Source organism: Cucurbita pepo, chromosome 10 (genome assembly GCF_057944985.1).
Source record: "Cucurbita pepo subsp. pepo isolate OVF chromosome 10, ASM5794498v1, whole genome shotgun sequence".
Taxonomy (NCBI): domain Eukaryota; kingdom Viridiplantae; phylum Streptophyta; class Magnoliopsida; order Cucurbitales; family Cucurbitaceae; genus Cucurbita; species Cucurbita pepo.
This window is the reverse complement of record NC_141807.1, coordinates 5,758,215-6,014,961: the sequence shown is the minus strand read 5'-3', so window position 1 is coordinate 6,014,961 and position 256,747 is coordinate 5,758,215. Positions and strand designations below refer to the sequence as shown.

The 256,747-nt window shown below is 36.0% G+C and overlaps 31 protein-coding genes and 9 non-coding genes across 57 annotated transcripts; 18 read left to right on the top strand and 22 right to left on the bottom strand.

The window, feature by feature from the left end:
* Positions 1-5,495: 5,495 nt before the first annotated feature.
* Positions 5,496-8,655, bottom strand: LOC111803280 (protein SINE1). The gene is made up of 3 exons (XM_087127439.1): positions 8,436-8,655; positions 6,610-7,954; positions 5,496-6,290 (listed from the first exon to the last, which is right to left on the bottom strand). The coding sequence occupies exons 1-3, from the start codon at positions 8,474-8,476 to the stop codon at positions 5,811-5,813; spliced, it is 1,866 nt and encodes a 621-aa protein (XP_086983565.1). The 5' UTR covers positions 8,477-8,655; the 3' UTR covers positions 5,496-5,810.
* Positions 8,656-10,640: 1,985 nt separating this feature from the next.
* On the bottom strand, positions 10,641-14,145 carry LOC111803131 (PHD finger protein ING2). The gene is given in 7 exon segments (XM_087127389.1): positions 10,641-11,042; positions 11,244-11,282; positions 12,603-12,852; positions 13,097-13,176; positions 13,529-13,731; positions 13,843-13,914; positions 14,008-14,145. Coding segments are annotated over 7 exon segments (801 nt in total). The 5' UTR covers positions 14,054-14,145; the 3' UTR covers positions 10,641-10,931.
* A 1,190-nt stretch (positions 14,146-15,335) lies between these two features.
* On the top strand, positions 15,336-16,364 carry LOC111804394 (uncharacterized). The gene has a single exon (XM_023689181.2). It carries the CDS (start codon positions 15,422-15,424, stop codon positions 16,238-16,240), a length of 819 nt encoding a protein of 272 aa, XP_023544949.2. The 5' UTR covers positions 15,336-15,421; the 3' UTR covers positions 16,241-16,364.
* Positions 16,365-18,967: 2,603 nt separating this feature from the next.
* On the bottom strand, positions 18,968-20,101 carry LOC111804034 (syntaxin-related protein KNOLLE). The gene is made up of 2 exons (XM_023688697.2): positions 19,614-20,101; positions 18,968-19,542 (listed from the first exon to the last, which is right to left on the bottom strand). The coding sequence occupies exons 1-2, from the start codon at positions 20,003-20,005 to the stop codon at positions 18,996-18,998; spliced, it is 939 nt and encodes a 312-aa protein (XP_023544465.1). The 5' UTR covers positions 20,006-20,101; the 3' UTR covers positions 18,968-18,995.
* A 1,388-nt stretch (positions 20,102-21,489) lies between these two features.
* LOC111804390 (aquaporin SIP1-1) lies at positions 21,490-25,287 on the top strand. Of its 2 annotated transcripts, XM_087127347.1 has the most exons (4): positions 21,492-21,569; positions 21,660-22,075; positions 23,272-23,544; positions 24,952-25,287. In XM_087127347.1, exons 2-4 carry the CDS (start codon positions 21,776-21,778, stop codon positions 25,108-25,110), a joined length of 732 nt encoding a protein of 243 aa, XP_086983473.1. In that variant the 5' UTR covers positions 21,492-21,569; positions 21,660-21,775; the 3' UTR covers positions 25,111-25,287. The 2 variants fall into 2 exon arrangements, with proteins under 2 accessions (XP_023544944.1, XP_086983473.1); XM_023689176.2 differs by having other exon boundaries at positions 21,490-22,075.
* A 2,903-nt stretch (positions 25,288-28,190) lies between these two features.
* Positions 28,191-34,530, top strand: LOC111804389 (apyrase 2). Its single transcript, XM_023689174.2, has 9 exons — positions 28,191-29,104; positions 29,306-29,434; positions 29,519-29,575; positions 29,951-30,043; positions 31,338-31,534; positions 31,999-32,090; positions 33,603-33,820; positions 33,908-34,094; positions 34,184-34,530. Exons 1-9 carry the CDS (start codon positions 28,793-28,795, stop codon positions 34,297-34,299), a joined length of 1,401 nt encoding a protein of 466 aa, XP_023544942.2. The 5' UTR covers positions 28,191-28,792; the 3' UTR covers positions 34,300-34,530.
* Positions 34,531-37,060: 2,530 nt separating this feature from the next.
* EULS3 (hydroxyproline-rich glycoprotein family protein) lies at positions 37,061-40,721 on the top strand. The gene is made up of 4 exons (XM_023689173.2): positions 37,061-37,587; positions 37,713-37,835; positions 39,328-39,556; positions 40,443-40,721. Coding segments are annotated over exons 1-4 (840 nt in total). The 5' UTR covers positions 37,061-37,101; the 3' UTR covers positions 40,445-40,721.
* Positions 40,722-48,491: 7,770 nt separating this feature from the next.
* LOC111804387 (NAC domain-containing protein 87) lies at positions 48,492-50,139 on the top strand. Its single transcript, XM_023689172.2, has 3 exons — positions 48,492-48,784; positions 49,004-49,287; positions 49,396-50,139. Exons 1-3 carry the CDS (start codon positions 48,613-48,615, stop codon positions 49,858-49,860), a joined length of 921 nt encoding a protein of 306 aa, XP_023544940.1. The 5' UTR covers positions 48,492-48,612; the 3' UTR covers positions 49,861-50,139.
* A 4,125-nt stretch (positions 50,140-54,264) lies between these two features.
* Positions 54,265-56,719, top strand: LOC111804125 (Pentatricopeptide repeat (PPR) superfamily protein). 2 transcript variants are annotated; one of them, XR_015422620.1, is made up of 2 exons: positions 54,265-55,962; positions 56,185-56,719. XR_015422620.1 is itself a non-coding variant. In XM_023688826.2 (1 exon), the coding sequence occupies exon 1, from the start codon at positions 54,312-54,314 to the stop codon at positions 55,806-55,808; it is 1,497 nt and encodes a 498-aa protein (XP_023544594.2). In that variant the 5' UTR covers positions 54,265-54,311; the 3' UTR covers positions 55,809-56,110. The 2 variants fall into 2 exon arrangements, 1 of the variants encoding a protein (XP_023544594.2); XM_023688826.2 differs by lacking the exon at positions 56,185-56,719 and having other exon boundaries at positions 54,265-56,110.
* Positions 56,720-56,936: 217 nt separating this feature from the next.
* On the top strand, positions 56,937-57,008 carry TRNAQ-UUG (transfer RNA glutamine (anticodon UUG)). The gene has a single exon. It is a non-coding gene; the product is annotated as a tRNA-Gln (tRNA).
* A 4,841-nt stretch (positions 57,009-61,849) lies between these two features.
* Positions 61,850-65,773, top strand: ANT1 (aromatic and neutral transporter 1). Its single transcript, XM_023687374.2, has 3 exons — positions 61,850-62,103; positions 62,906-63,553; positions 65,310-65,773. The coding sequence occupies exons 1-3, from the start codon at positions 61,888-61,890 to the stop codon at positions 65,712-65,714; spliced, it is 1,269 nt and encodes a 422-aa protein (XP_023543142.2). The 5' UTR covers positions 61,850-61,887; the 3' UTR covers positions 65,715-65,773.
* A 1,386-nt stretch (positions 65,774-67,159) lies between these two features.
* Positions 67,160-75,663, bottom strand: RBL15 (RHOMBOID-like protein 15). Of its 2 annotated transcripts, none has more exons than XR_015422763.1 (13): positions 75,473-75,663; positions 74,032-74,197; positions 72,904-73,207; positions 72,520-72,552; positions 72,341-72,432; positions 72,182-72,255; positions 71,166-71,260; positions 71,007-71,076; positions 70,361-70,506; positions 69,430-69,478; positions 69,305-69,354; positions 67,503-67,577; positions 67,160-67,413 (listed from the first exon to the last, which is right to left on the bottom strand). XR_015422763.1 is itself a non-coding variant. In XM_023689231.2 (13 exons), the coding sequence occupies exons 1-13, from the start codon at positions 75,494-75,496 to the stop codon at positions 67,408-67,410; spliced, it is 1,191 nt and encodes a 396-aa protein (XP_023544999.2). In that variant the 5' UTR covers positions 75,497-75,662; the 3' UTR covers positions 67,160-67,407. The 2 variants fall into 2 exon arrangements, 1 of the variants encoding a protein (XP_023544999.2); XM_023689231.2 differs by having other exon boundaries at positions 69,305-69,361; positions 75,473-75,662.
* LOC111804595 (small nucleolar RNA snoR136) lies at positions 72,712-72,825 on the top strand. Its single transcript, XR_002816558.1, has one exon. It is a non-coding gene; the product is annotated as a small nucleolar RNA snoR136 (small nucleolar RNA).
* A 4,123-nt stretch (positions 75,664-79,786) lies between the features above and the next one.
* LOC111804225 (BTB/POZ domain-containing protein) lies at positions 79,787-88,516 on the top strand. 3 transcript variants are annotated; one of them, XM_023688957.2, is made up of 3 exons: positions 79,787-79,939; positions 86,600-86,675; positions 86,938-88,516. In XM_023688957.2, exons 2-3 carry the CDS (start codon positions 86,664-86,666, stop codon positions 88,234-88,236), a joined length of 1,311 nt encoding a protein of 436 aa, XP_023544725.1. In that variant the 5' UTR covers positions 79,787-79,939; positions 86,600-86,663; the 3' UTR covers positions 88,237-88,516. The 3 variants fall into 3 exon arrangements, with proteins under 3 accessions (XP_023544725.1, XP_023544723.1, XP_023544724.1); XM_023688955.2 differs by having other exon boundaries at positions 86,911-88,516; XM_023688956.2 differs by lacking the exon at positions 86,600-86,675 and having other exon boundaries at positions 79,808-79,939; positions 86,911-88,516.
* Positions 88,517-89,880: 1,364 nt separating this feature from the next.
* LOC111803261 (E3 ubiquitin-protein ligase PUB22-like) lies at positions 89,881-92,308 on the bottom strand. The gene is made up of 2 exons (XM_023687590.2): positions 91,627-92,308; positions 89,881-90,799 (listed from the first exon to the last, which is right to left on the bottom strand). Exons 1-2 carry the CDS (start codon positions 92,105-92,107, stop codon positions 90,009-90,011), a joined length of 1,272 nt encoding a protein of 423 aa, XP_023543358.2. The 5' UTR covers positions 92,108-92,308; the 3' UTR covers positions 89,881-90,008.
* Positions 92,309-96,499: 4,191 nt separating this feature from the next.
* LOC111803294 (putative galacturonosyltransferase 7) lies at positions 96,500-110,050 on the top strand. Its single transcript, XM_023687632.2, has 9 exons — positions 96,500-97,084; positions 97,606-97,637; positions 97,897-97,956; positions 102,359-102,434; positions 102,534-102,583; positions 102,672-102,970; positions 107,979-108,336; positions 108,424-108,945; positions 109,246-110,050. The coding sequence occupies exons 1-9, from the start codon at positions 96,922-96,924 to the stop codon at positions 109,510-109,512; spliced, it is 1,827 nt and encodes a 608-aa protein (XP_023543400.2). The 5' UTR covers positions 96,500-96,921; the 3' UTR covers positions 109,513-110,050.
* Positions 110,051-114,238: 4,188 nt separating this feature from the next.
* Positions 114,239-117,929, bottom strand: LOC111804062 (protein SCARECROW). Of its 3 annotated transcripts, none has more exons than XM_023688744.2 (3): positions 117,712-117,929; positions 115,198-117,588; positions 114,239-114,874 (listed from the first exon to the last, which is right to left on the bottom strand). In XM_023688744.2, exons 2-3 carry the CDS (start codon positions 117,264-117,266, stop codon positions 114,385-114,387), a joined length of 2,559 nt encoding a protein of 852 aa, XP_023544512.2. In that variant the 5' UTR covers positions 117,267-117,588; positions 117,712-117,929; the 3' UTR covers positions 114,239-114,384. The 3 variants fall into 3 exon arrangements, with proteins under 3 accessions (XP_023544512.2, XP_023544515.2, XP_086984049.1); XM_023688747.2 differs by having other exon boundaries at positions 117,716-117,929; XM_087127923.1 differs by lacking the exon at positions 117,712-117,929 and having other exon boundaries at positions 115,198-117,700.
* Positions 117,930-128,480: 10,551 nt separating this feature from the next.
* LOC111804060 (bifunctional protein FolD 1, mitochondrial) lies at positions 128,481-134,787 on the top strand. The gene is made up of 7 exons (XM_087127886.1): positions 128,481-128,636; positions 128,742-128,775; positions 132,180-132,373; positions 132,535-132,851; positions 133,383-133,619; positions 133,711-133,878; positions 134,377-134,787. Exons 3-7 carry the CDS (start codon positions 132,196-132,198, stop codon positions 134,545-134,547), a joined length of 1,071 nt encoding a protein of 356 aa, XP_086984012.1. The 5' UTR covers positions 128,481-128,636; positions 128,742-128,775; positions 132,180-132,195; the 3' UTR covers positions 134,548-134,787.
* A 2,459-nt stretch (positions 134,788-137,246) lies between these two features.
* On the top strand, positions 137,247-141,181 carry LOC111804059 (2,3-bisphosphoglycerate-independent phosphoglycerate mutase). Its single transcript, XM_023688739.2, has 10 exons — positions 137,247-137,405; positions 137,499-137,681; positions 137,902-138,029; positions 138,470-138,620; positions 138,700-138,903; positions 139,284-139,708; positions 139,879-140,071; positions 140,159-140,254; positions 140,459-140,614; positions 140,801-141,181. The coding sequence occupies exons 2-10, from the start codon at positions 137,520-137,522 to the stop codon at positions 140,963-140,965; spliced, it is 1,680 nt and encodes a 559-aa protein (XP_023544507.1). The 5' UTR covers positions 137,247-137,405; positions 137,499-137,519; the 3' UTR covers positions 140,966-141,181.
* A 1,520-nt stretch (positions 141,182-142,701) lies between these two features.
* On the bottom strand, positions 142,702-149,572 carry LOC111803946 (uncharacterized). The gene is made up of 8 exons (XM_023688569.2): positions 148,956-149,572; positions 147,120-147,267; positions 146,889-147,039; positions 146,662-146,787; positions 146,484-146,564; positions 144,846-145,038; positions 144,485-144,755; positions 142,702-143,307 (listed from the first exon to the last, which is right to left on the bottom strand). The coding sequence occupies exons 1-8, from the start codon at positions 149,145-149,147 to the stop codon at positions 143,060-143,062; spliced, it is 1,410 nt and encodes a 469-aa protein (XP_023544337.1). The 5' UTR covers positions 149,148-149,572; the 3' UTR covers positions 142,702-143,059.
* Positions 149,573-152,510: 2,938 nt separating this feature from the next.
* Positions 152,511-153,323, top strand: LOC111803737 (uncharacterized). Its single transcript, XM_023688268.2, has one exon. It carries the CDS (start codon positions 152,639-152,641, stop codon positions 153,293-153,295), a length of 657 nt encoding a protein of 218 aa, XP_023544036.2. The 5' UTR covers positions 152,511-152,638; the 3' UTR covers positions 153,296-153,323.
* A 1,274-nt stretch (positions 153,324-154,597) lies between these two features.
* LOC111804468 (uncharacterized) lies at positions 154,598-157,644 on the bottom strand. Of its 4 annotated transcripts, none has more exons than XR_002816515.2 (4): positions 157,320-157,644; positions 156,310-157,041; positions 155,002-155,085; positions 154,598-154,922 (listed from the first exon to the last, which is right to left on the bottom strand). XR_002816515.2 is itself a non-coding variant. In XM_023689274.2 (2 exons), exon 2 carries the CDS (start codon positions 157,038-157,040, stop codon positions 156,363-156,365), a length of 678 nt encoding a protein of 225 aa, XP_023545042.2. In that variant the 5' UTR covers position 157,041; positions 157,320-157,643; the 3' UTR covers positions 156,061-156,362. The 4 variants fall into 4 exon arrangements, 1 of the variants encoding a protein (XP_023545042.2); XR_002816516.2 differs by having other exon boundaries at positions 156,314-157,041; XR_002816517.2 differs by having other exon boundaries at positions 155,002-155,076; positions 156,314-157,041.
* Positions 157,645-171,096: 13,452 nt separating this feature from the next.
* On the top strand, positions 171,097-177,422 carry LOC111803520 (Auxin efflux carrier family protein). Of its 2 annotated transcripts, none has more exons than XM_023687961.2 (12): positions 171,097-171,302; positions 171,555-171,600; positions 171,833-172,138; positions 172,264-172,343; positions 172,430-172,554; positions 173,679-173,800; positions 174,091-174,276; positions 174,630-174,704; positions 175,086-175,186; positions 176,293-176,345; positions 176,588-176,776; positions 177,085-177,422. In XM_023687961.2, exons 3-12 carry the CDS (start codon positions 171,956-171,958, stop codon positions 177,204-177,206), a joined length of 1,236 nt encoding a protein of 411 aa, XP_023543729.1. In that variant the 5' UTR covers positions 171,097-171,302; positions 171,555-171,600; positions 171,833-171,955; the 3' UTR covers positions 177,207-177,422. The 2 variants fall into 2 exon arrangements, with proteins under 2 accessions (XP_023543729.1, XP_086983788.1); XM_087127662.1 differs by having other exon boundaries at positions 171,397-171,600.
* A 214-nt stretch (positions 177,423-177,636) lies between these two features.
* LOC111803519 (RING/U-box superfamily protein) lies at positions 177,637-181,557 on the bottom strand. The gene is made up of 2 exons (XM_087127661.1): positions 180,956-181,557; positions 177,637-179,650 (listed from the first exon to the last, which is right to left on the bottom strand). Exon 2 carries the CDS (start codon positions 179,637-179,639, stop codon positions 177,927-177,929), a length of 1,713 nt encoding a protein of 570 aa, XP_086983787.1. The 5' UTR covers positions 179,640-179,650; positions 180,956-181,557; the 3' UTR covers positions 177,637-177,926.
* Positions 181,558-183,952: 2,395 nt separating this feature from the next.
* LOC111804305 (uncharacterized) lies at positions 183,953-187,605 on the top strand. Its single transcript, XM_023689059.2, has 6 exons — positions 183,953-184,408; positions 184,865-185,023; positions 185,378-185,500; positions 186,102-186,296; positions 186,580-186,744; positions 186,843-187,605. The coding sequence occupies exons 1-6, from the start codon at positions 184,181-184,183 to the stop codon at positions 187,278-187,280; spliced, it is 1,308 nt and encodes a 435-aa protein (XP_023544827.2). The 5' UTR covers positions 183,953-184,180; the 3' UTR covers positions 187,281-187,605.
* Positions 187,606-188,353: 748 nt separating this feature from the next.
* On the bottom strand, positions 188,354-194,172 carry LOC111804008 (uncharacterized). 2 transcript variants are annotated; one of them, XM_023688652.2, is made up of 9 exons: positions 193,771-194,169; positions 192,974-193,602; positions 192,790-192,866; positions 191,795-191,963; positions 190,732-190,820; positions 190,421-190,585; positions 190,252-190,329; positions 189,848-189,951; positions 188,354-188,812 (listed from the first exon to the last, which is right to left on the bottom strand). In XM_023688652.2, the coding sequence occupies exons 2-9, from the start codon at positions 193,581-193,583 to the stop codon at positions 188,707-188,709; spliced, it is 1,398 nt and encodes a 465-aa protein (XP_023544420.2). In that variant the 5' UTR covers positions 193,584-193,602; positions 193,771-194,169; the 3' UTR covers positions 188,354-188,706. The 2 variants fall into 2 exon arrangements, with proteins under 2 accessions (XP_023544420.2, XP_086984035.1); XM_087127909.1 differs by lacking the exons at positions 188,354-188,812; positions 189,848-189,951 and adding an exon at positions 189,972-190,140 and having other exon boundaries at positions 193,771-194,172.
* Positions 194,173-199,990: 5,818 nt separating this feature from the next.
* On the top strand, positions 199,991-202,453 carry LOC111804409 (uncharacterized). Its single transcript, XM_023689204.2, has one exon. The coding sequence runs from the start codon at positions 201,165-201,167 to the stop codon at positions 202,122-202,124; it is 960 nt and encodes a 319-aa protein (XP_023544972.2). The 5' UTR covers positions 199,991-201,164; the 3' UTR covers positions 202,125-202,453.
* Positions 202,454-205,362: 2,909 nt separating this feature from the next.
* Positions 205,363-209,437, bottom strand: LOC111803048 (NADH dehydrogenase [ubiquinone] 1 alpha subcomplex subunit 1). Of its 2 annotated transcripts, none has more exons than XM_023687300.2 (3): positions 209,277-209,437; positions 209,023-209,137; positions 205,363-205,642 (listed from the first exon to the last, which is right to left on the bottom strand). In XM_023687300.2, the coding sequence occupies exons 1-2, from the start codon at positions 209,382-209,384 to the stop codon at positions 209,045-209,047; spliced, it is 201 nt and encodes a 66-aa protein (XP_023543068.1). In that variant the 5' UTR covers positions 209,385-209,437; the 3' UTR covers positions 205,363-205,642; positions 209,023-209,044. The 2 variants fall into 2 exon arrangements, with proteins under 2 accessions (XP_023543068.1, XP_023543069.1); XM_023687301.2 differs by having other exon boundaries at positions 205,363-205,636.
* Positions 209,438-212,972: 3,535 nt separating this feature from the next.
* LOC111803243 (KH domain-containing protein At2g38610) lies at positions 212,973-218,502 on the top strand. 3 transcript variants are annotated; one of them, XM_023687566.2, is made up of 7 exons: positions 212,973-213,267; positions 213,409-213,497; positions 215,160-215,311; positions 216,792-216,908; positions 217,032-217,148; positions 217,326-217,469; positions 217,854-218,502. In XM_023687566.2, exons 1-7 carry the CDS (start codon positions 213,188-213,190, stop codon positions 217,998-218,000), a joined length of 846 nt encoding a protein of 281 aa, XP_023543334.1. In that variant the 5' UTR covers positions 212,973-213,187; the 3' UTR covers positions 218,001-218,502. The 3 variants fall into 3 exon arrangements, 2 of the variants coding, with proteins under 2 accessions (XP_023543334.1, XP_023543333.1); XM_023687565.2 differs by having other exon boundaries at positions 216,789-216,908; XR_015422768.1 differs by lacking the exon at positions 212,973-213,267 and having other exon boundaries at positions 213,390-213,497; positions 216,789-216,908; positions 217,854-218,132; positions 218,316-218,502.
* Positions 218,503-220,216: 1,714 nt separating this feature from the next.
* Positions 220,217-220,310, bottom strand: TRNAY-GUA (transfer RNA tyrosine (anticodon GUA)). Its single transcript has 2 exons — positions 220,274-220,310; positions 220,217-220,252 (listed from the first exon to the last, which is right to left on the bottom strand). It is a non-coding gene; the product is annotated as a tRNA-Tyr (tRNA).
* A 100-nt stretch (positions 220,311-220,410) lies between these two features.
* TRNAY-GUA (transfer RNA tyrosine (anticodon GUA)) lies at positions 220,411-220,504 on the bottom strand. The gene is made up of 2 exons: positions 220,468-220,504; positions 220,411-220,446 (listed from the first exon to the last, which is right to left on the bottom strand). It is a non-coding gene; the product is annotated as a tRNA-Tyr (tRNA).
* A 100-nt stretch (positions 220,505-220,604) lies between these two features.
* TRNAY-GUA (transfer RNA tyrosine (anticodon GUA)) lies at positions 220,605-220,698 on the bottom strand. Its single transcript has 2 exons — positions 220,662-220,698; positions 220,605-220,640 (listed from the first exon to the last, which is right to left on the bottom strand). It is a non-coding gene; the product is annotated as a tRNA-Tyr (tRNA).
* Positions 220,699-220,798: 100 nt separating this feature from the next.
* TRNAY-GUA (transfer RNA tyrosine (anticodon GUA)) lies at positions 220,799-220,892 on the bottom strand. The gene is made up of 2 exons: positions 220,856-220,892; positions 220,799-220,834 (listed from the first exon to the last, which is right to left on the bottom strand). It is a non-coding gene; the product is annotated as a tRNA-Tyr (tRNA).
* Positions 220,893-220,992: 100 nt separating this feature from the next.
* Positions 220,993-221,086, bottom strand: TRNAY-GUA (transfer RNA tyrosine (anticodon GUA)). Its single transcript has 2 exons — positions 221,050-221,086; positions 220,993-221,028 (listed from the first exon to the last, which is right to left on the bottom strand). It is a non-coding gene; the product is annotated as a tRNA-Tyr (tRNA).
* Positions 221,087-221,186: 100 nt separating this feature from the next.
* TRNAY-GUA (transfer RNA tyrosine (anticodon GUA)) lies at positions 221,187-221,280 on the bottom strand. The gene is made up of 2 exons: positions 221,244-221,280; positions 221,187-221,222 (listed from the first exon to the last, which is right to left on the bottom strand). It is a non-coding gene; the product is annotated as a tRNA-Tyr (tRNA).
* A 100-nt stretch (positions 221,281-221,380) lies between these two features.
* On the bottom strand, positions 221,381-221,474 carry TRNAY-GUA (transfer RNA tyrosine (anticodon GUA)). Its single transcript has 2 exons — positions 221,438-221,474; positions 221,381-221,416 (listed from the first exon to the last, which is right to left on the bottom strand). It is a non-coding gene; the product is annotated as a tRNA-Tyr (tRNA).
* Positions 221,475-223,137: 1,663 nt separating this feature from the next.
* Positions 223,138-228,489, bottom strand: LOC111803242 (putative zinc transporter At3g08650). The gene is made up of 6 exons (XM_023687563.2): positions 228,332-228,489; positions 226,750-227,477; positions 226,132-226,416; positions 225,511-225,639; positions 224,588-224,685; positions 223,138-224,308 (listed from the first exon to the last, which is right to left on the bottom strand). Exons 2-6 carry the CDS (start codon positions 227,182-227,184, stop codon positions 223,495-223,497), a joined length of 1,761 nt encoding a protein of 586 aa, XP_023543331.1. The 5' UTR covers positions 227,185-227,477; positions 228,332-228,489; the 3' UTR covers positions 223,138-223,494.
* Positions 228,490-230,448: 1,959 nt separating this feature from the next.
* On the bottom strand, positions 230,449-242,594 carry LOC111803241 (putative LRR receptor-like serine/threonine-protein kinase At1g06840). Of its 2 annotated transcripts, XM_023687561.2 has the most exons (21): positions 242,362-242,594; positions 242,130-242,256; positions 240,715-240,865; positions 239,861-239,932; positions 239,679-239,750; positions 238,826-238,969; positions 238,647-238,718; positions 238,486-238,557; positions 237,718-237,789; positions 237,258-237,326; positions 237,092-237,160; positions 236,842-236,913; positions 236,584-236,667; positions 236,416-236,484; positions 235,604-236,109; positions 234,676-234,831; positions 234,326-234,609; positions 233,492-233,558; positions 232,250-232,506; positions 231,925-232,059; positions 230,449-230,949 (listed from the first exon to the last, which is right to left on the bottom strand). In XM_023687561.2, the coding sequence occupies exons 2-21, from the start codon at positions 242,215-242,217 to the stop codon at positions 230,599-230,601; spliced, it is 2,862 nt and encodes a 953-aa protein (XP_023543329.2). In that variant the 5' UTR covers positions 242,218-242,256; positions 242,362-242,594; the 3' UTR covers positions 230,449-230,598. The 2 variants fall into 2 exon arrangements, with proteins under 2 accessions (XP_023543329.2, XP_086983822.1); XM_087127696.1 differs by lacking the exons at positions 239,679-239,750; positions 239,861-239,932; positions 240,715-240,865; positions 242,130-242,256; positions 242,362-242,594 and adding an exon at positions 239,055-239,531.
* A 2,714-nt stretch (positions 242,595-245,308) lies between these two features.
* LOC111803110 (histone acetyltransferase TAP1) lies at positions 245,309-249,401 on the bottom strand. Of its 2 annotated transcripts, XM_023687383.2 has the most exons (8): positions 249,136-249,401; positions 248,834-248,919; positions 248,320-248,380; positions 247,552-247,738; positions 246,893-246,992; positions 246,700-246,800; positions 246,258-246,351; positions 245,309-245,511 (listed from the first exon to the last, which is right to left on the bottom strand). In XM_023687383.2, the coding sequence occupies exons 1-8, from the start codon at positions 249,246-249,248 to the stop codon at positions 245,432-245,434; spliced, it is 822 nt and encodes a 273-aa protein (XP_023543151.2). In that variant the 5' UTR covers positions 249,249-249,401; the 3' UTR covers positions 245,309-245,431. The 2 variants fall into 2 exon arrangements, with proteins under 2 accessions (XP_023543151.2, XP_086983501.1); XM_087127375.1 differs by lacking the exon at positions 245,309-245,511 and having other exon boundaries at positions 246,297-246,582.
* Positions 249,402-250,089: 688 nt separating this feature from the next.
* Positions 250,090-252,086, bottom strand: LOC111804334 (HAD superfamily, subfamily IIIB acid phosphatase). The gene is made up of 3 exons (XM_023689095.2): positions 251,609-252,086; positions 250,505-250,717; positions 250,090-250,421 (listed from the first exon to the last, which is right to left on the bottom strand). Exons 1-3 carry the CDS (start codon positions 251,992-251,994, stop codon positions 250,244-250,246), a joined length of 777 nt encoding a protein of 258 aa, XP_023544863.2. The 5' UTR covers positions 251,995-252,086; the 3' UTR covers positions 250,090-250,243.
* Positions 252,087-256,747: the final 4,661 nt, after the last annotated feature.

The following is a 256,747-nucleotide window of genomic DNA, read 5'->3' as shown; positions in this document are numbered from 1 at the left end:
ATTTGTATTTAGTCCTTGAACTCTTATATATTTTCACTTTGGTGGTTTTTGAGATTTAGATTTGGTCTTTGAACTTTTATCTATTTTCACGTTGATCCCTAAGCTTTTTGAAATTTAAATTTGATCCTTGAACTCTTATCTATTTTCACTTTAGTCTCAAAGATTTTGGTGATTTAGATTTGGTCATTAAACTTTTATCTAGTTTCAAGTTCGCCCTTGAGTTTTTTGGAATTTAAATTTGGTCCTTGAACTCTTATCTATTTTCACTTTGGTCTCAAAATTTTTTTGAAATTTAAATTTGGTCCTTAAACTCTTATCTATTTTCACTTGGGTGCTTTTTGGAATTTAGATTTGGTCCTTAGACTTTTAACTATTTTCACGTTGATTCCTAAGCTTTTTGGAATTTAAATTTGGTCCTTGAACTCTTATCTATTTTCATTTTGGTCTCAAAATTTGTTGGGATTTAGATTTGATCCTTGAACTTTTATCTATTTTTCACATTGGTCCCTATGCGTTTTGGGATTTGAATTTGATCCATGTGACAACCGGGCTAGATGAAGAAAATTTATTCAATAAAACTACTTTTACCGTTTCTCTATCATACATTTAATGGTTCAAAATTGTCGGTTACATTATAACGACCTTCCTAAATAATTTTTCATAAATGAGGGAATTTCTCTTATATTTATGTTTTTATAATATTACGATACAAATATGGAATGTGAATGTAAACATACGAACCCTCAATGAAATGTAAGCATTTTAGCTCGTGAGATTCAAATTAATTTTGAATGAGTTGAAAAATGTTGAGTACCCGAGAAGTGATTGAGTCAGAAAATGCAAACACATGCAACATGAATCAGGACATTCATTCACTGTGAGACTTAAAAAACTATGGTCTCGGACTCGGTTCTTTCTAAATCTATAAAAACCTGTACTTAAAAAAACTACCCATTTGCTTATTTTGTATGAGAACGAGTCAATTCCACCTCAAAAATTTATGTTATCGGTTTTCTATTTGATCAGATCCCCAAAATGATAGATATATTAAATCAGCTACAAAACTCATTCTCACTCATACAGATCGAAGGACAATTTTCACGGGTATAAATTCATAACTCACTCAACATTAACATTAAGTCGTATACAACGACCCTATAAAATATTAATTTTCTCAATTAACAAATTTATAAATAAAAATTAAATATTTTGTGATCTAATCTTATACAAACTCATTATATAGAATACTCACAGCTCACATGTCTCCACATGAACGATTTGGATCAAATCATTTTTAACAATTACAAAGTAGATCGTATCAATAGTGTTTATAGACCACTTAAGTTATTATTTGAACATGATTCTCTCATACGTCAACCACATATTGTAAAATATTATACTAATAATGTCTGGTATGTACACTTTCATACGTAGGTGATATCAGTTCTATATGTCCCAACCTTATATTAAATTATTTAATGTAGGTAGGGACCCGATAAAAGTTGAATAAGAGAATATGAATACATCATACACCATCATTTCTTTTCCATTCATTTCATGTCGATATAAATCATATACATAAATGACGTCCCACGAGTATAAAGCATCTGTTATTTAATACATGATGCAACATCGTAAACATTGTTTTCCATAAGTATTTATGTGAGATCTCGGTTGAGCAGGAGAACGAAACATTTTTTATATGGGCGTGGAAGCATCTCTCTAACATACGTGTTTTAAAAACTTTGAGAGGAAACCCGAAAGGGAAAGGCCAAAGATGACAATATCTGCTAACGGTGGGTTTTGGCCGTTACAAATGATATCAGAGCTAGACACGGAGTGATGTGCCAGCGAGGAGGCTGAGCCCTGAAGGAGGGTGGACATGAGGTTGAGTGCCGACACTGGGCTCTAAAAGGGGTGGATTGGGGTGGTCCCACATCGAATGGAGAAGGGAACGAGTGTCAGCGAGGATGCTAGGCCCTGAAGAGGGGCGGATTGTGAGATCCCACATCGGTTGGGGAGGAGAACGAAACATTCTTTATAAGGGTGTGAAAACATCTCCCTAACATACACGTTTTAAAATGCTTGAGGGGAAGCTCGTAAGGGAAAGGCCGAAGAGGACAATATCTGCTAGCGGTGGACTTGAGCTGTTACAAATGGTATCAGAGCTACACATCGAGCGATGTGCCAGCGAGGAGGATGAGCCTCGAAGGAGGGTAGACATGAGGCTGAGTGCGACACTGGGCTCTGAAAGGGGTGGATTGGGATGGTCCCACTTCGAATGGAGAAGGGAACGAGTGTCAGCAAGGACGCTAGACTCCGAAGAGGGGTGAATTGTAAGATCTCACATCGGTTGGAGAGGAGAACGAAACATTCCTTATTAGGGTATGGAAATCTCTCACAACAGACGAGTTTTATATTTTAATTTGGTAATATTGAATTAAAAATTATTGTTAAATTAAATGTGAAAATTGACTTGTAGACTCATTATTATATTTGTATGGTTGAACAATTAATTTAAATAGCCACCTAACCTCTCTTTAATTGAAAATAAGTTTAAACTTATGATCATATTCAACAAATTATTATTCTTAATTAATTAGGTTTCTATTTTTTTAAAAAATTATAGCTTAGCTAACCCGAGCATTATCATCCTAAAAGTCGATAGTCAAAACTATTGTCATAGACCAACCCGAATCCTTCTAACATGTTCATTATAACAACTCAAGCCTGCAGCTAGCCGATATTGTCTTCGTTGGGCTTTCCCTTTTCGGCTTCCCCTCAAGGTTTTTAAAATGTGTCGGCAAATAAGAGGTTTTCACACCCTTATAAAGGGTGTTTCGTTCTCCTTCTCACGTATATCCTAAGAAATTATCAGGAGGTCACCCAACATAAAATTGTAGGGGTGTACATTCAACCTGACAACCTGGACCAACCCAACCCAACCTGGATTAGCATTTCGAGTAGGGTTGGGTTCATTTTTCTGACTCCGAACTGAATCGGTTTGGTTTCGAGTTCGTGGATAAAACTTTCGAGTTGACCCGAGCCAAATAAACATATATAAATTATATTAAGAATCTTTTCATATTAATAGGTTTGCCAGGATGGTACCTCAGCCTCTCTAAGGACACCCACGAGTTTGACGCCACGGATAATACTTTTTTTTATATTATTATTTTGTTTAATTTCTTCTATATTATTTTAATCATTTTGATGGTTTATTTAATTTGATGATTTATCCTCATATTTTTCTTACTTTAACCAATTCTCAAGAAATGTCGGATATTTAGCTGTGTTTAGTTTTATGACAATGTTGAACTATGATAATATATTACTATTTCTTTTGAGTTTTTCTTAGTCATTCTATCTTTAGGACCGCTCTTATTTAGATGTAGTATCAGTTCATTCATATACCTTTTCTTTACTCGGTATCACATGAACCCAATCCAACTTTAAGTTTTTTTTTTTTTTTTTGTTGAGTTGGTTCAGGTTGTTCGAGTCATCTTTCAAATATCGAAATTTATTCGATATATCCTTAACAAATCTTAACATTAGTCTCTACTGTTATTTATGGTTAATTTTTTCCAAAAAATCACACGATAAATATCTTTGAAATTAAATTAGAACATTACTTACAAATTAATCAACAAAAACCCTCCAAATTTAGCGATATAAACCTTTACAAGTGTTCATAAACTTACTATAAAACGTCAAAATTCGATAAAATAATATCGAACGTGATCGGAAGAATAAATAATATTTTAAATAAACTAAATGTATTATTGAAATTTTTTTAATACAAATATAAAGTTGAGGTTTTCTTTAATTAATTTAGCATTTTTTAAATATAATCACTTTAAATAAATATGATATTTTTATCATCTATATTTTATATTTTATATTTTCTAAATTAATTATAGTTTGTGAATCTTCTATAAAAATATATTTTTATTTCAAATAAGTAACTTCTATAAAAATACTAGAGAAAAATAGGAATACTATTTTATTTCTACCATTTTTTTTTCTTTTAAAAAATAAATAATTAAGGAAAACGTTATATTCTCGACCACGTACTCTAATGAGCTAAAATTTAATTTCCCGAGCATTGTAACCCTTAGTTTGTTATATGAAACGTATTATATATAAATATAATCGTGAAGTCGTCTAAATTAATTGAAATAAATATTTAGTGGACAAAATTAATTATAAATTTTAAATTTTATTGATTTAAACCGAACCAAACTGAAATTTAAGATACGTTTGAACTGACTTTTTAAAAGGTTAAAAAATATTTTTAAGCACTTAAAAAATCATTTTAATTGACATAAAAATTTCTTTTTGTTCCCTAAATTTTGAATTTAATTTATATTTAGTTTCGGGTTTCTAATTATTGCATTTTTATTTTTTTAGTTTTAAATTTAATTATTAAATTAACTTTTATGTTTAGTTTTCATTTAGCCTTTAATTTCAACAATTTATATTTTTACTTTTCATTAATACTCACTTTTTGAGTTTTGAAATTAATTTTTAGTTGATTAATTTAAAATAATTAATGCTCAAAACTATTTTGAAACATCTGAATTACATATGGAAATAGACTCAAAATCTCGGGATCAAGTAAAAATTAAACTCAAAATTCCGGGTTAAAAGTCATTTTGAAACATCTACCAAATATGAGAGACGGGCCAAATGAAAACTAAACTTAAATTTAGAGTAAAAATCCAACGTTTGAAGCCTTTAGATCAAATATGGAAGCTAGACCTTAAAACTTACCGACCTAATAAAAACTAAACTTAAGACTTAGGGTAAAAATGTAATATTTTTTGAAGGACAGAATATGAAAAATGTGAGATTCCACATTAGTTGGAGAGGAACTAAACATTCCTTATAAGAGTGTGGAAAACTCTCTCTAGTACACACGTTTTAAAACAGTGAGACTGACAACGATATGTAATGGATCAAAGCGGACAATATGTGTTAGCAGTGGATTTGGACGGTTACAAATGATATCAAAACCAGACATCGGACAATGTGCTAGCAAGGACGTTGGGCCAAAAACCTCTCCGTAGTATAGAAACTACAAGCCTTAAAACTTAAGGGTAAAAATGGTAAAAGTGTAACATTTTAAAGCATCTCACCAATATATGGAAACTATACTCAAAACCTAATAGGGTTTTGTCTCATGAACCCGAAACCGAACCGAGTTAGTTTGGGTTCAGAAAAATAAACCCAAACCAACCCGAAAAGCTAATCCAATCCAACCCAACCCAACCCTTATAGTTTAGGTAAGGTTGGTCCAAGTTGTCGGGTTGAATGTACACCCTTAAAACCTAGTGCCTAAGAGGATATATTTGCCTTTTATTCTTAAAGGGTTGAAAAGTTATTCTAAATTGACCCACGAACTCTTTTTACTCGCTCGCACCAACTTGAGCCGGTGAGAAGAGCTTCTAATAAAGACACGTTTGTGGAATAAAAGGCATAGAAAGCATTGTTAATAGTCTAAAACACCCCAACCTTTACCTAAAGAAACAATATTTGAAACTAAACATTAAAACTATCTAGTAAGTGATCCTACTTTTGGGGTCGAAAAATGCATACACGTGCAATAATTACAAACAACAAAGAAAAAGTTGAGTATCAAAGACACCGAGTAAGTGACTAAATAAACAAAAAATTATAAACAACGGGGCCAAAATGAACTAAACTCGAGATTACAGCTCAAGAACGTGAGGATTATCCAAATCGATCTCTAATAGATTTGCTTTTGCTTCTAACTTCTAAAGCCAATTTCAGGTGAGGCAAGAACAACACTACGTTGGCACAAGATAGGAGCCTTGGGCACGATCATCAATCCACAGCAATGAAGTGAATATTGTGAAAAGAAAAATTGAGAAGCCACAGACCAATTTCAAACCAGTTTTCTTATATGCCATCTCAATGCCTGTACATTGAGGTTTGAGTTTACTATGACAAGCTACTGCCACAGGCATAGCAGCTTGGACATCACCATGGGCAGGGACACCATCAGTTGAAGAGATTGATTCGGAACCGCCGTGTGATTGCTCGCCGTTATCGTTGTTGTCTAAGCTGTCTCCCGCATCGTCTTTGCTGAGTTTCTGATCATCTGGAGGACTCCACTCCAAATTGCCTGATGATAAACTCCTACGTCTGTGTCTGCAACTTTTGCTAGCATAGTCAGAGCTCCCATCGTTTCGATCCTGAAGGGAATGGACGAGCTTCCGAGGAGTGTTGAAGATCGTGTTTTCAACATCTATGTTGTGTGGAGTCCGCTGAGGTACGAGATAGGAAAGATTGGTATAAGCTGATGAACATTATGGAACTAAACCAGAATTGACATGAACCAAATCGCCATCACAATACAAATGGAACATAAACTATCATCATTCTTTTGGGACACGTAACAGCCCAATCCCACCACGAGCAGATATTGTCCTCTTTGGGCTATTCCTTTCGGGCTTCCCCTCAAGGATTTTAAAACGCGTCTACTAGAGAGAAGTTTCCACACCCCTTATAAAGGGTGTTTCGTTCTCCTTCCCGATTTAGCCATAAGTATTAAATGTAAAAGAGTACTGAGTTAAGAGAACTTACAAGTGGGCTGGTTGAAGTACTTCTTGAGAGTCTGCGTTTAAGAGGACTCATTTGAAAAAACCCCGTAAAATCATCAGCATATTCTTCACCATTATGGCCAAGTTTGTGATTTCCAGAGTGCACAGACATCGTGTCGGAAACGTCGGTTCCACGAGCAGCTTCCGAGAACAAAGGCAAGCCATCTTTGAGGGATATATCAACCCCACCATTCTCATAACTCCAAAGTTTACGATTCACGCTCCCACGGTCAAATCTTGAGTTACGAGAAGTTTGTACTGATGAAAAAGGTGATCCAACAAGCGAGCCATAATCAAAGAATGAATCAAGCGTCCGGGATTCAGGAGACTCGGACGAGGGAGTTCGGCTTCCCCCGTTCCTCCATGGACTTCGCCTGCCATCAATGAAGTTTGATCCAGTCACTGAGCTTGGAGATTTATCCATTTTAGACACTTTATCAGCGGATATCCTCTTAGCCGTTTGTAGAGTTTCATAAGCTGCACCTTTGACATAGGCCATTTGATCAAACTTACAATTCTCCATCTCATCAATTATAGCCTGAAGCTCCGAAAATATACTCCAAGGATCTAAGCATTTCATCAAGAAATTAATCATTTGAATAGCAGACAACCTTTTCTGAGAATTCTTCTCTACTACCCCACACTTCAAGATCCGCAGCCCTGCCTGCAACAACAATCTAGCATACGGTTCGACGATCCGAGGATTTCTCTTAGCTAGTGTCATAACAAGCCCCATATGAGAATTGGTCTGTGTAGACTGCTCCTCAAGAGCTCCAGCAACATTCTGGCAAACCTTGTTAACCATCTCATCGGAAGCGAACCGCCAATTATCCGAATCCACCAGAGCTTTCAAACAAAGGGCAGCCCCATAAGTAAGGCTCTCTTGAGAACCCAACAAAGATTCTGAAAGTGGATTACAAAGAGAGTGAATAACATGCTTTTTCTTATCATCAGGAGTGGTGGGGTCGATCCCATATCTTGCAATCGCTGGAACAACCTTTGAGCAAGCCTGCTGAAGAGGGAAAGAGCCAGCACTTGAAGCCAAAGTCTTGATAATAGAACTCATGATCCGATCAATCTGCGGCACGATATTAACGCCATGAACACGAGCTAGAACTTCATAGAGAGAAATGGTGCACTCCCCTGTTAATGCACCAGTTTCTTTGTTCTCAGAAACTTGAGCAAGAAAAACAGGGATAGCCTTGGAGTCCAGTTCCTTCACGTAAGTTTTCAACGCCTTCATCGCCGATCGACGAGTATCAGCATCTTTATCAAGATTAGCAAATTCCCGCCGAAGGATTGGACTCAAATTTTTGCTCATAAAAGACCTGAAAGACATCAAAACAAACGCTTCAGACTAAACTACCCTATAGTTTCAGTCGGTATTTTAAACAAACACCTGACGGGCACCTCAAAAAAACAAAACCATTTGCTCATAAAAGACCTGAAACAAATCAAAACAAACGCTTCAGACTAAACTACCCTACAGTTTCAGTCAAGACTTTAAACAAACACCTGACGGGCACCTCAAAAAAAAAAAAAAAAAAAAAAAAAAAAAAAAAAAAAAAAAACCATATGTTTGCTCATAAAAGACCTGAAACAAATCAAAACAAACGCTTCAGACTAAACTACCCTACAGTTTCAGTCAGGATTTTAAACAAACACCTGACGGGCATCTCAAAAAAACAAAACCCCGAAACTAAATCTATACAGAACAGTTGAAGTAACATGAACTGGAAAGTGGGTTTTGGTTTCTGAGCAAAAGGGTATTCTGAAAACAGCATCAAATCGAAGAAAAAGAAAGAATACCTTTGAGTTTCTGGGGTTGCTTTCATGGCGTAGAGATGCATGACTGAACAAAAACCGTGGAAGATTACGTTGAATCAGTAGCAAAGAAGAAGAAAAAGAAGAAGAAGAGTGAAAGAGAAAGAAATTAGGGATTTTGATGGATTTGAATTTATGGGTTTGGAGCTGTCTGATTTGTTTTTGATTGGGGGAATCATTCCTTTTCTGGGATTTTGCAAAGGCGCTCTTATTCCTAACTATGAATTCAAAATCTTTTCATCAAATTCCACCGCTATCCTTCCTTCTTCTGTGGGTCCCCTTCCTCATACTTTTCTTATGGACCATATTGCCCTTCCTTATATGAATTAATTCAAAGTCTTTTTTTTTTTAATAATTTTTTTTTCCTTATAATTTGAATTTAGTTTGATTATTTAATAAATTTAATAATATTTTATGAACAAAAATATAATTAACGTTCAATATAGTTATTTAATAGGTTAATATATATTTTTTTAATTAATTTTTTTTCTTCCTTTTACTTAATTATTCATCATTTAGATTGAACAAATTAAATAAAAATAAAAAATATAAATAAGAAGAAAGGAGAAAATGGTTGTTAATTTGAAAATATAAATTTCATAAAATAGAGAGGAGAGGGGTAATTTAGTCATTTTACCCTATAGGCTCTTCCCTCCAAACCATTATTGGCGCCCATTCTAAGGATTTGAAACGATGCAACTTTCAAAATGGTTAATGCTCAGTGGTATTTAAATAATGGTAATTAATAATAAATACATTTAATTAATGTTAATTAGTGAATAATTTACCTCAATTAATATTAATCTCCCTAATTAATTATCTTTTTTTAATACAATTGAAAAATGAATTTTTCAATTTTATTTTTTAATACAAATTTACAAAAATGACCTTAGAGTAAAACGGCAAAATATACTTTCCGTTTATGAAGCTTAGAAAATGGGACGAGCAAGGTTCTCGAGCAAGGAGGTTTTCCTTGACTTCTTGAGCAAGGTTCATTGTTCATGCCACAAATCGAGTTTGGAAGAAGAAGAAGCTCCCCGATTGAAAAAATTGTACTTCTAGAGAACAAAAACTCGATAAGGATATTGAAAATATAATTTTTAAGAAAATAGACGTGGAACATGACAGGAATGTTTTAATACAATTGAAAATTGAATTTTTCAATTTTATGTTTTTAATACAAATTTACAAAAATGACCTTGGAGAACAACGGCAAAATATACTTTTGGTTTATGAAGTTTGAGGTTCGGTCTACTTTAACTTTAAAGCTTAAAAAATGGGACACTTTTCGTTCAACCATTGGTTGAGTAACGGTAAAATGAATTGGAACGAAGAAAATGCCACAAATCGAGTTGGTTGACTAACGGTCTCCTACGTCTGCCTGTCATTTTCTTCTTCTGCAAGTTTTTGTTGCCGTAAAAAAACGCCACAAATCGAGTTTGGAATGAAGAAGCTCCCCGATTGAAAAAAATTGTACTTTTAGGGAAAAAAAATCCAATAAGAATACTGAAAATATAATTTATAAGAAAAAAGACGTGGAACATGACATGGATGTTTTCTCCCTTGTTACTTGTCTCGTACAATTTGGTTATTACTTGAAAAATAATTAAAAGAAAATGTTGGGTATTAAATACTCAATAATTAACATCGGTTCCATATACATCAATTTCATGTCTATCGAACACTCTAAACATGCATAAGGATGCGTCAGTCTCATACGTACAATGTGTATAAAAATCAACTAAGCACAATGAAATATACAATATTTAAATTAGGTTTAAAAAAATGATATGGAAAAATAATATCCACAAAAACACGCAACAAAGATCGTTGATTTATTGGTTAGATTTGAACTCGGATATCCGACATTGAAATATAGTAAATATTTGATTTGAAATCAATCGACTCCAAATGTTGAATCTGCTCATTAGAGGTCAAGACAACTAGACATTAGAAGAACTAGCAATAGAGAAGACGTCGTAATCACATGCAAAATCTTATTGGCAACGCGAGGACAGCTAGCACCACAATCTAGGGTGGCAACCTTCTTATTGTATGACAATAATTAGTCTATTTTTCAAAACAACATCATGACTTGATATAAGTTCAAAAAGACATTTCAAGAATGGTAACCTTCTTATTTTACGACAATAATTAGTCTATCATGTAAGTAATAAAAAGTCCTAAAACTTAAAATACACGACTCAAATACCATACATCTAGATTTCAATTATTCAACGTACATTTGTAACCATCTTAAAAACAAATGAAGCTCTACATGAAGTATGTTGGAGCTCTTGCAACATAAATGAATGCTACATCATTAATTACAACTTAAATTCAACTTCAATCAAACTTTGACTTCACTTAATATGAACAAATTGACTTCACAATATGAACAACATCTGAGGGTTTATATTAGAAGCGTACCGCTTGAATTTTCCCCAACTGACCTCAGAAATTTTTGCCTGTGCACCTGCGTTATTGACATTGTGGTAATACTTTGCAGGTTGGACAATACCACTTTCCTTTAAATCTTGTTTCTGGAGTTAGTCCAACGCAGGAATAATGAAACCATTCACCTCCTTGACACTGTCAATGGCATAAAAGTAACCGTTAAGATCTCATTTGATAACGATTTAGTTTTTAGTTTTTTTTTTTTTTTTTTTTTTTTTTTTGTTGGAACTTTCTTAAAGAATATTTGATTTCTTAGTCTAAAAAAATAAGTTTAAAAACTATTTTTTAAAATATTGGTAGGAAGTGAACAACACAATAATACCAGAGAGGACTTACATTTTCATTGTCACAGGCAATCATATCTCCAAATGACACCTACAAAGACAGATAATTGTGTTACCAGTAAATATATCAGTAACCAGCAATCAAGTTATAGAAATTACAAAAATTAGACGATTTTGGAATTTGTCCACTTTGGCCCATTACATATCGCTGTCAATCTCACGGTTTTAAAACGCGTGTAATATAGGGAGAGGTTTTCACACCCTTATGAGGAATGCTTTGTTCCCTTCTCCAACCGATGTGGGATCTCACAATCCACCCCCTCTTGGGGCCAGTGTCCTTGCTGGCACAACGCTTGGTGTCTGGCTCTGATACCATATGTAACAAACAAAGCCTACCACTAACAAATATTATCCGCTTTGTCCCGTTACGTATCGCCGTCAGCCTCACGATTTTTAAAACGCATCTGTTAGGGAGAGGTTTCCACACCCTTGTGAGGAATGTTTCGTTCCCCTCTCCAACCGATGTGGGATCTCACAGATCGTAGCCTTGTCTCCCACACAAAATCCAAATATTTTTTCTCCCTCACATCTCTCTCCTTATTTATAACCACTTACTACTTAAAATTCATCTAACCAACTCTAAATATCTCATATATCCACTAACTAATTCATACTCATAACTGGCACTACCCAATCAAAGGTATCACATTGTGTAGATCGAATTTGGTGTTCCATTGTATTATCTCCATCAAACACCAGGCGAAGGAGGAGGATGACAAAAACCCTATAGCTTCGGTCTTTCCTCTCTCTTATTGATCTTTGAAACTAATTCTTTCTGTTTTTCTTTGCCTTTTTGTTCCCATCTCTTCACTCCGTAATTTCTTGCACCACTCAAGGTACATTATAGCTAAAACCATCTCTCTCTACAATTTCATTCTTGAGCTCAAGACTTGGCCTCCAACTTCCAATCTATCTCCCCTGCTTTCTCACTCAACTTTACGCTGAAATTCTCAAAAACAGCTATATTTCTTCATCCAATAAGGTCGCAATGCTATTAAATATATAAAACCAGAAACAAACCTTTTCCTTTTACATAGCAAAATCTACTTTTTTCCATAAAACTGTATCTCTTGCGGAGTGGAGTGGTTGCATGAGATTGAAACTTTCAAATTAGACCATTTTTCTACACCTTCCCCCAGTAATTCAGTAGATAGGAACTTTAGGATGAAAGCTTTGCACGAGGGCTACCATTCTCTCATGCATTACCACTAGACCCTGATTTTTTTAACTAACTCTAACTCCATACCCACGAACTAACCACAGTCTTCCAATCCCTAACAAAATAAATGAATCGTTTGATAAAATAAGTTCAATTTTAAAAAAGAGGCATGCATGAATCCAAAATCAGAACCTGATGACAAATGCAATACGTAGGTTCATTTGGATCAATGGGCTGATCTACATCAAGTGAAGGTGCAAAGTCCTTTTTATGGCTTCCTGGAGGAGGCATGAGCTCCAAATCTCGATCACGCTCCCTATCCCAATCCCGGTCCCTGTAATCTGGCCTCTTAGATTGAGGTACCATATATATTGATTTGCGCTTTTCATTTTTCGAAACTAGTGGCAATGGTGGTAGAATTGCTGGTTCATCTGGTGAAATCCTCTGAAAAATAGTAGGAGGTCAAGCATCATCCAAACAGACAAACTGAATGGAAGGAAAAGCCGAAAAGGTAAGCAATTCATAAAAGCATCCAACAATGTAATATTTGTTTGTTTGATAAATTATCACAAATGACTTTGAGGTGTACTAATAATTTGCTCACCTTCAACTCTTCAGATAATAAAGAAATCAACCTTCAAACGTAACATTGTAAAATGGCTTGCATTTCTCAGAGATATCCAAGCTTCTAAGTCTGTGTACCTTGTTTCAGATCTTCTGTAAAGTTGTTTAGATCCTCATCAAGTCGTTTAATATGGCTATCTATCTGGAAAAGTAAAAACACAAGAAACCCTGTAAGATAAGTCTAGAAAATATATTCTAAAATATCAATGGCATGTAGCTACGTGATGAACAAATGTTTCAGTACAACACTTTGAAAATATCAATGATTCAACGTAAAATAATTTCACCATCTCCACGTCCATATCTTCTCAACAGACAATCTCGCAATTCGAGGTTGCTCGAAGATAAGATAAGCGAAAGAAACAAGGAGAATTAACAGAGGAGATAGAAAATTGCGGTCCAGACTAAAAATGGAGAAACGAACAGGAATTGAACCAGGAAGTCTGAAATCAGCGATAATTGAGAGATGATGAAAGAAATTAAGTATGCCATACCAGGTCGCCAGCTTGACGTGCCAACAAAACCTTCTCAGTGCACAAACTCAATGCGTTATCCTGATTCGCCTCAATATCCTTCCGCAATTTTTCAAAAGCGGACTCCTCATCCTCAGCATTACTATTATTAATTCCTTTCTTCAAACTCTGTGTCGACAATCCAAGACAGTATTTCGTCTGCTGCCTCGTCTGATCAATCATCGCTACAACCAAATATAACACAAAAAACGCAAAACAAAAGGAAAATTTCAGACTAACGAATCCGAGCACAGACGATCTAAAGAGTGGATCAAATCAGAAAACGAGGTTTTTACACTGAGATCGATCGTCGAGTTCTCTAATTGTGTTGAGTAGCCTCTGAAGCTCAGCAGGCAATGTGCTGGCATCTACAAAGATTGAAACGAAACAAAAGCAGAAGCAGATTAGAGAAAACAAGGAGGAGGGAAAAAGTGGAAGCGAAAAGGAAACATACTACATACATTCCAAATAGTCATCGACGTAGACTCCTGTTCGAGCAATCGCCATGGTTAAGGTTTGAGATAAGGTCTCGGATCTAGGGCTTGATCCAGGAGAGTCCCCAAATTGGTTCTGATTTTGTGAAAAATTTTGAAATAGAAAACGACGTCGTATTTTTGTATGAATATGATAAAACTCCAACATTGTCACGCTCCTAACAAGACTATTCAATGTATCAATACGAGTCTTTTCAACATGTTTTATTCTTTCGAGATGTTAAATTTTAGAGTTAATATACTTAAATCACCGAAAACAACGAAGGTATATCTTGTTGGTGTATATTGTTAGACGAACACGACTCTCCACTGTCCACTTTGAGCATAAGCTCTCATGGCTTTGCTTTGGGCTTCCCCAAAATACCTCATACCAATAGAGATATGTATTTTTTTATTATAAACTCATGATCATTCCTTAACGCCAATGTGGGACTCCTTTTGAAACGACCCAGATCCATCGCTAGCCGATATTGTCTTATTTGGGCTTTCCCTTTCGAACTTCCCCTCAATACTTTAAAACGCGCCTGCTAGCGGTGGATCTGGGTCATTTCACCTTTCGAGTCTTAGTCTGGGACTCTTAAGTCTTAGTCTGGGACTCCTTTGTTCGACATTTGAGGATTTACCAATCTATTGACACAACTAAGTTTAGGGCATGACTTTGATATTATGTTAGATGAACACAACTATGACTCATTTGTTCGACATTTGAGGATTTACCAATCTATTGACACGACTAAGTTTAGGGCATGACTCTGATATTACGTTAGACGAACACGACTCTCCACAATGGTATGATATTGTCCATTCTAAGTATAAGCTCTCATGACTTTGCTTTGGGCTTTCCAAAATGGCTCGTAGAACACGACTCTCCACAATGGTATGATATTGTCCATTCTAAGTATAAGCTCTCATGACTTTGCTTTGGGCTTTCCAAAATGGCTCGTACCAATGGAGATATGTATTCTTTGATTATAAACACATGATCATTCTCTAAATTAGGGAATATGGCACAATTTTAATATTTATATTTGATATTTTATTAAATTTTAATCATCGTACTTTTTATATTCCATTTAATTTAGTTTATATCTCAATATCTTTTAATTTATTCCGTTAAATTAATAAAAATACTTAAATAAAATCTAACCCATTGAATGATTTTAAAAATTAAATATTTTGTTAAATATAAATATATGGTTAAATTAATAAAAATAATTAATATTTTGTATTTGTCAAAAAAAAAATATAATTAAAAAGGAAAAAAAGTATTTAAATCCAAAATTTATTAACAGAGGAGGTTAGAAAATCCGGCGAAAATCCGGCGACTACAATCCTCTCTAAAACCCCAAATACCTCGAGAAGAATAAATCTCAAGAACCACATGGGTCTCGTCTTCATCTCCGCCGGCGAAAACATGAATTCACTCAGTCCAAATCTCACCCGCGACGGCGTTCAAGATCAAGAAAGCGTCGAGGACGACGAACATCTTTCACTAATTAAGCGAAAGAGGAGTCCAAACAAACGAACTCCAAAGCGGCTCAAACTTTTAAAAGAAAGATCTCTTAAGCGCCCAATCGTCCAATCGATCGCTTCTCCAGTCCTCGAAGCATCAGCGGAACAACCGGACATCATATTCGACGCTGAAACCGAAAGTGAGAGCGATGTGAATGACGATCTAGATGATTTATTGATCGGTTGTAAGCAGGATGTACACGAATTTGATAGGATATTAGTGGACGGTTTACCGCAGGATTACAAGAGTTTGATGATTTTCATGGGAGCGTCGTCGAATTCGAGCCCTAATTTTTTGCTGCAGAAGCGATTGAAGAAAGGAGATGTGGACGAACGGCGAAATCGGCTTGTGATTCCGCAGAGGAAGATGAGAAATAATTTTCTGGATCTGGAGGAGGAGGAGAAGTTGAACATGGAGAGATGGTGGATGGTGGAGGTCATCGAGCCGGATTGTTCTGTGAGTTTGATGACGCTGAGTAAATGGGAGACGCCGAGTGGGGCGGCGTATGTGTTCATCACGGAGTGGAATGGACTGGTGGAGAGAAATGAGTTGAAGGAAGGAGACTTGGTTCAGCTATGGAGTTTTCGAGTTCACGTCGGCGAAGGCGGCGACGGCGGCGACCATGGGAGGCTCTGCTTCATGCTTTTAGAGATATGTGAAGAAGGAGATGATGAAACTGATTCTTGAGGATTTTCTTGAGAGGGGTATTTTGGTAATTTCAACTGGATGTAGATATTTTGCCTTTTTGTAATATATGAGCATTTTTTAGGCTGAATTACCAAATTTGTCCCTAAAATTTTTAAATTTTATAATTTTGGATCTAAAAAGCTTCAAAATTACAAATTTATTTCTTAAATTTGGATATTTTTATTTCATCACTTTTAGATTTAATAATCTGTTCCAATTTTTACGGTTTAATACATTTTTTTCCTCAATGAAAATTATGGGATTTTAATAAAAATTATTATAATGGATTTTGTTGAAATTTCAAAATTATTTGATTTATTTATTCAAATTTTAAAATTTGTTTAAGTTAATTTGTAATAAGTCTCTATAAACTTTTTCAATTTTGTGTTTAATTAATAAATTTAAAAAAAAATAAAACTCACTTCTCTTTTTTTTCCTGTTAGAATTACAAATTTATTTCAGAGTTAATATATATTAATATAATTTAAATTTGTTTTCATATTATTGAAATTATTTAGTTTTGTTAAAAATAGTGAATGAATTAACAAAATTAAAATTAAATAGAGAGTACAAATTCGAGCATTTAATTTAATTTTCTAACTTGATGAAATTGATCGAGTGTTCACATTCACCGCTTCAACCTTCAACTCTCGAGGGAAGCATATTTATAAAAGAGCGAATTAGAGGTTCAAATATTAGATATCTCTTGTAGCGGGATTGCGGGATTGTTACTTAAAAAAGTCCCTTTTTCGATAACTAGTAAAAAGAAAGAATCAGACTCAAACGTAACAGTGATCTCTGTCGTAATAACACACAGAAGTGATTTGGATTATTCAAGAATCGAAGTCGAGTTGCTTTGAAGGGACCATATCACAAACCTAACAGTGATATATGTCGTAATAACGCACAGGTGAAGGGACCATATCACAAATAGAAAGAAAATCAATGTCTTAATGAAAGCAGGTAATGGAGAAAGATCTCGAATCAGTTACTTGAAAAGTTAGATGTAGACTCGAGAAACTGCTGAGTTGACTCAAACGACTGCAGTCTAAGCCTACCACAACATTCCACACCAGTCACTTCATTATTAGTCCACTAGCTTCGAGACATAATTAAGAACTGTATTAGAGCTCAATATATATATATATATATATATATATATATATATTTTTTATATATACTACAAGGTCGTACGAGGAGAACTTCTAGTCAAGCTATTAGAATTTATACCCTAAAGTCTCATAATTAATTATTTAATTTTTATAATAATTTTGATTATTTTATTTACAATTTAATATTATTTACGGTGTGATATATCGTTATCAGTATAATATTGAGCATAATATTGAGCAATGTCTCTGTTTGAATTATAGTTTAAAAAGTCTAGAGTATGTAGATAAGATTAGCTGTCTTATTTTGATAACACTATTGATGCGACTTTTGTAATTATTATACATGATTTGATCTAGATTGTTCATATGGAAACATCTTAATATATAAAATGAATCTTTCCTTGTAATCTGTTAATTGAAAAGATTAATATTTCACAAGATGATATGTGACTCGATTTTAATCCTGATTAAGTTATGAACTTCTACCTATGAGAAATTTGTTTATTAGTCTGCGTCGGTGAAAATGACTTTTATAACTGATTCAATATGCTTACAACTTTGAACAACTAGACAAGGAAGCTTGGAACATATTCGTGTCGACACAACTAAGTGGACATTTCTAAATTGATGCATTGACTTCATAACAAGGGAGTTATTGTAAAGAAAAATATCGAGCTGAAGGATTGGTATCGTTGCAAAGAAGCATATCGACATGTAATCAATATAATAGAAGTTGATGTGCTAGCTCCGCTATAAAGAAAAATACCAACAAGTCACATTCTAAGTTCAACACCGTCGATCGATACCGGAAGCATCCTAACTAGGAGGGAGGAAGGAAGGAAAAAAAAAAAATTAGCGTCGAGAAAAAAAAAAGGAAACTAGACAGACGCTCCACAACAACCTATATGATCATTCACCAATATGACATCTACCGGAAAAAAGATTGAAAATGCCTCAAAATATACCCTAGGGAGGGAGAGACATGATGTTAGCTCTCCACCATTCTTGGGCTCTGTGGCCTAAACAAGCTATCATGTGCACACATCCGTAAGGGCGAGCATTGCAAGATGAGTGTTTTGAGCGACTTCCTTTGAAAGAGATTTTTCAAGGACAGTACGAGCGACACGAGTGTGCCAGTATTGTACTCCAACCCATGTGTCAGAGGTTGGATCATACACTCACTATTTGGTACGGAGTCCATAAACAACATGACCATGGACACGGGAGAGTCCAATATGAGACATGATGTTAGCTCTCCACCATCCCTGAGCCTTGTGGCCTTACAAAACTACCCTGTGCACACATACGTGTGTCACAGCGAGGGCGAGCATTGCAAGAGGAGTGTCTTGGACAACTTCCTTTAAAAGAGATTTTTCAAGGACAGTACGAGCGACACGAGTGTGCCAGTATTGCGCTTCAACCCATGTGTTAGAGTTTGGATCATACACTCATGAGTTGTCCAATACCTCAATAGAATAAAGATGGATGGGTACACGGGATGTCCCGAAATTATGAACGGAACACATGGGTCCGTTCTCGATGGCATGACCGAGCGAGCTATGATCACCAACGACACTCCATGACAGGTCACAAGTAGGTAAGATCGAGCCAAATCAGGAATCAACCCGTTCTCTTAATACAATTCAAGAACTTCCAAAACTAACACTAATAGGAACAACAACAACCAAAATAATCAAAAGCAATAGCAAAATCCCCAAACACATACATTTTCTACTACTCCTTTGCAATTCCTTAGCACTCTTCAATTCCTTTGTCCCATCCCTAACATATTGCGAAGCATTCATCACATGATGTTCTATGTTATCCATCTTCTCCCCTTGTGCCTCCACCATCACCGCCATGTCCAAGAACACTTGGTGCAGCTCCAACAAGCTCTTCTCTATCTCCTTTGCCGCCCCGTGTCGGTCCTGTATCTCCTCCACCGTCTCCGCCACCGCCACCTTCCCCCCTTGCCCGTGCTCCTTTATCGCCCTCCCCAAAAACTCCTCTCCGCCATCAGATATTATCCTTTCTATCACCTCCTCGTTCGCTTTCTCCCCCGTCACTGTAAAGTATCGCCGTCCTACCGTCTCCTTATACTCCGTCATCATCCTCTGCCTCAAGCTCTGAAACTCCATCATCAGCTCCTTTAGCTTCTTTCGTAACCCGTTCGTCACCGCAATTCGTGTTCTGTAAAAAAATTAAATTTACTATAACCCATCAACTTAAACGTGTAATTAAGTATGGTAATTCGATCGTACCTGTAAATGGCAGTGCCCTCTTTACTACCCGAGAGACGTTTCTTGGCAGCATTGGCACGGTCCATTTCCTCGAGGTGGGATCGGATGGATCGAGCCTTTTTCAGAACTGTTACAATGTCGACATTGATCGTATTCCGAAGCGATTTGAGGGTTTCGGGTTTATGAGCCGATTTGGTCTCTTCATTCGCTTGTTGGAGCTTCACTAAAATCTCTCTAATCGAACCCATCTCGGTTTTCACCTTCTCGGCCTCCTCGAGAAAGAGACCCATGTCGCCATTGTCACCGGGAGCGGACGATGCCATTTCTAAACCGGCTTCGAGGTCGATATCTTTCATGGCGGCCTTCTTCAAATCGACATAGCTCGTGAACGATTTGGTCATCAAGTCATTCATTTTGGGGAATTTTCAAAGAATAAGGAAAGTTTGAGATTTTTTTGAGCTTTTAGAGAGAAAAAGGAAGATTGTGAGTTTGGAATGGCTGAAGCTTAGTTTAAAACTAGTTGCAGAAAAAGAAAATATAGTCGTTGTGTTTGAATTTGTAACGGCTATATTTTGATATAGCCGTTGGGTTATTAATTATTGTTGGGCCGGATTCAATTCATTTGGGCCCATTGAGCAGACTTATATATATATATATATTTATATTTCTATTACTTTTAAATAAATTAATTAGAAAAAAAAAACGGCAACAAAAATATCAAAAAATTAAAAAGTATATAATTAGCTTTATTAAGTTGACTAATGCTACAAAAGTTTGTGAAAAGACGTTTATGCCCTTACATTCAAATGTCATGAAAGTAGGGGTGTACATTCAACCCGGCAACCCGACAATCCGAACCAACCCAACCCGAACTATAAGGGTTGGATTGAGTTGGATTAACATTTCGGGCAGGGTTGGGTTCATTTTTCTGAACCCGAACGAAATCAGTTTGGTTTTGGGTTCATGGGCAAAACCTTCGGGTTGACCTGAGCCAAATTAAAATATATTAAGAATATTATAGTATTAATGGGTTTGTCAGAGTGGTACTAAGTATCACACTTACGCCGAGTTTCACACACTAGCCAAATACATGTTTCTGTTTTAATTTTTAAAGAAACTTATGTTTCGTTTATATTATTTTATTATTTTTAATTAACATATAATTCATGTTTAAATTATTTAGATCAATGTTCATAAATTATATATGTTTAAATTATTTCATAAATTATATATGTTTAAATTATTTAGATCAATGTTCATAAATTATATATATATAATGAACTTATAATATTAATTATGCTTCTTTTAGTCTAAGATTTTGATTCCCATTGACAAATTTCATTAAAAAAAAAAAGTAAATATTAAATTTTTTTATATCAACAATTTAAAAATATAAAAGGTATTTTATATAAAAAAAGTAAAAAAAAAATTAAATTATAATTTTAATCAGTAAATTTTGAAGTTTGTGCGAATATAATCATTAAATTTTTAAAATTAAAATCTCAAAAGCTTTAATTTTTTAAAAATTAAAATCAATTATTTTTTAAATATTTCAAGATTATATTTAATCATAAAATTAAAAATTCGAGATATTTAAATATATTAGACATTTTAAATCAATTTAATGATTAAATAAAAAAAATGAACTGGTAATTTAATATAAAATAAAAATAACAAAATATTTTTAAAATACCTTATAAATTTTGAAATACTATTAATTAATTAATTTAAAAAAAATCCTAAAAAAAAAATATTTTTGATTTTTGAGATGAAATAGAAAATTTAAGAATATTTTGATTAATTTTGGTAAAAAAAAAAAAAAAAAACTAAAAATTTAAAAAACATAAATTAAAAAATATGATGAATAAAAGACAATATTTGAACATTGAAGCAACCGAAATCATCCATTTGGCTAAAAATTTTCGAGAAAATCCGAAGTTAGGTGAATGGCTCGGTATCCATGAATCGTCAACAACAGTTGTGATTCTTATCTTCCCTCAATTTTTTCCTTTTATTCTTTTTACAGATCATTTTTCTTATTTAAGCGCTGATTGTTTACATTTGAAGCGAACCCAGATTCCGAAGAACAGCCTGAAGAAATCGAAATCTCCCCTAAGGTTGTTGACCTATTTCCGGTTGCACCTTCGATTTCCCTTTTGTTCAATTATTTTCCGGCGATAATCATGATCGATGCTATTAAGGGTGCGATCGGCGATGCCGTTCTCACTTCCATGTGGATTTTCTGCGCTTCGTCTCTTGGAGTTCTTACCTCCGTCCTGTATTCGGTTGCTGGTGTTTATGGCATTCCGCTTCACCCACTTTTTATCACTACTACTCTCGTTTTCGTTCTTGTTTTTGTTTTTAATATAATTGGCGCTGCTTTGGGTGGGGCTAGCTTTAATCCCACTGCTACTGCCGCTTTCTATGCTGCTGGCGTTGGTCCGACCTCTCTCCTCTCCATGGCTCTCCGTTTCCCTGCTCAGGTTAGCATTCGTTCTCTGCTTCTCTAGTTTAGTGTGAAATTTTATTGGTTCCATTTTTCAATAGCATTCTTTATAATCTGTGGGGTACTTGATCGCATGTACGTATTTGTTGTGATTCCTGAGAGGTAGATCGATTTTCCATGATCGTTAGGGATGAGTAATGGGTTTTGATGGAGAAAATTTAGTGTTTCTTGTGGGTAATGATTGTGGAAGACAGGTTGCCCTATCCTTGGAAAGGAGTTGATGCTGGCTTGTGAGATCCCACGTCGGTTGGAGAGGAGAACGAACATTTTTTATAAGGGTGTGGAAACCTCTCCCTATAGACGCCTTTTAGAAACTCGAAAAGGAAAGTCCAAAGAGGACAATTTTTGTGGGTAATGATTGAGGAAGATAGGTTGCCTTGTCCTTAGAAAGGAGCTAATGTTTGATGCTGACTTGTGAGATCCCACATGAGAGGAGAACGAACCTTCTTTATAAGGGTGTGGAAACCTCTCCCTACCAAACCCGTTTTAGAAACCCGAATGGGAAAGTCCAAAGAAGAAGACAGGTTGCCCTATTGTTGGAAAGGAGTTGATGCTGGCTGATAATCAAGAAGGTTAGAATAGGTTGTGTGCTTTACAAACTGGATGGCTCTTGTGAGATCCTACATTAGTTGGAGAGGAGAATGAAGCATTGTTTATAAGGGTGTGGAAACCTCTCCCTAGTAGATGCCTTTTAGAAACCCGAAAGGGAAAGTCCAAAGAGGACAATTCTTGTGGGTAATGATTGAGGAAGACAGGTTGCCCTATCGTTAGAAAGGAGTTGATGTTGGCTGATAATCAAGAAGGTTAGGACAGGTTGTGTGCTTTACAAACTAGATGGCTCTGGTGAGATCCCACCTCAGTTGGAGAGGAGAACAAAGCATTCTTTATAAGGGTGTGAAAACATCTCCCTAGCAGACGCGTTTTAAAAACCTTGAGTGGAAGCTTGAAAGGAAAAGCCCAAAGAGTACGATATCTACTAGCGGTAGGCTTGGGCTGTTATAGCTCTTCACCCGGGATGGAGCTAGAGATCTTTCATAAGGTTGGATGGGCAAGATCTTAGCTTCAAAGGAGTGGAAGAACTTTAAAATCTCTAAATGCTGACTGAATGATATTCTCCTAAGATGAAATAATGTTGTTGAGCATTGTATTATACATAGAATTCATTGTTGGCAGGCAGCTGGTGCGGTTGCTGGTGCTGTGGCGATCAAGGAGGTGATGCCAATACAATACAAGCACATGCTTGGTGGACCTACTCTAAAAGTTGACATTCATTCTGGAGCCACAGCTGAAGGAGTTTTGACTTTTCTAATCAGTTTTGCTGTTCTTCTAATTGTACTCAGAGGCCCTTCCAACCCAGTTATTCAAACATGGTTGCTGGCAGTGGCTACCGTAGCGTTAATCGTCGCTGGTTCCGAGTACACAGGACCTTCCATGAATCCTGCAAATGTGAGTTCGCCACTTCGACTAAGCTTTATTCTTTACGCGTTCTGATTTGATTACGATTATTGATAATTCGTTCTGGTTTTAAACCGCCATGATTCTATTTTGTGTGCCACTGATGTCATGATTGATGTGATGGGGGATGGATTTTTTCATTCATTGAAGCTGTTGAATTAATGGCTGGTTAAGTTGCTTAGACTACTAGACCTCCTTTGAATCTTGTTGATGCTACTTCGTGCCTTGGCATCTCGAGCCCCAGAGAAGGGCTTGAGCTCTAGAACTTTGACCTTGTTGGGTCGCATTTGCTCGTATGTTTGTTTTAAAGTTGCTAATCAGCTGGCTTGAGAATTAATCAAGAGGTTAGTGACATATTTGAAATGGTTAAAAGCATCCTAATTTGAATACTTATAAAGGAGGAAGGGAATCACCAAGAAAGATACACTTTTCCCATTATGTCTATTCCATATCATCCTTTTCGAGGTCGTGCAAGTCTAGGATAACCGAGAACTCTGTAGGAGAGCCTTATAATCAGAAACAGTATAGATCAAACACTAGTTTGGATTAAAAAGTATGCCTTGGCCACCTAGTTTTCGCCTTATCTACCGAGTTTTGGGAATCTCTTCGCCCAAGATCGCTAACCGAGCGTATCTTTTCACTCTAGGTCATGGTGATGACTTTTTGTGACTTTCTAACTAGGTTCAGGAGTAAGTAGCACAACAGTAAAAGAGAATGAATCTTGAGTCTCTTTTCCTCTCACTAAATTGTTTCTACACACGAGATTCTCTCATTAATATCTCTGCATAAATACTTCCAGTTTCTTCTTTCTAGACACGAACTGTTTTTCTCTCACCTTATCTCGCCCTAGACATTATTCTCTCGTCCATCTCTCCAGAAATATGTACTGTTTCTTTCTTAGTCTTCGTATGCACTTACTCTACTCATCACTATGTAGTCTGTACATACGTGATCTCTTTGTGTGAGATCTCACATCGGTTGGAGAGGGGAACGAAACATTTCTTATAAGGGTGTGGAAATCTCTCCCTAGTAGACGCATTTTAAAACTGTGATACTGACGGCTATACATAATGGAAGAAACCATGAATAAAGATTCAACTCAGCAATCATGGTTGGCCTGGTGATCATTGGAAACAAATATTGAAGGGTCAGACTCTTTGTCTTATAAGATTAGTAAGAGATGGATGGTAGGCTTTGGTCACTGAACTATGGAATTATTATATAGTCTGAATTATTGCTTCATCTTTTGATACTCATTTGTCTGGCTCCTTTGGTTCTTCCATCGGATATACTAATGTTCGGTTAATGAACGGGTTAAAGTTGTGTTATGAATGTGCAAATTCGAGACCGTAAAAATGATGGAGAAGTCGATATATGTTTTTCTGTTTCGAAATGCAGGCGTTTGGATGGGCATATCTAAACAACACGCACGATACATGGGAGCAGTTGTACGTGTACTGGATCGCCCCGTTCATAGGAGCCATTTTGGCTGCTTGGCTTTTCAGAATCATCTTCCCACCACCAGCCCCAGCCCCAGCCAAGCAGAAGAAAGCTTGAAATCGTAGTCGAAATGCAGCTGCTGCTGCTGCCATGTTTCTTTAGCTTTGATGAATCAAATGTAGCAAGAATCCTTGCAGTTCTGTTCTTAAGATAATTGGTGCTGTTTAAAGTTTATACTTTGCAGCTGCTTCTGGATCGATAATCCTTCAATCAAGTTCTTCCCCCCTTTAGTTATTTATGTTTCAACTGATTTGTCAATGGCCACAGGTTGCTGTTGCTGCCCTTTTCAGGTTTTATTTCTATGTTTCTGAAGGCAGTTTTATGTTATTTTAGAGTGTTACTATTCAAATAAGGTACTCCAAGATGTGTTACTGTCAGATCCCACGTCGATTGGAAAGGGGAACAAAACATTCCTTATAAGAACGTGGAAACCTCTCCTTAGTAGGTGTATTTTAAAACTGTGAGGCTGATGACGATACGTAACGGGGCAAAATGGATAATATATGCTAGCCGTGAGTTTTGGCTGTTACAAATGGTATTAGAGAGACATCGGGTGGTGCGCTAGCGAGGACGTTGGCCCCCAAGGAGGGTGAACTGTGAGATCCCGCATCGGTTGGAGAGGGGAACGAAGTATTCTTTATAAGGGTAAGGAAAATTGTCACTGGTAGATGTATTTTATAACTGTGAGGCTGATCGCAATACGTAACAAGCCAAAGTAGACAATATTTGTTAGGGGTGGGTTTGAGTTGTTATAAATAGTATTAGAGTTAGATCGGAGTGGTGTACCAGCAAGGATCTTGGCCCCCAAGGAGGATGGATTATGAGGTCTCACCTCAGTTAGAGAGGTAACAAAGCGGTGTACCAGCAAGGATCTTGGCCCCCAAGGAGGATGTATTATGAGGTCCCACCTCAGTTAGAGAGGTAACAAAGCGGTGTACCAGCAAGGATCTTGATCCCAAGGAGGATGGATTATGAGATCCCACCTCAGTTAGAGAGATCCCACCTCACAAAGCATTGAGAGATTTTTTTGACCCAACCCAAAAGTTCGGGTTAGTTGGATAGGTAACTCAACCCAACCCGAAAATTTTCATAACCCAACCCAACTCTCTATTTTCGGGTTGAGTTCGGGTTGGTTGTAAATTTTTTTTAAAAAAATTTATTTATCCCCACCTTATAATTATTTGGATACAATCTTAGATAAAATATATTAAAAGTTCACAACACATCATTATTCAAAAAAAAAAAAAACAGTAACCATGATATAATAATATTGCACCAAATAAATAATAAATACATTAGAATTCAAAATATATATATAAAGTGTGATATAATAATGTTGTAACAAATAGATAATAAATACATTAGAATTTAAAATTACATTGTTTTACTCTAATAACAAAATTTTAAAATTAATATTTAAATTAATTTTCTGTCTGTCCACCATTTTAGGTATCTCGGGTGTGAGTGTACCACTATGGCAAGTCCATTAATAGAGAAAGATTTTTATTTTTTAATATATTTATATATTTTTATTTAGCTCGGGTCAACCCGAAGGTTTTGCCCCACGAAACTGAAACCGAACAGATTTAGTTCGAGTTCAGAAATATGAACCCAACCCTATCCGAAATGCTAATTCAACCCAATCCAACCTTTATAGTTCGAGTTGGGTTGGTCAAGATTGTCAAGTTTCCGAGTTGAATGTACACCCCTACTTATAGCCAGTTTATTCGGGCTCGTTTAGATTTTAAAATAACTCTTCAAGGGGTTAAAAACATACATTAATATTGTTCAACTTAAGTTATTCCAAACACGCCCCTTTAATCAAATATTACATTGTAATAAATTAAAATGATGCGTTTTTTCACTTAAAAATATATATTTTTGTTGTCATGTTATCATGAGAATCTATGTTTAGAGACGTCTGTTATGCTCGTAGACATAATTATTCACTTAGCTATATTTGGAGATGAATTATCCACTCGGCTATGCTTTGAGTTCAGAAACGTAATTATCCACTCAACTATGCTCGGAGATGGAATTATCTACCCTACTATGCTCGGAGACGTAATTATTCACATAACTATACTTGGAGATGAATTATCCACTTAGCTATGCTTTGAGTTTAGAAACGTAATTATCCACTCAACTATGCTCGGAGACGAAATTATCCACTCAGGTATGCTGGAGACGAAATTATCCACTCAGGTATGCTCGGAGACGAAATTATCCACTCAGTTATGGTTGGAGATGAAATTATCTACTCAGCTATGCTCGGAGACGGAATTATCCACTCCGGTATGCTCAGAGACGAAATTATCCACTAAGCTATGCTCGGAGATGGAATTATCCATTTAGCTATGCTAGGAGACGGAATTATCCACTCAACTATGCTCGGAGATGGAATTATCTACCTTACTATGTTCAGAGACGTAATTATTCACATAGCTATACTTATAGATGAATTATCCACTTACTTACGCTTTGAGTTCAGAAATGTAATTATCCACTCAACTATGCTCAGAGACGAAATTATCCACTCAGGTATGTTCGGAGACGGAATTATCCATTCAGCTATGCTCGAAGACGGAATTATCCACTTAGGTATGCTCAGAGACGGAATTATCCATTCAACTATGATCGGAGATGAAATTATCAACTCAACTATGATCGGAGATGGAACTATCCATTCAGCTACGCTCGGAGACGGAATTATCCACTCAGCTATGCTCGAAGACGGAATTATCCACTCAACTATCGGGGACAGAATTATCCACTCAGCTATGCTCGGAGATGAAATTATCCACTCAGCTATGCTCAGAGACGGAATTATCCATTCAGCTATGCTCGGAGACAGAATTATCCACTCAGGTATGCTCAGAGACGAAATTATCCATTCAGCTATTCTCGGAGACAGAATTATCCACTCAACTATGCTCGGAGATGGAATTATCTACCCTACTATGTTCGGAAACGTAATTATTCACCCACCCAACTATGCTCGAAAATGAAATTATGCACGTAGTTGAAAGGTGGAATTATTACATGCTTAACTATATGGCAAAAAAGTGACATGATTTTTCCCAATAAATCTAGGAAGAAACTTACATTATCAATAAAAAAAAAAAAATAAAAAAAAAAATGCTAAAGAACCGTCGAGTGGAAGCATTGATCCGAAACGTAGAATAATGAACGAAATTGTGGCATTACTTGCGTTCGATTTCTCGTTTTGGGTTGCCGCTCTGTGAAGCGAATTCGCTAACTGTTCTATTTCTGAATCCAAATCCGCCATTGTTGACACTCCCTTCAATCCTTACTTCAAATCCCTTCTTCTTCTTCCCTTTTCCCCTGACTTCGCCATTTCAATTTCTTCTCTTCCGCCGATTTTTTTTTTTGTTTGTTTTTGCTTCTTCTTCAATCCAAATTTCACTTCAATTCGGCTCCCAATCGACCCCATTTCCTCGATTTTACTGACGGATTCCACCCAGATCCGTCCTTGATGCTGTTGCGAGAGAATCATTAGTCAATTCATTGCGTAAATTTGTTGTTGTTCTTCAGAATCGGAGAGCTGGATCCGACTCCCGAAGCACCGCAGTCCTTGAAGGCTCCCGCTGCCTCCAATTCCACTGGAAACGGTCAGATCCGTTACCGATCTCCGTCTTCCGCCGAGCTTCTTGACGGCCAATCGACGTCTCTTCCACTTCAAGATCAACAGAAACTACTTCAGTTGGAATTTGACAAGATGCATAAACGTCCTGGGAAGCAACAATCGGAATCGTTGTCCAACAAGATCTATAGATTCAGAGGGGTGTTATTGCTCACCTCTCTTTCTCTTTTCCTTATCTTCTTTATTCTCTATTTCATGCCGGCTCGTGAGGATTACTCCTTCAACCACCGCAAAGTTTCCCCTGATCACAGGTCGTCTTCTTCTTCTAAGACCTCTTTTGCTGTAATTTTTGATGCTGGTAGCTCTGGGAGTCGCGTCCATGTCTTTTGCTTCGATCATAATCTCGATCTCCTCCCTGTTGGCAAGGACATCGAACTTTTCGAACAGGTACCAATCTCTATCCCCTCCTGTATCTACATTTTCACTTTTTTGTTCTTTGAATTTCTATTTCTTTCTAGATGGGTTGTGCTTATTTTCTGTTCTTGTGATTGTTTTTGCATCGAATGTTGTATTTGAATGGACTGCATTCAGTTTATCTCGAGATTGGCTGTGTTTATGTTTGCTCTCGTTTGTTTTCTTCTTCTTTAGCTTAAACCAGGATTGAGTGCATATGCTGACAACCCCAAGAATGCTGCAGCATCTCTAATTTCCCTATTGGAAAAGGCAGAAAATGTTGTTCCAAAAAGGCTGCGGCAAATGACCCCTGTTAGAGTTGGGGTTCGTTGATCTGCTTTGAATTTTTTATCTCTGTTCTTAAGAAGAAGCAATTTCACTTCTTAAAATTTGTTTTTCATGTTGAAGGCAACTGCAGGCTTGAGGGCCCTGAAAGGTGATACATCTGATAGAATTTTGCAGGCGGTAATGTTCCTTTCTTGTTCTTTGGAAGCAATTTTTACGTTCCCTTTTAGGAGAATTCAGAATTGTTCTAATTGTATAATCATCAACTACTGACATTGGTGACCGACCCAAAGAAATTTGATTATAATTCAATTCGTGACGATCATAAGTAGAAAGTTCATATTCTTCAGTCATTGATAAACAATTTGTTGGACAATATTCAACGCAGTTACCACAAAATATACAGATCCCGAAATCAATACTGTAATTAAGCAATCGTTTCTTTCGAATATCTGTTTCCAATTTCCAATCAATAACGGGGAGATCTATAGGACATACACGAACACATACTTCACTATCTTGTGCTAATTGATGCAAGCTTTTATTTTCTTCAAGGTTAGGGATCTCCTGCGAGACAAAAGTGACCTCAGGTTGGAGGGAAATGCTGTGTCTGTAATTGATGGAACTCAAGAAGGTTCTTACCTTTGGGTATGTCTATTATGGCTGTGATGCACTCTGTACTTTGTATGTAATCTGGGCCTCAGCTGCCGCTTCTTTTTAGTTTCAATCCTCAAATGCATGTTATCCGTAGCACAATCATGTAATAATTTGATGTTCTTGCTAATTTCTCTCTTTTTCTCTCTTAAGTCGACTAATATGAAGCCGTTAGGATAAACTGTTATGTTTTTCATTCACATATCTTGCTTCCTCTACAGCCATTTCTTCAAGACAATCCCCTTTGTTTTTGGTCTTAAGTTAGGTTATGTGACATCCCACGTCGGTTGGAGAGGGGAACGAAACATTCCTTATAAGGGTGTGGAAACCTCTCCCTACTAGACGCGTTTTAAAACCGTGATGTTGATGGCGATACGTGACAGGCCAAAGCGGACAATATTTACTAGTGGTGGGCTTGGGCTGTTATAAATGGTATCAGGTCCAAACACCGGGCGGTGTGCCAATAAGGATGTTGGGCCCCCAAGAGGGGGGGGGGGAGGGGTGGATTGTGAGATCCCACATTGGTTGGGGAGGGAACGAAACATTCCTTATAAGGGTGTGGAAACCTCTCCCTAGTAGATGCGTTTTAAAACCATGAGGCTGACGGTGATACTTAACGGGTCGAAGCAGATAATATCCGTTAGCAGTGGGCTTGGGCTGTTACAAGTGGTATCGGAGCTAGACACCGGGCGGTGTGCCAATTGAGGACGTTGGGCCCCCAAGGGGGGTGGATTGTGAGATCCCATCGGTTGGAGAGGGAAATGAAGCATTCCTTATAAGGGTGTGGAAACCTCTCCCTAGTAGACGCAGTTTAAAACCGTGAAGCTGACGGTAATATGTAACGGGTCAAAGCGGACAATATCTGCTAGCGGTGGACTTGGGTTGTTATAGGTTATTTATTGAAAACCTACAAATCTTCAAAGCTTAGGATGTACTGTTCTCTCTCTAGCCCTTGTCTTTTTTTCTAAGTTGACGATGGAGTTGGCATATATGCATCGAGATCACATTTAGCATAGGTGCTGGAATAGCAGTATGAATGAGGTTACTTAACAGAAGAGGATAACGGAACTTGTCAGCACAATTATTTTTGTGGGTCGAAATGGAATATGGAAATAGTAGCAGCGACATGAAGAGGTTGTCAATAAACTACATACGAACGTTAACCATCAAAAGTGTTATGAGCACAATTTGAGACAGAAATAAGTTCAATTGGAGATTGTTAATCATTGAGATCTTGCATGTTATTCTCATCTATTAACATATTACAAGCTTGGCTATCATTTTCCAGGTGACGTTAAACTATCTGCTTGGGAACTTGGGTAAGAAATATTCGGATACAGTTGGAGTTGTAGATCTTGGGGGAGGATCTGTTCAAATGGCATACGCTATCTCAGAAAAGGATGCTTCTCGGCTATCAAATGCAGAGGGCGTATACATCAAAAAGATGTATCTGAAGGGAGCAACTTATTATCTCTATGTTCACAGGTATACATTGTACTCCCTTGTCTCGTTGATTTTACCTGTTGGTAACGACTCTGCTAATTCAATTTGGCTCTACTCAATTCATTAATAGCTATAGTTTAATCTTGTTGAATCCCACTGTGAGATCTCACATCGGTTCCACATCGGCTGGGGAGGAGAACGAACCATTCTTTATAAGGGTGTAGAAACCTGTTCTTAGCAGACACGTTTTAAGAACATTAAGGGGAACCCCGAAAGGGAAAGCCAAAGAGGACAATATCTGCTAGCGGTGGGCTTAGGCTTAGGCTGTTACACCCACCCAAGGCTCTAGTGAATGCTTATATTTTTCCTTTCCCTGGATTTTTGAAGTTCTTTTGTATCAATTCTTCTTTGTGATTCGCTTTGGGTTTCCACAAGCTGCTGATGCTTGGACTTTAATGATTGTTTTTTGACCGACTTTATTTGGTTGTTTGTTTTTTGAATTACAGTTATTTGCATTATGGGTTACTAGCTGCTCGAGCTGAGGTTTTGAGTGTCTCAGAAGATTCTAGCAATGATTGCATCCTATCTGGCTACGAAGGTTTGTGTTTTCTTTTCTTCTCTTCCAGATGATAAATGTTTTTGCAATCACCATTTCCTATCTTCATCTCGTGCTGACGTAAGTTGCGACTTAGTGTCTTATTGAGTATAAACTTCTTGTAACTTACCAATTTTGTTGTAAATACACATCTCCATGTTGCATTTTTTTTTTTTTGTCAGGGAAAGTATTCTGGTCATTATTAAATAATTTTTCTTAAATTGGCAATAATTGTGAGTTTCCCACGTTGATTGGAGAGGGGAAGAGCATTCTTTTTAAGGATGTGAAAATTTCTCCCTAACAGACGCGTTTTAAAAACCTTGAGAGGAAGCCCGGCAGGAAAAGCCCAAAGAGGACAATATCTACTAGCAGTGGGCCTAGGCTGTTACACATGATATCAGAACCCGACACAGGGCAATGTGCCAGTGAGGGTGCTGGGCCTCTCAAGGGGGGTGGATTGTGAGATCTCACATTGGTTGGAAAGGGGAACGAAACATTCATCATAAGGGCGTGGAAATCTCTCCCTAGCAGATGTGTTTTAAAAACCTTAAGGGGAAGCCTAGAAAGGAAAGCCCAAAGAGGACAATATCTGTAGCGGTGGGCTTGGGCTTGGGCGGTTAGAGTAATACATATTTGAATTTGTAAAAAGTTAGCACCAGAAAATCTCTAATAGAAACAAAAAGAACCCATAAGAAATATGGAAGGTAAAACCGTACAATAATCTCAAAGATTTGGAGGTACTTTGAACCTCCTCTTCCCGAGTATTCTCACTCGAGCTTAAATCAACTAAACCAATGCCAGCCATCCTTTCCCACTCACCCTATTTGTAACGAATTCCGACCACCAAACTTGTTAACAAATTACTAATTTACCTTGTTACCCTAATATTATTCCTAGCTTCTCTGATAACATCCTTATCATCCTCATTCGCCATAAGTAGGAGCATGTTAAGATTCTTACGTAGCTTGGAGGAATGTGTATATACAACTGTATGTAGTACTTGTGCATTATCCATATCTGAAGTATGGTAAAGTACCAGTTCCATTAATAATCATAATTCTGCATAATTTTCTTTTTTCAGCTGTAACGACCAACAGATCGTGGGTCGGTGTGTACAGTAACGATATTTTGGATATAACAAATATTTGATAGAGCCTGTTTATTTATTCACACGAAAACATACTCGGGGAGAATTCAAGAGCTCCTTTATCTCCCTGACACCTATAAGACCCGAAAAGTACCCTTTCCATCATAATTGAACTCCAAAAATACTCCCTAACCCACACCCTTCCCCTCGAGTCTAACTAGCTGGTTATATGGGGTCCCACATCTTTACATTTTGCACTAAATGCTAAGCTGTTTGCGCGTAAACTATTTGTGATCGATCGAAATTCCCTTGTTCCAATATGGTATTTATAGGTTATGCTCTTTGAATAATTCCTATGTTCTTTACTACCTTTCTGGATATCAAATGGAGCTTTGAACTGAAGTAGTGTCAATGCTCTCTCTTTTTAGGAGCATACCATTACGGGGGAAAGGACTACAAAGCATCGGCCTCTTCATCAGGCTCCAACTTGAATGGATGCAGGAGGACAGTTTTGAAGGCCCTCAAGGTTAATGAATCCTCATGTACTCACATGAAGTGCACTTTTGGTGGCGTTTGGAATGGCGGAGGAGGAGACGGGCAGAAGAATCTCTTCGTTGCTTCGTTTTTCTTCGACAGGGCGGCTGAGGTATGATCGGATCATCTAAGTAAGGGTGTTTGGAAATTGTTATGCTTGTTTTTGCACGAACCACTGATCAACCAGGTAAACATGTAGGCTGGTTTTGCCGACCCCAATAAGCCCGTCGCTAAAGTTCGCCCTTCAGACTTCAACGATGCAGCAAAGCAAGCCTGCCAAATCAAAGTCGAAGACACCAGTACATATCCGAATGTCGAGAAGGATAACCTGCCGTACTTGTGTTTGGATCTTGTGTATCAGTACACACTACTCGTAGACGGATTCGGTAGGTTGCATTTGCATCAATACTTATATTAGATGAATGATCGATCGATATACGACACTAACGTGTTTGTTTGCTTCGGTTTGGCTTAGGCTTGGATCCCTGGCAAGAGATCACATTGGTGAAGAAGGTTAAATACCAGAATTCCTTAGTTGAAGCAGCATGGCCTCTAGGCAGCGCCATTGAAGCTGTCTCGTCGTTAGCCTAAAACGTTATTCGGCGAAACCGTCCATCGGAATCTAGAGTGAGCTCTTCTTCTTCGTTAGCAAGGCGTTGATTTATCGTTCATAGGTAAAAGGGTAAGTTTCATTTAGGTTGCATTCTGAATTTGAATTTTGGTAATAATTGGAATATAATGATTGAATCACAATTTTTTTTTTGTGTAATAACTCACGTACTATGCCAATTTTATACAAGTTGAGAGAGAGCCATTCTTTTAGCAACTTACTTATATAACACACATGGTTGTAAAAGAACAACATATCGTCGTTCACCGGGGCGTGTAGGTCACCGATCTCATATGAGAAGATGAGGTTTGAAAGTTCGAATCTTTGTTAAGACATCTATTTTAAGGTATCGGAGGTTCAAATCTCCACCTCCAAGTTTAACCTATGTTTGAATTATTCGTAAAATAACCCTTGAAATGTAACTTTATATACTTGTGTTGCATCTCATCGTGTAATAGCTCAAGTCCACCGTTAGTAGATATTGTCTGTTTTAGTTCGTTACGTATCTGTAACGGCCCAGATTCACCGTTAGTAGATATTGTCCTCTTTGGACTTTCCCTTTCGGGATTCCCCTCAAAGCTTTAAAACGCGTCTACTAGGGGAAGGTTTCTACACCCTTATAAATGGTGGTTTGTTTTCATCCCCAACCAATGTGGGACATCACAATCCACCCCCGCTTCAGGGCCCAGCGTCCTCGCTGACACTCTTTCCTTCCTTCAATCGATGTGGAATTGCCCCTAAATCCACCCCCCTTTGGGGCCAGCGTCCTTACTGGCACACCATCTCGTGTCTACTCACCTTTGGGAACAACGAAAAGGCTGACACATTGTCCGATGTCTGGCTCTAATATCATTTGTAATGGCCCAAATTCACCGCTAGCAGATATTGTCCTCTTTTGGCTTTCCCTTTCGGACTTCCCCTCAAGGTTTTAAAACGCATCTACTAGGGGAAGTTTCCACACCCTTATAAATGGTGGTTTTTCTCCTCCCCAACGTGGGACATCACAGTATCACTGTCCGTCTCACGATTTTAAGATGCGCCTATTAGGGAGAGGTTTCTACATCTTTATAAAGAATGTTTTGTTTTCCTCTCTACCCTCCAAACGACGTGGGATATCCTCTAAGTTAGAGGTATAAGTTGAAACCTAAAAAATATTATTGTCGTAATATATAAAAGAAAGAAAGTGAGATAACTTGCAATGATTGTTGAAGCTATGACATCTTTAATTCCGACTTTCTCTATGTTGTCAAAGACCACTATACTTAATTGTTTATTGGCACTCCAAGCTTTAAATTACATTTGCTCCTAGAAGTGACATATAAATGGTGGACAATTTAAAAATCAATTGAGTAAGAGCGTTCTTGAAAATAGGATCACCAATAAAGACTTAAAAGAATTGAAAGTTAATGCAGTTGAAAGTAACTTTTGTTGAAAGTTACTGCTTCAATGACTCAATCACAGGAACTCAAAAGTTAAAACATGTTTTGCTTATTTGGAGCGTTTGTGTTGTTGAGTGGGAATAATATTTACTATTAAAAGCTAGCATTGAGTAACGTGATCATGTCACAGGAAAAGTCGAAGCCAGATAAATTTTGAAACTCGTTTTTATATGATTTCTAGGTAAGGTTGACTACTAGCTGATATACCCGAACAATGAAGATAAAATTTTAATTTTGAGGACCAAATATGTCACTTTTGAAATATGGGAGATCCATTAGAAAGTAAATTCAAATCTCAAATACCAAACGAATAAAGTCGGAGAAAATAATACCCTAAATTTATAATTAGTTAACTACGACCTACTCTACTTTTCAAGTACTTAATAATAATTTTTTTAACTCTTTCGGTAGATTATAGTTCAATTACTATATCACTTATTTTACGAGTTCAAGAGTAAACTCAATCCTTTTTACGACTCGGGATCAAATTGTTAGTAGTGTTAAATTTTTGAAGAACACACTGCAGCTAGTACTTTTACAAATTTGAACACTCCGAATTTGATTGAATTGATTGATCTACGATGACAACTAAGCCACTCATAATTTATTAGTTTTAGCTCAATTTTAATGATTTTAAAATGTGTTGAAATCGTTATTTGAAGCTATGCACCCTCGGAATTCATCTCACACTCTCGGAATTTACTATACTGACTAAATGTCTACAAAAACTGAACCAATTTTATTATTATTAATATTTCTTAGGAAACTATACTATGAGTTTTCTCAACATAAGTATAGCTCAATGATAATTACCACGTGCTTATTTTGAAGACCGAGGTTCAAATTTCATACTCCATAGTTACTGTATTAAAAAAAAAAAGATAATTTTTAAATTAAACCGACACGAGTGAGAGAATTATTTTCAAAAATAAGAAATTTGGTAAAAGAAAATGAGTTAAAATATTAATAACTAATTTATGGACATATTTTTAAATTTATAGATAAATTTTAATATGTATATATATATTCGTTGGGGGTTTAAACCTTTATTTATTTTTGAAAATTAATCTTTTATAATTATATTTTTTTAAATTTAAAATTCAAAATTAAAATTAAATACATAAAATATATTTTTAATATGACACGTGTATTTAAAATTTTATTTATTTATTTATTTGGCAATAGTTTCTTAGCATACACGTCATTTACAAACGAGGTGCTGGAATTCTAGAACCTACCCATGAAATCGACACGTGTCATATTATTATTGGTTAAATTCTCAATTAAATGACACTGGCAGTCGGTGACGGGTCACCCTCGGAGAAACCACAACGATCGGAAAAAATGTCCTTCCCGTTTCATCACCACCATCGCCGTGACGACGAAGAGGACGACGAACGTCGTTATCCTCCGCCGGGATACCGTCCTCCGTACTCCGATCCACCGCCGCCAGTGGTTCCTTCTGTCTACCACACTCATTACGACGGGGCGCCGCCCCCGCCAATAGTTTCCTCCGTCCACCACACTCACTACGACGAGGCACCGCCGCCGCCTCGGCCGTCTTACGCTGCCTTCAACTCCGATTTCCCTCCGGAACCGCCCGTTCCCGACTACGGCTACTCTTCTGGATCGCCGCCGGCGGTCGTGCTCCATCACTCTCACCATTCACACTTCCCCTCGGTTATTCACCACCACTCTCATAATTCCGATTCTTCCTTCTCCAATAAGCCGACTGTCAAGGTCTTCACCAAAGCAAACCCTAATTTCTCCCTTGCCATCCGCGACGGCAAAGTCATCCTCGTCCGTTCCGATCCCGACGATCCTGCTCAAGTATGATCGATTTAACCCTTGATCACTTCCAGTTTTCGCCTGAATTTGTAATTAGATCATTCGATTTTTGAAATTCTTCTTTACTCTTTGATTTTAATGGCGTTGATCAATCGTGAATGTTTCAGCACTGGTTCAAGGATGAGAAGTACAGTACGAGGATTAAGGATGAGGCAGGGTACCCCTCCTTCGCTCTGGTCAACAAGGCCACCGGTCAGGCGATGAAGCACTCCATCGGAGATACTCATCCGGTAAGTTTTGCCTCTCATTCTATTGCCGCTGTTCGTCGTAATTTTCCTGGAAATTGAAATTCTCCGTGATGTTACTGAATGATGGATGAATTTACAGAACCCAGAAAATCATATATCCTATGGTAAACTTACCGTGCTTAAATTGATTAATTATTCCACTAGAAGTCAAGATCTTATATTTTAAGTTCCAAGAGATTTTGTCCTGAAATAAGAATTATTATTATATTTGTCTCATAATGAAGTGAAACGTGTTCTTGATCAAAATAAAATAAATCTGGGTTGAAATTAATTAAATATAAGTGGATCATGTATACCTGAGAGGATAAAAGGAAGTACTGTTATCTTTTCTAAAGTTGAATGTGAGATATGTTAAAAGCATTGATTATAATTAAATTTACTGTAATTCATTAGCTTAAACTTTTGGATGATCGGTGATTTAACTTAGTATCAAAAGCAAGTGGTCTTGTGTTTGATCCTTTGTAATATCATATCCTTCCCAATAAATATTGGTTTCCACTTGTTTGGTTTTCTATAAGTTTTCAGATGGGAATTGAGCATGGTGGTATTTTTTGTATCTGTTCTAGAAGAAGTTTTTGAGTCAAAACTACAATAAAGGTGGCTACAAGGATTTGAATCATCTGACTTTACGAGAATAAGTACATGTCAATTACTACTTAGCTTATGCTCGTGTTGGTTCCAATTGTATCGACCCGAAGCCCACCGCTTGCAGATATTAAGGGTGTGGAAACTTCTCCCCCTTAAGGAAAGCCCAAAGAGAACAATATCTGTTAGCGGGTGGGCTTTGGGTTGTTACAAATGGTATAAAAGCCAGTCACCGAAGGATGTGAGGCATTGTCAGAGTAGGGGCTAGATTCTCTTTGTAGTAGACGCGTTTTAAAATCCTTGAGGGGAAGCCCAAAGAGACAATATCTACTAGCGGTGGGCTTTGGGTTGTTACAAATGGTATCAAAGCCAGTCACCGAAGGATGCGAGGCACTGGTCGGAGTAAGGGCTAGATTCTCTTCGTAGTAGATGTGTTTTAAAATCCTAGCCCGAAAGGAAAAGCCCAAAGAGGACAAATATTTGCTAGCGGTGGGCTTGAATAGTTACACTCATTTGATAGTTGGTTGAGAGTACATTACTTTTGCAGGTGTATTGAGTCTTTGTTTTGGTTAGTTTGGCCTGTAATTGCTATTTTTAATTTCTGCTCTTGTGGTGGTTGGGTTAACATGATTATGTTGCCTGGGTTCGGCATTTTTTGTGATCAAGTTTCATTGGTTGCATCTTGGAGATTTAAGATTTCGTGGTAAAGCTTTTGAATTTTGTTTCACGAAAGGTAACAAAATGGAATACCAAAAGGACTTAATGAAACAACATAGTGAGGATGACATTAGTTCTGTTTGGAATGACATTAGAAAGCACTCCAAAACGGCCCCTACAATCAAAACGGACTCACGAAACGAAACGAACCGACATGGTAAATACAATGCAGGTACAGCTGATACAATACAACCCTGACGTGGTGGACGAGTCGGTACTGTGGACACAGAGCCAGGACTTTGGGGAAGGGTTCAGATCCATAAGGATGGTGAATAACATTGCGTTGAATGTTGATGCTTTTCATGGGGACAAATACTCTGGTGGAGTTCACGACGGCACCAAAATTGTCCTTTGGAAATGGAAGGAAGGAGAGAACCAACTATGGAAGATCGTACCCTACTGTAAGTTCTTTTTCTTGCCCCTACTGCCCTTTTTTTCCCCGTTTTTCTTGCTGTTAAATTTCTTGATCTGAAGCCTAATCAAGAATTAGATTGCTCGTTCTACGTTAGTTTAAATTACAAATAGAGTCGGTTTAGTTCATAAATTCTTTTAGTCGAGTGATCTACTAGTCCCAGAATAATAAATTCAAGGACCCGTTAGACACTTTTTGAAATTCAAGAACTTTTTATACACAAACTTACCGGTCGAAGACTAAACTCGTACTGGAAAAATATGAGATCATTCATGTTCGTAACCTTACATTAGAAAGATGGGAAAACTTGCATGTTATTCTTCACATTGTTAATTGATTCTGAGATAAACTCCAGATAGCATCTTAGTCCATGATGCCCAAACTAATATTTGGCCTCCAAAAAAATGGAATCCGACTCGAGAATGATAAAGCCATAAAAACACCATCTTGAGAGGCATGTCGAAGATCCGACATTGGAAAGATGGGAAGATCTTACAATTTTTATGAACTACATGAACAATATATCATACGTGTTTAAAGGAGGTTTAAGCAAGCTTAGCTTAGTAAGTTGACTTCATTCTTGAGCTTTGATTTTATGAATTGAAGCTAATAATCTTTAATTAGTCCAGGGTATACATGAGATGGTCCTTGTAGCATTTTACAAGTGAATTGGGTGTTTTGTGGCTAGGTTCCATTTGCATCTATGATTGATACGAATTTGAATTATTGACTTTAGATATGGTAATCAGTGAGTTAGTCACCGAACTATGCTTGGATTGACGTTAAGAACAACCCGAACTTGATTGATATTTCGTTTCGATATCGAAAATTTGAAACTTTGACCGATTACTTTTATCTTTTTGGGGTACAAACAGGAGGATGTGATCAGATAAAAGGAGGGAGGGTATGCTATGCAGTGGAAATGGTAATGCGACGCTGAAAATAAAGGTATTCTCTTGGGTGTTGAGAAGCCATATTTTATGAATTTCATGTGTGGAATATGAATATAATTTGGGCTTTGGCTTTGGCAATTAGCATGGATTTGGATGCCAGTTTGGTTTTGGTCATGTTCTTGTAAAACCCCATGTATCTTCTTCTCATGTTTCATTTGATGGAAATGATATCAATCTACGTCCATGTCCTATTTTTTGATCTTTTTATTCGGAATATAATGTTTTTAACTAGTTGAAGTACAAAATAGTCGACTACACACAAACCATATGATAGGATATGTTGTTACAAGGGAGCACACGGGGTTGTGTTAGATTGGATTTGGTGTCCCGAACAATTAGAGTAGAGTTTACATAGACTAGAACAACAAGTCTATGACCTTTCTCTAACTTCTGTGTTGAAATGGAGTCTCGTTTTGAAGGGAACGAGTACATGTCTTAAACTACATGGTCTTATAAGAATATTTAGCTCCTCGATTCTTTTTATTAAGATTATTGAAATTGATAAAGAAATTTCTGGAATGTATTTTCCACCTTGACCTTGACCTTGTTTCGGTCTTGGTCTCTCGATCTTTTATTTATTTTTTTGTATTGTTTATTGAGTTATGTATTCTAGCACAATATCTTGTCTCGGTTTCGTCTCGGTTTCGTCGATAGAGATGAGAATCAAACGTACTGTCTAATTGAAATTGACTTAGCTAATTGAAACCGACCCGCTTACTCAAATTACTCGAAATATTAATTTTATTCAAATATTTTTATTTTTTATTCCAATTAACCAACAATTTAAAGAATCATTAGGACAATAAGACACTATTTGAGTTTGAGTTTGGATTAGCCTGACATTACACCGATGTTTGGGCCTAGATTGGGTCAGGAAGTATTTAATTATTTTAAAATATATATTTTTAGATTGTTTTAATTAAATGTTATTAAAGTTATTAAAATTATTTTTCCATTTAATTTATTTTAAAATTTTGATATTTATTACAACTTGAAAAAATAATTCATATTATAAAATTTCATTTAGTATTTGATTTGTTTTTTTAATCTTTATTAGTTTTTAACACAATTAAAAACTTTATATTAATTTAAAAACTATGATATCTAAATTATAAAAATATATTTTAAAAATAAAAAAAAAATTACTTTTATTAATATATAAAAATTACATAATACACCTCCGTGTTTGATTGAGATTCTACAACTGATACAAACATGACTCAAACGTGCTAACCCACGAGTCGGTTCAATATTTAACACGATAATTTACATTTAATTCAATAAATATATTCTCATCTCTTGTCGTCAATTAATGATGTGATCATAGGTCACATCTTCCTTTGTTTTTCTTTTTTATTTAAAAAGAAAAAAAAATGGACATTAGCTTTGAAGTTTCATTGGAGTGAATAAAAAGGTGGGCAAGAAGGAGATTATTAATATTATCTATGAAATAGAAAAATATTGAGAAGTCGGGATGTTCGTAGGTTTGGTCGGGTCGAGTTTGAACATCTTTTAGACTCAACTTAATTGTTCAGATTGTAAATTTTTTCAACAAAAAAACAACATTGAGAGGACTCGTGGGTCACCTCGATGTCGGCTCTTTGCCACCTGGAGCTGTAGTATGTTCCAAGGGTTGGGGTGTTCGCCCATTAAAGCGGTACGTGAGCTGGATTTAGAACGTCGTGAAACAGTTCGGTCCATATCCGATGTGGGCATTAGAGCATTGAGAGAACCTTTCCCTAGTACGAGAGGATCGGGAAGGACGCACCTCTGGTGTACCAATTATCGTGCTAGTTTTAGAAAAACTCATAAACCAATCTAATAGATGAACTTTTACTTTATTTGAACCCAATCCGAATCGGATCATTGATCTTTTGAACATCTCTATTATAAAGTTCAATTTTTATTAAAAAAAATTATTCGATATGATTCATTAGTTCATCGAGATACTTACACGATTACAAACATATCTAAAACACTTTTTTGTTATTAGGGTTTGGCGAGTTCTATGAAATTTCATGGCTCGAAAATAAGACTTCGAAAGTTTCGTTATAGCAAATAGTATCTGGATCCAACAATTCTATTTATTTGAATTTACAAGAATAAGAATAAAAATAAATTACGAATAATTAAAAAGATTCCATTTTTTTTTATTTCACACCGAAAAATTCCACTGCCAGGTGGACGTGTCAGTGTCCCCACGCGTTTTCTTTCTTTTTTTTCTTTTAATTATTCTTTTCAATCTTATCATAATAAATAAATAAATAAATACATAATTAAATTTTCACACTATATATATATATATATATATATATTTATTTATTAAGAATATGTTATTATTTATATAATTTTTTTTTTCATTTTTAGGAATTTGTAGCATTTTTTTAGGAATATATGCCTATTTCCTCTATTTAGAAATTTCAAAAATAAAAAATAATTTTTTAAACATTTAAATTAATGTTTATATATTATAATTTTAATAATAATAAAAAAAAAAGTTCATACGCTCTATCATTTTCGAGTTTGTTGTCTCATTCTGGTTACAGCACAACACACGGCACCGCAGATCATTCCCATGGAAAGATCCACGAAACAATAAGTCTCTCGACATTTTTTTTTAGTAGAGAATACCACTTGTCCAATACAAACCGTACCTCTTCTTATTTAAAATCATATCGAAAGCTGCTATACCTTTAGCTAAGATTCCACTCACGTGACTGAACTATAATGTCAAATTGACATGACATCTTACGCGTCAAATTATTATTATTGCTTAAGTCGCTTTACGATTTGAAAATAAAAATAAATTAAATTATTTACCAAAAAAATATTATTTACAAAATAAATAAAAATATCCCTAAAATTAAATTATTTAAATCACATAGGTAACCCGTCAAAACGAAGATTATTAATGCTATTTATTTATTTATACAATTCTATTTTTATGGCGCTCAATTATTTTATTTAATCTCTTCAATTATTTTTTAAAAAATAATAAATGGGATGGAAAATAAAGTCCGAGAAAACAGATTTATCCTCGTTAACTAAATGGGTTAGAGACTGATGTTATATTTTCCGTCCCCTTCTAAGCTCCATTCCACTTATATATATATATATATATATATATATATATATATATATATATATATATATATATATATATATATATATATATATATATATATATATGTTGGATGAAAGTCCCACATCGGCTAATTTAGAGAACGATCATGAGTTTAATCAAGAAATACTATCTGCATTGGTTCATCGGCCTTCTCGGGAAGTCTAAAGTAAAGTCACGAGAGCTTAAGCTCAAAGTGGAAAATATCATACTCGGAGAGTCAGGTTCATCTAACAATAAATAAATAAATAAATATATATATATATATATATATATATATATATATGTTAAAGATTTTTATTTTTCAACTGTAACGACCCTAAATTTCCACATACACAGAGTCGCTACTAACGTCTCATGCTCATCTATAATGCGAAATATAACTCTTACGTGAACATCATTTATAACGTAAACTTCAAAAAACATTTAAAACATTTTTCTCTGGAAAACACAGACTGGTTTTACGTGTTTAAATACAAAATACTAAAATTTAGAAAAAATAAAAACAAATACAAAATAATTTAAAATGATGGAATGCAAAACAACCTATTCTAACTTAAAACTAAGAATTTAAATATGAGTCTACCTTATGCACGTGTCACAGTCTCTGCTCACGATGTCGTCGTCCTCCGTACAAATGCACCTTGCCTTTACCTGAAAAATGACGTGGCACACTTACTAAGTATTATATATATATATATATATATATATATATATATATATATATATATATATATATATATATATATATATATATATATATTAATGATTTTTATTTTTTTTATACGAGCAATTTAATTCAACAAAAATAAATAGAAAAATTTATGGAAAATTATTCTAATTTATTTTTAAGATTTCGTTAAAATATAATTTTAAATATATATATATATATTTTTTTTTAATTATGAAAATTTCTTAAATCTTAATAATTGTGTTGAAAAATATATTTAAAACTTCAATAATGATATCTATTTATAATTTAATTATTTAAACCTAATAATTAAATTTATTATATATATATATATATATATAATATAGTATTTTAATTCTCCTATGGTCCCATTTTTTAAAGTATTTTTCACATTTCAAATGATTGAATAATAAAAAATTAATATGATATAATAAAATGGTTGTGACTTTGATTTTCCCTGTCCCACCTCTTATTGTTTATTTATATGGAATTTCATGATTTTGTCATTATTTCAAAATAAAAAATAAAAATTTTCTATCTCGACGACAACGATGCTATTATCCCTAATTGTGGCTCGTTTGAAATGTTATCATTATTTGACTAACTTATTTTCTGAAAACAATTCAATATTTTGATTTGACGGTTGAATTTTATTATTATATCCTTTCGATTTTTGCTGATGTCAATTAAAATAAATTATATTCAACGAGCAAAATAAAGTTAAATAGTAATAATAAGAAATTACAAAACTCGAGGTTGTTCATCCTATCATTTGTCTAACATGAGCTTCAATTGTATATGGGGTAGTTCGAGATATCCACTAAAGAAGTTGGACATAGCCGAGAATGGGACGGGACTAAGGATGGTGAGAGGAACGGGGAATATAATCTCTATCTCGGATTCCATTTAGCTAACGAAGGGAAATTTCTCCCTACTCCCTCTTACATTTATTTTTCGCTTGAACGAGAATTTCACGTCAGTTCGAGTTGAGTCGTCGACTGAATAGGTTAAATGTGTGATACCCTATATTGGTTGGGGAGGAGAACGAAACACCTTTATAAGGGTGTGGAAACCTTTCCCTAGCATACGCGTTTTAAAGCCTTGAGAGGAAGTCCGAAAGGGAAAGTAGACAATATCTGCTAGCGGTAGGCTTGGGCTTGAGCCGTTACAAAATAGATTATAAATTGGCAAACTCGTAGTTTAGGTCAAACAAACTCGTATACTATAAATTGTAAACACTCGGGGTTTTCAATTCTAAATCGGAATTTTGGAAGAATATTCCGTACCTAAAAAGGGAGGTTGTGTACTGTGATGAGCTAGATATAGCTAGTTGTTTCGTTTTAAAAAGGTAAAAAATGGTGACGAAAAGTCATACAACTTTTGGTATTTAAAGAAATATATATGATATAAAAGGTCGGAAATTAGAATCTTTCCAACCCCACGTATTATTGAACCAAAGAAATTGACGAAAATATTAATAATTTAGAAAGTTTTAACGACGGAGCCAATAGTTTAAAATAATTGCAAGTAGGGTTTTCATATACCACTCTTACACGTCCCAATCATACGAAATATGTCGAGTTAAATACAGCTCATTATGATTTGTAATAACAGTACAAACCTACTGTTAGCAGGTATTGTCCACTTTGACCCATTACGTATCATCATCAGTCTCACGGTTTTAAACGCATTTGTTAGGGAGCATACTCACTGGCACACCTTTATGTTTCGTTCTCTTCTCACAATCCACTCCCTTGAGAACCAGTGTCCTCGCTGGCACATCGTCTCATGTCTCATTCTGATACCATTTGTAACCGTCTAAGCCCACCACTACAGGTATTGTCCGCTTTGGCCCATTACGTATCGTCGACAGTCTTACGGTTTTAAAGCGCGTCTATAGAGAACGTCCTCGCTGGCACACCGTTATCGACATAAAATCTCACATATCAAAACAAACGTCTTTAAATAAGAGGTCAAAAGTTTGAATCTCTATAGATATTTGACAGTTGAAATTAAAATATTCCACCTATTTATTATAATAGATACCATAAATATATTAAACACAATTAATTAAAAAAAAAAAAAAAAAAAAAAAAAAAAAAAAAAAACTATACATTAATTATTTATTCGTAACAAAATCATTTGGAATTTAATAGGTGGATATGTCTTTTTCTAAATTATATTAATTATTATGTATTAAATTAAAATGATGTTTTAATATATATTTTATTATTAATTAATGGAGAAAAAGTAAAATTTTGGTAGAAAATTATTAGAATTTAAGAATTTATTAAAGTTACGAAATTAAATTAGAAACATTATTACCATAAATATGTTTTAATTGCTTTGTCTTGTTGGGAATTAATATGTCTATTTTAATTTATTAATTTTTAAAAAGAAAAATTATGACTAAATTAAAAAAAAAAGTTACCACTTAATTTTTGCTCTTGAATAATAAAATATCACTTATTTTATTAAAAAAATTAATTTTTTTAATCAAAATTATATTAAAAAATATAAATTAGGCATGAAATAATTCTTTGAAACGAATATTTTTTTATAAAAAAATATTAAAAACGAAGAATTTTCTCCCATGGGGAATCTGATGCTCGTGAAGAATCGGGACGGTGAGGAAAGACTTATTGTCCCGTCTCTCCCCGCTCCACGGGCATCTCTACTTACAAATATATATATATATATATATATATATATATTTTTAATTTTTTCGATATTGGAAAAGTTTAAAAAAGAAAAAATATTTTAAAATTATGTCAGAATTTTCCAAGCATCCTTGAGAAAATGGAACATCAAGTATAGGAAGTTTCTTGGAAACCAAACATTTAAATTAATTAATTAATTAATTAAAATAATTGCAGTATTTTTCTTCATTTTTGACTTTTATTTTATTTTATTTTATTTTATTTAATTTCTCTCTCTACTCACTTGTTCCTTCTTTGCCAAATGTCCATCCTTATCCATACAAAATTAATTACACATTTTTTTCAATATTTTATAATTTTCAATTTTATCTCGGGTTTTTTCTTCCAGTCAAGGGATGAAATATTCTAACCTCTAATATTTTAGTCGACTATTACTATGTTTTAATAACTTACTGGGAGTTTGAATTAGTCAAGATTAAACTTTCTATCCCAATTCTATTTCTCATTAACTTTGTATTGTTTTAATAATATTTTCAGATCTATTCACACTCTCGAGGGTAGATATTGTGTCACAAAACATTCAAGATAAAAATACAGTCTCGGGTATTAATGAGAAGTAAAGAAGATTTAATACATACGAAAAAAAAAATGATATAATTCAAGGTATTTTTGTTAAATTTTCGTAATCTACCACTAAGCTAATAGCCCGTCGTGCGAGTTCCTGTTAGGGTCTGCTATGCCAAAAACGAGAAATAAGTAGAAATTTTGTTAATTATTTGCTCCAAATTACCGTTTTACAATTTTAAACTTATATATATTATATATATATAAGTAATTAATCAATTATTCCAAAATGCTATATTTTAATACTTTAGACTTGGTCATGGTCACATATAATAATAATAATATTGTTATTTTTCTTATTTTTTAAATTAGATAATGAAATTCTTGGAAGGTTTTGTTTAATTAAGCAAAAGGTTAGGTGGGTCCCATTGACATTGGAAACATTCTAAGCCCTCTCTTAATTTCACCTATTTTTTGTAATATAAAAAAAAATACAAAATTCGATAATATGAAGAACCCGATCAACCTAATCTAATTCGAATTTATTCTTAATTAATTTTTTGTTTATTGGATATATTTATGACTCGAATAACGATAATCAACCTGATATTTTATAGCTGATCCCGAGAAAAGGACTCGATCTTGCTAGCACCTTTAGAAAGTAACACGACCCAAAACGTTCTACGAGAAAACAAATTGTGTTTTTTTTTTTAAATAAAAATTTGAATTTAATTAATTAATTTGAACCAATCAGATGACGTCATAAATAAAAATATATTAAAAAAAAAGAGACAATTTCATAGTAACACCCATTTCAAAGCTTCGATCGAAATCTTCCTTGGTGGCCACGGAACCTTCCTTATTTAAGCGTCTCTCCGCTCCCCTTGATATACTTTTTATTCAACAATCTCTCTCTCTCTCTCTCTCTCTCTCTCTCTCTCTCTCTCTCTCTCTCTCTCTCTCTCTCTCTCTCAACTTCCGATCAAGTCTCTCCGCCGTCTCTTCACCGGAGCTGACAATTCCGATCATTTTTTTTGCTTCCGTTAAATTTCCGGCATGGAGGAACCACCGCCAACCGCCTTGGATTTGCCCCCTGGCTTCAGATTCCACCCCACCGACGAGGAGATCGTCACTTATTACCTGACACATAAGATCACCGACGCCGCCTTCACTGCCACCGCCATCGGAGAAGCTGACCTGAATAAGTGTGAACCGTGGGATTTGCCACGTGCGTCTCTTCCTTCTTCTCTGAATTTCAATTAATTTGAGATTTATTAATTTTAATTTTATTTCTTTTATTTTTTTTTATCTTTTTAAATTTTGATAAACATTTCATGTTGGGTTTTTTAAAATTAAATTATTTAGTGAAAATTAATTAATTAATTATAGGGAGAAAATGGGTATTTTTTGAATTTTTTTGTAATAATTTTTATTTATGATTTTGCAGATAAAGCTAAGATGGGGGAAAAAGAATGGTACTTTTTTTGCCAGAGAGACCGGAAATATCCGACCGGGATGAGAACGAACCGGGCGACTCAGACCGGTTACTGGAAGGCGACCGGAAAAGACAAGGAGATTCTCAAGGGAAGAACGGTTCTGGCTGGTATGAAGAAAACGCTGGTTTTTTACAAAGGAAGAGCTCCCAGAGGTGAAAAGACCAATTGGGTCATGCATGAATTTCGGCTCGAACCCAAATTCTTTCAGTTTCTCGGTTTTCCCAAGCCCATTAAGGTAATTTCATTGGCTTAATTATTATTTTAGCTTGTTAATATTTATTTGTTTAATTAAAAACAATTCATTTGAATTTGAATTGCTTATGAATTTCGATTTGATTTACAGGCTGATTGGGTTGTATGTCGGGTTTTTCACAAGAACACAACGACCACTATCGGAGTGGTGAAAAAGATTCAAACTTCTGAATTTTCTTCTTCTCTCCCACCACTAATAGATCCCGCCGCTGCTCGTACCCCGATCAGTGGCGGATTCAATAATGGTGAAGTCAACTGGAGGCTATCAGGACCATTCGATAATTACACAAATGATTACCATTATCATCAGCCTTTTTCGGTGGCGAGTGCCGCACCGACAACGATTTCGATAATGAACTCGTACCCACCGTCGGTCCCTGACGATGAATTCTTCTCATTCGATCAACTAGGCGTCGGTGGGACAATGCCAATGACGACGACAACAACCATGGAGTGCAAAATGGAGCAAGTTTCGTGGTCGACGATGAGTGGTGTGACACCGGAGATATCATCGTCGATCGACAACGAGGCAGCTCTCGAGTTCTGGGACTACTGAAAATTGAAAGTAGATGTATGATCGAACACTGGCGATGCTTTGTTTTAAATTGGCATTTCCGATCTCGAACGTTTAAACACCAATTAATTGATTGCTAATTATTATTATTTTTTTTGTTACATAGTCCTTTTTGGGAAGGAATATTAGAAGAACTTTCATGGGTTTGGTTTGTTGATTTGTATTGATATGTAGCAATGTGACATTGTATATAGTTTCTTTTATCTTTGATTTTAACCATTGTATTTTTTGTGTTATAAATATGATAGACGAAATTATATCGATGTTCGGGTCGTGTTTCTTGTCTTTTAGTTCTTCAATACGTGCACGGGTTTAGGGTTTAGGGTTTCGAGCGCCTAACTAATAACACTGTGAAATTGAAAGGTCTAAAGGACTAAGCTTTACTCAGTACGGACTTGCTTTAATAACGTTATGTTTCTCGATGGGGTAAGGGAATGAGGTTTTGAACCTTCTGTGAGTGACTATGAACGATTATGTCATCGAGGTGCAAAAGTTGACAAATAAGTCATCCTTATTGCCCCTCGACAGAACCGTACATGCGATTTTCAACTCTAGCCTTGTTTTGTTAATACAACAGAGTCGAACGCTTCTCCATCCTAGTTCCGGTCCCTACTCTCGCTACTTATTTCGGTCCCCACTCCTAAAAAAAATTTCATTCATATATATATATATTTGTATATGTATATGTATATGTAGAGGAACAAAAAGGGAAAAAAATGTGTCAATAATGTAGCTCATGAACGTAACTCACTCCCACAATTTATTATTATCACGACTATCGGGATATGAAGATTTGAATTTTTTACTCCAAATAAGTGAGTACTTACCAACAGTAAATTTTAAAAGTAGTTGAATATGTCAAAAATCTATTAGATACAAAATCAGATAAGTGAATCTTTTATCTTATTTGTAGTCAAAACTGTATCACCTCAGTAAATGAGAGGTACATTAATGAACGGAACACGGCAGAAGCAAACAGTAGGTACCGTGACCATCTCGCAAGAGACGTAGAAGAATGTCTAGGCCATTAGTTACCAAATCCTGATCTAAATTCTAGGCATGAGTCGTTAAAAAAAAAAAAAAAAAAAAACTTAAAAATTCATATATTTTGGGTTATTTCAATTATACCCTCGAACTTTTACAATTTCCATTATAGCCCCTAAAGTTCGATTTTTTTTTTTCCTTTTAAAACAACTTTTGAAAGCTTTTACCGTTAAATTTAAAAGCCATAATCGAAAGAACAGAAAATTAGGCATGTAGGGTTGAACGGAAGAAGAAGACAAGTATGTAGTTCATATTCGTATCAACCCCGACAAATTACTAAATAAGTATTTATTTTTTCTTTCTTATTAAAAAAAAAAAAAGTAAAAAACACGAAACGTAACGGAACAGAAGTACAATAAACACAAACTGCAAAACGAGAGCATTACTAAGAGTTTCAATCGTCTCATTCTCGTTCTTCATTGTATCTACCAGTTAGTTCAATTCAAACACAAGAACAGTGCTTCCGTAATTTCATATACTCTTTTCTTTATATATAAGTATCAAGACGAGTAACCTACGTCAACCCTCGTTCAAAAAAAACCGAACCGAACTGAACCGAACCGAACCGAACCAATGTAAGAGTCGGAAATAAGGAAGAAAGAGGAATATAGAAGAATTTGGAAGTTTCCATTAAAAGCAAAGTACCGGTTTTTTTGGGGCTGAAATTCTTACTTTTAGGCCAAATAAACCGCTCCCCGCGCAATCCTGGCCGGTTTTTCTTCAATTTTGTAATTTGAAGCTTAAGAAATCCGAGTTAATGGCTGTGCTACTCCTATTCCATCTTAAGCAATCTCCGTTCCCAAACACCCCCATATTTATATTGCACCATAATTCCAACCCCACCAACCAAAATACCACATTTATTATTATTATTATTATTATTATTATATTTTTTATTTTTAATTCTCAATCCCGAACATACTTCAACTGGTAATGTATTAATATATTTCTCTATAAATTGCTCGTTGAATTAAAAATTTAGTCCCTCAACTTTTACGGTCGTGTTTTAATACGTCCTTATCATATTCAATATTAAAAAAAAAAAAAAAAAAACCCGGGAGTCAGTGATCATTCAATTCTACGTTCAGTAAGTCGATGACCCTTTTAAAAACTTTAAAATACGACAAGATTTACCAGATACGAAATCGAAAGTTTAGGAATCTCTATCAAACACTACCCTGAAAGCTCGGGAGTTAAATTTTGTCATTTAATTCAAATTGTCGATCTAAATCGATATTTGTCCACTACTGTTTCATTTCTCGAGTTCCTATCCTCCGACCTTCTTCTTTTGTTCAATAATATTTGGAAGTGAGGATCAGAACCTCGATCGATGATATAAATTTTAACCTAATAAGCTATGTCGACGTCGGTAGTTCCTAACCCGACTTGAATATTTCTCCTTTAGGGTTGTCTCGAACATTTCGTACCGGGTTTTTTAATCATGTTAGCTGAATTGTCAACAACCATAGGCAATATTAAAATTGGGCATTAGGTCATGGTGACGTAAGCAAGAAATGCAACTAAGTGACATAATATTGCATAGCTGACATGTTACCTATCAAAAAATAAATAAAATAAAAAAATATTATTTTATAAATAGAAAATTATTATATTTATTTTATTAAAGTAGTTTGCCTAACTTATGGTTTAGGTTTGACTTTAAGTCTTAGAGTATTTGGTAATTCTATTTTTCTCTCTCCCGAGTCATTTTTACGCTTAATTAATAAAAATACTCGAAAATAATTTTTAAAAGTTTCAATTATACCTTTAAATTTTCGGGAAAAAAATTCAAAAATATTGTTATTATTAAGTTTTCTACGGTAAATATGAATATTTTGTTTCAAAATGGTTTTAAAAAATATATTAAAATTTAAAAATTATATTAAAAAATTACATTCTTTTTAAAATTTAAAAATATATTAAAAAATTATACTTAATACTCTAATAAATAAAAATTTGTTGGAAAAGGCAAATGAGAATGTGAGATATTAAAATTTTAAATTTATAAGAGATTTTTTAGAATTTAAAATATAAAATCTATTAAATATGATTTTATAAATTCAAAAACTAAAATTTTAATTTAACAAAAAAAAATGGACAAATTAAAGCTTTAGAAATTTATTTAACAATTTTTTAAATAACAATAATATTATATATATATATATATATATATATATATAATATAAAGTTTAATACAATTTTTAAGAATTTCAATATTACAATATACTTTTTACGGGATACCGATGTGAATAATAAATATAATTAGAGATGTGCACAGGGTAGGATGAGGACAGGAAAGTCTTCACATCCCCATTCCGGCAACTTATTTCATTCCCCAGCTCCATTTATCTAATGTTGTTCTTTATCTTAAAGGGGAATACCTCTTCGTTTGGGATGGCTCCGCAGATAAAGTGGATGTGAGATCCCACATCGGTTGGAGAGGAGAACGAAACACCTTTATAAGGGTGTGGAAACCTTCCCTAACATACGCGTTTTAAAAATGTTGAGAGGAAGTCCGAAAAGAAAAGTCCAAAGAGGACAATATTTGCTAACAGTGAACTTGGGACATTACAAATGGTATCAGAGCCAGACACAAGAAAATGTGCCAGTGAAGAGGTTGTTCTCCTAAGGGGGTAGACACGAGGCGGTGTGTCAGTAAGGACGCTGGCCCAAAAAGGGGTAGATTTGGTAAGGGTCCCACATTGATTGGAGAAAGGAACGAGTGCCAGTGAAGACGTTGGATCCCAAGGTGGGTAGATTGTGAGATCTCATTACAGATGGAGAGGGGAACAAAGTATTCCTTATAAGGGTGTGGACCTCTCCGTAACAGACGCGTTTTAAAACCGTGAGGCTGACGGTGATATGTAACGTGAACTTGGGTTGTAACGACTTATAAAATCGATTGGAGAAGGGAATGAGTACCAACGAAGACGTTGACCTCCCAAGGAGGGTGGATTGTGAGATCCCACGAGAGGGGAATGAAGCACTTCATATAAGAGTGTGAAAAGCTTTCCCTAACAGACGCATTTTAAAACCGTGAGACTGACGGTGATAAATAACGTGAAATCTTTTCCAGACTCGGCTCGAGGAATAAATAAAATAAATAAATTCAATAATAAGAATAGAGTCAGACATCAGGTGTGGAATCTCGAGGAGGGTGGATTGTGGGATCCCAGTGGAGAGGGGAACAAAGCACTGTTTATAAGGTGTGGAAACATCTTCCTATAAGATGCATTTTAAAACTGTAAGGCTAACGGTGATACGTAAAATGCTAAAGTGGTCAATATCGACTAGCGGTGGGCTTGGGCTTGGGCTTGGGCTGACAAGTCCTTCCGGACTTGGCTCGAGCAGCCATCGTGGTAGCTACTAAGCTTGAGAATCATGGGCGCATGGGACTGATCATTGCCTTCAATTTCCCAAGTATGCAGAGCTTATGGAAGCGATGTAAGTTCCTCTCCGCTCAATCTTTCTCTCCCTTTCAACATCTTCAATTCTATTCAATCTCTCCCTCCGCCGCATACAAATCTCTCCGCCACTCTCCGCCGCCGCTCTTAATCTCTCAGCTCATCAAATACGCCACTTCCCACAAAGCAACCCAACAAATTCGCTCTTTCATCATCACCTCCGGCTTACTTCTCAACGCCACCGCCAATTTCATCCTTCTCTGCAACACATTGCTCCATTGCTACCCTCTCTACCAGCCCCTTCGCCGCATTCCTCATACTCCCCCCTCCTACGATACTTTTGCCTATTCCTTCCTCCTCCATTCTTGCGCCGATTTGGAGCTCACCGGACCTGGTCTTCAACTCCACGCTCTCACTCTCAAGGTAGGCTTTCCTTCCCATGTTTATGTTCAGACTGCAATTGTACGTATGTATGCTGCTTGTGGGTTTTTGGTTGATGCTCTCAAAGTGTTCGATGAAATGCCTGACCGAAACTCTGTCACCTGGAATGTCTTGATTACTGGTTTGGTTAAGTTGGGTGAGCTTGGACGGGCTCGTGCGGTGTTTGATCAAATGCCTATGCGTAACGTTGTGTCTTGGACTGCCATAATCGATGGCTATACTCGTCTAAACAGGCATGAGGAAGCTGCGGATTTGTTTTGGAAAATGGTGGCTGATTATGGTATGGAGCCTACTGAAATAACACTTCTAACGATTTTCCCTTCCATTTCGAATCTTGGGGCTCTTAAGATTTGTCATTCAGTCCATGCTTATGCAGAGAAGAAAGGGTTTAAGGTGTCTGATGCACGCATTGCTAATTCATTGATCGATTGTTATTCAAAATGTGGTTGTATTAATAGTGCATCAATGGTGTTTGAAGAAATGTCAGCTGAAAGGAAGAATCTGGTGACTTGGACGTCGATAATCACCGGATTCACAATGCATGGAATGGGAAAAGAAGCTGTGGAGAGCTTCGAAAGGATGAAGAACGAAGGCCACGAGCCGAACCGGGTCACGTTCTTGAGCATTCTAAGTGCTTGCAGCCATGGAGGACTGGTTGAGGAAGGTCTAGAGTTTTTCAAGAAGATGGTTGAGGAGTATCAGATAGAGCCGGATATAATGCACTATGGGAGTTTAATAGACATGTTGGGAAGGGCAGGGAGGGTAGAAGAAGCTGAAAGAATAGCTTTGGAGATACCTATGGAGATAGCCAATGTTGTAATATGGAGGACACTTTTGGGTGCCTGTAGTTTTCACGGTAACGTGTCGATTGCGGAGCGGGTAACACGGAGGATATTAGACATGGAGGGCGCGTATGGAGGTGATTATGTGCTCATGTCTAACATTTTTGCTGCAGCTGGGAAATATGGTGATGCTGAGAAATGGAGAAGATTGATGGATTCTAGCAAATCCTCTAAAATTCCAGGACAGAGCCTTCTCTAAAGCTAGCTTTGACAAGGAATTCTGATATGAATGATGCTGTAAAATATAGGAATGCATCCTGGAAGCTGCGATTTCTTATGGATCTGCTGCAACGATGGAACGGACTTCTTGGACTCGAGAAATTATGGGGTTAAATTACAAGTTTAGCCTTGAGGTTTGTGTCCACTTGATCTCTAAGCTTCTAAAAGTATTTCATAGGTCTCTAAACTCGTATCGAATATGTCCTAGAAACTTAGAGACCAAATAGACATTAACTTCACGGATTACATTTATATTTATAGTATAACTAATTATTGTCTATAGATCCCACATCTTATATTTATAGTATAACTAATTATTGCCTATAGATCTCACGGGAACCCTAAACATTCTTTAGGGAAAGCCCAAACATACGCGTTTTGTAGGTCAACTATATTAGTATTGACAGGGTAGCTATGTTGTTAGCATCAAAGACAGTTTTATGGGTTGAAGTCAAGCACCCCAAGCTCAAGAATGTCGTGTGTGACACATCAATGAGGAGATTTATACATGTCAAGAAGCAAAACCAAGCTCATTTGTCAAGGAATTGGATTCTGCTGTAGGTAACAGAAGAACAGAAGGTGTACCAGGTTGGTACCCTCTAAAGAGCCATTCACCTGAGAGGACTAATGCCAATTGTGGCACCCAAGGAAGTTGGGAGTCAGTTGAGACATGTGCCGGCCAAGTGCCACATTGAGTACCACGCAAGTCCATAGTGGTCGGCGATGAAGCTGCAAATGAGGCAACTGATTGGGTTTAATTTTTAATAAATTTATTTTTGGATTTTAAAAATCCATTAAGATGATTGCATCATAAGATTAAAACCGTGGTTAGCACTCTAGACTTTAAATCCAACGAACGATTTGGGTTTAACTCGATTCAATTTCACTATATTTGTTTTTGAATTTTAAAAAGTCTTAAGGTGTGTTCATTATAAGATTGATATTAAGCATATGGTTCTATTATACACTGGTTAGCCTGGACCCAAGTAAAACCTTCCCCTTTTAGAATTACTTGAATCTAGTCTCGTTTTAACATTCCTTCCACCTTTTAGAAATACTCAATCATAAAGGTGTGTCCTTAAGATTATAAGAATGATATTGAACATTTGGTTCTATAGTGTAGTGGTTAGCACTTTGGACTTTGAATCTAGCGACCTGGGTTCGACTCTCAGTAGGACCTTTCATCTTACAAGATAGATATTAAACATTTGGTTCTATGGTCTAGTAGTGGGTTAGTACTCTAGACTTTGAATCCAACGGACCTAGAGTTGATTCCCAATAGGACCTTTTTAGGGTTAATCAAAAAGTCACTTTAAATCTAGCTACATCATCTAGGTTTAACTCTTGGTAGGCCTAAAATAATATCAAACATTTGGTTCTATGGTGTAGTGGTGACTTTGAATCCAGTGACCTGAGTTCGACTCCCGGTAGGACCTTTTTTTAGGGTTAATCAAAAGTCACTTAGAATGTAAACATCGTCTAGGTTTAACTCTTGGTCGGCCCAAAATAAATAATATTAAACATTTGGTTCTATGGTGTAGCAGTTAGCACTCTGGACTTTGAATCCAACGACCCTTTCACCTTTTAGGGTTATGAATCTAGCGTCTGGGTTTAACTCTCGCTAGATTCACTTAACTCTCGGTTAGTCCGTTCTATGGTGTAGTGGTTAGCAATCTGGACTTTGAATCCAGCAACCAATGCTCGACTCCCAATATGACCCTAGTCAGCCCTTAAGACGATTTCAATATAAGACTAATATTAAACCCTTGAATCACCTAGTCTGGACTCTCAGTTTACTCCCGGTAGGGGGGCCTTGGTCAGCCTTTAAGACAATTTCATAGAACCTTTCACCTTTTCGGGTTATTTGAATCTGATGTCTAGGTTTAACTCTCAATCTGCCCTTAAAGTGATTTCCTTACAAACATCACTTTGAATCTTATGTAACATTTGATTCTATGGTGTAGTGGTTAGCACTCCGGAGTAGTTTAACCCTCAATTTGCCTTTTTTAGAGTTACTCAATGACTTTAGATTATTTCAAGTCTAGAAGGTGAATCATTTGGTTCTATGGTTGGATAGCACCTTTCACCTTTTACAGTTACTCAATTAAAAGTCACCTTTACTCGATTAGAAGTCACCTTTTGCCTACCATCTTAAAACCACTAAAACCAAATATTTAATATCAATCTGAATTGCCTTAAAGGGCTCTCCTCAATATGAATCTGAAATAAAGGGCTCTCCTCATTGGGGTGTCTTGGCTTCAACCCACAAATATTGTGAATACTAATATTTAAAAAAAATCTTGAGGAAACCTCGAAAGTGAGCCCAAAAAGGACAACATAGAGAAGCAGACCAGCAGAAAGCTCAAAAAGAACAATACCACAAAAGCCCAAAAGAAAAAAAGCTAAAAAATAAATAAAAAATAAAAAAAAGACAATTCCACGTAGATTTAGATGTTACAAAGGGACTCCTACATAGGTTTGATTAGATTATTCAGGGTCCGGATAAACTGTATGTTGATTTACCCAAACATTCACTGGCTCGTTTTTTATTCCATGCTGAGTGTTATATGAGAAGTAAACTCTATATACTAGCAAATTACTAACGATGTTCTCAACTTTTAGTTGGGAAGCTGCTGGAGCTGCCTCGTTCCATATCAAACAATGCCGTCACACTCCAAGAACAACCACGAACAAGAGTGAGTACGAAGACTTGACAAAAAAGTTTGTGCGAGAAGAATATTAAGCAACAAGCTTAATCCTTGCAAAAGTTTAGTGGTTAAAAATTAGTCCAAAAGAGTAAAACTAGATATTTTAGAGGCTATCCAAGCAAGGAATGAAGGTAACCAGTGAAGATGCTGATGGAACTGCTCATAAACCAAATTTATCAACTTAATTCTATCTTTGTAGAATGATACACTAACACCATCTTCACCAAACAAGAGAAACGAAAGGCACAATACTACAAATTCATGACCCAAGGGGCCTATATACCATTCCAGTAATCTGCTAACCACTCAGTTTAGACGTAAAAATCACTCAAACACAAAAGTTCGACATACGTATTAATTCATCCTTCTGCAACTGTGCTTTGTAGAGAGCTTAAAACCGGATTTTTGGTGTGAGAAAGTTCCTCGAGTCTGATGAATTGTACATCTCCCCGATATTAAGAGTTTGAAATGATCCGGAGTCCTCCTAAGCAAATGGTTGTCCCTGAGAAATTTTCCAAGAACATGCCACTATCTTCTCCAACCAGTCATAAATCAAAAACTTGAGGAAGGCTTTTACGATTCCAGATAATATTGCAACAAATAGTAAAGTTCATGGCATTTCTTTGTATTTCAGACAAGGAAAAATGGAAACCTCGAAATCAGATCAATTGAACCTCAAAATGTAATGTAAACAACATAAAATTTTCTTCAAAATCTCAACGCAATTCATAAACCTAAGTATAAAGAAGTGATAATCTCTAGACTGCTGAAATCGAAGACGGAAAATAGAAAGGAAAGAACTCCAAATCAGTTCATAAACGAAAAAAAGAACGAAAGCTTATAAGCATAGAAAATAAATAACGGAAGCTAAACCTTTGAATCAGCACCAAATCACACATAAACAGAGAAAGAACGAAAGAAAAAAGAAAAAAGCAAAAACCAAAGACGGTGTTGTTTATGGTACAAGCCTGCGAAGCCATCATCGCCGAGTCAAATAGAACGGAGGCTCCGACAGCAGGCAGTCGTCATTGCTGGAACAAAAGAGAGAGGGAAATCAGGCCGACTAAATACCAAGAACTCCCCATGGATCTCTCCTCTTCAGCCATAGTAAAGCCTCCAAAGCAGCCCTCGCAAGAAGGGAGGGTGGCTCCGCCATGATCGAGAGGAAGAGAAAGGGAATCGAGGCATTAGCGATGGAACCGCCATTCACAATTTCTCAGTCCCGGCTCTGATAAGATCAAGTAGTTATTGAACCCTAGGGTTTTGGTTCCGTCCTATTTATAGGGTCTTATTAGGGTTTTTTTTTCCTTAAAAAAAAAAAAAAAAAAAAAAAATTGAGCGTTTATTTTATTTTTTTAATTTTGAAAAATAGGTTTAAATGTTTTGCTCCGTGAAAAATATAATTTTGGGCTAAATTAACATTATTTTATTTATTTTTAAATTACAAAATCGTTGGTTTTTATTTATTTAATTATTTAGCAACTAAAAAGATATTTAGTCATTTAATTTTTATTTTTTTTTAATCATCTATCTCTAACTTGCCTCGTTCTTGACCCTAATTCACGGGAACGTAAAATTTCTACTCTTTCTTCTTCGTCTACTGACTCAGATAACAAAGCATGTGTGACAAGTGTCATAGTCATACTTGTCCCAAGCGTGGTGTCTATGGTCACATGTCGAATGTCTCGGTTATGATGTCCCACATTGGTTGGGGAAGAGAACAAATCACCATTTATAAAGGTGTGAAAACCTTCTCCTAGTATACGCATTTTAAAGCCCTTGAGGGAAAGCCCAAAGAGGACAATATCTACTAGCGGTGGATCTGGGGCATTACAAATGGTATCAGAGCCAGACACCGGACGATGTGTCAGCCTTCTCGCTGTTCTCCGAAGGGGGGTAGACACGAGGCAGTGTGCCAGTAAGGATGCTAGGGCCCCAAAAGGGGGGCGGTTCAACATTGATGGGAGGAAGGAAATAGTGCTAGCGAGGACGCTGGGTCCCGAAAGGGGTAGACACGAGGCGGTGTGTCAGTAAGGACGTGGGCCCAAACGGGGGTGGATTTGGGGGTGGTCCGACATCGTGGGAGGAAGGAAAGAGTGCACGCTGGGCCCCGAAGGGGGGGGGGGAGGTGGATTGTGATGTCCCACGTTGGTTGGGGAGGATAACAAACCACCATTTATATGGGTATGAAAACCTTCCCCTAGTAGACGCGTTTTAAAGCCTTGAGGGAAAAAGCTCGAAAGGGAAAATCCAAAGAGGACAATATTTGCTAGCAGTGGATCTGGGCCGTTACATCGGTCATGCTTGTCTCCAGGACGTGTTGTCCATGACCATATACTCGTTCCAAACCTCTTTTACTTGCTTTCATGCTAGATAGACCTTTGTTATTCTTGTTGTGTCAATATGAGGTGTATACTGGTCACCAAAATCATGTTTACACCCGTTAGGGCTAAAATATATAAAAAAAAAGCATTATAGAGGATGTAACTAGTTGTCAACTTTTCTTACCTGAGTAACATACTATCAAAGTTATTGTTGTTGCTTAATCGCTCTTAGCCTATAACATTGCTTCCTTTGAAATTATTTTTAACATATTCCCTCACTCACGTTTTTTCTCTCAAATGTGACCTAAGAAGCTCGAGAATTACACCTATATTAAAACTAACAAATTCAATAATATTTGATAACCAAAAATATAATATAATGTTTAGCCCCCGACCCTAGTAGCAACAGATAATATAATCTCTAGCTCGACCCTAGTAGGAACAGAGAATATAATATCTGACCCCAACCCTAGTAGGAACAGAGAATATAATCTCGAACCCGACCCTAGTAGGAACAAAGAATACAATATATGCCCCCGACCCTAGTAGGAACAAAAAATATAATCTCTAGCCCACTCCTAGTAGGAATAGAGAATATAATCTCTAGTCCGACTCTAGTAGGAACAGAGAATATAATATCTGCCCCGACCCTAGTAGGAACAAAGAATATAATATCTACCCCTAATCCTAGTAGGAACAGAGAATATCATCTCTAGCCCGACCCTAATAGGAACAAAGAATATAATATCTGCCTCGACCTCCCCCTCCCCCCGGACCCCATTTAGCTAACGATCACTCTCTACCTCGTTTTGCTTTTAAACGGAGATTCTTTATCTGTTTGGAGGCAGATCTCGAGATAATAATAATTGAGACAAATCATACCCATAATAGCCTCAGCCATAAAACGCTGGCAAAATCAATTATAATAAATAAATAATAATAATTATTATAAAAAAAAAAAAAAAAAAGAAAATAGAAAAAAAGAGAGACGTACATAATCTTCATTCATCTTGAACCAGAGCCAACAATGGAGCTGCCCACCGATGCTGTAGAAATCCCTCTGCTCCATTCTTCTTCTCCGCGAACTACTTCCACACTTCAAGCTCTTGGCAATATCATCGTCTCCGTCGTCGGAACCGGCATCTTAGGTTTGCCTTATGCTTTCAGAATCGCTGGTTGGGGTGCTGGATCATTTGGCGTCGCACTCGCCGGCGTCGCTACCTACTACTGCATGCTCCTCCTGGTTCGTTTCTCTTTTTTTTTTTTTTTTTTTTTTTTGTTGTTTATCGTTTAGATTGATAGAGTTAACTGGATTTTGGTAAATGATCCGCCTGTTTGGATGATGAAATTGCTTAGGATTCATTTGCTTGCGTGATTGCGGCACGGTGTAGTATTAGCCTGGTTGGCGAGTTGATTTTCTGAATCTGAGAGAGTGTTTTTGGTGCTTCTACTGCGATTTCTTCCTTCCTTGTTAACTAATGAACGATTTGAATGTTGTTGTGTGCCTGAATGTGTGAGTTATGGTGTTTGATTTCTCGGAAAGCTATTGTCGTAAGGTAAGGTGTTAATTTAACCTGTTTGCCGAATTAATTTTAGGAGTCTGAGAGAATGTGTTCGTACTGCGAGTTTCTTTTCTTTTTTCTTTTTCCTTTTCCTCTTCTTCATTGTTAACTAATGAAAAGTTTGAATGCTGTTGTATGTGTAAATGTTTGAATTGTTGTTGTTGATTCCTCGGAATGCTATTTTGAAGTTAAATTTTAATTCAATTTTCTCGCTTATATAAGGTGACCAACAGTTCGGATGATGAAATTGATTAAGATTCATAAGCTTTCATCGTTACGTTAAGGTATACCGCTGACCTGTTTGGCGAATTAATTTTCTGAATTTGAGAGAACCTGTTCGGTGTTTCTACTGAGCTTTGATTTTATGTTGTTAACCAATAAAATGTTTGAATGTTGTATGTTAAATGTTTGAATTATTGTGTTTGATGCCTTTGTGAAGATTTTCTGAAGCTGTAGTTCTGTTCAATTTTCTTGTCATGTAAGGTGAATTGTAGGGAGAAATTGACGTCACAAGGAAGATCCAACGAATCAAGAACGTTTGGGGATTTGGGATACATATGTATGGGAAGCAATGGTCGATACCTTACAGAGTTTCTCATTTTCTTTGCCCAATGTGGAGGCTCGGTGGCATACCTAGTATTTATCGGTCAAAACCTTTCATCTGTATTTCAAGGTCATGGCCTCGCAATGTCATACTATATATTTTTAATAGCAGTAGTTGAAGTTGTGTTGTCATGGATTCCAAGTCTGGCTGCTTTAGCACCCTTCAGTATCTTTGCTGATATTTGCAATGCAATAGCAATGGGAATCGTGGTGAAGGAAGATATCCAAAAGGCAATAGCCGGTGGAATTTCATTTGATAAAAGAACAGCTATTACATCGAATATGCGAGGTTTGCCGTTTGCAGGAGGGATGGCAGTGTTCTGTTTTGAAGGATTTGGTATGACATTGGCTTTGGAGTCCTCTATGAAAGACAAGGCTGCATTCCCAAAGGTTCTTGCTCAGGCTTTTGTAGGAATCACCACTGTGTACGTTTTGTTTGGGTTCTCTGGATACATGGCTTATGGTGATGAAACCAGAGATATTATCACTCTGAATCTCCCCAACACTTGGTCAACAAAAGCAGTTCAGGTAAACATGGTTATGGATGCATTACTAATTTCTCAGATTTGATTATTCTTTCATGGAAATGTTTAGATAAGTTTTCATTCACTTTCCACCATATCATCCTTGAGATGAGGTTGCAGCATTAGGCAAGATCAAGCCCTGTATGCATTCACGTCTTTGAGGGTTAATTTAAATTTATAACAAGATTTCCACAAGGGAATAAATTATAAATCATTAGCTAGCTGTATGATTTATCACTGTGTCACATCACATGCTACTCTGTTGCAAGTTGGACATTTGTTCAGGTAAACATGGTTATGGATGCATTACTAATTTCTCAGATTTGATTATTCTTTCATGGAAATGTTTAGATAAGTTTTCATTCACTTTCCACCATATCATCCTTGAGATGAGGTTGCAGCATTAGGCAAGATCAAGCCCTGTATGCATTCACGTCTTTGAGGGTTAATTTAAATTTATAACAAGATTTCCACAAGGGAATAAATTATAAATCATTAGCTAGCTGTATGATTTATCACTGTGTCACATCACATGCTACTCTGTTGCAAGTTGGACATTTGTTACATTTTCATGTGGCTGTCCTCTCTTATGCATGTGCTGCTGATTGAATTGATCTATTTTGTTATTTCTTTGGATTAGTTTCTTTGATTTGACCCATTGTCAATGATTTATGGGAACAGTGCCCCTTTTTTGTTCAACAGTTGAATCATCTGTTGGGATTTTTAACACTACCCTTTTCCCAAACATATTAATGAACGTCCAAAATTGTGCAAAAGCAACGTTGTGAAAAGAATCTGTCTGATGCTGTTGAATCTTTGAGTAGTTTCTCCTCCTCTTCTGCTCCCCTGCTCTAAAAAACATGGATTTTAGAATGCTGATCTGTATTTCTCTGTATTGCATTGCATCTGAATGATGTTGAATCCGTAATTAGAAATGTACTTTTAGGAATTAATCAAACCCTATCTTTTGTTTATGCTGATAGTTTCCTCCCTAAAACTCGTGAAAAGAGATGTGTCAACTTGAACCATGTTAGGTTTTCTACCATAGATGATAGATGATTATCTAAAGATACTAATTGGTCGAACATAGATAATTGTAACTTTCAGACTACTCACTAACCCATGGGAAACATGACTAGACAAACAAAACAAAATGATAAAAAGAATTGTAGAAAGCTAATGATTCATTCCTAGAGAATGTCCCCTAACAGATATGAATAATCGAAACTGTTTCTCCTAATGTTGGTTAATTAACAGCTACTTTAAGTTTGTAGGTGTCTTTTCAAGTATAAACTGTCAGGCTACTGTGAACATGTTCGTTAGAAGGGGTAATGAGGGAAAAGTCCTATGGAAGTTAATTAGAGGGTCTATTACTATTAGTGTGACGTGTTGTCCGTATAGCTGACTGTAGGCGTTTTTGGCTATGTTTTGTGGGTATTAATATTACCTTGTTAGCGAGGGAAGGGTAGGAAGTGTTCTGTGAAAAGAACAGCCTTCTTGGAAGAGATTACCAATCCTCTGGAATTGGTTGGGGGTGTTTCAATCAAATAGATAGAACAGGATCCTTCTTCAAGGCATGGAAGTTTATTTGAAAAGATTTTCACTCACTTTATAATCTAGTTAATGGGTCTTCCCTTCACTAGAATTCGAATTCAAAACCTTCTTATCATTTAGTTTTTGTTTGTAGTTTGTTTATAATACATCATAGTTGGCACGAAAATAAAACAAATTTTCTCACTTGAATCTTAAATGTGCTTCAGGTTGGATTATGTGTGGGGCTGGTTTTCACATTCCCTATGATGTTGCATCCAATTAACGAGATTGTGGAGGATAAGTTGAAACAAAGCAGCTTGTTTGAGAAGATTCAAGACAGCAATAATGTATTTTCAGGTAAACAACTGAAGGTAGCTACGTACATCAGTCGGGCGATCATCGTGCTCGGATTGGCCATGTTGGCTTCATTTGTTCCAGGTTTTGGTCTCTTTGCCTCGCTTGTTGGCAGTACAGTATGTGCTTTAATCTCATTTGTTTTACCCGCGATTTTTCACCTGAGGTTAATGGGTTCTTCTCTAAGCTTCGGCCAAAAAGTTTTGGATTCTTTCATTTTGATTTCCGGATTGCTTTTTGCCATTTATGGTACTTATAATTCTCTGGTTGGTATCTGAGCTGCTGTTTATTTGTAACTAAAACCACTTTTTATAGTAGATTGGCTGTTTTTACACTATTGCATTTCTTTTGATCATTTTTCATGTTTTTTTTGGGGGGATGGATTAGGAAGCTCTCTAAGTTGAAAGATTAGTATGTGCATTTGTTCTAAGGTTTGCAGTTTAATCCCTTTTTTCTGATTTTGCTTTTGATTTTATTCATAAAAGTCATCTCCCTTCTGGTTTGTATTGGTGTTGGTTATAGTGTGTTTGGTAGGGATGAAAGGAATCAAGCTGGTAGTTCGGTTCGGTTTACAGAGCTATTCAGGCCAAACCGAGTAAGTCCTCGGTCGTAACTGAACTGACCAAATTGTAAGCCTTGGGGGCAACTTGCTCCATCGTCTTGTTGGTTGGAACAACATTTTGTTTATTGAGTCAATGCTTTCAATTTGTTGTATTCTTGTTCAACTCAACATGCATTTTATCGTGCTATGACGGGGCGATAGGCGGATGTGTTCATGCATTCGAATAAGAGCTTTTGAGTTGCTAGGTAAATATAGGGTTGGAAGGGATAAGTGCATGAAAGAAAGAAAAAGTTAGCTCCTTTCTCCGGAAGATGAGCAGAACAATGTCGAAATGGGTTAAACCTTCGTTAGAAGCCTTTAATTAAAGAGGTCGGAAACAATGAGTTGGCGTCCTTATCACTCACTCCCCTAAGTTAAATTCCAATTTTTTTAACACTTATATTTGGTAGAATATGGTTGCATTAATTCTAATTATTGCCTTAGTTGTGGTTTGCCCATGGTGTTCAAAAAACTCTTTGAGCGAATTTTTAGTGGATATAACGTCGTATACTAGAGTGAAATTTTGAATCATAGAACTTCAAGATTTTAATTTATACTATCAACCTTTAACCTTTAAAAAGTAAATTTTAATTGATTAACGATAAAATATAAAAATATATTTGCAATTAAAATAAACATTTATACATTTGGTTATTTAGAGATTTCTAATAGAATGTAAGATAAAAAACATTGTATTTTATTTATTTTTAAATAAAATGTTAAGTATAAGGTTAATGAACAAGCTTAAGACTTTCAACGCTCTCGGTAAAAAAAAACTCTTGAAACGATGGTTTAACAAGTGACCTCAATGTTCCTCGCGGTCTCTATTTTATATAAATTTTCTGGCGCTAAGAGCCCCCTCTTTTCCGTTCGTGTTGTCATTGTCCAACTCTTTTATCTTTGACTTGGGTCGTCTTGTCGTTGTCCAACTCTTTTATCTTTGACTTGGGTCGTCTTGTCGTTGTCCAACTCTTTTATCTTTGACGGTAGAGTTTACGAGAAGGGATTTTAGTGTTCAGAGTCTTAATTTGTCCAAAGACTTTCTCTATAGTTCTTTCTTCCACCATTGTTTGGTTGAAACTTTCTAAGGTCAAGTTCTTTATATTGCATGCTATACAAAGAAGAGCTAATATATCTTGGATTCAATCTCAAGAGGTCCACATCTAATTACATTCCCATTAGCCTTCTATGCTTATAAAGCTTCACGTATATTTTCAAGATTAGAGCACATATCCCCTCTAAGCCTAAAAGATTCCCTTGAAAAATACAACACAAAATGAAATTAAAGCCAAGTAAAAGTGAAGAAAATCCTGTGAGTGGTGAAAGATTCCCATGGCATGAGCTCAATTAAACTTGGTTGCAATTTTCAACTACTCCTGCAGGAAATCATTAGTTGCCATGGTTAGCAAAGTACACACCAAATCATAAACGACTCATGAATTTGCACTCGTCATGAAAGATAAACCTTTTGGCTCATAAGAATTTCAACGGCTATATTAACGTCCCCATCCGCCGCTGCTAGCGCAACTTCTACCTGGGTCTGTAAATATTCCAAAATATTTTGAGTCAAAGGCTGCCACTGGAATTGTAACAGTCCAAGCCCACCGCTAGCAGATATTGTCTTTTTTGGACTTCTTCTTAAGGTTTTTAAAACGTGTATGCTAGGGAGAGGTTTCCACACCCTTATAAAGAATGCTTCGTTCTCCTCCCCAACCGATATAAGATCTCACAGAAAAAGCATTGGTTAGCTATGTTTTACACTAGTTTATACATGTATTTTTCAAAAAATATACAGAAATGTAAACCATGTGTTCAAAACGCATCTACTTGGGGAGAGGTTTCCACACCCTTATAAAGAATGTTTCATTCTCCTCCCTCAACCGACGTGAGATCTCACAGAAAAAAGCATTGGTTGGCTGTTTTACACTAGTTTATACATGTATTTTTCAAAAATATACATAAATGTAAACCATGTGTTTAAAACGCATCTACTAGAGGAGAGGTTTCCACACCCTTATAAAGAATGCTTTGTTCTCCTCTCCAACCGACGTGGGATCTCAATGAAAAAGCATTGGTTGGCTATGTTTTACACTAGTTTATACATGTTTTTTCAAAAAATATACAGAAATGTAAACCATGTATTAGGATACAAGTGTATTCACAACTTTTAGAAACAAACATTCTCAGAAGTTGATTGAGTTGTTAATTGTTATATAGCCTTTAAGAGTAAGAAGTTGGAGAATCCAATTGAACTTAACAGACCTAACAAAGAGTTTTGCAGATTTGAAAGGCAGGTCATACATAAGAGAGAATGCAGAAATGTATGCTTTTAGAAGCAAACGGAAACTCCAACTTTCTGAAATTAATGATCAAACTGGCCATTCGTTTAGTTACGGTCTCTAGAATAGAATCTTCTATCTTGATTAATGGGTAAAGTGAGTTTATATAAGGTGTCACGTCTATAGCTAGCATGTATAAAGAAACAAGAAAGCTGAAAACAAACTTCTAAGAAATACCGGACCAGTCTTGTGAAAAAAGTATGAAGATTAGAGGTATAAAATTAAGTCCGGCACAAAATTTTCTATGTTAAGTGACAACCCAAGCCCACCACTAACAGATATTGCCTGCTTTGGTCTGTTACACGTATCTCTGTCAGCCTCACGGTTTTAAAACGCATTGTTGGGAGAGGTTTCTACACCCTTACAAAGAATGTTTCGTTCTCCTCTCCAACCAACGTGGGATCTCACAATCCACCCTCCTTGGTGTCCCAGCGTCCTCGCTGGCACACCGCCCAGTGTTTGGCTCTAATACCATTTGTAACAGCCTAAGCCCACCACTAACAAATATTGTCCGCTTTGGCCCGTTACATATCGCCGTCAGTCTCACAGTTTTAAAACGTGTTTGTTAGGAAGAGGTTTCCACACCCTTATAAAGAATATTTCGTTCCCCTCTCCAACCAATATGGGATCTCACAATAATCTTGGTATGAAAATGTGGGATCTCACAATAATCTTGGTACGAAAATGTGGGATCTCACAATATTCTTGGTACGAAAATGTGGGATCTCACAATATTCTTGGTACGAACCATCTCAAGTATGAAACTTTAAATCTTTAGAATTATACTAATAATGATGGCAATGTAAGCATTAGAGCAAAGGGGAGTACGAAAAGAGAGAACTTGCCCATATAGTCACGCAGTTCAGAGAAGTATTTTAAAACAGTAATAAAAACGGGCTATTGCAATGACATGGAGTAAAAAAGTTACCTTTTCAAAACCCATTGATACTAATTTTTGAATCGCTGCATCAGAGGCAACTGGTCTCTGCAACAAGTTCACAATTAAACCAAAGACTCTGGAAAGAGCAAAGTAAGCAGGAAGATGAGATGAACCTGGTTTTGTATTGGGGTTGCTCGATCTACTACCGCGGTATTGTTTTGCCTAACAAAATCATCAAGTAAAACCCTATAAGATGTTGGGGTAAGAAAATCATGCATGACACTGCATTATAGGCACTGATTTGTGTATCAACATTTATAAAATGCTTCTTGAAACAAAAGATAATAATAATAAATAATTAAAACATTCTCAAACAGACCCATAATATAATTTGTTTCCTGGGAAGGAAAAACATAAATAAATCTTCAGCTTTTCATAGTATTAGATTTCTATAGATTTGAAATACCAACATGGGCACGTTTCATTATTAACCATACTGCATGCCAAAACTTTCACTCCGACAAACTTCAAAAGTCAATACAGCACAGACAACGTCTAGAATTGCTCGAGTGAACGAGTATTATAGAGCTTCTGAACCTAACAAAATTGGCTTTAAATTCACATTATAGTTCTGATTATCTCTCAGGTCAAGATATACATCATAGTATAAATGTAAAAAGACCCTTAGAAATAATTTAGTTCTTATCTCTAAACTTTCAATTTCATCAAATTATACCCTAGACTTATCTTAATGTTGCAATATCAACCTTCTATTCAATTTCCACTAATTCATCGCTAATTTTAACAAAAAGCAATTAAATTTTTTTTCCAAAACTCATAAATTTAGGCAAAAATTTAGCTCCAATATCGTTTTTCTTTAAAAACCCTTTCGATTTTGCACCATACATATGTTTTTATAATTCATTGTACATGAGAATACTTTTTCTTAATGAAATTTCAAATGAATACTTATGAGAAGGTAAAGATTGCAACACTTATCTATGCTTGGGGTGCAATTTGACTAAATTAAAATTTTAGGATTAATTGATACAACTTGACAAGTTCAAGAATAAAAATTGATTTTTACCCCCAAAATCTTATTACCTTCCATCAGATGACTGATGGTCTGCAGCACTCCTATCCAATAACCTGGTCTGCAGATCAAACTCTGAATCATCAACAGGAACTGTTTGGTTTTGAACGGAACCAAGTGTTCTTCCACGTCCAGGAAATCTGCTGTCTTGTTGTGGCTGTACCACGTCAAATTTCCAATCATAACAACGCCCACATTGATAATAAAACAAAATATTTAATGTTTTTTTGTTTTGGTTTAACCAAGTTCACTTTGAATGATGTTGTTAGTAACCAAAAGAATAAGAGATCTTAATGATCTGTTCACAATTACTACGAGTTTCCACAAGCAACTACAGAAGCTTGCACTGCCCTCCTCCTGTCTTCAATCCTCAGCTACACTCTCTTGTTAACTCTTAACAGATTAGCTCAGCAAGTTATAACTCCCAAGATAACTAATCACCCTAATTAATGGTGCTAATTATCAACCTAACCACACTGCCAAGCGAACTAACTCAGCAAGTTCACTCTGAATGATTTTGTTAATAACCCGAGTCTATATTGGTGCTAACTCATGTTTTCCTGTTCTATCTACTTCCCCTTTCCAACTCTATTCTACATCAAAAGCCGAATCATATATGTACAAAGTAATTTTAACCATTTTAAGAGAACAAGATACCTCAGTAACTACATCTCTACGCGGCATCCATGAAGATAAGTTTCTCCAGACATTAGGAAAGGCGAGGCCACTGTTAAAATGGAAAAGGTAAAATGGATGGAAACGTACATAAATATGTAATTGGGTAATATAATACATGTGATCAGGGTAAAAATTTACTTGGTCACGGTATTTTGGCCAGAGTACGTTGGAAGCTGGGCAGAAGGATTTCCACCAGTGCACAAAATAAATTTTGGTCGCCTTACACAAGATGACTACAAAAAAATTACCATTATGAAACCAAAATCAAGAAGGTTACACCAAAGAATGCAACCAAATAAAAATAGATCATTTCCTCAATAAAAATAAAAAATGACAAAAAGGGGAAGTTGCTACATATATGTACAGCAGTATTTACAGTCAATTGATAACCAGACTATGAGGGACTATTCATATGGTTGTTTATATTGCTTGGACTATTCAATACCGAAGACACGTTCATCATACTAATAAACCAGGTTTAAAAGCATTTCCTCAAACTCTCGATCGTTCTTCAGTTAGATGATATTAGAAAACTCAGATCACAAACTATATGTCAATCATAGTCTTATAAAATGTATCTTCATGGTTCTGGAACCTTTTCTTGGATTTATTGTTAGATATGAGGACATCTATCTCAACCCTTCCAGTGTTCAGGCAATGAGAGATTGGCCAATGCAGAAACTAGTAGAGGTACAAGTTTCTTTGGTCTAGCTACATTTTATAGGAGATTCATAAGAAACTGCTCGAAGGGAAATTTTCCTGGAAAAACAACAAACCTAAGGGTGCTCACTCAGATGGATTCTTGGTAGATATAAGGCTAGGAAGGTAGCAACGCAGTTCACTAAATACTATGAAATTGGTTACCATGAGACCTTCGCCCTCATAGCAAAAATGAACTCTATGGTTAACCCTCTTTTTTCTTGTGTCTTATTATGGGTGGAAAATGCAGCAATATGACATTAACATGTCTTCACTCAGACGTATTAGTACATTCAGCTTGGAGGCTGTATTGATCTGCTACCATAGTTTATGCCCTCTAATAACTTCACCAATCATTATGACTGTCAAGAACACTAGAATCTTAACGTGATTACAAACAGAGTTATAATAACAATCTCATTCATCATCCATTGCCATTGCAACAAAACACTTACAAGCAAAGAGGAAGACTCCATAGCAGAATAAAAGGACGTTCCAGGTAAGAGAAAGTTTAATAGTCCATAAGTATCTGCAATGTTGATAAAAGAGAATCAGCACCCTCAATTCCCCGATATACAATAGAAAAATTGGTTTAAGAGATAGGAAAAACTGACAGGCAAATCCAGACACTATGCCACATAGGTGCCCTAGAAATGAGACGTTTGTCATTAGAAGCTGGAACACCACCAACAAAATCCACACATACCTAAACCAGGTCACAGGAATTCAACCAACTATTAACATGAATACACAGGATAGTTGAAATTAATTTAAGCAAATTAATAAATATTACCATTGAGCAGGAACACTAAAGAGGCCAAAAACACTGCAAGTCAAGAGATGGGGAAAAGAAAAACACGTTAGTTAACCTAAACGCATGTATCTATAATGGAAATCAACATATTATACACCGTATTATCAAATATGTTTATACAAAAGGATTATCCTGCATATAATGTATGCATAAGGCTCATTTAGGAAAAATTGGTCATGTAATGGAGCAAAGAAAATAATCCAATTTTGAGGCCCAAAGGATGTTCTCCTTGCTATCTAGAGTTTCACTGAACATGATGCCTTTAGACATCAGAGAACCACAATTTTTTTGTTTCAGTGTTCAAAAGACAAGGCAAAGACAGTAAATATCACGTACTACGAGTCATCAGTTTAAAAGACTTACCTCCTGGATTGAATACCACTCAAACTTGTCTCTATAACAATCAATGAAAACAAAATTCCAGAGAATCCTATGGCACACTCATTCATAGGGTTGTCATAATGATGAAGGGGGTTATGAGCCATGACAACAGCGATGAAAAGATGAATAATAGCATTGCTTATGGCTAGGAGAATTGTCAGGTAGAGCATGCGGATTGATCCCATGATTCTTTCTAGTTCAGAACCCAAAGGCACTAAAGCCAACATGTTGAATAAAACATGAAGTAGCGAGCCATGAAAAAGAACGGACGTAAAAATCCTGTAAACTGCATGATAGAACCAAATAGCATTAAGAACCTTGAGAAGAATTGGCCAACTTCTATGTAACAACTAGCAAAGTAATAAGGGAAAATTACAGGATGTGTATATATGCCATGTAATAAAAAAAAATCAGAAATTATAAACTAAGGAAGGAACGTAGGCCACATCAAATGTGAATTGTTAGTACAAATTATGATACAAAGTACCATATTTTGGGTACAAATACTCTAATTTCGCTTATTTCCATCACAAACACAATACCAATTAGTATACTCTGTTTTGTGGAATGCTATTTGCAAGTTTCTTATCCAAATAACAAGTATACCCTGAGAGTAATCCAACTGCACAATCCATCATGAAGAAAGATTGACCTTCATGAAAAAACTATAGAATCTAATTTTTTAAACAAATATGCTCAATCATGTAGGAGAATACTATATATATTGCTTGAAAGAAGGATCGTAGGTAGGTGTTGGCTGGCTCAAGATGGTTGTCCGTTATAAATTCCAACAAAACATGGTGGCACCTTACAACTGGGGTTAACATTACAATATCTAATTCAGTAATAAAAACAAGCAAATTTTGTTGAAAAGCAGTTCCGATCTACTTGTTCATTACAAGGTCCCAGCCCCAGATCTACTATTGTGGTCACACGAAATGATCAGAATCCTAAAAACCTCAACTTGAGCATCGGTTAGATTCTGACACCCTAAAACCATGTCATGAGCATGAATAGAATTACTACAAAAATAAACTAAAAGACAGAGTCAATTATAGATTCGATGACACATAAAGCAACCACTACATATTGAGGAAAGGAGAAATATACCTTGAAACTGCGATAGGATTGCCACAGGTAAGAAACATATTTCGACAAATGAGTCATATCCAACCAAGAGACACACCAAGTAAATGGTTCCACAGATAATCATAATAGCTGAAGTAAAGAATGGAATGCCTTCCCACCATTGCCCCACCCTTGTTGGCAATCCTGCCTATCAGCCACCAAAACAAAAAGTGAGGCGGTCTTCTTTATTTTCTCTTTTCTTCTATACTCGGAGAAACATAATGATGCTAGTATCAAGCTTATAACTTAGCTTTAATTATCATTAGAAGTCTAATTAAATGATTTTCAAGTCTAATTTTCCAACTTGTATAATTATAATTCAGCTATCCGCAGTATAAACTAGCCGTTTACCACTGGCATTAGTTATTTAAATTTGTTTTCTCACTATTATCATGAATGTAGATAATTCAATAGGACCATGCTTAAGGTTATGGGTCAGCTAGCTACACAATGCAAGGAACCAAAAGAAAAGAAAATTTTGCAGCCGGAGAGATTGGGTTAATTTGAGGTTGCAACCCCATAGACTCGCCAGAAGGATTTGAAACTACAGCGACGGTGGAAAAAATAGGCATCTTTCGACTGCCTCATAATACTCGTATTCATCCTCCCAGTCCATATGTATTATTATTTACTAAATAGTATGACTGGCAATAATGCTACTCTCCAGGCACAATTTCCACAACCAGAACAAATGGAAGTGGAGCTTCTCCCTACTCCATAAAGATTCATTGGACGGCAGGAAAAAAGAAATGGAAAGGAAATTGCCTTATCCATTAGAAGCAGCATGGAAAGAACATAAACATGTTGGTCGGGCCGCTTTAAAATTTCACCCATTAGGGCAAAGGTTCACTTTCTGAAGGAGGAAACTACATCAAGATTTTGACTTCGTCCTAATTGTTACTTGAAGTTTGGGTACTTCAGCATTTGTCAGCTGAGATAGATGTAATTCAGCTGCTTGACATTGGCATCAGTTATCTAGAATTGTTCTCTCACATTATGTGTATGCAGCCGAGTAAGATGAAATAAGGATTAAAGATACGAGCTAGCTACCTGAAAACTAAACGAAAACACCTTTGGAGGTGGATCTCTCTTAAGGAATCTAATCATTTCTTTACATCGGCAGTTTTGGGAGTGCATCCAGACAACAAATCAAACTACCACAGCGTTGCAGAAACTTAATTAACTCAATTTTTGAAGAACTTCACTGTTAATTACGCTCAAATTCAACGAAAAACAATCAATTATACACAAAAATAACTTTCCAGAACCCCAGAACACTTATTTTCCTCCCACTTCACAGCAACAAAACAGACTTCGACGATTTTCTTTCACAAGCTCGAATCCTAGACGGAAATTCAAAGCTCTGGACAAAATCAAGCCAAATTGAAGCTTAGAAAAAGAAAAACGCTAATCAAAAGTTTACCTCGGTGACGATGTTGGATCTCATCCTGTTCGTTGGAAATTCCCGCGACTTGGTTGAAAAGCAAGTCCAGAGAGTTCTTGAAGCAACTGCAAATGCCAGGAAGATGGAAGAATTGAAATTTAACGCATTTTTATCTAAGCGGGTGTGTTCATTCACTCGAACTGCTTTTCCCCTTTTTTTTTTTTTTTTTTTTCTTCTAAAATAAGTTTGCTCATTGTTCCAAATTAACTACGCCCTATTAAAAGAAAAAAAAAAAAATGCTAAATTAATCAAAATTATTGTCAAATTTCCAATTTATTTTAAAATATTTTATGGATATTTTTTAAGCGTGTAATAATGGTAAGGGTATTTTTGAATTTTTAAAAAATTTGAAAGGTATTAATAAAAAATGAAAAAGGATTGCAGTACTCGGTGTTACACTAGCAACGTAGCATTGTCGACTTAGAAGGAGTTTAATGTTACTTACCAACAACATGTGTAGAGAAGATGTAACGGTGACGGCCTAAGTCCATGGGCTTCCCCTTAAGGCTTTAAAACGCTGCTAGGGGAAGGTTTCCACACTCTTATAAAGGGTGTTTTGTTCTCCTCCCCAACCAATGTGAGACATCACAATCTACCCCTTTGGGGCCCAACGTCCTTACTGACACACCGTCTCGTGTCTACCCCCTTTGGGGAACAGTAGGAAGGCTGACACATTGTCCGTGTCTGGCTCTGATACCATTTGTAACGGCCCCAAGTCCACCACTAGCAGATATTGTCTTCTTTGGGATTTCCCTTTCGGACTTCCCCTCAAAGCTTTAAAACATGTCTGATAGGGGAAGGTGTCTAGCTGTGATACCATTTGTAATGGCCCAGGTCCATCACTAGCAAATTTCCCTTTCGGGCTTTCCCTCAAAGCTTTAAAACATGTCTTCTAAGGGAAGGTGTCTAGCTCTGATACCATTTGTAACCCCCTAGGTCCACCACTAGCCGATATTGTCCTCTTTGGGCTTTCCCTTTCGGGCTTCCCCTCAAGGCTTTAAAATATGTCTGCTAGGGGAAGGTTGCCACGCTCTTATAAAGGGTGTTTAGTTCTCCTCCCCAACAATGTGAGACCTCACAATCTACCTCCTTTGGGGCCCAACATCCTAACTAGCACACCGCCTTGTGTCTACTCCCTTCGGGGAATAGCGAGAAGGCTGACACATCGTCCGGTGTCTAGCTCTGATACCATTTGTAACGGCCCAGGTCTACCGCTAGCAGATATTGTCCTCTTTGGACTTTTCCTTTCGGGCTTCCCTTTAAGACTTTAAAACGCGTCTACTAGGAGAAGGTTTCCATACTCTTATAAGGGGTGTTTTGTTCTCCTCCCCAATCAATGTGAGACATCACAATCCACCCCTTTGGGGCCCAACGTCCTTACTGGCACACCGCCTCGTGTCTACCACCTTCGGGGAACAGTGAGAAGGCTGACACATTGTCTGGTGTCTAGCTCTGATACCATTTGTAACGGGCCAGGTCCACCGCTAGCAGATATTGTCATCTTTGTGCTTTCCCTTTCTGGCTTCCCCTCAAAGCTTTAAAACATGTCTGCTACGGGAAGGTGTCTAGCTCTTATACCATTTGTAACGCCCCAGGTCCACCACTAGCAGATATTGTCCTCTTTGGGCTTCTCCTCAAAGCTTTAAAACATGTCTGCTAGGGGAAGGTTTCCACGCTCTTATAAAGGGTGTTTAGTTCTCCTCCCCAACCAATGTGAGACATCACAATCCACCCCCTTTGGGGCCCAACGTCCTTACTGGCACACCGCCTCGTGTCTACTCCTTTCGGGGAACAGCAAGAAGGCTGACACATCGTCTGGTATCTAGCTCTGATACTATTTGTAATAGCCCAGGTCCACCGCTAGCAGATATTGTCCTCTTTGTGCTTTCCCTTTCGGGCTTCCCCTCAAGGCTTTAAAACGCGTCTGCTAGGGGAAGGTTTCCACGCTCTTATAAATGGTGTTTTGTTCTCATCCACAACCAATGTGAGACATCACAATCCACCCCCTTTGGGGCCCAACGTCCTTACTGGCACACCGCCTCGTGTCTACCTCCTTCGGGGAACAGCGAGAAGGCTGACACATCGTCCGGTGTCTATATCTGATACCATTTGTAATGGCCCAGATCCACCGCTAGCAGATATTGTCCTCTTTGTGCTTTCCCTTTCGAGCTTCCCTCAAGGCTTTAAAACGCGTCTGCTAGGGGAAGGTTTCCACGCTCTTATAAGGGGTGTTTTGTTCTCCTCCCCAACCAATGTGAGACATCACAATCCACCCCCTTTGGGACCCAACGTCCTTACTGGCACACCGGCTCGTGTCTACCCCCTTCAAGGAACAGCAAGAAGGCTGACACATCGTTTGGTGTCTAGCTCTAATACCATTTGTAATGGCCCAGGTCCACCGCTAGCCGATATTGTCCTCTTTGGGCTTTCCATTTTGGGCTTCCCCTCAAGGCTTTGAAACATGTCTACTAGGGGAAGGTTTCCACACTCTTATAAATGGTGTTTTGTTCTCCTCCCCAACTAATATGGGACATCATAGAAGAGAAGTTCATGGAGTTAACAGCTTCCTTGTTAGATTTGTATAATATATGATGATGCGTACTTTGTGACTCCTATACATATCATGATTATGATTGTTGGCATGTGTTATGTGATGTTACACTATGTTATAAATTATTTAATGTCATGTTATATGTTGTGTTATAATATGCTTGGGAAACTATGTTAACACGTTCACTTCATACCTATGAAACGTGAGGAAGCCACATATGTTAATTTTGAAATATGTGACAAGCATTACGTATGCATGAATCCTATGCTCGTTATTCATTAATGAATGAATGTACGACTTCCATCATACACTAATGTCATGATTTTAAGTCGTGGGGATGTAGCGTCCCTATAGCACGTGGCCTCTCACTTATCCTTTAAAACTGTAACATAACCGTAATACTCAGCAAGTCACCCCACTGTTGAAGTTAGTAATGCAATCACACACCTTTAATGATAGGACCTATCCTTTAAAACTATAACATGATCTTGGGCTCTTTCCAATTCCAGGCAGGATGTGTGGTATTTCTCCACACACGGTCCACGTACGTACACATGGACCCACCAAATGGGCTCGTATACATACCCACGAGTCTTACTTGGTCGGACACAATCCGTTAATGCGTCATCGGATGCCGCAGAAAAGGAAAGGCTCGTATGATATCATGGATAACGTAAATATCAAAGGTCCACGCTTGTACTAACATAATATAATGGAAAAGTAGCCCTGTGCACATGACACACATACATGCATGAGGTCCCCATGATTAATTCGTCACATAAATTTACATGGTAAGACATAACATGACACACATAATATTTAATTTCCTTCCCAATATAATATAATAGATATATCCTATGCATTCATAGCATGTCGTCATATGTCATAACATAAAACACATAAATATAGCATACAATAGTATGGTGCATGCATGAGCCACGGGGCATGCACCATCAGATACCATTCAATTATCTAACTAAGGTTACTTACTTGATTAAGTTAAGCAGCGGTCACTAATCTATCTTGAATGAAAGTTTGATTCTGTCCTTTAAAATCTAAGTCAACCTATATATGCCCATGACATTAGTTTTAAGTTCGAACTTCTACAAAATTATTTCTCTCATTTGCAGTGGTCCATATTAGAGCTTTGCATGAGTAGAGTCTTCAAATGTTTATATATATATATATATTATTTTTATTAAAAATCTCATTTTCTATGGTCAAAATTACGACAGTTATCTTAAAAAAAATGGTAATGATTTTTTTTCTTTATTTTTTTAAAATTAGTTAATTAATTAACTGATTTTTACTTTATTTTATTATTTTAACCCGTGGTTATAACGATACCTCATATTATGTATGTGATGTGCATTACAGATATTTCCCAGTTATGAATAGTATGGATACGTACCTTATAATATTTATGTTCGTCATGATATTATGCGGTCTATTTTCATGATATTTACTACCACGTTTCAAAACTTACCTATAAATTTTTAAAATTAATATTAATTCTTTAAAATTTTAGAAAAAAATTTTAAAACCATTCCGAGATAATCTATGAGATGGAGATAGACAATTTTAATTTATATATTTGAAATTTTTGAAATTTTTTATTGAGAAATATTGAGGGATATATATATATATATATATATATATTTTACAAAAATATAAAATGATATATATTTTTAATTAATTTAAAAAAAAATTCGAAATTTACAGAAAATGCAGAGCTCCTTCCCCTTGAGAACCACGTCACCGGCGTGGCCCACAACTCAGAGAAAGCTGAGAGACTGAGCGCTGAGAGAGCCGTCTAGTTCTGTCCCGTTGTTTCGACTCTAAATCGGAGCTCTCTTCCCCTTTCCGTGAACTTCTATGCTTGCTTCTCGCCAATGGTAAACTCGATTTCAATTCCTTCTCTCTTCACTTTCGTTAGATCCAACTTCAGTTGTTTCACTGTTCTTCGTTTTCTGTGGCTTTCATTTGTTTTGTGAAGCCATTGCTCTGTGATCGAAGCTTGATGTAGGAGTTTTATTCCTCTTCGTTTCGTTTAGTACTTGTTAACTCGATTATGTTGTCAATTATGCTTGAATTTTGTTCTTCTGTGAAATTCTGCATTGATGTGAGAGTATTCTGCATCTTTTGGCCTGGTCGATGTACTTATGTTTATGGAAATTGCTCACAGATTTGTTCCTTGAGAATTTTTTTTAGCTGTCGTCTAACGGCTCCGTTGAAGTTTTTTTATTTTGTGGCGTCTTCTTGTTGTTTTTGTTTCTTTTTTTGCCGCGTTATAGCTGTTGTGTTGATCTCCACTCCCTTGGTCTTTTTGGTTCGTGGATGTTGGATTCTAGAATTGGATAATTCGCTAAATGTAAGAAAAGAAGACGTTGATAGATGTAGAATCTACTTCTGCACCTCTACCATTGCAGATTTAAATTTTCATTCTAGTCCTTAAACAGAGATGATTTAACTTTCCTTGATTAGTTTCAACCAGCACCTTTAAGTTGCCTTGCACCTGAGGAAGAGATGATCTAACTCTTCTCCACTATTGTTTGGAAGGTAGCACCAATTTATTAGCAAATAGAAGTGCAGATTTTTCTTTTTGACAATATCTTGATTAAGAAGCACTGATTGCATTATAAACTTGACAATTCTAGGAGTTGTCTTATCAGTCACCTTGAATTTTCAATATGATATCCTCACAAGTCACAACCACCTTCTGAAAATTGCTGACATGGGAGATCATTGATTTAGTTGAAAAAACCTGATATTTCAAAATTCATATCCTATCTTCCTGCAAATTGGGCATCCAATCCAACTACCCAGAATAAGATAACAAGTTCATTAAGAAACTTCGTCACTATCATCTGTTTCCTTGGTGAAAATCCCAAGAGCCAACCTCTTCATTCCAACAATTAGCCATTGAGTATTCATTTAAAACTTGCAAGTGGTTGGTAGAATTGAGGAAATTAGAAATTTAGTAGATAAGCTTGAGGATCTGCTTTGATGTTTTCTAGAAGCTAATGTTGGTATCCTGAATCAATTTCAAAGCATGAAGCTTCTTGGTTTGTTCCTAGCATCTAGAAACAAGGGCCCAAGGATACATTTTACACTTCCAGGTCCAACTTTACTTTTCCAAGTCTAACTGAGAGTGAGCCAACCCTTCAAAGTCTTGATATTTTGCACCAACCCGACTTATTAAACTGGACAATAAAGGGTCGCTACTACAACGTGCAAGACATGAAGTTTTGAAAACAAGTGGAAGCTCAAGTAAAGCATAGAGAGCATTTAAAACATAATTAACGGATCAAAACTTGATGATATTTAATAGTTTGGAATCCCATTAAAACAATAAAACAACTCGAGGGTCAATCAATCATTTATCTTCAAATCAAGTTTGCAAAGAATAATCAAATAACAATAATGTTTGTAAAAGAAATGAGTAGAAATAAAAAACTAAAAGTTCCTAAGACCTTAAGCAAGACCATGGCCCATCACCATCTCCATAGCCTCGCTAGATTGAACGCAAGTTCAAGTACCCTCAAAAGAGAAAAGAAAAGTAGCATAAGTGAGTATAAAAATACACTTATTAAGTAGCTCCACTTCCCACTTGAGAGTTTGAAGCTGCACTCATATTTAAAATCCTAACATTGAATGCATGCAGGGTCTGATTGTGCAACGCAAAGTCGTTCAATTAGATAAGGGCCTTAACTAAAAAGTATGGTAACATTCTATCCAGTGAACAATTTATAGATTCCCAAACAATACAATTATGGTGCCAGTGTGGGTCAATCCTGTAAGACAAAGCACCACTCGAGGTTAGTTGGCAAGTCTCTAGTGATTCAAGGCCTAACCCAACACAGAACCTCATGAAAAACATTCATGATCACCAATTATGGTGCCTAAGTGGGTAATTCTTGTAAGACCAAGCACTACTATAGGTTAGTTAGCAACTTTCAAGCAGAACTAGGTCTATCCCATCCCAGCATAGTACCTCATGAAAACATATGTAACAAGTAGGGGAAGGTAAATGTCATTAATAATCTCATAAAATTGGGAATAACATACATTTAACTGGGGCTCTTCAAACATGCTAGAAATCATAACAGTCATCACTAGTTCATTCCGTAATCAGAACCCCTCTACACACCATGCCTGATAACATAATTAAGCAAACCTCATACTAAATAAATCACAGCGTTCTTAATAGAACATCCAATAACCATCCTGCTAGATCACATACTTAATACTTAAGAGAAACACATATCATCCAATCAAACATGCATTTCAAATTCCATGTACTTCTATCTAAGATTTCAAGGAGTTATCCAATCAGACTACTTATCTTAAAGGGAGTTTCAAGTAAAACTAACTTCTCCTAAAAATGTCCTTGCCCGTACTGAACGAATTTCAATAACAATACCCAAATTCAAAAATCAAACTCTCTAGGACACCTAGCTTACCCAACAGTGACCAAAGAGTCACCTAAAAGATTCCTCACCTTGAAAGAGCTCAAACCTTGTTGGTTCGTCTTCATAGACCCACCAACGCTGACCAAATGCCCAAATGCTATGGGTATCCTACAACAGAACCTAAGAAATGTGTGGGTTATGCTCAAACACCAAAAAAAAAAACACCACCAATCAAAACAAAATCAATGATCTCACCTGCACCAGTCACTGAACCCACAACCCTTGACCAACACTCATCGGAATGGTTGCGAGTCGCGTGAAGAAGAAGACAGGAACCAGTCCATGAAGAAGAGACTGAACACCAATTGATCGCGCAATGAGGAAATCTCCTTTGCCTAACTGATTGCATATAGCAAAACAACCTTCACCGAAAATCTCTAGGAACCCATGTTGATTGATTGTGAAACCTGCTGATCACTCGTCTTGCTACGATGATGGCGGAAGAAGCTGGGGCACGACGTCAATCAAATAGAAGAGGAGCACAACGCTGATTTGAAGAGAAGCAATGGAGAGCGAGGGAGATAAGAAAAAGAAGATAGGCAAGAGGGATCCAAGAGAGGGAGATTGGGCAAGAGAGAAGAGAGAGCTAGGGAGCTAGCCGAGTGATGCCACCAAGCTTGAATGAAGAGAGTGAAGCCACAGCTCCCTACGGCTGCATGCGGCTTAGATAGATTTTTTTTTTTTCTTTTTCACGATCGTTACATGCATTTGCGCACATTTAACCTTGTGTTGTAGACTATGATCTTCCAAAGAGGACCTCCATGCCCATTTAACAATGTGCAACATGTTTTTTTTTCTTTAATTGCTCGACCACAGACACTTCTGCAAAGAGCTTGTTTGCTATTTTCTCTATGAGGCGAACTTTGAAGGGGCCATTCTAGAATTTTGTCTTGTTGGTGGGTTGATTAAGGAAGTTAATGTGCTTTTGAGTGAAGGAGCATTTATCTATGTTTACATTGCAGCCTATTCTATCCACAAGCAAGCCTGATGTCCCTTAAAGAGTGGGGTTGTAGATTATGATATTTTGTGAATGTCCAGTTCCTAAAGCCACATGGAAGTCATCTATTTATATTATAACAAAGTTAGTAGCTCCATTCTAGGCTCTAACTGGCTGTTCACCTTTTCGATCATTCCAACAATGATGATAAGGGCATTCGAGTTCAGAACTTGTATTATCATGGATCTTTCTCAAACTTGATCCCTTGTTGATGAGCCTCTATATTATAACATAGTTAGTAGCTCCATTCTAGGCTCCTAACTGGCCGTTCACCTTTTTTGTCATTCCAACAATGGTGATAAGGGCATTCAAGTTCAGAACTTGCATTATCATGGATCTTTCTCAAACTTGACCCCTGGTTGATGGGCCTCTGATTCAGTAATGAAGTCGTGGGTTGCATTGAATCCATCTTACTGCTCTTTCAAATTTCTCGTGACCTCTAACATCAAAATGCATGAGTCCCCTCTATGGAAAACTCTTGGCCCCATCAATTTTCCCATGTAGGGCTGACAAAATCTTGATTCTTCCATCCTTGGTACTTCACATATGTTAGGGGCAACCTAGTAACTTGGAGAAGCAAGAAACAGCCATTGATATCCACAAGTAGTGTAGACGATGAATTTAGAGTTGTGACTCATGGAAATTATGGTATAGATAAAAATCTGCACTGAATTAAAAATAAGTCAAAAGGAACCTATGATGAGTTTTGTGATAACCAAGCTATCATTGAGATAACTATCCCAACATCACGACTGATTGAAAATATGTTGGGATAGACCATCCGGATGAAGGTTAGGTTGAAGTAAATTGCATTTCTCTCACCTACATGCCCACAAAGATGTAGGTTGTAGATATCTTCACTAAAGCTCTGCCAAGGATTGTTTTTGATGCTTTGCAGGCCAAGCTAGGTTTTATCAATATTTATAATCCAACATAGGTGAGCGATACAGTCCTTTTTGGCCTTCAAGCCTGTTGCTTATCTTTTTTTCATTACCTCTATATTTATCCTTCCTTCTATTCTCCCCTTGTATACACTAGTGAAGTATACCTCATTTCTTCGTCTTAGCTTTCGATTTTGCTTTTACCTTGTGAAGGAAGAATCAGGGACATGAATACTCTTCTTTCTTTTGAGATCTTTTTCACAGTTCTTTTTTTGGCTGAAATTGCATTCTAATTCAATTCATGCCGATCATAAGTAGAAAATTCGTAACAGACGGCTAGGAACAAGAAAGGGTTAGTAGTCTCTATCGTTGTAGGTCCTTCCTTCTCCTTCTCTTGAGACGGCCCTTTTTGTTTTTTACCGTAGCACGAAATCATGAAGAAGCTGGACTCATTTTTCTTTTATTCATTCCTTTTAAGGGTTTTTAGACTGTTGGGCTTTCTTTTCTGATGCATACAGCCAGCTTTTCTTTAATGTAGGGCTCTGCACTTTGGTTAACTATGTTGAAGAAAAAAAAACTTAGAACAAAAACCCTTGACCCTAAATTCTAACCCCTGAACCCATTGTTTCAGATCTTTGAGTGCTCTTGGGTTTGTAATTTCAGGGTTAAAAATATATCTTCAATTTACTTTGTGGTCACGAGTTGAGAGGAAAATAGGGGTGTAGGGTGTTTGGTTTTGCTCAGTTTGAGGGCCAAAAAAAATATAAAGAAGATGAAAAAACTGAGCCAAACGACCCTTGTTGCATAACCAAGCTGCCCCAAATCGATTAACCGAAAATTTATCAGTTTGGTATGATGGTTCGTCGCTTTGTTGATTCCTGGCGTGCGGGATTCACTTCGTGGCTTGGATCGTTGGGAGTTAGTCAGTAGGCTTCCTGTTAGAGTTGTTGGGCTTGGGCTTGGGGCTTGCATTATGTGTAGACATTTGATAATGCAAAAAAAAATAAAAATAAAAATAAAAAAAAATGGAGAGACCATTTATGACATCCTAACTAGGCTTAAACTCAAGACCTTGCACATACCAAATAGGTGTTAACGTTGACCCACGGGCTTGTTAATTGACAAACTTACGATTCTTAATATATATGTTATTGTCGGTCAGTTCGGCTTATAACCGGTGTGACTTTGCCTAACCTAAACCCTACCAAATATAACCAGTTTTTATTATATAAACCGAAATTGCCAAACAAAACTGGTCTAAACCTGAACTGACGGCAGTTTCAGTCGTTTTTTTCAGTTTCTCCTTGCACTCCTAGAGGAAAAAAGTTTTTATGGATCAACATTGTTAAATAGGTGGATTTGGGAATTTGGTTTAAAAGGAATTGTCAAATTATTAGCCTAAAGTTGGGAGATATTTTTGTAATTCATTCTCAGCTTGAGGGGAGTGTCAAAAGGATACTTGTGTAATCCCACTAAATGAGGGAAGTAGTTGACCTCATTAATTTTTCTAGATTTATTTAGATTTAGTTAAGATTATTATTTAAATTTAGTTACCTAAAATCTAGGGATTAATTTAGATTTATTGTTATCTAGTGTCTAGATACTTATTTAAATTAGTGTCTAGTTATTTAGTGATAAAGTTCCATGTGGCTTCTTCGACTGCTCTTTCCAAAGATTTAGCAATTGCTCATTTTATGAGATAATATATTGTTGGAGAATTTGCTTGGAATTATTATTCAGACTGTGTTTAAGCTTTAGATGCTGCTCTTATTGCTTTGGGGACTTATAGATTCATACGGAATGGAGTCTTTAATTTAGAACTTTTCAAATATCAATAAAGGGTTTGTTTTTTTTAATGAAAAAGTACTGGAAAATGATTGTTGTCAATTATTTTTGTTTATATATTTCAGCACGCACCAAAGCTACCTTGCTTTAAATTTTATCCTACTACATCTACTGAACTTTTTTCTGCCATGGAAATTTCAATTTTCATCAACAAAACTGATTCTAGCCATGAACTGATTAGATTCATAGGCATTCTCACCTCCCGGAAAAGAAATCATATGGCCTTTTGTTCTATGGTTTCTCTTTTTTCTTCATTGCTCTTATCGTGCTGTGTATAAAATAAAACTTTTCCAACTTTGTGAAATTCTTTTTAATTTGTGTTTTGAATGACCGCAATTTTTGTCTTTCTGTTAAATGTAGGCCCTTGTTAAACCCAACAGTGAAGGATGCATAAAATGAATGCTTATTAGCATATAATGCTTTGATGGACGACTCTGTAAGTTATATATACGCAGCTGTTAATTGTTATACTCAAGCTCTTATCTTCAATTCTTCACTTCATTTATATGATTGAACGCCATATAATACTTGCCTTCCCCACTCAACTTCCCCTTTTTCTGCAGCTGTGTTGATTCACATTTCTTTAAACGATTCATTGTAGTCTAGCTTCTAAGATAGAATTTTTAGTTTAATATTGAACATTCTCGTTGCTATAACTCCTCTCCCTGCAGAGTAATAAAGCTGGATCATGCTGCCAGGTTGGTGACCGATCGACCAGTGACGTTGTTGTGCGGCTTAGAACAAAAGATGGTCGAGATGAATGGTTATATTGCCACTCCCATATCCTAACCGAACAGAGCAAGTATTTTGCTGATCGACTTTCTGAGAAATGGCCAACATGTCAAATTCTTGACTCACGAAACTGTGTCGAGGTCTTCTGTCTAGAATCAACCTTTGATTACCACGTAAATCTTCTGCGCCTTCTCTATGTCATTACGGATATCCCAACAGATGACTTATGGAATGATGTTCGAACTGTTCTTGGCATCCTCCGTGTGGCTTTTGATCTCGAGTGCAAAAACATTATTAGTGCTTGCGTGAATTACTTGGAAGCGGTACCATGGGAGGAGGATGAAGAGGAGGAAATTTTGAAGGTGATACCTCACATGGGATCAGAAGTTGAGCCAATTCTTGCTCGTCTTCAACCAGTCAATTCATCTCTCATTAGACAGATATTTCTTTCGGCTCTTCGAGTGGCTACATTATCCCCCTTTTCTAACATAAACGATCTCAAGCCTTCGGCCCAGGAACAGCTCGAGTACATGCTAGTTGAAGATGATGATGCACCACTATTGATGGCTGATGCTGAAATAAAACTAGAGGTAAACGAATGTGTGAAGAGCCTATTAAAAACTTTTAACAGTCTTATAGAAATAGTACTTGATCCTGTACACTCCGATGGGAAGGAAAGGAACATGCAAGTTTTAGTTTTTTGTTTGACAGATTTAGCTTGGATGTGCCGTATTCTGAAAAGGTTAGAAACTATGAAGGAGTTTGTCTCTAATTGGATTGATGCATCGAATAAGATAGTCAAGGTTGTTGAGCAAGCGAGTGTAGCATCAGAAATTATTGACACAAGGGTAGGGATTATTGAAGTGTTAGCAAAGGTTTTAGAGGCAATTAAACACGGCTCAGTGATCCTCCCAACTTCAAAACGGCTTCACATGGTTAAGGTTTGGCTTCCTTTCGTAAGAACAACCAAATCCTTGATAGATAGTCTTGCTAACAATGGCGTTGATGAACCGAAACTCAAGATCGACAGTGACGTTTGGGAGTTGCTAGAATCAGCATTTGTTTCGATCATCCTTGCATTGCCATCAGGGGAGCAAGCAGAGATTATAACCGAATGGTTACAGAATCAACACGTTATCCGTTATCCTGATCTAACCGAGGCATTCGAAGTGTGGTGTTACAGGTCGAAAGTGGCGAAAAGGAGGCTTTCCTTGGTGGGGGATAACCCTGGCACAACAGGTACAAGCTTCCAGCCCTCGGCTTGAACTTGAATGGTTTTGTAATTGTATTATGAATGATCATCCTTTAACCTACAATTGCTAGAGCATATGGGTTTAGAAGCATTATTTTGTGGAGGTTTCTGGCTTAGCCTCCCCTTTTGTTTCTTTGTAAAATCTTAGTCTTAGCTGATGCAAATAGTAAGTTGAAGAAGTCAACTAGCTTCATGTGTATTTATTGTGTAGCTCTCATTGGAAAGGTACAATTCTATATTGTAGTTTGGCTGCACTTTTGTTGAGTAATGGCTGATCCCTTTGCCTCTCGGTTTCTAATGTTTTGAACGGTTGGGAACTCTGTATGAGATTTGACTCAACGACTCTAGCAGCTATGACAAATTACTTTTCGGATATTAAAACGAGATGAACCAGGAAGGTTTTGCAAATAGAATGAGATCGAATATCGATTTATTGAATTGGGGGAAGAAATATGAACTCTTGTGTACGATTTTACGCGCTATGAGCTCTTTTATTTCAAAATTAGAGTCAAAATCATCGAATTTAAATATTTCGTACAACTATGTTGAAAAGTAATGGTTATCCGTACAACTATGTTGAAAAGTAATGGTTATCCGTACAACTATGTTGAAAAGTAATGGTTGTTCGGACCATCTATGTTGAAAAGTAATGGTTGTTCGGACCATCTATATTGTAGTTTGGCTAATGTTTTGAACGGCTAGGAACTCTATATGAGATTTGGCTCAACGACTCTAGCAGCTATAACAAATTACTTTTCGGATATTAACATGAGATGAACCAATGCAAATAAAATGAGATCGAATATCGATTTATTGAATTGGGGAGAAATATGAACTCTCGTGTACGATTTTACGCCTGTGTGTAAAGTGGTATGGTATGAGCTCTTTGATTTCGAAATTAGGGTCAAAATCATTGACTTTAAACATTCCGTACAACTATGTTGAAAAGTAATGATTATCTGTACAATCTATATTGTAGTTTGTCTAATGTTTTGGACGGTTGGGATCTCTGTATGAGATTTGGCTCAACAACCTAATTTTCAGATATTAAAACAAGATGAACAGTAAGGTTTTGCAAATAGAATCAGATTGAATATTGATTTACTGAGTTGGAGAAGAATTATGAACTCTCGTGTACGATTCTACGCCTATAGGTAAAGTGCTATGAGCTTTTTTATTTCGAAATTAAAGTTAAAATCATCGAATTTAAACATTTCCTACATAAAAAGTATCGATCGTGAAAACTTTCACGCATGTGTTTCAAATGGACCAATTAGGTTTGATCGTGTATTCTTTCATTTTTGCGAGTTAAACTTCAATAAATTTATAATTTTGGAGACAACACGTACTTTTTTCATTAGATATTTATGCTTTAATTTATAAAAGCTTATCGTTCCTTTTAACACTTACTTACCCTCCATCGTCATAAAAAAAAAACATACAAAACTCCCGAAACTTCAAATATGTATAAGCTCTAAAATCGTCTTTTTACTCTTAAAAATTAAATCATAGTTGCATTTTAGTTTCGAAAAAAATTAATTATTAAAATAAAATATTAACTATTCTCATTTATTTTTAATTTTTTTAAAAGTTTAAAATATTATTTTAACCGTATTTTATAAAATTTAGGGTTATTTTTTTTAATTAATCCCATAAATAAATAATACATTAATTAATATTATAATTAACAAATGATTTACACAAAGAATATGTACAAATTTTTTTAATATATAAACCAATTTCGATCAATTGAAATAAAGAAAGTTTTGGGGGCAAAAACAAACCCTAATGTGGAAAAGAAGATCGCAGACTCGAAGGCAAACATGAAGAATTCCGCCATGTCCGACCATGAAGCTTCAGAATCTCTTTCGCTTTCTCCTTCGCTTTGCCTCCGGCGCCGACGACCTGAAGCAGAAAACAGAGCTTCGTCACAACTCCGAGCCGCATCATTTCCTGGACGACGCTTTCACTCGCCGAGAATCTCGCGATAGAGCACAAGATTCCGACGGCCTTCTCGCTTCCGAGTGTCGAAACTCTCAGAATCTTCTTCGATACAACAGCGATCCCTGCCGCGTGATTCAATACCTCCGCCCTACCGTCGGCGCAGCCGCAGAGTAGATCGAGTGTCACGAGAATCATCTCGCACGAACGCTTCTCTGACGAATCGAGATCGAGGAGGAGATCGATCATAACCGGAACCGCACCGGCTTTGACCGCCTTAACTCTGTTTCTGGAACTCGAACAAAGACCGATTAGCAGTTTCAATGCCGATTTCGAAGCCTGTTTCGAGATCTGATCCTTCAGAATTTGGACGATTTCGACGAAGAAATCGGTGTTTAGGCTGAGGATCTGAATCTGATCTGCAACTTCGAACATTGAAGTTAGAAGCATTACTGAATATGCTCGGGAGCCATAGGTTCCGTTTTGCAAGATTTTGGTTAAGGTTGAGACGAAGATGCCACCATTGTTGGCGAGTAGAAATTTCAGGCCGGATTCGGAGATTTGGAGTTTGTAAAGAATGCTCAAAGCCTCATCGCCCAAATTCGCGAACTGGTCGTCAATCAAGTAAGCGTAATCTGCTCAACAATGTTCATCAAATATTAGATTCTCAACTTTTACTACACAAATTACAAATTTAGAATAAGAGTTCTAGGATCGAAATTGAAATTTTCGTTCGAAATCGCTCCAAAATCGTTTAAATTTCAGTTTTGATCTAAAATTCTAAACGATCTAGACTCGTAAATCGTTTAAATTTCAATTTTAGCTTAAAATTTTAAATGATTTAAACTCGAAATTTTTGAAACCCTAAAAAAAAAAAAACGAAAGAAAAACGTTGCAAATTAAAATTAAAAATGTATTTTTGAAACGCACACAAAATTTAAAATATTTCTTCTAATTAGTTTTAAATTATATTAATTTAATAGATTTTTAAACTTTTTATTTATTTATTTAATAAATTATTGACATATTCAAAAATTTTAAAAATTAATTAATTTATTAAATATAAAATTAATTTTTATGTCTCATAAAATTTAATAATTCGGTTTAAATAATTAGATAGCGTGTAAGAAATTTTTAAAATTGCTGCAAATTAATTTTTTTTTTAAAAAAAATTAAAATTAATTGTAAGAAATTTAAATTTCTTGAATTGTTTCGACGCAATATTGAAAATAAATTTTTTTTTAAAGTTAATTTTTAAAAAAAATTTAAAAACGAATCCTTTATTATTATTTTTTTTTTTTAAAAAGCTATCTTTTCTTTCTTTTTTTTTTTAATACTTTAATAAGCTTAAAATTAAAAAAAAAAATCAAATAATTATATATATATATATATATATATATATATATATATATATATATATATATATATTTTTAACATTTTGGATTTATTATAGTAATAATACCTTCTAAGCTGAATTCCACGTTGGTGGAATTACACACAATTCCGGCCAAGAACTCCACAGCTCCAGCAGCTTCCATGCAACGTTTATTAGATTCACTCCCCGCTGCAATAGATCGGAGTCGTCGGAGACAATTCTGTTGCGAGAACGGAGACAACTTGGCATCTGCAAGAATTCGAACCACTTGCTTACAATTGACCGGTGGCTTAGGCGTCGGAATCCTCTCGATGCCCTTGCAAGCATTGATAGTGCACCAAGCTTGAATGACCCGTCTTAGAGTATGGTTGGGAGTGATGTCGAAGCTTGACAAGACGACCTGTGTGACGGGGCACGTCTTGTGTCTGTCTGAAAACAACCATTTCTCGATGCTTTCGCGGTCGTAGGTTATGCCGGAAGCGACCGTGACGGGGTCTTTCATGATTTGGAGAGAGATGGGGCAGAGAAAGAAGGGAGGAGGATCAAGTTCTTGATCTAATTCTGCCATGAGAGAGAGAGAGAGAGAGAGATTCAGAGAGAGAGAGAGAGAGAGAGAGAGAGTTGTTGGGAAGTTGTAAATTGAGGCCGTCGGAGAGGAGAGGATCTTGGTCGTTAATTTATATAATTTTGTCGGTCAAAGGAGAGAGAAAGTCAAACTTGGAAAAACAAAGATATGAGAGAGAGAGAGAGAGAAGACTTTTGGATGTTATCCACATGGCCAAACAAAACCGCCTACGGTTTGGTCAAAATAAACCATGATATACACGTGTATTACATATAATTAATCATTTCCGGTAAAATCATGGTATTAACTTTTAATTTTGTATTTAATAAACTATCTACGTATAAATTTAAAATTTTATTTCGAGAGGTTAAAAATTTAGTAGACACTTTTTAATGTTCAAATATTCAATAAATACAAAATTGAAAATTCAATAATCTAAACAATATTTTATGAGAAATAGGAGACGTGAACCTTCTATCAGAGGAAGCCTTCTCGAGTCCTCAAATTAGGCTTTCCTGGTTTTTAATAACCCAAAAACTTACTTAGTTCGGTCTTCTTTTTACATGAATTCATAGAATAACTACAAACCCAATTATTCGATCGATTTGGAGTTCTCAACAAAGCTTCTCGAAACATCACGAAATCACTCGAGAATGTCTCTTACATAGATGAACTCGTAGAAATTTTTTAAGAATTTTATTTCAATATACTATAAAACAGATAGATTTTAAATCGAGTTTTTTTAATAAAATAAACGGATTTTTTAGTTGGTCAATGATATAAATAATATGATACATATATAATTAAAGCATCTATTGACGTGTAAATTTCATTGGTTTCCATTTCTTTTCAGGTGGATTTCAGCACATGTTTTTTTAATGGGAAAATGGCGGCGGCGGCGGCGGAGAGAAAAGGATAAGCATTTGCCTTCCCAAATTGTCAACGGAAAGTATCTTTGTCATAGAACACATAAATAATTTATTATTTCACTTTTTTAAATTAAAAAAAAAAAAAAAAAAAAAAGAGCAGAAGTGGACATGTTGGTTGGGACGGTACATGAATGAATTGAGACCACATTCGAATGAGAGCCATCATGAAAATAAGATGACTAAAAAAGTCTCATAGTAACTTCATGGTTATGATGTTTTTATTTGAAACAATTCTATGTTTGGTACACCAGCTCAAGCCTATTGCTAGCAGATATTGTTCGTTTTGGTCCGTTACGTATTGTCGTCAGCCTCACGATTTTAAAACACGTATGGTAGGAAAAGATTTCCACACCCTTCTGAGAAATGCTTCGTTCCCCTCTCCAACCTATATGGGATCTCACATTTGATGACCTCTGAATTTTTATGAGATGTACGTGAGTGTGGTTCAAACATACAAAAGGACTCGTGTTGGTCTATTGGAATGCCAAGACTATTGAGGTTCGTGTGGGACAAGATTGATCGTATGAATGAGCCTTGTTTTGTTTTGGTTTGTAATATAATGCGACTTTTGTATGGTGTTTTGTTTGGTTTGTTTTTATGGTGTTTTGTTTGGTTTGTTTTTGCCTATTGTTCATAATGTAATAATGTTTACAATAAATTTAGACTATGAACCCTCATAAATATTTATAGGGCCAAAACTTATACTATCGGGCCTTGTCAGTTCTACCTTACCTTGGTTGGAGAGAAGAACCAAACCTCCTAGGGTGCAATCTGCTCTTAATTTATCACGATATCAAGTGATTCAATTATTTAATATGATTAAAATATTTTTTTAACGGGTAGGTCCAAATCTTTCCTTGTTGGACTGTTCATATGACTTGATGACTCATACAACCAAGATCACTCAACCCAAACCATAAGAGTGGGGTGAATTTTCGGAACGGTCTGGTTTACAGGTTGAAACTTTTTGGTCAAGTCAACCTAACCATCTCAAATATAGGGTTGATATTCATGGCGTTCTAACTCAATAATGTTTTTTTTTTTTCACAAAATTTTAATTATTAAAATAATATTTATCTGGGTAAGTAAGTTTTTTTTTTTTTTTTTTTTTTTTATATTTTTTTATAAATAATTAAAAAAATGAAGAACTCAATGACCCAAATTTATTCAACTCGACAATAGTGGGTTATGAACACTATTCGGATCATTCGGGTCACTAACTCAATTAACTCGAAATTTCGGGTTGGTCGAAAAAATTTCGAATCCAACCCGTACACACCCATATTCATCAATAATACTAAAAACAAGACCGGTACTATTAAAAATATGGTTCGTGTAGTCGGCCACAAATATAAAACGTGTAAAATAAGAGCAAAAAATTTTCATTAAAAAAAAAAAAACAATATATATATATATATATATATATATATATATATATAACAAACAGCAACATACGATGTATGTAACGGTCAAAAATGCTCAACTGCGGCTGCGCAACCGGTTTGGTTTTGTTTGTTTTATTTGTATATTTATTCAAATTGGTTGGTTTTTCAATATTTTAAAATTCCAACCATCTTTCACATATCCAAACCATGAAAATAAATTAGTTTAGTGAGTGAATTTTAATTTAAAAATTTTTTGTTGAAATTACGGATTTAGCCCTTCAAGATTTTTTTTTCCCGAACATGAACTGATTAACTATAGATCACCTCAGGTGCTAACACGTTTTCTTAAGTCACGATGACGTGAGTAGTGTATTGGTCGAAATTACCCTTCGCATCGGCTTATTGAAACAGATCCACTCGACATCGGGTTTTGAGTAGGTTCATTGTACTTAGTTTTGATGAATTGTTCTCTACGTAGGTTAGGAAATGCAATCACATACAATCATGGTGGGGACCTATCCTCTCATAAGACATCATGGCCTTGATCTCTACTTTCCGGTCCAAGCGAAATTGGATGTGTAGTATTTCTCTTGCACACGCTACTCACGACCCACGCACGCGCTCATGGACCCACTAGATGAGCTCGTATATGTTTCTCATGGGTCTGCCTTTCGGCTAGCGTACACTCATGTTGTTGGAAATCACGAAGGGAAAGGAGCGTGCATAATATTATGGTGTACAATGCGTTCAATTATGTCAACAATGACTTTAGAACGGTCCGAAATAGTAAAATGACATCGAGAACAACTTAGAGTTGCCCGAGAACAAGTGAGCCGAGAGATGTCAGTCGACCACAATTAGGGACACCGAACACATTCTACGCAGTCGACTTGGGGAGTCGAGACGGCGCAAATTGCGTGAGTGAAGCTGAACTAGAGACTGGGTTTGCTCACTGATGGGGGCGAGCATGTGAACTTCAAACGTGAAGGATGAGTTGTGTGCTGGAGTGGGTCGAAGGGTTCGTGGGTTGGTTGCTCCAAATATGGCTCCAAACCTGAGGCTCGAGCAGTTAGCCTCTCGAGACTGTAGTTCGGTTTCTGAATCCAAGGCTAAAAATTTAAGAGTATTTTAAAAATAAAATCTAAGTATTATTTATTTATTTATTTATTTTAAAGTTTAAATGTGTGTTTTTTTTTTTTTATAAATAACAGTATTTTTATTAATTTAGTTTAAAAATAATAAATAAAAAGTAAAGAATTTTAATGCTTTTTGCATACTTAGATACGCTTATTAATGAAGAGTATCTATAATTATTAAATATAAATAATATAATTTTCGTTTATTAGATTATAATATCAGAAATTGCATTTATTATTTTTCTTTAATTGATTGACCCTTTAACCCTTTAATAATCTATGATTAATAAATAATGTATCACTTTAGGTTTGACAATCCATTTATATAATTAAATTAATTAAATGGATATTAACGGTTTTTCGTGTGATTTATAAGCATACTCAGATACGTGCATGGATTAAACTTGTAATTTAAAATAATTTAAGATATTTAAGCTTTAAAATTATTTGATAAAAGGTTGATTTTTCAAAAAATTTAAAAATTAATTGATTTATTAAATAAAAAATTAAAATTTATATTAAATATGATTTTAAATTAAAAATTTATATTTAGTACGTCGAAAAATACTTATATTTTATGGATCTAGACGATAAGAAATTTCATTAAATCTTAATAATATTTTTTAGAATAGAAATTAAATTATTACAAATTTAAAAATATAAACTAATATTAATTTAGTCTATAAAATATAATGAGTAATATTTATTTCAAACTCACGTGAAAATAATAATTTAGTATAAATTATATTTGGTAATAATTTAGTTTCTATATTTTTAAATATTTTAAATTTTAAATTTTTTTTATTAAATTTTATGTATTTTAAAATCTAAATAAAATGACGAAAATATAAATATATTTATTAAATATAGATTTATTATACTAAAATTTAGGAAAATAAACAAAAATTAATATATATAATTTAACAATAAATTAAAAAGAAAAGAAAAACACCCAAATCAATCACAGGTTCATGTTCTTCCCACTCGCCACTGCTCGTACTTTCGCGCACCAAATCTCTGCGAACGCACTTCGAGGAATTCGTATCTGATCCGTTGCAGTGAGCGATGGAACGGGAGAAATGAAAACGAAAACCAGTGGGGATTCTAAGTTCAATGACAAGAACGGTTGATTCTTCGGATTACTGGAGAAAAGTGTCGTATATCATAGAGTTTTGATGTACAGTTCTTGTTTCCTGATCTGTATAAATCACAACTCTGCTTGAACTCTATTGGAGATTCTTTTCCCTGCCCTCGTAATCACTTCGGTAAGAATAGGATAATCGCAGAAGGTGGAGGGGGGGAGGGATTTGGGAAGAGGAAGATTATACATTATCGATCAATAGTGGAGAGAGGATAGTGTGGCGGAGATGAAGGGCGGCGGTGGTGTAGGGAGCGGGGGTTCTGCTTATGGATTTCCGGCGAAAAGACGATGGAGAGGACTCGTGATCGGAGTTCTTGGCCTCGTTATCCTCTCAATGCTTGTGCCTCTTGTGTTTTTGCTTGGTCTCTACAATGGATTTCACTCTCCGGGTAACTTGTTTGCTCTTCTCTTTTTGTTTTAATCGAATTAGTCCTTAGCTGTGCTGAATCTGACGTTTCTTGATCGGATCTGTTCCTAGCTTTTACTGTTGTACACTCTCTGTTCTCTTTGTTTAACGCTCTGCTAGATCTCGCGTCCCCCATCGGTTTCTCCCTTTATTTGGCTCGTTCTATTTGAAATTCGATGATGTTTCGAATCGATTTTCTTGTTTCTTTCGTCATTTTCTTGTTTAACTGTCTCCTTCTCCCTCCATTCTGATTCTTTCTGGGATTTCCTTGACAAATGCCGCGTGAATTAGGATAAGAAGCAATTCAGGCCTTTTCCCTTTACTATAATCTTTCATCTGCCTGTTCTCTTTTGCGCCAATGTCCCTATTGATATTCCCAACATAGTCAGGCTTGTCAACATTTCCCCTCCTCAGTTTCTCCTTAGAAGAGATTCTTTTCCACTAGTACATATTTTTATTTAAGATAAGTATTTTGCTAACACCATTTCTGTTCTTCTTCTGCAGGATACGGATTTGACTCACAAAATTCAAAACCAGTAAGGACTAATATTTGTCGCTGCGACATTTGTTTTTAAAACTCATATTATAAACAAATTACATTGGTTTTCTAAATTTCTGTACTACTGGTACCATTCTGTGTATTTATGGTAAGGGAAGAAAATGTTCTGAAAATTGATTTTAGTTGGTTCAATACTGGAAGAAAAAGATCTGAATGGATTAGATAACCTTCTCCATTGTGAAGGTTACGTCGATTGTCCCGTTATTTTAGTTTCGTGAACGTTTTTTTTATGACAGGGGTTTCAACCTAGTCATGTAGATGAAGTCATCAGAAAATTTGGACCAACTCTTCCCAAGGTATGATATTCTCTTAGTTCTCTTCGCATATGAGTGTTTTTTTGCTTTCCTTTGTATCAGCAGTAGATAGTGCTTGGTCAATTCTTGTAATGGATTTATTTGTTATTGACCAGTTGTGGATACGTTGACCTTTACATGAATATGTTGTGCCAATTATTTGGGGATAGGTCTTTGAAAATTCTTTCATGAAAATGCATGTAATATATTACCCAAAAGTGAAGGATTTGAAATTGTGATTTTCTTAATATGAGTATAGCACAATTGAACTTGTGATAATTGTGCAACTTATCAGCCCACCTGAAATCCAAGTTCCTATACGACAAAGGCCTTTTATTTTGCAGAATTTTTATTTTCTCTGTTTAATCTGCCCTTCGATACTCTGAGCTCTTGCCTTCTCTAAAGTTAATTCCTTGGTTTGTTGACTTTTCCTCTTCCATTTTCCCTTCAACGCTTTGAATCTTTCAGAGACAATGAAACTGACAGAATTGGAGGTTTAGGGAAGGGACTTGATAGCATTAGATTTTTAAAAAGTACAGGCGTTTAGAACACGATTCGTATGGCTTCACATAAGAGGCCATTTCTTATGGAATGGTTCTACTTCTCCACCATTTATTGTACCTTAATTTTTTTTGCTCATGCTATTTGAACCAACAGATGAATTCTTGATTCCCTTTATCTGTATTGTGCTTTATTCAATCACTTATGGGGTATTTGTTGTCTGTCGTGACAGCTTATTCTATACCTTTTTTTTTTCTCTCTCTAGAAACTTCTCTTGTTCAAATGGCCAGTGAGCTCAAGGTTGAAAAGAAAATGGGAAACTTGATGTAGTTCACAGCTGAAATCCAAATTCCTATAAAGTCCATCTTCGCAACTTTGCCAACAACAGTATTCTGAATTTTCTTGGGGTTTTGATGTAACAACCGAAGGAAATATTATCCAGTTGCTTTGCTGCATGAACTTAGACGACCTTAATTTTGTTGGTAAGGGTTCTGAGGCATCTACAAGTGAAAGGGAGTGGAATGAGAGCTTTTGATTCCATTGGTTGTTCAACAAGGGGGAAAGAGAATGGAGTGGAGATTTATTAATTGGGATGAGAACCACATTAACATCTTGTTGGGGCCTTAAATGACTTGTTGCTGGGGATGAGAACTCCAATCTGTTCCACCATTGGTTTGAAAAGGCAAGAACTTGATTAATTCCTATAATTCTTATAATTTGGATCCTAGCAGTTTGGTATTAGTTCATCAATTTTGGCCACAAGTCCTGATTTAGAGATATTATTGTTGAAGGTGCAGCAATTGACTCTAGTAAAACATACTGTAGAATAAGCAAATGTTGTTGGCAAAGTTGTGAAGATGGACTTGAAGGCATTTAGAACTCTTGTGATTTAAAGATGAATGGAAGAATCCGTTTTAAAGAAATAAACAATCAAATAAGAGCAATGAATGAGATAAAAGAACATAAGTTAGAGGATGAAGGCTAATCGAGTTTGGTTGAAGCAGAAAAAGGATCATTGAATGTGGAAAATGACAGGTTGAATCAGATTAGATCAACATGGTGTCAACCGATTCAGAAGATATCAGGCGATTGCAAGCGAAGGTGAGTTTGACTAGATGGTGGCAAGCAAACCATAAGACACTAGCTGAATCAAATAAACCAATCATTAGTCGAACAGGCATTTGCAATCCTTTGGAGCCTTTGGTTCAAAAGAAATTCGATATTTTTTCACAATCAAGAGTCCAGCTGGGAGTTTTTTTTGGGAATTGGTTACTTTATTTGCTTCTACTTGGTCTACTTCTTCTAATTTGTTTTGTAGTTATAACCTAATTCAAATATCCACTTGTTGAAGAAACAATCCCTCTTGGCAAAATGGATATGGCAGTTCCACATCGAAAAGTAGTCTGTCTGGAGGAAATTCATCATGTTAAATATGGCATGTCACCTAGATTTCAAATTGGGCACAAAATCTATTGAACTATCAAAGGGCCCTTGGAAAAGCATTGACAAAGAGAAGAATTTGATTTATAGCCATATTTGAACAAGTTGAATGGGGGGGGGGGGGGGGGAATAAAACTCTCTTCTAGAAGGACTTTTGGATTGGGAGGCAAGCACTTAATTATGAATTCCCCAACCTCTTCACATTAACTCTTGAAAAGGAAGCCTCCACTCCATTGCCACTTTTTGGAATGCTGAATCTAGAACTCCCAATCCCTGATTGAGGAGAAATTTCAAAGAAGATGAAATTGATGAGTGGGTTCGCCTCATTTTTTTTTCACCAACTGACAGGCCGACTTTTGAGGATAACATTTGGAAAAAGGCGGGTACTTTTTGTATAAATCACTAGGTGCTAAGCTTGCCTCATCATCTGAATTCATCGCCAACAGTTTTTAGTCATATATGGACAGGAAAAAGCCCAAAGTGAGTATTGTTCTTTATTTGGAAACTTAGTCACGCGGGCATCAACACAGAAGATAAGCTGCAGGAGCTCCTTGGCTTTATCTGTTGCCCATTCAACAATACGAGGGATAGATTTTATTGTAGGAACAGCCACCAATTGAAGGTGGTGGTATTGCTAAAGGGGAGAAAAAGAAGGTGAGATTGGTGTGGAATCCTTTGAATTTGGAAGTTTTGTGAAGAATATTAGAGAAGGGAAAAGGTAGAGAAAAGAACTAGGGCAGTAGGTTGAGGAGAAGCTGGAGGAGGAAATTGCAAACCTATGTGTAAATGGAGAGGGACCTTGAAGTTTCCAATGGAAGGCTACAAGAGACTCGTGAACACATTGCCAGAATTGCAAGAGTAGACAACGAAGAAGTTGCAAAGAAGAGGGTGTCAGAGATGGAAAGCTAAAACACGTGCGGGAGAAAGAGTTTAGAGGTTTGGCTTAGGGATGAAGTGTGTGTGTGTGTGGGGTGTAATGGAAGCGTGGAAGACCAATGGGCCTTTGGATTGTTTTTTTTGAAAAGTTACGTATGTGTGGTAACCACTAATTTTCTTTTCTTCACTTGGGGCCAATTTTCTTTGGTGGGATCGTTTTCTTTTGGGGTTCTTCTGGAAAGTCTTTGACTTATAAGGACTGAATAGGCAAAGAAGGCCGAAATTAATTTTGTTGAAAAAATGAGAAAGATATGGAGTTTGGGAGTAGGCAGAATTTCGAGGAAGTCTTTTGTGGAAGAGAGAGAGCCAAAAGTTTATAATTTATGTAGTTTCTCTTTACATTGTAATATAATTTCGGTGTTTTGTTCTTATAATTCAGATCCCAACGAACCATTTTCTCTTTAAAAAAGACAAAAACAAAAAGAAAGAAAAAACTTGATACCAGCAAAAAAAAAAGAAAGTTTAAAACACTTGGATCCAATTATACAGCTAATGCACCAAGTAGAAGATCACATTTACTTACCATCTTAAGGTGAAAAATTAGACCTTTCGATAGACTGAAGGGAATGTGAGAACTTACTCCTTTTGATAGTCTAAAGTGAATGTGAGGACTTAGTTCTTTTGATAGTCTGAAGGGAACTTATGAAACAGTCAACGACTTTGAAAATTTTGGTCATGAAGACCTGAATCCTGTTTGGATATAACTGATGAGTTTCTGTGTGAAAACCGTCTCTAACTCTTCTGATATTTGTTATCATTTTGATGAAATTTTGTATCTACTTTAATCATTTAAGTTAATTTTTGGTTGATTTATACTTTTTTTAGGAATCAGGAATATTTCATTGGTATGAGAATTATTAAAAAAAGATAGTTCAAGCTATAACTTGTAAATGTATGTATGCCAAGAGACAGCATGAGAGATAACCTTATCTACAAAAGGGAGCGTATCTTTCATTGAAAGAGCAGTTGTTTCTCTCTTCGAAGGTTCCCCTGCCAGGATAGTCGAAGCTCTCATATTCATAGGAAGAGCCACATTCCACCTGAAAGCATATATCAGTTACTGATATATGCATGGTTGGTAGATTATAGTGTTCACTTCTTAGATTTTTTTTACCCAACTGGTTAATTGATACCAGTTTTATGTAAACCAACAATATACACTATATCATTCACCAATAAAATAACAGATAGTAGCAGCAGACTTGGGTTTCAGTTGTCATATTTAGTTTTTTATTTTTCTTATTTTTTTCATGAAGCTGGTGTTGTCCTACTTCAGTGTATGTATTGTTCATACATACATCCACATTAATATGTGTGTGCTATGTATTCACTTGTTGGTATTATTCTTTCTTAATATTTATCTCAATCTTAAAGATTAATAATAGATTGGCATTTTGATGTATGTGCTTTTATATTCTCTTATGCAATTGATGTTTAAGATAAATTATTATGATAAAGAGTCGTCATTTTGGCATTTAAAGATAGTGCTAGGGTGATTGCTTTGAGTTGCCTTTGGTCATATTGTCAGGACGCATTTCAGAAACATGCCACTGAACCTAAGAAGTACATTAAAGATTTCATACACGAGAATCCGGAAGCAAAAGGTTTGGTGGTGGTGAATTCTTTCATGCAAGTATTTAGACAGTAATATTTCTTGTGTGGCATAACTGTTACTTAAATCTTATTGTTTAAAAAATCTACAGGTTTACAGCCTCCAAAAGTTGATGCCCTACCAACGCATACCCATGAAAATGTATGGATGTGTTAGTCTGTGATGGAACTTATATACTGCTTCTGGATTTCAATTGGTTTTTGTGGTTAATTTTTGTATGCCTTTTCAGATTACCAAAGTTGGTGGTAGTGTTCAACCTGACCCACATATGGCTTCCATGGACGAAAATGGAAAACCGTGTGAGTGGAAGTTTGGGAGCTATTGTATTTGGCAACAGGAAAATAGAGAAGTTATTAAAGACTCTATGGTAAAGAAATTGAAGGATCAGCTTTTTGTTGCGCGAGCATACTATCCTAGCATTGCAAAACTTCCGGACCAAGGCAAGTTGACTCAAGAAATGAAGCAAAATATTCAAGAGCTGGAACGTATCTTGAGTGAATCAACCACAGATCTTGACCTTCCACTACAGTAAGTTGTGGTAGTGTTTATGATTTTATTGATGAAAAGGATGAAAAGTGAAAATTACAACACTGGATCCAAACCTAAAATTCCTCTGAAGAGGAAATTGCATGCACCACCCCATCCTCTGTTAATTTTTGAAAAGGAACGGGATATAAGTAAAACAGACTAGAGAGAGAAGAGCGAAAAGAAACAAAACAAAGAAACAAAAATTACACATGATAAAGAAGCAAGTCCACAACCTTGAAACTTACCCTTGCATTCAAGATGAACCACCTTAATTACAGAGGAATTTGAACGGCTGAGAGATTTATAAAGTGAACACCAATAGAAGAAATGGAATTTTAGCCAAATCAAAACTATCCAGAAAAGCTTGAATAAATAAAAAGAAGTCAATGCTAGTTTTCATTAGCAAGGGAAGACTATTTCTTTTATTATTTGCTAATACTTGTTAATTACGACTATAGTCTGGCTTTACAGTAAACAATTTTTGGTATCTAATTGAGTTTGCTGAGTGTAGTTTATCCTTAACCTTTGATTCCCTCTCATTTCATGAAGATAAAACGACATGACCTACTAGCTTCAAGCGTGGAGATGGCTCCAGGAGTTCTGTTGCACACATAGAAGAATGTGTCAAAGAGCTAGATAGTTTGAACAAGACCATGTTAAAACTGTTTAACAAATTGACTTAAGGCTTTAGAGCGGCCATAGATGCCATCAAAGTAGAGATTGTTGAGATGAATACTCGAGTGAATGTGACCATGGAGGTTGTAGAGATCATACCCTAGGTCAAGCTCAATAAGTTGAAGATTGCAGATCATGGGGCTTTCAAAGGAATTGTGGTTTTGAGGAACTAAGAAATTTAACCTTTGATGTTGAGTAGTACTTCTAAGGTTTCAGGGACTTGTTCAGAAGAGCTGAAAGTTACCTTAAGTGAAGGATTGAGTTTTTCCCAGAAAATGTTGAAATTATAGCTAGGCGAAAACTGCACGAACTGAAACACATTGGGGTATAAGGGATTATGGCAAGAAATTCTTGACTATGGTGCTGGATATCCTAGATATATATAAAAAGGACAAGATATTGTGCTTTGTTGATGGATTACAACCATGGGCAAGAACATTATATGAACAAAAAGTTCAAGATCTTGTCACTTAATTGGCTGCCACAAAGACTCTTAGATTATAGTAGCAATCAAGCTATCAAAAGAAACATACACCACTTTGGAATATTGAGAGAAAATCTTTCAAGCCTATGGGTCAGAGGAACGAGGATACAAACAGAGGAATTGATAGACCAAATGGGGGAACGAATAAACGTTTCCATAACATGAATACAAGCCCATCTCGAGGGTCTCATCCCCCATGGAACTATCAAACATGGCCGCCCTATAGACTTTACGCGTGCCCTCACCGAGTTGTCCTTACGGCCCTTCAGGCCTTGGTATAAGGCTGTAATGACCTTAAGGTTGACACTGCAGTCGAGAAGGAAGAGGACGACACTGTAAAAATTGGAGCGTTGAAGTACTGGTCGGCCATAAAAAAAAAAAAAAAAAAAAGAAAAAAAGTCGAACCAAAAGAAGTGTTTCAGAAGGGTTGATGTAGTAATCAATTCTCAGTCAAGTAATAACACCTTGATCGGTTCAAGTGCGACTCACAACTTCATATCCGGCCAAGAAGCCCGTAGACTCAGATTGAAGATAGAAAGAGACATTGGGAAGATGGAAGAAGTTAGTAGGGGTCTTCAAGAGGGTCTCTTTGAATTTGGGAATATGGTCGTAAGAGATGGACCTATGGTAGTTCAAATAGACGACTTCAACGTCGTACTTGGGATGGACTTCCTCCTTGGACATAAGATCATTCCAATGCCACTAGCAAAGTGTAATCCCACATTGTTCTCAATGAACATCAAACAGTACAGTGGCATACGAATGATTTCAGCCTTGTAGTTAAAGAGATTCTCATGGCCATACCGATGGTCCATGATACAACCAATACATAACCTATCTCAGTTCATGGAGCTAAGTATTTCATGAAGTTGGACCTGCGATTAGGAAATTAGCAAGTATCGTTGAGGGCAATGAGCCCAAGATCTCCCATGTGACTAAATATGAGGCTTTTGAATTCCTGGTAATGCCTTGGCTTGACCAATCCCTCAACTACATTTTGTCCCTTGATGAACCAGTTTTTTTCATGAACATCTAGATTAATTTGTCATTGTTTACCTCGATAATCGTACACAATGCCACTTTGGAGGAACACAAGGTGCAATTACGCCTACTCTTCGAGAAGTTGAGATAAAACCAATTATATGTGAAGAAAGAGAAATGTGTTTTTGCTCAACAATGTATTAATTTCCTCGAACATATCATTGATTGTGACAAATCAACATGGATAGTGATAAGGTAAAAACTACTCAAGAGTGGAAGAAAGCCCCCACTACCATGACAAAACTACGATTCTTCTTAGGATGGACTAATTACCATCTATGATTTATCGAAGGATATTCTAGACGAGTCGCCCCACTAACAGTGTTGTTGAAGAAAGACCACACATGGTTGTGGTTGGCCTGTCCACAGATTTGTCAACGTGATGAAGCCATTTGAGGTAGAGATGATGCATATGACTTTTCTTTAGGTGGTGTTCTCATCCAAGCCTCATCACCTAAGGAAGTCAAAAGTTGAAGAACGTTGAGAGGAGATACATGGTCTCTTAGAAGGAAATGTAGGTTGCTGTCCATTGTCTTAGAGTCTGGAGATAATATTTCTTGGGGTTGTGTTTCATTGTGAAACGAACAACTGTGCTATCTATCATTTCATTGATCAACCAAAATTGATGCCAAGGTAAGCTTGATGGGAAAAGTCCTTAGCCGGGTTTGATTTCGAGTTCAAACATAAGAAGGGAAAGAGCAATCAAGTTGTCGCTGTCCTAACCCACATCCATGCAAGTGTAGTCAATGGTTCGATGCATGCCATCATCCAAGAACATGTACAAAAAGACTCTTCAGCCAAAGTTGTTGCTGAGTTAGTCAATGCAAGGTAGACTAGACAAATTTTGGTCGAATGAAACTTATTGTTGAAACAAAGAAAATTAGTTATATGTACCTAGAGCAGAAGACCTAAGGATAAAGCTGCTACATGGATGTCATGGTACTTAAAGGGCTGACCATTCGAGTGGAAACAATCATATGCACTATTAAGAATGGCTACTTTTAGTCGAATAACGAGACAATGTTATGCAGTATACCAAGATTTGTCTCATTTGCCAACAAGACATGTCGAAAAGGTCGAGGTGTTGGGACTCCTCAAACCTACTAGACCTTGGGAAGGTGTCCTTGGTCTACCTTGCTTTGACAAATTCAACCCTTTTGAAGTAGGGGGACAAAAAGTCATCTTGATTATCATAGATCAGTTATCAAAGTATGCCATCTAAATTGTGGGGCATCTCATCAAGTATTGTTAGTGATAGAGATGGTCGATTTATTAGTATGTATTAGATAAAGTTGTATACGGTTTTTTGGAAGACCATGAATACTTCTTCAAACTATCACACCCTTAAATCGATGGACAAATAGAACAACTACTTGGTCGAAGAATATTTACACCATTTTGTTGATGCTCATCAAAAGAATTGCTCCAGTCGGTGGATGTGGCCCAATTTTGTTTTAATTGTCATATTGATTCATACACTAGAAAAAGCACTTTTGAGATCGTGAGTAGAAGACAATCATCCTCGCCTCATATCATTGATCATTCACATGTTGGAAGAATCAAGTGCAAAACTTTACATAAGAATGGAAGAAAATGACAAATATAGCTCGAGCTTATTTAGAGAGGGCTTCCAAACATGTGAAAAAGTGGGCAGGCAAGAAGTATTGTCCCCTGGAGTTTTAAACTGGAGATCAAGTCTCATCAAGCTAAGATTAGAATGTACCTGATTTTCATAGCTGTAAAGATAAAAAAACTTATCACAAAATATGAAGGATCAATAGAAATTCTCAAGAAGATCGAAGCTACTTCTTAGAGGGTGGTGTTGCCTACATGAATGAAAATATATTCAGCAACCCGTGTGAGTAACTTAAAGCTGTTTCATCCCGATCCTAACAATTATGGTTGCAATTCCATCGTCATACATGCATCGACCTAAAACAAAGAGATGTCAAAGATATTGAAGAGATCCTTGCCGAGAGAACTAGGAAGGTTGAAAGACCCATACGGAGGGTTTAAGAATTCGTTGTCAAGTGGAAAAACCTCCCTATGAAAAAACAAGTTGGGAGCATCGAAGATTTGGAAGCTTGGATGCAGAAGATTGAAGGGTTCAAGCTTCGTCTATTGATAGGGTCGTCGACTATTTAAGTGGGGAGAACGTCTTGGGCCTGCCTGTCCATAGTGATGTCGATAATGCCTGCACATCCCGAAACCATCCTCAACCACCCAATGTCAATATTGCGTAATTAGTTTTTGTTTGTTTGTTTGTTTTCATTTGCATGTCACTTTGTAAGTGTATGGCTCCTCATTCTTTTCCATGTTCATGCCTGCTAGTTTGGAAATGCATTATAATTTACTGTAAGGGACTAAGTAGTTATTGAACCTCTCTCCGACCAAGTGTTGTACATTCTCTTACCTACATATTTTAATGCAATTGTCATCTACATGTTTTTTTAAATGTTTTCAATGCATTTTCTCTCTCAAGTTTTATAAAATAATTTTCTCTCAAAACGTAAGGAGAGGCTCAATATATTGACCACGAAGTTCAATTTTGAAATAGCTTACTTTTCCCTGAAGGCTATAGCATGTCTGCTTACATGCTTGCACATATTTTGAAGGAGATGAAAATTCATATATATTATGCAAACTAAAAACTACGAGCATATTGGATAACAATTTAGTCTCTGTTGTATCTGGATGCTTCACTACCTTTTTTTTTTTTTTTTCCCTTTTAGTTTATTGAATCTTCGTTTAAGAAATCCTCATATTTCTGTCTTGGAAAACTTTCCATGCCTCCAATTTCTTAATCAGGATAGAGAAAAGGTCACTGAAGATGGAAGCTACAATAACCAAAGCTAAATCATTCCCGTTGGAGTGTTCTAATGTGGACAAAAAGTTCCGACAGCTATTTGATATGACCGAGGATGAAGCCGATTTTCACATGAAGCAGAGTGCCTTTCTCTTCCAACTAGCTGTTCAGACCATGCCAAAGAGCCTGCATTGCTTGTCTATGCAGCTAACTGTTGAATATTTTAGGATTGATTCAACCAATTTGGAGCTCTCACAGGCAGAGAAATATGCAGATCCCACTTTGAACCATTATATAATATTCTCGAATAATATACTTGCATCATCAGTGGTTATCAATTCAACCGTTTCACATGCAAAAGTGAGTTAAATGTTTATTTGTACTTTTAGCCTGTTTATTTGCATTACTTATCAAAATGACACTGATAACTACTCCTTCATGTTTTAGGAAAGTGGAAACCAGGTTTTTCATGTATTGACTGATGGGCAGAATTACTTTGCCATGAAACTCTGGTTTTCGAGGAATAGTTATAAGGAGGCAACTATTGAAGTATTAAATGTTGAGCATCTTATACTTGACGATCATGAAAATATGACTTTCGTTTTGCCTCAAGAGTTCCGTATTTCTTTTCATACTTTAACTCACTCTAGGACCGAATACATTTCAATGTTTTCACATTTGCACTATCTTCTTCCTGAAATATTCAAGAGCCTGGATAAAGTTGTGGTTCTGGAGGATGATGTTGTTGTCCAGCGAGACTTATCAGACTTGTGGAGCCTTGATATGGGAGGAAAAGTTAATGGTGCTGCACAGTGTTGTCAAGTGAGGTTGGGTGAGCTGAAAAGTTTTCTGGGTGAGAACGGTTACAATCAAAATGATTGCACTTGGATGTCAGGGTTGAATGTAATTGATCTGGCGAAGTGGCGAGAGCTTGATCTTTCTCAAACTTTTCGTAGTTTGGTCAAGGAGGTAAGTCCCATGAATCTTAATCTTCCTGATCAGGAATCTTCCATAGAAGATTCTATAATATTTTGTATTGCAAACTTAAGCCAATGCCCAGCCTATTTTATGTTTGTCATGTCTTTTATATGATATATCTGCTGATAATTTTTGTTTCTTGCATCGTACTCAACGTCTTTCAACCTGTGCTTCTAATATTTTTGGTGATTGATCAAGGATAAATTTGAAAGTTGAGTTGTTTTGAACGATATTTTATCCGACTCTTCCTTTTCTCTCGTAACATTTATTGACCAGAAGCTGATGATGCAGGACGGATCAACTAATGCTGATGTGTTGCGTGCAAGCTTGCTTACTTTTCAGGGGATGATCTACCCCCTTCATGATTCCTGGTCTCTATATGGGTTAGGTCATGTCTACAGGCATAATGTCCAAGACCTCAAAAAGGCTGCAACATTGCATTATAATGGCTATTTGAAACCTTGGCTGGAGTTGGGTATCCCAAAATACAAAGCTCACTGGAAGAAATTTCTAGACAGAGAAGATCTGTTCTTGAGCAAGTGTAACATAAATCCGTGATAAGTCGAAGATTCTACCACCGTCTACTACATATTTCATGAAATCTGGGGCTCAACTCATCAAGTATAATTTTCGTTGACAAATGGGATTGCCCGCACAACAGAGAACTCATTTTTTCGGTAAATAAACTACTAGCTTCATCCTGATCAAGTTTGCTTGTGGTGATTTCTGATATCATGAGTTTTGTGGTATTCTTTTGGGGTTGATGAAGAAGAGAAAGCGATTGAGGTTTCTGTTTAGTCTGCTAGTTGGTTTGTTGAATGAGAATCTGAGTTGGAAAGTGTGGCAAATAAGGCAAAGACACCCAAAGGCTACAATTAATATTCATCCGGCAACATTCGCTTGGATGAGAATATCTTGTTGTCCTATGCCTTAACAGGATTATTTGTCAGTTGATGTCATTCATATTAATATATAAATATACATATAATATAGTTAGATTAGGTTCTCACGCTTCTACTGAAACTAAATTCTTTTGACAATTCGTATTCAATTTGATTATAGAGTTATTTGGAAGGCACTTTGCCTATTTTGTCAAGCATTGTTTCTTCACTCTGATTGTGCAGCACAGCTATAATGATACACATTGGAAGTTGTGGCAGCTACAATACTCTCTTAATCATTCTTCTCAGCCTATATTACTACTTCCAGCTTCCAAGCCAGGTATTTTATTCTCCTCCTTTGTTCCCTTTAAAGATGATATATGAGCTCAACTTTGATTCTGCCGTGATAAGAATGTTCTTTCTTTCTTCCAATGATTAAAATTTAGGGTTTTGAATTAGTTTTTCTAAGTTTTCTTTTGTGTTCCTTAGTTTATTACTATGGTTGGTACATTCTGGAAATAACTGGAGTTTGAGTTTGATTTTGAAAAGTACGGATTCGTTAACTGTTCTCCAGTGACTTTGAAGTGAGATGGTTCGACTTTTACTAGAAACTTAAGTATAATTCAAGTAGTTAAGGTTTATATACTTTTTTACCAAGAAGTTGATGTTCAAATTCTTTGACAAGATGCCTATATAACACCCCGGTAGAATTTTTATATATAATATATATAAAATTTTGGAAATAATTGGAGTTTGAGTTTGATTTTGAAAAGTATGGATTCGTTAATCGTTCTCCAGTGACTCTGAAGTGAGATGGTTCGACCCTTACTAAAAACTTAAGTATAATTCAACTAGTTAAGGTTATATACGTCGTGTTCTAATTTATATATAGATCTGCAAGGTAAACTTAGACTCAAAGAACTTATTTCTTGAAAGTTCTTTACGATAATATTCCACTAGCAACTAGATTATCATCATTTACAAGAATCCAAATGTCATTTGACCTAGATTTTGAAATGAATGAAGTTCCATTCAATTTTGCCACTCAAATTTTTGTTTGTAGAGGTTTATTTTCTCACGTGATTATGAATTGTGAATTTGATTCCATCTTATATGTGAATAAATAGTTCATTATGATTCGATTTTCTTTTGTGAGGTTTGTGCATTGTTGGTCATGTGTTTTCGAATATTGGATCAGTTGTGATCACAAATATTCTAAAACATGAAACGGGTGAGAAAGTAAGTTGGTCGTTTACAAATTAAAGCAATATGTAATATTTTTCACCGTTTGTAATGATCAGGATTTAGAGTATAATATGAAGCATTATAGTACAAAAACTATGAAAAAAGACATGTTGACTACCTTCAACTCTCTTCATAAATCTAGTAGTCGATGTTAGGTGGTTGATGTTGCTCTATTTGACCCACGTTTTCACATCGATCATATTTGGGGGATAAGCAATGCTCTTTAGAATTTATGTCCTAAAATCTTGTAATTAATGAATTAATTTAAATAATAATTTCAGTTGTGATTTAATACTAGCCCTAGCATAAAAAATCCGTGTAATATTGAATAGCCTAGAATTTGCATATGGGATGATCATGTTATAAAAAAGTAATCTAAAATATCTTTAGTGTAGGGATAAGATTAGGTGTCTTATCCATGTAACGTTATTAATATGACTCACTTTGTAATTGTTCCAAATGATTTGATTCAAATCATTCCGGTAGTGCTATGTGAATGCGTATATGACAGATACAATAAACCTACTCGTTTGGAAATTTTACTAAATAGAGAGATGAAAACATAATTTTACGAGATAGAAGTAATTTCTGTGTCAAACCTCTCCTTCTAAACAAATTGTTTATTATAGTATCCGTGGTATTTCAAATAGAAGATGTAATTACGTGGGTAAAATGATTTTTGAAGTAGCTGTAATTATGATTAATTTATGAAGGATCAACTTGTTTGTAATTATTATATTCATGGGCACAATTTATCCTAGCGTATATAAAGTTGCTAAGTCTAGGTCTAGTGAAGTGACTTATAATTAATAAATAAAATTTGATTAATTAAATAGTTTAACCAACTAATTAATTAATTTTATATAATTGAAGCTTATAATTTATGAATTATAATTTATGGGTTCATATGGAAATGATAAATATAAAAGAGAAAAATATATTTATTATACCTCATATTACAATAATTAATATATATATTTGAAATTTTAAATATATAATTTTATAATATTTAAATATGGTTTAATTAAAAAAAATTAATACATGAGATATTAAAAAAAAATTAATAAAGAAAATATTAAAATATATTTTGTTGTGTTGATAAAACGTTTCCCTTCACCTCAATGGATGAAATCCTTTGTACCCTTTGTTTATAAACTTTAGTCACTCTTTTTGGTGACCATCTCTCTCATGGAATCCATAATAATCGATCCGGTCAACTGGTCAATGTCGGAAACGGGGAGTATAATTCAATCTCTAGCCTTGTTTAGTTAACGAGAATAAATCTTGTAACAGCTCAAGCCCACCATTAACAAATATTGTTCGCTTTGATACGTTATGTATCATCGTCAGTCTCACAGTTTTAATGAGGGTGGATTGTGCATGGAAACCTCTTCTTATCAGATGCATTTTAAAATCGTGAGGTTGCCGACGATACATAACAGGTCAAAGCACTTAGGTTAGCTAGCAAGTTTCAAAGGCTTGCACTTTTCATACCAGGTCAGTCTCCCAGCAAACAATATTTACTTGAACTTGGATTGTTAGAAATAGTACCATAGCTAGCCACTGAGCAGTGTGCCAGCGAGAACGCCAGGCTCCCAAAGGGGTGGATTGTGAGATCCCACGTCGGTTAAAGAGATGAATGAAGCATTCCTTATAGGGGTGTGGAAACGTCTCCCTGACAGACACGTTTTAAAACAGTGAGACTAACAACGATATCCAACGGGCCAAAATGGATAATATTTGCTAGCGGTGGGCTTGAGCTTGGACTACTACAAATCTCCCCTCACTCCCTCTTTTATTCTCAATTTTAATGAGGATTCTCGACTTCATTCGCGTAGATCCCGTGAATTAAATGAACATCTCTTACCCGAACACAAACATTATGGTACAAAAAAACGTCACATGGGTAAGTTGGTTGATTAGTTGGATATAGTGGGAGTAGGTGCATAAATGAGTCTCTCCCTCTGGTGCGAACATAGTCCTTTTGTTTTGTTGTCTTCTCTTAACCCTAAAGTACATACAAATACAAATACATTGCGACAATTTCATTTCAATCAAGTCCCATATATATATATAACTCGTTTAAGATTACTTAGTCGTTAGCGATCGGGTTTGTTCAATCTCCTTACCTAAGCATTTGGATTGGATTAATAAACACATAGCAACGTCGAAGAAAAAAACAAAAGAAAAGCTTTTGTTTCAGTCAGTAATGAACATTCAATCGTGTTAGTTTACATATCATTGTCACCGAACATCAATTCTATTCAAAATTCTTCAAACGCAATAAATGTTAAAACGAACATAACAATTCCATTTACATCTAACTCGAACAATTAAATATTGTTGTGACTCACTTGACTAAAGCTCGAATTGGCATAATTAGGAATTTATCTACTAAGATATGTTTAAATTGATATGCTATTATATACTTACATATCTATTACAAGTCTATTATTATTGTTATGAACATACCTCAATTAGCTAAGTTGTTATTTTTTCAACTAAAAAGTCAAATGTTTGTACATACACGGTTAAGCTAAAAGCGGGAACCTATACAAGCCGTGGAGCATGTGGTTTAATTCAATACAACTCACAAGACCTTCCCAACCCGTAGACATATGAACAACAAAACCCATCTTTAACAAGATGGTAGTTTCATACAGGTGTTGCATGGCTATCCTCAACTCGTGACGTGAGATATATGGTCACGTCTTGTAACGAGCGATAAGAGATACATTATTACTGAGCATCACTCGACAACAACAATCTCCATTAAATGCTCGTATATATTGTCCACCATAGTCTCATAATTTTGCATACTTCATTTTCTTTAGTATATTCCTTCAATCATTTGAAGGACCCTCATCCTTCCTTTTTTATGCTTTATATCCAACAATATTTCTCTCTCATGCTTAAAACCTTTCTATTTTCAAGTTGTGGGTGAAAATCATACCCAATTGGATAGACAAAGTCTAATTTTTAGAGCACAATAATTTACATAACCGTCCATTTATATATAAAATCTTTCGACAATTCGAGTATAACTCACAAGTCGATGGTTCAATTTCACACTCATCTAATCTCTCGAGGCAAAAAGAGAATTATTTAAGAGGCGAAGATAATTTGGTATACAATTGGAAATGGACATGGTAAAAAGGTTATAATCAAAACAAGATGAAGATCAAAAGCTTGTCATTATGGTTGGAAAAGGGGGAAATGTAAATAACCATTATGATGATATTATGGAAACAAAAACCAATAATATGTAGAATTTTTTAAAAAAAATAAAGAGAAAGAAAGAACTTCAGTACCGTGGAATGTGGTTGTTGTTGGTGGCCGGTGCAGCGGCGGCGGCGGCATGATGATGAAACGGCGGCTTCCAAGCTGAGGCTGTGAGCAAACAAAGATCCTTCCATCCAAGTTTCAGAGTCCCATGATCTTCTACAAGCGTGTACCCGTCGGAAGGGAACATTCCGAGGAGGAGAGTGGCCTGAGTTGCAGCATTTCCGGCGAGAGAAATGCCCTTAAACCCAGATTGCTGTAGCTTTTCTCTCCAGTTTTGGAACTTTACTTCGCCGGTCCTCGACGGCCCACCCACGGCCAGCACGTTTCTGATCTCCCTTGACAAAAGTTGCTGCTCCACTAAGTGTCTCTCTTCACTCTCTTCGCCATAGCTGACACCCAATGAGTCAAACAGTGCGGAATAGTAGTGAATGGCCTCTACGAATCTCCCCAAGAACGAGCCTGTGTGGCTTAGATCTTGTTCCACCACCGTCACCACTTTTGGGGCCAATCTGATAATCAATTTCAGACATAGATACAGCAATGTTTGAGTATGTAAACTAATCAATGAGATGAAATGCATGAATTATTCAGTCAAATGTCACAGTTCGAAAGGCTGCACAGCCTTTTCCTGTGCATTGCAGAGATCACAATGAAATTAACGTAACCCATTTACTATACCCACATGAGAGATCAGAAACAAAACGTAAATCTGTCATTCAAACCAAGTTTATGAAGACTATTCATCCTTATGAACAAACGAGAAGGTAAAGATTAAGACTAAGAATCAGTAATTAATGGCGAAACCCCATGAAAGATAATCAAAATTTCATACCTCTGCAAAAGCCATAGCGTATTGGAATCAGAACCAGTGACTTCATAAAGAGAGTGCTGCATCCAATGAACGGCAACGGCTTCCCTTTTGCTCACGTTGAGCCTCTCCAAGTCTAAATTGCCAATTTTATCAGCCACAGGGAAGAAATCGAAGGGAAGGCCTAGCTTCTCGGCGAATTCAGTGAGGCGTTTGCCAGTGGCCTCAAGAACTTGCTGAGAGGTCCCTAGCCCTGTAAGGCGGACATACGGCGGCCCGCCAGGCCTAGACGCCAAGATGTGGAAGAGACCAGGCCATTGAAGGCCTTGCATGATGTCTAGATCTATGATGTGAACTCTCTCTTCCCTTTCAAAAGCTTCTTGTATGGCTTGATTGGCAGTGAAGTGTGAGAATTTGACAAATGGGCTTATGCCATTGAAGACCTGGAAGGCTGAAGCTATCTTCTGGCTGTGGGTATGGGGCATCAACGATGGCGGCAGAGCTGCATAAATGCCTAAACATGAGCTTACAAGCCTCGCCGACATTGCTTCTGAGAAATACGCCGCTACCCTCTGTGCCGATGTGCCGAAGGGTGTGGACAACTCGGAGATTTCCAAGAGCATCTTGTTGGCTTCTTCTAAATTATCAGCAGAAACGGCTTCGGCACATTGAAGAAGTAATGTCAAGAGATGTAACCCTTCTTCGTCTCTCTTCTGTTGCCTCATCTCCTCTTTTATCTCTCTAATTAGCAAAGCAGTGGCTGAAGGGTTATTACTCGGCTGTGGCGCTGCCGCAGCCGCTGCCGCTGGCGGCGGCTGTGCCACCTCCGCCTTTAAATTCACCGGACAGGAGTTCTGCTGTTCTGATTGTGGCTTTGAAGGGACATGGTTTAGAGAAACAAGCGACGACGGTGTAACAGAAGAGAGATTAAGTTGATGATGACCGGGGAGCCGCTGTAAGGCATCCTCGCCGGAGGGGGTGGGGACTGGTGGAGTGGTTGCTCCCCAGTGAAGATACGGCTCATGAAACTGTGGCTGAGAGGGGAAAGTAGGAAAATTATGCAGAGAAGAAGAATCGAGATTAAGCTTCAAACCAGAACAATCATGCTCTTGCTCATGCTGTTCTTGATTGAACTGCCTCTGCTGCAACCCCAGCGCGGCCACCGGCGCCGGCAACGGCAAAGTGGATTTCCTCAATCGATGATCCTCAGCAACGAAGTTAGGAACACTAGGTTCCGTCAAAGTACGAAGACGAAACTCAAGAAGGTTCGCAAGATTGGGGTTACAGGGGTAGATAATCTCACGTACGTTCTGAATAAGCTGAGGAATGGATATGGCGGTGGAGCTGTGGATTAAGTCCTTAATGATGCCGTCGATCCAAGCGGTGGCGGAGGAATCATCCATGGGAGAAGAAGCGGCGGCGATAATGGAGGATGTTGCAGTAGTAGGAGGATTATGAAGAAGAATCTGAGATGGATTAGGAAGGGGAAAAGGATTACTCCGAGTATTTAACTTGTGGTGGTGATTCGATTCCGGTGGGAACAACGGCAAACCAGAGAAACCACAGACTGCAGGATTCTGCAAGTGATGGTGGGGCTGAGGACGAAGAACAGGAAGAGTACTATCAAGAAGAGTCGCGTTGTTGTTATTGTTATTGTTGGAGGTAGTGGAAGAGGCCGTAGCATCAGAAGCAGAAGGAGGATTTGATAAATTTGTCCCTTCGATTACACCTGACGTCAGAGCGGTTAAATTATGCACAGTGGAGTGGTTACCGCCATGGCTAGGGTTTGAAGAAGAACAATAATTCACATTCCCTTTAATTTCTCCACAAGCAAAAGGACGATCAGAACTTAAACTCCGCCGCGAAAGCCGAGAATGAACAGATGCAGTGACTCCACCGCCGTCGATCTCCATCTCCGACGCGATTCTCTTCCGCACCATTTTTCGCGACTGAATAACCTGAACTTGAACAGTCTGTTGATGATTACGTTCTTCACTGCCGTTACTGTTCGTCGATGCACTCGTCAAAGGACTATCGTCAAAACCGCCATTAACACGTCCAGTGGAATCGCCAAGCAAAGCGTAGGCAGCCATTGGAGGAAGGAAGGAAGTAAAAGATGAAGGAAAACACAGAAGGTCTGACAATGGCGGCAAGTGATACTCTTCATAAAGGAAGAGGAGGTAGCAGGATCAATGGCTACCACCATTAACGCGAGTTTTAAGAGAGTAAAGAACAGAATGAATACAAAGCGAGATCCAAACAGAAAACGGCACGAAGATTGGGACAGCAAATTAAGGATTCTTCTCTCTCTAAATCCTCGAGGAAGAACACGAACACGAACACGATCACGAGCCCCTATGCTCTCATGCTTTTGAATAATGCAAAGTACGCGGAAGCCATGGATTTTGGATGCATCTGAGAGTGAGAGATAAAGCTTTATTTAAAAAAACAAAAAACAATATCGAGAAGAGGAACTGAAAAGGAAACAGTATTAAAAAAATGGAAGAAGAGAGAGAAGAAGATTGAGATGAATCAGACCTACAGAGAAAACACGGCTGAGATTTTATCTTCTCCTTTAGGGTTACAGTTCGAGGTGGAGCTTCTTCACTGTCGCATCCATGGCGGAAATGGAGAAACAGAAACGACCCACCATTGTTGCAGCTTCCAATTCCCAAATATCTCTTTGAAAAACACTACTCGCTTCCTCTGCCCCCAAATCTTTGCTTTTCACTTTTCCATTTTCTTTTTTCTTTTTTTTTTTTTAGTTCAATATTTATTTATTATATATATATATATATATATATATATATATTTCTTCATGAAAGGTCAAAGTCTCTTTTTTTCTTTAAATATATTTTTTTTCTTTTTGGCTTTTTAAATTTTTTTTTTTTCCTAATTTATTTATAATTACGACCCAGGTCTAAGATTTGGATTTTCGAATCTTGACCATGGGGCGTTATAAGTGGCATTAGAATAGCATCTCTTTTACTTATATCTGGTTCGGGACGAATGAAAGTGGAAGCTAGTGGCATGTGCACCAGAATGAAGAACTAGTATATAAATGAACCCAAATCACGTTCAAATGAGAGTGATCCTGAAAATATGATGTCTACATAAAAAAAAAATAAAGGGTAAAGTTGGGTTCGAGTCATTACATAGTCCGTTTTAGCGATTTGCGACTTACCCATTCAGTGACTTTGGCACTGGACGTTCCAAAAATGAGGTACTATCGGGTCGAGTGAATTCAATAATAGACGTTTGTTGCCATTCCAACCTTCCTTCTCCTTTCAAGGACTACCCGAAAGAGAATCCAGTGTTTTTTTGTCGTGAATATCTGAATAGGACGAACCGCTCATCATTATCAAATCGACTATACAAGTCACCTTCTTCTAAGCTTCGCTGCACAAACGTTCCTTCCACAATGCAAGGTCGATATCTTTCGTAGCGAACAAAGACACGTCTATCCATTAGGTAGACTTAATTCATTAGTTTGGTTTTTGGTCAATTGATTCAATATGAATTTGGTTAATTTAGTTGAATAGTTGGTTTGGTATTGGAAGAACTTGGTCCAAAAACCCCCCATTTAATATATATATATATATATATATATATATATATATATATATATATATATATATATATATATATATATATATATATATATTAAATATTAAATATTTAACCCGTTAAAAATTAAAAAAAATAATTAAATATAAATTTAAAAGTTAAAAAAAATTTAAATTCATAATTAAACTTTTAATTCTACAAATAAAAAATAATTATATTATACAAATATCTCGAAATAATTATGTTATTGAACGTTAAAAAATACTATTAAATAAATATAATTCCATTAAAATGATGAAAAATATTTAATTTATAACAATATTCATGTAAATTAAAGAAATAACAAATATGTAAAAAATAATTTGAAATATATTAAATAATTTAATTTAATTTAATAAAATAAAAACAATAATTTGTAATTTATTTTTTGAAATACTATATTTAAAGTTGCAGAAATATTATTCCAAGAAAGAATTATGGGTTTGACTTTTAAAAAAGAAAAAGCAAAAAAATAATAATTATTATAAATAAATAAATAAAAATAAATAAATAAAAGCTTCCAATTGCTTCCATGAAGCCAATGATGATAGAGCAGACCAAGAACTGGCCTACTCAACAATTTTCATTTTTATTCTTAAATTTTCATATTTATTTATAAAAATATATAATTTTATAAGTTAATTCAAAATTTAAATTATTTATTTTAAAATTAAATTTAGATATTTAAAAATGTATTGGTTTTAAAATGATATTTTAATAATTATTTTTAAAATAATGAAGAATAAATAAATAAATAAATAATTGAGGCATTGAAAAGGGAAGGCAAGCAAAAGTGCATTGGTAAATCCCCATATAAGTTTGAAAAGGTTGAGGAAAAGGGATAGGTAAAAAAGGTGGATATTAATTAATTAATTTATTTATTATTATTATTATTATTATTATTATTATTCTAAAAAATAATAAATAAATAAAGGTGGGGAGGTGATGGGAAAGCGAGAATATTGACATTTTATAATATATAATAATATTATTATTATATTTATCCCAAAAAAAACGGGGTAAAAAAAGTCAAAATATATTGGGAAATGGAAGCCAAAAGTATGTTTCAAAAAATATATTTTAAATTTAAATATTTATTAGTTCATTATTATTATTTATATAATTATAACACTAATTATAAATAATAATAAAAACAAAAACAAAAACCCTAATCAATATTGTTTTATTTGGGTTTTTCTTTTCGCCAAAAGTTATATACTGTTAGCCGTTGTTGTTATTCTCTTGCTTGCATATATAACGTCTCTTTCAAAATCTCTCTCTACCCTCGTTTTCTAAAACCTTCTTCTTAAATCGAGGCTAGTGCTTGGCCATAAGCGACGTAAGAACGAATTGGCTTAGCTCACTTGTTGTTGGAAAGTAAGTGTCGCACAATCTCAAGGTCCACTGTCATCAAAAGTGCGATTGTGACAAGTGGCATGTGAGGAATCATGACTCTCGACAATGGTGGTATGATATTGTCTATTTTGAGTATAAGCTCTCGTGGGTTTGCTTTGGGCTTCCCAAAAAGTCTGATACCAATGGAGATAGTATTCTCAACGGGTCTATTAGAGATAAGTTTTTATACTCTTGTAAAGGGTATTTCGTTCTCTTCCTCAACTAATGTGGGATCTCACAAGTAGAGAGATAGTACATGAATGAACTGATACCATGTTCGGTGACCTCATTGAAATTTTTCTAGGATGTATGTGAGAACGACTCGAGTAACGTGGAGACTATGTTGCTCGGGAATACTAGATTCCAAATCTCGATCGGAATACCGGACATGGGTCGTTATAGATTTTGTCTGAGTAGATACAAAATTGAAAATTTTTAAAAATATTTAATTTGACCGTTTGTGGCGGAGAGGGGCGGAGAGGCGGGGGCGGGGGGCGGCGGTGGGATCGAGGCGTGGGGCGGAAGAGCTGTCAAATGGTGCGGTTCCCCGATGCCAAATTGAATGCCTTGTGTTTGACATTTTGCTTCCCATTCCCCCATTTTCTTTTCGCCCTTTTCCTCTTGATTTCTTATGCATGTGAATTTATTCTTTTACCCTCCCTTTTTTAAAAAAATAAAAAATAAAAAAAAAATTAATTTTTAACATTTATTTTATTTATTTATTTATTTACACAAAAGTGGGTTAAATTCCCAACCTACCTTGGCAATTGCAGTCAAATTTGTATTTTTAATCTGACCTACCTATCGTCGTTACCTTTACCATTTTAAATCTCTTTCCAATCGAGGTGGGATTTCGGTGATTGACTTTGATACTATTGGTAACAGCTCAAGCTCACCGTTAGTAATATTGTCCGTTTTGATCCGTTATGTATCATCGTCAACTTCACCGTTTTAAAACGTGTCTGTTAAGGAGAGGTTTCCACACCTTTATAAGAAATTTTTCGTTTTCCTCTACAACATATATGGGATCTCACAATCCACCCCTCACATCTTCTAATGACTGACTCTAATATCATTTGTAACAGCTCAAACTCATTACTAATAGATATTGTCCGCTTTGACCCGCTACGTATCATCGTCAAACTCACGGTTTTAAAATCCGTATGTTAGGAAGAGGTTTTCACATCGTTATAAGAAATAATTCGTTATCCTCTCCAACCGATATGAGATCTCACAAAACTATTAGTATAGAATTATCAACGTAAGTATAGCTCAATGGTAATTGATTCATATATCTCCACATTTTTCATAGTTTAAAAAAAATGGTAAAAATGAGAAACATTCCGAGTAAAAAATGTTTTATTTTGATATCTGTACTTTCAAATATTCAATTATTTTTTTGTCCCTATTCTTTCAAATATTCAATACGAAAATTATTAAATAAAAATTGACCCTATAATTTTAAAAGGTTTTATATGGTCCCTATAGTTTAGTCAAATTTAAAATAATGTAACACGTTTTCGATTTACGTGACAATGAAATCGATATTTTTTTACTATGCCTATTAAGCTTAAGGTCAAGTAAAATAATAGGGTGAAAGATGTAGGCTTTTGGGTGGGTATATAAGGTATATTTATAGGTTTAATTATATATATATATATATATATATATATATATATATATATATATATATTTGCACCCGAAAAGTAATTATTTGAATTTTAGATAAAATTAGTCGGGAAACAAAAAAAATTTACCGTGTAGCAACCACTTAAATCTTACTGATTTACTCACTTTCGTTTACTGCGCACACGAGGTCCAGTGATTATCAGAATTTTAAATTTTTAGTGAATAAAATTTATCTGAAAATTAAAATGTTACAGTATAGCAATCCACCTAGATCTTACTGATTTACTCACTTTCGTCTTTTTGCACACACGAGGTCTGGTAATTATCAAGAATTTAAATTTTCAGCGGATAAAATTTACCCGAAAACAAAAATATTACTGTATAGCAACCACTTTAATCTAACTGATGTACTCACTTTCCTTTTTTGCACACACGAGGTCCCGTGATTATCAGAATTCTAAATATTCAGTGGATAAAATTAGCTCGGAAACAAAAACGGTGTAGCAACCACTTAGATCTCATGATTTTACTCACTTCATTTTTTTTTTTTTTTTTTTTTGCACACAGAGTCCGGTTGATTATCAGAATTTAAGATAAAATTAGTCCGAAAACAAAAAAGTTCCGGTAAACAACCACGTAAATCTCACCAATTTACGTGTTTTCATTTTTTTTTTTTTTTTTTTTGCACACACAAGTTCTCGTGATTATCAGAAATTTAAAATTTTAGTGGATAAAATTAATCGAGAAACAAAAAAGTTACCGTGTAACAACCACTTAACTCTCAGTGATTTACCCACTTTCATTTTTCTTACACACACGAGGTCCAATAATTATCAAAATTTTAAATTTTCCATGGATAAAATCAGCTCGAAACAAAAAAGTTACAGTGTCAATTTACTCACCGTCACTTTTTACACACACGAGGTCAAGTAATTACCAGAATTCGTTCATACATCTACGAGTTCTCGACATCAACACAAGCGGTGAATCGACATTTTAATCACAACATAGAAAAATTGACGAATTATCATGTCTGACGGTAATATTAAAGCCTGGACAATTACCGTACCCGACCCTCGTTATATCTAAGCAAGATTTTCTCGAGCTACGTCCTTACGTATTAAAGTATAGGAATCATTACTAGATCGATGAAAGTAGCGGGACCAAATATATAATTTTTGAACATATGTAATAATAAGGGGTTTGAAAGGAAGTATATAGAAGGAAGGAGAAGAGAAGGGGTAAGAGATTTTGGCGTGTAAAAAGTGGAAGCTCTTTTTCAGGCGGCCTCTGGGGCTTCTGACGCTGTCGCCGACGTTTCCCTGCATACCCCAACACGTGAGACTGCTGATAGGGACCTCACATTTATTTTATTTGCAAATTGCCCCCTCATCCCTACCTTTGCTTTTCTTTTCACCCCATTTCCTCATCTTTTTTCAAATTCTAAAAATTAATTAATTGCAAGTTTTGGTCTTTTTTTTAATTTTATTTGAATTAGGGATCTATTAGATATAAAATTTTAAAGTTTTGGATTTTATTAGATATCGATTAAATTTTTTTTTAAATTGAATTTGTGAGGTACGAAGCATTTCTTATAAAGGCGGGTAAATCTCTTTCTAGTATACTTGCTAGCGGTGGGCTTGGGCATTACTACAATTGGTATTTGAGCCAGACACTGGGTTGTGTGCTAGTAAGGACGTTGGGCCTTGGAAATCTCTTCTTAGCATATCGTCTAGCGGTGGGCTTGGACATTACTAAAAATTGTATTTGAGTCAGACACTGGGTTGTGTGCTAGTGAGGACGTTGAGCCTTGGAAATCTCTTCGTAGTATATCTACTAGCGGTGGGCTTGAGCATTACTACAAATGGTATTTGAGCCAGACACCGGGTTGTGTGCTAGTGAGGACGTTGGGCTTTGGAAATTTCTTTCTAGCATATCTGCTGGCGGTGGGCTTGGGCATTACTACAAATGGTATTTGAGTCAGACACCGGGTTGTGTGCTAGTGAGGACGTTGGGCTTTGGAAATCTCTTCCTAGCATATCGGCTAGCGGTGGGCTTGGACATTACTACAAATGGTATCTGAGCTAGACACTGGGTTATGTGCTAGTGAGGACATTGGGCTTTGGAAATCTCTTCCTAATATATCTGCTAGTGGTGGGCTTGAGCATTACTACAAATTGTATTTGAGTCAGACACTGGGTTGTGTGCTAGTGAGGACGTTGAGCCTTGGAAATCTCTTCCTAGCATATATGCTAGCGGTGGGCTTGGGCATTACTATAAATGGTATCTGAGCCAGATACCAAGTTGTGTGTTAGTGAGGACGTTGGGCCTTGGAAATCTCTTCCTAGCATATCTGCTAGCGGTGGGCTTGGGCATTACTATAAATGGTATCTGAGCCAGACACCGAGTTGTGTGTTAATGAGGACATTGGGCCTTGGAAATCTCTTCCCAGCATATCTGCTAACGGTGGGCTTGGGCATTACTACAAATGGTATCTGAGCTAGATACCGGGTTGTGTGCTAGTGAGGACGTTGGGTCTCCAAGGGGGTGGATTGGGAGATACGAAACTGTAACAGCCCAAGACACCACTAGCAAATATTGTCCTTTTTAACCTTTCCCTTTCGAGCTTCCCTCAATGTTTTTAAAATGCATATGCTAGGGAGAGGTTTCCACGCTCTTATAAAGAATGTTTTGTTCTCCTCCTTAACTGATGTGAGATCTCAAAGAAACTTTCCTTGTCAGAGTGTGGAAATCTCTCGCTAGCAGATGTGTTTTAAAATTGTGAGTTTAACGATGATACGTAATAGGTCAAAGCGGACAATATCTGTTAGCGGTGGGTTTGAGCTGTTATAAATGGTATGAGAGTTAGACACTGAGCGGTGTGACAATGAGGACGTTGGGCCCCCACGAGGGTTGTATTGTGAGATATGAAACATTACTTATAAGGGTGTGGAAACCTCTCCTTAGCAGACGCGTTTTAAAATCGTGAGCATGACGTCTATACATAACGAGTCAAAGCAGATATTATCGGCTAGTGGTGGGCTTAGGAGGTTGCAGAATTTGTCATAAATATTATATACGTTTGAAAGCTGAAGGACCATGTTCAAGGATTAAACCGGTAATTTATCAGGAAAAAAAATAATAAAATAATGTTAGTAAAAATTCATCCAAAACTTTTTACTTTATCAAATTACACTTTTACCCTTTAAATGATTTTCATATGTAAAATCGTCGATGAAATTATTTTTATGTTTATTGTGAAATCGATAAAAGTTTCGAAGTCGACAATTAGGAAACACGATGAATGAAGCTCAAAATTATATTTAAAACACTATGACCATCATGGTGGTGAGATGAGGTCGGCTCCAATGGCGGGTGGTGACGGTTGGTGATGGAGTGACCAATGATAGCAGTGATGACTGGCATCCACTTTAAAACGCGTATGTTAGGGAGATGTTTCCATACTCTTACAAAGGGTGTTTTGTTCTTCTCCCCAACCGATGTGGGATATTACAATCCACCCCCTTCAGGGCCCAGCGTCATCGCTGACACTTATTTCTTTCTCCAATCGATGTGGGACCCTTGTCAAATCCACCCCCCTTTAGGGTCCAACATCCTTACTGGCACACTGTCTCGTGTCTACCCCCTTCAGGGCCTAGCGTCCTTACTGGCACTCGTTCCTTTCTGCAATCGATATGGGACCCTTACCAAATCCACCTCCCTTTGGGGCCCAGCATCTTTACTGGCGCACTGCCTCGTGTCTACCCCTCTTCGGGGTCCAGCATCTTCGCTGTCACTCGTTCCTTTCTCCAATCGATGTGGGACCCTTACCAAATCCACCTGATTTTCATACTCTTTATAAAGGGTGTTTCGTTCTCCTCCCCAACTGATGTGGGACATTACAATCCACCCCCTTTAGGGCCCAACGTCCTCACTGACACTCATTCATTTCTCCAATCGATGTGGGACACTTACTAGATCCACCCCCTTTAGGATCCAGCGTCCTTACTGGCACATTGTTTCGTGTCTACCCCCTTCGGAGACCCAGCGTCTTCACTGGCGCTCGTTCCTTTCTCTATTCGATGTGGGACCCTTACCAAATCTACCCCCCTTCGGGGCCCAGCATCCTTACTGGCACATTGCCTCGTATCTACCCCCTTCGAGCCCAGTGTCCTCGCTAGCACATCGCTCGGTGTCTGGCTCTGATACCATTTCTAACGGCTCAGGCTCATTGCTAGCAGATATTTTCCTCTTTGGCCTTCTCCTCAAGGCTTTAAAACACGTCTGCTAGGAAGAGATTTCAAGACCTTTATAAAGGATGTTTCGTTCTCCTCCACAATCAACGTGGAACATCATCACGGTCGACTTGAATCTAATGATAAAATAAGTGTGGAAGAAACAAATGCAAGCAAAAACTATGCATAAAAACAAATAAGAAAGAGGATTTGGAGAAGGAAACAAGTGAATGGGAGTTGAATAGAGTTAAGCCAACAAGTTTGCAGCCAAAAACGTCTTCAAAACATACCGACCGCCGTGCTTCCTATTTTGCCTCCAAAATACCAAACCCTTCTCCAATGTTCTTTTTTTGTACCTTTTTTACCCCTTTCTTCCAAGATTCACATGTGGACCTCTCTCTCTATTATTACTCTCTTTATGGTACCCCCAAAGTTTGTATTATGTTTTTCAAAGTTTTGGGATTAGGGGTAGTTTTGGAATTCAAAAAGATCGATGAGACTCGTCGAGTTCTATTGCATTTGTTCGATTGATTTGGACTGTATCTTTAGGTTTGATCTGGTTTTCTCGAGCATTTAGAAAATCCGTTTAAGTTGGTTTGATTTGGACTGTATTTTTAGGTTAGATCAGTGTTTCTCGAGTATTAAAGTGAAAACTGTAGTGCATTAGAGGATGCTGTGTTCGAGCACTTAGAAAGTCACTTCAAACCGACACTTAATCTCGTTTGGATAAGATCTGTATAAGTCGTTTTGATTGATTCAATTGATCATGCTTTTCGCTGGGTTTTTTCGAGATTGAAAAATAATTGCAGTTTGATTTGGCTACACATGGATTGTTTTGTATTTGTTGGTTTATTCGAATTTGTCGGTTTCGAATAATTTAGTTTACAAATATCTCGATCTCGGTTTTCTTTTTCTTTCCCCCCATCTAAATTCAATATGTCAGTTAGCAATGAGTTCGACCGATAATGCTCAAGCCCACCACTAGTAGATATTGTTCTCTTTAGGCTTTTCCTTTCGGGTTTCCCCTCAAAGTTTTTAAAACACGTCAGCTAGAGAGAGGTTTCCACACCTAATGCTTCGTTTTCCTCCCCAACCGACGTGGGATCTCAATCCACCCCATTCGGAGCTCAGCATTCTTGCTGGCACTCGTTCCTCTTTTCAATCAATGTGGGATCTTACATAGCTTTAACAAAAGCTTATGTACTTTAACGTTGAGCTATGTTCATATTGGCATATAAATTTTTTTAAGTGTATGTTTCGTTCTAACGATAATATGTTCAAACCCATCGAAAACCCTAAATTTCGCATAATCTCGAACCACTCGAGCCCCACCATGCTTATTGATTTGATTGCATGATAGTTCCATATTGAAATGAAATAGAAAGAAGAAGCTAAAAGGCAAAGGACAAAAAGAAAATTCAAAAAAAGGTAAGAGAAAAAGGAAGACAATCTCTAAAACTAGAAGTCCTTCCTCTCCATCAGTCACTTGGGAGCATCTTCTTCCATCCATCCAAACAAACAATAGCTCGGGTAACCACGTGTTCGGTTTCTAGTCAAATCTGAACTATGACTAAGCTCGGTTTTAGCTATGACTATTACGATCAAGGCTGGGTTTAGATTTTGAACTTTGCACGTTATGATTGTGCTGAAGTATTGATACACTTCGATATACCGTAACGTATCAGTTAACTTTCAGGTTGATTGGTGATTTAACATGGTACGAAATTTGAAGGGTCTCTGTTCGATCCATTGTGATGTCCTTTTCTACCGTTTTAGGTCATCAATATGTAGACACGTGAGGACAAGTATACTAATTTTCGTTATCGTGGAGGTTTAGGCGGAAATTCTCTGCAGAAAATTTGTGGAGATTAGGTTCTTCGCACGTAATTTTTCCTATTTATTATTGATTAAAAAATAGTTATTTTAAAATTTTTATTTTTAATTAGTTATTTTTATAAAAAAATTGTAAAAAAAAAATCATAATATATATATATATAAATAATATTCTACCGACAAAATTTCTAAAAATTCAAAATTTAATATTACACCGTCTTTAACAATTAAAAAAATCTATACAACTTAATTAATTAAATATAAATATATTATTTATATTTATTAAATTTTAACTAATACATTTATAATTAATATTTTACATTATCTTTAATTATTTAGTATAAAATTTTATTATTCTAATTAATTTATACTTGTTCAATTATCTTTTTTGCAATTAAATTAAATTGTTTAATTATCGCTAATTTATTTTGATTTGAATTTATTAATTAATTATATTATATATTACATCGTTCTCTTGTATTTAATTTTAATTATAATTTTTATCAACAAAAGTCGTAAAAATAAATTATAAATGAACTAAAAGTATTAAACAATTATTACATTTTTAATATTTTATATGCAATTATTTAATTTTAGCTTAAACGAAATCCTTTGATTTGCTCAGTTCATTGATTATCACTGCTTTGTTTTTGCAATCCATTGAGTACAAGAAAGGATTAAAGACGGTAGCGGAGGCGGAGGCGGAGGCGACCACTGGCGGCGATGGAGGAAACAGGAAAAATTTTCGAGTCAAAGACGTGAGAGGCATGAATTCTTTCACAAAATTTGCTGATGTGAGGTCAGGATGATGTTGTAGACCGTTGTTTTGGATTCTCCAAGGTTTCGATTGACGGTTATTCGTGTATTTAGGCATTTCAGCGCCGAACGCCGGAGCTACCTTCAGGTAGTTGTTGTTGTTGTTGTTGTTGTTGTTGTTTTTTGGCGTTTTCCTCTGCTGTCGCATCTATTTTCTTCCTATTTCTTTGGATTTTTATGTGATGAGCAACAGTTCTTCGTCGATTCTTTATTTTCTTCTTGAAGATGTTGATAATTTATGCGATGATTTTGGTGCTGTTACTGTGATGTTTTCAAATTTAGCATGCTGAAGTAGATGCATCTTGGTAGTGAAACTGGTATAGATTATAGAGTGTACTTAGAGTTAACTATGGCAACAAGAGAATGAAAACACACTGTACTAGACAGAGCTAAGAAAAAGAATGACAGGAAGAAGAATTGTGATTTCATCAACCACTACTGATTAAGTTGTAATTACAGACTCGATGCGTATAGAAACAGAAGCAATTGTAGCTCTTCTTATTTACTCCGTTATAGTGTACAGCCTTCGGCATGTGTATACTTATGTTTCCACTACAGTTTGAAGATATGAGAATTCACCCATCATCCACACTACAAGTAGGAGATATTCTTTGCAAGTGTCATTATTGTCCTTCCATGGTGGCCTTCCACTTGAGCCTTTGCATATAGCGGCTGAAGCATTGCTAGGTACTCTAGTCTAGGTGTGACTTCTGCGAAGGGAAGAAAACTTGTGTTCAAGAGACATCAAGTATGGGTCTAGTACTGGACTATGAATTAAGTATTCTGTAAATTTTAAACATTGGGCTCTTAACCTTTCCTTCCTTTCTGTCTGTAGAAACATCATGCACAAGTAGACTTGCCTGTAAGAACCATTGATTATCTATCTTAATTTCTCCGTATTGAATTTTTCTAATTGATTTAGTAACCGTTCCTAACCATGTTTAGTTGGTTTCTAATTGAAGAGAGATTTTCATAGGCAAACTTTCTTTCTGCAAATTGAGCTTCTAACCCCAGAAGAGGTGCAATTTATACTTCATTTTTTGGATTCCCATGGAGAGAACATTTTTATACTTGTATTGGTACTATAGTTGACTCTATTTGAAACTAGACAGAACATTTTTGAGGGTATCCATTCGGACATTTAGGGCAAAAGTGTAATGGAAATATATTCCATATGTTTGGATTTATCTTGTTGGAGAAATTATGATCTTATATTTTTCAGCTGATTCTTATCTTATTCATTTATTAAATTTATCAACTTTGAAGTTCACATATACATCAAAAACTCATTTATAATCTAGATTCAAATAGGACCAGTAAACCTCCAATTAAGTTTATGAATGCAAGGAGGGAGCATGGGATATTTAGCATGTCAAGATAGTTAGTTATATGGAATGGGTATCTTTGGTAAAAAAGAGTAGTATATGCCCCATCAAGTTCACAAGATAGTATATAATAAATGAGTGATCTTTAGGAGGCACTAAACTTCTTGGATGGAAATTTATGTTTTCTTTTATATGAATTAGTTCTCAGAAACACTAAAGGGAAGTTTATCGTTTGTTCTATGGCGAGAGAGGAATTCATTTGTTTTAGTTGGAACTTGGACATGTATGTGGTGATGTAGGAAGAATTGATGTATGTATGAAAGTGTTAGTTGGATAATTGTTGAATAAACTTGATTTAATTGTAGAGGGGAACTTCGTAAATGGGCTGAAAATAGAGTTACTAGCTTTGTTATGGGTGCTCAAATCATTGGGCCAGTTAGATAAAATGGAGGCAACCCAATTAGTGGACCTTAATATTACGTTGGAATAGTGAGAAGGGTATGATTCCATAGCATATTGGCCTGCACGGGTGGAAATTTGTTTGGGCCGACTTTGCCTAGACACAAGTGATAACCGCTAAAACCAATGTCATATTAGTTGGACAACTGTAGAAAAAACTTGATTTCATTGTGGAGGGTAACTTTGTAAATGGGATGAACATGGAGTTACTGACATGGTTATGGGTGCTCAAATCATTGGCCAAGTCAGAAATGAAGGCAACCCAATTTAGTGGACCTTCATATGACGCTGGAATAGGGGGGAATGATTCTGTAGCATATTGGAATGGGCTGGAAATTTGTTTGGGCCAACTTTGCCTGAACACTCCTTTCTCTAACCACGTTGCATCAACGTTGGCTGCTATCTGGAAGAGTAAAATTCCAAAGAACGTCAATTTTTTTGTGTGGCATGTATTACATTGTATGGTTAACACTATAGATCAGATCAACGTCACTCTTCCTTGGTGATGACCCGCATTAGTGCATTCTTTGCAAACACTAGGAGGAGAACCTTCACCACTTACTGTAGGGTTGCCATTTTGTGTAGTCGATATGAATTAGATGATTGAGCTATGTTGGTTTACATTTGACGTGGAGGAGAGATTGATATTCTATGATTGAGGAGGTGCTCTTGAGTTCGTCTTTTTGCAAGAAAGACAAAGTGTTAGTGGCAAGCTAGTTCTTTTGCTGTTGATTGGGGTATTTGGATTGAGAGAAAGAACAAGGTTTTTAGAGAGGTGGAGAGATCGTATGAGGATGTCTAGAAGAGGGATAGGTATAATGTCTCTCCATTTAGGCATCATTTAGTAGGCTCTTTTGTAATTTTGATCTTGATTTGATTTTGTTAAATTGGAGGACCATTTTGTAGTTAGTTTTCATATCCTTTTTGCATACTTGTATTTTTGGTGGGCTGTTTTTTTGTATGCCCTTATATTTCTTTCATCTTTCTCCATGAAAGCTCAGTTTCTTATAAAAAAAAAAGGAAAGGACAAAAAAAAAAAAATTGCCGAGCGCAAGTTGTTACTCCCATAAGAAATTCACCTGCATAATAAAAGGTAATATGATGACCACTAAACCCAAAATTTTTAGCGGATGGGTTAATAATTTAATGAGGATGCAAAGTTATGAAGCTGCCTTTTAGGACATGTGAAGGCCACTATAAGTTCTTGGTCATTCTATTTAGCGTTTCCAAAGTACTGTCAACCTTAAGCCTACTGATCAATATAAAGAAAGGCACTTTTGTATAGAAAATGAATAAGTAGCGGAGTGCATAAAGTGTTGGGTGAGGGGGTGCAAAATGATCCTCCAAAATCCAAGCTATGCTCACTTGGCTGGCTATCTCCAAATTCCAAATACTACTTGACAATTTGTGATATATCATCATTCCGGTAAAGTTTAATACTTAGAAATTATATATAAATGAAATTCCATTAGCTATAACTGCAATTTGATCTGCTAACGAATTGATGCTTGATGGCACCATTGGACCATTGGAGAAGCTGAGTTCTACTTCTCAACTGTAGAATTTCTATCATTAAAGGTTTAATCGGAAATGATCATCACCTTCCTAGCTGTTTTACCATATCAACTAATACAAGTTGTAACCAAAAGCTGCAGTTATTTTTGTTGTAACTAACAACGATATTGCTAACTATCTTCAATTGTAACAGTGATCATTGTGTACACATGACGTTGTACAAGAGTCTGAGTAGGAGAGTCCTACTTACATATGCAGCTATGAAAAGAAGAATCACAACAGATGCCCGCCAGATTTTAGTGTCTCCACCTCTCAAATCCATTGATTTTCCTGATATTTGGACTAGTTCCAGCTTTCCTGATTATTCTTTCATCACAACATCGTATGGTACATCACCATTTCGCTTCAACCCTCCTCACATGTCATCTCCTTTTTCCCCAGTTCAAATCCAGATAGTGTCACCGTATAGGTTTACTATATAATTGTGTTCATTGAATACTTTCTTATCTGGGTGTGCTTGGTATCTGATGATCTAACGTTACTTGCAGATACCCCGCAGACTGCAACAGTAATTGATGGTAGGGCGATTGCTGAGGAAATTACATCAGGAATAACTAGTGAGGTGAGGAGGATGAAGAACTCTATTGGAAACGTTCCTGGCTTGGCTGTAATCATGGTCGGCCAAGGCAGGGACTCGCAGACTTATGTTCGCAAGAAACTGGGTGCATGTGAAGAAGCTGGAATCCAGTCGAAGATTTCTACTTTGCCTGAAAACTGTACAGAAGATCAAGTTCTGAATGCTTTGTCATGTTTTCATGAAGATCCATCTATTCATGGTATACTTGTGCAGCTTCCTCTACCGCAAGTAATTTCTAAAACTGGATCATGATTATATTTAATTTTGCACGTTTCAATCTAAATACCACCAACATGATTGTGATGCTTATCTTCCTTGGTTTCCGGTTTTTGAGGAAGTATTTTTCATCTATTATCATCTCCATGCGGCTTTTATTGTCTACCATACAGCTGTTCCAGATATGAGATGGTTCTTTATGTCTATAAAGTACTTCACAGTTTAAATCAAACAAAGATGTTTTGCAAATCCTGATTTGGTAATTGTTGTCTGGCATGGTAGTTTCTTTAGGCGACATGTTTTGTGAGATCCCACGTCGATTAGGGAGAACGAAACATTCTTTACAAGGGTATGGAAACCTCTCCCTACCAGATGCGTTTTAAAAACCTTAAGAGAAAGCCCGAAAGGGAAAGTCCAAAGAGGACAATATCTACTAGCGGTGGGTTTGATTCGTTACATGTTTTGCTATTAACATGAATTTAGAAATCATTGGGTTTCTTTTGGGACATGGATGGAGACTAACAATTCAATTTTGTGGAACAGCATTTGGATGAGGAGAAAATCCTGAACTCTGTGCACCTAGAAAAAGATGTCGACGGCTTCCATCCAATTAACATGGGGAATCTTGCTATGGGGGGTAGAGAATCACTTTTCTTACCCTGCACACCCAAAGGCTGCATCGAGTTGTTGATCAGATCGGGTGTAGAAATCTCGGGGAAGAAGGCCGTGGTGATTGGAAGAAGTAACATTGTTGGATTGCCCACGTCCTTGCTATTGCAGGTCCACATTCACTTTCATGTCCAAATTTTCTTGTGCCACTTTGTTTGTTGTAAAATTATATTGGTACTGAAAAATGTTCGGTTTTCTGCAGAGGCACCATGCTATTGTCAGCGTTGTGCATGCATTTACTAGGAATCCTGAACAGATTACTCGCGAAGCTGACATAGTGGTTGCTGCTGCTGGTGTTCCTAATCTGGTTCGTGGTAGTTGGCTCAAACCTGGCGCAGTAGTTCTTGACGTGGGGACGAACCTAGTTGAGGTAATTAATTGAACTTTCTACCTTTTATGAATCATTGAATTGAATTTACGAAGCGTTCTGATTTTCATCCTTTCAACTTTATATAATTTTATAAATCCATGTCGATGAATATGTAACTTCTCGACATATTTTCCATGCATAAAGTTGTGCTCGACACACTTTTGGTCGTGGGGACTAGATTTGTAAGAATACATGACCATTTAGTTTTTGGTTTTTGAAAATGAAGTTTATAAACAGAATAGTCCTCTATCGTTTTCTTTATTTTGTATTCTATTTTCACGGATGTTCTTAAAATCTAAAATCCAAGCCAAGTTTTGAATAAACAAAAAGTAGTTTTTTTTAAAAACATGCTTTTATTTTTGGAATTCGACTAAAAATTCGAATGTTATAAGGTAAAACTTGACAAAGAAGTTGCAAGAAAACAAGCAAAACTAGCTGTGATGCATTATTTGATCGGTTTATAAGGTTTATAACGTGTTCACCACCATGGATTGACAGGATCCTAGCTGTGAGTATGGGCATCGACTAATTGGAGATGTTTGCTATGAAGAAGCATCAAGGGTAGCTTCTGCTATTACACCCGTTCCGGGCGGAGTTGGACCGGTGACAGTTGCTATGCTCTTACTCAACACACTAGAATCAGCCAAACGAGCGTATAACTTTACCTAACTCGATGTTATTTCAACATGTGACAGTTACTATGCTCTTACTCAACACATTAGAATGAGCCAAATGAGTTCATAACATTACCTAACTATTTTGACATGATGCAGTCGACCTTATAACGCAAAACCTATAGCACGGCGAGAAATCGACATGTCAAGCTTGTTATCAAGAGCAAATCATCTAAACTAGATTTTATTGTGAGATCAGAAATGTGCAAGAAATTAGCCTTATTTCTATCGTGAATAGACTCTAGTGTAGTTTTGTTTGTTTCAGAGTAATTTAAGGTAAGGAGTTGAACGTTGTTGAACCTCTTATTAGACAGCCATAGGAGGGTATGAAGCATAATCGAATTAGGGTAGCAAAAGGATTGATACCACTCGGTGTATTATAGATGTCGAACCTTTTAACGTTGCTAACAATTTATTAAGATCCTAAACCACTTCGGGGGCCAGTGTCGTCCTGACACACCACCTCGTAAAAAATATATATAATTATGAAATATATTGATTTATTAGAAATTTTTTTACCAGATGAAAACAAAAAATTAAAAAATTAAAAAAATAAAAAATTATCGGTGGAAACCCGATTCCCACCCCGATACTCACAAAAATAAATGAAAATTTCGTGGGAATGGGGACGGGAAAGCCTTTCTCATCTTCATCCTCACCCCGTCCTGTGGACATCCCTACGATCTCTACTCTAGTTTTGAAACTTTTTTCCCTACTCTAGTTTTGTTTATGAAAGGTCAAGAATAATATTATAACTTTACAAAGAATGAAACATTACCGATATAAATTTGTAAGTATTATGATATGTCAATATGAACTTGATATGTCAATTATTTTAATATTATTTAGACAGCCCAAATTTAATGTATGATTAAAAGTGTAATGCCTAATAATGCTATTTCACATAATAAAAACATTCTCAAACCATTTAAAGAAATTATGTGTACCTAACAAATAGGAATATTCGACTATAAAGAGACAAAAATCAGCATATTTCTAATTTCTATAAAAAGGCATACATTTAAGATTAACTTAGGTAAGCCGTTCGTGACCTAACTTGAACACGATTTACAATCTAACCAAACCAAACTTAACTCAATCCAACTCAACGGTTAATTAACTGTTTTTTTTTAATAATTAAAATTTTATAAAATTGAAATATCAAACATTTACAACACGTCAAATATTCGAGTTGATTTGATTGACCCGACCAAAAAGTTACAATTGGCTGAATGGTGCATTGTTAACATTAAAATATATATATATACACTAGAGATTAAAATCTCGAATCTCGTATACAACTAAAAATATTAAAATAAACCTACTATTGCTTAATATGGTATCCGAGCCTCGTGATTGATGAAAATTCTTAAATGGAAACCAAGCTCTAATACCATATAATGAAAATAAAGGGAAACAACGGTTGGACCGACTTGAGAACTAACAAATTAGGAGCTCTTTGCTCCATGGTGAGACATTCTAAGCTTTATCATTGGCAGGTTGTTAAGCGAGCATGCGTAGAAATTACGCTCAATATTATATTTTATTTCTATTTAAAAATATTATTAAATTTATTAAGACATTAATATATTAGTCCAAACAAATATATTTTTTAATATATAATAAAATTTTGAATTTTTTATTTTTATTTTTTTTTGTCTTATCTCCGCTCTAGCGGACATCTCTATCACAGTTTTTGTGTTGAGCGTGTTCTATGACGCAATATATAGACTAGATGATTTTGACTTAAATCATAATTTATTTTTTATTATTTGTTAATCAAAATTATCAATTTTTTTATTATAGTTTTTTTATAATATTTTTTTTATACATTCTAAAAAATATATTTAAAAAGTTATTGAATTTTAAATTTAAAAAAATTATAAATTTATTTTTTAAAATATAAAATATTTATTAAATAGAATTCTAGAACTTTCCCATTAAAAAATTAGAGTGATGGTTTAGACTTTTCAAGCTTTAAAATATTTATTATTATTATTTTTTGTGAAACAATAATTCAAAAAATTCAATTAATTTAATTCAAATAAATATATATATATTTTTTATATAAATTAAGCGGTTCATGTATTTTTTCTAAAAATACAGTGAATCGAATTAATCTGAATTTATTATTAATTTTTATAAATACATTTTTGTATTTACAGTTATATTTATTTTATTTTAATTCAATGTTATAATTATTATTTTTCATTTATTATTCAACTTTTTTTTAAAATTAATGTTTTACTCACTAACATTTTACCTTTACTAAAAACAAAAAAAATATATTGAATTAATGATTCTATTTATTTTCTTTGCTGGGCCGATCGAATCCGGACTTCCTTAGATGATCACTGACCTACAGTTCGTCTTAAATTTTCGTACTCGATGGAGAAGACACGAACAGAACAAAGGTACGCTCGTTTCCTATTCTCTGCTATGAACTGGAATCGCTCGCCAATTAAGTCCGATTAACTCGAACCTCCCTAACTAAAAAAATTTATGGTTGAACTGAGCTGACATTATTATAATTAGAAGAAATGAGATTAAAAATGAGAAATTTATAATTTAATTAAAAATAAAAAGAAAAAGAAAAAATAGTGACGTGTACTTGGAACTTGTAAGGCTGTGATTCAATCCACAGTATTTCTAAATCAAACGGCATGAAATCCGCTGCGTTCTAAAGCATCTTTTTTCCCTTTTTTTTGAGCATCTTCCATTTTCAATCGATTTGTTCTTCCTTTATATACCGCATTCAGCTCGATTAGGGTTGGTCTTGTTCGGAAAAAAGTTGGGTTCTGGATTTTACCTCTCCCTCTGGCCTCTTGATTGTCTGCTGATTCTACATTCTTCGTAAGTTGCTTCTTCGATTTTGCTTTAGATGATTCGTAGATTCGTTTCGCCCTTTTCTGTTATGTTGTTCTAATCTTGGATCTGGTTTTCCAGAGGAAATTTAATCGGAGATCGATGGGGAGTTCTGGATTCTCGTGGACATTGCCCGATCATCCTAAGCTTCCCAAGGATAAGACAGTGGCTCTTATTGTTTTAGATGGATGGGGTGAAGCTAATCCAGATCTCTACAATTGTATCCATGTCGCCGAAACTCCCACCATGGATTCCCTGAAGAAGGTAGGTTGATTTTATGGATTCGTTCTTATCGATTTGTGTTTTGGGGATCCATTTCGTATTTCCTGAAAAGAAATTGTGTTCGTCCAATTCATTCTTGAGGATCTTCCCATGCATGCAGATTTTGTAGATCGCATGTGATGCATGCGTTTGATCACGAAATTCTCTGGCGTTTTTACGATTTCTATGAATATATTGATGGATTATGTTCTGCTTCTAATAGGGCGCCCCCGAGCATTGGAGGCTGCTCAGGGCACATGGTAAGGCTGTAGGACTTCCTACTGAAGATGACATGGGAAACAGTGAGGTCGGACACAACGCGCTTGGTGCTGGACGTATTTTTGCTCAAGGGTGAGCTTATCTTATCATTGTTTTCATTGTTTTACGCTGTATACCGATTGGTCCCCTTGAGGACACCCGATAAATTAGAACGACTGTGCGATGATAACATGCACAGACGGAGAAATGGTCCAAATTTCAGGAAAAAAAATGTTTCTAAACCAATAAGAATCTGTATAATATATCCATTGTGATTATTAGGAACCGTTCAGAGAGATCCTTACCGGAGTATTTGACCCTTTTTTAATTTGAAAGAAAGCATGCATGGTTAAGGAAGCAAGGTTAGGCTTCTTCCCCCTTGGCAAGATGTGGGGATAAGGAGTTCTTTAAATTGGGCCATGCATGTTTAAACTTAGTTATAAGCAATAGAACAGAAGAAAAAATTTGATCTTATGGCATGCCATTTTTTTTCTCCATTACTGAAACCTGAAATTAATTTGTTTTGAATGCAGTGCAAAGCTTGTTGACCTTGCTCTTGCCTCTGGAAAAATATATGAGGGAGAAGGATTCAAGTACATCAAGGAATCCTTTGCAACTGGCACTTTGCATCTTATAGGATTACTGAGTGATGGTGGAGTACACTCTAGGCTAGATCAGTTGCAGGTAAGCATTGAAATCTTCTCCAGTTTGTCATAATTCAGTCTTAATATAATCTAATTTATAAACCTTTTCCTCTTTGTAGTTGTTACTCAAAGGAGCAAGTGAGAATGGTGCGAAAAGAATCCGTGTCCATATACTTACCGATGGGCGTGATGTTTTGGATGGTTCGAGTGTGGGTTTTGTAGAGACTCTTGAAAATGACCTTGCCAAATTACGTGAGAATGGGGTTGATGCACAAATCGCATCTGGTGGTGGTCGTATGTATGTGACTATGGATCGTTACGAGGTACATCTTTGTTCATGTAATCTTACTGATGGTTTGTTGTTGATTCTTGATCGTCATAGCTGGAATCGGTTTACCTTCAAAAGGGGCTTTATTGATTCATAAAATTCTAAAAGTGGCTTATGTTATTGTAGCTTTAAAGATGCGATGGTTATACTTGATTGGTATTATATAACGAAAGAAAAATGATAGATAAAACAGTTTGATCAAAAGGATGCTAGTTTATATTTATTAAAAAATTGAGCAATTCCACTACCTTGTTGATTAAATGTTGCAATCACCATAGAAATTCAATGCATGAAGTTTTTAGACAGTTGGAGTGGTTATTGATATTATTTTAGAGGAAAGCAAGTAAGATCGATTGTTTTTGTTTCCAATTATAGAATGATTGGGAAGTTGTGAAGCGTGGATGGGATGCACAAGTGCTTGGCGAAGCACCACACAAGTTCAAAAGTGCTCTTGAAGCTGTCAAGAAATTAAGAGAGGCACCCAAGGCAACTGATCAATATCTACCTCCATTTGTCATAGTTGACGATAGTGGGAAGTCTGTCGGCCCAATAGTGGATGGCGATGCTGTAGTTACCTTCAACTTTAGAGCAGATCGAATGACTATGGTTGCCAAAGCCCTTGAGTATGCAGATTTTGATAAATTTGACCGAGTTAGGGTCCCTAAAATTCGTTATGCTGGAATGCTTCAGTATGATGGTGAATTGAAGCTTCCAAGCCGATACCTTGTTTCTCCCCCAGAAATTGAGAGAACATCTGGGGAATATCTTGTGCACAATGGCGTTCGAACCTTTGCCTGCAGGTGAGAAATAGCCAAGTTCTCATGCATTGTTTCTTTGGCTGGTACTAAGATCTTATTGCTAGATGCATCTGTTTATTTCTAGATTGATCTTTTATTACTAATTTTTAATGAAACATTACCTTTCATACTTGCCTAAATTTGATATGAACTATTTTTTCCCTCCAAAACAGTGAGACCGTCAAGTTTGGTCATGTTACTTTCTTCTGGAACGGAAACCGTTCTGGATACTTCAACCCAGAAATGGAGGAATATGTGGAGATTCCTAGTGATTCTGGGATCACCTTTAATGTTCAACCAAAGATGAAGGCCGTAGAGATCGCTGAGAAGGCAAGAGACGCTATTCTTAGCCGGAAATTCCATCAGGTATACAATTAACTTTTCACAAATCATCTTTTTATCCCTCAGTTGTATTTCGTGCTGACTTGTCAGCTCGTCGGTTTGTATATACAGGTACGTGTTAACCTTCCAAATGGTGACATGGTGGGTCACACTGGTGATATTGAGGCCACAGTTGTAGCTTGCAAGGCTGCTGATGAAGCTGTAAAAGTATGTGCTAGTTTTTTCTCAGTACTTGATTTTATTATTGCTTGAGACTTGGATTCTGGTATTTTGTTCTCGGGGATGCGAAGCTGTACGTTTCTATACCCAAGTGAACGACCGAGTCATATGAGTTATTTTGCGCCTGTACCCCGATTATCCTTTTTGACACCCATTCCTGATTTGCTAACTTTTTGGGACCTTTTTCTGCAGATGATTCTTGATGCAATTGAACAAGTAGGGGGAATTTTCGTCGTAACTGCAGATCACGGAAACGCAGAGGACATGGTGAAGAGAAACAAGACTGGGCAGCCTCTTCTCGACAAAAATGGCAAAATTCAAATCCTCACTTCTCACACTCTCGAGCCAGTAAGCTTCTTGCCTCTTAGTCTTGGCAACGAATTCTCATACGAGTACTAGATTACATGTAGAATTAGAGGCAACGAATTCTCATACGAGTACTAGATTACATGTAGAATTAGATCGTACGGTACGTCCAGCAAGCTTTTTTCTCTGTGTTGTAACGTTGTTTTGGTCGAATCTCCGAACGTGCAGGTTCCTATTGCAATTGGAGGTCCAGGACTGGCCGCTGGAGTCAGATTCCGCAAGGATGTTCCTAATGGAGGACTGGCCAATGTTGCTGCAACTGTTATGAATCTCCATGGTTACCAAGCTCCCAGTGACTACGAGGTGTCCCTAATTGAGGTCGTCGATAGCTAAGGCGTTGTGAGCAAGCAAGAAAACTAGCAATGACTATGCTAGGTTGCTGAATAATTTCTCTTTTTTTTTTTAATTTTATCCTTGCATTCATGTTCCTCACGGTCTGTCTATGTTATAAACCAGACCATGAAGTGGGGATATGGTTCATTTGAGAAATTTTGTTGACTCTTAAGATTTTAATGGCTATTTGAGGGTTGAAAACCCTCCAATTTTCAAGTTTGGTGAGATATTTTGTTTAGTTTTGATGAAGTTGAATCTCTAATTTAAAATGCAGGAGCTCTGTTCTTGTTTGCAGGAACTCCTTTTTAACCATATAGTCTTGTATTTGTATATATAACCAACGTTAGACTTTGGTATGTAGCATTCTGTTCTCTTGATCTTAGGATAGTTATTGTTAAAAGAGTGTTTGAAGTGACAATATGCAAACACAAAAGTAAGTTAGTTTCGTGCTTGAGAACGCACATTCCCTTACTGATATGTGATATGGAAATCAACTTAGGAATGGATTACCCTATATGGGAATCAACCAACCAACCTAAGGGAAAGTATGGAATTCAACCAACCTAAGGGAAAGTCCAACCTAAGGGAAAAGGGAAAGTATGGAATTTGAAAGTATGGGAAAATATGGAATTTGAAAGTATGGAATTGACCTAAGGGAAAAGGGAAAGTATGGAATTTGAAAGTATGGGAAAATATGGAATTTGAAAGTATGGAATTGACCTGAATTGACTTGAGAATCAACCCAAGGGAATATAGGAGGGAAAGTATAGAATGATATGGGAATCAACGGAAAAGTATGGAATGGATTGGATTACCTTATGATCAAGATTAAGAGTAAAGAAAACAGAGGATTGATTGACTTTGGCATGCTTAAACAATTCAATTCTTAAATCGTCTCTAATCAAAGAAAAAGAGGCTTTATATTATCCTTTACAACCTTAACCTCTGTGATACATAACTCCCAAATTAAATGAACTTTATGTGATACATAACTCCCAAATTAAATGAGCTATAAATGAGAAATACTCATAATCTCCCTATTAAATGAGCTATAAATGAGAAATACTCATATACTCATAATCTCCTTATTAAAATGGCTGCTATAAATGAGAAATACTCATAATCTCCCTATTAAAATGTTAACGATGTAATATACCATTTATGTGGGTTACAAACAAATAGTTCAATTATAATGAAAAGTGCAATGTGTTGAGTTCACTAAATGCAACTTAAAATGCATTTAATTATCTCTTTCTTAAAGCTAACTTTGCACAATATAAGGAGTCTAACGTCTTCTAGAATTTTCCCCACCATAGCTTGAATATAATTTTCCCCACCATAGCTTGAATATAAGTAAATTTATAAAGTTTGTTGTAGTTTCTTAGCTCGTGTCCTTGTAATTGGACCTTGAGGTATGAAAATTCCTTGGTCATATTTCATATCACTCACATATTCATATCACTCACATTCATTAATATAAATTACAGGAACATTAGACGGTGTTAATAAGACATTATGGGGGAATGTCATAATTTATAGGAACATGGTGTTAATAAGAGGAAGTAGAGTGAAAGATCCACCTGTGCGAAATTCCATTATATTCGAGAGGAAATTTCGGATCAAAGAAGAGACAAATCTAAATATGATGCATAAAAACCTAAAGCAAGGACATTTTTGCAATAAAAAATAAAAATAAAAAATAAAAAAAATAAAAAAGCCCTAAAGAGACATGAAAATCAAGAATACATTTCTGGGTAATCATTAAAATTATACTCAAAAAAGTTTTTCACTTCACAAGAATCACAAGCAAATTGATTTCTTGGCTATTCTCATAAAGCGAAGGAAGATGATCTTTACAACATCATACATAAACACCTTAAAATCTATTAATATTACAATGGCAACCAAGTTTTTCTATTCAACTACTGTCACAACCCCTATATTTAATCTACCATCCAATCTGCATCAAGGCTGACCATATGAACCGAACCGAACCGCCTTTCATCATCATTAAATCGTCGGTTTTGATCGGTATCAAAGCAAACTTCAGAAAAAGAAAGGGTGAAAAAAAGAACAAATAAAAAATTGAGGTCTTCAGTTAGACCACACATGTACCAAACCGTTCTTGTTACCGGTATATATCTCGTTACGCTCTTCATCGTAGAAAAGTGCAGTAATATCTTCCAGAGCCTCTGCAACCGTGTTTCTCATTTGTGAAGAGTTGCACTGATTTTTTGAGCTGCCAGCGCAACTGCAGTCGTCGACCTTGGGGTTTCCATTATTTGCATTGATCTTGGCTAGACATTTCCCAGTCAAGATGTTGCTGATGTTGATCGAACCAGCTGCATCGAAACGTAAATAACACCAAGTCAAGAGATGATCCAACAAAAAAAGACTAGTAAATTCAAATCTCCAGTTCCTGCTCAGACAAAGGCCACCTGAAACCGAAATTCAAAGAGAGAGAGAGAATCCCTAGAAATAATAAGGACAGGATGCCACGGGTATAAACTTTGGCAAGGACTGATGATAAAGATGGGGAGAAAGAGACAGTAAAAGGGACATTTTCCTCCGACAAGGAAGAGTGCTCCCAAAAGAAAACCAATAGCCCATCTTTGACAAGGAACCTTACACAGGAATGGATTTCCATGAGTTCCTGAAAGTGCCTTTCACCCCCCTACAATTGGAGACTCATTTGATGGGTTTCAGGGGGAGAGGTGCAAGGAAGGCCACATTCCAAAGAAGCTGAGTTATACGAATCCCCTCGAAGAAGTCTTGAAAACAATCCCCCAGCTATCAAAACAGACGATACCCCACCCCTTCTCACAGGTAATCCTTCTTCTGATGTAACGGCCCAGATCCACCGCTAGCAGATATTGTCCTCTTTGGGCATTCCCTTTCGCCTCAAGGCTTTAAAAGGCGTCTGCTAGGGGAAGGTTTCCACACCCTTGTAAATGGTGGTTTGTTCTCCTCCCCAACCAATGTGGGACATCACATCTGAGTCCAGGTGTGATCCAGGCACCCATTGAACAGGGAATCCTAAATAATGACAGGTGTGATCCAGGCACCCATTGAACAGGGAATCCTAAATAATGACAGGTAGTACGCTGGAATCCCACTAAAAACTAACTGGATAAGAGATGAAGAAACTTTCCCAAAGACAGTCATAAAAAACAGACGTCACCATATCTCTCTAAGTTCACAACATTTCTAATCCACTAATCAATGGTTATCATACCACAAAACTGACTGTCCTGACAGAAATAAATACAGATTTATCCTCAGTGAAGTGACTCGAGTGAGAAAAACACTAAAGCATGCAAAGAAATAAACAAAATAATCCCAACAAGTGTTCTTTTCACTACTATTTTAACATCCATACGTGATATGACACAAATCAGGAAACAATTTCTTGGCCAAAGAAAACAAATTTATAGCTCTTCAAATAACCACAGAAGCTATGTATTGATCAATAGTGAAACCAAAGATCTATTCTTGGTGCCAATTAAGCTTAAGAATTACCATTTCCTTCCATCCAATGATCCTCAGAATCAGCTTTGCAGTAGGATATAATGAGATCCTGATCACTAGTAATGTAAATGTTATTGGTATTGCAGTCTGGATGCCATAATAGGTGATCGTCAAATGATGTTACAAGCTCCCCACGAAAGTTCCAGACAGCCACGGTTCGGTTTCTAAAAGTCAGAAACAATTGGTTTTCATACAGAAAGATAAATGCTGATGGGGTCAAGAATTCAGTTCTGCTAACTTCCATCAATTCAGCATTACGGACCTACAAAAAGTGACAAACATCCATGAAATTACTTCACAGATCAGCTCAAGAAGTTTTTCATACACATTACCAATCAGAATTTTTACTTACATCAAGTATTTGAAGATTTTCATTTTCTTGCTTCACAAGAAGTTTTTCATTAAATTGTTCTATGAAGTCCACTTTCTTGTTCCGATGAAGCAGATGGTTGAAAGCTTTGAGAACTGTGCCATCTTCTATTGATAGAATTTTAAGAGGAACGTGGCTACTGGCTCTATTGAAAATCAATAACATGATCCCAGGGCTACAACAATGAAAGAAAAAAACATCGTTAAATAAACACAGAGTTCAACAAATTTATAGCCCAAGAGTTGCTGGAAAGTTTGAAATTCTATAGTAAAAAAAACTTTTGTAATCAATTTAATTACACGAAAGAAAGGACCAGAATTGTTTTGAGAATCAGCTGCCACAATCCATTCAGTTCATATGAGAAAGAGAGTGAGGGAAAAAGAAAAACTTAATTAATTTATCATTTTCTTATAAGACCAATGTATTGTAATCACTTTCTACTAATTATGTTTTTTTAGTGCAACAAATGGAGGTACTACATAATATTTACTGCAACGAATCATGCCAAAAACTTTTTGATGTCAAATTCTATGAACTGTTCTGTAGTTAACATATGATGTGTTTCACCCTCACCAAGTTCTCCAAGGCAATTATATAGAAACCAACTTGGCCTACGATGAGTAGCCCCACCTTTGTACAGGGGATAGCTTCTTTCACCCATAACGAGATATCTGGAAGCCTGGATGATTATCCCTTTTATACAATCCACATTAAGAATACCAGAATGGTTTGACTAATGTACAAAGATGAAGGTCTTAAAAATATGATAACTTAACGGGGGGAGGCTGACATCAATACTAAAACATCAAGGTGAATAATGCTATTTTAGCTCTGTTTTTGACATCTATACTCAAAAATCTGATCTTAAATAACGAAGGCTCCTCCCTTCGTTCTAGATCTGTTCTTGGACAATGGGAGCATCTCCTATCCTTGCTATCATCGACAACGGTGTCAATAGCGATGGCAATAGATGTAGCAAGGAAGGAGGAGATGGTGGTGCACAGTAGCCGACACCAATTGAGAAAGATGGAAGAAATAAAAGAGAGAAGGGGAGGAACGATGGGCACAGACACCTCATCGGAGGAAAATGAAAATAAAGGAAGGAAAAGAAACGAGAATAAGATAAACAACTCATATGTCCCATCATCAAAAACTAACTTGCTAGGTTATCGAACTAGTTACAGCCACATTCACTGACATGTCTAATCATTAAAAAAAATTCAAAATAATTTGCTAAGTAAAACTAGTTAATGTCACATCAAAACAGAGTGCTAGTGCTTCCTAAAAAGCACGTGCAGAATGTACATAAGAAATCCCATTGCAAACACACAATAGCACCATCTTAAAATTCAAATAAAAAATATAACACACACACAACAAATGTAAGTTGATAATATAGGATTTATCATATGCATCTAGGCGGACGGTGCATAACATGGGTAGAAACACTATCTTCTAAAAAAGATAAATAAATTTAATTTCCATGCACTAATTTATCTTCAATTTTCAATAATTCTCACTTGTAATAATCATGAAGAGTTATCTAAAGACTAATTCGCTCATTGAATTATATTTGTTCCATTGCACAGAAACCAGGAATAGAAAAGTAAATAGATTTACCTGATCTTGATTTCTTGAACATGTTTATCTGATATAGAGTAAAGCATGGTATAGTTTTTCAGGTCAAACACCTTGTATATACTGGTGAAAAAAGATCGGGAAAAATAAACGAGTTACAAACAATAATAAAATGTAACAAATAGAAAAAATAAAAAGGGGGGGGGGGGGCATAAGTTACCTATCCTGTGCAGAGTAGGTTAGAACTTTCCCATTAACATCATCAAACTCGACAAATCCAGGCCACTTCAACGATTCAGACTCAAAAAGTGCAAAACCTGCATCAGGCTTGCCCCTTCGAATGTATCTAGTAGATTTCAGGAGGAAATGTCAGCAAGAGATAAATATAAGCGTTGAATTGAAGAAATTGAACAGTCCATAATACACAAGCAATGGAATTTTACGCACTCAATCCTCGTAGATCTGCATTTCAAAGAGCTGAAGTTATCAGAAGCATAGACTGAAACTGTGATAAGTGAATCATTGTTCTTATTGTAAAACAAACTTCGAATGACCTCGTCAGGGCTGACATTCAAGAAGCATATTCTTTCATTTGTCTCTGTGCAAAAAATAACCACCGAGTGTCATTCTGGAATTTTCATTTAATAAGAATCATTAGAGAATAAATAATGTAATTACCTCTGCTAAAAGCGGCACAAACACCAGAATGTGCCAGAGCAAAAACAATATCACGTGCAGCAACAATTTCTATTACTTTTGTCCTCTTCATCAGAAAAGGTAAAACTGGTGAACAATGTCCCTTTGGATCATGAGTATCGTATTCCTCCTGATACATTTAAATAGTTAAATAGAAAGCACAGATAAATTTTAAAAAGAAAACAACATTCATGATATTTATGTTCATTTCAAGCTTAAAGCGGAGACTTGAGTATAATTTTTTTCCAATGTCAAAAAATCAGCATTTTTTTTAAGTATAAGCTCATCAGCTACTTGAAGAGGTGTCATATCAGTCCAATGTTATATACAAATCTCAGAAAGCATAAGGTTAATTTCTTTGAAGAAAAAATACTATTTTTATACAGCCCACAAAAGGAGGAGGCAAACTAAAGAAAGGGTCTTCATCAACTGAAACAAGACCTAACAGGTAACTAGAAAAAGAGACATTGAACCTAATGAAGGACCAATATTTCTCAAAGACCTCTCGAGCCCTCTAAAGACTTTGTTATCCTCTCCCCAAAGGTCAAAAAGAACAGCATACACCTTGGTGTGCCACAAATACTTTCATTACCAAAAGAGGCATACAAAAGAAGGGGGAGATAAGATATCCCCACACACCAATTGGTTACAAAAGGAAGGCCAAACTGGTGATGAGATAGGATGTTATCACAAACCAACTCAGAAGTAGACCAAGCAGAATCAAATGAAGTAACCAAATCTTTAAGAAAAAAAAAAAAAAAAACCCTGTTGGGCACTTGATTATGCGAGCCTCCAAATGAGTGCAAATACCCCAATGGACCAAAGGATCTTAGCTTGACCCTTGAAAAAGAATTCTACATAGGAGTAGGCCATCTGAAACTTTGCAAGGCCAACATCTCAAGAGGCATAAGGTATATTATGACTTATGGCGTGATTCTTCCTGCTATTACATATTTTCTATACAATTTTCCCTTCAATCAATTTCCGTGATTCTTCCTGCTATTACATATTTTCTATACAATTTTCCCTTCAATCAATTTCCAAAATCCAGGGTCTGTTAAAGCTGTGAATTATAACCGTCACTCTCAGTGTTTAACCTAAAGCAATAAGAAAGTCATCCCTTGTGATTAAATCACAGAAGTCCAGCCCACATCAAGATACACAATCCATCTCCAATGAGAAGTAGGAATTTGTGGTGGTGAATAAGTAAAAACAGTAACCAAAATGACCAACAGATATGAACTAATGAAGCTAAAGTAATTCCCTTGAGGTGAGTGCCTATCATTCCCCAGCAACAACATAATATGGAAACGAAAATATTAGTTCAGTTCATCTGTAATAGAGACTCTAGAAAAGAAATAGAAAGGAACCATTAGCAACATATCAATTCAAGCAAACTTCATATTTCTTCTATTTAACCTGTTAGGGTATAGTTTTAAGACTATCAAGATCAAGAAACAACACTATGAAGTCATTTAATTGGTTCCATCGTCGGAAGGGGAAGGGCACTAAGTAAACCCCTTTAACCAAAGATAACACGACGCCACCATCGAAGACATCCTATAAGCAGTTGAGTACGTACGTAAAAGAATATTTTGTCTAATAAACAGAAATGGAAAGGATGAAACAGGCATCAGCCAAAGAACAAGATATCCCACGAAGGAGGAAGAACTATAAAGTGGGCTAGGGTTAAAAAAAAAAACAACATCTAGTAGTAGTAGCCAGATGAAATGAATCAACAACGAGCGAGACAAGTATGTATTGTAGGCAAGCAAGAACAGCCAAAAAGCACAAAATACAAAATGAAAAACAACTGACCATCAAACGCATGTTGCGAAATCTCTCTTGGGCATTACTCATACTAAAAGCACGATCGCGCTTCGAGCAAATCTCCCGTCTCTGCAGCTTCTTCACACTATTAACAAACCCATCAACCCGAGTCCGTTTCTTAGCCAAAATACGCCGACCAGAACAAACCCGAGGACTCGCCGAAATCCTCCTCCCTTCCATGAGTTTTCGCCCCTAACAACAACCGCCAACTTCTCCTCGTTCCAAGCAGGAACGAAATTCACATAACCCTCCAAAGAAATCCCCAATTACCAAAACAAATCGGGGTAACAAGAAGGTTTAAACACAGGGAGGAATTCAATTGGACAAAAGAAGCCGAAAACGCGGCACGATCGAGGCAAATACAAGAGGTGGAATTGTGAAATCTGGAAACCCTAGAGCAGAGAAAAAAAACTCACCGGGAAGTAAAAAGGGAAGATGAAGGGGAGTGTCTCCGGTGAGGCGGCGGAGTGAGGCCGCCGGTGCCGGAAGTTGGAGAGTGTCAGTAGAGTCCAAGTGAAGTCAGATTGGATTGAACACCTAACATCGTTAGGAAGAGACGAGAGGCGATGGAGAAGAAGAGGGGGAAGAGGGAAAGGGAATAATAAGAACAGGATTTTAAATTCTAAATTAAAATAAACACCGTATTTATCCCGCACGTGATCTGCACGTGATCTTCTCCCACAAAAAAACAGTACAGTGACAGTCACTGGACTATGTGGTCTCTAACAGCTCAAGCTCAAACTCACTACTAGCAGATATTATCTATTTTGGTCGGTTATGTATCTTCGTTAGCCTCATGATTTTTAAATGCGTCTACTAGTGAGTGGATGGTCCGTTCGCCTCTTCAACCGATCTGGGATCTCACAGTCCACCCCCTTAGATGGGCTCTTACACCTTCTGTAACAGCCCAAGCCCACCGCTAACAAATATCGTTCGTTTTGGCCCGTTACGTACATGTCGTTGTTAGCCTCACAATTTTAAAACACATCCACTAAGGAGAGGTTTCCACAATTTTATAAGAAATGTTTTATTCCCCTCTGAGAGGTATCGACCGGAGGTGTCAATTAGATGTATTCTTTTAGGGTTGATTGTTTATCCTGTTGTATCTCGTACCATTTTTTCCGCGTGTAAAAAACTCGAAATTTTTTACATTGGTGTTCTATGTCTTTTAAAATCGTGCGAAATTTTACCGTATTTCCTACATTTTCAATGTTTTTGTTTTATTTTTATTTTATTTTGTTTGTGTTTGATTTCGTCTTTTCGTCGCGGTCCAATTTCTCAAAACCTTAAAAGTTGGGTCGTGACACTAGATCGTAATATTATTCTACTTCAACTAAGCTCCTTTTTTGCCACCTACATACCGACACAGGTGAACAAGTAGAGCACAATCTGGATACTCGAGACTACCTCGACAAAATGACCCTGTAATTTCAAGAGTAGGGGTGCTCTCGAGAGTCTTTCTATAGGACACCGGTTCACGATCTAATATTAAGGAAGCTACCCACGAGCAAGAGTTCTCGCTCCAAGACCAAGCCGTCATTTCCATCCAAATATAATTATGTAATAATTATTTTATATGTGTTATATAAATAATTTTTTATCACTATTTTAATATAACTATGTAATATTTATAAGAATATATCATTTAAAATAAATTATCCAACAATAATTAATTATTTTAATTATTTAAAATTAAGTAGTATGATAAAATTGTTATAAATATTTCAACAATAATAATTTAAATATGAATAATTATAATATCTTGATTATTTTATTTTTCATCCTATATATAATTTCTAGGTTAGATCTCTATTTTCATTTAAACAATAAAATTAATGAATTATTGGTTATTTGAAATAAATAAATGGTATTTAAATATTACTTGTTATTTAAATCATTAAATAGAATTTAATATACTGTTTCTTTTATTACTATTTTGATAAATTTTATGGTAAGGTTTTTATTAGAGAATATTATTGCTGTAATATTAATATTTTCATTAATGTATTTAAATGATTTAATTGGAACTTTAATTCAGCTAGATAAAATAAAAAGAGTAAATATTTTTAAATAATTTTCACTTAGGAAATTACAATATTGTTAATTATTACGTTTATTTATCTCCTTTTACCCTATTTAGTTTTATATTTGTTTTAATAATATTATATAAATTTAATTGTTTTAAGGAATAAAAAATTATTTATTCTAAAAAATAAATCAATTTAAATTAAGAATTATAAAATATTATCGCTAGCAGATGTTGTCTCACTCGTTCCTCTCTCTAATCGATGTGGGATCTCATAATCCACTCTTTTTGGGTCCAACGTCTTCGCTAACACATTGCTCAGTGCCACCCCTTCTCCTTTCTCCAATCGACGTGGGACCTCATAATCCACCCACCATCGAGCCCAGCATCCTCTACTCGTTCCTTTCTCAATCGATGTGAGATCTCGCAATTCACCTCTTTTGGGTCCAACGTTCTCGCTGGCACACTGTCCAGTGCCACCCCTTCTCCTTTCTTCAATCGATGTGGGATCTCACGATCCACCCACCTTCGAGGCCCGTCCTCACTAGCACTCGTTTCTCTCTCTAATCGAGGGGTCTCATAATCCACCACCCTTCGGGGCTCAGTGTCCTCATGAGACAAAAACGAAAATAAAAATATCAAAATGGACGTTTCAAAATAATATTTAAATAATACGAAAAGATCGTCAATTTTGTATTTTCACCGACACAAAAAAATCAATTAAGAAAGTTGAAAATTTAAATTTTATAACCACGAAATACGAAATTATCGCCGTTATTTATTCATTTTATTAAATTACAAGTTTAGTCTGTGTTGGTTTATTCGAAGATATTTAAATTTTAAAATATATATTTAATACAAAATTTAAAAATTAAATTACCCATTACCTATAAAATTTGAATTATTTATCAATAAAATTCGTGATTTTTTTTTTATTTTTTTTTAATTTAATTTCATTAAGATAATCATGTGGCCATCGTGAGTATTTCTTTTTATACATAATTTAATATATTTCTCACGTTTATAATAATAGAACATTCTAATAGTTTTCTTCAATATTTAATTTAATTTTTAAATATATTTTAAAAAAATACGAATAAAATAAAATAAAATAAATATCATCAGAAAAACTTGGTATTACATTCAAGTTGATCGACACACGGGTCAGTATCCAATAGATGTGTTCGAGCAAGTTAAGATGGCTATATGTCCCGAGACATGGGACGACACCACGATGCATGGGTCGTGTTGTTGGAAACTGAGATGAAAATAAGATCCAAACATGCACGCACGAGCCCTGTGTGTGGCTGAACAAGGTTGGATTCCATACAAACAATGTTCAATTGGTGAAGACAAACCACGTCGACGGTCTGACAAACCCACATAGCCGAGCTAAAAAATATGAATGGGGTTTGAGTGTCACTCGCAACTCTGTAATATTTAAAATATTAATGATATTTTTATTAATTTAGCTATAAAAAAAATGATTTAAAAGAGGGAGAAGAAGAACCAAATTAAAGATGGGGAGTTTTTTCTCCATCAACTCCAATTAATTTCAATTAGTTGAGAGTTAGATCCCAATTTCAATTGCACCATAAAATCTCCAATCTCATCTCAATTTCTCTCCCAAATTCCGAGCACCGCCATGGAAGTTGCCTCCTCCTCCACCTCTACCTTAATCAAGGATTCCAAATCCACTAAATCTGTCGTCGACGAAACCGCACGCTCCCGGAGTCACCGCAACCTCTGCATCGGAGTCTCCGTCGCCGTCGCCGTCGTCCTCTTCCTCGTCGTTATAATCGTCATTTTAGCCTTCACGGTGTTCAAGCCAAAGCGACCTATCACCACCATCAATTCCGTCTCCATTGACGATTTCGACCTGTCGCTGAGCGTAGTCAGAACCTCTGTCGATTTCAACATCACTCTGGTTGCCGATGTCGCTATTACGAACCCTAACAAGGTCGGATTTAGCTACTCGAATAGCACCGCGTTTTTCAATTACAGAGGCGAACTGGTTGGCGAGGTGCCGATTCTGGCCGCGCAAATCGATGCAGGTCAGACCACGCAGATGAACATTACGTTGAGGATTTTGGCAGATCGGTTTGTGAAAACGTCGACGGTGTTCTTCGATGTCGTAGCCGGATCGATGCCGTTGAATGCGTACGCGAGAGTTTCAGGTAAGGTGAGGATTTTGGGGATTTTCAATATTCATATGGTTTCTACAACATCGTGTGATTTCAGTATTAACATATCGGAGAGGAATATTAAAGATCAACAGTGTAATTACCATACTAAGATCTAATTAATCGTTTTTTTTTCTTCTTCTTCAACTGATTTCGAGGTCGATTTAGGGCTGTTTTTACGCTGTTCTTCTAATTGATTGGTTCGCCATTTTTGTTAGCCATGTATGATCCATTAGATCTATTGTTATCAATAATGTATTTACTTGCTCACATTTTGTAAAGTATTTCTCTCAAATATGATATCATAGTTCATGCATTAGCCAATATTATTTATGAAGCTCGAATCTCACATGACTGGCTTAGAGTTAGAACTTCAACTTCCGAGTGTCCATAGTACATCGACCATCTTGGATGCTTATGTATTTGGATTTCTACCACAACTTTATATTATCGGCCAGATACATTATTGTCAATGTATTTTTTCGCTCATCTTTTGTAAAATACTTTTTTCAAATGTAACTCAGACTCGAGCATACTTATCAACTCATATATATGGCAATATTGTCCGTGAATGAAGTCCAAACAAGTGCCGGACAATCACTGTCTCGTTGCTTTGTGATGCAATTAATTAATTAGTTTTCGAAGATTTTAAATTTATCCCAAAATTCTAAATGGAAAAGTTAAAGATATATAATGATTTCTTAAAAAATATGAAAAAGAAAATATTCAACCCAATTTTTTTAAAAATATAAAAAATTTAGTTTATCATTTAAATAATATGTATATAATATTTCAAGTTGTGCTAATAATTAAAATAATTTAGTAAAAAAACTAAAGTAAAAAATCACAAGAAAACATTTTCTGTTAAAAATAAAATCATCATTAATAAACTAAACTTTAATAATTCTAGTTCACAACATTAATTAAAAATTTAATGGGTTGACGTGGAAATAAAGTTAAGATTCGGAGTTTCTTAATTGAATGTTAGTTATTGAACTAAAGGCATATAGATTAGGACTAGCTAGTAAATATTGTTCACTTCAGCTCGTTACTTATCTTCGTTAGTCTCACGGTTTTAAAAAACAGTTTTTGCACTCTTCATTCCCCTCTCCAATCGAAACCTAATTATAGCTATAGTTAAACATAAAGTTGGGACTTTAGTACCAAAACGATATCGTGGAACAAACAAAACCATTCTTCCTGAATCGTGACCATTCTTCCCTAATCGTGACGTAGCATTGAACGCTTACAACTTTATTGTGTGCAGCCATGGGAAACACAAAAAATCATCTCTTATAAGTACTAGTTTCATTCTCTTCTTACGAGCTTCTTGGTTTCCGGGGTCACTCGTGAGTGTTCAAGTCAGTTTAAGTATTCAACTTCGTTGTCATAACACACACATGACTTTTTCGGTCGATAACTCAAGTTCTAAGTTCTAGGCAGATGATCACCAATAAATTCGAATCCAATCCCACAAAGTCTTTACTTCATCCACTCGCTATAACGACTACTAAACTAAGCCAACCTTGAGAAGTTTATTTTGAAGTCAATATTTAACTCAACTAGATAAAAAAACTAACATCCAATGAAAAGTAACTTAGAACTATCAAATCTTAAAAGTTAACGAACTTTCAAGGCCGTAACTATACCCGTTGTTGACCATGGCTACTTTCTGTCTGCACGAGAGAAGCGAGCAACGCCCACAAACGCCCAGGAAAGAGAATCCGACCGCCACCAATCCCTCCGCTGTTAAAAAGAGGCAGCCATCAGGTTTTAACAATGATAAGTACCAAAATGATAAGGCAAAGAATAGGCCTTCACATACCTAACACTTCTCATGCCCCATCATTGTTAATGTAAGCATCATCACTTTCTTCATCTTGTTTGCATCAATCCATTTCTGGAGGACCTGAAGAACAATTCAGTTCTAATATTCTACAACAAAATCATCCTGGGAGTCCCAATCATCATTCATTTTCGGACACCGTATGCAATCGAGAGATATCAAATGAACATAAGCTCGATGAATAGAAAACCGACTAGTAATCAATCCTATGTCAATTCATATGCTCGAGACTAGCAAACTGTCTCGATTCTCAACAGCTTGATGGTAGTTTGATTCCCACAAGCTTAAGGTTTCAAATTAATACGAAAAACTGAAGAACGTTCGAATCATTAAGGAACGTTCAATGTAAGAGGGTGGGCTAGAAATGGTACAATCCTGATAGAACAAAAGTAAACCGACTAGTAATCCTATGTCACTTCATATGCTCGAGACTAGCAAACTGTCTCGATTCTTAACAGTTTGATGTTAGTTTGATTCCCACAAGCATATTTCAGTCTTGAACTAATTTGTGATGAAATAGCTAAAGGTTTCGAAGTAATACGAAAAACTGAAGAACGTTCAAATCATTAAGGAACATTCAATATAGTAACTAATTCAGGACGTTCAAACTGAAGAACGTTCAATATACAAAACACAAAAGTGATACCAGTAACCAATTCAGGATTTCTATAAGTGCATCTTTGCCTAGGAGCTAAGGGTTTCGAAGTAATACGAAAAACTGAAGAACGCTCAAACCATTAAGGAAAGTTCAATATAGTAACCAATTCAGGACGTTGAAACTGAAGAACGATCAAATCATTACGAAAAACTGAAGAACGATCAAATCATTACGAAAAACTGAAGAACGATCAAATCATTACGAAAAACTGAAGAACGATCAAATCATTACGAAAAACTGAAGAACGATCAAATCATTACGAAAAACTGAAGAACGATCAAATCATTACGAAAAACTGAAGAACGATCAAATAAACAAGAAACAAAAGTGATACGAGTAACCAATTCAGGATTTCTATAAGTGCATCTTTGCCTAGGAGCTAAAGGAAGAACAGAGCCATCATATTAACAACTTGCTGATAAGGTTAACAAAAGAACAAAAGAACTGGCTTATTGGTCAAGATCACAGGACTTCATCCAACCCGACAAGCATGTTCATCAAAAAAACAAGACTTCCAAAATTTACAATAATCGATCTGCTTCAGCAGAGAGATTATGCCAGTCATATAATTCAGTACAGAAACGTCAGACGTTCGAATTAGCAAGTAATTCATCTCAAGAGTCAGTTACCTACATTCTTCAATGCAATAATCATCAGCAGCCAACCAGAAGAGCACCAAGATTCAGAACTCGAGCTTTCGGCACAAACCCAAGTCCAAATTGCGCGATTTTCTCGAGGGCTTAACAGGCGCAGCGGGACAAGTTTGAGCAATCCCAGTTATGAATGAAGCAGGAGGGGTATTACAATCACGAGAATCAGTATGAGAGCTTGTGATCATAGCAAGAGAAGATTCAGCCTGATGGGAGATAATCAGTTCCAAGAGATTTTCATAAACAGCCTCCAAGAGCTCACTATCAGTAATGGTTTGTTCTTCTTCAGATTCCACGAACTGCAATGAAGAAGAAGAAGAAGCAGAAGAAGAAGAATCAAACTGAAGGCGACGAGCAACAAATCCAACAGAGCCACTAAAACACTTTCTACACACAGGAGCTAAAGCCAAATGAGCAGGGCCAGGGGAAAAGGGATCAAAAACACCATCCTTGGGAGTGCGAGGGCTACAAAGAGGAGGCTCTAAAGGATCAGAAGAGCTCAATACAAGAGCTCTGCTAGTCACAACCTGAGTGAGTGGGGATTTTGAATCAGAAGGAAAATCGCTACTCTCTCTATCGGCATCAGGCGTTGAAGGCTCAATCGGAGCTCGTAGCTCAACAATCTCCGGCTGAGCTTCGTCTTTACTGCAACATTTGCTCGGCGAATGATCCGATTCCTTAGATTCATCAGTACATCGCGCAAAATCCATCCTGAACAATCGCGGAACAAATGAATTAAAAAAAAAAAAAAAAACCCTAATCACAGCTAGAGAGTGAAAACGGAGAATCGCCGAACAAAAACGCGAAAACATATCCGCAAGAACAACAAAAACAAGGAATACGATCGAAGAACGCAATGAAAATAGCGAAAAACTTCTCGGAAATCGAAGATTTCATATTCAAACAACATCGACGAGGCAAAAAATAATAATAATAATAAAAAACACTGAAAAATCATATGAAAAATGAAAAAATAGAGAGAAAATTACCTGGCGCTGCTGATTAGAAGGAATCAAAGTGAAGACGGCGATGGAAAAGGGAAAGAGGAAAGCTTACAGTGGGAGATTTCGGCTCGAAAAACTAGAAAAACTTGAAGGGAAATGGAAATGGAGTCTTTGAAGAGTGAAACTGGAAACTGTAGATCACAATCCATCGAACGGTCATCTTTAATCTTCTTCACCTTCTTCTCTCTCTTCCAAAATCCAAAACGGTTGAAAGAGGGAGAAGCTTTCGATCGATTCGGGTGGAATGAAATCTTGATTTTTGGTAGAGTCGAGATTTTTTTGGGAATTAGAAATTGTGATCTTCTTCATTACAATTTTCATTTCAACTCTCAAAATAAACAAGCTTCTATTATTAAATTCATGTAAGAAAAATTTGTATATGAACATAAACATAACAAAAAATTTGGGATTAAGGTTAGTAAAAAAAAACAAATCATAAACAAAGAACAGAGAATTAGGGCGTAAGTTCAATAGAAATGAAGAACATGAAAAAAATAAATAATATAGTTTGTAAAAAATAAATAAATATATTTAAAAAATGTATTTCAATTTTTTTAATGGTGTTTGAATTTTTAATTCTGTATGGATAAATTTAATTTTTTTTATTTATCAATATTTAATTAGTAGAGTGAATTTAGTCGGAATTAAAAATTGATTTTAATATATTAAACCTAAATTAAAAGTTTTAAAATATATTTTTTAAAACTTTTGTATTTTATTCTAACTTTTAATATATTCTCAAATCTATTTTTTAAAGTATTTAAAACCTTTGAAAAGTTTTGTATTTCGAATATATATATATATATATATATATATATATATATATATATATATATATATATATATATATATATAAGTATCGTGACTAAAAATGATTCTTTAGCTGAAATAAAAGAATAATTCGACAACCCAATCGAACTTAGATACTCTTTTGGACCAATCAGAAATTTCGGATTGAATGAGTTGGTGCATGGAGTAACTCGAATATAGTTCACAACCCAACCGAACCTAACGTATAAAGGGGTTGGGTTGTGAACTCTATTTGAGTTACTTTGGTCACCGACTCATTGAACCTGAAAACTCGAAATTTCGAGTTGGTTCAAAAGATTCTCCAACCCAATCTGATCCGTATACTTTACATGTCAATCAATTACATATGTATAAAGTCTACAACAAACTTCCTAAAATTGCATAGCATTGTTAACATTTGATCGCCTTTCTTATTTATATATATACTTTAATTATGTACATAAAAAATAAAATTTGGGAATGAAATTGTAAATAAAATAATTATTATTTAAAATTAAATAATTAATTAAGACATGAATTCCAACTACTTTAACTATATTATTTAGAGATTAAATGCTTTATATAATTTTAACCATGCTAACCTATTAAATAATTAACCAAATTCATAATTTGATTTGTTTGGATTATTCGAGTAATTTATTTATAATAAAAAATAAAAATTAGCTCATACGATATTTATTTATTTATTTTTAAATATTTAACTAAAATTTGGGTATATTTTGAAAAATTATATTTTAAATATGTAAAAATAATTTTAAAGGGTCGTTTGAGAATAAATAATAAAAAAAATATTATGAAATTAATTAATTAATTAAATAATTAAATATATATATATTTATGGTAAGAAAAAAAATGTATATTTTAAAATTAACAATAAATTTCAATTTGTTTTTTCAACTCAACATAATTTTACGAGAACTCGTGAACCAACTCAATCTATAAATTTTTTATGAACCTAACCCAACCTAAAAACGGTATAAGTTGGGTTAAATTAATCGGATTTTTTTGAGGCTAAACTCATCAACTTTAATTATTAAGATATTTTATATATAAAAAAAGAAAATAAAAAGAAAAAACATGAAAATGCATATAGAAAAAATAAAATAAAATAGAATGATTGGGCCAAGAAGATGGGCTAGGGTTCAGAAACAAATGGGCTCAGCCCAAGCCCAAAAGGTTATTTCAATTTTTTCATATATATCCTTTTAATTAATTAGAAAATAAGGAAAATTTATAATTTTAAAAAATAAAAACATTAGAATTTAATATATATTTGCAAATCTCAATTAAATATAAAAACCAAATTTTTTATTTAATTTACAAATAAATATTACTACACTTATTCAAATAAATTTACTTGAAGGTGTAATTATTAGATTAATAATTATTAGAACTTAATTAATAATTAAAGAAATGAGAGATGACGTCTTTATTTAATTATTGATCTGACAAAATTCATGTGTGGAAAGAGGGAAGGAATCTTACTATTATATTATCATATAAAATAAATAAATAAATAAATATATAGTTGGTTCATAGAATCTAGACATTATTATTCGGGATTTAAATTTTCGTAGTTTTAGATGAAAATTGTATTAATAGGTTTGTCAGAGTGGTACCTCGGCCTCTTTAAGAACACCCATGCCCGAGTTTGAGCTCGACTTCAGGGATATACAATTTTTAAGAAATATCGTTGTTTAGCTGTCTTTAGTTTTTGTGACAATGTTGAACTATGTTAATATGTTTAGCTGTCTTTAGTTTTTGTGACAATGTTGAACTATGTTAATATGTTTAGCTGTCTTTAGTTTTTGTGACAATGTTGAACTATGTTAATATGTTTAACTGTCTTTAGTTTTGTGACAATCTTGAACTATGTTAATATGTTATAATTTTCTGTTGTTTTTTTATTGATTTTTTTTTTTTTATGTTACAATTTTCGGAGAGTGTTTTTGTTGATTTTTTTTTATGTTATAATTTTATGTTGTTTTTTTATTGATAATAATTATATCGCTTGTTGTTTCTTTTTATTGATTTTAATATATTTTATCGAACATTGTATTCAAATAATTATAAATTGTGGATAAATAAAACTTTAAAAAAAAATTACCTGAACCCAACCCAAAAATAGAGGGTTGGGTTGGGTTGTGAAAATTTTCGAGTTGGGTTGAGAACCCGAACTTTTGGGTTGGGTAAAAAAAAATCCCTCAACCTAACCCAAAAACAGAGGGTTGGGTTGGGTTGGGTTGTGAAAATTTTCGAGTTGGGTTGAGTTACCAATCCAACCAACCCGAACTTTTGGGTTGGGTAAAAAAAAATCCCTCAACCTAACCCAACTCGGACCATGTACACCCCTAGCGTAAAGCAAAGCCACGAGAACTTGTGCTCAAAGAGGACAATATCATACCATTGTGGAGAATCGTGTTCATCTAGCTGCACTAACCTGAAAATTTAAGAATCTTTTAAACGTTTTTTCCTAAGCAGAATCACGAGAGTCTTAAGAACAAAACTTGTAATTTAACGAAAAAAAGTTCGATTTTTATTCTCGAGAATATTCCAAACACATCACCATCATCAGGTGGTGTACATTAGTGATGTGCCCAAAGCCAATTTGAATACGCAATCACACTCCAATTACCCATAAGAGATATCATAGCTTTTAAAGTTCTTGCTATCTTATATCTCCAAAACAATTTGTTTAGATAAGTTACGGTAAATTTTACATTGTTCGATATACGTATTTATGATTGACACGTCTTATGAGATTGAATTTATGTCGTTTGTGGGACGAAGAAATCTTCTAGCTTCGGTTCTCGATCCAAAAGGTTAATTTTGACCATAAAATTTTTGTTGGACCAATCTAGGATAAATATCGTCACATAGGAGTTTTGCCTTTTGGAGAAATATATCTGTATTTTTATAAAAATGACTCTTTTACCCCTAAAATCATTACATACCACAAGATGACTACGAGCCTATGATATTCTCATGTATACATATAATTGTTCACGTGCACGACTCGAATTTTGCAAGAAAAAATCTTAAATTCAAGGGAAAATATGCACCGAGGTGACGTTCACACTCCTAATTTTGATCATTGTTTGGTTTTTTAAGTGATAAAAACATGTATTTTTGAGTTGAGGGCAAGAAAGTCTTTTAGCTAACTGGCTACGGAGAAAACGTCTAAGGGTGTTGATGAGATATTGTAAGTTCAATTTTTTGTCTTCGGAACGAAATTTTATGTGTTGGCCAAAAGAGCCTGAGATTTCGTTAGCTACTAGGTCTCGATCACAAAATAATAAGAATGTTTGTGGGTCGGGTTGAGACATTTTTTTGACCCAACCCAATTGTTCATATGGTAAGTTTTTTCAATCTAAACGACCTTATTATATAATGAGCCTAACTCAACCGAGCCCAAATTTTTTTGAATTGGGTTGGTTCGGGTTGTTCGGATTATTTATTCGAATCTTTGTTTTTAATAAAATAAAAAAAATATTTGCACGTTTTTCTTTCTTGAATATTTGTTGGTATCCGAGTTCAATTATTTCCCTTTGGCTTTAGTCGTCTTCTTTCAATTCAAATGGGTTATGATTTTCTCTTTTATATGAGTTTTTTCTTTTGTCGGATTACGAGCTTTAGTTCTATATTCCGAACTTATTCGATCAATAATTTTGGTTGATAACAAGTCATCACGTTATTTCTTTAATTAACAAAAATATAGGTCGAAGACGTCTGAACTGCACTAAATTTACTCGAGAATATCAGTTGGAGAGGGGAACAAACTATTCCCGAGTAAACACATTTTAAACCCGTGAGGTTGATGACGATACGTAACGGGCAAAAGCGAACAATATTTACTAGCGGTGGGTTTGGGCTGTTACAAATGGTATCAGAGCCAGACACCGAGTGGTGTGCCAACAAGGATCCCACATGGTTAGAGAGGGGAACGAAACATTCCTTATAAGGGTGTAAGCCTCTTCCTAATGGACGTGTTTTAACACCGTGAAGTTGACGTAACAGGACAAAACAGACAATATATCCTAGTCGAGCATAAACAACTAGAGGTTAAATATTTGAGATGACACTCTTGTTGTATACAAATTAATAACAATCTCGAGCAAACAAGCTCCTCTCACTTTTCTCTCTAAATATGGAAAAGTGTTACAAAAATACTCTTATTTTAAAAAATTTCATTAATATCTTAAAAACTTCAAAAACATCAGAGACGTTTCAAAAATACTCATAAACTTTCCAAAATAACACTAAAAAGTTTGGGATAATATATGAGGTGTTATACACCGTTTCATGGTATTTTTTACACCGTTGATAAATCAATCTTAATCATCAGCCCAACCATCCAAGCTTTTATTAAAGCAAGAACCCTTGAATCAAATAAATTAAAACATTTTGGTACAAAATTAAGATCAACTAGGGATAAGGTTAGAATCAAATTACGATCAAAGATCTAGAAGCAAGATTTCGAACCTTGTTTTAAATTGAGTCACTTCACAATCGAACTTGATCAAGACTTAGATTGAATGACTCAGATGCTACCATAAGAATTGCATGAAACTTATAAATGACAAAAATATGCTTAAATTTATAAAGATAGCTATCACACTGTTATTTAGAGTCTGTCCACACAATAAATATCTAACTCTTCAAATGTTAGTAGTCAGCTGAGTTACTCCCACAGCCCTCTAAATCTCCACAAAAATAGCACTTTGACACGTAAATTCCCACCATTTTTTTTCGGAAATTATGAAATTAAAATAATAAATAACTATTTTCTAACAAATTATCATTTTCGAAACTACAAAAGGTTCTTTTTCAATCGAATCAGGTTGTAACACATGAAATAATGATCGAATCGAGTCTATCCAATTTTGTAGATAAATAGTGAAGGCTCGTTGAATCTTCTTGATCTTGCATCGTGTAATAAGTTCAGTTAGAACATTTGGAACACCGTGATTCTTATCAACAGTACTCTGATACAAACACAAAATTTATAATTTTTTTAAAATTCATTCAACCTTCTAAAAAAAGTATAAAACGAATATTGTCAAAGCTCCGAGGCCCATATGACCTTTTTTTGTTTTTTAATTTAGAGGCTTTTACGAAATAAAAATGTTCCGGGACTAAAATGAGATATAAACGGACCTTATTATTTGTTTTAATCTCTTTTCCAATAATTACATGAACTTTTCTTTATTAAAAAAATAATGATAAAATGTCACTTATCACTTATCAGCTGTGTGGTTCTCATTGACAAAAGTCCCACAAACGACAGACATTATCATCCACGTGTCGCTTAATGTCTTCTAAGGACAAATTTGTAATTTCCTATTTCCTATTTTTATTTTTATTCACCTTTTAAATTAGTGCAATTTTTAATTTTATTGCATTTCTTGAAAATAATCTCTTTTTTTTTTTATGTGGTTCATGTGACAATTTTTTTTTAAAGAAAAAAAAAAATTACTTTCTCGCTCGTCCCATTCACTCATCACTTATCTTCTTCTCTTCTTCACCAATCCGATTGTGTTAACTATTCTAGACGTCATGTTGGTGCGTCGTATTAGTTTCTTATTTATAAATTTTTATATTTATTTCATTATTATTATTATTTCAATTTTATCATTTTTTTTAATTTTTAATTTAGTATAAATCTTTTTTATTTAAGAAATAAGATATTGTTAAGCTAATAATAATGTTCAAACGACCAAAAATAAAATTATTATAAATAAAAATTATTTTATTTTAGAAATTATTTTAAAATTTTTAAAATTATTAACGAAAGCATATTCTTTATCTATTTATTCTGTTCCCTTTTTGTCGCAATCTGTTTCTCATTAAATTATTATTATTATTTTTATTTTCTTTTTAAAAAAACATAAAGTGAAATTTTTTAATAATTCAATTTTCTCGGGTACACGTGTACTATTTCCTTTGGCTTCGGAAAGCATCTTTTATGTTTTATTTTTTAATTTATTAAAATAAAATATATTAATTTTTAAAATTGATAAGATATCATTTTAATATGCAATTATATATTTTACTTTTTTTTTATCTAGTTATTATTTAAAATTAAAATAATTATACATAAACTTTTAAAAAATTCAAAATATAAAAATATAAAAAACTATATAAAATTTTAAAATTTTATGGTATTAAATTTATTAAAAAAATTAAACTTTTTAAAATAGACTAATAATAATTATTATTATTATTGTTTTATATATTCCATTCTAAAATAGTGGAGCCAAATTATTTTTCTTATTTTGCGCTTACGTTTAATAAATTTTTATTTGACCTTTCGATATTAGTGGCTCTTCGAGTGTAGTTGTTTGTTGAGTTGAAATCGATGTTAAAAGAGACAAAACTATGCTATCGTTGAAAAAGTTAAGCTGAATTTAGGGTTATTTTGGTTGAAAAAGTTGACAACCCGAACAATTGAGTTGAGTCTAAAAAAATGTTTCAATGTGACCCAACACAATCCACGAACACTCCTATCGTTGCTAATGAGATATGCACTCGAATCAGTGCACTTTGACGAGATGCCACTATTTGACTAGAGGTGATTAAACATTGAATTGGTGTATCCTTAGCGTTCCTCTTGTGCCCTTATGTCAAGCCACTGCTAGCAAATATTATTATTTTTTGGCTTGCCTTTTTCTTTGACAGCCCAATCTTACTGCTAGTGGATATTGTTCTTTTTAGGCTTGCCCTTTCGTGTAACAATCCAAACCCGTCACTAACAAATATTGATCAAGCTCATTGCTAACAGATATTGTCCTCTTTGAACTTTCCCTTTCGGGCTTCTTCTAATGGTTTTAAAACGCGTGGAGTATTAGGTTATGGAGTCTGCTGTTTATAGCTTAGTCAACGGTTATACATAGTAAAGCTATGGTAATGACTTATAAAGTAAATTGTCAAATAGCGAGGATAGAAGAAAGCTAGTTATATCTGGTAAAACTATATTATTTAACAATCCAAACCCGTCACTAATTATCGAATGTAATTGTTCGGGTACAAAAATTATTTAAACATAAAAAAATCTTTTTCAAAAATCACTCAATAAACTTCAATCCAATTTAATTTTGGACATTTTTTTCCCTGAAATATTTAATATTAATTAATGAATTCCCATGTTCTTTAAAGCAACTAAATTATTTTCATAGGTCCACGTGGCGACATAATATAATATTACAATTAAAACCTTAAAAAATTAGTTATAAAAAATAAAATAATAGTTATTATAATATACCTTTTCCTTTTCTTTTTGGTTGTTGGCTTGTCCTTAGTACACATCATCTCATTTGAGTCATTCACTTAGCTCAATTATTATTGCACTTCAAATTCAAAAGCAATAATTCAAATAAAACGAAATTCCATTTTTACCCCTACTTTTTAGATACTAATTGTATTAATTTAATCCTTTATTGTAATTTTGTATTGATTTTAAGTGAAAATGGGTATCGTTTAGTACTATTTGAGCGGAAAACTAAGCTCGAAGTCAAATAGGTTGAGATCAAGACATACCATGGACCAAAATGTTCGTGAGCTTGCCTTGGCTAGAGCCGACTAGGCTGAGTCCTAGGTGGGCTTATCAACTAAAGGGCGTGTGTTCGTATTGTAGATAATTTGTGCGAGATTGACCTGATGAGAGAAGTAAGACACAGATTACCGTTTTCATATCTTTATCATTCGCTGAAAAATCAAGAGTAAGATAGGAGCAGAAGTTTCGTGGAAAATATAGCACGTTTCTCGGATTGGAACCGATGACTTACGTCTAGGGCGTTTAAAGAGCGTGACTTTACCGCTTAGTTAAAAAAAAAGGGGTCTGAAGTAATCAAGATCAATGGGAAGTCCCGAAATTTCTTGACAAAGTTCATGCCACGACGATCCATATGGAAGACAGTTTTGTTGATGCATTCTCCAACTCAGATGAGTTTGAGGCCTCTGACGCCTTTTTTTGAAGACTTTTCGTTACGTCCCTCTCTCTATCGGTCTCGCTTCTCCCTATCTCTAAAGGGTGAGGGTGGCGGCCTTGTTTGAGCACCCCTCAAAGATCCCTAGTAAAATCGGGCTCGGGGGGCATTTTCGTAAATTTCTTGTAGAGCACGAGGTCACCTCTTCATCAATAGAAAGGAACGACAGATAAAACATCGTTCACTCCCACTCCACCTCCTTTCCTCTATACTGAATCCTATCGAGAAGTTTAGGAAGTAGTTTTTAACCGAGTCCCTTAGTCTTCCATACACTACAACATACCCAAAAAGAAACAAGCTACGTCTGAGTTAAATTTTGAGATGAAAGTCTTCTTTCATTTCTCGACGGTCGTAAGACTAAGCCCGTGAGCTTATTATTCTCGGTCAGAAAGAGCTGGTAGAATCCCCTTTTTTACGTCCCCATGTAAACCCATATATCGTTTAGAACTTCCAGAATAGGTACGTCAACGACATTTTAAAACCTATACATCAGAGCTCGCGTTACAAGTACCAAATCGATATCAAAAATATTAATATAATAAAAATTTGAAGCTTATTTATTAATTTAAATAATTTAAATATTATAATTCCATTTGTTTGAGTTTTTAAGCTTATATTAAGTTCGACAGCTATCTAGAAGATTGGCTGACGTAATATATTTGTTTAAAATATTATTATGAACCATTTTTTATTTATAATCTTTAAAAAAAATTATTTATATTTTTGGCCCACAAAATATTTTATTATTAATATATTATAGTTGAAACTTTGAAAATAAGTTGGTAATGTCGCTTTTCGTTAACGTTATTGTTGTTTTATTTATATTTTAAAACCCCACAATATTTATTATTAATATATTTATTGTTAAAACTTTGAAAGTAAATTATTAATACGAATTTTCAGTAAGCAAAAAATATTTATTAATTTTTTTAATTGTAAAATAAATAATTATGTGATATTCGTTGAAATAAAAAGAACGCAATTATTACAAGTTTGAATAAATAATACTAAAAGTATTAAATTTTTGCTGACATTTCATTGAGTATTAATAAAATTTGAAATAATATTTATAATAATTAGTTTAAATTATTTAAAAAGGGTATAATGTATATTTATTAATTTAAATAATTTTATTGAATTTTATTAGGTTACATTAATAAAAAAAATATTCTAAATTTTGGATTTGGTCTAAAAAAATAACTCTAAAAGAAGACTCGATAAAATTTTTGAACTAATTTTGTTTTAAAAATACATTTACAAAATACTTAATTTTTATATAAAAAAAATTCAAAAAAGTTTTTTTTGCTGTCTACTAATTTTTTTATAAATTCTCTCTAAAATTTAAAAAAAAAATTAAAAATTTAGAAGGATATTATTATTTTGTGAAAGTTGACAGGGTGTGATGTCCCACGTTGGTTGGGGAGGAAAATAAACCACCCTTTAAGGTGTGGAAACCTCTCCTAGCAGACGTATTTTGAAGCCTGAAAGGGAAAGTTCAAAGAGGACAATATCTGCTAACGGTGGATCTGGGTTGTTATAAATGGTATTAGAGCCAGACATCGAACGATGTGCCAGCCTTCTCGTTGTTTCCCGAAGGGGGTAGACACGAGGCTGTGTGCCAGTAAGGACGAGGGGCCCTAAAGGGGGTGGATTGTGATGTCTCACATTGGTGGTTGGAGGAGAACAAACCACCATTTATAAGGGTGTGGAAACAAGACGATGGGCCCTAAAGGGGGGTGGATTGTGATGTCCCACGTGATGGGCCCTAAAGGGGTGGATTGTATGTCCCACATTGGTTGGAAAACAAACCACTATTTATAAGGGTGTGGAAACATGGAAACGGGGTGTGGAAACAGGACGATGAGCCCTAAAAGGGGTGGATTGTGATGTCCCACATTGGTTGCCCTAAAGGGGTGGATTGTGATGTCCCACATTGGTTGGAGAGAACAAACCACCAGGGGTGAATTGTGATTGATTACCCTAAAGGGGTGGATTGTGATGTCCCACATTGGTTGGAGGAGAACAAATAAACCACTAGGGGTGAATTGTGATGTCCCACATTAGTTGGAAGAGAACAAACCACCAGGGGTGGATTGTGATGTCCCACATTGGTCGGAGGAGAACAAACCACTATTCCACCATTTATAAGGGTGTGGAAACCTTCCCCTAGCAGACACGTTATAAAGCCTGAACAAACCACTATTCCACCATTTATAAGGGTGTGGAAACCTTCCCGTAGCAGACACGTTATAAAGCCTGAAGGGAAAGCCCAAAGATGACAATATCTGCTAGCCCAAAGAGGACAATATCTGCTAGCGGTGAACGAGTATTTTTAAAATGGGATACAAACATTCCGCTCACACATTAACAATGAGAGTATTTTTTTAATTTTTAAAAAATATTTAAAAGTATTTTAAAATTTTTTGAAAGCTCCAATGTATTTCTTAAATATATATTTTTTTAATTTAAGGGATATTTTAAAATTTTTTAACTTAAAAATATTATTAAAAAATTTAAAATTTTAGAATATTTTTTAAAATAAAATATAATTTAACCCAGTTTATTATTATTATTTTGGAAACTGAAATTCAAAATAAAGAAAGGAGTTAAAAAGATAAAAGTAAAGAAAAAAAAAAGTTATAAGTAACGTCCCATCAGAAAAAAGAAAGAGAGAACCTTACAAACTTACCATTTATTTTCCAAAATATCTTTTTGGTCCTTACATTTTACCATAATTAATATTTACCCTCTAAATTTCAAAATATTATGTTTCTTTCTTATAATTTAAATTTAATTTTTATTTAGTCCCTAAAATTCAATTATTTTCTTTTGGTCCTTAAATTTTAATATTTACAATTTTACCTTTGACTTTTCTTTTTTTGTCAAATAATGTCTAAAAATTAATTTAATTAATTATAATTAAGTTAGTTTTATTCTATATTAAAATTAATTAAAAAGTTACATCATAATTATTTTAAATTAAAATGTCAAATACGAAAATTAGGGGTAAAAATGTAAATAGTCAAACTTATGTACTAAATGAACTCTAAACTCGAAATTTAGTAGGTAAAAATGTAACATTTGGAAACCGAAAGACTGGGTAAAAATATAATTTCTCTAAATTTAAGGATCAATTAGAAACCAAGAACAAGAAATTCGATGGATTATCGAATAAATTTGTCCATTAAACAATAGAAAATGAAAACCGAGAAAATTTGAATGGTTGGAAACATCGTGTAATGTTCGATTAGACGTGTTTATGGTGGTTGGTTTGTTCCTATAACATTCTCTCATTTGTCTTGTCAATGCTTTGGGAAGAAAATAAAGCATAAAAATACAAATTAGAGGAAATTGATGTTTTTTAGAACCTTCAACTCATTAACTTTTAATATTTACATTTTTGTCTCTTAATTTTAACATTAAAATAATACAAAAATAAACATTTTTACGACAAAACGTAAAACGTGACTTTCACTCTATGGGATGAATTTCAGTACTGTACAAGACATAGAAGTTACCTGTAACGACTCAGATCCACCGCTAGCAAATATTGTCTTATTTGGTTTTACCTGTAACAAATATTGTTCTATTTGGGCTTTACCCGTAGTAGATATTGTCCTATTGGGTTTTACCCGTAGCAGATATTGTCCTACTAGGAGATATTGTCCTATTTGGGTTTTCCTCGTATCAGATATTGTCCTATTTGGGTTTTCCCCGTAGCAGATATTGTCCTACTAGGAGATATTGTCCTATTTGTGTTTTCCCTTTCGGGCTTCCTCTCAATGCTTTAAAACGCATCTGCTAGGGGAAGGTTTCCACGCCCTTATAAAGAGTGATTTGTTCTCCTCCTCAACCAATGTGGAACATCACAATCCACCCCCCTTCGGGACTCAGCATCCTCGAGCACTCGTTCCTTTATCCAATCGATGTGGGACCACCCCCAAATCCACCCCCCTTTGGGGTCCAGCGTCCTTACTGGCACACCACCTCGTGTCTACCCCCCTACGGGGGATAGCGAGACAAATCCACCCCTTTTGGGGTCTAGCGTCCTTACTGGCACACCGCCTCGTGCCTACCCCCCTACGGCGAACGGCGAGAAGGCTGACATATCATCCGGTGACTAGCTCTGATACCATTCGTAACGGCCAGATCCACCGCTAGCAGATATTGTCCTCTTTGGGCTTTCCCTTTCAGGCTTCCCCCCAAGGCTTTAAAACGCGTCTGCTAGAGGAAAGTTTCCACACCCTTATAAAGAGTAATTTGTTCTCCTCCCAACCAATGTAGGACATCACATTACCGGTATAACTATCTACATCTCGAACTAAAACAGTAATTACTGTATTGAGCCACTTGGGTTGAACAGTAAAAAGGTCATGACTCTTTCCATTAAACACTGCTGATATGAATCTGCAGTAGTATACTTCCTATGACTACTGATATTTTTCACAGGGGACGATTAATTGATGTAATAAGTAGACCCTAACCTATATTGGTTAGTAGTCATTTAATAAGCTGACGTATTTTTAACAACCCTCATCCTATTCATTACATATATTGTTGAGAAGGGTCGTTTTTTTACGAGGGCATGGCTCACCACAATCACAATGATGTGGTTCGATCGCTGCTATAGAAAAAAAATCGATTCTAACGTACTGGGTAGGGCGTAGCCAGCACGTAAGGTTTGCTAAAGACTACTCGAGACTAGAGTCATTCGTGGGTCAAATCTTGATGACGATTTCGTGGGTCACTAGAGAAGATTAATACTCGTGTAGGGTGAGTAGGGTTGTCACTATTCGTAATTGTAGTCACCGTGGTGGGTTCGTTGTCGTCATCGAAATCGAGGGTCCACAAAGGATAAAATTTTAGAGGAGGGTGTATTCTTCAAATTATTGAAAATTGAGGGCCATGGATAGAAATTTTTTAAAAATTAGATATAAAAGTTTTTCAAAATATTTTAGTGAAAAAATAATTTTATGAAAATCATCCACTCTGATCGGTGAACTTACCGCGTAAGGAAGTTCGTCCAAAATTAAATGAAAAAGTAAACGAAGTACAGATTAAATTAAATTTTTGATCTGGGCGGATTTTGTTGCGTCAAGTGTTGATGTTTGGCGACGAATTGGATTGAAACCCAGACAGTTCAAGAACAGATTCGAGATTTTCATGAACATTCGTAAGTAATTTCGTAAATTCAACCGATTAATTAGTTTGCTTTATTAAGCTTATGAAATCGTGCATCTGTGGCATATGAGTGTCAAATCGCGCAGTCGTTTTCGACCTACGGATTGTCCGGGGCTATCCTTAGAAAGATTCGACTTCAACGTCGGACAGTGGGAACTCGGCAGCGCAATATTTGTCGTGCGATTGATTTATTGCCAGGTTGCGCAAATCGCCATTGCCAGAGCTTGATTTTCTTTTTTTGCAGATTAGGATCTGTTCTTGTTTTCGAGTTCGGAGGCTATCTTCTTTGTGTAAGTGATTTCGCGTTTTTATCTTTTGGTTTGATGAATCTTTATATGCAGTATCAGAGCGTAAACGTTTTTTCAAGAAATTTCTGTCGCTATCAGCATTTCTTTATCGGGCATTCAATTTCTGGGTTTTGTTTACCGATTAATGATTATTGTTCATGATGCTACTTCCGAAGTGGTTTTAGGCTGTGTTTTGATGCTTAAATTCGTAGTTTGGATTATGTTTTATGTTCAGGAAAAACTGAGAAACAATTTGCCGAGCTTCTTGTTTCGATTAAGCCGTATTGGATTTCATCTTCCCCCGGCGGAAGATCGGAAGATTGGGTGAAGAACAGATAAGTTTAACGAGGAGATAAACATGGAAAGGATCCTGTCAGCCATCATCTCAGAAGCTGCGGCGAGTGGGAACTCTCTGCTCGTCACTATAAAGATTGCAGTGCTACCCATAGCCAAAGTTTTCACCATGTGCTTTCTGGGTTTTCTCATGGCATCCAAATATGTCAATATCTTGCCTGCGAGTGGAAGGAAACTCTTGAATGGGGTATGCGTACTTAAATTCCATCTAATCTGTACTATGAACAAACTCGCGAACTGATTTCCAGATGCATAGCTGATGATTAGTATTTAGATGAACTCATATGATTTGTTCTGTTTCTTGTGCTGCAGTTGGTCTTTTCGCTTTTGCTTCCATGTTTAATATTCTCTCAGCTCGGGCAAGCTATTACTGTTGAGAAAATGCTTAAATGGTGGGAGTTAAATAGATATGTAAACATTTTCCTGTTTTGATTTGAATCTTTTTTACTGAGAACATGTCATCCAACTTTTGAATCAGGTGGTTTATTCCCGTAAATGTTGTTCTGGCTGCCACTTCAGGTTCCATAATAGGATTAATCGTTGCATTAATTGTTCGTCCTCCATACCCCTTCTTCAAGTTCACGATTGTACAAATTGGAATTGGTAAACCACTTGATCTTGCAACAGTACTTTGTCATAATGTGTTTATTCCTATTTCTTTCACTTGGCTGGGTTGTTATTTCAGACATCTGTTAGTCCTTTAGTTTGCAACTAGCTCCCTATGGCCTGTTAGTTTGTAGTTGAAAAACTAGAATAATATTTCCCTTCTCCCGAATTGTGCATCAGTTTTGTGTGCACGAATTCAGTGGCACTGTGAGGTTTGTGCTGCATATGACACAAATCGATCGTGTTGGCCAGACATCAATACACAATTGCAGAGAAATAAGTTAGGAGAGTTGTTCGAATGAGTATATGTTAATAAGAACTTGATGGATCATGGGATGAATCTGAGTGCTCCAAAATAGCTAATTCAATCAAGGCCAACCTAGTCTAATAGGGAATCTCCAATGAATTGCCTTATATGATGATGCTAGCACATACTATACATCTGATATGTTTTCTTACCTAACTGAAACTCAAGCTGAGTTTCTTTTTAGAGGGGGTCAGGTGATGTAGTAAGTTTGAGTTATATACTGCGTGTGTGAACGTGTTTTTTCCTCCCAATTTCATAGTAGTTTCTTGTTTTTTTTTTTGATACTCCGGTACTGAGGGACCCACCCCAATTAATTTGGGGTACCCATGGTTGCTCCAAGTCCTGGACTCGGTCTTGTTTCTGTAAGTCTTAGAAGTTAGTTAATATCTAGTTTGTAACCAAGGCTGCCAAATGCGGTGTACAGCTTGTATAAATCATGTCATTAACATTATGGATTAACGATGATTGAATAATAAAGATGAGTTTTCTTTTTTTCCCCCTTCCCTCTCTTGAACTGTGCATCATACTTGCATTTTAGGATCAGTTTTAAGTAATAATAGTCAATGAACACTTCCTGTATTGTCAAAAGTTGCAATATCCTTGACCATGTGTCTTAATTCATCCCTCTTTTCTTTTTCCATTTTTGTGTGAAAGATGAAGAATGGATCGAATAAATCATAGCCTTTCTGTACTTTATAATACTGTACTGTTTCTATGGCTGCGAAAATGCTTACTGAACTTTATGATTTGGTTTCCTCACATGAATATAATATTTATGCATCCTTGTTACAATTCTATGTTTTGTTGTTGGTAGGGAACATTGGGAATGTGCCTCTCGTTCTCATTGCAGCTCTTTGTAGAGACGATTCCAATCCTTTTGGTGATTCAGAGAAGTGCAGCACTGATGGGATTGCTTATATTTCATTTGGCCAGTGGGTGGGTTTTCCAGCACTTTTGACTCATTAGGACCTGTGCATTTATCTAAGTTGGATATTAAGTATTTGATAGATAAGTACCATTGTTCTAATTGGTTTTCTCAATCAAATTCCTTTTTTACTTACTCTCCCATGCAATTAACTCAAGATGGGGTCCCTTTTCTGTAACTCTTTCAGGAACTTTTTACCTTATGAATGGCTTTGTTTCATGGGCAAAAAATAAAAACGTCCATTCCTAGCTAAGTTTACTTAATGAAAATACTAATAATACTGATATTTTTTATTGTGAAGGTTGGTGCTATTATCCTCTACACCTATGTTTATGCGATGTTGGCGCCTCCTCCGGAGGGTACATTTGACATCAAAGATCAAAATATTCCAGTTAAGCACCTGCTAAAGGATACTTTACCGGCGCATGTACCCTTGCTCGTTCAGGAGGTAGCTCCAACATATCCAGATGCTTCTAAGAAGGAAGAGGTGAGAGACTTTATTTTGATTTGTTGTTTGTATTGTCATATTCAGTTAAAGGGATTCACGCTGAGGTTCATTTTCATTAGTCAGCTTACTATAGCATGTCTTATATTTCTGAGAATTCTAAGACTAAAATGGAATATGAATTATGGATGTAAATATTATCATCTTCGATTTTGAGCAGATCCTCTGTTTTTGGGTTATTCACTGTTGCCTTAGTTATGGTTTTATGGAAACAAATTTACTCTTAGTTATGAAACTAATGTTTTGTTAATTTGTCGAGAGTATTTTGGATCAGTAATGTGTCAAATTCTGAGTTGCCTGTCATAATTGATTGCATAAATTTCCTTTGGATGCAGACTAAGGGATTCCTTATGTATTGGTTTGAGAAATTGAAGCTCAAGCAAATTTTTCAGCCTCCTATCATTGCTTCGGTTAGTACATATCCGTATTCTAATGTATCGTAGTCTATCACTGATTCTATTAAACATATATAATTAGTGAATACAAGATGAATTTCATGTGGGCACTTTTTTCATCCTCTTTTGAAATTGTGAACTGAAATGATGTACTCGAGAAAAATGAGTTGGGTTTGTTCTCTTATAAAGGCAAAACTTGTGAAGGGAAAAAAAGAGAGAATAAAGAAGAGTATGAGACAGTTTCATATGATAACATATATATCCCAAAGTTGTCTCTTCGGGATCATCTGCTCTTGGGGTTCTTGTTAAATTGATGAAGTTTTTGAACTTCCAGATTCAGATATCTTTCCACATTCTTTTGTCCCCGCTCTTAATTGATTATGCAATCTGTTGCAGGTCCTAGCTATGATAATGGGTGTAATACCATTCTTAAGGCGTTTGATCTTTACCCCGGATGCTCCACTGTTTTTCTTCACTGATAGCTGCATAATGCTCGGGTAAACACTGTTGCTTATTATTTTGTATTATAACTCTTTCGCTTTGCTCATCGATGAGCGTGTACTGAGGTTCTTTTCTTGGAGGGTTTCTTTTAGGCTATTGTTTCGAATAGCTGCTAGATGCATAAACTTAAATTTCTACATACCTGTGATGATCATGTCATAAGGATTCAAATTAGACATCAACAGAGGGTTCCATGTATCTCTTTGGCTTTTGTTTCCTTACTTCTCGTTGAGGATGCCAACATAGTTATTAATCACAATCAGGTTGAAGTGGAGGAAGGTTTTGGTAAAGGCAACATTTTTATTGGTAGAGGGGATTTGTAGACAATCCAAAAACTAAACTATCTTGGCTCAAAGTGGGCAATATCATACTACCTTCGTAAAATGTCGAGAGACCTACTGTCCTAACACATTCTTCACCAGCCTCCTTGTACTTCCTTCCTAGGCTGTTATGGTGTTGTGTAAGTTACAGTCCCTTCCTTGGTGCTCTGAAATTATAGTTCTTACAGCTGTCAGGTTAAAAACGAAGTCTTCAAGGTGGCACTTGAAGAAAAATGTCGTGTAGCTTGTATCGAGATTTCAATATCGGAAAACATGAGATTTTTCTTTCCTTTTTGGACTAGTTATCCATGTCCTCCAGGTAGAAAAGATTGGATACTATTGGAGCTTGTTTTGTTGAGATGACAACATAAAAACAATGGCTAAAAGGATTGTAGCGTTTTGTTGTTTTGTGCCTCTTAGTTAGTCTTTATCAGTCCTTTGTGCTTGTTGCTCGTGCTCTGATGTTCCTTTTTCTTATAATGCTCCTTTTGGTTTACTAGTCTTGGCCGGCCAGGAGACTCCTCGGATAGTATTACTATTATCACTGTTAAGAGTGCATATTCGACATGCCACTAGCTCTTTAGGAGATGAGGCTAGATGAGGCTAGATTATTGTACTTAATAAAAGGATCATTTGTTTGTATGCATCTCAATCATTAGACCCGTGGAATATCCCAGCATGTCGAGTGTGCTGTGATTGTTATGATGGATTTACTAATGTTTATGCACATAACTATAAAATTTCCATTACCACTGCAATCTAACAGCGCTTGTGGTTGTCAGGGAGGCTATGATTCCATGCATCCTGTTGGCATTGGGAGGAAACCTCGTTGAAGGTTAGTGCCGTTCCAATGATGATAATTTTCTGTTATAGTTGAAGAGATTTATAGCTTATTTGCAAATAAGAGCAGGAATAACTTTACCTTAAAATTTACTCATCAACTTAAGCTTTCGTATTAGCGTCGAAAGTAGGAAGTCTTGTGTTGGAAGTTTTTTAGTTGATTAGTGATCTAACCGCTCCTTGATAGAGTAAACTCGGGCTAAGGACAGAATTTAATAACTTCAATTTGCTTTGCAGGTCCTGGAAGTTCAAAACTCGGGCTACGGACTACTGCTGCTATTATTTTCGCACGGTTGGTTTTGGTGCCTCCTACGGGACTCGGCATTGTCATGTTAGCTGACAAGCTTGGCTTCCTTCCTCCCGATGACAAAATGTTCCGATTCGTTCTTCTCCTCCAACATTCGATGCCAACATCTGTCCTCTCGAGTAAGTTTCAAAGAAAGTCAATGAACTAAAAGCCTATTTGGAATGACTTTTCAATGTTTAAAAAAGGATTTATACACTTGATTAGTCATTCCAAATAGACCGTAATAGAAGACAACATCTATCTGTCCTCTCGAGTAAGTTTCAAAGAAAGTCAATGAACTAAAGAGCCTATTTGGAATGACTTTTCAATGTTTAAAAAAGGATTTACACACTTGATAAGTCATTCCAAATAGACCGTAATAGAAGAGAACTGAATGTTGGTTTTAATACAAACCCATCGAACTTACGAAACAAATTCTTATTTGTAGGCGCGGTGGCTACTTTGAGGGGCTGTGGTAGAGAATCGGCTGCTATTCTTTTCTGGGTTCATATATTTGCTATCATCTCAATGGCTGGATGGTTCATCCTCTATTTCAGGATACTCTTCTAAGGAAATTGCAACCTTGTGAATACGTTTCATATTCCAGTCCTGCATATTCTTTATTAGCAATGTCATAAGGAAGAACAATATCATCTAGGAATAGTATTTTTTGTTTGAGATGATTGTATCATCCTAAGGGTATAAGCAAATTAATGGCTGTTTCTATACCGTATGAAGAGATTTTATATTAATGAATAAATTTTGACTGCCTTATATTTTCAATAACTTACAGAAATATGTATTAAAAATAAAACGCTCTTTAGTGGAACTTTACCTTTACCTGGTCGTGACCAAGAAACCATCTGTTTCACTTGGTGGGTTGGGAAGGCTCGAGTTATCGTGTAGCCCATGTTGGATTAATCGTATTCTACCTGCGAAGTTTATGTATGAACAAGGATTAAATTTACTTCCCGAGGTTTGATTTTTTTTTTGATGATCATTGAAAAAAAATCAAACAAATATATAGTTCTATTTACATAAATTGTGAGGTATACATTGACAATCGAACCAATTGGCCTGTGTTTATTACTGCCCCATTGTGTCCACAAGCAAGGCACAAGATGCTTTGTGGGTTTAAATCAACTCTTCTACTTCCAACACTTGAGAAAAAACTGAAACTTTACTGAACTAAATGCTGAAAACCTTAGATTTCAATCCTGGGAAATTAACAAAACAACTCGCATTAGTTCGGTTTTTCATACCGAACCTGGCGATCGATTGCTAGACGACTTACCACCATCTCCTAGTTCTGTTCTCTCTTTGGTTTGATGAATCTGCACCGCGTGTATCAAGCTGCCCTCTGTCTGTAATTCGGCCTCCAGAAGGATTGCCGACCCAAAACATCAGGGCAATGCCTACGAGACCAACTACCGGAGCTGCGACGAATAGCCAACTTCGTCGACCTCTGCCTGAATCGTAACTATTACTAACTGCAGGGTCTATGTTGCTCAGCTCCTCTCCTTGGCTGGTATCAAACTCTGGATTTGCTCCAACTCCGTTCAAGTCGCTGCGACTTTCGAGTCTAGTTACTTGATGCTGAAGTCGTTGGATCTCTGCAGCATTGGTACTACTTTGCTTTCCCTCTTCGTAATCACGATCATCGGTTGGAAGCTCGTATCGACAAAGGGGACACGAATTCCGTGCAGTCAACCATGGCAAGATGCAGGGAGGGTGGTAGAGATGAAGACAAGGCAGTTGATTCACTTCAACCCCTACAAGAAAGAAATCCTTGCAAATTGCACAAGATATACTGTCATGCTTCAAATGTTCTTTAGAAATCACCAAACGTGAGAGATTTTTCACAAAAGAGATGGCTGCAGGAGGCGCTCCACGTCTTGAGCTGGTCGTCTCGGCAATTTGCTCGAGCAGTTCTTCAAAGCTTTGTCTGTCAAGATAGTCACCAGAATCCCCAACGTAAGATACTGATTCAGATTGTGCGTAGTTGGTAATCGAATAAAATCGCATGTTCCTCCTGATTTGCCCAGGAGACGAACCCTGTCTGTCGAGGTAGTCATCAGAATCCCCCAACTCCGACCGTGCATTGTTGGTAATTGAATCACGAGCCGAACCCTCGTATTCAGACGAAGAAAGTTCTTCATTCCAGTTACCATAGTTTCCTCTCCCAGTAGCACTAGAAACATGAAAATCTTGAAGTGCATCATGCTCTGTGTCAGCTTCCGTTAATTCACCACGATCATCCTCCTCGTCGCTCGAGTCCCAATGGACGACACCAGCACGCATCGGATCAATGTCTGTATCGGTATCGACATCGTATCCCTCATCTGGAAGAACAAAATTGTCTGTATCCAAGAAACTATGTCCATCCAGGGAAGCATCTGAGTCACCCCCATAAGTTCTATAGGAAACAACATCACTATCACCATAAGAATGCCTGTAAGGTCCAAAACTGAAATTTGATTCACTTTCCCCAAACATAGAGTCCAAACTATCTAAACCATCATTTTCAGAGTCGGAATATACTTGCCGCCATCTTCTAGATTGATTAGGGGTCGTATGGGAACTCGAGTGCTGCATGAAATCAGCAGCATTGGAACCATCGGTATAACGATCACCGTGACCAGAGATGCTGGATTGTCTTTGCCTCACCAAGTTAATCATCTGGGTAAATTCCTGTGAAAAAAGATTTTCAGCAGACTCCGAACTACCATGCCTTGTTCCTCTTCCTCTTGGCGTTGTCCTGTGAGACGAATCCCGTAAAGGGGTTTCAATATCTTCGAATAACAAAAATTTACAATCGCCACATATACCAATGGCTTCAGATTCAGCAGTGGCATCGTTTTCAGGTTCTAGGACACTTCGGCAGAACGCACAAGTTAGCGGCTGAACCGGACCAAGTTCGTTGACTTGTTGATTATTGTCCATGATGATGTGAGCAGTGGATTGAGGAAACTCCTCCAAGATTCTTTGTGAGTCAATGTCCATCTAAAACGAGACTAGCGAGCACAAATAACGAACGTTAGGAAACCAATATGATGTTCAAGAAGTGATGAAACAATAGCGTAAAAGTGAGACCAAATCAGATTATTGTCATGTGAGATCCCATCGGTTGGAGAGGAGAACAAAACATTCCTTGTAAGGGTGAACTCTCTCCCTAACAAACACGTTTTAAAACCTTGAGGGGAAGCCCAGAAGGGAAAGCCCAAAGAGGACAATATCTACTAGCGGTGGACTTGGGCTGTTACAAATGGTATCAGAACCACACACTGGGTAACGTGCCAGCAAGGACGCTAGGCCCCCCAAGGGGGGTGGATTGTGAGATCTCACATTGATTAGAGAGGGGGACGAAACATTCCTTCTAAGGGTGTGGAAACCTCTCCTTAGTAGACACGTTTAAAAACCTTGAAGGAAAGCCCATAAGGGAGAACCCAAGAGAACAATATCTACTGGCAGTGGGATTGGGCTGTTACAAATGGTATCAGAGCCAGACACCGAGCAGTGAGCCAACGAGGACGTTAGCCCCCCAAGGGGGATGGATTGTGAGATCCCACATCAATTACAGAGGGGAACGAAGCATTCCTTCTAAGGGTGTGGACAACTCTCCCTAGTAGACGCGTTTTAAAACCTTGAGAAGAGCCCAGAACAGAAAACTCAAAGAAGACAATATCTCCTAGCGGTGAGCTTGGGTTATTACATGTCACGAGCCGTTCCTTGTCCGTGTTTCCTCTAGTACACAGACAACTACTCCCCACCCTCTACAAACTCTAGATGGGAAAAGATCAAAAGAAAGAACAACATCAGACATGCAGTATTACATAACATCTTTACCCCTTCATTCCCAACCTCACTTCACTCTCTTCATTTCAAACTAAACCATATCCTTATCTCAATCTAAACTGAACTGCCCTTTAATCAATAGCATGGAATAGTCCAATCTCCCTCCATTGATGAACACTTGAACTGTAAGAACTCCTAAAGCATGAAAGATATAGTGAACCAGGGAAGAATCTTCTCAAACCACGATGGGAGTTAATAAAGAACTAATATCAGCCACAAGTTCCATCCCCAATTTTGATACTAAAAGCTTCAACAATTGCTAACATAGATATCAAGGATTCAACGAATCATACAACAATGGTACTCCCTCCGATACCAAATTAGCAAGCCAGAGACCAAAAACCCCAAATCAGAAACCAAATCATATTCTCAGACACACAAAAACAGCACTACAAACAATTAGGGCAAACGAAAAAAATGCATAAAAGATATCAGAAAAGACGAAGATGGGATGTGATTATTACCAGTGAGTTTGCTCTCAGTCCTTCAAAAATCCAACACTCGGCTCAAGCTCATCCAATCGAAGAAAACGAAGAAAATAAGACAATCCGCGAAAAGAGCAAAGCGATTGAGGCAAATAATTGAAGAACGCTGTTCAGAATCATCCGTCGTGTGTCGGTTAAAATGGTACAAAGACGAACAGAAATCAGAGGATAAAACGGAAAACAATGGGGATTTTCAGGCGGAGGTCAACGAAGTTCTTCGTGAAAAGCGATTTGTAGGAGTCGCGGCCGCCATTGGAGGATGGAAATCGAGAACTTCCAAAATCAAAACGCGCGGTGTGATTGACATTGACCCACCAACATTCCTCGAACAAAGAAGAAAAAGAAATCAACAAAAATTAGAGAGTGGAATTCAATGATTCATTCGTGTATCTGAATGTTGATCAAACTTCAATCTAATTGGTTTCTTTGCGCCTAGAAAAAGTTGGATTTCTAGATAAAGCGCTTGAAATGGGTCCGATTGATTCGCCGCTCTTCGAATGTTATGGGCCTCACTCAGAGCCTCCCATGGCTCAGCCTATCCACCACTGCGCCCGGCCCTGGTTGCTCCTTTTAATGGATAATCTTCCTTCTCTCATATAATTTATATTAAAAAAATGTAAAACATCGACCCATCGTAGCTACCTTTAGGTGTTGATAACTAATTGGCGATGGTTGTTCTTCATCATCACCATAGACGGGTGGTGATAACTAATCGATATTAATTGCATGTTAATTGTTTATAATTATTAATATTGTTCTGACCGGGCTCATAAAACCGTCCCTATCAGTATACAAATAGCTATACACTATCGTCTATTGGTTTCGTTAGATCAGTCATATAATAGTTTTGTATATCTAACCCGAACAGTTCAATGTCTTTTACTGAGTATTTTTAATACTCACCTTGTTTTCAAATGATATCTTTTTAGTAACGGTTGCGATCGGTTATTGTATGAAAACTCGGGTCGTTAGTCAATTGCATGAGAACAAACTCTCGGCTCGAGTTCTTTTTTCTATTTTTATATTTTTTAAAATTAAATATATTCATTCAATGGATAATTTTTATTTGCTAATTATCAATAAAGTCGTGCATGAACCAAAAACGTATGAAAGCTCCGTTATTCTTGTAACACTTTGCTCCAGATTGACCGGTAATTTTTTTTTTTTTTTTTAAATATGAACAAAATTGTGTTTGGACACGGGTTAAGTTGGGTTGGTTAGATTAGGTTGTCGAGTTGTTTTTTTTTTTTATTATTATTTTTGTTAAAAAAAATTAACTAAAAATCAAATATTGATCGGTCACAGTGTAACATCAGTTGCAAACATTAAATATTCTTAATCTTCATAATACTTTTATTTTCAAGTGGGTCGGGTTGATCTGACAAAAAAAAAATGTCGACCTGTAAACCGACTCAAGTTTTTTATTTTTCAAAAATTCAATTCAACCGAATCAGATTGAGTTGAGTGGTCTAAATTAGTCAAGTTTTCAGGTCATATGAATATCCCGACTTGTGATACCTACGTTGCTCGGAGTTTAAGAGGCAAAACAAAAGAATGGACAAAATACCCTCATAGAAATGAGTTGTCAAAGGTATTATTTAGTTTGATTTGGAAGGTTGTAATGAGGGCATAAAGGTCATTTCCATGCAACCCTTTATGAGTTGCCATAAAATCTCATCAAATGATCTCTTTCTGAAATATATCATTTTTATTTTATTTTTTTATTTTTAAATCATAGAAATTTCAATTTTGTTGAATTTTTGTGTTTTTTTTAATTAATGTGAAAGTATTTTTTTTAGTTAAAAAAAAATGTGAGGGAAGAAATTTGACTCTTTTTTTTTAATGTTTAACTCGTTCACGTGTATTTACATTTTTTAAAATTTACCGTGGATTGAGTTGGGTAAGAATGAGACATTTCTTAGACTCAACCTAATTGTTCGGGTTGTAATTTTTTCAGTTCAAACAACCCTGATTAAATCATGAACCCAACCCGACCCAACTATAATTTTTTTTTTGTTGGGCTGGTTTGAGTTGTTTGGATTATTTATTCAAATTTTTATTTTTAATAAAAGTAATTAATGTTTACAATAATAAGATTAGATTAAAATAAAATAAATAAATGTATATACAATTCATCAGGCAAAAATGTATTTTTTAAAATTAACAATAAACTGGAGTGAGTTCGTTCAATACAATCTAGTTTTAAGGGAACTCGTAAACAAACTTAAGTCATCAAGTTGACTTACAGTTTTCATTTATTTGAACCGACCTAACCGTAATAAATTCAAAACACAGCCCAAATCATACAGATCGGAAAGATGGTTATCGATTCAAGGATGCAAGGTACCCCATTTTTTCAAGGTAAAAAGAGGAAGAGAAAATACCTCGAGGCAATGTGCGAAACCACTACAAAGGAATTTGAAATATATAGAAAAATTACGGAAATATATATATGTATGTATATATGTATGTATATATATATATACACTAAATATATATATGTATGTATATATAGATATAGATATACATATACATACATATATATCTACAGATATATATATATATACATACAGATATATATATGTATACCCACTATATATGTATGTATATATATACATATACATACATACACATATATGTATGTATACATACATATATATACATATACATATACATACATATATGTATATGTATGTATGTATATATGTATGTATATATGTATATATGTATATATATATATGTATATGTATATATATGTGTGTATATATTAGCCCGAATAATAATAAATGGTTTTAGAAATAATATTTTAAATATTTTAAAAATAAATTGATTTAAAAAAAGAGGCTAACTGTCAAAGAATAAGAATAGCGCGCTATATTTATTTTTTATTTTTTATATTTTTTTTAATAATTAAAATCGTTGAGGAACACGAAGGGAATATTTATATTTCTAATTTTTAAAAAAGAAAATGGAAAACGAAAGAAGTTAGTTAGAGAAGAGAGAAAGAAGAACAAAGCTGCCAATTCTCTCGGCATTCGATTCATTTTCGAGGCGGAAGCGGTTGCAGTTCCGGTGGTGCTGGCGGCGGCGACGGCGGTGCTGGCGGTGGGAGTCGTTTTGTGATTGTTCTGCAACTACGACGATCACAATTCGAAGACAAGAAGGAGAACAGCATCATCATCATCATCCACAATAGTTTCGATAATGGCGTATAGGAGGAGACAAGCAATCACGAGGGCTTCCACTTTCAAAGAAGAGATCCATCATCCTGCCGACGATGTTGATCATAATTCCATCTCTTCTTCCTCTTCTTCCTCTTCTTCTCTTGCCGTTCAGGCGATCCGAGCTTCTGCTGCTCATCGAGATTCTTCGAATTCCTCTGCCTTTTCCGGTTCCTCCTCCGTTTTCTCCCCTGGCCATATACGATCCAAGGTTCTCTCTCTCTCTCTCTCTCTCTAAACTCTACAATGTTAAATTGATCGCTATGAGTGTTTGTTTGATTGACTTGGATAATGATAAGAAATAAGAAATTCAGCGAAATCTCAGATTTGATTGTGTCTATTGTTTTCGTCTCCATCATTGCATTAGCTATTTCATATCAGTATGATTTGTTTAGCATCGAATTCTTCCGAGGAAGTGATTCATTAATTGCCGTGACCTCCTCTGTTTTTGGCAAATGTTGCGATTTCTGACCTAATCGGAATTTAGGACAGCCTTTTCTTTTTTATTTGTTTAATTGCCTAACCTATCGGAAGAATGATGGCGTCTGTTGATGATTCATTGCCGTGTTCGAATTCTTCAGCAAGCTCTATTGTTTTTGTTGGTCATTCAAATATGCCTTTATAGCGGCCATGTAATCTGTATCTGATGCTATCCCTCTATTTCCAGAGTTTTGCTGGCGAGAATTTGACATTCAAAAGTGAGTCCAAATCCGGGTTTTGGGGCGTACTTGCTCGGAAAGCTAAGGCAATTCTCGAAGAAGATGACATAGCCATAGAAGAGGAAACTAGTGGTTTCCAGCCCATTAATACCTCAACCCTTAGCCAGGTGAGTATCATCTGTCTATACTTTATCAATTGCGAGGTGGAGAATTGAGCCATTATCGACAATGCCTTGTTCACTGAGCTATCTGGCATCACTACATTACATAAATATTGACACAATTTGTTGTGATAATAATTTATCTTAGGTATATGCAATCTTTTTAATTTGAAACACCCTTGTCTATGTATAAGTCACGTTATTCAATAGATGAGGAATTAGAGTAAATTCTGAAAATGTGATGTTGAATTTTCAAAAACACAACAGAAAAATCTCGTATGACCACAGAGATTTTAACTTATATGCAATTCGTTTATCCCTACTGCTCTGTTTTCTGATTTTCATATGAATTGGTATCAGGAGCCATGTCAGTCTACTGATCACGACTCGAAGAAATCGGACAATCCAGCAAAACCGAAGCGTTTGGATTCAATCACAACTTCGTTTAATCAACTTGGGGACACAAATAAAAAGGCATCTGAGGTAAGAACAGAACTTGGTTTTATTGTTTTTTCATATCTTGGGGACTCTAATTAGCTGTCCATTTCTCAGATTAATCGACCTTTTTGTACTTGAAAATATAGATTAATAGTATCTCTGCCTGATTTCAATTTGCAAGATGGTAAAATACATTGGAATATCTAGAGAACATCTCTCTCGATCATATATTTTCATGAAAATTATCACCTCACTTCGGAATTTTAAAAATTCAAGGCCTCCTACTCTAATATACTATGATAAATAAATCTTACAAAATCCAAAGACTTGACTGCATAATCGAGTCTGATTTAAAAGTTGGAAACTCTGTTGAGGATTATGAAAGGAGTAGTCCCACGTTGGCTAATTAAGAGGAAGGTCATAGGTGTATAAGGAACATTATCTTCGTTGGTATGAAACCTTTTTGAGAAAACCAATAGCAAAACCATAGAGCTTATGCTCAAAGTGGACAATATCGTACCATTATATAGGTTTGTGATTCCTAACAAACTCCATTCAAGAATATCTTCTGTATGGCTTCTTAGTGAATGGATATTCGAAATTAGATTTGGTCATACCATTTTCAACACCTTGTCTTGGTTTGCAGGAAGGTCGCCCAATTGTGGGAGCTAAGACTACAGACGTCATTCATGAAACTCGCAAACTGCAGATTAGGAGAAAGGGCAACAAATCTGAAGGATTATTTCCTACTGTGAATAATCCATGGGAGCAACCAAATCTACTGTCTCCAGAACCACGGATGCAAGCACATCATGAAACTCAACTGAAGGCATCTCGAGACGTAAGGTGCCAACTTTGTAATTATGTATCGTAATGCAACTCATTGAATTTTTCTCTTACTCAAATTAAAGTCAAAATGATTGTTGGATTCATCGTCTTAGCTAAGTTTAATCTGACAAAGTAAGTTGAAACTGTTTCCTAAGCTTGAGATTTCCAATGTGAATGTCATCAATTGAATTTAGATGGTTAATTCTACTCGTACTTGCCCGAACTTTAGAAAAAAATACCTTTGGTGATGAGTGCATCAATGGCATAACAATGTCAAAATTACCTGTGGAATGTAGGTGGCGATGGCTACAGCTGCCAAAGCCAAACTATTACTCCGGGAGCTGAAAACCATTAAAGCAGAACTGGCTTTTGCTAAAGAAAGATGTGCACAATTAGAGGAAGAAAACAAAATTCTCAGGGAAAATCGAGAGAAGGGAGACAATCGTGCAGATGATGACTTGGTAATGTATTCACTAGAACATCATTTCAAAAACATGGTTTGTATGTTCTAACGTTCATTTGGATCATGAAAAGATTTTTGAACTGTTTCTAAATCCAGATTCGGCTTCAACTTGAGACTCTTTTGGCTGAGAAGGCTCGTTTGGCGCATGAGAATTCGATATATGCACGCGAGAACCGATTCCTAAGGGAAATTGTGGAGTACCACCAACTGACAATGCAGGATGTGGTTTACCTAGACGAAGGAATGGAAGAAGTGACAGAATATTATCCAAGATCCACCTCTCCAGAGATCACCAGAATGCTTTTTAATTATGGTTCCCCACATTCCTCAACTTCTCCAACCTCACCTTCAGCAGCAGCCATGGAAGATCTTCCTGTTCCTCGTGTTCATCCAAAAGAAGGGAAGGACGATGATGACGACGACGACGACGACGACGATAAAGAAGACAGTGAGGGAGACCCATCTCCCACTACAGTTTCTGAGGAAGAAGAAGGTACAGAAAACTCCCCATTGCCTTCAAGTACTTCTTCCTAAGGATTTTGCTTACCGTTCTTTCAACTAATAATCTGTGAAAAGCAAAAAAAAAAAAAAAAAAAAAAAAAAAAAGTTTGTTATGTTTATTCTTTGTTGTTGTTGAAGAAATCATACAAGAATTGCAGGTGGGGGCAAGCAAGAAGGCAGAGTGTGATGTGGTTTGATTCTTGTTTTTTTTTCCATTTATTGACCATTTTTTTGCTACTGAAATTAACAAAAGTGAGAATTGTAGAGTATATGCCAATGCCAGGTGATAAATGTTGCAAAATAATACACTATCAATTCATTCTTTTTTCTTGAGCATGGAATTACATGTTCATCAATATTTTTATTTGTTCTTATCATATCTTTTGATGGGTAATTGCATAATTGAGAGATTTCTATGGAGTATTTAACTAAGAAAGATGTTTATTCTTTAAAATATCTCATGGATCCGTAACTAAAAAAGATGTTCACTTGGGAACAGGGGAAGGGGTAGAATTATCCCGACGGGAACAGAAAAAAGATGTTCACTCGGGAACAGGGGAAAGGGTAGAATTATCCCGACGGGAACAGGGGAAGGGGTAGAATTATCCCGACGGGAACAGGGAAAGGGGTAGAATTATCCCGTCATATCTCATAACGTAGGCGGGAACAGGGGAAGGGGTAGATTTATCCCGTCATATCCCATAACGTAGGCGGGAACAAGGGAAGGGGTAGATTTATCCCGACGGGAGTAAGAGTAATAATAATGTTTATTATATATATATATATATAAAAGACTATATTAAATTGTATGCTTCCTTCTAATGGAAATATAAATGTTATAAATTAACATTGTAATTAACACATTTACTTATTTTTCAAATATGGATTGAATAAAATTAAGGGAAAAATCAATTTATACCTCTTGAAATGATTAAATCAATTAAAACTTCAAATTATTACATAATTAAAGCTGAAAATTACCTGTATCTATTTGGTTATTTTAGAGTTTTAATTATGAAAGTTTTAAATGATAAATTAACAAATTATAAAGAAATTATATAATTGTACAAGTTTAATTAATTTAATTTAATTTAAAGACAAATCAATAATCAAACTGGGTATTATATGTAACAATTTCTCATTTTATGCATTTGGACTAATTTATAAATCAACACAACAACTGACTTTGGTACTAAATTTACACTCCAGACTCAGCAATTCATTAATTTTGCATATGTGGTTAAACCCGTCCTCCTCCGTAACACAAAAGGGACACTATTACGTATACATTCCGATACCCAATTGGCGTTTCCGAGCACATTCTTCTTGTGAGCGCAGTCTTTGCTGCACAAAATGTACATCTAACTACACAGGCCATTAGTTAGATGTACATTTTGTGTAGCTAAATATGTGATGAACCACAAAGCCTCTGATGGTGGGGCTGCTGGAAGTATATGGCTTAGAAAACCTGGAAAAACAGACTGGTTGATCCATCACCAAATGACCTCAGATCTGCAGGTTTAACCAAAGCCCTACACAATGGACATGTTCGTTCCCGCTCGAACCTGCGCGTAGCACCACGAAATGAACAATATATCAACAACACTAAAGCAAGTTACACAACACATTTCTCCTTTCTTTGGCCCTTTTTGTTTCGACGTTTAGGTTAATAAAAGCGGGACAAGAAATGGGAGTTTCGATTTAGATCTCCTTAGGAACTAGATTCCGAGACTCAAAAGTCATAATGAAAGATAAAATATAAGAAATGTGATGTAACAGCCCAAGCCCAAGCCCAAGCCCGCCACTAGCAAATATTGTTCTACTTTGATTTTCCCTTTTGGGCTTCCCCTCAAAGTTTTAAAACACGTCTGCTAGGGAAAGGTTTCTACATTCTTATAAAGAACGCTTCGTTCCCCTCTCCAACTAACGTGGGATCTCACATGTGAGTTTCATTTGAAATCTCCTTAGGTACTAGATAACAAGACCCAAAAGTCAGTAGCGAAAGATAAAACAATAAGAAATGCAAGTTTCGTTTGGGATCTCCTTAGGAACTATCTCCTTAGGACAAAATATAAGCAATGTGATGTAACAACCCAAGCCTGCCACTAGCCGATATTGTTCTCCTTCGACTTTCCCTTCCGGGCTTTCCCTCAATTATTTTAAAACACGTCTGCTAGGGAGAGGTTTCCACGCTCTTATAAAGAGCGCTTCATTCCCCTCTCCAACCAATGTGGGATCTCACATGTGAGTTTCGTTTGAAATCTCCTTAGGTACTATCTTATCAAGACCCAAAAGTCGTAGCGAAAGATAAACAATAAGAAATGCAAGTTTCGTTCGGGATCTCCTTAGGAACTATCTCTATCCCATATTGCCTTTGTTATCAAGTCCTAACAAGATCTAAAGTCTCTCATCCACTACGTCATACTTCGATCGACTATAACATGTGACTATTAAACACTCGAACACTAATATTAAAACTTTTCCAGCAAAGACTCAAGTATGCTTCAACCATAAATCGAAATCATAACCTCTTCGAAATGTTCAGTAGTTTAATATGATGTAGAACACAGACATAGGAGAATTTCATGCAATAAACTTACCACTCTGATACACAATCTTCACAAAATATGTGTTTACATCGGAGTAGGATAGGAGCATGCATCTTCTCTTGGCAAATAGCACACAAATCACCAGCTGCATTCACCTGCATTACCCAAATAACAACTATAATCTCAACGATATTTCGCTCTCTCCGTTCCTATTGCATTAAAAAGTTTCAAATGAAGGAAGCCCTACAGATTACCGAGAGAAACGAGGCCAAAAACATTACAAATATAGCCCCCCAAATAGAAGAGACGATACCAACTCGAGTACAGTTCAATCGGGTGAGACACTAATTACCACCCAAAAGTCAATAGTTCAATCCCCTATCCGACAATGCATTAGAACGGCAAGAAAGTTTGATTAATTGGAGAAAGGCATGGACAAATGAGATCAAATTTACCTGCTCCGACGTAGCATATGCGCCATAATGCACCTCTTTACGTGACAGTGCTTTCAAAGCAGCAAAGAAGGATTGCACCTAAATCCGCATAGAAAAGAGAGATGAGACAGGGAAGGGAGGTGATAACAGATAAGAGAGACCATCAATAGTGAAGAAATAGAAAACATACCTTTTCAACAACAGATGTGAGTTTGAAAGTTAAGTACAGTCCCGTCAATAGCGAAGAAAATAGACTCCCGTACTCTTTGTTCAAAAAGAAGCGATACCAGACAGGAGTGGGCAATAACGCACGGTACAGTAGTAGCAAATATTCGACTAAAGTTAGCATTTGACCCTGGAGATAGTGTGAATGTTAATAGTACGTTCTCACAGACCGACAAACTAAAGTTACCACTTCATTCACTTTCTACATGAATATTTGTTACTGATTCAAAAAGGAGCTTAATGAATAACCAAGAGTCAACTTCTATATTACCTCACCTGTTTACGATAATTGCGGCCTCTGCTGTTCTTGTAATACATCAATAGAATGCACTTCACCACCATCGCTGCTTGGCGGACCAAAGTGTCTGAGAAACCAGCACAAAAGCATACAATTCACCAAACCAGTTACAACATTTACCATTTACTTCTGTAAATTGTAAGGAATAGTTGCAGAAAAAAGCCCCGCTGAACATATAAATCAGTTTTTAATTCAATGAACATGTACTCATTACTTTACCATTCAAAAGCCAACCATTAAGAGCTTCTAACAACCATCATCAACATACCGAGGGAAACACGTGTTAATCCTATAAACATTGAAGATTATTTCCTTTATCTTTCAAAAGCCAACCCTTAAGAACCCTGAACTCCAAATCCTACGGGTATATTAACGTCGGTTAAGAATTTAATGATCACTCCAAACTTTCATTGGAAGGACGCAGATGCAATAAAAGGCAGTCATTTAGTTAGGTGGGGCAAAGTTAAGGTTCCTCGTTCTTTTGGGAGGCATGGGAGTGGAAGAAAAAGATACGCTTTCGAGGATGGTTGTGAAAAGAAAATTTGGAGGATCTTTATCTCATCTACTCCTCATTGTAGTTCCAGAAGTAAAGTTCGGGATTTATTTGGAAATCAGTTTGGTATTCGATGGTGCACGTCTAAGCTTCCTGAAGATTGGTTCTTAGGATCTCTAAATGGCTGGTGTTTAATTGGCAAGGCTAAGGTGTTGCGGTTCAACGTGGCAAAGGCTTTCAATTGGTGTAGCCAACACGAGTCTTTTTGAAATTATTCCACTTTGATCATCCATTTAGGGAGGAGACGCCTTTTGTTCTTTGTTTCTCGAACGAAGTGGTTTAAGTCTCTTATAAAAACTTTTAAAAAATGAAGCAAAATGAAGAACGTAATGATCACTCAGAAGAAATTTAAGAAAATAAACAAATTGCAGAAAATTATGTGACTGGCAGCCTAGCATAGTAAACAACTTCTTTGCTACGATAACGCTTAGAGATCATGATCAGCGAACATACGGTAACAATCAGTAATAACTTCAACAGAAGGTTACCATTCACCATGATGATGAAAATAGCATGCCAAAAAGGAGGTATTGCTCTAGGAGGAAGCATGATCAGCGGATATAAAAGGCCATCATTTTGATACCACCAGTACACACCAATAACATGAATGGTGAATGCAAGAGATATGCCAACCAAAATAGAGATTTTTCTCTCCCCCTGCACGAACCAATTAATTAAGTTTACGATTAGAAAACTGTAATAAACAAAAAGAAAACATCTGACAAGTTCGATCACTGTCATATATAAAGTGATTAGGTTTTAGCCAAACGAACAGGGAGCGTGATTCGGATGCAGGAATTTATTTCAGGAGGCAAATTTTACTCCCGACCCTAAATGGAAGCATTGATCGACTAGCTATAAGAGAGCCTGCTCAGTGAACTGGCTGGCCTGGTCTCTATCAATCTTAAGAAGGCAAACGAGCGTGACAACCGGGAAGTTCTGGGTGCTGATGCTAAAAGAAATTCAACCATCGTGTAAAATATGTAATGTCGACTATTCTATCGTTCTTAATGGCCAAAAAGGGAAGATTTCGAATCTCACCATTTCAATTGACAAGGCAACAGATATCACATCAAAAGTAAAATAGTTTTGTAGCTCTAGATGCCCACATTTCTCGAATATAAAAGACAGCTCAAGATGCATGTTCAATCATTCGATATAAAAGGAAGATCGGGTTCATTAAAGTTCTTCTGTTTAAGGTAGCTGAAGTGGGAAGGGGGTGAGATTTGAGGTTGTCTTGGGCTTTGACTCTCGTGACTCTTCACGATGTCCAATAGTAAAGGTTAACTTATCATCGACGTGCGGACAAGCAACAATTGTGGTGGGCTCTTGAAGTAGGCCTATATATTCCCTATAGGCGACTTAATCAACTAGCGGACCTTCTTGTAATCTCCTAACATCAACTATTCTCACAGGATAACCACCTAACTCTATCACGTTAGGTTGTCAAGTCACTCGAACATTAAAATAAACCATAACACACCTTTAACGCTGTTTGTTTTCGCAAAATATCGTTCGACTTGTACATGAAAGCAGCAATCCATATTGTCACAAAGAAGCCTGTAAGTAAGATTAGGATGCAAATATCAACACCAGAAGGAGAAAAATTGCAGAGAAATATACATGGAAACATGTAATATTAAAACAATGAGAGCCGTCTTAAATACCTTGCAAATGCTGACGAATGAAGACCACCAGTAGAAGAAAACTAAATGGGAGAATCTGCTCAATCCCCCGAGCAGCCTGTTGAATATCGTACCTTTGATAAGAAGAATCCCTGCTATTTCCCCCAGCTGCCTCCGAGGCATCCCCATCAGCGCCTGCGTTTCTCGATTGAGGAATGCCCTCTCGAGCACTACGTTCAGTAGCAGAATCTCCCTGGCTAAGCTCCGACGCCAAGGTCAGAGATTGCGAAGACACTGCATTCTGACCACTGACTTCCCTCGCTTGCCCAACGACTAGTCCAGCACCATCTCTCCCATGTTCTGGTTCCCCAGCCCCAATTATCCTAATCGAAACCTCTCCATCATTACTGGCACCCGAAGATTCGTCAATCTGGCTGCGAAGATGGCCTCGAAAAGCCGAAGGCAGTCGTGCACTTATCAACGCCTCGGGTTCTTGATGACTTGGGCGGCCACGAAGAAGACCCGAATACTCTAATAGAGCAGAAAGTGGAGCCTGAATAATATTCGAGGCAGTTAACAATCCAAACCTTCTTGAACTACCACTGGTGGAAGCAGCTCTATGAGAGTCGGGGTCGATACCAGACCCTTCCATTCGGGTGAATGGCCTAACCCTAATCGCCATAACATTCAAGACAATCAAAACAACAACAACAGACGAAAATTTCGACCATGATATAAAGAAGGAACACAAATTTCCGCGTAATAGAAGCAAGATAAAGATCAAGAAGTTCAAAGCTACAAGAAATGATCAATAAAAACAAGAAACAGAGCTTAATTACCTTCTCCGTAAACGAGACTCCGTGGATAACCTCAGATGAAGAAAAATCACGACATGGCAATAACCCAGATAAGAAAATCCAATCTACAGTAGTTCTAGCTACAACAAGAACACGAAATCAAGACTGAATCAGAAATCGAGCAAGTGGGGCGCGATCATCGGATTAAAAGGTCAAAGAAACCCGCCGATCACGAAAAGAGGGCTTGATTGAAAAGGTTTGATGGGGTTTCGATGGCGATAATGATATAGAATGAAGCTCTCGAGCGATGGAGGACAAGAGAGCAAACCAGAGAAAAAGGGGAAAAAGAAAAGGTAAAGAAGGAAGATCAGCTCTCTCCAAGATCAATATCTGATCGCAATTTCAGAGAGAGCTTCAATTTATTACCTTTGATTCCATTACAAATCTATTCGTTTGAATACAACCTAGAAAATCCAAAAAAAAATGGAAATTTTTCTTTAATTTTGATATGTGTTCTTATCGCTCAAAAACTCGATCAATTTAGATTATTGAAATTTTAAATTTGTTAATGGGTTGATATTTTTTTTTATTGGGTCAACCCGAGTATGTTATGAGCTAACCCAATCTTGCCATACCTTTAACATTATATGAAAATTGACTTTTGTAATCGATGTTCAACCCGAACATTGATTATAACTAACCCTAACCTAATTGTTTAAATTATTATAAAAAATAAACATATTTGGCATTTATGATAGCATTCTTTGAAAGAGTGTTGAAACATTTCCCTAACATAGGTGTTTTAAAACCGTGAGGTTGATAGCGATATGTCAAAACGGACAATATTTATTATCAGTGGACTTGGCCTGTTACAAATGGTATAGAGCCAGACATCGAGTGGTGTGTCAGCAATGACGTTAACACTCAAAAGAGGGTAGATTGTGAGATCCCACATCGGTTCGAGAGGGGAACGAACCATTCCTTATAAAAGGCATGAAAACTTCTCCTCCAACGTGTTTTAAAACCGTGAGGGTCACGATGACATCAGGCTACAAATGACTAAAAATTCATAATTTTATCTCAAAATGTTAATGTCTAGTGGGCCGGGCCTTAGATTCACGAGCCCATTTATCTGTTCATGAACTTTAATTGGGCCCATCCGAGTTTGGGCCTTATCTGAATGCCAATTTAAGTGGGCTGAAATTGTAGCCCATTCAAGTAATGGGCCGAGATGGTCCACTAACCTACTTTTCATTTGACGTGGACATTGAAGGGTGAGAAAATCGATGTGGGTTTCATATACTATATTTACTTCATACATAAACCGTATAAAAACCAAACTATATAAATATATATATTATTTAAGAAAATAAATAATTTAATTTAGCACGTTTAATAACATGACAATACGTGGGACGAGAGATTAAAATACTTAGTCTTTTTGGTCGAGGATATACGTTCTCATCAGTTAAATTATGCTCGAGTTTAGAACACGATTGAAGTGATTAAGATACCATTAACAACCTATTTAGAGCATTTTAAGACGTAACTCAAAATCCTTTATATTTCCTGTAACACGACAATGTGAGAACGCATAACTAATTTTAGTTAAATGTGTCTATCGACTATCAATTAATGGTCTGTTTGGATGAGTATTAACTCATCGAACGTGGAATCAACTCGAATCAAACGACGTCAAAAAGTGAATTCGGTTATCACCACGGAGTATTAACTCATCGAACATAGAATCAATCTAAACCATACGACACAAAAAAAGTGAATTCGATTACCGCCACTAGAGTATTAGACTCATCGAACATGGAATCAACCCGAACCAAACGACGCCAAATAGTGAATTTGATTATCACCATGGAGTATTAAACTCATCGAACGTGGAATCAACTCGAACCAAACGACGTCAAAAAGTGAATTCGGTTATCACCACGGAGTATTAAACTCATCGAACGTGGAATCAACCCAAACCAAACGACGCCAAAAAGTGAATTCGATTATCACCACTGAAGTACTTAACTCATCGAACATGGAATTAACCCGAACCAAACGACGCCAAAAAGTGAATTCGATTATCACCACTGGAGTATTAAACTCATCGAACGTGGAATCAACCCGAACCAAGCCGACACAAAAAAAGTGAGAGTCGGAGGGGCCGGGGGGCCCGACAAGTGTCAGCATTTGAAGGAGAAATGAGGGAAATAAAAAGCAGGAAAAAGTTGAATATATAGTTGGAAGTTTGTGATGATTTGAGCATTTTGGGAACAAAACGACGGCGGTGTGTCACGGGACTGCGCTTTCACATGTCCGAACCCAATTGCCAAATCCCACACTCCCTTCCGTCGGTCCCAAACCACCCAATCATTTCCCAATCGTAAGCACCTTCGTTTGGCTCGGTTCTAGCTAACTCGAGAATTTATTATAACCGTCTAATAATGATTTCTTGACTAGATATACCGTCACGTAACTTTCGTATTTCGTGAAATTTGATTGAACGAAGCTATTTAAATTGAGTCGGTTTCGTTCGTTTTTTTTCTTACTAACATCTATATAACTGGAAACTTTAACCCTTAACCTCGAGATTTTACCCTTCATTTATTTAAATCAAATTCATAACATGTTGCCTTCCGTACCCGCGAGCACGAGCCAAGCTTCATTTCACCTAAATACAGCTCAAATCTTAGTGAATTTTTGATTGCATCAACGTGTTGCCCTCCATAACCTCGGTATATTAACCGTTGACTCTATTCAGGTAGAACATAAAAAAAATGCTTAAGGTTGTGAAATTTACATTTTTACCCTTGCCTTTTATTCTCATTTAGAGGGGTATATTCGGACTAGCTCTTAATTTAAATATTAAGTGGATTATAATTTACGTTTTTACCCTTACTTTATATTATTTGTTTGGTGTCGTACTCGAGTGTGTGTGTTTTAAGTTAGGACAGAGTACCACTCTGGCAAACCTATCATTAATGCAAATTTCTTAGTATATTTTATATATTTTTATTTGGCTCGGGTCAATCCAAGGGTTTTGTCCCATGAACCCGAAACCGAATCAAGTCAGTTCGGGTTTAGAAAAATGAACCCAAACCAACCTAAAAAGCTAATCCAACCCAACCCAACCCTTATAGTTCGGGTTGGGTTGGTCCGGGTTGTCGGGTTGTCGAGTTGAATGTACACCCCTATATAGAGGTATATTCGGGATAGCTCTTATTAAGGAAACAAACTTAGCTCTTACCGATTCTGTTTAAACCCTAATTCTTGAATCTTGGACCATTTCTAAAATGAAAAATCTTAAATATTAAGTGGATTACAATTTACGATTTTACCCTTACTTTTTATTCTTTCCAAGGAATGCTTGTCTAGAGAGGTATATTTGGGCTAGCTCTTAATTTAAACCTTAAGTGAATAATTTACATTTTTACCCTTGCTTTTTATTCTCGTTTAGAGAGGTATATTCGGGCTAGCTCTTAATTTAAACGTTAAGTAGATTGTAATTTACGTTTTTACCCTTGCTTTATATTATTTTCTAAATGAATGCTCGTTTATCGAGGTATATTCGGGCTATCTCTTAATTTCGCTGATTACAAATGAAAAAGTTTAAGGAAACAAACTACCGATTTTGTTTAAACCCTAATTCTTGAATCTCGAACCATTTCTAAAATGACAAATCTTAAACATAAGTGGATTATAATTTACGTTTTTACCCTTGCTTTTCAATTTTTTTTTAAAGGAAGGCTCGTTCAGAAAGGTATACTCGGACTAGCTCTTAATTTCGTTAATTACAAATGAAAAGGCATAAGGAAACAAACTTAGCTCTTACCGAGTTTGTTTAAACCCTAATTCTTGAATCTCGAACCATTTCTAAAATGACAAATCTTAAACATATGGGGATTATAATTTACGTTTTTACCCTTGCTTTTCATTTTTTTTTTTAAAAGGAAGGCTCGTTTAGAAACGTGACTAGCTCTTAGTTATGCAAATTATGAATGAAAAGGCATAAGGAAACAAATTTAGCTCTTACCGAGTTTGTTTAAATCCTAATTCTTGAATCTCGAACCATTTCTAAAATGACAAATCTTAAACATAAGGGGATTATAATTTACGTTTTTACCCTTCCTTTTCATTTTTTTTTTTAAAGAAGACTCGTTTAGAAAGGTATACTCGGACTAGCTCTAAATTTCACTGATCACAAATGAAAAAGTAAAAGGAAACGAACTTAGTTCTTACCGAATTTGTTTAAACCCTAATTCTTGAATCTCGAACGATTTCTAAAATGACAAATCTTAAACATAAGGGGACTATAATTTACATTTTTACCCTCGCTTTTCATTTTTTTTAAAAGGGAGGCTCGTTCATAAAAGTATACTCGGACTAACTCTTAATTTCACTAATTACAAACGAAAAAGTACAAGGAACAAACTTAGTTCTTACCGAGTTCATTTAAACCCTAATTCTTGAATCTTGAACAATTTCCAAAATGACAAATCTTAAACATTAAGTGGATTATAAATTACGTATTTACCCTTGCCTTTTATTCTTTCTAAGGAAGGCTCGAGCCAACTCTTAATTTCGCTAATTACAAATGAAAAAGTATAAGAAAACAAACTTAGGTTCTACCGAATTTGTTTAAACCCTAATTCTTGAATCTCGAACAAACGAAAAATCACGACTTATTTAAAATTTAGACAAATTTTAATATCTTAACTAATAATTATATAATCATAATTACTTGACCAATAATTAAAAAAAAAAAAAAAAAATCTAATTATTTTCTCTCTCTTAATCATGGTTTTGCGTGCTAACCACCAACTTCAATTTACACGCACATTATAATATTAACTTTCTCAAACACATTGATTTTATGACCAAACCATAAAATCAACCACTCATTGGGGGCAAAATGGTCATTCCATGTGCCCCCCCTACCTCCCATAATTTCTCCTATTTATATCATTTTTTTTTAATTCAGAATATTTTTTAATACGTATTATTTCTGGTGTAGTCTGTCAGTATCAATAATAATAATAATAATAATAATAATAATAATAATAATAATAATTTAGTCTTCATAATTATTATTGTGAATTAAAATATTTTTTTTATTAAATTATAAATTTTTGGTATAGTAAATGAAAGATAATAAACCAATTTAGTATTTAATTTAAAATTTTAAAAATTAAATTATTAACCGTTCATTTACAAATAAATAAATAATATATATATATATATATATATATATATATATATATATATATATATATATATATATATATATATATATATATATATATATTAGTAAATGAAAGATAATAAACCAATTTAGTGTTTAATTTAAAAATTTTTAAAATTAAATTATTAACCGTTCATTTACAAATAAATAAATAAATAAATATATATATAGATATATATATTAGTAAATGAAAGATAATAAACCAATTTAGTGTTTAATTTAAAAATTTTTAAAATTAAATTATTAACCGTTCATTTACAAATAAATAAATAAATATATATATATATATATTATGGATAATAAATATTTGTATATCGTATTATTTTATGATATAATCTTCCTCTTGAATTGCGTATAAAATAGAGTTTTTGTTCAGACTGAACCTCTATATTTAATTTCTCCGAAAGTATTTGTAGTTTGCTCGGTACTTATTCACCAGAAACGAACTTCACCATGTAGCATTACTAACGTGACACCGATCATCACGTCTAAAATCATATTTACGACATACCCATTTGTCCTAGTAGTGGGTAGGAGCCCGACAGTCACTTCTTTTCCTTAAACCACAACTAGGAGCGGGAGGAGTTACTTGATAGTCTTATGGTAGACGATGCCATCGACATTGATTCCACAACCTTAGCTTTGTGAGCATGCCTGTCTAACACGATAACGACGGAGAAAACGAAAAAAAGAATTATTTTTTATTTTTTTAAATGAAAGGCACCAACATTAAAATATTTAAAAAAATCCATGTAATCTCTAATTATAACATGGGATCCATGAACCAATAATAATGAAATAATTTAAAATAAAATTATTTAAAAAAAAGGGGAAATGTATAAAATACTTGTTTTTTAAAAAAAAGAAATAAAAAGATAATAGAGTAATAATAGGTTTGAAGAAATGGTTTGACCGCGTAGCGCCACGTGGCAGCTGCAGCCAGTGAAGTTCGAAAGCGACGTTTTTTTTTTTTTTTTTTTTTTTTTTTGTGGACTTTTTACCTTCTTCGCCGGTTGGTTTCATAATGCGATACCGAAATCGAAGCTAAAAAGGAAAAATCTGTAGCCGTTCCCTAAAATATTTCTTCGATTTTCAGTTCTTCAGCCCACCATTTTCTGCTCCCTAACTCACCCGAGTCATTCAATCCCAGTTCATAAATCATTCAATCTGTTCATCTTTTTCTGTTTTTTTCGTCAATTTCTTTGTGGATTTGTTGTTTCGAGCTCTTCTTTCACCTCCATTTCACGTTTTAACGCTGCCATTGTTGCCGTTTTTCATCTCTAGTTCTGATTTCTGTGTTCCTTTTTGATTATTTGCTCTGTTTTTGTTGGAACTTGGAGGAGTGGGAGAAGGAATTTCGTTGTTCTTTTGGGTTTTTTTTTTTTTTTTTTTGTTTTTGTTTTTTTTTTTCTCTTGAAATCTGTTTGTTTAGTTTCTCTTTTGGATTTTGGGTTCAATTTTTTGAGAGATGAATCTGTATGTCTCTTAATCGGTTGTTGTTTGATTCTTTTGATGCTCTGATCGATTCCCCAACTCGTTCTTTTGATTTTGGGTTTTTGGGCGATTTTGATTGTTGGGTATCGAGATTTGGTTGGGAAATGCGGGATGTTCTTTGATTGAGTTTCTCCATTGCCGTTATGTGCGGCGTGGTTCATACGGCGCGTTTGATTTGAAGTTCTGAATCATGATTTTCCTCAAGATTCTAGGGTTTATGCGCTCGTTTGCGGCTGATTTCTACTGCGATTTTCAAGAATTTGTATGGTGATATGGGTTCTTTACTCATCTAAGCTCTGCAAGTATCTCACATTATCGCCATTGGAGCTAATTTAAGCAGGTACTTGCTCGTTTATTCAATAAAATTCGCGTCAGATTTAGAATCCGCCATCGTTGTTGAAGAATCTGATTTCTCTGTTTCTGTGAGATTCCATTGATTATTCCAAGCTTTTTTGTTCAACGATTCCGAAAGGGAAAAAAGTAATATCTGGAAAAGAATAAGGATCTTGCAACGGTTCAAATTTGTATCCCTTCCTTCATTCAAAGCTGCTTTTGATTTATTGCCCATTAGAAGATCTTTATAGCGTATCCGTTATCACTTTGTGGCAATTTTAACTCTCATTTGAGTATTGTTCTGTTCTCTGGTTGAGCTGAAATCTACGTGCATTGCTGTGAATTGTGAGATTTCAAAGCATCCATGGGGCTTCCTAGAAGTCTCGTGATGCTGATTGTTCAAATGTGGTTCTTGTTTTTGGCTGATCTGGTTATGGTTCGATCAACCGATACTCGTTCTTCGGCGCGTTCTTTGGATGTTCTTCTCCAGGAATATGCTTATAAGGCATTGGTTAACCCGAAAACTGGTATTCCTTACGATGCAGCCGCTCCCTCGAACTTGACTGGGATTAGCATTAGAGCTATGAGGCTGAGGAGTGGTAGTTTTCGACGGTACGGTGTTGTTTCATTCAAGGAGTTCGATATCCCGACTGGTGTTGTCGTGCAGCCATATGTTGAGAGGCTTGTTTTGGTGTATCAGAACTTGGGGAACTGGTCTGAGGAGTATTATGCATTGCCTGGTTATACCTTTTTAGCACCAATGTTGGGTCTTCTTGCTTACAATGCCTCCAATCTCTCGGCTACTAATCTTCCCGAACTCGAAATGAGAGCTTCCGGTGACCCGATACATGTCAAGTTCGACTATGTCAAGCCCCTCCCGGATGGCGCCATTGCAAAGTGTGTTTGGTTTAATCTTCAGGGAATAGCCAATTTCAGCAGTGTGTCGTCTGGTAACACATGTTCAATGATCCAACACGGGCATTTCTCTATCGTCGTCGAATCCATCGCTCCTTCTCCTTCACCAGTCTCCCAGTCGCCCCCGGGGGCTGTGATCCCGAATGCACCTCCACCTTCAAGCAAGAAAAACACCACCAGAGTGTGGATCATTGTAGGATCTGTGGTGGGTGGAGTGTTGCTGTTGGTGTTGCTATCACTCCTCATTTGTTGGGTTCATAAGTTAAAGCAAAGAAACAAAATGGAACAGATGGAGAGGGCAGCAGAATTGGGAGAACCTCTACAAATGGCAACGGTGGGCGACACAAAAGCACCCACGGCAACCGTGACACGAACGCAGCCGACTCTTGAGACAGAATACGTCCCTTAAGCTCCTCCATCGACCCCGATCACTCATCACGGTACCAAGATATTCATCCTTTCTAGTTCCTTTGCTGATCTTCTCTGGTTTTGATGGTATTCTTGTGAGTAGTAGAAGTTTTAATGATGATTTTTGTGTAAATGCCGTTTATTTCTGATACATGTATGATGAATGATTCATTGTTTCGCACAAAAAGTGTTACTGAGAACTGATTCTTCTTCTTCTTCTTCTTCTTCTTCTTCTTGTTCTTCTTCTTAATTGTTCTTCATGTTCTTATGTATCTGCTGAATTTGGTTTTATGCAATTTCGAAGGTAATAAAGAGAGATTCTTCATGAAATGTTTTGTTCTGAATTCTTTTTCTTTTTCCTGTTTGTGATGTTAAGATTTCGTCGGTGGCTTGCTTATGTGTTTGACTAAATAAACAAATTTTTTGTTCTCTTCTGCTTATATATTTTAATATTAAATGTTTCGATTTTGAATTTAGTCAATCTCGTTATTACGGTTGATATAATACGTCTCTAAGTTGTTAAGAGGCAGGTCGATCTAAGACTACTACTTTGATGGTTTGATTCTCGCCCGAAAATAACAAAGTTAAGGATTAATAAAATTAAAAAAAAAAAAAAAAAACTGTTGAACCTAGGTTCATTCATACCCTTAAACTTTTTTTAAGTGCCACGCCACCTGTCTTTATTTTTTTTTTATAAAATTAAGGGTAAAAATTTATAAACTTTTTAAACTTCTACTGTATTTTTAGAATAATATTAAAAATTTAAACCAAAACGCAAAAATGCTTTTGAATTTTAAAAAAAAAAGTTAAAGATATTATTCAGCGTTTATCACCATATCAGATAGAAGGGTACGTTAAGCCTATTTACCTCGTAAAATCACTTCCCTGCCATTCTTGTAACCGTCACCTGTAATCTAATACCTCCCGTCTTTTTGTTACCTGGGATTCCTCTGTTATGAGCCTTCCTCGTAAAATCACTTCCCAACCATTCTTGTAACCGTCACCTGTAATCCAATTCCTCCCGTCTTTCTGCTACCTGGAATTTCTCTGTTATGAGCAAGGCCTCAGGCTGGGCTGACGAATCTTGTTATGTTCTAAAGAAAAGAAAGTAAATTTTGTTATGACATTAACCTAACAAAAATTATTATTTTTTGGATGATTTATTCAATCTAAGCTCCTCATAACTTTAGGCTTTATTTATTACAAATATGTTTTTTTGGTTGTTGTTGACATTGACATGTTGGATTTTTGTCTTTCCTTTCCACTAGAATTTAAAATCTTTTTTTTTTTTTTTTTTTTTTGTTAATTAAATATATAAAGAAGAAATCCACCAAAGGTATTTGATTGAGAATGAAGTGGTGGGGCCATGGAGGAGAGAAAATGGAATTTGGGGGGAAAAAGCAAATATAAATTATATAAAAACAGTATTTGTATTTTTATTAATTGACCATCTTAGACATCTTCTGTACTAAACGCTGCGTTTTGGTGCATTCAACACTAGAAGAAATCCAACTCTAAGAGGACAAAACAGTAATTTCCAGCCCAATATTATTATTATTATTTATTCCTTTAATTTCTAAAATTTTCAAAAAGTGTTGTATAATATGGGCATAATACAGGCTGTAGAACAAGCTAAAAAGGGCTGCCTTTTGTTTTTGTCTTTGCCATTTTTTATAATTATTTTAATATTTTTATTTATTTATGTATTTATTTATTTCATAAATAAGTAATTTCTGCCTTTGGGAAAGTGCTTTACATTAAAAAGCTGAAATGGAAATTGAAGAGAGAATAAATAAAGGAAGGCAGGCTATTCTCTTCTTTAGTTTAGTAAAGGTAAGTGTAGCTGAACAAAAAGAAAACCAATCCATACATATAAAAACAAACTTGGTCTCCGAACGATTCATCATACGAGAGAATCAACTTTTAACTATAAAACCCGTTACAAACGTACATCAACCAAACCAAACGGGTTTTATAACCCGGATAATAAGTCTAAGTCCATGATTAGTATAGGAAGAGGAGATTCTTTCAGGGATTGAATCGGATCCTCCACATCAAAATTCTTAGAGTCTTTATCTCGAAGTGTTGTTCCTTTTCAAGCTAGATTGTTTTTGGTCAATTTGAACATAACGGAATGGATAAGACACAAATTACCACTTCTAATGTCAATGACTCGACCCTCTCTACAATTGTTAGAACTCAAAAATAAAAAGATTTGTTCGACTTTTAGACTACAATTACCTGGGTTTGGAGGCTTGCCACTTAGAATGTTAATGACTCGACCATCTCCACAATCGTCAGAACTCAAAAATAAAAAGCTATGTTGAACTTTTAGACTACACTTACCTGGGTTTGGAGGCCTGCCACTTAGACTGTCAATGACTCGACCATCTCCACAATCGTCAGAACTCAAAAATAAAATGCTCTGTTCGACTTTTAGACTACACTTACCTGGGTTTGGAGGCCTCCCACTTAGAATGTCAACGACTCGACCGTCTCCACAATTGTCAGAACTCAAAAATAAAAAGTTTTGTTCGACTAAAAGTCGACACTAATCTACGTTTGGAGGCCCAAGTGTGGACGAATGACAATATTCCTTGGCTACTAAGTTGGTTTTCCTTGGGTATCTAACCTCAAAAAGTAAAGAAAAACGGCCTAACTGTTCAGTTTCCAAGCCAGTTTTCCCATTGTGATTAAAAATCCACCAGCTATAACTTGTACAGTTGCCACCATGTCCCACTTCCTTTGGGACCTTTTCAGGGCAATAATCACAAGACCTGATGCATTTTTTTCAGCTAAAGAAAGTGGTCAGAAAGGTGTTCCTATGGAATAGTAGTATGACCAGGGTCTTACTACACCTACTACTACATACCACCAAATGCTCTAGAATAATTCCAAACTAAATGGGGTGTTGGGTGCTTGCCAATATTTCACCAACATTTCCACCACTATTTAATGGAAGGTCCACTTCTGAACAGAAACTCAAAACTACACGAACAAAATCATTATTTCAGTATCAATGTCCGTAGATTTATGGCTGTCACCCTCTCTATAAACAGATACTGCCATTAGCCTATGGGAGATGTGGAGAGTAGCAGCACAGACATTATGGCACATGATTCAGACACATAAACTATCATGCCTTCTACTACAACTCTAGTTCTTGTTATTATTGCATCAAAATCTATATCATGAGTTTCCTATGGGAAAAGGGTGGACAGAAAATAAAAACTTACAAGGACTCAAAGCTATTCATCATCATTACTGGGTTTCCTCCTGCTCAAGGAGGTAAAGCTAGTTACAGAAAACAGAAACTCAAGAGTCAACATTCAGGAGAAAATCTACTTTGATATGAAGAAGCAATTCTTGATGATCGATTATACTTATGTTCAGATAAACATAGGAAAAATGAAACAAATTGATAATACACGACAGTGATCATCATCGTACAGACATCTGCATTCTGCAATAGAAACTTTTATTCCTTCATCAAGAGTGCATCCGTGACAACTCCTGCACCTAGGACAACATTAGCGTTAGTTCTAAAGTCGAGAGTTTCCTAAGTATAGTGAGAAATCAAAAGATAAAGAAAAAGAACCAAAGAGCTTCAGATGCAAAGCTGAGAATCCATTTAATATGCCTCCTTGCTCACATGCATACTTAGATAGGTTTTATGCAAGATTTCAATTTGAATTCACGGGTACCTTTCCCTCCAAGCTTATGTAGCAGGAAAAGGGTTTTCACATTGTTTAGGTACACCTAAAGCTATTACAGAAGACAAACTTGTAATCACCACTACTTTTTTTAAATAATAAAGAGGGGGAAATTTTGTTGACAGTGAGGACTGCTGGGAAAAAATAAAAAATAAAAACGCTATGATCCTCGATTAAGGAACCGCAAGAGGAGGGCACTTGGAATTGGGTGGAGGAGCTTGCGTCACACGGTGAGTTTTCTCAAAAAATATCTATACCTAGAGAGCTCCGCTCGATTACCTAATGAAACGTCACGACTCCGATGTAGTTTTGAGGAGGCAACGTCATGGACTACAGAGACAACTTAAGAGAAGAAAAACGCATGAGCAGGGCTCCTGCGTGAAGTAGAAGAAAGTGGGGAACCGATCTGACTGAACTGGTTCCAGCCTGTTCACTTGAACCGGACCCAACCGGTCTAGTTGGATCAGGTCCAGCCGATTATGTTGGACCGTTTTTGGTCCAACCGAACTGGAAACGCTTATTTTGCCTGGTTTACATCATTTTAATTACAATTTCACCCCGGTTTCAATAGTTCTAATATTTTCCCTTAATGTAGAACCCAACTAAGAACTTTTGGGAAAATTTGGAAATTCTCGAAGACGCGAACCAAACTCGGGAAAGTCTAAAACAAGTAGCCACATGAATTATTTTTAAGCAATACTTGTAAGGGTCGATTAGGACAATGAACAAATTTATTAGAAAGCATGATGATAAACCTAATTGATCAAGTTGCAAATAGTTAAGCCTAGAAACTCGTTCGTAATCTAGTTTAGCGCAATTTTATGTTTAAAGCTTCCACTTGTACGTTGTGAACCCCTATTAGTCCTAACTTTATAAGGACTTCAGCATGTCTCGTATGTTTGTAAATCCGTTGATTGAGCATGTTGGACACCGTTATATATGCATGGTAGTACGTTATAGGGATTAGACACCCTGACTGGATATTATATTGGATAAATGCTATGTGCCCTAGAGAGCCTAGATGAGTATATGCATGATCATGAGTAATTATTGCATTCCCTTAGTCCTAGAACTTACATTGGGTCCCACAGGTATTTTTGGGTGACCAGGCAAATCAAGTAGGGGACGACTGAGGTGCAACCCCTAATCGTAAACTTACCTAGGTTAGGGTGGGAAAAGACTTTCTAAATCTTCTGATGATGCGCGGGATTACTAGATTTAGTTGGTGCTTCTACACTCTCCTCTCTCAGGATATGCCGACAAGGCTGGAGGAGCTACTGACTATCCTGATTTTGATTCGTCAACAGATGCAAGAGAGGAAGCTACTGGGGGCAGAGGCAGGAGTACCCGTCTCAGGCGGGAAAAGAGAAGGAACTCAGTATGACCTTTAGCTCGTTGGAAGGAATTCGTAGCGGCATTAGAGTCTACTTGACACATAGAGGTTACTTATCACCCATAGAGGACGTTAGAAGTCATCGAGGGTATGCTACTTGGGTAAACCAAGTAGACAGTTCATATGGGGTGCAGACGGTCAGAATACTAGTCTGCGTATAGTGCACAGGTTACCTCATACACAAGAGACTTACCCATGAGCCCATTATAGGACAAGTTGACCCATGTGCCAATAGCACAAGGTTAAGGATAGACTTTGAGAAACATAAACAAAAGGCTAAGTACATTCAAACCCTACATTATGGTCCAAGGGACATAGTTATACACCTTAGAGTAGGAGTATATAGAGTTTAGGTACGTATTAGCCTTATTGGGCCAGTACAGATAGTAAGTCATGACATTGGCTAATGCTAGTGTCAGAATATGAACACATAGTTTAAGAGACCATCGTAAAGATTAAGTCCAACGAGAGCCTACAAGTAGGTTGCTTACTAAGTATTTTTATACTCATTCCATATTATTCTATTTTTTTTTTCAGATGGAGTGTAGACCACTGTTGGCAGCAGGAGCATGCAGAGCCGTGCAGCTGCAGGGAGTCGATCAAGTCATCCTCCATCTTGTCATATTAATATTATTTTAAATGCTGCTTCTTGAAATTTGCACCAATTAGGAGACACCATGACCCATGAGCCATGGAGATCTACTTTGCAAAATATTATCACCTCCGTTTTATTTTCCTACACTGCACATCCTCCCTCTACTTCCCAAATCTCAACCAGCCCTAGCTCACTCATGCCATGCTTCATGCCTACGATTTTCCCTCCCTCTCAATCATCACTCCCACACCCCACATGCACAACTGAAACTCTCAGTCTCAGCCCTCTAGTGCAGCAACTTTTACTCTCTAAGTTACAATTCAATCATGCATTAGCCTCTATCTTAACTTCACTGACTCTTATTTTATCTATCAGTCATAGCATCTGAAGCCATCATTGCCTTCACCGTTATTAGCCAGAGGAATTCCATCTCATTTTCGTTTTAGCCGAAACGGAACCCTACTAACCAGAAGGTTGAATAATTAGTTTAAATAAATTGCCAGAAGCTGTCACTTTACCCTGTGTGATGACTTATAGGCCAGTTTTTGGTGCCAGGTTTGGACTCAACCTATTGTGCAACCCGGTTATTCCTACAAACTTAGGGATTTTTTTCGCAAATACACGTGGAAATAAGTCACTGCAGTTAGTTACCCAACCAACTAACAGCAGATTATCAACAACGGACTCAAATAGCATAGCATCACAATGGACGCATAAAATAGCGCTGAAGTACTACATGTTTTGTTGGAACAAGGAAAAGAAGGGCTTTAGATGGAACAAATAAGAAATTTTTCGTAACTTAGGACCTTACGGAACCTGTGGCCTCGTTCATGGGGTAACTTTTCATGGATTCTTTGATATGTGATTTCCTTCACCAGTTTGGGAGAGTGCGTTTTTTCTTATACCGCATTCATCGATAGAGTTTTGATTCCTATAAACATAAATACGTACATACTGAACCTCGAGCATCCAAATCAATAGCTTGCAATCACTACCTTCAACTATTTTAAAAAATGTCACAGTAAATGTAGGGATTCCTGGAATTAAAAATCATACTAAATTTAAAATTTAACATTCTCCAAGTCCAAGAGATTGACTAACTACCCATCAAGAAAGAGGATTGCCCTAAAAATTTCATACCCCGAGATTAACATTCCCAAAAACTGAAAAACAGTAATAAGAACGCATAAACATGTACCAGGGGATGCAGGTCAAATAAATTAACTATGCGAACCGGCGGAGACATTCTCCACGAGCTTCTTGTCCCTGCGTTCCATGGCAACGTCCCACATATCATTACCGATGTGCTTCGGCTGCACAAACGCGAACAACAGAAATCAAAATCCAAAAACTGATTACAGAGATCGTTGATCGGAACTCAGAGAAAGGAGATCCATTGAGCAAAGAAGAGGGGAAAAACGTTAAAATCAAAACCAGCACAAAGTTAATTACCCGGCCATGGGCGGCTTTGTGGATGTGATATTGAGCATTCCCCATTATACAAAGCATTCCGGCGATGATTCCCAGAGGAAGTGCCGCTTCTAGCCATCTCCATCCCATTTCTCTATCTGCTGTTGAAATCTCGGGGTTCCTCCGATGGCTACGCGCTCGACGATATATCTCGCAGAGCATATGGGCCTTAGCTTGGGCTCGTATTCGACGCATTTCCAAGGTCCAATTGTTTAGTGGGCCAGCTTCGAAGACGGCCCATTAAATTTTTTAATTAATTAATTTAATATTATTTTAATGATTGATTTTATAATGGTAAATTACAAATTTAGTCTACCAACTTAAATTATAGTATCTATCGATGATCGGAGTAAATTCCCGACGATGAGCCCGATATTGGCAGAATAACTTCTAATTTTTTGATAACTCGATTTGAGGTCATAAGGATTGAGTCGGTTGGATTGGATTAGATTTTTTTTTTTTGTTAAGATTTTGGAAAACTGAAGATTCAGGTCTGCAAGTTGACATTTTTTTTTATCTGGGCTTACTACTTAGATGCTTTCAGCAGTTATTCGCTCCGCACTTGGCTACCCAGCGTTTACCGTGGGCACGATAACTGGTATACTAGAGGTGCATCCTTCCTGGTCCTCTCAATGCTCTAACGCCCACACCGGATATGGACCGAATTGTCTCACGATGTTCTGAACCCGCTTTAATGGGCGAACAGTCCAACCCTTAGAACATACTACAGCCCTAGGTGGCGAAGAGCCGACATCGAGGTGCCAAACCTTCCCGTCAATGTGCGCTCTTGGGGGAAGATCAGCCAGTTATCCTTAGAGTAACTTTTATCCGTTGAGTGACGGCCCTTCCACTCGGCACCATCGGATCACTAAGGCCGATTTTCGTCTCTGCTCGACGGGTGGGTCTTGCAGTCAAGCTCCCTTCTGCCTTTGCACTCGAGGGCCAATCTCCGTCTGGCCCGAGGAAACCTTTGTACGCCTCTGTTACCTTTTGGGAGGCCTACGCCCCATAGAAACTGTCTACCTGAGACTGTCCCTTGGCCCATAGGTCCTACCACAAGGTTAGAATTCTAGCTCTTCCAGAGTCACCGAAAATAAGATCACAACTCCTACCTGACTTTAAAAAAGAATTAAAAATGTTTAATATTTGTAACCACGTAAGTGATGAATTTATAAATGTTTGATATTTAAAATTTATGAGATTTTAGTTATTAACGTGACATGTGTAATAAATCCAACCTATATGAATTGCTCGCATTCCCAAACCCAACCTATACACATCCCTATCTATTATTTCAAGTCACTTCGTCGTTTGAAATTTGTATACAAATGTAAGGCAGTGTAACAGTCTAAATCCACCGTTAGTAAATATTGTTTGCTTTGGGCCGTTACGGATAGCCGTCAGCGTCACGGCTTTAACATGCGTTTTCAGGGAGAGGTTTCTACCTCATTAAAAGGAATGTTTGGTTCTTCTTTTTCCAACAAATGTGGGATCTCAGAATACACTCGTTGAGGGTCCAACATCCTCACTGGCACAAGCCCGTTCTCCGGCTCTAATATCATTTGTAACAGCCAAAGCCCACTACTAATAAATATTGTCCGCTTTGATTCGTTGTGTATTGTTGTCAGCCTTATAAATTTAATAAAATACCATTCTACAAAGAGGTTGTGGACTCTATTCGCCATATTATCCACTTATTTACAATAAGACCCTTTTACTTCACAGTATTTGCAAAGACGGTCCACTTTCATCTCAATTCACTCCCTTAACGAAACTTCATTACGTGCATGGTGGACACGTGTCGTCCTTATAGAGAAAGATAAGTGAAATAATTATTTTATTACATGGTGGACACGTGTCGTCCATATAGAGAAGTATAAGTGACAAATAATTATTTTATTACAACCGTAAATAAAAATTAATAAATAAACAACGAAGGCCACAAATTATTTATGAAACCACCGACTTAGTTTTTTTTTCTTTTTATTTTTTTTTTATTTTTTATAAATACTTCTTCTTCGTTCTCTCTCTTCAATTTAAAAAATCAAATGTTTAAGCCTCTAATTAAGTAATAAAAAGTAAAAATATAATTTCTAAAAAATACCTGTATTTTTTAATTAATTTAATTTTAAAAATCCTTAAAAAAAAGTATAAAATATGAAAGGAAATTTTAATTTAGTTAATTAACTAAAAATATAAATCATATAAAATTGAAAATTTATTTATGATTTCTCAAGATTAATTTTTATTATTATTAATATATTATATTTGTAGTATTTCTTATTAACACTAAGGTATTATAGTTTTCTCTCATTTTCTCACATTTTCTATATATTATTCGAATTAAATTGCATTATAATTAATAATATTGAACTACAAATAAATAAAATCAATTCAATATTAAATTGTAATAGATAAATAATCATATATTTATTTGATTTTTTTTTTTTGAGGTAAATATTGTAGGCTCCTCCGTCTCTAGAACTTCCCACATTTTTTTTTTCTTATATTTTTTTTTAATTTTTAAATAATATAATTATAAATAAAAATTATAAAATTTATGTACATTTTCAAACATAACTATATTAGATTTTAAAAAATAATTTTAAAATATTTTTTAAACACAACAACACGATTCATACATCGTGATGCCATCCCATGTCTTGAGACACATTGACCAAATAGGCTTGCTCGGACACATCCGTTAGGAATTGACCCATGTGTCGATCATCTCATTTGAACGTCTCGAACATCCATCCATCCAAATTTTCTCGAGCATCAAAGTCTCCCATGTCCATACTAACCATTTACAACTTACGTTCCAGATAGCTGGTGTCTAATCCAATCTTCGACACATAGACTGGGGTGCAATATTAGCACACCCATTCCATCCAGTACACTCCTTAAAAAAAAACCATTTTTCAAAATAAGATGCTTGAGATGCTTGCCCACACTATGACACACGCATGTGCCACAAGGTAGCTCGCTTAAGCCATAGGGCCCAAGGGTGGTGAAGAGCCCCAGACATAGGATGACATCACGATACATGGATCGTATTGTTGGGAACCAAGATGACAATGAGACATGATTGTGTCATATATATATATATATATATACCAACTTATTTCATATTAATTATTTCTTTCCTCATGGTTATTCAAATCCGTCGACCGAAGTCCATAAGCTACAAGCTCCCCATCAACCGATTCAATTCAATTATTTTTCATAAGCTCCTTAAGTTGTCCACTTTAACCCGTTAATACCTCACAATTCTAAAACGCGTATGTTACAGAGAAGTTTCCACACCCATATAATAAATACTTCGTTCTCCTCTCCAACCTATGTGAGATCTTTCAATCTACTAAGTTCACAATCTTTAAAATATAGTGGAACAGACATATTTAATTATTTTAAAAATAAATTAATAAATAAATTTAAATTTTATGATTTAAAAGTTTAATTTACCATTTAAAAATAAACTTATAATTAAATCATTATAACCACTTAACATATTTGCTTTTTTATTTGTTATTTTTAATTTAACCTAATTTCTTAAGCTTACTAAATTTGATTTTAGTTTCCATTATTTCACTCACAAAAAATAAAATAAAATAAAATAAAATAAATAAATAAATAAATAAATAAATAAATAAAGAAAAGAAAACGACGACCATTTACAATCATAGATTTTCCTCATTTCAGCTTCCGTATATTTACAGGCGTCCACCCTTTTACTCCTTACCTCTGCCTCCGCCTCCCTCGTCGGAACTGTTCTTATCCACCGTCTTCTCCGGCGACATCGCCGTCTCATTCTTCCGACATCCCTCTTCCATTTCCGAATCCTCCGATTCTCAGAACATCCATTTCTGCTCACAGTTCAATAGCAAAAGGCCATGTCCGGTATGTACGGTACCAACTTCTCCCCTGCAAGAACTGCTTCGCCTCACATCAGGACTACTCCTGATGGAGACAGGTACCACCTCCGATAATCCACTTCCGAGAATTTTCCTTCTGTTTAATTTAACGATTCTAGAGTTTGCTCAGCTTGTTAAAGCTGAGATTACTAATTGAATAATCAATCCCCCCCTTTGGTTCTTTGTTTTTTAATCTTTAGTCAGTACTTGTCGGAGCTACTAGCGGAGCATCAGAAGTTCGGCCCCTTCATGCAAGTTCTTCCGATCTGTAGCCGACTTTTGAATCAAGGTAGTGCTCTTCTCTGAATTTTTGGTGTTCCTGAATTTATTTCAGTGCTTAATTGTTGCGGCGGTGTTTATGTGTATGTCTAGATCGGTGAAGCTGGTGAACTTCTCCTTTTCTTCTTTAGTATCATTAGCGATTGCTCTCTTTGCCCTCGGGGTTGACTGTTGAATTGTGCATATGTTAGTCTTGGATAATCTATTTCACTTTATTGAATCTGGTTTTGTGGAATTCTGTTCTTTTGAGTGCTGGGAAAATCTTAGCTACTCTTGTTGGGTGCTTAGTTCTTCTAGTACACGATGTTCTACATGTTATGCATATCCATTCTGTTAGATTTTTCTTCTCAAGTTTTGGAGAGTTATGCATTCTTTATACTAATATCTTGTACAAAAGTCTCTTCTGATGTATCACTGTCATGAACTAATATACCATTGAAAGACCAAAAGCCTCGTGCATACATTAAGCTTCAAAAAGCGATTTTCAAGCTTTTTGTGTTATAAGAATTGAAGGTTTAAGTCATTAAGTTTGGTTTAGAATGTTATTAGATATTCATTAGTTCTTGTTATGTCAATACGGGGGTATATGATTGTTCACTGAAATCATGTCTACATTTGTTAAAGCTAAAATACCTCGAAGTATATTATAGGAAATGTGTCTAGTTGTTAATTCTTCCTACCCATATTATACGCTGTCAACGATTTCCAAACACTTTCTAAAATTTTCTCTATATCACATTTTTCTAAATTTTTTTTTATGAGAAATGAGACTAGATGACCCAAGTTCTAGTGGGCTGACTCTCGAGGGTGAGAATAAGTGATGCACAATTACGTTGCGAGTCCTGACCTTTCATTTAACATTTTAACGATTTTTCTACTCTAAAAGTAATTTTGAGTTATTTACAAAAACGTGTAATTTTGAAAAAATAAAGATTATTTTTGAAATAGGGAGTAATTATTTATAATTTGAAAATATTGTAAAGAATGAAACAATGGACTTCGTCTTCAAATCTTAGCTGTATCATGAAGTGGTGGTTCCATTTGGACCCAATATTTAATCTATTCATCAGTAGCGGAGGTTTGAATTCATCCAAATTGGTGATGCGGCAATCTCATGATGACAGTCTGTTCTTTTTTGGTCATTCACTATACCTTAGTCTTTGACATAAGAACTGGAGGCTGGATGTTGAATGTGGAAAAGCCTTTCAAGTGAAGGTTAATCATTTAAGGCCCCGAAATATGTAGTAGTTTTAGAAATCAATGTGCGAATAAAAAAAATGGTGCTCGTATTAGTACTTGTGTAAGAGCTTCCTCGATCAGGATCTATTCTTTAGGTTGTACCTCTTGCATTTTTGAGTTCTAAGTCTAGTGCTGTTCGAACTTACGGAGTTGTCCTTGGATTCTTTGGCGTTTGATAGTCACGTAATGCTCCAAGGCTCAAGTTTCGACCTCCATTTAAATTGCCATATTGGATGTTGATGAACTTCATCCTGCTCTGAGCAGCATAGTATTTATTTGCACTTCCTAATTGATCTTGTTATAGAGTTCGGTTTTGTTTATAAGTATTCTTCTCTGTACTTAATGCACAAATATATTTCTCTGTCTTCCTTTTGGTATGTTTCTGCTTTTCAATTCTGTCGGTAACTTCTAACAGCAAACTCTTTAAATGCAGAAATATTGCGGGTTTCTGGAATGATGTCCAACCAGGGTTTCTGTGACCTCGATAGGCTTCGGCATAGAAGTCCTAGTCCAATGGCTTCTTCAAACCTTATATCTAATGTTAGTACCACAGGTTTGAGTGGCTGGAATGGTCTTCCTCAGGAGGTAATTACTATTTTAGCATCAAAACTCCATTGGTACTCCTGATACCTGTTGATCTCATCATTTTGAGTACAATTTTAGTATGTTTTGATATATAGGCTAACATATGCCATCATTGTTACCCGATAGTTTGAAGGTAACATTGTAATTCTCCCTCTAAAGTAGGCTCATAGCTTGAGGGATTGGGGCTGCAACAAATGTTGCAGTGTGCCATTATTTATAGCTAATTACAAAAGTTTGTTCGTTGTTTTATTTAATATGAATTTTGGGAATATATGCAGCGAGAGAAGGAGCGGACTTGAATTTGTCTTTAACTCGGTATTTGTTCTTGAGTTGAACACGTCTCATGAAATTGATAGTTTCTTTTCCATTTGTTAATCTTCTTATTTTTGTGTGTTTGTTCGTTTGTTCGTTCTCAATAAGATCGTAATAAGTCTAATTAATTTGCTTACTAAGATCTAATTTACTCTCATAGATGAGAAAAAACGTGAAACTTATTATTTTTTTCGGTATGAAACTGTGCTTTCATATAGAGAAATGAAAGAACTAAATCTACCAGGGAATACATACAAACAAACAAACAAAAAAAAAAAAAAAGAGAGAGAGAATTACAAAAAGTGAAACTTGCCTATTGTAACAACCCAAGCCCACCGCTAGCAAATGTTGTCCTCTTTGGGCTTTCCCTTTCGGGCTTCCCCTCAAGGTTTTTAAAACGCGTTTGCTAGGGAGAGATTTCCGCACCCTTATAAAGGATGCTTCGTTCTCTTCTTCAACCGATGTGGGATCTCACGCCTACGTTAGGAGCTAATAGCCGTGAGTACTTTTCTAGCATGTAAACTTCCAATCTTGAAAATCATACTCCAATGACTTAAAAATAAAAGAAGTGTGAAGAGGATTTCTTTGGCTCCATGTTTAGGCTTGTGATAATGAATATATTTGGCTCCATGTTTAGGCTTGTGATAATGAATATATTTCACTATTTTTCTACTTTCTCGTTTGAGTGGCCAAAAAATTCTTCGCCATTCTTGAGGATTGCCTTGCACGGGTTACGCTTATTGGTTCTCCACTATAAAACTCAACTGAAAGCATCATCTATAAGACCAAAGAAGAAGAAGAAGAAGAAAGAAAAAAAGAATTAGTAACAAATCTGGATAATCCCAATGTTTCTAGCAAAAGTTGGCCTCTTGATGTAACATTATTCGAAGTTATTACAAGAACTATTGAAGAATGTTTCAAATATATAGATGGCATTATGATAATGTTTTTCCAGGCTACTTTTTTCTGTTGCAGTTCTTTCATCTTCATTTTGGACCCCATGATTGATTATTTGATCGTTGCATACTGATATCTCCTGCACTTCCAGTCCTCATATCCTGTTATATTCATATAGAATTAAATTCTTTCTATGTTAATTAGTCTTCAGGATGGTTTTGTTTTAAAAAAGTTGTATTAATATGGTAGAACCTTTTGAAACATACAGCAGAGATTAAGTAGAGCCACCGGAATGACAATGGACTGGCAAAGTGCACCTGCGAGTCCTAGTTCGCTCACCGTGAAGAGAATTCTACGTTTGGAAATACCTGTGGATACTTACCCCAATGTATGTTCTGTCGAAGTACAGATGTTTTTTGTTTGCTGGTCATACGCTAGCCGGTTTGTACGACCTGTACGTACACAAACCTATATATTAATACTTGAAGTTTCTGCTCTTTGTGGATGTCAGTTCAATTTTGTAGGGCGGCTTTTGGGTCCTCGGGGCAACTCGTTGAAACGTGTGGAAGTTACTACAGGTTGTCGTGTATACATTCGAGGGAAAGGCTCGGTAAAGGATCCAGACAAGGTACTATAAGGGTATCTCTAATTTGGAATCAATGTATCATATGATGGATCTCTCAAGAATCAAGACTATTGTAGTGATATTTTGCTTCTCTCATTGGATTGTTATCATTCTGTTAAGCAGTAGTATTGGTTATAAATTGTATTCGTACTTAATTTGTTTAACTTTTACATTGTCAAGGAAGAGAAGTTACGGGGACGACCCGGCTACGAGCACTTGAACGAACCACTGCACATCTTGATTGAGGCAGATTTACCAGCTAATATTGTTGATATAAGGCTCAGACAGGCACAAGAAATTATTGAAGAACTGCTCAAACCCGTGGTATATTTTCTTACCTTGGTTACGTTTTTCGAGCGATTTTGGCTGGCCAAAGTCACTCTTTTCATGCTCAAAAGTACTTCCCACTAAAATCATCATGTTGTGGAAGAAATTTATAAGCATACACCTTTATATTTATTTTACTCGAAGCCTTGTTCTATTACTCATTTACTTGTTTATGAAACTAAAGTTGCTTTCAAGAACCTTTCTTGAATCAATGGGCCAAGTTATCATTCTTACCCATGTTAATCATCAACCCCTCATGGATTTTTTGCATTCCTCATCCTTTGATGCAATCGATTCAGATTTTTCTTTTTTCTTTTCCCCGAACACGCTGTGTTCTAACAGACTTCTGATTCTTCTGGCATATGAATCATCAACTTGCAGGATGAGAGCCAAGATTACATAAAAAGGCAGCAGCTACGCGAACTCGCTATGCTAAATTCAAGTTTCAGAGAAGACAGTCCAGGACCTGGTGGTAGCGTCTCTCCATTCAACTCAAGCGGAATGAAACGTGCCAAAACAGGTCGTTAAGTGCTCATATCCTTTCTTACCTTAAAGAATTTCTACCCCAGTCCAGAATTCAGTCACTTGTATAACTCGATGTGAATCTGACCGACCGTGTGACGTAGCTAGGAGTAAGGGGAGGCGTAACTTCAGTTCCAGGTGAGCCTTCTCTCTGTGTTCCTTTAATATTCTTGACAGAAAGACTGGAAAAAGTTAAAAAAAAAGAGTGAAAAGGAAAAAAAAAAAAAACAATAGGGGATGGATTATATGTTGAGTGTAGGTTTGAATAGGTCAGTTATTCCAACAAAGTTAGTATATTCATTGGATTTATTCTTGTGTTAGGGACTGCTGAGGAGTGTGTAGTTTTACATTATTAATGCAAAAACATTAGGAAGTGATGAATGTAATATTGTTTGATATTTCTTAGGTGTTGTAATGTAAGCAATGTCAGTGTCAATTATATTTTTGGAATGATATATGAAAGAACAGTGCAAAAACTCAATCAATGTGCTGCTCAGTTTGTGTTTGCTATCAAGTTTCAGAATATGATTCTCCTCTCTTTTTTTCCATTTGCTGTAAAAGTTGTAAACATATGCCTCGACTTTTCCGACACGTACTGTTTAGTTGTTCTCGATGTACTTTTTGCTATGTTTTTGGACCATTAAGAGTGTAGGTGGGTCGATTTGGATTGACTTTTGAATAATGTTGTGATTGAATTGAGACTTCCATTCAAGGGAAGTGAACAATCAACTGAACGGATGAAGTTTGATTGATAAACTCACAAAGGTAGCATAAATCGGCATTGATCTGTCTCGAGGTTTGAATTGTGGAGATATGTTTACCGTTACTTGTTAGCTCTATTGGCCACGTGCTTAGTTGTTTTGGATGCATTTTTTTGCTTTTTTTTTTTTTTTTTTTTTTTTTTTTTTGGATGATTTGGAGTGTACGTGGATTGGTTTGGATTGACTTTTAAATAATGTTGTGATTGAATTGAGATTTCGGTTCAAGGGAAGTGAACAATCAACCGAGCAGATTAAGTTTGATTGGTAAACTCATAAAGGTAGCATAAATCGGCATCGACTTGTCTCGAGGTTCAAAATTTGGAGATACGTTTACTGTCACTTGTTAGTTCTATCGTCCACGTGGGTCGGTTTGGATTGACTTTTGGATAATGTTGTGATTGAATTGAGACTTCGGTTCAATGACTGGATTAAGTTTGACTGATGAGCTCATAAAGCTAGCATAAATCGTCATTGCTAAAGCTAGCATAAATCGTCATTGCTAGCATAAATCGTCGTTGCTAACCTAGACATTTTTTTTGGACCCATACGCAAAAATATTATGTCAATTCGAACTAGCGACCTAAGGATGACTTTGGGATTCTTCAACCACTACAATCTTCTAACCGTTACAATCCTCCGCTCTACCAACTAAGCTAAGGTCGGATTTCTATAATTATTCCATATCCTAGTATAAACAAAATCAACAAAATTAATATATATAAAAAATTAAATTAATAAAAATATTTCCTTCGCTCTACCAACTGAGCTAAGGGTCGGATTTCTATGATTCATTAAACCTCTCGAAAAATTCGACCTACTGAATTCGAACCAGTGACCGACCTAAGGATGAATTTGGGATTCTTCAACCACTACAGTCCTCCGCTCTACCAATTGAGCTAAGGTCGGATTTCTATGATTATTTCATACCCTAGTATAAACAAAATCAACAAAATTAATATACATAAAATTAAATTAATAAAAACATCCCTAAACCGTTAAAATAGTTTCAATAATATCCTTAAACGCATACATTAAAACCACCTCTCAAAAAATCCGACCTACCGGATGGCTTTGGGATTCTTCAACCACTACAGTCCTCCACTCTACCAACTGAGCTAAGTCGGATTTCTACGATTATTTCATACCCTAGTATAAACAAAATCAACAAAATTAATATATATAAAATTAAATTAATAAAAATATCCCTAAACCGTTAAAGTTTCAATAATATCCTTGAACGTATACATTAACCTCTCGTTCGAAAAATCCGACCTACCGGATTTCGAACCAGTGACCCAAGGATGGCTTTGGGATTCTTCAACCACTACAGTCCTCCGCTCTACCAACTGAGCTGAGGTCGGATTTCTACGATTATTTCATACCCTAGTATAAACAAAATCCTTGAACCGTTAAAATAGTTTCAATAATATCCTTGAACGTATACATTAACCTCTCGAAAAATCCGACCTACCGGATTCGAACCAGTGACCTAAGGATGACTTTGGGATTCTTCAACCACTACAGTCCTCCGCTCTACCAACTGAGCTAAGGTCGGATTTCTACGATTATTTCATACCCTAGTATAAACAAAATCCTTGAACCGTTAAAATAGTTTCAATAATATCCTTGAACGTATACATTAACCTCTAAAAAAATCCGACCTACCGGATTCGAACCAGTGACCTAAGGATGGCTTTGGGATTCATTAACCACTACAGTCCTCCGCTCTACCAACTGAGCTAAGGTCGGATTTCTACGATTATTTCATACCCTAGTATAAACAAAATCCTTGAACCGTTAAAATAGTTTCAATAATATCCTTGAACGTATACATTAACCTCTCAAAAAATCCGACCTACCGGATTCGAACCAGTGACCTAAGGATGGCTTTGGGATTCTTCAACCACTACAGTCCTCCGCTCTACCAACTGAGCTAAGGTCGGATTTCTACGATTATTTCATACCCTAGTATAAACAAAATCCTTGAACCGTTAAAATAGTTTCAATAATATCCTTGAACGTATACATTAACCTCTAAAAAAATCCGACCTACCGGATTCGAACCAGTGACCTAAGGATGGCTTTGGGATTCATTAACCACTACAGTCCTCCGCTCTACCAACTGAGCTAAGGTCGGATTTCTACGATTATTTCATACCCTAGTATAAACAAAATCCTTGAACCGTTAAAATAGTTTCAATAATATCCTTGAACGTATACATTAACCTCTCAAAAAATCCGACCTACCGGATTCGAACCAGTGACCTAAGGATGGCTTTGGGATTCTTCAACCACTACAGTCCTCCGCTCTACCAACTGAGCTAAGGTCGGATTTCTACGATTATTTCATACCCTAGTATAAACAAAATCCTTGAACCGTTAAAATAGTTTCAATAATATCCTTGAACGTATACATTAACCTCTAAAAAAATCCGACCTACCGGATTCGAACCAGTGACCTAAGGATGGCTTTGGGATTCATTAACCACTACAGTCCTCCGCTCTACCAACTGAGCTAAGGTCGGATTTCTACGATTATTTCATACCCTAGTATAAACAAAATCCTTGAACCGTTAAAATAGTTTCAATAATATCCTTGAACGTATACATTAACCTCTCAAAAAATCCGACCTACCGGATTCGAACCAGTGACCTTAGGATGGCTTTGGGATTCTTCAACCACTACAGTCCTCCGCTCTACCAACTGAGCTAAGGTCGGATTTCTACGATTATTTCATACCCTAGTATAAACAAAATCCTTGAACCGTTAAAATAGTTTCAATAATATTCTTAAACTTGGTCGGAGGAGATTTTGAGGCATTTTATGTCGGAGTACACATGATTTTGCTGAGTAATACACACCGAAAATATAATAATAAAATAATAGAACATGAAAGTAGATAAAACAGTTTAACATAACATGAGTATGCGGTCACACGCAACACGTCCTGAACAAGCATGACCATGACACCAAGCAGCTTTTTGGAATCTTTGCGAGTTGTTTCACTGGTCATATGTTTGAACTCGATGCATTCACAATCTTAGATCGAACCTTTGTTTACAAACGAACCATCTTTGTAGTGTTGGATTAGCAACCGGGATCGTTGGGATTAAACCCTTGAATGGCTTGATCAAGTTGAAAGAAGATGGATCCGAAATTTGAAACCCTCAACAAGCCACCTCCCACATTGTTGAACGTCATGACTCGGGGGCTAGCAGTAACTTTGATTGGGATTGAACTCATGTGGTGTTGAGACGTTTGACCAATGTTCTCGGTAGCATGATGTTTAGTTCGTTGAAGTCCCACGTTGACTAATTAGAGAAGAAGATTATGGGTAAGTTAGGGACATTACTTCAATTAGTATGAGACATTTTGAGAAACGTAAAAGCAAAATCACGAGAGTCTGTACTTAAAATGGACAATATCATACCATTATGAATATTCCTTGTTCATATTGCTGGTATCAGAGTCATGCCCTGATCATAACTTAATCATGTCAATAGAATTCTCGAGTATTGAACAAAGAAATTATGAGATTTGAAGTTGTAGTGATGTATACTCTTAAGAAGATCAGTCGTCTAGGTAGTGCTAGACGGATAAATATCATTATTTAAGGGGAGACTCAATGCAATATTTTGTTCGGGGAAGATGGCTAAGGATTGTTGGAGTTCTACGTTGGCTAATTAAGAGAAAAATCAAAAAGCAAATTACGAGAGCTTATACTCAAAATAAAAATGATCATATCATTGTAGAAGTCCGTTGTTCGTACGACAATGCCTTTCTACAATGCTTTGTCTCCATTGCTAATATATGCTCAATGCTCTGTGACTATGGTTTTAAGGATCATTTTACTTTGCTTGTAACAGTGAGAAGTTTTAATGCTTATGAAAACAAAAAATCCTTTCTTTTTCTTTTTCTTATAATTTCTAATTTTTGGGTGGTCGAGTTAGATCGAGTTGGGTTGAGATTAGATATATCTATGGGGTGGAGCGGCATTCTCCGTCCACATCCATGTCACCTATTTCTTCTTTATTCCTACTATATATTAGTTATAAGAAAAAAATTTAAACATTTTTTACAATGATGTGAAAACATCTCTCTAGCAAACGCGTTTTAAAACCGGAGGGAAACAAAACATTTTTTTTTACAAGTGTAAAAATTCTCTCCCTAGTAAACGCATTTTAAAAACCTTGAAGGGAACGAAACATTCTTTACAATAGTGTTAAAACCTCTCCCTAGTAGACACACTTTAAAAATCTTGAGGGAAACGAAGCATTCTTTACAATGGTGTGGAAACCTCTCCTTAGCAGACACGTTTTAAAAACCTTGAGGGGAACGAAACATTCTTTACAATAATGTGAATTGAGAAACCTAAAAGGAAAATTCCAAAGAAAATAATATCTACGTTGAACCGTTACGGTATTGAAATTTTAAAAATATAAAAAATTATTCAAAATATAAGAAAAGTAATCTAAAATTCCTAAGGTATGAAAAGATAAATCAGAACCCCTGTGGTATAGAAGAACTTAAACATACACCTCTAGAAATTGGCCGCTGCCTCCCTCCCTCTCCTCTTTCCCTTGCAAATTTGAGTAAAAACCACTGCCATGAGTTGCTCTTTAAACTCATGTGTGTGCTACAATTCAAAAATGTGTATCCCATTGCAAGCAGCAGCAGCAGCATGCCGCAACGACCTGCCAAAATAATTACAAAGACGACAAACCCGCTCGCTCGCTCGTCATCTAACTGCCTCTGGTGCAGAGTTGCAGTAAGGCGTGTGCAAGCAAACCAGCTTGGTGCACATCAAACACAAGATAGCGAACCCCAAACCAAGCACAAGTCCGCTGCTACTTTTCTGTGTATCCAATTGCATTGCTCTTTTGATTATACTTCCGAAGCTCGGAAGTAACCCTCCACAAGCCAGCACCATCACGTGATCTAACCCGCTGTAGTCGATACCTGCAAGTATGGCTCCAATGGCAGAGATTGGACCAACGAATCCAATGAGGGCTGCACTCATAAGAGATCCATGCCAGTTATCAGTCGCCCCAAATACACAACTAGCTACTGCTGCGCCCCGAGGGAGGCCATGTAGAGAAACAGGAAGAACCATGTGACGACCGAATCCGTAAGCTTTCGGTGCAGCGACTCCTAGTGCAAGCCCTTCGGCTAAAGCATGAAATGCAACTGCTCCACATGATAGGAAAGATTGAAGGGTGTGCACACTTACTGAAAAATTAGTTGAAGCAGGTAAATCATTCACTGAAGCTCTTTTCCCGCCAGCAAGCTTCAGAAGACTGGAATTCGAGAAGTGGACGAGTACCGCTCCTAAAATCAAAAGGATTACGAGAGGGATGAAATCCATTTTTGAAGAAAATAGTAGCTGCATCGGTCGCCAGGCACCGAGGATGAAAGCAATCCCAGAAGCAGCACCCATGAGAAGGGCATGCTGAAGATGGAAAGCAAGAGCAAATGCAACTAGAACAAGACCACCGAGTAATGGTCCGACGCCAAAAAGTAAGGAAACAAAGAAGCCAGAAACAACTTCAGAGCTGAAATACAAAAATATCGAATTGATCAATTGGAAGAAAATAGCAAGGACAACTACATAGTCGAGTATTCGGAACGATATTAAGCCAATTTTTGCACACAACCAGCAAGCACTTCTGACTTCATTGTTAGCTAAGCTAATAATCAAATGATTTTCATCATGCATGCCAACTTTTAATAGCCCTTTCCTAGAATGTAATCATTTTTTTCTCGCAAAGGTAGGTTCTAAAGACAATAGAGTAGGAAAAAAACGATATGAAGTTCAAATATTTTAAACTCACTTGTATTCACGGGTGAAACTCTGGAACAATGTGCCTAGAGCTTCCATGAACGCCACAGAAAGTGTGGCTGCGGATGCAACTTGTGATGGTGAGGCTTCCTGTCACCATTAAAGCAGAGAAAACCAAAATTACAATCCCAGCAGTTAAATAACTCTTTAGCAGTAAACCCACTTCATATGATTCCAAATTCCCTCGATCTTTTAATATAACACAAACTTCTTGAATAAACAAAATAGAAATTAAGACAGAGCAGAAATAGTATACAAACACCAGATAATCAGTCCAATAGATGCTCGCCTGTTTGATATTAAAGTAACAAAACTACTATACATGAATGAAGCAAATCTTAACATCATCGCACAAAGTTCTCACTAATAGCATAAAGCTAAACTTTACACAGTTAAAATTTCATTTTCAAGAAATAAGAATAACGAACAGTTAAAAAGAATATCACAAGAGGTTCAAACTCGGGCTCAGACAATTTAGAATATCACAAGAGTGACCACAATTCGACTACTGAGCCATGGAAATGTTCAATGATAGTCAGATCTTTCTTTTACAGATAACTAGGCATCAGGAGACTCATTCTCTTGCATGTACTTTTGCCCAACTCCCTTTGATCTATGGTTAGGCTTCACCCACCCCAATGCCAGTTTGCGGGACAACAAGAGTTTCAAGTAGATTCCTAAGACCTTGCGGAGCTAGTGCATCTCGAAAATTCCTAAGACCTTGTGGAGCTAGAGCATCTCCAAAATTCCTAAGTTCATGCCACCCAGACACCCCTTAATAGTTCTATTTAGAAGAATAAGTTAAATGTAAATCATTTTTAGGGCAGAGAATTTAGACCCCCTCAATTTTCTCAGTCTACATTCCAGGTTGATAGGGGAAAAACATGAAATTGACGATCTAAAAGCTGAGAGTACCTTAAATGCATCTGGGAGTACTTCTGCGATCACCATCCATATCATACATCCAGCAGCAAAGCCCGTACAGAAGGGAAGGAACTTATTAAATGCATCAGCACATATGAAAGAGGGAACTGCTACAATAGGCTGAGACATTTAAATTGCAACATAGTTAAAAACTCAAATTATACAACCGCATTTAAGGAGAGACAAAATAGAATTTTTCATGACAATCACAACATTAAGCACTAACTTACAATGCAATAAATTGTAGATTCTCTGGATAGTTATTAGAATCTACTGACGTGACGGGTAGATAACGGAGATTATGGATTAAATATAATGAAAACATTCAAAGAATAAGCATTTGATAATGTAATGGGCTATCCAACATGCCACCCAGGCACATGAACCTTCATTATGAAAAATAATTAAAACTGTTCTGAAAGAAATCAAACCACTGAGTTTGGATATCAAATCTGGTTAAGATGTCGAAGCATACCAAAAAAAAGATCACTCCAAAACAATCTAAAAATGCTGACTGTAGTCTTGTGAATTTGAACATATAAATTCTTCTCCACGTGGCATAATGTTCTTTTCATAGAGGATAAACAAGTTAACATTTTATAAATGCAATACCTGCGGTAATGATGTAATCACACTCCATAATAAGGCATTCTGTGGTGAGACACCCCTTGAGGCAAGAACCATACTTACAGCTAATCCCTCAGGTATATTATGCACAGCGATAGCTAAAGTCACCAAAAGACCTTGAGAGAAACCCTTTGACCCAGCAAAAGAAACACCAACACCAGAGCCCTCACCAAATGAATGAAGAGTCATTATCCCAATTATAAGAATAACTTTAGTTGCATCTGCACCTTTTATATCCAACATACTCACTTCACCATACTGTTCAAGAAACTGAAAATCAACATATAACAAGAAGAAATGAGATCTTGATGCATTAATCAAATGATTGGGATAACAAATGGATAAAAACACGGGTTTAAAACAAAACACCAATATACTGAGCAGATTAACTTTAAGTATACTATACAAAAGATAAGGTATGAGCCGACAATTCCATCTTGTTTTATATTAAAAGGAAAAAAAAAAGCATGATAATTTAAGACTCCTCCACATTAACATTCGGCAAAAGTAGAGAATGCCCAAGAAGCAGCAACCAAATTTACATGGTAAAATCTTAAGGGCTAGGATAAAATAATATAAAAGTAGAAAGATAGGGTCCATCACCTTCTTACAAAGCCAAATAAAAATTCCACCAGCCAAAATCCCAATTACCACCCAATTGCCGGCACCATGTTCCTGCCCTTCTTGAATAAGATCAAAGCTTGCAGACAACATCACCCCAGAAGCCATTCCATTGCATATACCAGCCCACTGTGGATCGAGTTCCACAAAGAAGAATGGAACAGCACCTAAACCAGTGGCAGCAGCCATGGCTAATGTAAATACTGCAACAGTCGATACTGAAACTCTACTCCCTCCTTTTCTCTCATGCAGCAACAAATTCTCTGTACCAGAGCCATCGATAACTTTTATTCCATCTTTATCTGGGGCAGATATTATCTTTTGTGAATTCCCTTGTTCAAACTCAGCTATAGCACGACCACAGAACAATAAGGACAGTAGAGAAAACAGCAGAACATGCTTAAAAGCCACTTTCATTTTTTCTTTCTCAAGCAGATTTCACTCGGTGATTACAACTTCATGAATTGGTCGGATGAACAGTGATCTTCTCACGGAGATAATTAGGAACACAAATTTGCCCAATCTCCCAAGCACCAGATAGAACGGTCTTTACTACTTCACCACAATCCTAAAAGAGCATCAGACACTGTTTCCTAGTCAAGGAGCTTATAGCATAAAACTTCCAGGAGCTGCAGGCATCCTTCACTTCAAAATTTTAAAAACCACCTTCTCTTGTTAGATTAACGCTAGGGAGACACCTTTCAGCTATGCTGTGAATCAAAGAATGATCATAAAATAAAAAGTTTGTTTCAACATTATCTACCAAAAATGAGAAAAAAATACAAAATTTCTCAACAATAGAACCATGGTGTTTATGATCTTCACTTTCACAGAGTGTCAACCGAGATGCAAGTTGAGTACATACATCAAAATAGACACACCATGAATGGTATTCGTATTTCTAAATCATAAGAGATACTATTAGCAGATCCAATTGTTAAAAAAAAAAACGAAGATACAGAAAGCAGGGCAATAAAAAAAAAAAAACAAAGAGGTGTTGAGATAGATTCACCTAAAAGGTAGCCAATCCAATCGTCCATCAACAGACTCATACAAATTCGAAAAAAACCTTGTCCAAAATACAAATTAAATAACAAAAAGAAAGGACAATGCGAAGGACAATAACCATCCATCGAAAATCCCTTCCACAAAATACAAAAAGAAATGGTTTACAGAGGATGAGCAATGGACGCTAACCACAACGTCAACAACAATCCCATCATTAAATGTACCAAAAGAAAGAACAGCTATCAAAATGCTAGACATTATTCCACAATATCCCAATTTTTCATTGAACAAAAGCAACGCTAGAATCAACCAATTCCTTGATCAAACCCACGAAACAGAATTTCCCAACACCTTATAGGCATTTCAAACAATTCCTTTAAAGAATGACCAGAAAAATAAAGAAGGGAAGAAACGCATTCTTGAATGAAATTGAAGGCAATGAACACAACGCAAACAGAACCCTAACAAGTTGAAATTGAAACAAGAACAGACATGGGAATTACAGATGAATCAAAGACGAAAAACTAAAAAGAAAGGAAGGGGAAATTGAACTTACATTGAAGAATTGGAGAAATGAAGAACAAAAAATGGCGGTCCCCAGACTTCAAACTTTGGGCGAATGAGAAAAAGAGCGGTTTTCTTCTTAACGTGGTTGTTGGAATAATAGGAAACTTCACCTCACCGCCGATCTTAATTTGGGACAAAAATAACCCCCTTCAAAAATTTATATAATTTATGGTTTAGTCCCTCAACTTTCAAATATTTCAATTATGTCCCTCAATTTTTATTAAATTGAATATGCGTATAATATAGCTTAATAATATTATCGATTTTTTTTTTATTTAAAAAGAGAATATTTCAGGAAGGAAAATATAACGTTAAATTATCGGTTCGGTTTTTTATTAATTTTTTTTTATATATATTTTTAAAAATTTGTAAATTTCTATTTTAATAAATATTTTGTTTTAAAAAGGTTTATTTTGTAACTATTATTTATCTTTTTTTTCTTTTTTTTTTTTTTTAATGAGAAGATTTGAATTGGAATTTAAATTCTAACAATAAAAACAAAATTTGAAAACATTTTTAAAAAGTGTTCTAGATAAATTTAATTTAAAAAATAATAATTATTCACGAAAGTTAATAATATTTTAGACATTTAAACAGGTAAACGAATAAATTCAATATACCAAATATAAAATTTAAATTTTAGTAAGGGATCACATAAATTAATTTAAAAATTAAATCTATTAAATACCAAATTCAATTTAGAAATATATTCAAGTTTAAATATGGATTAGGAAAAATTATATATAATTTAAATTAATTAATTTAAGGAAAAAATATAGAATTGGAAATATTAAAAAAATAATAAAAATTAGAGAGAGAAAAACAGCACACTGTTTTGATCCAAAACAGACGACTTTTGAGTCCCATTTTGTGTTTTTTATTTAGTCAACGGAATAATATGGAAAAAGAATATTCCATATTTGTCCCATTTAGTTCTTTTTTATTTTTATTTTTAACTATTTAAGTAATAAAAATTCCATAATTTTTTCATATGAATTTATTGTTAATTTTAAAATATATTTTTTTCATATGTATTTAACTATTTTTTCATGAAATTGAGCTATTAGCTTATAAGTTAACTTTTAATTAATTAATTAAAAATAATTATAATATAACATTTTAAATTAATTTCAATATTGATGAAAAATTAATAATATTATTTTAAAATTAATTAATAAAAATAACATCAATGACAAAAGTGAGTAATTAGTGCAAAGAACAATGCTCCCATTTTAAAATCTAAGAATTAAATAAAAAAAATGTTAATCATCAAAATTAGAGTAAAAATTAGACTATTTATTTATTTTTAATTTTCGAGATATTTTCTCATTTAATTTTAAGTCAACTATACCAATTTAATGACTATAAATGAGTCAACTTATGTATTTTAATTACGCAATTACTCGTATAAAAAAAAATCAACTGCATTAATTTTATCATTCAAATTATATATATATATATATATATAATTAAAAGATATATTACACATAAAATTAAATTATATGTTAATTATTAAATTTCTAAATTGGTAGCCTAGTGAAGGTTCAAATACCTATTACAAAAATAAATTAAAAGTTAAAATATATATTAATAATCGGTGATTTAAAAAAAAAAATTAATTTCATTTTACTATTGGGGTTTTAATTGGAATTGTTTAAACCGAGAATGGAGAGATTAAAGAGAATTTTCTCTTTTTTCTCCTCATTAGCTAATCAGAATTGAGACGGGATTATGTTAGCCATCTCCGACCCTATCCAATTTCCTGCCACATGGAGAATTTCCTGACAAATATTATGTTAGTCGTCTCCGACCCTAAAAGGAGAATTTTCTCATTTTCTCCTCCTTAGCTAAACGGGATTGAGGACGGGATTATGTTAGCCATCTCCGACCATATCCAATTTCCTGCCACATGGAGAATTTTTTTACGGGGATTATGTTAGCCGTCTCCGACCTTCTCCAACTTTAAAAGGAGAACTTTTTGATTCTCTTCATTAGCTAAATGGGATCGAGGACGGAGCTCTGACCCTATTCAATTTCCTACCACATGGATATCTCTACTTACACGATGTTCGGTTCCCGAATTTGTTAATGTATGTATATATATACTGAGTTGAACTCTCTTCATAGGCCACTTTTCTAAACTTTGTATCAGAAACATTGGCTAAACATGTTGGGATTTGTAATAACACAGTTACAACTAACAAGCATCAAGCAAGCAGTAAGAACAACTATGTTAAGCAGAAGCCAAACCGAATGTCAGCGAGGGGCGATGGTTGGGACGACGCCGCTGATGAGATCACTCCCCGAAATGCTTCCCGATGCAAATCGGTCTCGGGTGATGCAGGACGACGTCGAAACCGGAGAGGGAAGACCGGCGCTTGATCTCAGGGACGGGTCTGAATACAAGGCGCCACTGTCGTCAGGCATCATGTACAGTATGTTCTCCAGCTCCCTCACTACAACCAGCATGGATGGCCGCTCTTCTGGCTTGTCATGGCAACAACTGAGGGCCAAAGCAACAAACCTTCCTAAACACTCAGATGCGAAAGAACCCAACTTGGTGTCTACAATTGAAAGAATCGTTCCCATTTGATGTGCCAATTTGACCTGATATGTAAACATAGCATGTTAAAAGTAGAGAAAAGAAGTAAAGCTTATACTTTCTAAAAGTCCTCAAGTCCCGCTAGCAGATATTGTCTTCTTCGGACTTTTCCTCAAAGTTTTTAAAACGCGTCTATTAGGAGAGGTTTTCACACCCTTGTAAAGAATGCTTCGTTCCCTCTCCAACCGAGGTGGGATCTCATGATCCACCCCCTTCAGGGCCAACGACCTCACTAGCACTTGTTCCCCTCTCCAATCGATGTGAGACCCCCCAATGCACCCCCCTTCGGGGCCCAGCGTTTTCACTAGCACACCGCCTGGTGTCCACCCCCATTCGGTGTTCAGCCTCCTTGCTGTCACATCGCCCGGTGTCTGGCTCTGATACCATTTGTAATAGCTCAAGCCCGCCACTAGGAGATATTGTCCTCTTTGGGCTTTCCTTTCCGGGCTTCCCCTCAAGGTTTTTAAAACGCGCCTGTTAGGGAGAGGTTTTCACACCCTTATAAAGGATGCTTCGTTCCCCTCTCCAACCAATGTGGGATCTCACAATCCCCCCCCCCCCCCCCCCTCCCCCCCTCTTTGGGGCCCAACGTCCTCGCTCGCATTCGTTCCCCTCTCCAATCGATGTGGGACTCCCCAATCCACCCTCTTCAGGTCCCAGTGTTCTCGCTGGCACATCGCTTGGTGTCCACCCCTGTCGGAGTTCAGTCTCCTTGGCACATCGCCCAGTGTCTAGCTCTGATACCATTTGTAACAGCCCAAACCCATCGCTTGCAGATACTGACCTCTTTGGGTTTTCCCTTACAGGCTTCCCCTCAAGATTTTAAAATGTTGTCCTCTAGAGAGAGGTTTTCAACCCTTATAAAGAATGTTTCATTCCCCTCTCCAACCGAGTAGGATCTCACAATAACCATATAAGCAAGCACAAAGTGTTGATTAAGAAAATGAGATGTAGAAGACGAATGGTGGAAGGAAATATACCTCACGAACAATGTTTTTGCCGAAAGATATAGGGTGCATTCCCGTCAAGAGCTCCAATAACACAACTCCTAGGCTATAGACATCACTTTTATCCGTCAATTTACGGGTTAAAAAGTACTCTGGATCAAGATAACCCTGCATAATACATAGAACACTCAGAAGCAAGTATTCACTCCTCATGGCACTGAACAATGACAACCAGATATTGATTTTGCAAATTACAAGACATGACTTGAGAAAGATCAGATGGACAAAAAAACATCATGGGACATTCCCATAAATTTGGGATGCTTTATGTATACCATGTTCATCAAGATAAACTTACTGGGGTACCCTTCACAACAGTAGATATATGTCCAGGAACATCCCCCTCGAAATCTAGATCGGGAGCAAGACGTGATAATCCGAAATCAGCCACTTTGGCTGTGAGCTTGGCGTCGAGGAGTATGTTTCTAGCTTTGATGTCTCGGTGAAATATAGGAGGATTTGCTTCAGTATGGAGATACAGTATACCTTTAGCTGAACCCAGTGCAATTTGTAATCTCATACGAAAATTCAGATTTACGGTCGTTCTACTTTTGGCTGCCATAGAACAGTAGAGGTTAATGATGCAACTAAAACGTCATAAAAGAAAAACTCGAATAATCTTACGCCATCATGCTGCGGAATTTGATATATATATATATACATATACATATAAAAGCAAGGAATAGATGACCAATGTTCATAACATTTTTTCTGCACACAATAAAAAGGTAAGAAATTCTTATTTCAGCATTTGAAAGTCTTGAAAATAAGGGTAAAGACGTTCTTCCATCAAGAAATAGGTAAAACGTGTCTGCTACGGAGAGGTTTCCACACCCTTATAAAGAATGTTTTGTTCTTCTACCCAATCGATGTGGGATCTCACAATCCAACCCCCTTCGGGACCCAGTGTCCTCTCTGGCACTCGTTCCCTTCTACAATCGATGTGGGACCCCCTAATCCGCCCCTCTTTAGGGCCCAACGTCCTTGCTGGCACACTGCCTCGTGTCCACCCCTCTTCAGGGCTCAGCCTCCTTGCTAGCACATTGCCCAGTGTCTGGCTCTAATACCACTATAACAGCCCAGTCCACCACTAACAAATATTGTCCTCTTTGGGCTTTCCCTTTCGGGCTTCCCCTCAATATTTTTAAAACGCGTTTACTAAGGAGAAGTTTCCATACCCTTAAAAAGAATGTTTCGTTCTCCTCCCCAACCGAGAATAGGTAAAAAAAACGAAAAAGGAGTAAATACAGAAAGACTTCAACCAGAATCCATCTAGAAGCTAAAAAAGATAACCCCATCACAGAAACCTCAAGGAAAAATGAACACCATAATTAACTCAATGTCTATATTATCAGTCACTTCAGCAAGCCTCATTTTTAGGATAATTTATAATAGAAAGAAAAACATATAATGGGGGCACAGGGGAAAGCAGGATGATTTATAGTCCCAAGAGAGTTTGAAACTAAGCATATAATGGGGGCATGGGCATGTGGAATAGATTAAGGTTCGGAACAAATAAAATATTTGCTAAGGCCAATACCAGAAAATTCAAAGCCAGAAAGCCAGTCCCGCAAAGTTCCATTTGGCATAAACTCGTAAACCAGCATCTGTTGAAAGATGGAACAAAAAATAAATCACCGCAGAAATCAATGAAAAACATAGCAACATCTTCTTAATGCATGTGCTCCCTATAGAATTACTTCCCAGAACGAGTTACTTTTCTGAAACCATCTCACTACTTTGCCTTCAATTCATGGAACTCATCAAAGAACCTTGTCGACTTTAAAATTGATGCTAAACATATGTAAACAGGGACATGATTTAATCACATGATATAACAGCCTGTTACGTATCGCCGTCAGCCTCACGGTTTTCAAACGCGTCTGCTAGGGAGAGGTTTCCACACCCTTATAAGGAATGCTTCGTTCTCCTCTCCAACCAATGTGGAATCTCACAATCCATCCCCCTTGAGGGCCCAACATCCTCGCTGCCACACTACCTGGTGTCTGACTCTAATACCATTTGTAACAGCTCAAGCCCCATTGCTAGCAGATATTGTCCTCTTTGGGCTTTCTCTTCCGAGATTCCCCTCAAGGTTTTTAAAACGCGTCTACTAGGGAGAGGTTTTCATACTCTTATAAGGAATGCTTCGTTCTCCTCTCCAACCAATATAGGATCTCACAATCCACCTCCTTGGAGGCCCAGCGTCCCCAGTGTCTGGCTCTGATACCATTTGTAACATCCAAGCCCACCGCTAACAGATATTGTCCGCGGTGGGCTTGGGCTGTTACACATGATAAGCTCAAGGCCTAGCCCCATGAAAAGAGAACAACATCAAGAACATCATAGGACCTAAATAAAGTGAGCAACCTACTTGTTCTCCTGCTTCATCACAATATCCGATCAGCGAAACTAAGTTTCGGTGATGCAACCGTGATAAGAGTTCTATCTCCGTCAAGAATTCTTTTTGTCCTTGTAAGGATCCTTCTTCTGCACGCTTGATGGCGACAACTGAATTATCTGACAATATGCCTTTATAGACCTTGCCATAACCTCCTTGGCCAACTTGAGTTGAGCGGTTGAAATTTCCAGTAGCCGATTGCATTTCCTTGAATGAAAATGCTTTTACACCATCAATTTTCAGACCAATCTTTGAAGCTGCAAAGAAAGAAAATTTCAGAGCACTTTATGTGATAATTATCAGAGCTTAATTTCATTACTTACAGAATTTTTTCCTTGAGAAATTGCGATGGTATCTTGAATGCCTAGTGAATAGAAGTATGGCTACCGCTACTATCATAAGAATGCAGGTAATAGATCCAACTACAATGGCAGCCAGGATGCCCGCACCAATGCCCGTTTTCACTGTCTGGAAAATGACTGCACAAATAAACTTGTAAGGACACAAATTAAGAAATATTCATACCTAAAATAATAAATGAATGAAACTCATAGTTTCAAGCAATTGGCTTTAACAATATTATATGTAACAGTCCAAACCCACCGCTAGCAGGTATTGTCCTCTTTGGGATTTCCCTTCAAGGGCTTCCCCTTAAGGTTTTAAAACACGTCTGCTAGGGAAAGGTTTCCACGCCCTTATAATGAATGTTTTGTTCCTCTCTCCAACCAATGTGGGATCTCACAATCCACCCCCCTTGGGGCCCAATGTCCTGGCACACAGCCCGGTGTATGGCTCTGATACCATTTGTAATAGTCCAAGTCAACCATTAGCATATATTGCCCGCTTTGGTCCGTTCCGTATCGCCGTCAACCTCACGATTTTAAAACGTGTCTATTAGGGAGAAGTTTCCACATCCTTATAGGGAATGCTTTATTCCCTTCTCCAACCGATGTGAGATCTCACATTATACTACCCTTATAAAAATTTTGAACTTCAAGTATCCTTCCACTTTAATCTTGAGTAAAGGATGTGGCATACTTATCTAATGTCCAACAGATGCCATTCAACACTTGGTGAAGATTTAAATATATAAAACATCTTAACAGAGTATACAAAAGATGATCAACTACTAAGGACTCTAGTAAACAAAAGAAAAAAAATGTTCACATTAGACTGGTAACTAAGTCACAAGACCAGTTAAGCTGTACTCGCCATTATTTAAAAGGAACATTGCAAAACAAAAATACATACCAGTCTGATGATGGCCAGGGAGTGTGAAGTTGAGAAGCTCATATGGGCCAAAAAAGTCATCACGAGTGAAATTCCATGACATAAATTTTTCTGTAATTTGAAATACCTTACTTCGATTCAACACATGAGTACCGCTATCAAATAATGGGAATATCTTTAGATACATCCTCAGGCGAGATCCTTCCCAAACGTATGAATCGATTAACAATTGCTGCTTATCCAAACTAAGTTCCTTTGTCAGATACGCTTGAAATGAATATATGTAAGGAGGAAAGTAGGAAAAACTTGGACTCTTCAGCCTATATCCAATACCAAGAGGTGATGCACAAAAGCACGGGTCAGGAGTGTCTGGAACGTATTCAAAGAAACTATCTGTTGGACAACTTCGACATGTTTCATTGGAGTTCTTCGAGCTTCTATGCAGCGTGTCCTCTACAATTTTAGACGTACAGAACAGGTCAGAGTTTTGTCGGTTCAAATTTTGGCAGAATGGATTTCCTCCAAGCCTACAGAATGAAACATGGTTGAATGAGGATTATAGAAAGAAGGTTTCTGAAAGTAATAAGCCAAATTTCTGATGAAAAAGATAACTCATTCTCATCTGAACATGACATATTAAGGTACTTTCCTATGATAGCACCTTAAATCCATGCCTAAAAAAGATGATTTAAAATGAAAGAGAGAGCTTTCGTCACTATAAGGCACTAAAATGAGACAAAAGCTGAGATTCTGGAATAGGATACATGAGAAATTCCATTGGCTTTCATTGGACATCAAAGCCAATATTAATCAGTAATGAATTAAGTGTGTACCTTAGGGTGACATTAGCTGGAGGGTTTGTGCTTCCAGAAATGTCAGAAAACGAATTGTTCCGAAGATCACTGGATTAAAAGGAAAGAGAGGTGATCATTAATCAATCATGAACAAATTTACTACAAGAAGTACAAGATACTATCCTATTTTTTGGCTCGAGGATTTACAGTGTAAGGCGAGCACTTGAATTGAAGGACATTTTCTCCCATAATGCAGGTACCGAACCATTCAAAAAGTTACTCTCAAGTGACCTGCAAGGAAGAGCCATTGAGAACGCTGAATTATATCAAGTGAACACAGCAAAAACAGGCTGAAGAATTACATCACTGAGATGAAAAAAAATGTAATAAGATGCTTTGACAACATAGCCATTTTGTCATGCAAACATTAATAAGACCATGTATAAAAATCAGACAGAATCGTACAGTTTCTGGAGATTATGAAGATTGGAGAAACTTCTGGGTATAGATCCATTCAGCTGGTTGTGTGACAAAATTCTACAACATCAACGGATTCGTTAAGCAAGAGAAAACCCATCAGAAAATCGTGAATGTCTGTGGCACGACCATGATACTTTTCTAAAAACATGTTATTCAAAAGATTTCCAACAAAATGTGAGCCAAAAATGAGAACAAGACAGTATTAATCGATAATCAACATCAGTCATTGACATACATTGTTGTCATATTAGAAGAGAGGTTATATGGAGGTATGGGTCCAGTAAAATGGTTCCAGCTAAGATCCCTGTAGAACATGCAAAGTAACAAATACCATAGTTACGATCATTAGTCAATTCAAGACTTACTGAAACAAAACTAAAGACCTACAGAGGGTAACTTACAAGTAACTGAGGTTTGCAATTTTGCTGAAATTAGGAATCGGCCCCTCCAAGCTGCAATTCCTCAGACTTCTGGGAGAACCAAAACGGTGGAAGAGAAAAGCATTAGCAATCTTTGAGAAGATTCATGAAGCCAATTGCTTATTGGTTGTTACCTCTTTTTATTTAAAGAAAAAACTTGGAATGTCTTCAAAAGCCAGGAAATATTTCCATGATTTACATTCAAAGCATATATGTTTGTGGAAAATACAATAATGAAATATTGAAATCTTAATAGACCACCTTGGTGGGTAAGGTAAAGATATACAAAGACCATGATTGATGTTGAGAAGCATGCATGTAATAATTAAGATAGCCTTTTTCAAAAAGTCATTATAATTTAGAGTCGTTTTACTGCAGAAATATAGAAATGAATAGCATGGAAGGTGAAAACCGAAAGAAACACCAAATAATTAACACTTACAATTTCACTAATGTAGGAAATTCTTCATAAGAAGCTGAAATTTCACCTTCTAAGTTGTTGTTATCAAGTTGCCTGCCAAAGGCAGCGTAGAGGTGAGAATATATATAAAAAAGCAACAGAAATTATATGTGATCCTTTTCTCATCAAGGAAAAACACATGCAGCTAACGAGGTAAAATACTGATGTAGACACATTTGAATCATTTATCCTTCCATATCAATAACAATACTACGACCTAAGCCCACCGCTATCATATATTGTCCTCTTTGGGCTTTCCCTTCTGGGCTTCCCCTCAAGGTTTTAAAACACGTCTATTAAGGATAGGTTTCCACACCCTTATAAGAAATGCTTAGTCTCCTCCTATTAAGCTTTATGTGCTCTTTTGAGGCATCTTAGGTTCTTCATAGGGATTTAGAGCCATGATGGAGGGGGGGTCCCTTTCTATTTCATTTTCATAGAAGAGGCATGCATTTGTTGCAGACCATTTTCTTAACAGGAGAATGTTTTTGAGGCTTCATAGGAGGAGACTATGAGCAGTGTGCACTTAATTGCCTCTATGTGGATCTAGCGTATAGCGTTTCTGTGATTTAAAAGTTATTTTTAATTGTAAACAGATTGAAGTCGCTTATTTGCAATGTTGACTCCTCTTGGTGGTCTTGACGCAGTGTGCTTGCACGGTCTTATATGATATAATTGTTGAGAAAGCAGACAACATAAAGTTTTGAATATGCTATAAGCAACTTGCCTGTATGACGAAAGTGAACTTACAGAATGCTTAGCTTTGGCAAGGACGAAAATTCTGGTGGCAGAGAACCCGATAAGTTATTGTTATCCAAAAGCCTGTAAAGAACACAAAAATTCATAGGAATTATGCCCTCTCATCACTTCCTATACACACATTTTTGGATAAGAAATATTTAAATACTCACAAGTGAAGAAGGTTGTGTAATCTGGAAAGCTCGGATGGAATTTCACCACTTAAAGTGTTGTTATTGAAGTGGCTGCAAAGAAAATGAAGAAATGGGGAAATTTTTTTAAAGAAAAATAACGAAACAAAAATGATTCTTTGGATCCACTTAAAACGAAAAGAAGATGAAGATCCACTCACAGGTGCTTCACATGGGTCAAGTTGGCATATGATTTTGGGATATGCCCTGAAATTTGATTCTCATCTATTTGAAATCGTTTGAGATTTGTAAGATTACCAAGCTCATCCGGAAGAGAACCGGAGAATTTATTTCCATTTAAGAGCCTGTGCATCACAAAAATTCACACTGTGATAAGAAACTAAGATTAAAAAAGGTAGCATTTAAGAAAACGTCTCTATCCTGTTTTACCCTTTCAGGCTTTCTTTTAAGGTTTTTAAGACGTGTCTACTAGGGAGAGGTTTCCACACCCTTATAAAGAATGCTTCGTTCTCCTCCCCAACCAATAATGGGATCTCACAATCCACTCCCCTTCGGGGTCCAGCGTCCTCGCTGGCACACCGCCTCGTGAACACCATTCGGAGCTCAGCCTCCTCGCTGGTACATCGCCCGATGTCTGGCTTTGATACCAATTGTAACAGTCCAAGCCCACCGCTAACAGATATTGTCCTCTTTGGGCTTTCCCTTTCGAGCTTCTCTTCAAGGTTTCAAAACGCGTCTACTATGGAGAGGTTTCCAGACCCTTATAAAGAATGTTCCGTTCTTTTCCCCAATCGATGTGAGATCTCATGAATGATCTCTCTCTCACAATGAACAAGAAAAGTAACAGAAGCAAGCCCCAGGTGTAGATAATCAGAAAAAAGAGGATAATTAACTTGAGACCGTGAAGGTTCTCTAGCTGCAATAATATTTAATAATAAACAGAAGTCATTTAAAATAGTTAAATTAGAACATGACTATCATGAACTATGAAGGAAAAAAGGGGCACAAGCAAGCTACAGAAATAAACAAGAAGAAATCAGTGTGATAACTTACAGAAGTTTCAGCAGCCTCATACTGCCAATCTCCTTCGGAATTAAACCAGTTAGGTTATTCCACATGAAATTTCTTCCAGGAGAAACAAGGAGAAAAAATCATTATCAGAAAGAATGTTTAGGGAAGTAAAAGAGAATAATGGAAGCTTCATTAAGATGCCAAATTCATTGTCAACTACTCACAAATTCTCAAGCTGAGACAATTGGCTGATCTCAGGGGCTAAGTTTCCAGATAGGTTCATATTCAGTAGCTGGCTGCAACAAATGAAGGAGAATAAAATGGAAATTATTTAAGCCATTATGCAATATAGCAATAGCTGAGTGACATTAGAACACAGAAAATTTGTGAGATCCCACATCGGTTGGGGAGGAAAACGAGAAATTTTTATAAGGGTGTGGAAACCTCTACGTAGCAAATGCGTTTTAAAAACCATGAAGCGAAGTCCAAAAGGGAAAGTCCAAATAGGACAATTTCTGCTAGTGGTGGGCTTGGGTTGTTACAAATGGTATCAGAGCCAGACACCGGGCGATGTGCCAGCGAGGAGATTAAGCTCCGAAGGGGTGGACACGACGCGGTATGCCAGCAAGGACGTTAGGCCCCCAAAAAGGGTGGATTTGGAGGTTCCACATCGATTGGAGAAGGGAACGAGTGCCAACGAGGACGCTGGGCCCCGAAGGGGGTGGATTGTAAGATCCCACATCGATTGGGGAGGAGAACAAAGCCTTCTTTATAAGGGTGTGGAAACCTCTACCTAGTAGACGCATTTTAAAATCTTTGAGGGGAAGCCCGAAAAGGAAAGCCCAAAAAGGACAATATCTGCTAGCGGTGGGCTTAGGGCGTTACAAAATTATTTAAGCCATTATGTTTTTCCAATGATCATTGTTTTGTTTTTCAGAAAACAAAACTTGCAACAAAATAGAACATATTTTTTTAAAATCCTCAACTTGTGAGTTTCTTGTGGGTCAAAAAATTTAACTTAGGACTGGAAAAATACAGAAACAATAACAAAGGGGATAGAGTGCTGGAGAAAACATACAGTTCTTTGACACGTAAGTTCCCGACAGCTCCATCGAAAACGCTACATACTACTCCAGTCCAATTCGTTGTGCAAGGATCTCCATTATTCCAATTTTTAAGATTGTCCATAGGATCAATCAGACTCCTCTTTACTGTTAGCAATGCTTCAACTGCAGATATGTATTCATGAGTTAGGATGAGGAGACTTATAAAGGCTCTAAATGATATTAGCCCCTATTAACATGGCATTTTTAAATAATGGTTAGCAGAACAAAAAATTGTCACAGAACTGAGAACTGAAAAAAGAAGAAACCTCATCAGCCCAAGCCCACCGCCAGTAGATATTGTAGATATTGTCTGCTTTGCCGTCAGCCTCACGGTTTTAAAACACGTCTACTAGGGAGAGGTTCCACACTCTTGTAAGAAATGCTTCGTTCCCCTCTCCAACCAATGTGTGATCTCACAATATCTGCTAACGATGGGTTTGGATTGTTACAATAATCAACTCACTTCCTAGATCAAGTGGTTCAAGTGCTTGATTACAATATCCAACATATGATATCACATTCAAGATAATTACCCCAGATGGTTAACAATTGTATACGATAAAAGCTACAGACCGTTGTTTAGTAGAACATATAAAGCACAAACACCACTCAATCAGAGTTTTTTTTTTTTAATCCGTAAATATCCGGACCACCTTATGTGCACCTCGACTATTATTTCAAGACAGCTACCTAGCCCAACCATACTTGACGATCACAATGATTTGAATTCATTCCCTTTAAGTCATTTATTGTGAGATCCCCACATCGATTGGAGAGGGGAACAAAACATTCTTTATAAGGGTATGAAACCTCTCTCTAGCAGACACGTTTTAAAAACTGTGAGGCCAACGGCAATGCGTAACGAGTCAAAACGGACAATATCTACTAGCGGTCGGTTTGGGCTTTTACATTTATAATTTACAGTAGCTCTTATCGACCACTCAATCAAACTCAATACGGTTAATACGAAAGAATAGTCATTAGCAACTTGGTTAGTATTATTCAAACTTTCAAAAGCTCCCTAAGTTGAATCATGGAATTCCTTTATACGTGCCATACTACAAGAACATTAACCTCGAATTCAAGGAAATAATCACCAAAACTGAGGCCATTGCAAAAGTAAAACAAGCCATAGCCCCTAAAACTCAAACCAACCAAGTGTTGGATGATGAAAGTCTCACATCGGCTAATTTAGGGAATGATCATGGTTTATAAACAAAAAATACTCTCTCCATTAGAATGAGGCCTTTTGGGGAAGCCCAAAGTAAAGCCATGAGAGCTTAAGCTCAAAGTGGACATTATCATACCATTTTGGAGAGTCGTGTTCATCTAACACCAAGAACTGGAATCAAATTCATGAAAATCCATACAACCGAGACAAATTTACCATCAGATGGCTCTGTGATTGTAGCACCAGAAAGTAGCACAGAGCAGCAACACAAGAGCAGAAAAACGCACACACGATCCCTCCTCATTTAGCTTCCAAACAGCATCACAAGCAAAGAAACAAATTCCTACCGATTTCAAACCATTAGCCACAAACAAAAATACGCAATCAGATTCTACAAATTCAACACAAAATCAATCGAAATCAGAAACAAAACTCATAGAATTGAGACCTGTAGGAGATTGAAGGTTAGAGCAAGTAAGAAGGATGGGCAGTAGAAAAGGAAAGTGAGTTTGAAAATGGGGGCATCGGATGAAAGGGGATAGCGACATTGTGGAGGTTTGGTTGGCGCTTCCAATTTACTAATATTTTTTTGCTTTTGCTTCACATTAGAGCCCACCCATTGACAGCAACACCATCGCCGATTCTCTCTTTCTCTCTCTTTCTCTCTCTCTCTCTCTCTCTCTCTCCTCTCTGTGAAGTTGAACCAGCGGAGAGGTTGTTGTTGACTTTTCTGTATCTCGACGACGATGTAAACTCCACGCGCTCTTTCGAGAGTGGGCTTATCAAACCAATCATTAAAATTCATCATTTTAAAATTATTATTAAAACTTTATTTTGTATTTATTATATAATTATTATTATTATTAAACTAAATTAATAAAAATATCCTAATAATACCTTTTAAAATTTTAATATTATTTCACAAATATATCTAAACTTTAAAAAATTTAAATACTGACTTAAAACTTTTTTTAAAAGGTAAAAAAAAAAAATTTACTTTTACCATGGTATAAAATTTAAAAATACTCATTAGATTTTAAAAGTAACTTTTACAAAATATATATATATATATATATATATATATATATAATATATATATAATAATAATTATTATTATTACTATTAATATATGGACAAAAAATAGATTATCTCTAAATTTTTTAATATTACTCTTAACAATTTATGAGTATTTTTTTTAACAATTTATGAGTATTTTTTACCTAGGGTACGGTAAAAATATTTTTTAAAAATTGGTATTAATGAAATTTTTTAAAATTTAATATTTATTATACCCTTTTTAAAATTAAGTTATTTTTAAAATAAAATATTAACGGTTTCGTTAAAAAAAAAACAGTAAGAATGTTTTTAATTTTTTTGAGTTTAAAGATATTCAAACGTTTTTTTTTATTAATTTAGCCTTATTATTATTTGCGGTAATATTATTTTATTTTAAAAATACGAACATATCGCTCCTAAAGTCACGTTAGTAATAATAAATAAATATTTGACCAAAAAACTATATATACTAATTTGAAAACTATAATAATTATTATTATTTAGTTCTAAAATTTCTTTATTTATTTAGAAATATCCAGGCTGGCAATTGTATTTAATTTAATACAAATTATTTAATAAATGATGCAAACATATATTTAGATTTATTTAAAAAATAACGACCAAATCAAAATATTTAAAAATTTAAATATATATTTTTAAGCAAAATATAAAATGATTTGGGTAAAAATAATTGTTTGTTAAATAATAGAAGGCGCGTGGGGGACAATTGAAGCGCGTAAAGAGGTTGTCTGGCACGTGGGACGAAAATTTGAACATTCTTTAATTATATTATAATATGATAATCAAGAGGATGCCTAAAAGTCTTCTATATAATCGCTTTACTTTAATTTCATAATCATTTAATTATGATTATTATTATTATTATTATTATTTATTATTATCTTTGAGAAGAAATGGGAAAGGGCAACAAAAGGGTTCATTGACTATTGTTGTATTTATATACATCCAACTAAAATCTAAGAAAATCCAAGGGTAGTTTTGGTAATTATTTTATCAAATTTGGCCCGTTTCGAGTATGGGTTTAGTAAAACCCGGAGTAATTATCTAAACAGTAGATCTTAAACTAAAGATTTCATTTTACCAATAGAGACTCGCCCTAAACGAAAATTGCCCTCTACATTTAGATGGAGAATGGGACTCTGAAAAATATTTTTCCTCATTAGATAATAGGGCCGGAGACGGGACTCTATTTCCCGTCCCCACCTCACTCCCAATATAGATATATTTTCAATATATATATATATATATATATAATATATATGCTTTTTGGCCATATTAAAAAAAGAAATTAGTTATTTTATAGACTTTGATCCTAATATTTATATTAAAGATTATGTTTTAAATTTTAATTTTAAATTTTAAAAATTATGTTAGTAGAACTAAAATATATTGATTTTTTACCAATTGTAATGGAAGTTATATTGAGAAATGAAAAACTTTAAAATAATTATTTATTAAAAAATAATAATATACGAGAAAAAATTATGTACAAAGAATCTCTACAAAAATAATTGGAAAATTTTGCAAGAATGGAGGATTAAATAGGTGGTGAGGACCGGGACGAAAAAGACTTCCCCATCTCTACTTCAAACTTAGAGTACATAGCTTTTCCTAAATTTTCAATCTAGACTTAAAATATCGAACATAAATGCCCAAAATACTCTTAACTAGGAAGAGCTCAATGTTGATATCAACTTACTTATCCATGTGGTATACTAGTAGATATTCATAATCCTTTCATGAAATATCTTCGAAAATCTAGGAACATAGGTGGAGAGAGATAAATTTAGGAAGAGAGCATATTTGAATGGACAAAGACTGGTCTCGAAGATTCGATAAGTTTTCAAATTCTTAATCGTATATGATATTTAAGTTGCTTAAACTTTAAAGTTTAATGAAGATTTAACAATTGGGGTAAGCTAGAAAAATAAATTGAAACAAGACATTTAGTCTAGTACGACGATTCGTGCATACAAAAGTAAAAAAAACGTATCATTCGTAGAAGTACATTAGATAAAAGGTGAATGCTAGAATTATAAAATCCACGACTCGAGACAAATAAACCTACAAATCAAACATATATACACTCGAAACTTCTAAGAAACTTAGAAAACAGAGCTAAGCAATGGGAGTGTTGGTTTATTTCGTTGTATGTATAAGGTCATTCTTTTACTCAATCGACAAGTACTTATGGGGGAGGTGGCCAAATAGAACGCTAACAGGAGCCCAACTCATCGAACTCCTACTATTATGAAAACACAAGTGAGGTTCATTTAGCTTAGTGTTGCTACTCATAACTACGAAGTGGATATACAGACTTCAACAATGATCATATCAATAATAACTCATTCGTTTTGTTCTATTTTCAATCCAGGATCTCGTGTTATACAACAGAAGAACATAGGGAGAAAGAAATGTGACCTTGTCCAAGCGAGAGTCTTCTAATGTCTCGGGTACCAGAACATGCCTTTGATTCCTTCAGGGTCTGGTTGGAAACCTAGATTCTGGTAAAACTCTACCACTGCAACAATCACATTATTTCAGACTTCTGCTGAATCTAAATCCAATCTAAGTTATTGCATAAGCTAAAATTTGAATCAGAATAAATTTTCCGTCCTACAATCGTGACATCGGGGTGTGGGGGAAGTATTTGCCCGAAACCGATAAAAAAAACATTGGATGTTGAACATGGTCTAAATCAACATGAATATAGCTAGCAGAGCATCTTTATTTCCTTTAAAAGTTGGAGTTACAAATATAGCCTTATCCATGCCATATTCTAAAAAAAAAACAATAGTAATAGACTATATGATAGTATTAAAGGGTGAAGAAGAAGGTTGCAATAATGGTTTTATAGGGAAGTTGTAACCGCCCAAGCCCATCGCTAGTAGATATTCTCCTCTTTGGGCTTTCCTTTTCGGGCTTCGATTTTTAAAATGCGTCTGGTAGGGAGAGGTTTCCACATCCTTATAAGGAATGCTTCGTTCTTCCCCTTTCCAACTGATGTGGGATCTCACAATCTAACCCCCTTGGAGGCCCAACGTCCTCGCTAGCACACTGCCCAGTGTCTAGCTCTAATATCATTTGTAACAAACCAAACCCACCACTAGCAGATATTGTTCTTTTTGGGTTTTCCCTTTCGGGCTTCCCCTCAAAGTTTTTAAAACGCATCTAGTAGGGAATTTCCACACCCTTATAAGAAATGTTTCGTTCCCCTCTCCAACCGACGTGGGATCTCACAAAAGCACTAAAAAGAGACTACTTTACCTTGACTATCTGCAAAGAGTGTTATATTGCCAATATCCCTTTGCAAAAGTGCCCTTATAAGCTTTTCAACTAGGGCCTTACCGAGGCCTTGGCCCTGAACCACAAAAGCATCATCACTTGTATTAGAATGTTTAGCATACCATAAAAAATAATATCTATTCAGGTTCTAATGTACAAGATAGTCCAAGAACATGGGTTTTATATCAAATTTACGCCCTCAAGTTGTTCTCTGATTAGTACAACCAAAAGAATGAACTTTGTCCCAGATCTTTTGATGTCAATATTTGCAGTCTTCTGAGCTTACTTTTAATGCAGCCCCAAATGCCTGTTTTCCATGTCACTTGATTATTGTTTAATGCATCTAGCTGATAAGTATTATTATTTGCGAATCCACATTAAAATACACAAATTTCCTATAGTCTTCAGTGTAGCAATTGATAACCTGATAAGAAGGATCCACAAGAACATCCCAAATTGTAGCATTGAACGCGTGATCTGATGTGGCACGAGCCATACCAATCAGCTTCTTTTGTGCATTTTCATCTGTCAAATAACTTCTCAAAATACAATAAGATGTTCATAAATATTTTCAAACGTAGATGTAGCAAAATGAATGAAAAATCACAACAAAATACCTGAAACAGGAGACTTCTGTGTCGAATATAATGCAGCTACCATATAACTGTTTCTAAGGGCTGCAGCCAACTTTGGTAGTGGTCTACGAGGCCAACCTACCTGTCAAAATAATCTATCATTTACTCATGACTTGGTTATTCGTAATATTGTGCATCATAACAATTTGCAATAACATTAAGCCTGAGAGGATGGATGAAGTAGCACATACTTTATTTCGTATATAGAATGTAAAAATTAACTAAATAGAAGACAAATCCAGATACGGGGCACATCAATGAGCTCATAGTCTACAAAACTGTAACAGCTCAAGCTCACTGCTAGTAGATATTGTCTTCTTTGGGCTTTCCCTTTCGGGCTTCCCCTCAAGGCTTTTAAAATGCGTCTACTAGGGAGAGGTTTCCACACCCTTATAAAGAATGTTTCGTTCTCCTCCCCAACCGATATGGGATCTCACAATTGATTTGTAACGGCTCAAGCCCCCGCTAGTAGGTATTGTCCTCTTTGGGTTTTCCCCTTCAGGCTTCCCCTCAAGGTTTTTAAAATGTGTCTGCTAGGGAGAGGTTTCCACACCCTTATAAAGAATGTTTCGTTCTCCTCCCCAACCGATGTGGGATCTCACAAAAAATAATATTTCTGATTAGGTAGTTAGATGACTAACCTTATCACAAAGGGCTTGAAGATCATATATATCAATATCTCCACCGGAAGAAAATATTATTTGTTCGATTATTCCATCTGATAATGTCGTCTCAGTAAGAACAAACTCCTCAGGCAAAGGTTCTTCTTCCTCTTCCTGAAGTGTGGAAGGGGGATCAACCACTTGGGTAGTATTATTGTTCAAGAACCTGCAGCAAGAAGCAGAAACTCTATTTTCAAAAAGAGTAGCAATTGTGGGTCAGGCTAGTCAGTAGGATGTGAAAGATATTCACCAAGAGATTTCTGTTTCTTATCCAAAAAAAAGCTGGTTTTGACAAAAGTAGCATAATGTACATGTAGATTCTTCAATTTCTCATCCTAGAAAAGAAAAAATTATCTAACCCCGATAGTTACAAGTGGTCAAAATTATTAAAAACCACGACCCTTCACAATAGTATGATATTGTCCACTTTGAGCATAAGCTCTCATGGTTTTGGTTTTGGTTTCCCCAAAAGGTCTCCTACCAATAGAGGTGTATTTCTTACTTATAAATCCATGATCAACCCCTTAATTAGCTAAATGTGGGACTCCCTCCCAACAATTCTCAACAAAAACAACGTCAAGGGGTCCCAAGTTATATAACAACAAAACTGAAAATAGCTATATCCTACATCTAGCAGACTAAGAGAGCATTAAAAATGCTTTATATCTAGAAATCTTTCAAAGCATGCTTACAATAAAATTGCAGTGTGAGCAAAAAGGTCACCACAATAGCCAAATCTCCAATTACCCGGATTTGATAGATTCCCAGAAGCTAGCCCTGAGTCGACAGACACTCAGCTTTCTGCTCACTACAAAATAATACGCAAGCACGCACGCATACACGCACGCAAAATTAGTATATAGAGAGACAGAGATATTAGAGTTATTTTAAGAGTTAGCTCGAGAGTTTTAATAATAGACACAGTGGATTACCAAGAAAACGTTAGACTGAAACTCATACTTCAAAATCTCCTTTTAAATACTCAGAATCCCAAAGGAAGAGCAAAAAAAGAGTCATGTTCTGTAGAGCGAGTGTGGCAAACAGAGTAACACTTAAAACTGAATGAAAAAGTGCATCAAAATCCCTAAATTGAACAAGTTTAGCAACAAAGCGTTTCAATCACTAAAGACACTAAGAAACGGACAATATCAAAAACTGATCAAAGGAAATTGCAGACATAAAACATTTGCAACTTACTGCCGTTCTTTAACCTAAACAGCATCTTAAAAACAGAACAAAAAGGCTGATCCAGGGAGGATACCTTTAGTGAGCCGGTAGTTCAGATTGCGAGGAACCAGAAACGAGCTCGATCCTATAGAGTTACAATCCAACAGAACAACTTGGCATCTGCAACATTTCAACAAAAAAAAAAAAAAAAAATTAAAAAAATTTAAAAAAACCCTAAGAAATCATACAAATAAGCGACGGAATTAAGCTACAAACAGAACCAAATTTAGCTCCCGCTACGAAGAACAACTCAACTGGAAATCAGAGAAAGGAAATTTGAAAAACTAACAGGAACAGCTAAGATGGATAAGAATGGACGCTGAGAATAGTACTAACGGAGAAGAGGCGGCGATGAGTTTCTGAGACATCATCTCTGGATAACGTGACTGGACCGGGATTAAGTCCACTGGTGAGAATAGTTTTGAGACCTCGAATCCAAATCGGAGCATCAGAGAAATCGCCGGAGAAGAGCAACGAAGGAGAGGTGATTTGCTGTAGTTGAAGATTCAGCTGTGCCCTCGCGGTTGTCTGTTCTCCACAGAGTCGCCTTGGTCCATCTTCTTCTTCAGCTGGCTGCTATCCAATTAAAATGTAATAAAATTCAGAAAACAATTTTTTTTTCTTTTTATTTATTTTAAATGTTTAGATTTTGAATTTATATTTATTTGGTTTTTTAATTTTCACATCAGCTCAAAGTTTTATATTTAAAATATTTTTAATAGATTTTTCATAAATTTAAATTTTTAAAAATTAATTATTATATTTTCAACTTATTTCTTCAGTCACGTTTTTCTAAAATATTTTTCTCAAACATGACTCGAGACTCGAGCATACATCAACATTGTCCATGAAGTCCAAATTTTACATGGCTGACTTGTTCGCTAGGTTAGAACAAGTGTCGCACAATCGCTGTCTCGTTGCCACAAGAGTGCAATTATGACACACAGGAGCTGTCGTGAGCTTGCTAGTCGTGCTAGATCTTGATTCTCCAAGCCTACACATTTTTCGACCTATAAAGTTTCGTGGAGATCATAGTTGCATAGAAAGGAGGATAAGCAATGGGCCTGGTGCATCAAGGCACTGCTTCGACAGTCCCAGTGCACCTGGCTACCAACCCGCTCTAAAAAATTCATAGGTTGACGAGTATCCAGGATAAAGGGGACATACACTACTAGCCAAGCCAAGCCTCGCCCCGCCCGATGAGCACGGGTAGCTCACTTCCAAACGAGTCATCGAGATCAAATCAAATCTTCTAAAATTATCGTAACAAAATTAAAATGATGCATTTATAGCTTAACTAATAAGATGGACAGTTCACTTAAAGAGTATAACACTTATTATCAATTAAAACAATGTTCGTATTACGAACGTCGATATCTTTTATCGACATTCGAAATTTTAGCTATCGATATTTTACCGACATTTTCATCTCATTTATTGACATTTAAGGAACGAAATACATAGGATTAGGTAACTTAAAAGTACGATTTCCCACAAATGCCCCTCGAAGATCGCTCCACTGATCTCCAACATTGCCCCAAATACGGTACCCTCTCTCCACCAGTCGCCGCCGTACCTCCGTCTTGAACTCCACCGCGCTCCTCCCTTTCTCCGCCGCGGACCTAACCAGAAACATTCAGATGGAATCCGGTAAGTGAATCGAGTGAGTGTATAGCGTGGAAAGAAACTGCGATTTTGATTATACCTTAAGATTAGGCGTTCGTAGCCGACGAAGCCCTCGCGGTGGAGATTCTCCGAGGTGACTTGGCCGAGATTCTCTTCGTCGCGGCCGGTGACGAGGAAGACTTTGAAGCCGCTTCCTATGAGCTTTGCGAACAGCTCCGCCACCGATTGGATCGCCGGACATTCTCCCTCCATCGCCCATGACCTAAACGCCGCCGGATCGTACGGCTCGCACCTGTTTCATCCAATCAATTTTTTCCCCCTGGTATGAATTTTCGATTTTTGTTGAATTTATTGCATTTTTTTTAAAAAAAAAAAAAGAAATTCCACATTATAACATTAATTTAAATTAAATATACAAAATGTAGGCTTTAATTATTTTAATTATGCCATTCTAAAAAAAATATATTTTAAAATTTAGGGACCGAATAAAAACATTTCAAAAACGGTCTTTTATCCATATTTTTTTAATGAAAAAATGCTACGAGACTTTTTGAAATAATTGTAAAGTTCGAGGGTTAAAATCAAAATTTTTAAAGTTGAAGGGCATATCTAAGAATTACTCGTAAGTTTAAGATTATTTTATATTAACGAATATTTAATATTATACAAATAAAGGACTGAATTGAAAATTTTAAAACTATTAGCATGATAACTTTTAAGATTATAGGGGTTAAATTGAAAATATATTCAAATTATAGGTACTAAACTGAAAATTTTAAAATTAAAAGCCGAAATTATAGGGACTAAATTGCAAAAAAAAAAAAAAGTTCATAAAACTCAATTTATCCTCATTTAAGTTAATTACAAAATTTAGCTGGTCGAGTTAGTTAAAAGTGAGTGTAATTGGTGATAATTGACGTGTATTTGACTTCTTGAAGTCGGGGATTCAGATTCAAATTTCGGTACCACCAATTGTAATAAAAAGTAATTAGCTAAATTATGTTCGGGTTCGTATTTGACTTATTGAGGTCGGAAATTCAGATTCAAATCTCGGTACCAGCAATTGTCGTAAAAAATAATTAGCTAAACTATGATCCGGTTCCATTTAAAATTTAAAAAAAAATTATAAAAATATGTTAAAAAATGATGAATTTTCCCCTAAATTGGAGTAGAAAAGCGTTACCCATATCTCTTGCTTTTATAATAATCAACATTGGAGATGCAAGTGTCATCTACATCAAGGATCCAAGCGTCCAATCCGTCGCCGGCGACCGGGATCTCGTCGGCGTAGGTCAGAATCTGCTCCACCACGAATCGGAGATCGTGCTGGTACTGCCCGCCGGTGATGTATGCTCCGACGCAGCTGCAGCAATGCGCCGGCACCGTCCTCCACGGCTCTACATTGTTCGTCTCCGCCGCCAGCCGCCAACTCAGGCAGTGACTGCAACTCGCTCCGCCGCCCCGATTCCAGTACGGCGGCGTCAGTCCGGCGGCGCTCGAAAACACGGCGAAGATAATCATCGCTATTATCTCTCGTGCTCGCCGGACCATTTCTCCGATTACGATCATATGTAACTCCGGCGGCCGCTTGTTCTTGATTCGAACCCGCCGCCGTGTAAAAGAGAGAAAGAGGAACACAAATGCAACGCCTAAATGTTGAAATAAATAGAGAGAAATTTATTATTATTAATTTATTAAATTATAAATTTATTTAGTCTCACAGTGGGAGAAAAAAAAAACGAAACATCCCTTGTAAAGGTATAAAAACTTCTCTCTACTAGATTCGTTTTAACACCATGAGGCTGACGACGATACATAACAGGAAAAAACAGATAATATCTATTAGCAGTGTGGTTGAGATGTTACAAGTGGTATCATAGTCATACATCGAGCGGTGTGTCAACGAGGACGTTGAGCCCCTAAGGGAGCAGATGGTGAAATCCCACAAACTTATGAATACATCTAACAACGATCACCAGAAGACTCCTACTGAGGACACTCTCAAGTTCAATTCGGACGTCTCTCTGTCTTTAGGCATTGCGAGGTCGAGCACAATTGTTAAGAACTCTTATGAGGAATCCATATCAGCTATTCAACATGTTCGAATGTAGTCCGAATCAGTGAAACTCGTCGAAGCAGTTTCTTTCTTTAACAAAACAATAGTTCAATCAGTATTAAACAACTGACGTGAGATCCCACATTGGTTAGAGAGAGGAACGAAACATTCTTTATAAGGGTGTGAAACCTCTCTTTAATAGACAGGTTTTAAAACCGTGAGACTGATGACGATACGTAACGGATCATAGTAGACAATATCTATTAGCGGAACTGTTATAGATGATTTATCCACCACCGAGGATAAAAAATTAAGACACTATACATAAAAGGACAAAAACTCCCATGACTATTGGTTGATTTTGATCCATTGAACCTAAAAATAAAAATATTAAAAAAAACATCAAAATATTCTTAGTAAAGACCTTTCCAAATAAATAAATAAATATATATATATAGTCTCCCTTTAAATTTATATTTATTGGGCATGTATATTCATTCCACATTAAATATATATATAATTTATATTTATATTTAATCATTATCACTTGTTATGTCAATTGAACTATACTCATGTTGATCTCGAAAATATAAAATTTTTGTTTTTTTAATAAATCGAGGGTAAAAAAATAAGACTAAATTACAATTTTAGTTCATGGAGTTCAAATTTTTCAGAGCAGTCCCTACTATTTAACAAAAAAAACTCCACTATAAGCTAAATTAGGGACGATACGTGAGTTTTTCATCTAACCGAAGATCTGAAACCAAGTAAAAATCACGAGAATTATAAGGATAAAATTGAGATTATATTCATACTTAAAAAATCAATAATATTTTGCGAGTAAATTTATCGAAAATTTTTAAAATAATCGACAAAAAGTTCCGCTTTCTTTTAACCGACCTAATTTCTTCTCTAAATTTCTACAACCACTAAAGTAACGCATCCGACTATCAGCCAATTTCAAACCTACCTAGGAGATTATATGGAATTTTTTAATTAAATAAAAAAATTAAACAAAGAAATTAAATTTATTTAATAATTAAAATAATTATGAAGCAAGATCCAAGTACTATAACATAATTTTAAATTACTAATATTTTTTTATATCCAAATAGTAAATTAAAAAAATATATATGAATAATAAAAAATTAAAAAATATTATTTTTATATTGAATAATAAAAAATTAAAAATATATATTATTTTTATAATATAAAAATTTAGATACAAAAAAAAGGGTAGGAAGGTAAGTGGAGATGACATCAGATAGCAAAATGGAAAGGTCATTTGCTCTTTACACCCACCAATATTTGATATTTAAAATTAAAAAAAAAAACCCATACCACCAAATTTAAAATCTAAAATAAAATAATATTGTCGTAACGACGTGTTCAATTACGAATAGAAATAGGAGGAATGTTCGTAGGTTGAGTTGGGACGTTTTTTAAACTCAACATAATTATTTAAATAAACGTGAAATTCCACATCGGTTGGGGTGGAGAACGAAACACCCTTCATAAGGGTGTGGAAACTCGAAAAGGAAAACCCAAAGAATACAATATCTGCTAGCGGTGGGCTTGGACCGTTACAATAAAAGTAAAATGTTATCGAACAGTGGTTTAGGTTGAGAGTTAAGCGATTTGGTCGAGTTATCGAATTTTTTGAACTCTTTAAGGAATAACGTTTGCTTTTGTGGAGACCGAGTCATAGTCCACCCTATTTTTTTCTCGGTCACTATTTTGCTTACGTGGACACCATCTATTGGTTTATTTATATTTTTCACTAAATTTATAACTAATTTTTTAAATAGTGAAAAAGAAAGGGTGTCTAATATAATTTTTCAAAAGTCATGGTACTTTTTTTAAAAAAAATAATAGTACATGGGTGTTTTTATAAAAAAAATAAAAAGTTTTTATTAAAATTATTTATTTATTTCTATTTTTTAATATACATAAATTAGGTTATATAATAAAATAGTCTCTAAACTTTTAGGACGGTGTCTATTTTATATATGTAATTTAAGTTATTATATTATATTATATTATATTTTATTTTATTTATTATTTATTTGAATAAAGTATGAACGGTACGTGCTTTGTGACCCTTCCATGTTCAGTATTTTATGAATGTTATGTTATGTTATGCGACGACTACGTGATGATGTGTTATGACTTATGTTATGCCATGCACATCATGTTAGCATGATTGTTTTCAAGACTATAAAATGTTGTTATGTCACGTGCATTGGGATACTTTCCATGCATACTCCTTTCCCGCGCTAGCTGAAGGGCATATCCATGGGTACATATATGCCCGCGCTAACGGGTCTATGTGCGTGTACGTGGATCATGTGTAGAGAAGTATTACACATCCAATTTTAGCCCAAACTGAAAAGCAGAGTTCAAGGGTATAAAATGATAGATCCCTCTAAGATTGCTTCTGTATGTACTTTCTGACCCTTAAAATACTCAAGCCACGTGCTACTCTTACTTCTTCGTAAAGTTAAGGCGACTTTACGGTAATAGTCATAAGACCAAAGCTAGGATAAATATATGCAGTTATTTTCTTTCATAGCCTTTATGGTAGTTTATGGCAGTTAATTTTATTTCCTGTTTTATTAAAATAGGTGGTAAAAAAGATAAGTCTTTAATTTTAGTGGGCCTTGAGATTGAAAAAGAGAGGCCCATGGTTCATGGGCTCTACATGGACCAAAGTAAATGGGCTATGGTTCATGGGCTCTCAATTTATCAATATTATATTTTTATTTGGCTTAATTTCTTTTTTTTTCCTAATAAAATTTTAATTTTTTTTTATAGAGGTATTACTCAATTTTAATATATATTTTAAAATTTTATCTTTTAAATTATAAAAAGTTATTTTAAAGAGAGTCGAAAATAATTAATTCTAAAATTAAATAAATTATTTAAAATTAACATTAAATTTTAAGAAGCTCAAGCTAGTCAAGTTTTCATTTATTTGAACTCGACCCAACCAAAATAAATTTATAAGCCAATCCAAACGGTACGGGTTGGGTTAGATTAATTGGATTTTTCAGGTCATTAAATTTTTAACCCCCTCGTTTCTTCAGTTTCGACCAATTTGGATATGATAAATACTCGATTTCAACGTCAATTCTAAATCGATAGACCATTTTGACAAAAATTAGCTTGAATCGACCAAATTTTTGTTTAACTTGTTCGGTTTACGAACATATTTCGACTTTTATCTTTTAGTGAAGGAGAAGATTGTTGTGGTAAATAAAGTTTTTTTTTGGTTTAAAAACCTTTTGAAGCATTGAAGGATTTGATTTGTAGTTGAAGTGAAGAACAAGGAACTATATAATATGATGCCATTTCCATTTTGCGTTTGTTTCAAGGAAGTGACTTTTTTTTTTTTTTTTTTTTTTTTTTTTTTTTTTTTTTTTTTTTAATAATTTAGTGACGTGTTTGCTAGTTAAAACGTTTTACACGGTTAGATGTATAATTTATTTAAAATATTATAAAGAAATTAGTATAGATAATTTTAACGGGTCGTAGAGAAGTTGCATAGAATGTCGAGAATGAGTACTAAGTAGGAGAGAAATGGTACCACGGTTTTAGAGAATGTGTAACAGACTAAATCAACCGCTAGTAGATATTGTCCGTTTTGGTCTATTACGTATCGTCGTCAGCCTCATGGTTTTAAAACACGTTTGTTATGGAGAGGTTTCTGCACCCTTATGAGGAGGGCTCTATTCTCCTCTCTAACCGATGTGGGATCTCATAATCCACCTCCTGTCTGACTGTAATACCATATGTAACAGCTCAAGCCACCACTGGCAGATAATGTCCGTTTTGGCCCGTTATGTATGGTCGTCAACCTCACGGTTTTAAAACGTGCCTATTAGGAAGAGGTTTCCACACTCTTACAAAGAATGTTTCGTTTCTCTCTCCAACCCATGTGACATCTCAAAGAATGCAATCATTATCTCGAGAGGTATGAGTAACTACGAGCTTTATTGAAAAAAGTATAACAAAAACTCAGTTTCAAACGATGTCATATTTCAAACAATGCACATCGGTGAGAGAGAAGAACGAAACATTTTTTATAGAATATGGAAACCTCTCCCTCTAGTAGACGTGTTTTAAACCCGTGCTGCTGACGACGATACGTAACGGACTAAAACGGACAATATTTACTTACGATGAGCTTGAACGGTTATAAATTTGACCTAAAAAGATGTGCCCCGCCTCTATGTAGGGATGGTGGGTGGCCATGAAGGAGGCATC

Coding starts and splice junctions, on each gene's coding strand:
- LOC111803280 (XM_087127439.1), bottom strand. CDS start 8,476: ATGCATCTCTACGCCATGAAAGCAACCCCAGAAACTCAAAG. Junction 7,955..8,435: donor GCAACCCCAGAAACTCAAAG/GTATTCTTTCTT, acceptor GATGTCTTTCAG/GTCTTTTATGAGCAAAAATT. Junction 6,291..6,609: donor GTACTTCAACCAGCCCACTT/GTAAGTTCTCTT, acceptor CTCGTACCTCAG/CGGACTCCACACAACATAGA.
- LOC111804394 (XM_023689181.2), top strand. CDS start 15,422: ATGGGTCTCGTCTTCATCTCCGCCGGCGAAAACATGAATTCACTCAGT.
- LOC111804034 (XM_023688697.2), bottom strand. CDS start 20,005: ATGAATGACTTGATGACCAAATCGTTCACGAGCTATGTCGATTTGAAG. Junction 19,543..19,613: donor GAGGGCACTGCCATTTACAG/GTACGATCGAAT, acceptor ATTTTTTTACAG/AACACGAATTGCGGTGACGA.
- LOC111804390 (XM_023689176.2), top strand. CDS start 21,776: ATGATCGATGCTATTAAGGGTGCGATCGGCGATGCCGTTCTCACTTCC. Junction 22,076..23,271: donor CTCTCCGTTTCCCTGCTCAG/GTTAGCATTCGT, acceptor CATTGTTGGCAG/GCAGCTGGTGCGGTTGCTGG. Junction 23,545..24,951: donor CTTCCATGAATCCTGCAAAT/GTGAGTTCGCCA, acceptor TTCGAAATGCAG/GCGTTTGGATGGGCATATCT.
- LOC111804389 (XM_023689174.2), top strand. CDS start 28,793: ATGCATAAACGTCCTGGGAAGCAACAATCGGAATCGTTGTCCAACAAG. Junction 29,105..29,305: donor ACATCGAACTTTTCGAACAG/GTACCAATCTCT, acceptor CTTCTTCTTTAG/CTTAAACCAGGATTGAGTGC. Junction 29,576..29,950: donor CTGATAGAATTTTGCAGGCG/GTAATGTTCCTT, acceptor ATTTTCTTCAAG/GTTAGGGATCTCCTGCGAGA.
- EULS3 (XM_023689173.2), top strand. CDS start 37,102: ATGTCCTTCCCGTTTCATCACCACCATCGCCGTGACGACGAAGAGGAC. Junction 37,588..37,712: donor ATCCCGACGATCCTGCTCAA/GTATGATCGATT, acceptor TGAATGTTTCAG/CACTGGTTCAAGGATGAGAA. Junction 37,836..39,327: donor CCATCGGAGATACTCATCCG/GTAAGTTTTGCC, acceptor AATACAATGCAG/GTACAGCTGATACAATACAA.
- LOC111804387 (XM_023689172.2), top strand. CDS start 48,613: ATGGAGGAACCACCGCCAACCGCCTTGGATTTGCCCCCTGGCTTCAGA. Junction 48,785..49,003: donor TGAACCGTGGGATTTGCCAC/GTGCGTCTCTTC, acceptor ATGATTTTGCAG/ATAAAGCTAAGATGGGGGAA. Junction 49,288..49,395: donor GTTTTCCCAAGCCCATTAAG/GTAATTTCATTG, acceptor TTTGATTTACAG/GCTGATTGGGTTGTATGTCG.
- LOC111804125 (XM_023688826.2), top strand. CDS start 54,312: ATGGGACTGATCATTGCCTTCAATTTCCCAAGTATGCAGAGCTTATGG.
- ANT1 (XM_023687374.2), top strand. CDS start 61,888: ATGGAGCTGCCCACCGATGCTGTAGAAATCCCTCTGCTCCATTCTTCT. Junction 62,104..62,905: donor ACTACTGCATGCTCCTCCTG/GTTCGTTTCTCT, acceptor TTGTCATGTAAG/GTGAATTGTAGGGAGAAATT. Junction 63,554..65,309: donor GGTCAACAAAAGCAGTTCAG/GTAAACATGGTT, acceptor AATGTGCTTCAG/GTTGGATTATGTGTGGGGCT.
- RBL15 (XM_023689231.2), bottom strand. CDS start 75,496: ATGAGATCCAACATCGTCACCGAG. Junction 71,077..71,165: donor GGCCAAAATACCGTGACCAA/GTAAATTTTTAC, acceptor CCATTTTAACAG/TGGCCTCGCCTTTCCTAATG. Junction 69,362..69,429: donor CAACCCCAATACAAAACCAG/GTTCATCTCATC, acceptor AACTTGTTGCAG/AGACCAGTTGCCTCTGATGC.
- LOC111803261 (XM_023687590.2), bottom strand. CDS start 92,107: ATGGCAGAATTAGATCAAGAACTTGATCCTCCTCCCTTCTTTCTCTGC. Junction 90,800..91,626: donor CGTGGAATTCAGCTTAGAAG/GTATTATTACTA, acceptor ATTGTTGAGCAG/ATTACGCTTACTTGATTGAC.
- LOC111803294 (XM_023687632.2), top strand. CDS start 96,922: ATGAAGGGCGGCGGTGGTGTAGGGAGCGGGGGTTCTGCTTATGGATTT. Junction 97,638..97,896: donor ACTCACAAAATTCAAAACCA/GTAAGGACTAAT, acceptor TTTTTATGACAG/GGGTTTCAACCTAGTCATGT. Junction 97,957..102,358: donor TTGGACCAACTCTTCCCAAG/GTATGATATTCT, acceptor TCATATTGTCAG/GACGCATTTCAGAAACATGC.
- LOC111804062 (XM_023688744.2), bottom strand. CDS start 117,266: ATGGCTGCCTACGCTTTGCTTGGCGATTCCACTGGACGTGTTAATGGC. Junction 114,875..115,197: donor ACGCTATGGCTTTTGCAGAG/GTATGAAATTTT, acceptor ATTGATTATCAG/ATTGGCCCCAAAAGTGGTGA.
- LOC111804060 (XM_087127886.1), top strand. CDS start 132,196: ATGACGTTGTACAAGAGTCTGAGTAGGAGAGTCCTACTTACATATGCA. Junction 132,374..132,534: donor TTTCATCACAACATCGTATG/GTACATCACCAT, acceptor CGTTACTTGCAG/ATACCCCGCAGACTGCAACA. Junction 133,620..133,710: donor CCACGTCCTTGCTATTGCAG/GTCCACATTCAC, acceptor GGTTTTCTGCAG/AGGCACCATGCTATTGTCAG.
- LOC111804059 (XM_023688739.2), top strand. CDS start 137,520: ATGGGGAGTTCTGGATTCTCGTGGACATTGCCCGATCATCCTAAGCTT. Junction 137,682..137,901: donor CCATGGATTCCCTGAAGAAG/GTAGGTTGATTT, acceptor TGCTTCTAATAG/GGCGCCCCCGAGCATTGGAG. Junction 140,255..140,458: donor CTGCTGATGAAGCTGTAAAA/GTATGTGCTAGT, acceptor CTTTTTCTGCAG/ATGATTCTTGATGCAATTGA.
- LOC111803946 (XM_023688569.2), bottom strand. CDS start 149,147: ATGGAAGGGAGGAGGATTTCGGCGAGTCCTCGGGTTTGTTCTGGTCGG. Junction 144,756..144,845: donor AAAATCTTCAAATACTTGAT/GTAAGTAAAAAT, acceptor CACTTTTTGTAG/GTCCGTAATGCTGAATTGAT. Junction 143,308..144,484: donor TCATTGGATGGAAGGAAATG/GTAATTCTTAAG, acceptor GTTTCGATGCAG/CTGGTTCGATCAACATCAGC.
- LOC111803737 (XM_023688268.2), top strand. CDS start 152,639: ATGGAAGTTGCCTCCTCCTCCACCTCTACCTTAATCAAGGATTCCAAA.
- LOC111804468 (XM_023689274.2), bottom strand. CDS start 157,040: ATGGATTTTGCGCGATGTACTGATGAATCTAAGGAATCGGATCATTCG.
- LOC111803520 (XM_023687961.2), top strand. CDS start 171,956: ATGGAAAGGATCCTGTCAGCCATCATCTCAGAAGCTGCGGCGAGTGGG. Junction 173,801..174,090: donor ATATTTCATTTGGCCAGTGG/GTGGGTTTTCCA, acceptor TTTATTGTGAAG/GTTGGTGCTATTATCCTCTA. Junction 176,346..176,587: donor GGGAGGAAACCTCGTTGAAG/GTTAGTGCCGTT, acceptor TTTGCTTTGCAG/GTCCTGGAAGTTCAAAACTC.
- LOC111803519 (XM_087127661.1), bottom strand. CDS start 179,639: ATGGACATTGACTCACAAAGAATCTTGGAGGAGTTTCCTCAATCCACT.
- LOC111804305 (XM_023689059.2), top strand. CDS start 184,181: ATGGCGTATAGGAGGAGACAAGCAATCACGAGGGCTTCCACTTTCAAA. Junction 185,501..186,101: donor CAAATAAAAAGGCATCTGAG/GTAAGAACAGAA, acceptor CTTGGTTTGCAG/GAAGGTCGCCCAATTGTGGG. Junction 186,297..186,579: donor AACTGAAGGCATCTCGAGAC/GTAAGGTGCCAA, acceptor TGTGGAATGTAG/GTGGCGATGGCTACAGCTGC.
- LOC111804008 (XM_023688652.2), bottom strand. CDS start 193,583: ATGGAAGGGTCTGGTATCGACCCCGACTCTCATAGAGCTGCTTCCACC. Junction 192,867..192,973: donor CATTCGTCAGCATTTGCAAG/GTATTTAAGACG, acceptor TCTTACTTACAG/GCTTCTTTGTGACAATATGG. Junction 188,813..189,847: donor GAAGATTGTGTATCAGAGTG/GTAAGTTTATTG, acceptor TGCTACGCGCAG/GTTCGAGCGGGAACGAACAT.
- LOC111804409 (XM_023689204.2), top strand. CDS start 201,165: ATGGGGCTTCCTAGAAGTCTCGTGATGCTGATTGTTCAAATGTGGTTC.
- LOC111803048 (XM_023687300.2), bottom strand. CDS start 209,384: ATGGGATGGAGATGGCTAGAAGCGGCACTTCCTCTGGGAATCATCGCC. Junction 209,138..209,276: donor ACAAAGCCGCCCATGGCCGG/GTAATTAACTTT, acceptor GCGTTTGTGCAG/CCGAAGCACATCGGTAATGA.
- LOC111803243 (XM_023687565.2), top strand. CDS start 213,188: ATGTCCGGTATGTACGGTACCAACTTCTCCCCTGCAAGAACTGCTTCG. Junction 213,498..215,159: donor TAGCCGACTTTTGAATCAAG/GTAGTGCTCTTC, acceptor CTTTAAATGCAG/AAATATTGCGGGTTTCTGGA. Junction 215,312..216,788: donor GGAATGGTCTTCCTCAGGAG/GTAATTACTATT, acceptor TGAAACATACAG/CAGAGATTAAGTAGAGCCAC.
- LOC111803242 (XM_023687563.2), bottom strand. CDS start 227,184: ATGAAAGTGGCTTTTAAGCATGTTCTGCTGTTTTCTCTACTGTCCTTA. Junction 225,640..226,131: donor TGATTACATCATTACCGCAG/GTATTGCATTTA, acceptor TAAATGTCTCAG/CCTATTGTAGCAGTTCCCTC. Junction 224,686..225,510: donor TACTCCCAGATGCATTTAAG/GTACTCTCAGCT, acceptor TAATGGTGACAG/GAAGCCTCACCATCACAAGT.
- LOC111803241 (XM_023687561.2), bottom strand. CDS start 242,217: ATGAGGAGGGATCGTGTGTGCGTTTTTCTGCTCTTGTGTTGCTGCTCT. Junction 234,610..234,675: donor TTTCTCAAGGAAAAAATTCT/GTAAGTAATGAA, acceptor CTTTCTTTGCAG/CTTCAAAGATTGGTCTGAAA. Junction 230,950..231,924: donor GCAAAAACATTGTTCGTGAG/GTATATTTCCTT, acceptor TTTACATATCAG/GTCAAATTGGCACATCAAAT.
- LOC111803110 (XM_023687383.2), bottom strand. CDS start 249,248: ATGCTCCGATTTGGATTCGAGGTCTCAAAACTATTCTCACCAGTGGAC. Junction 248,920..249,135: donor CTCATCGCCGCCTCTTCTCC/GTTAGTACTATT, acceptor GAAATGTTGCAG/ATGCCAAGTTGTTCTGTTGG. Junction 246,352..246,699: donor TTGTGGATCCTTCTTATCAG/GTTATCAATTGC, acceptor TTTGTGGTTCAG/GGCCAAGGCCTCGGTAAGGC.
- LOC111804334 (XM_023689095.2), bottom strand. CDS start 251,994: ATGATCGTAATCGGAGAAATGGTCCGGCGAGCACGAGAGATAATAGCG. Junction 250,718..251,608: donor TATAAAAGCAAGAGATATGG/GTAACGCTTTTC, acceptor TGGATGAAACAG/GTGCGAGCCGTACGATCCGG. Junction 250,422..250,504: donor TACGAACGCCTAATCTTAAG/GTATAATCAAAA, acceptor GTTTCTGGTTAG/GTCCGCGGCGGAGAAAGGGA.